Source organism: Labrus bergylta, chromosome 11 (genome assembly GCF_963930695.1).
Source record: "Labrus bergylta chromosome 11, fLabBer1.1, whole genome shotgun sequence".
NCBI classification, from domain to species: domain Eukaryota; kingdom Metazoa; phylum Chordata; class Actinopteri; order Labriformes; family Labridae; genus Labrus; species Labrus bergylta.
In genome coordinates, this window is record NC_089205.1 from 1,626,220 (window position 1) to 1,914,577 (window position 288,358).

The 288,358-nt window shown below is 39.9% G+C and overlaps 9 protein-coding genes and 1 long non-coding RNA gene across 18 annotated transcripts; 6 read left to right on the forward strand and 4 right to left on the reverse strand.

Moving 5' to 3' along the window:
• Positions 1–14,576: 14,576 nt before the first annotated feature.
• On the forward strand, positions 14,577–91,465 carry b3gat1a (beta-1,3-glucuronyltransferase 1 (glucuronosyltransferase P) a). 5 transcript variants are annotated; one of them, XM_020649045.3, is made up of 9 exons: positions 14,577–15,170; positions 55,612–55,727; positions 75,759–75,923; positions 78,676–78,818; positions 81,196–81,267; positions 81,375–81,886; positions 87,373–87,669; positions 90,533–90,639; positions 91,363–91,465. In XM_020649045.3, exons 4-8 carry the CDS (start codon positions 78,707–78,709, stop codon positions 90,617–90,619), a joined length of 1,080 nt encoding a protein of 359 aa, XP_020504701.1. In that variant the 5' UTR covers positions 14,577–15,170; positions 55,612–55,727; positions 75,759–75,923; positions 78,676–78,706; the 3' UTR covers positions 90,620–90,639; positions 91,363–91,465. The 5 variants fall into 5 exon arrangements, with proteins under 5 accessions (XP_020504701.1, XP_020504700.1, XP_020504703.1 ...); XM_020649044.3 differs by having other exon boundaries at positions 14,578–15,170; positions 75,759–75,927; XM_020649047.3 differs by having other exon boundaries at positions 14,578–15,170; positions 75,759–75,927; positions 81,235–81,267.
• On the reverse strand, positions 81,893–116,674 carry LOC109995359 (beta-galactosidase-1-like protein 2). 2 transcript variants are annotated; one of them, XM_065960740.1, is made up of 21 exons: positions 116,543–116,674; positions 116,200–116,421; positions 115,345–115,533; positions 115,082–115,150; positions 114,581–114,676; positions 113,711–113,819; positions 112,782–112,874; positions 112,528–112,609; positions 111,795–111,859; positions 111,215–111,299; positions 107,361–107,504; positions 105,063–105,143; positions 102,867–102,973; positions 100,868–101,014; positions 99,972–100,043; positions 99,287–99,365; positions 99,047–99,134; positions 97,499–97,613; positions 96,647–96,763; positions 95,449–95,479; positions 81,893–84,100 (listed from the first exon to the last, which is right to left on the reverse strand). In XM_065960740.1, exons 2-21 carry the CDS (start codon positions 116,298–116,300, stop codon positions 84,024–84,026), a joined length of 1,947 nt encoding a protein of 648 aa, XP_065816812.1. In that variant the 5' UTR covers positions 116,301–116,421; positions 116,543–116,674; the 3' UTR covers positions 81,893–84,023. The 2 variants fall into 2 exon arrangements, with proteins under 2 accessions (XP_065816812.1, XP_029136097.1); XM_029280264.2 differs by lacking the exons at positions 81,893–84,100; positions 116,543–116,674 and having other exon boundaries at positions 93,310–95,479; positions 116,200–116,515.
• Positions 116,675–117,402: 728 nt separating this feature from the next.
• On the forward strand, positions 117,403–125,381 carry LOC110005359 (beta-galactosidase-1-like protein 2). The gene is made up of 19 exons (XM_065960741.1): positions 117,403–117,518; positions 117,696–117,881; positions 118,045–118,113; positions 118,200–118,295; positions 118,381–118,489; positions 118,592–118,684; positions 118,797–118,878; positions 119,061–119,125; positions 119,523–119,607; positions 119,905–120,042; positions 120,132–120,212; positions 120,350–120,456; positions 121,071–121,217; positions 121,324–121,395; positions 121,841–121,919; positions 123,322–123,409; positions 123,701–123,815; positions 124,084–124,200; positions 124,336–125,381. Exons 2-19 carry the CDS (start codon positions 117,718–117,720, stop codon positions 124,444–124,446), a joined length of 1,818 nt encoding a protein of 605 aa, XP_065816813.1. The 5' UTR covers positions 117,403–117,518; positions 117,696–117,717; the 3' UTR covers positions 124,447–125,381.
• On the forward strand, positions 125,268–132,148 carry ilvbl (ilvB (bacterial acetolactate synthase)-like). The gene is made up of 14 exons (XM_020649066.3): positions 125,268–125,402; positions 126,214–126,415; positions 126,866–126,993; positions 127,165–127,415; positions 127,715–127,814; positions 127,973–128,070; positions 128,211–128,347; positions 128,614–128,748; positions 129,028–129,142; positions 129,371–129,540; positions 129,760–129,830; positions 129,928–129,999; positions 130,128–130,233; positions 130,850–132,148. Exons 1-14 carry the CDS (start codon positions 125,289–125,291, stop codon positions 131,026–131,028), a joined length of 1,878 nt encoding a protein of 625 aa, XP_020504722.1. The 5' UTR covers positions 125,268–125,288; the 3' UTR covers positions 131,029–132,148.
• Positions 132,149–134,129: 1,981 nt separating this feature from the next.
• fam118b (family with sequence similarity 118 member B) lies at positions 134,130–143,162 on the forward strand. 3 transcript variants are annotated; one of them, XM_065960215.1, is made up of 8 exons: positions 134,130–134,233; positions 135,213–135,302; positions 135,534–135,786; positions 139,681–139,908; positions 140,639–140,767; positions 140,978–141,275; positions 141,910–141,975; positions 142,313–143,162. In XM_065960215.1, exons 2-8 carry the CDS (start codon positions 135,220–135,222, stop codon positions 142,351–142,353), a joined length of 1,098 nt encoding a protein of 365 aa, XP_065816287.1. In that variant the 5' UTR covers positions 134,130–134,233; positions 135,213–135,219; the 3' UTR covers positions 142,354–143,162. The 3 variants fall into 3 exon arrangements, with proteins under 3 accessions (XP_065816287.1, XP_065816286.1, XP_065816288.1); XM_065960214.1 differs by having other exon boundaries at positions 134,158–134,673; XM_065960216.1 differs by having other exon boundaries at positions 134,159–134,673; positions 141,910–143,162.
• A 375-nt stretch (positions 143,163–143,537) lies between these two features.
• On the reverse strand, positions 143,538–152,506 carry srpra (SRP receptor subunit alpha). Of its 2 annotated transcripts, XM_020649055.3 has the most exons (15): positions 152,389–152,506; positions 152,137–152,275; positions 151,760–151,843; positions 151,484–151,647; positions 151,155–151,315; positions 150,892–151,054; positions 150,628–150,781; positions 150,420–150,538; positions 150,158–150,279; positions 149,976–150,062; positions 148,795–148,967; positions 147,796–148,009; positions 145,264–145,427; positions 144,940–145,038; positions 143,538–144,776 (listed from the first exon to the last, which is right to left on the reverse strand). In XM_020649055.3, the coding sequence occupies exons 2-15, from the start codon at positions 152,257–152,259 to the stop codon at positions 144,648–144,650; spliced, it is 1,956 nt and encodes a 651-aa protein (XP_020504711.2). In that variant the 5' UTR covers positions 152,260–152,275; positions 152,389–152,506; the 3' UTR covers positions 143,538–144,647. The 2 variants fall into 2 exon arrangements, with proteins under 2 accessions (XP_020504711.2, XP_020504712.2); XM_020649056.3 differs by lacking the exons at positions 143,538–144,776; positions 144,940–145,038 and adding an exon at positions 146,652–146,836 and having other exon boundaries at positions 145,286–145,427.
• A 1,533-nt stretch (positions 152,507–154,039) lies between these two features.
• On the forward strand, positions 154,040–155,985 carry tirap (toll-interleukin 1 receptor (TIR) domain containing adaptor protein). The gene is made up of 3 exons (XM_020649054.3): positions 154,040–154,244; positions 154,506–155,099; positions 155,261–155,985. Exons 1-3 carry the CDS (start codon positions 154,175–154,177, stop codon positions 155,296–155,298), a joined length of 702 nt encoding a protein of 233 aa, XP_020504710.2. The 5' UTR covers positions 154,040–154,174; the 3' UTR covers positions 155,299–155,985.
• A 13,376-nt stretch (positions 155,986–169,361) lies between these two features.
• Positions 169,362–170,601, reverse strand: LOC136180545 (uncharacterized). The gene is made up of 3 exons (XR_010667170.1): positions 170,338–170,601; positions 170,024–170,074; positions 169,362–169,837 (listed from the first exon to the last, which is right to left on the reverse strand). It is a non-coding gene; the product is annotated as an uncharacterized lncRNA (long non-coding RNA).
• A 9,942-nt stretch (positions 170,602–180,543) lies between these two features.
• On the forward strand, positions 180,544–215,758 carry st3gal4 (ST3 beta-galactoside alpha-2,3-sialyltransferase 4). Its single transcript, XM_020649063.3, has 12 exons — positions 180,544–180,875; positions 193,324–193,391; positions 195,158–195,241; positions 198,697–198,778; positions 199,094–199,183; positions 200,395–200,492; positions 200,741–200,804; positions 202,304–202,399; positions 205,165–205,354; positions 205,837–205,974; positions 214,356–214,505; positions 214,588–215,758. The coding sequence occupies exons 3-12, from the start codon at positions 195,220–195,222 to the stop codon at positions 214,675–214,677; spliced, it is 1,020 nt and encodes a 339-aa protein (XP_020504719.1). The 5' UTR covers positions 180,544–180,875; positions 193,324–193,391; positions 195,158–195,219; the 3' UTR covers positions 214,678–215,758.
• Positions 215,759–244,032: 28,274 nt separating this feature from the next.
• Positions 244,033–279,688, reverse strand: kcnj5 (potassium inwardly rectifying channel subfamily J member 5). The gene is made up of 4 exons (XM_020649065.2): positions 279,325–279,688; positions 269,950–270,032; positions 266,906–267,779; positions 244,033–248,591 (listed from the first exon to the last, which is right to left on the reverse strand). The coding sequence occupies exons 2-4, from the start codon at positions 270,010–270,012 to the stop codon at positions 248,206–248,208; spliced, it is 1,323 nt and encodes a 440-aa protein (XP_020504721.1). The 5' UTR covers positions 270,013–270,032; positions 279,325–279,688; the 3' UTR covers positions 244,033–248,205.
• Between the last annotated feature and the right edge of the window lie 8,670 nt (positions 279,689–288,358).

Genomic DNA, 288,358 nt, shown 5'->3' on the forward strand with positions numbered 1-288,358 from the left:
GTCTCAACAACAAAAGGTATTCATAAATAAAAGCATATGTTCTACTCACAGCCAAAACAGCAACAATTAAAACACACATGGACAGCTGCACTTCTTCATGCACTCAACAATTCTGTTCCCGGGGAGAACTTTTATGGATGCTACTTACTTGGATTTCATACTAAAGCTGTTTAAAAGTAGACAAACTTGTGAAGTACCATGGTGAGAGCTTTAGCAAGTGATGTGCAGGTGTTTCAGACGTCTGTGTCTTAGAATTGAGACATTCAAAATGAACAAAACAGTTCAACATATGGAGATGTGCTTATTTGTTTTCTTGCTAAGAGTTAAATAAGAAGATTGACACCCCTCCCATGACAGTAGGATATATATAGGTGTACAGCTAGCAGGGAAAGGGCTTAGATTAGCACAAAGACTGCAAACAGGGGAAAACAGAAAACCCTGCTCTGACTGAAGGCAACAAAATCTGAGTCTCTTACAAAGCAACTAACGAAACATCCAGGATGTTACTGTGTCCTGCCTTTTCTGTTCAGAACATCTGCATGAACTTTACAAAGTTACAGTTCACACATTCACCTCTTTAAAGCATTACTCATATTGTATAAAGCTCACTCACAGTAGAAAGGCACTCTGAGGCTACAAGCAAAGGTAAGGTTAAGGGGTCCTGGGAGGTTTAACTGGCTGTCCAACCAAAGGCCTGCATAGGAAAATTGCTTCCACAGGGGAAAATGACAGTGAATCTCCTCCTGAAAAGAGACACACACTGCTGGGGAGAAATGTAGCAGCGACCAGAGGAGAAATGAGGGTCAATGAAATCATCCCATGGGCCGATATGTTCTGGTTCAGCAGCAAAACCGCACTTCACCAGTAATTTGACTAAAAGAGTGGATGGTGAAGTTGTCCTCATCTCCTGTAATAGTGTCTGTTCAGTCCTTCTTACAGACATATCTTTCACTTTGGGGCTATAATAAAAAAAAAAACACCTGGATTGAAGGACAGGCTGTAAGCACAATACAGAGTGCTTCACAAAGGGCACACCAACAATCACTCAAACTAACGCCTACATGTACTTACATTCCTTTGGTGTCTGTCACCTCTTCCATAAAATATATTTTTTTATGATAATACTTTGTGAATGTTAGCCAGAAGATTCTCCAGTGTTCAGAACACAAGCATTTGGATTTAGTAATATCTACTACTGTAAGTTAAGTTATAGCTGCTGCAGGGTAACAATATCCATTAAAAAGTCACAAGTGGGACTTAAAGGTTAAGGGTACAGTAAACAACAGAAATGCAGCAACAACATTTGATGTTTCCTGCAGACAGGGAGACAATCAAACATTGGACTGGAAGTTGAAATCATTTTTATCCTTGAATATCACTCTCCCTTCATCTTCTCTTTCAGACCAGCGATCTCCCTTTCATTCTGCGATGCTGCAGTAAACATGATGCTGTTTTCAAAGTATCTCCTGTGCACCGTGTATTTATCCAGTTAAGGACATCGCTGAGTCACATTCCCTGAGTGTATCAGGCTGATCATAATGAAGACTTTATTACAGAACATGGTGCATTGAACTTTATTGCACTATTTCCCAGTATACTGAGAAATGGTTTACTTAGGAACTGGGTTACAGTGTATATTTGTTGTCTTAATGGGAAGTAAAAAAAAAAACATAATAGACAATGTCATGTGAGCAAGTCCAGTTTACTTAAAGGGCAAATGAATGTCTTTACTCTGTTATACTGTTGAAGAATTTAATCTGGACTAATTAATGAAACTCTACCAAACAACAATGAAATGAAAATTGAAAGCAACAAGAAGTGAATACTATCACAACAATTAACTATTTCTTCAATGAGCCACCAGAAGGTTTAGCTCATGTTTGTGTATCTTTAGGTTTTTAAAAAGCTTGTTTTAGCTGACTTTGTCTTAGATAAAGTTACCTAGAAGTACAGCTATAGAAATTATTGAAAACCTTGTACTACCCTGCTGCCTGGACGCTTGATGTTACAGGTCTCTTTGTTAAAAAGCAATATCAAAGGAAAAGTCAAGTTTTTTGAAGCACGGTTGTATGAGGTACTAGTCAATAGTAAATGTATGAGTCACAGGTGATGCAAGTCAGTTTAACCCTTTTATTGAAAACCCAGAATGGAAATCACATATTTTTGCTGATTTTCAGATAAATCAACATAAAAAACAATGACAATGTAAGAGTTCTCTATATTTAGAATCTTTTCACCATGACATTTTTTAAAGGCTGATATTACCAGCATCTCCTGTGGCTAATACGCTTAGATTAATATTGACAAGTACCTCATTTAACCCCTCTTCAGAAATTCTGAACTATCCCTTTAAAGTAGTAAACAACAACAAACAAATCTCAAGGTCAGAGTAAAGTTTTAGAGGGGTGAGCATGCTAAAACACAGAGATAAAGATTGTTCAAATTAAGACTCAAAATCACTAAATGATTCCTTTAAAAATAAAATATTATTCTATAAAGTAAGTCCCAGCATCTGTTGTTAATCATAGACAAGAACTGGCCAACCAGTCTGAAGAAACATTAATCCATTAAATTTACTTCATTTATCTTTGTAGTCCACATGCAAAACAAATCACCAAGAAATGCATTGAACTCAAATAAATTACAAGTCATCACATTTTGCTTAAAAAGATCACCTTTACTGGTTGGTTAGGAAATAAGACACAAATGACAGTTAATGTGTTTCTAATTCACTTTTGTTAACAACTTAACCAGACCTTGAAGGTAATGCTGACAGAATGTGCTCTGTTGGAGTTACATTGTTACAGTACCTTCTTCCTAAACCTGTAAAAAACCATAGCTTTCAGCAGGGAGGATACCCAGAATATGCAGAAGGGATAATTCATTCAAGAGAAACGCAGTATCGCCAAAGAAGATCTGGACAAATTGAGTGAGAAAAAGGATGTCTGGACTGCTTGAGCCTGCTCCAACAATGACCTGGATTAGAAAGATAAATGGGATTATTTAGTACCTTTGTCTAACCTCAGGTACCTCAGGAGACTTTGCACCTCCAAATAATCTTCCTCTACGTTACCTGATTCAGGCAAACAAAGAAAAAAAGAAATCAATGCAGCTAACAGCAGCTCCAGTGCTTAAACAATGTTAGTCTAAGATGGGGGTTTTTCTCTGTGATTTATTCAAAATAATCTGCTCTCATTAATAAGAGAATGCCCTTTTTGATCCCTATGTGTTCAAATCCACAAAAACCCCATTGTGATAATTCATCGTGGCTTTAAAAAATATAGGAATAGGTATATGTTTGCCCCTATAGAGGAACTCTGGCGCATTAACTTCAAAGAGGAATTGGAGAGCTCTTTCTTTTTTTTTTTTTTACTGCTTTCCAGCTTGTGTGACACACACATTTACCACTTGCATCTCTTACCTCCAGCAAGTATTTTTACATTCAGTTGACAAGCCTGAATAAATGTTGTATTTCATTTTTTTTTTTTAAACCAGTAGGAATGTTAAGTTAAATCCTTGATGTATAAATCTCTTCCTATTCTTATTTTTTATATTCTAAGTGCTTATTTATGTATCCATTCTTATATTGTTTTATTTACTTTTATAACATGCTGCTGTAACACCACAGTTTCCCAGTTTGGGGTCAATAAAGTAATTCTATTCTATTCTATTCTATTCTAAACCGGAAATCAGTTGGTCAAAAGTCACATTTTCTAGAACAAAGAACACAACTAAGGGACACTCTAGTTTCCTGTTTGTGGCATACTGTTTGTTATTGTCTTTTCATTTCTCTACTGCCGCTGTCATTGAACTTGTGTATTATAATGTAGACACAAAAGAAAGCTGCAAACATCTGCATAGCATGAATAAATCTTTTCCTGGACAATGCAGCATTCCTGTGCTGACTTGGCACCACTGAGATGTTTGGATGCACACTCACACAAGAAGAGAACACATAACAAACACATAAGAAAATATTCTTTCAGTAAGAATTGTGACGGCTCTCATGCTAAATTCCTCCAGATTGAGCTTCTGCTAACTCCCATGTCTAATAACATGGAGCTTACATAACACATAATTATAATAATGCATGAACAGAATTGTTGGGAGAAGTCATTCTGCCTCTGCTCTGCCATTGAGTAACGGAGGTGCCAGTGAAAGCGGGTGTAATGTGTAACGCTGGAGCCAGAGTGTATGTGAAGCTACCGCTACGTGATTACACATTGTGCCTTTCATGCTTCCACAACAATGTAATGCAATATAAAATCACGCACTGGAGCATCAATATCACACAGTTGGGGATGCAATGTGCAGAACTGAGTGAGGTTACTTATTCACTGTGTGAAGGTTTATGAAATAAAGACATAAACATATCACCATCTCTAGTCCTCTCTTTTCCTTTTTGACCATCAGAAGTGTGACACTGATATAGAAGCTTCATCTTTGAAGTACCTTTTAATGTTAAGTACAAGTTCAACTGTGGGACATTGATCAGTGTTACAGTTGGATTTTAAAGGCTTTATATGTGATTTTTCACACTTATATATAATATAAATCAAGCATCTCCTCTGAAAATAACTCTGTGAGTCATGACTGTCTACAATGGGTGTAACACCCGAGTCCCACTGTCTGTGATGTTTTCAGAGTTTTCAGAGTCCTATCTTCAGTTTGTTTACATCGTCAGGACAGTCGTCTGACTCCTCCCCTCGTGTATAAAAGTTGTTTAATTGAGGGACTAGAGAAAAGAAGAATAACATACTGTACTCACTGCTTAACTGTGTTTCTAGATCACGCTCATTTCAGGTAAATTTACATGCAGTGTGACGATACGAGCATAATAAAGATCACTAGCATTAGCATGCTAACACAACAATGCAGCGCAAGTTGTTTTGGTTTCATGCTGGTGCTCAAGGGCGACATCTGCTGGATCAAAAAATCACATATAAAGCCTTTAAGAAAAGTTCTATGAAGTTAATCACAACACAAACATAAATGTTCATTTAACAGCTTTATTAAGTATATTACTGCAAAAGCCAAATGTAAATGCTTTTTGTCCATTTGAGCACCTCAAGGAGAGGTTGCAGTTTAATAACTGAAAAGGTAAATGTTGATGCTGTAAATCAATGCATTGCTTTTTCACTTAGAAGTCATCCTGTATCACTAGGCTTGTTATCAGGCGGAAACAGATTTCAATTCCGGGACCACCTGAGAAATCAGGAATTATAAAGAAAAATGAATGCAGCCTCTCATCCCTTGTGTACTTCTGAGGTGCCCTTGATCAAGACATGAAACAGCTATATGCTCCAGTGAAGCTGCAGAGTGGGAACTGTGGGAGGCTGTGGTTGTACTGGGTGACCCCCCCCCCCCAGACATTTTGCTGCCTTAAATACATGTTTGGGAATTTGAAGCAAAGATCTGCAGGAGAAGAAGAAGAGCACTAAGGTCAACAAAGAGGTGAACAACATGTTAATTTATTCATGTCATGAGTGTGTTGTGAAATGATGTCATAATCTTTTTTCAAATGCTCCTTCATGTGGAATCTCTTTCAGCATGTACTTGTTTAAACACAAACTGGCTTCGGTCTAGAGACGTTTAAAGGCCCACACAGCTGACCTCTTTCTGTGATAACTGGCTAGATGTCAATAATGTATCATGTTATATTTGCATCATTTATTTAAGTGCTGAAACATGACTATCTCCCTCAGAACAATTTGATATTTCTGTCAATAAAGTGGATAGAATTACACATTTACCCTCGCCAACCGTGTCACCAGTAAGCACAAAGGAAAAGGAGCTCAGCAACACTGATACTGACTTTCAATTAAAACACGTTCACATGAAAAACATCTTGGAGCTGCATCCATTCAACCACACTGAGTCCAGGCATCCAACCCAGAAATCTAATGATCCCAAGATACATTAGGCTCGCCTTGAGATCAAAAACCCAACCACCAGATGCAGCTATTCTGATGTAAGTCAGAAGTAGGTCTTACTTCAGCACAAATCCATCTTAAGGGACACTGGGGCATTAGTGTTGAGTCTTTGTTTGAAATGTATTACATGTGTTGTATAGGGTCCTTCAAACATGCACTGCCCATGCTCATCATTTCACATCTGTCCACAGTACATTTCCTTCAACACTGGAGTTTGATATGCCTGGACCTCTTGAAAAACAAAAATAACCAGCTGAATACAATAATTCCAATATTGTTTGCTCATCTACCTGTGTGCTTTATATGAAAGGCTTTTGAAGTATATGATGCTAAAGGGGAGCACTGTGCCTTCGTCTGTTTGAAGCCTGTGCTTCATTGATTACCTCACCGGTTTCAAGGTAGCTGAGGATGTTCCCTTTTTCTACATTTTCTCACAGAGCTCTTATTTTTCCCTGGGTCTCTGAGTGCACTCAAGTAACTTCATCCATAAATTTAAAAACAAACCTGCCTTGCAAGCAGATCATAGTTTTCAAAGGCAACACTACAAACTCCACTCAAAAGCAGTGTTGTTTTTGTGTTGCTGTTGCTCTTACCAATGCTGAAAATAATAATATAATAAACGTTTGTGTGCAGTTAGATGTTCTGAGCACCAATAAGAAGAATATGCTAGATGGAGACTAAAATGTTTTAAAGAATCTTTTTTTTTGCATGCAGGGTTATGCACAGTTATACAAAAGTCAAATAAAATGTATAATGAGGCAATTAATTACTGCCAATTCATATGATTAATCTAATACAATTTGATCGCTAAAATAATATTGTACAGTAACGCAAGGATAAAGTCTTGATATATTTGTAAGTAAAACAAATATCAAATTTCAGAATAAATCAAGCTAAGTTAATTAATATGAGAAGCTGTCAAAATGCAGAACAGTTCATAACAGAGAGGAAAGAGTGTACTCCATTCTGTTTTCCTAATGCCCACAAAAACCCCTAAAACTCATACAGGAGATGGATGCACTGCTGACAATCTCAGATGGAAAAGTGTTGCCTTTGGATTTCATCTATTAGGAAGGGAGGCAGTTACGATGTGAAATACTGTCACTGAACAGATGTGTTCTACTAACAGATTGATGTGTGTTGGATTTCTAAGATGTAGTAAAGCTGGGGTCACCAAAGAGATCATCTAATATATGCAGCAAATGTGTTGTGTGAGTTCATTTAGCCTGTTTACAGCTCCACTTCCAAACTGCCAGCTGTAGATAGATAATCGTTGTTTTTCCTGGAATCTAACCATTTGCCAATGCATACTGATGAAACTACATATATATTGTGTAGAAGCAACAGGATCAAAACAACTCAACACAAAATAACATATTTTCTTGAAAAATGTTGTAGCCACTGCGAGCACAGTTTGAGAACACATATTTGAGAAGTGAAGCATAAATCCAGGAAGTATGGTGTGTGAAGTGGGGTTGAGACATTTGCATGTTTCCTCCCTCATTAATGATTCAATGCAAAAACAAAGACTGTGCACAGAGGGGGGGGGGGGGGGGGCACTTAAACATAATCAATGCCCAAATACCACATTACATACAAATGTTTAAGCTACTTTTACTGGCACATTCTAATATTAACGGCAAATGTTATTTGTCATGCACAAAGAAAAACCCACAATCAGGATCGTTTTTTATTTTAATTTTTTTTGGGCTATTTGTGCCTTTATTGTAGAGACAGGACAGTGGATAGAGTTGGAAATCAGAGAGAGAGAGGGGAATGACATGCGGGAAAATAGCCACAGGCTGGATTCGAACCTGGGCCGCTCGCTTGGAGGACTACAGCCTCCATACATGAGGCTAACCACTGCCCCACCAGCACCCTGAAGCAGGATCGTTTTTGTATTATTTTTTATAGCTCACACAAACATTTACAAAAAGAACATGGTCATTAATAAGTTAGAGACGTCTGGTACAGCAAATCCACTCTTTGGGTAGGTCATGAGGTTACAGATACACACAGTGAATGATTCAGAGGGTGTGAATTGTCAAGGCCGATATTAATCCACCTGCAAAAGGAAAGGGGACAGGTTAAGTGAGACGTCTATGTATGATGCTGTTAGGGATGCAAATGTGGTACTCCCTCTCTCATTTTATCATGCTTGTTGTGATTTTAGCACACTGAACATCCACTGAAATGAAATTCTACTTTTGTTTGCTAATGGATGCAATTGTGGGAATTACAATTCAAACATTTATATCTCACCAAAAGAAACAATCCTGTTTTACCAAGTCAAATTATTATATAGCCAAGAGTTGTTGGCAGGTTGTTTGCTTGTCTGTTTGTAACGGGCTGTATATTTGCACTAAAAAACTATTGCATGGAACCTACTGGGTGATTGCTTTTGCTATATAATAAGCTTGAAAACAACATCATGCAAAAGTAAATGTTCTAGGGCTTAGAAACACCTTTTGGTCAAAATAAAAGATAATTTGTTGAGCTTCATGGGCTATTGAATTACTGGTCACTTTCTGAAAATGGATCTTCTTATTCCTAAATCTAAACTTTGATTTGATGATTTCAATTTCTATACACAAACTTTCTCCCACAGTCTCAAGATGTTCTTTTGCTGAATTGATTTCTACAAATAGACTCAACAATTAGAGCATAAATGGTTGCCAGCCCCTATACTGTTTATAGTAGCCATATGATCGAGTCTATGACCTGTTCAGGGTGTACCCCATATCTTGACCGATGTCAGCTGGGAATGGCTCAAGATCCCCCTGGGACCCTCAATTAATATTGGTGATGGATGGATGGCTAGATGGATGGATGGATGGATGGATGGATGAAGGATGGATGGATAGATGGTAGGAATGATGGATAGATGGATGGATGGATGGATGGATGAAGGATGGATAGATGAAGGATGGATAGATGGTAGGACTGATGGACAGGTGGATGGATGGATGAAGGATGGATAGATGTAGGACTGATGGACAGATGGACAGATGGATGGATGGATGGATGGATGGATAGATGGATGATGGATGAAAAGGTGGATGGATGGATGGATGGATGGATAGATGGTAGGACTGACGGACGGACAGATGGATGGATGGATGGATGGATAGATGGATGGATGATGGATGAAAGTTTAAAAAACTGTAGCCACTGTTTATTTTGTCTGGAAAATAAGATATAAAAACATGTAAAACATTGTGTTTTTGATAATAACAGCATATTGGTCCTGAGGTTATAATTATAATGGCTCTCATTCCTCCAGCCAGAGAAGAGTTAATCAAGTTGTTTGCAGTGTGAAAAGTAAAGGTATATCTGCTGCCTGCTGTAGGAGTAAGAAAACAAACCGTACTGAAACTTATCCCTCTGACAGATGCAGAAGTGTCAAACTATCATTTGTAGCTATCTAAGGATTTGCCCTTGAATCACAGATGTCAGACGGCTGTTTGTTGATCTGTCTGAGTCGCTTGTATGCTGAGCACCCTGTCCAACTGATGGCCTAATTCAATGTAAATACAGTTCCTCCTCAGCCTCCCTGCTGTTGCCAAGGACAGCTGTTCTACAGAAACACTTGGCCTCCTGCCACTCCCCTCTGAGCTTTGGAAAACTCTACAAGCTATTTTTTTTCCACCATGAAACCATTAAAGGATGGCTTTGGCTGTCGTCAATGTCAGTTATTTATTTAGGTTTTTTTAAATTAATTTGATAGTGGTCAAATTGGACTTGTGTTCTTGTGTTTAAACGAACTACCAGCATGGAGCATCAACCCTTATCTGTGTAGGAACGGCTAATAAAATATAAATATAAAATATGTGTAAAGTAAACTGGTGAAAAAATCATACATAATTGGGGAATGTTTTTTTTTCTTTTGGGGTTCTTGTTTTTTTACACAAATTCTTTAACAATGAGTTTATAATGGAGGTGAAAAACTAAATAAAAGGAAGACAAAAACTATCACCAGAAGGTGTATAAAGTTCATCTGAATTAAACTCTTACAGGAGGGTTTTTTAAGATAGGCTTAAGATTGGATTCTAAGATAGAATAGAATCCAATTCTCCCTCAATAGATGCGGGTAATTATTATCTTGTGTTGAGCTTAGTGTTAGTCATTCATGAACACATTAATGTTTATTGGTGAAGTGTAAAATTGATTTATGTTAAAACCATTAAAATGAACAAAGCCATGATTCAAAAATACAGTTTTAACGAAACTCAAACAAAGCTATGATATTTGAAAGGCATGATGTTTCTAAGTTGAATATAACATTATGTCAAGGGAGTGTGGTGAACACATAAAGTAGCATGTGTGCACACAAAGCTTATGCTGCCAAGGGACTACCTCATAACCACACACCCATTTGACATCATTTCCTACATAATGGAGAAGTAAATATGACAACGACCATCAAACTGGCCACATTCTGCGCTACACCCGTCTGTACAAACACTATGTGAAGGACGCAATCAGTCCTCGCCTCAACACTTTGAAACCTTTACTTCTTTAATTTGCTGGCACTCAGATCGTAATTACTCTGATTTCCACAGATTCCCACAAGTGTTTTGCTCCATTCATTGGTGGAAATGGGGCCAGAGCAACTTTACCATCCATCAGTCATGAAAAGAACCTGCGGGGGTCTTCAGGCCACACACTCGACCTCAAGTAATGATATAGCCCAAGGCTGTAGACACAGGGAGGCTATAACAGAGGCTGTTACTGGGACCGTATCCTCTATGTATCACTTTAATGTTTTTCATAACCATCACATACAAGCTAGAGCCATTCATCCACACCACAGAGGGTTTATTGTAGAGGTGTCTGCTTCATAGACACATATGAGTCAGGCATTTTGGAATATATTAACACACTGCAATGTTCTGTGTATACTCAGTGTTTTCTTGGTTTAAAAAAAAAAAACATGCATTTTACTCTTTGGTATGCATCTCAGAGAAACAGAGTAATTGTGTCTGACACAGTCCTGACACTACCGTTTTCCATTATCACTCTGTTGTGCTTCTTTCCTGGTAAGTGTGTGCCTTTAGGCTATCCTACAAGACATGAAAATCACAGTTGTGCTGTAGTGTATAACACTGTGGACTGATTTCAGAAAGATTTCAACAACTACTTTTTTTGTACTTAAGAGGAATTACAAATGATGGTGATTTTTTCAGACACTGGGTGTATTTATCTTTCTTTCACTGATTTTAAGAACACACCGAGCTGGCATGTATCTTGGAAGGTTTGTGAGATGTGGGCAGAACGTTGTTGTAAATGTCAGCCTTTCTCAGTGATAAGTCACAGATTGCATATTGGATCAGTTTGACCAAAAATGGAAGAAAAAAAAAAAAAGAAAGAAGAAGAAAAGACTGGTGACAGTATGTGAAGATTATAAAAATGTAATGATCCTAAAATACCTCAAGGAAATAAGTCTGTGTCTTGCACACTAAGAACCCCTCAGTGATGCTTACTGTGGAATATTTTAATTTTCAAATAGATACTGAGATACTGATCCGACCTGTGGCTCCTTTTCTGCATGTCTGATTTCTGACTCTATCCACAGTCAAATTAAGGCCACCAAAATAAAACTTAAAAATAGATTTGTTGGGTATTTCATGGAAAGGAAATCGGAGGATTTCCTTTATGGATAAAAATAAAAGGAGTTTTATCCACCAATGTGTAATAAACCCGCAAGGTAGAGCTTGCCTTAAATAGTAGAAAAACATTCTCTGGATGTAAGAACATCACTTAAAAGTCTGTCTGACCATTAGATATCAATGGACCCCCAGTGAGGCCAGAGGGGCCTGCCCACCGGGCCTGGCTCCAGCACCGGCAGCAGATCGAGGCCCCTTCCATCTGTTGCCCTTGTCCTGGGAGTGTGTGTGTGTGTGTGTGTGTATATATGCTGGCCTACTCAGATCCCATCTCTATCATCTGCTGAACTCCAATGCCTCTCTTTTTTTTCCTCTTTATTAGGCCTGAAAAGAAACACCAGATGGCTTGTGGGAGAAAAAAAAGAAATCATACTCCTCCAAAAGGGAAAGAGGCACCACCCACAGCCATGGTGGAGCTCTGAAAGATTTAAGACATGCAAGGCATACTTCAAACACACAGCACACACAAATACATGAGGACCTCATTGGTTCTCGCTTGAATTGTACCAACAGCAGTATATCCTCAGAAAAGAGTGACGGGAGAAAGGTAAATCAGTCAATCAAGTCTTTAGATGGATTCTTGATATATTGACCCAACACACATGACCTTGACTCGGAGGCTGAGGTATGTCAGGACAGGCTCTGTGTGTAATCATGCTCTGTTTGCAAACTGAATAGTCAAGTCAGGTTTATTTATAGTCCCTTTACACAAGCATATTTCAAAGGATTCATATATCAAACCCTCTGCAGCTCACACTGATGGCTCATTTGGAACCTGCGGTTCACCTTACCTGTAGAAGAAGAGTATGCAAATGCCAAACAGAATGGAGCCAAGTTGACATTGGATTCCCTGACCCTTTTTTGAAACAGTGGTAAAGGAATAGTGAGACATTTTTTTTTTTAAATGATTCACTTTGTGACAAAGAGCTGGGTGATATGATCTCATATTTATTGCTACTGTGACAACACAGCTTCAGCCAGCTACTGCTTGGCCAAGCTTAATGCAAGGAAGAGAAACAGGGAGAAATAGTTATCTTGGCTGACTACATGATGCACACACATTACACATTCCAATCTGCACATTTCACTTTGACACCCTGGACACTTTACACTGTTTACATTATTCTATAGTTTGTATATTCAAATATTTCTTTTTTTAATTTTACATTATATTTCTATATTACTGTATTTATGTGTATTAGTAATTTGAGTGTTTATTGCATGGCCTTGCGGAACAGTCTTTACATTTCACTGCACATCTGTATGAGCATGTGACAAATAAAAATCTTGAATCTTGAATCTTGAATCTAGCCCTGTCTGAAGGCTAAAATATCTATCAGCAACTATTAAACTCTCTGGCTGATTTTATGGTTGGTTGGTCCCTGCAGGCGTTTCATCCTTACAATGCTTCATAAATCAATAAAACAAGGTTTACTGAGGGAATCTGAATACACTGACAGTTTGATGTGCTGAAACTTAATATAAAGGAGGCAATGGGCTGAATTCTTTGCTGTATAAATCTAAACTAAATCCTCTAAAGCAATTTATATTACAGTTCATAATAACAACAATGGTGAGTCGTCCTCCACCGTGCACTGATTTTGGCTTCAAAGTGCATAAGCAGCAGAAAAAACACACATGCAGCAGCAGTCTCCTTTTTTAGATGCAACACCTTTTTTTTCCTCCACATGATGATGCCATTCTGAAACACTCATCCTTTCCAGTAAATCGTTCCGTCAAACATCCCTGTCACACTCTCATGTTTTTTTGATTCAGCAACTTAAAGTCATGAGAGTACAAGCCGACCGATGGACTCTGAGCTCAAAATATCGAATGGCACTTTGCAGTGAAATGTAGCATGCAGTTGTTAGATCATCTGATGGCTCTTCCTCAGGTTATCCAGGCTTACAGTCACACACACACCACCATGTTAGCAGCTGCACTCTAACAGTAACTCAGAGATTTCAATTCCATCTTGGCTGCTGCATGCTTTTTTTTTCAATCATATTGTAAGTGCAAAAAGGAAAAGATTGTCTGGGGTGTTTGATATGTTGGACATAATTAAAACACAAATGTGTCAGTGTGAGTGTGTTCATGTCCATGCATGTGGCACACTTTGGGGAATGATGTATTTTCTCTGCTTGTACTCCTGGTCTTATTATTTATGCTTGTTCTGTGGGTCCTTCTCCTCTCCACTCTCTGCCCTACAGCTCAGCTCCTCACACAGAGCCATTTCTTGGTCTCCAGCCTCGGAGGAGGTGAGCTGGCCGAGGTGATGCTTTTTTTGATCCTCACACCAGACGCTGTCTCACCTCGGCAGCAGACAGGCTTTTTATTCAGTGACGCCTGAAATTAGATGTTGGACTTTTTTGGAAGGAGATGTGGTGCTGGAATGGGCATTGGGGGTATAGTCCCTGCCAATCACTGGAGCTATGTATGTTAGCGTCTACAGATACTTATCCTCTATATACATGGACTCTTCTCTCATCCAGAAAATCACAACTTTTGTGCAAAATTTTGTTCATTCCACCCAATTTCTGCAATATGTTTCTGCATGTTTGATATTTCTTCAGCCAGTCATGCATAGAGGGAATGCTTTATCCGTGACACAATTGCAGCTCTTCCAGAATTAATTCACTGCTGCCAAAACCAACATATGCTCTTGTCATACAGTGATTCTGTGTACGACCAAGCTGTTGTCTTTAAATGTATTTATCAGGGATGAAGGATCTGTACAGTAAGGCCATGTGTGCATCTTCAATCCACACAAAAAAACACCGTCATGGAGCATGTTACTTCTGCCTAACTGTCTGTGCAGTTATCTTTCTCTCTTTCTGTCTTTGACTACATCTCCTCATCCACCACCCTAGCTCTAAGCAACCCCCCCCTTCCATCCCTCTCTCTCCCCCTCTCTCTCCCCTCAGTGCTGCAGCCCACCCTGCTCGAGCTTTAATGGTACATGCCATTAGAAAGCCCATCTCTGAAGGGGAGGAGGGGAGGGTGGTCTCAATCTCAAGCTAAGAGGCTACTTTAGTCTCCGACATAAGCACATTCACAGATGTCGCTGCACGTGTAGAGGCGTCTCACCCGTCACGACGGAGCTCCGTTATTCCCACGGAATAAGAGAAGCAGATAGGTGCAAATAAAGGATAAGGAGGGGGGGAAGCGGAGCTGGAGAAAGATAAGGTGTGAAGACAGGAACCGCGGAGGAAAAAACACACATCGATGCCACACTGACGTCTCCCCCTCACGCGCCTGTTTTGGTGTGAGCGCGAGAAGAGGAGAGAGGAAAAGGGAGGAAAATAAATCCTGGGAGCCTGATTCCTTCATATGCTTTGCATCCCGGTTTTTTTTTTTTCGTTTACTCCCATCATCCAAGGTATGAAGGCCGGTGTCTACTGGCAAGGCAAAATAAAAGAAGAGGATGCTTTGACTGCTGCCTCTCTGTCAACAAGGGTCACGGAAGAAGAAGAAGAAGAAGTAGTCAGGGACAACACACAGCGGGGACAAAACTAGGATTTCTGCCGCATGCGCTGGGAATAGGAGTCTCACACCGAAGTCTCTGAATGAGGTAAAAATAATGATACCACTTTATCCTCCCCTTTTCTTCTAAACAATTGACGCAGACGAGGTTAGATATACTTCTTTGAGGCACTTGAAAGCACGCAGATAGGCTTGACAGGAATGAGCCAATTTCCATGCTGATCAGGTTTGGAACAGCAGTGGGGAGATTGCCATCTTTGTCCCTGGGTCGCTGTGAACAGCAGCACAGTGGAATTGAGGGGGGGGATCTATGCATGTTGCACGCTGCAGAGAGAGAGGCAGTCACGGCTGAGACTAGAAAGAAGAGTCAGTGATGAAAAGAATTACTGATAATCCTCATGATGAGCATTTGGGTGATGAGCTAGCAGAGGGGCACGGAGGAGATTTTCTCTCCACTGGCCAGCAAAGCTGCAGCTCAAGGTTCATTTACAATTACAATTCAGTGGGTTTATCTAAGAGTGATGATTAAATTCACTTTTTTTAGAGGAGCTTATGTGGTGCACATGAGCAAAAAAAAATCCTGCAAAAGAAATACAAAAAAATGAAGAGTCAAAAAGGGGCGGCTGGTGGAGCAAAATGCAGTGCTTGTTTCAAAAAGTCTGACAGAACACTTTCAGTGGTGACCCCAGGGAGCCTTACACTAGCTTCCAGACAGAAAATAACAACTTGTCCAAATAAGCTTACAAAAAAGGGGCATAGCCTGGAGAAAAGGAAAGCTTGAAGTTGAAGTTAAGTGGGCTATAAGTTCTCATTTCTGACACCTTGCTTAAACCCCTGGCTCCAGGTGAAAAGATGCAGTGGTAGTGCAGGTTCTCTTGACACACAGCACAGGTGCAGAAGCAGATTTAATCACTCGCTCTGGAAAGAATAAACAACAGTGCTTTATCTCAACCCATGTTCCATTTCTGTCTATCGATGACACATCGTTGGCATGTTTTTTGTACTGTTATGATCATTTATTGTGTACAAGGTATAACTATAATGACACTGAAATAATCCTCCTCCAGTCTTCATGTGAAACTTGCATTGGTAATATGAACACTGCAGTTTCAGTGCCTCCCAGTTTAGTCACTGTGGAACATCTTGTGCAGTTTGGTTAGATTAGTTCTGGGCTTCAGTCTTAAGTCCTTACTCATGTGTCAGGGCACATCAACCTGACTCTCCCTGGAAGTTCTTACTGGTGCAGTCACAGCACACTGACACCCATCATGACATCAGGCGTAGTGGGCAAATATGCTGTCACTTTATATTTTTAATTCAAGACACTGTGTCCAAGATTTAGTGCTTACAAAAAGACAAAAAATAACAGATTGTAACTTTGGCTAATATCGTTAGCATCATATTAATATTTATAATAAATATCTAGATTAAGTTGGTTAATAGGTATTTGGGTGTTTCCACAGAGCAGAATTGCAATGTGAGTATATATTATATAGGCTATATATAAACCTCTTAATACTTCACACCTGTGTTTATTTTAATACTCAGTTAAAAATGCAATAAACACATACAGACATATGTTTCTTACATGTCGACAGCAAAAACCTGGTGCCTGCTACTCAGCGCGTACACTTCACTTACATGAAATGAAGCCACGTGTGTTCACAGCTGTTTTACACACGGGTGTTAGCATGCTTCTTAACCGCTGCCCTCTCCGACCAAGTTTATATTTAGTTGTGGCTCACTTTAGCACCATCAGCAAATAGCAGCCAGAACTCATTTATGGACACTTGTCATTTCATTCTGTGTTCAAGGTTGCCCCCATTGCCTTGGCCATACAATACACAAAGTGCTGATGGGCCAGAAATACACACACTGACGGAGCTGAGACTCTGCCACTCATGAGTGTCTTCAGTATAACTACCAGTTTACACATTTACACTATAACATTTCTATTTAAATACTTTTTAAATTAGCTCTAATCCATTCATTTTTTGATGGCGATAACTGATAATTTTCCTGATCTTTCACTGCCATAATTCATAATTACCAAGTTTTAAATCCACAGTTGATAAGTTTATCATTTTTTCTATTATAACTTATTAGTTTTTATTGCGCTATTAAACTATTCTAATGTTTTATTAATTACAAAAAGCCCTTTTCATTGAAGAGTATAACAATATATTGTAGGAAGAGAACTGATGGGTTTTTGTAAAGAAGTGGAAGAAGGCACAAGTCTTTAATGTTCCTTTACAGTTACCATAAGAATGTGACAAAATGTATATTTGGAATTTATTAAGCAATGAACCTCACCAAACATTGCAGTTTTCAAGACAAAAAATATGTTTAAAATGCTTTATAACAACAATCCTTAGCATTTCCAAACACCATAGGTGGCAGTGATCTTTTCCCAGCTGTAATGTGGTACAGAATATGACCTTTAGGGAACCTTACAAGAAATGACATCAAGATATACATACCCATGCATATGGAACACGTGTATACATTATCTTGTAGGAACGCAGGTGTTGCATGTCCTCATGTGGAGTAAGCATGTTCATCACCGATCCCTTAGTGGCATTTCACACATCATTGCACAGTGTAATAATGAGCATGAAGCCCGACAAGACAGAGGGATCAGACTTTGCACAAATGAGAAGAAAGCTATGTAAAAAGACTGTAGAGGTTTTCAAACTGTGTGCAGCATGTGGGTGCATGTAAAGTATGCCTATCTACATTGAAAGCTCACAGATATAGGTTTTTGAACCGCACATCACTGGGCAATGTTTCATTTATTTTTGATGTCTGCTTAGTGCACGCTGTAGGTTTCTCTTTGAAGGTAAAGGAGCTTCTCTGCAGATTCAGTCATGGAGCTGTCTCAGCCTTAGGCAACAGAGGGGTGAAGCAGCACTCATGAGAATAAAGCTGTCATTTATACAATAGATACTTTATAGGTGAACGACCGACAGAATGAAGTATATCCAGTACAATATTTGCTAATACATATTTAAAATAATCATACACATACACACATGCTCACAGCTAAATACTCTGGTACATCCTGCTACGGAAATATTTCATTATGACACTCAAACTAATGAACCCCTCTGTGCTTTCATTATAATCATTGTGTGAAAAGAAAGCTGAACATGGATGGGGGTTTCAACAGCATCCTAGCAAGAAAAAAATAGTATAGCGATGTCGGGGGCCACATATTCCCTGACACATCTTCATAATAATACTGATTCCTAACACTGTCTCTAGGAGTAATGTGCAGTAGTCTGATGCTTCTGAGGCTCCTTCAGTCTGAATTCCATGACAACTGATCATTTCATGATGGAAGTCCCTGTTTCCACCAAGCGGTCCGGTTCAGTTCGGTACCCATTTATTGGTGTTTCCACCGTCAAAAGTTGGGAATGGTACCAAAATATGGGATCCGTACCGTCCTACTTTTTTGGTACCCTTCTGTTGGGGTGCCAAGGGTACCGACCCGACCCTAAAGGGTCCCTTTTGTTGACTGTGTCCTGTTCGTCTTTGTTGAACTTAATTAATAGCGGGCTACACTGTACTGAACCAAACCCGACCACTTGGTGGAAACGTGGCTATATATACAGTAAAACACACATTACCTCAAAAGATAAGAGCATAATGTTATTTTTATCAACAAACAGTGATCTGGGGTGGCTGTGACTCAGTATAGAATCAGTCGTTTCTCAGCAGGAAGGTTGGGGGTTCAATCCCCAGCTCCTACAGCCACATAACGATGTGTTCTTGAGCAAGACACTTGCTTGCACCCCAAATTGCTCCCGCTGCTCATCAGCAGAGTATTCATATGATTGGGATTAAGGTAATACTGATGGACACTAGCAGCCTGCCATTAGTGTGTGAACGGGTAGGTGTGACCTGCAGTGTAAAAGCGTTTTGTCTGAGTGCTATACAAGCTCAAGTCCATTCACCATTTACCATTTGGCATGCCCAAGTGTTGATTGTCTGACTCATGCCTAAAGAATCAAGATATAAAAAGTTAAGCTCAACAATGCATCGAAAGGGAAAATAAAGCTCTGTGTATCTGTTTCTGAGAAAAGCTGGAGTTGTAATATGACTACATTTGCAGAAACATTTTTTTTTTCCACTTCGAAAAGTTGTTGGATTTCCTGAAGCACATTATGTAGATCATTGCACTTTGCAATTCTCTTGTCACAAGTAAAACTCAGAGAACACATCCGGTTTTAAGTAACTAGAAACTTAAAAAATAAAATAATTAAAAGACAGCTTTGATTTAAGTATAATATATAATATTTTGTAAATAATTATGAAAATGAAAAACTTTTATCCTTTTTAACATGTTATTAGATATTGTTCTGATGGTAAAAGTACTTTAAGGTCAGCAAAATGATATCAAAGATTGGGAGTTAAACACTGAAGTTTAGAGGTAAGAGGTTTTAAATTGTGAAGTCTAAATGTTGTGAGAATAGGTGGTGGAATAGTTTGACATTTGGCTCACAGAGGTCTCTAAGGAAAGACTTAAAGCATATTGGGCACATGCCCTTTTTTAATGAACATCTAAGAAGCGAAGTTGCAGCAAGATGAAAACCCAGAACAATCTGTTGGGTGTAGCAGAAGTGCTTTTGTACCTCTGTGGATTATACTCTGTGGGATACTTAAAATCTGTCTGCCTGCCCATTAAGACAGCCACTATCCCGGCTCATTAATGTCCTACAGAGGAATTAGAATAAACTGTGCTCTACAGACCCTTGCTGGCAGAGGCTTTCTTTCTTCTCCCCAGCAGCTTGTCTCCCTCCAGGGACAGCAGTTGTTTCCTGAGGTGCATCAGAGCAACTTGGAAGTGACCAGCAACACAAAATAATTAGATGTTCAATTACTCCAAACTGTGCTAGCTGTTGAATTCCCTCTGACTTATTTCAGCAATTCTGGCAAAGGTCTATATATATATTATAGTTGCTCAGGACATCAACCTTCAGCTAAATGGGCTATGGGGTTTAAAAACCAGAGGATTATAGGTGGAGGATGGGAAGCTGTCCTTAAAGGCAGGGTTGGTCATTTCCTCCAGATCCACTTTTTAAGATTTTGATTGAAATTGTCTTTAGGTCCTGACAGACATTTATAACTCATGTTCTCTGAAAAAGGAACAAAGTAAATCCATCACCTGTAGCAGTTGTAAGCCTAAACGTCAACCAACGTTTGCCTCGAAGTACCAATCTGATGAACTAATCACACGCCTCCCTGTCTCCCTGCAAGCGCGTCACCGATGACAGTTTATACTGTGAGTTTACTTACCACTGAAGGAGACATGAGACAACATAGTTTCTACACAATGCAAGAGATGAGCTGAGGTCAGCTTCTGGAGCTTCTGGATGGGAAACTTCGGTAACAACAAGGGCCACATTCATTTAATTCTCAATGCCAGGGGGCCAAATTGTAGAATACAAAAAGGATTAAAGTCAATTATGTCTTAAATTTACCTCAACTTATACCAGTGATCAAATATTATTATGGACATATTTCTGCTTTTCATGATTTCATGGCAGATTTTGTAATGTTTTCTTGATGTTTCCAATTAATTGATATGTAAAAATTGACCTGAGGGCCACGTTGAGGGTTGATGGGGGTCCCACCAGTTGCCCACCTCTGGTGAAGACGGAGCACTGAGGGAAAGCTACTTTCAAAATCATGCTAGTTTTAGAAAATGACCAACACTGCCTTTAAAGAAGTGGCCTGTAATAAATATTATTAGGTTGCTATTTTTTCCCCAGATTGTGTTTTATAAAAGAGAGTTTTAAAGTGAATTTTGTGATAATATGAGGGTCTGCAAGGATCTATCAGAGGAAGCCATGTTTTACTGACCGATGTTTCTTTTTATAACCTTAAGTCAAACTGTGGGAGATATTTGTGAAATATCTTGTGTAAGAAATCAAAATAAATGTACTCATGCTAAGAGAGGAGATGCTTTTGGGTCAAACTTTTCCATCTGCGTAATGTGTCAATAAAAGCAGCAGCAGCCTCATTTCTGTCTCAGAAGGATTTTCTGGCAGGCTTGTAATGCTGTTTACTGTTTCAATCAGTAATGCTGCATGATTCAAATAAGTTGCTCTTTTTTCTTAATGACTTTTTTTGCTATAATCTCATTATGTGTATTTGTGGTAACCCATGTTCCCTGGGGGCAGTACTGCTGTGTTAGAAAAAAAGGAGGTATTAGGGACAGCTGGCAGCTGCGGTATCAGTTGTGTTCACATTTGTCAGGCCTGCTGGAGATTAGAAGACGGAGCAGAGATGCTACTGGAGGCGTGCAGCCTGTGCAGTCACAATGTGAACACTGAATGTATAGACACACAGACACAGACTCCCCCATACAGACATGCGCTCACACAAAGACGCTACACAGTCTACAATATCTACAGGCACAAACACTCAGCTCCTGACCCAGCCTTCGGGCTCTGCCTGCGCCCCCTTGTCAAACCATATTCTGCCAAACACAGGGAAGAAGAGAAGAAGAAAAGATTGGAGAACATTTCTTTTCTCTCCCCTATTTTCAGATAACTTCTTAAGTGTTATAACAGAAAACACAAAAGAGTGAACAGGGAGAACCCCGCTTTATTCTTTCATTGCAAAAGGAACATAACCCTGTGTGCAGCATGAGTGTTCAGCTGAGTAGTAGTGCAAGTAGCAGGGAGCTTGTACACTACAGTACATGTTGTGTCTTACAGTCTGAGGTCAGAAGATTGAGATGATTATTCCACATAATGACAGAGTGCTCCCCCTTTCATCACCCTGTCCACACAATGATGATGGGACCTGACAGTGATGATGATGATGCGCTGGGTGAGGTCTGTGTTGGTTAACAAGGCTAACACAGTATAAATAACACAAACACAAAGTCACAAATACGTGGTGACATATACGATCATGCACAATGAGAATGTATTTCTTAACATTTGAGGACCAGCGTATTGTTTGTCTGTGTTATCATCTTGTAGCAGATTGCAACCTATTGTTACCCACTCACCTGACCCGCCCTCCCCTTTTCAACGCCACAGAATCGACACTGTGATCCTACGCTCGTAAAAGGGTCTGTCTTTGTTTGGTTTTTGTCCACTCTGGACTTTTGTAGACACATGGCCAACAAGATAATGCAACTGTAGTTAAAAAAGGGCTCATTCAAATGACTTAAACTAGAACGTAACAAATTCTTATTACCAGGTTCTGATATGCTAATAAGACTTACAGATCTTTATATTCAAATTAAAGAATAGGTTGCAGATTGCAACATATCACTAACAGCCGCCTTCTTTAACCTTTCAAGCATGCAAGAGAACCTGCCTGTCTTTGTTTGGTTTGTCTACTCTGGACTACTGTAATAGCAAGATAACTCAACTAATCATCTCGTCCAAACCAACTAAACAAAAACGTATAGAAATTAGAATAAACTATATTTATAAAGCTTTTTCTAACACATGGTTACAAAGTGTAGTCATAGAGTAAGGACAGGTGGACGTACACACATAAAATACACAAATCCGCATACGTTTAAACACAGAAAGAATCTCAACAATTCTTATGGTGATTATATTCTAATTAGAGCCACAAGATTTGATTGTATTCTGGAACCAGAGCGCCCATAAATGGATTTTCCAAAGAAAACGATGTGAAGACTAAAAATGATGCATGTCAGTAACAACTATGCCCCCAGCCAATCACAGCATGTTTGGGGTGATAAAAAACACAGTAACCATGAGGTAGAGCAGCCGCATTAGACATACAGTTGCAGGAAAAAGTATGTGAACCCTTTGGAATTTCTTAGTTTTCTGATTAAATTGGTCATAAAATGTGTTCTGATCTTCATCTAAGTCTCAACAATAGACAAATACAGTCTGCTTAAACTAATACCACACAAACAATTATATGTTTTCATGTTTTTGTTGAACACAACATGTAAACATTCACAGTGCAGGGTGGAAAAAGTATGTGAACCCCTAGGCTAATGACTTCTCACAGAGCTAATTGGAGTCAGGAGTCAGCCAACCTGGAGTCCAATCAATGAGACCAGATTGGAGGTGTTGGTTAAAGCTGCCCTGCCCTATAAAAAACACTCCAGCTTTGAGTTTGCTATTCTCAAGAAGCATTGCCTGATGTGAACCATGCCAAGAAGACCTACGATTAAGAATTGTTGACTTACATAAAGCTGGAAAGGGTTACAAAAGACTCTCTAAAAGCCTTGATGTTCGTCAGTCCACGGTCAAACAAATTGTCTATAAATGGAGAAAGTTCAGCACGGTTGCTACTCTCCCTAGAAGTGGCCGTCCTGTAAAGATGACTGCAAGAGCTCAGCTAAAGACTTACACAAATCTCTGGCACATGCTAACATCTCTGTTGACGAATCTACGATACGTAAAACACTAAACAAGAATGGAGTTCATGGGAGGACACCATGGAGAAAGCCACTGCTGTGCAAGAAAAACATTGCTGCACGCTTGATGTTTGTAGAAGAGGACCTGGATGTTCCACAGCACTACCGGCAAAACACCCTGTGGACAGATGAAACCAAAGTTGAGTTGTTGGGAAGGAACACACAACACTCTGTGTGGAGAAAAAAGGCACAGCACACCAACATCAAAACCTCATCCCAACTGTGAAGTATGGTGGAGGGGGCCTCAGAGTTTGGCGCTGCTTTGCTGCATCAGGGCCTGGACAGATTGCTATCATCGACGGAAAAATGAATTCCCAAGTTCACCAAGGCAGGAAAACTTAAGGCCATCTGTCCACCAACTGAAGCTCAACAGAAGATGGGTGATGCAACAGGACAACGACCCAAAGCACAGAAGTAAATCAACAAGAGAGCAATTCACACCAGACATCCCACGAATATTGCTGAACTGAAAAAGTTTTGTAAAGGTCCAAAATTCCTCCTGACCGTTGTGCAGGTCTGATCTGCAACTACAGGAAATGTTTGGTTGAGGTTATTGCTGCCAAAGGAGGGTCAACCAGTTATTAAATCCAAGGGTTCACATACTTTTTCCACCCTGCACTGTGAATGTTTACATGTTGTGTTCAACAAAAACATAAAAAAAACCATATAATTGTTTGTGTGGTATTAGTTTAAGCAGACTGTGTTTGCCTATTGTTGAGACTTAGATGAAGATCAGAACACATTTTAAACTAGGAAATTCCGAAGGGTTCACATACTTTTTCCTGCACCTGTATGCTCATAATGCATACAGTGTTCATGGGATTAGATTATAGACCTATGTGGGAAAACTTTACCAAACTTGTCATTTTCAACCTGAAGTTAATTAGAGATATCTTGCCCTTCTGAAGTATTTGGGTCCGTTCACAGCTGAGACAACCAAACATGAGTGGTTTTGGCAGTTAATCTCCAATATGAGCTTTTATGCTTTTCTTGTCTGTGTGATAAACATCCAGTTCCTTCCAGGGCTGGCTGCTGTAATTACTCACAGATTAGACAACAGCAATGGCAAACACACGACACAAAAGCAAAAAGTCCTGGTTTTCAGGCACAAACAAGCTCTCTCAATTACCCTCTTGAGAAAATCCCACAGGCTTTGTTGTAAATCCCCCAGCTTGAAGAAGAACTGTAAGTGTCTGTCCGCCTCTGCAGGGGGAACTGATCGCTTGTGAACATGCTGGGAGATTATTTGGTCATTGACTGTACTGAGAAACTTCTCAAAGACAAACTAGATTACTATTGCGTAATGTTGCTTGATGCACACATGTATCTACATCAACTAGGTGCAAGAGCAGTAGACATCAGTGTACCATATAGTCAATCTGATAAATAGGTTAAAGATGATAAAAAGAAAAGGTGAAAAAACTGCAAACGTGCAGCAGAAACTCTCTGAGTACTTAGATCAGTGTGTTGTCCTTTAATCCCCCTAAGATGTAAGTGATTATCACAGAAGTTAACATACAAAACAAACTGATCAGCATTTAAGATCAACAACTCAACTCATAAACATTGATTTACAAAATAGCAAAAGTGGTAATAGGAGTTGAATGGAAAGCAGAGGGACATGGGACATACTAAGAATATATATATATATTTTTTTTTTCATCCTGCAGTGAATGTTACAGAAGAGTTTGAGGGCCACTGAAAACATTAGTTCTGACTTTAATCTCATAATTCAGTGATTAAAGTCACACAGTGTCCAAACAGCAGGTGAGCTTTGGATGTCTTGCCGCATCGCGCATGAACGCCGGCTCGCTATCCACACTGCATATAGAATTCTCCGCTCTGTGCATTTCAGTTTCCCTTTACAAACAGTTTGATATCTCGTGTTTTTCTGTTGCAGGTGGACAAGCGGAAGTATGGTCCTTTGTAATGATGATCTGATGACTCAAATCACAAAACTCAGAGGCTCAAAAAAAGTTTTTTCACAGATGTTGTGGACAAAAGTCAAAGCACAACTTTTCAATGAAGGATGTGGATATTATTAATGCACAGTAATCTCCACTTTTTAAAAGAAGCTCGGTTGAGTGAGAAAAGCGGGTGCCGGTGCCATGGAGAGGCCCCTCCTTCCTCTGACGTCTGAGCCAGTGACAGAGAGGAAAATAGAGGCGGGTCATTGGCTGCCTCAAGACGCTTTGTGCTGCGTTGCTTCAGGCAGTTAGGACAGTCCAATAGGAAACAAGTCTTTTACTCTTTACATCATCTGCCCAGCGACAACAGAGGGAAATTAGCTAGTTAGCTAAATCTGGTACAAAGCATCTCTTCTCTTCTGAGACTAATGTTGTTGTTTTTTGGTTCAGATAAACTAATAAACTAATCTAAATAGAATCAAGCTGATTTTGTTGTTGACGCTGGCTCGTGTTTTGTGCAGTTAGAATTACGAGAAAAAGTCAGAACTAACATTGGACACAGACGTGTCGTTGCTGTAAAGAGCTGCATCTTTGCCTTCATTATGCAAATGAAGACGCGATCTAAAGAAGACAGCTTGGCTCATTATTAAGCAGAGCCTCGGTGTGTATCGGGAATCCATTGTCACTGCTAATGATGCTACCAAGGTGTAAGAATTAATCATCAGACTCAATCTCATGTCTGTTGAACTTAATAGAGGACAGATGAGGTGTTTCAGTGGAGCTGACAAATAGGACCTTTGTCATTGAGACATAAAGGATGTCTGCAAGCTGGATGGAAATTACTTGTTATTTTAAAGATGTTCAGTAACATTTTGAAAGATACAGTACATCACATTTCCATCATTTGGTCTTGCCATGTCACAGTTGGAGAAAGTCATTGTCTCATTTGAGGACACACTAATCATTAAAATGTGTTCCAGACCCAAAAAGGCACAGACACACATGGGTGTGACTCACTAAAGAAGCTGAAATGATCTTCTCCATTGGCAGTCCTTTGTGTTTTGTATCAGGATTTTTAGGAAACAATAAATGTCGGCTACTGAGTGCTTTGCTTGAGATGTTCATGAGATGTTCATGGTTTGTAGTAGAGTGACGGAGCCAGCTGTATCTGCATACCTCCTACCACTGCATCTCACTGAGACCAAACCTTAATTTGCTCTGGACCTCTATAAAAAGCTGATGATTGCAAAATAATAAAGAAATGCCTGGGTGAGTGATTTTCTAGATCTGGGACCAATCAGATTTACTAATCTATCCCACAAAAACACTATTGAAACCATTTATTTTTCTTTTTACCACAGATTCTGTATGTGCTGAACTCATTTTCTTCCACGGTGCAATCATCCTGGTTACTCAGTATGAAATAGGATTGGCACAGAGAGGGCTGTCTAGTAAAGGTAATGTTGGCAGCTGTTATGACTGTTTTGACTGAGTAAGATGGATAAACACTAATTTGCAGCAGGGCATTACTCTAAATTAAATACTAATAAATGAGTTCCTTGTGTGATATATTTTGTACTTCCAGACCGACATAGCTCAAGTAGGTCAAATAGAGAAAGAACAGCGTGAGTGCGGGGAGAGGCCTTAATTCATATTCCCCTTCAGTGGTATAGTATGTCTTGTATTAAATTGTAATGCTGGGAGGTATTAAATAGAATTGTGTGGACGTTTTAACACTTCAAGGTGTGTGACAGACGGGGGGTGACGGGGAGAAGAAATGAAATGTGTAAAAGAAGCCTCTGCAGCGTTTCTGAAGTTCAGAGCTGTCACACGGTGTCATGCGTCACACTGAGGAGTGAGAGATGACAAGCCTCAGCTAGCCTGTTGTTATTGTTCCTGTCATTGCTTGCATGACATTTCATGTGCAGAAGGCGCCAATAATGTCTCACTCACAGTGTTACATCTCTGAATCACACAAAGCTCAAGGGGTGATGAGGGCAAAGCGTCCATGTTTCTCTTGTGAATGCGGAGATGTTTGCTCCCTATATAGCAAAAAGAAATGACACACAAAATGTTTTCTCCAACATTCCCCATTCATGATCCTCCTTCAGCACCTGAGGAGGGGAAACCTTCCTTTGATGTAGCCAACTCATTTCCAAAATGGATTTGATGTCAAAAGTTTTAAAGACAAGGTGACCTGTTTGAGTATGTACTGTGCACATTTTATCGCCTTCCTGCTTTCTGCTCGTTTTTAATTACTCCCTTTGTAAGAGGAATGAGCTGCGAGCCTGACCTGCCTTGCACCCGCATTCATTTTCTGAGCTTTCCTTGCTATGAGAATTAATTACCGGGAACAAACTGTAAAATTCAGATCCAAAATAAAGAGCTTAAGCTGCTCATGCTCATAATCATTATTGTAATCTTTTTTTTACAAGGGTTATGTCTATGTAGAAAGGAAGACTGGCAAGTCTGGAATATGATGGACTTCAACAGATTTTAATATGTTCTTCATTTTTATTTCTGAACATGATTTAATGTAAACCAGCAGGTTTGATGTGCTGTTTCTAAACAGTCCTGGAGGCTGCAGCTTGATGCCCCCTCAGGCAGCATTTACTGAGCGTCAGTAACATCCAGCTACAGATATGATGAATATTAACACTATAAAATATGTGGGAATTATTAGAGCAGAAGATAAGCATTCAATGTGGGTAATACCTAGCTGTAGACAATTGGAGTGTTTTGATGATTCTCAACTTGAATTCCATTTTCATATTAAGAAAAATCATTTAGCTCGTTGATTGGGTTCCTTCTTGAGGCACTGTCATAACAACCATTAATTTATGTATGATAAATATAAAGGCTAAACGACCTTTATGACACTAAGTGCTATCTTAATAGTTACCATGTGCCATCAAAAGGGTTCAAGATGACTCTTTTTTTACATGACTAGTCCTTCTGTTTTGCCATCACTTGTGGAATTAATACTAGCGTTTGGTTAAAAAAACACAACAACATTTCTATCAGCTGTTGACACAGAGTGTCATTTCTCTCTTAGATTGTACAGACTCAGTCGGGTCTAAATGTCTCCCCTTTTAACTCTAGTTAACTTTGAGAGATTTCAACGAGAGCGAATATTCAGAGACACTTGTTGGCAATCAGAAAAAAAACAAAGTGGTCGTTTCCTTTAATTCCCCCTAGATATTTTTGACAGTGGAATAGTTATTTACCCAGGGGGCTTGTGATGCGAGTGTGTGATGGGGGTAGTTTGTCATAAGTGATCAAAGTGGCTCAGGGAAATTGGCAAAGGCAGCGTGCATCTTCTGCTCACCCAGAGGCAGATTCCCTACTTGGCTAGCAGCAGTTTTGATGGTGTCCCGTGCTCTTATTTCTGTCATTGTGATGTGACTCACGAGTGCAACAAAGTCTAGAACAAGTGCAGTTACTACCCTGTAAAGTGCAGGGAGTCGGATCTTAGTTCAAGGTTGTGGTCTAATGTGGACCATAAAACCAAAAAGCAATCAGATCATTTTAACAGTGCAGAGACGGGAACATTGAAATTACCTTATTGAGTTAAGTTGAAGAGTTTTGGTGAAAAGATTGGAGACTTCTTAGTAATGAATAGACAGACTGGTGTGTGTATTTGTGAACATTTTCATGCATATGTGTTTTTTGTCCATTGCCTGAATAGACACCACACTTAGCATTATTGAAACAGCATCATTTGAGTGAATGCCGAGAGGCTGGGCCGACTACCATGTGACTCAGTCATCACTGAAGATAACTGTAGACAGAACAATGTTCACACTGAGGATAAGAGTGCAGTTATAATTCGCAGTGGGTTTGAGGCCCGAAACAAATGCCCTTGTGTGATTGATTACACGCTACAAGCTAATGAGATAAACAGAGCCGTAATCGATTCAGTCGGGGAGGGAATCATGCCAGAGGGGCATACGCAGCCATGTGCAAATGGTTGTATTGACACGCTTGTATTCAAAGAGCCAGAGACAGAGACCAAGCTGCGCTTCTGGCTGAGAACAGAGCTGTGTCCTCTTCCACTGCACGGAGCTGCTTCACCCACCACTGCAATCAGGGTCAATGCTGCTCAAATCAAATGCTGGCAAGTCGGTGCTTAGCAATCACTGCTAAGAAAATGTTTCTCCAGTCAAAGACAAGCTGTGATGGTGCTGTGGAGCGGGCAGTGTTGCTTTAAGAGATGGGCAAAAGAGCTCACATTAAGTGACAAAGGAAATCACAATATGAGCGTGGATGACCATCAGCTCAATGTAGGGACTATTATACGCTGATGCTGCCTCAATCCTGGCTCTTTGGATAATAATAAACCGTCTGATATTCCAAGTGCTCTGGTTATCCAATTAAAACCTTCTTGCTTCACCAAGTTGGCCCTGAGAATGTAGCAAGGCTGGACACCGTATGTGATGTTGAGCATGTCTGAGCTGCGTGCAGTGACTCATAATTAAAGGAGGGCACATAAAGCATAGGGCGTAAGAGCAGCGGAACATTTTCTTCTTCTGAACTGAAGAGAATATTGTTTTTACTTCTTCATTGCCATACACCATATAATTTTTACTCTTCATTCTGAAGAATCCTGCACTGTTCTTATATCCTTTTGGCCATTTTACACATTGATGTAAAACATGAAAAACACAACACAACAAAACAAAACCGTCAGATTTTTTTAAAATTGGTTTTCCCATCACTGTGAATCATTTCTTACAAATAATACATTTGAAGCCGTTCTGTATCTCTCAGCATGAGAGCAGAGAAATACAATCAGACTGGAGGGACAGAGGAGATGCTTTTAATTGATTGCTTTATGATTGTGTCACTCAAGTCTTGTCTGCACACCAGAGACATGAGGAGGGGGAGCCCATCAGTCATGGAAGGGGGGTAGGGGGGGCAGAATCTGGCAGCATTGACTGTTTCTCTTCACAGAGGGCAAAGGGACGACAGTGTCTGTGTTGCCAATGTGCTACTGAAGATTTAGAGGGGAAATGTGAAATCTCATCAGTGTCCGAATGCATTGAAAAAACTGATGTGCTGCAGTGTTTGATAATAAGCCTTTGAGCAGGAAGGCAACAGAGGAGCAGCGGGGTCATCACAACTCCTCCACATTTTAAGCACATCACAGGCGCAGGCCTGGCCGTTTTATGTGATTCCCCGTTTGACCTATGAGGGTGACATTTCCTTTTACTGGAGAGGATTTAGCGTCTCTGTGACTGTGTTTGCATGAGTGAATGAGATTCATGTGCCAATAAGTCAAGTTCTTTATGCTTTTCAAATCCTCTGTTTAATATGTATTAAACAAACAATCACAGAAGGCTGGTTATGAGACAGACCTACATTAATACTGCTGCTCTAAATGACCTAAAAGAGGAAACAAACCATCAGAGAAAAGAATGACTATTTCCATGTGTGTTTTTTTTTTATTTACGTCTGCAACCGCTTCCATTGGGTAGACATATGATCAGGAGAATGAATGCTGCAGAACAAAAATGCAGCATTTATTTACATTTTCCACAACAATGAGTCACAGTAAACAAGTTGTTTGAATCTTCTTTTAAGGGTGGCGGTAGCTCAGGGGTATAGTTGGTTGGGGTTCAATCCCCAGCCTCTACAGTCACATGTCGGTGTGTCCTTCGGCAATTCACTTAACACCAAATTGCTCCTGCTGCTTTGTTAGCCCCCTTGTGAATGTGTATGATTGGAATAGATACTGATGGTCACTATAGCAACCTCTGCCATCAGTCTGTGTGAGAATGTGTAGGTGTAACCTGCTTTGAGTATAGTCAGAAGATTAGAAAAGCGCTTTACAAGCTAAAATCCATTGAGCATTTTTGTTAGAACTTGCACATGAAGTGTGAGATGATATAAGAGGTACCACTTTGTCCATTGAGGGTACAAAAATCAACACAACGGGAAAGTTACAAACCAGGAGTAAGGCAAACATCAAACAGTATTTGGTGATGTGTTCATTTCAAATCAAACAAAAGTACAGTTCACGGGTTGCAAGGCCAATTTGAATACATAAAGAACATTGGTGATTATCACTTGTGAGTTACTGCTCAAGTTAGTCAAACATGCTTCAAACACAGAGAGGGAAAACAAGCTTTACACTCCACTAAGAGCAGGGTAAAGAGATGGAAATCAATACGTACTCAACAACGTCATACTGCAAATGAAAAGCGTGCATGCCACTATAATGGATATGGATTTCTGTGTGTGTTGCTCATGTTTTATTCCCATGTAGTGCTGAAAGCTTTATATACGGTGTTAGAAAAGATGATTGATGTGTGCAAAGGACAGACAGTGTATTTCTATTTTGACTTGTATTACAACTGTGGGGGTATAGGCAAAGAAATAGCCTTGTAGTGTGGTTTTATTTTCATGACAGACTATTCATTTAATCTACAACACATACATTACTGTCAGTGTGGTTTTCTCAAGTTTAAAGAGCTGTTGCCTGACCTGCCTGCTGCTGCTATTGTACAATTAGCAACTGTCAGGGGGCAGCTCGTGAATACAGATTATAGATGTACTCCAGACTTCTAAATGGTGAGTAAGACGCAGTGAGAAACCCAAACACAGAGATGTAAAAAGACGGTGAGGAATAAAGAGAGGATGCATTACAACATTACAACTCTTATCATGCTGAGAGAAGCAGAATAGATGTCTCGCATTGTTTTTAATCAGTAAGACACCCGCTCTCTGCATTGGGCTCCCTGGTGTGCCTTTGTATGTTTAAAACTCTCGTAGTGTCTTTGTGTGGCTCTTTGAGGGTCACACTGATGTATCCCTGATTTATTTGGTGAACAGACATTTTTTGTTTGTCTAGGATGCTGTTTCCAGGGTGATGCTGTGTTGTTTCAGGAAACATATGAAGCAATGGCTGTGAATCTGTTTGGATAAAGAATGACAATGTGCATTTTTCTTCAAATTTTTATTTTTTTTATTTTGGTAACCTCAGCAATTGGTAAACGGGCTTGGACTTGCAAATCGCTTTTCTATTCTTCTGACTACTCAAGCAATTTTACAGTGCATGTCACATTGTACCCATTCACACCACACTCAGACACTGATGGCAGAGGCTGCTATCTAAAGTGCCAACTCAGCACTACTCCATTCACTCACATTTACACGTCTTGCCAGCATAGCAGTGGGAGCAATTCAGGGTTCAGGGTCTTGTCCAAGGACACTTCAACATGTGACTGCAGGAGCTGGGGATTGAACCCCCAACCTTCTTGTTGAGAGACGATCGACTGAGCCACAGCTGCACCAATCATCCTCATAATGCTTTTAAGGCGGGCACACACGTTGACTTTATCTTTTATTATGAATGTTACCTTATACGAGGCTGACATGTATATCACAATCACTTTGAACATGCAGTTTTATAAGATGATTGAAAATTAATGGACCTGGCTAGTTCTTAATATGGGTTACACCTGCTCTTATAAATGTGGCTGTACAAGGATGTATTTATTTGCTGCTGTGAGTGCAAACCTTGTTTGATAGTGTCATGAAACTGAGGCCCATCTGACTTCCCCACATAACTTTGAATAAACCAATCGTATAGCAGCAGGCCGGCTTGAAATCTTGATGAGAAGCTCCAATATCTTTTTTTTCTAAGCAGAAATAAAGACAGAAGTGCCCCTGTGACCGTTCCTATGAAACATTCAGCCGTATTGATTGACAGTATTAGATGAGTACAACACTACTGGGCCATTGTAAGCGACAACCTGTCATCACTGGGAGAAGCAACAAAGAATTCTGCTATGGTAAGCCTGCAATCACTAAAATCCAATTCACACTGTTCCTTATGCATAAAAGACAGAGAAGTCAGTATAATTGAGATGTCAGGGGTACCACAGATTATTTTTCAGCAAAATTGTAGCTGAGCTAAAAAAAAAAGACAAAAATAAAAGCTTCAATTTGTTTCTAAAATGTTATGTTTCTCCAATGTTTTTAGATTTTAAAATTGGATTCAAATACTGGAATGACTGTTCAAAAGACAGAGATTTTGTGATCCTTTAGTGAAACCCTTAGACTGTCGATATTAATGGACAGAATGAGTGATGTCACACATTTGTAACTCCAGGGGGCTTTGGAATTCCAGCGTTCCATGCTGGAAATGCTACCTTAAGCTAACTTTCAGTCAACCTAATAACAGGCTAAGAGCCGGAGCTGAGGCAAGTTTTCAAGCCTCTGGACTATCTGTTAAGTCGTGCCCGGCCTGTATCGTTTTTTTTTTTTTAACAGGCTGTAATCATGTTAATTTCTGCTATAGAAACAGGCTGTGTGTATGTGACTTCCTGGTCTCTAGGACCTCAAGCGGACACTCAAGGAACTGCATTTTTGTTTTGCACTTCCACAATGGCTTCATTTTTCCAATCCAGAGGTTACCCCTTGGTGAAACCTCAGAATTCATTCTTTTACAAGCAGTTTTAATGACACATTGTTTGCTTATATCTCTATCTGAGCTTGTTTCTAGTCAGTGTGATCACATTCTTGCTCATTTCATTACGGTGCAATGGTAAATCACTATGTTTACATAAAATTGATGAAAACAATTCTAAACAGAAAACTAAAGTAGGCAGTGAAATGTGAGCCTGCATCGTTATGAACAATAAAAACTAACAAACCTTGAAAACTGTGATTATTCTGCCAGTAGTTACTGAGTCCCAACATGGCAGGAGGGGATATCCCTTTTAACACAACTCCCTGTTGGTAGAAAGGAAGAACAAAGACTCACTGAACATTTTACTTTTCGCTTGGATTTGCACACATACAGCATGTAGCCTACAGAGATACAAATGCTGAGTTTTTCTCTCAGCCTAATTATGACAGAAAATGTTGCTACTCAAATCCATTTGCAAAAGGTAACGTCATAAAGGTTAAGAGAAGCCATGCATGAAGACGACCAGACTCTTAAGAAGATATTCCTGGAGCACAAACCTACATCTCTATCCAGCCTAAACTCCCCTGTAGGAGCCCCCGTTCTGCCTGAGGGCACTGAGGTTGATTCAAGACACAGTGTCAGCTGTAAAGCCCTGCTTGCGGCCCTTCTGGTTGGAGGTCATTGTGAACATGCAGGTGTTTTCTCACATGGTATCACCTTGACATCACCTGATACCAGTGAGCCATGATGTAATTGCAACATAGTCTGGTGTTAAGGCGGCGAAGGTGAAGCATGGGATGGTCTGTCAGGACGAATAGACAAGAGCCAATAGCCATAGACGCTCAGACTCTATTACTGTTAATTGAACTGGGGGGGAAATGGGATGGGGAAGACATAGAGGGAAGAGGGGCAGATACAGAGAGATAGGAGCAAAGGTAGAGAGCCTGTCCTAATACTAACCTTATCTCTAGATGAGCTTCTGCTGGTATGTGGGAGGTTAATTCAATGTCATGCACATTCAACAGTCTCATCTGGGAGATAGAGGCAACAGTTTGATCTGTTCCCATCTGGGGAAAAGTGGCAATTTGTTTAAGAATTTATAGCTAATTGTGTAGTCATGAAATCCAAAAGGAAGCTTATGCATGTCAACTTGAAATTGAAGTGCCATCCACAGTAATCCTCTTTGTCAGAAGTTTCAAAATAACAAGCTCAGAAAAATTAATACAATTTTCTCTCCCTTATTTTTTTATTTTTAGGGATTGCCAAGTGGTCTATATATTATGATGCATTAATCCAAATTGCATTTACTGGAAATTAATTTCCCAAAGGTGTGAGGCTCAAGCCACATTAGCTGTGACTCTCAGCGTCACGACCGGAGCACAAATGATAGCCTCATTTGTGCTCCTCTGTTCCTGAGAGAACACACTCCTGATGTGTTGGGAATTATGCAACCGCTTGCAGCTGCAAATACACATCTGGGCGACTTTTTTTTCTAAATTGAAAGCACTCTTTTCACTCTTTTTACACCTTTCACTGAAGGATGGGTCATCAGTGACATAGGTCAGTACAGCCTATATTTAGCTTTTTCCAGACAAACACATTGACATATAAACATTAAAGCACTGATAATTACATATTCTGGGCTGAAGTGATTAGTGCACGAGAAGAAGAAAGCAATGGAAATGAAGATTTTTGTAACCACAATGTACAAGACCACTGGACCATTATCTGTAACGCTTGTACAGTTCAGGGTCATGGGGGGACTGGAGTTGATCCCAGCTTTAAGTGGGTGAAGGTGGGGTACACCTTGTACTGATCAGCAGTCAATCACAGGCCTAACATACAGAGACAAACAACCATGCACACTCACATGCACACCAACAAGCAATTTTAGAGTCTTCAATTAAACTAACGAGCATGTATTTGGACTGTTGGAAGGATTGCAAAGGGAGAACATGCAAACTCCACTCAGAAAGGTCCTGACTGTGGCACTGATGGCCGAGGTTAGATTGGTTAGGTTGCTACCCGACTTCAAGTCAGACCTGCAACCACTTTACGCATGTCATTCCCCACCATGTCTCCTGATTTCCTACTCTATCCACTTTCATCAAAGAAAGGCAAAAGCCCCAAATATACATATACAGTATACCAGGGGTGCCCAACCTTTTTTGAACCAAGATCTACTTTTAAAGTTACCAGTCTGCAGAGATCTACCAGTCCACATTGTGAGCCATAGCCTTTACCAACAGCCTACAAACGCATTTAATACTCAAACAACAAACAGAAAATAATAAATGAGAGTTCTGTAAAAAATAATGCAATATCGACATACTTTTTTTAAACTCTTATTTTAGGGTAGGCTACATTTTAATATTACGTTTGTATTTATATCACATATGTTTTTCCCTTAATTTAGTTTACAACAAACAACTTTAATCTGTGTGGAGATGTTCACAGACTACAGCAGGCTGCTGTGAGATGATGTTGCTTTTGTTAAATTAGCTGCAGACACGGTGAGAGTGAACGGAGTAAAGTCCAACCGACCGTTTGACCGGATCACGTGTGTTCACGCTCTCTCTCTCTCGCTCCCCCGCTCGCTCTCTCGCTCGCTCTCTCATGCACACAGCATTTTCATGAATAAATGAAAAATTAAATACAAACAGGTCGGAAGTATACTTGGGCTCCCCACACAGGTATCGTGTGTGGGAAAAACTGCAATGAGTTGAAATTGAAATCACTTTTCTGTTTTACAATTGTATTTTATATTGACTAAACATCTCGCGATCGACTGAAAATCAGTCAGCGATCTACCTGTCGATCGCGATCGACTGTTTGGGCACCCCTGCAGTATACTGTATACTGTATATATAAAAAAGAAAGGCCCTCTCCAATGGGGATTCAAAGCTTGTACCTTCTTGCTATGAGGCCCAGCACAACTGTGTTTGTGGAATAAGAGAGATCTCAATGTGTGTTCATGTAAGATTACAAACTCAGTTTACACAAGTCAAGTCAATAATAGTTATATAGCAATCAATCACAACACACTTATACTCACAAAACTATATTGCAGCTTTATGCCATACTCTAAATAAATGTAGCTCGAACCAAACCTGAATCTTAAATTCTGGTCAGTTTCGAACCACAGTTTCTGAGGCTTCCTAGCAAAAGTGCTAAGTCTTAAACGCTGTACATTCAAAGGAAAACAAAAAAAGATGGATGGCAATGAAAGGACAGAAGCCCTTGCTCCATTCATCAAAACCAGACAACCTCTCAGGGTTTGGTGGCACATGAAGACTGAAGCTCCTACTGGGGGTGAGAAAGGTTGGAGAAGAAGTTCCAGCTTGATCAAAAAGGACAGAGACCACTTTGATTTGATCCATGTCTTCTCCCCTGTCTGCTTATTAAGCTCAGCTTTCATAAAATGTCTCTGAGCTTTTTGTCTTGAGCTATAAATCGCATGACAAATTGGTCTTTGGACTTAAAGCTCGGTTCAATAAGGCCCCAAATTGGTACTTAAAAGTGTGCAGTGAGAATGAGACAGATGCGGCTGAAGGAGGCTGTGGAGACTTGAGCTGGCATAAATCACATTTTGCATTTGCAGGCAGCAGGGGAAAGTGATTCTATTTGAAGCCCCATATCAACTTGAGGCTTCAATGCATATTGTTAAAGCCTGTGGAAAAGGAGAGAGTGTATGTTGGTGAGGAAAAAGACATTAACTTGAAGGTCTTGGCCGAGAAACAGAAATTATGCTCGGCCCCTTTTAAAGCTCTCAAAATTCCTCTGAAAATAGATGGGGGTTTCTTAACATCTCAATTCATCAATTATTTGTTTTTATATGAGCAGAAGCAGATGTGAACTGCAGTGTGACCAATTTAGAACTTTCACTCAAAAGTGAAATAACTTCCTGTGTATTAGTTTTTGTGTCCTCAGTAGACAGCGTGTTGTACTGAATTAGCTATTCAAACCAATAAAACAGTCTATTCTCAACATTTATGCAGCAACTTCGGAGCTTATAAATAAACTTTATATGGCTTTCTTTACTGCCTGACAACTGTGGCTGTTCCCAGAAATCAGAGTGAAGTGCTTCCTAGTGAAAGGAAAAGTATCATGGGGCGGCCGTGGCTCTGGTTGGTTGGGTCTGTTGTCTCTCAACCAGAAGGTCAGGGGTCTGATGTGTCCTTGGGCAAGCCACTTAACCCCAAGTTGCTTTCACTGCTTTGTCGGTTGTGTGTGTATGAATGAGATTAGTTACTTCTGATGGTCACTTTTCATAGGAGTGCAGCGTAATTCATTTATCAAGATATTATATCTTTATTTAACCTCGGATTCAGAAAGGGGCACCACTTCCTGTTACAGGAAGAAATTAACTTTAACTGTATAAGTTAATTAATTATTCAGTCAACTTCATATCTTGAAAGAAGTAAGTTCTAGAAATGTTAAACCAGAAAACACAGAGACAACCTGAAGCCTCTGCCATCAGTGTGTGAATGGGTAGGTGTGACATGCGGTGTAAAAACACTTTGAGTAGTCATAAGAAAAGCTTTACTGTATATAAGCTCAAGTTCGTTTAGCAGAGCTAAAGTATAAGCATGACCATGACAATCTTTCCACCATGTGGACTCAGGCAGTATGAGATGCTACAGACTGAATTGTGTAATGTTTGTTTCAGTTGTCCTGTATGTGGGGACAAGCCTATGAGCGAGGCTCATAGTTGCTGTCAGAGAGAGGATATCATTTTTACTGAAAACTACATACTATGATTCTTGTTGGTCTGTCACTATCTGGATTAGGCTTTGTTCTGAGAGACAGAACAGAACAGCAATAAAGCTGCACTTCACTTTGTTATCACTTTGGCTATCATATCATATTCAAGGGCACCTTGGCTGTGACGGATGAGAGGGCAGAGCCTGTTTATTTCTCTTCCTCTCAGCTATTTTTACACCTACGGAAAGGAACCTCTGATTATTGTTTTCACAACTTTTTTTTTTTACATTTAAAGATTAAACATTAAGGATTCCTTAGCTGAGAATGATACTGTAGATTGCTGTTTATCTGTGCAGCTCCTCCTGTAAGCTAGATGATGGCACCTTGACAGTTATTGCTCTCCTCCTTTAATTCTAAGACTCTTGAAGCCAGTCTATCTTATATTTGTGTTGTTGATCTCAAAGGTGTTGTTATCTGAAAGCTGCATTCATTAATTTGAGGTGTCAAATCAAGCTATCACATTTCCAGTCACCATTACATCACTGGCTGTGTTGAGCAAACAGATGGCTCAGGTTTCAGAAAATAAGCTTATAACTATATAAGAAGCAAATGTATCATGTGTCATTAAGTTGTTAAGTCAATAGTTGTCGTTTTTTGGCTGAGCCCAAAGAATGTATGTCTGAAGATGACAGAGAATAAGAGTAGCTGGGTAATCCATGTAACCCTTCAATAGGTTCTAATGTGTTATAAGAACACATTAGAACCTGCAAAACAACACGTTTAAAATCCAATCAATGACATTAAAGTTGCTAGTGGTGTGACTTAGTTGTTTATTTTGACACAATAAGCGCCCTTCTGGCATTTCAAAGTCCTCATTTCCAGTGTCAATATTAAAACTGTAAAAATCCCTGTTCAAATTTTAAGTTGAAGGATAAAGCCCGTCAGTTTCTCCACTTCCACATCTAGAGAGGAACACACTCTCTCTCTCTCTCTCTCTCTCTCTCTCTCTCTCTCTCTCTCTCTCTCTCACACACACACTCTTTGTGTTGGCTTGATTATGAACTGACTTTGACTCTGACTTTCATTTCAGCTTAAACCATCCATGCCCTAAATGCAAAGGAATCCATAAAACTCTTGAACATCCTCAGATAATTCTTATAACCGGTGACTCCGTGATGTGTCTAACTGTAGTTACGTTTGTTTTTATGAAGTCTGATTACAAATCATGTTGGTTTTATGTTTGCACGTGTTATTGATTTTTGCTGAGTGCTCAGGGTGGTAAATAATCACAGCAGATATATTGCTTTCGCTGCAAGTTTAGCTTTGTTTACCAAGGCAGAGGGTTTTAATTGCTCTCTATGCTCACTGCTCAGAGCAGTGTTGCGTCATATGGAAATATTATTGGATTTGAGAAATTTGTTAAGCTTAATTAAATCCATTTCTGGGCTTTTTGTTTGATTATTGAGAAACTGCAATTTTATATTTGTGTTGCACTGTATAACCATTATACAACCTCTGTGACCATCGTGGTTTCTCAGTGAACTTAAAGCCCCTCCCCTTTGGGTCCTATACACATACACTTATAAAGATTGTAGTATGGAAATGTATGGGAAACACACTTGGACTTTGAATAGCAATTGTCTAATCTTCAAGACTGCTCAAAGCTGCATTTAGATGTAACAGATCACCACCCTCTACGCTCTACCAACGAAAGGCGTCTGATCCAACCTTCACAACAGGGTCCTAAGTCTCTGAATAGACTCTTCTCCTCTGTCACCCCCCGGTGGTGGAATGAACTTCCAAACTCCATGTGATCTGCAGAGTCCCTCTGCACCTTTAAGAAAAAGCTAAAGAGCCAGCTCTTTCATGAATATCTACTAACTTAATGATGATGGTCTCCATATTATTGATGATGATGATGATGGTAATGACGATGGTTTTTGTTTGATAACAACGACTTATAAGATGGTTTCTATACTGATTAGAGCTCTCAAGAACTGCCATCAATGTTGTGCTTTGCCTCTGGTCACTTCCTGTCAGCACCTGTGTGTCCAATCAGACTCAAAGCTGATCGTTTGCTCGTACTGACATTGTTCCCTTTTTTCTAGATCCTTGCTTGTGTTGTACTTACTCTCTGATGTACGTCGCTTTGGATAAAAGCGTCTCCTAAGTGAATTGTAGAATCTGATCCAATATCGCTATCAGGTCGGATATTGATGTAACTTACAGATCAGATATCAAACTCACAGCACTAATCCACATCACCGATTTAAGAACGATCATTGGGCACTTTAAATATTCTCAGCTCGCACAGTCTCACTTTGAAGACATTCAGACTAAACTGTAAGAAATGCCTACAAATCATCTCGTCATAATCGTTATGGTTAAAAATGATCTGAATCAGTATCGGTGCATCTCTACTTTTTGTCACATTCACCCATTCACACCACATTCACACACTGATGGCAGATCCAAGTGCCCATCAGTATTTCCCCTTCCATAGAACATTCACACACCACTGGCTATGCCACTCAGGAGCAATGTGGTGCTCAGTGTATTGCTCAAGGGCACTTTGACATGTGGTTACAGGAGCCAAGGGTCAAAGGCTCTGGAGATTATCTACCACTGAGCCCCAGCTGCCACGTATCAGTTTAGTATGTTTTACAGTTTAAGTCAGTGATTAATTCTGTTGTATTTTTATTTATCAGTCAAGTCACATTTATTTATAAAGCAAATTTAAAAACAGCAGCAGCTGACCAAAGTGCTGTACAATGAATCAAAGAAACAGTTTACAGGGGATGACAACATATACAAAAAACACAAAATAAAATTTGATAGAATAAATAGGAGAGATAATGAAAGCAATAACTGGAATCTGAAAGAAACGAACAGAACAATGCTGCAATCATGCTAATGTGCAGCTAAGATAAAATAAACTCCTGGCAGTTGTTAGCTTTTTTAAAAACAATTAATAAGATGTTTTTTTTTATTGTGGTCAAACTAAACATAAAGCAAGACTCTAGCTGTAGACAATCAATGCAGTAACACATATAGGAGTGAGGAGAGTGTCTGTGTGCCGGGTTGTGCTTCAGATAAAATTGGATTTTAGATTTACCTAAAACATGTCATATTTTGTATACAGATCTTTTCACTTTTATTCCTCTCATCTCAAGTCTTTACTAAATATTCATGGCTTTTGTGCTGCCTTTAATTTTCACTTAAAGAAAGATTTGGAATCAAAACTAACATACACTCTCTTTCAGTCCCAGCATGTCAGTTCATTTCAAATTTTCAAGTGAAATTTTCAAAGCAAAGCATTTTCCAAAAACCCTTTGAAAAAATAGATTTTCTCAGACAGAAACCTTTTCATGAGAAATAAACAAAGTGTATGTTTCCCCGGCTTAGCATGTCTGTAATAAGGGAAGCAGTTCCTGTTATATTTGGGATAGTGCAAATCCAAAGATATTTCTGCTGAATTGTTGGATGAATGTGTGCTACAGCCACAAAAATATTGTAAATGCAGGCCGTACAGCACATCCTCCCCTCTGAGATCAGATAAAAGAGGAAGCTCTGGACCCCCGTGCCCTCCAACTCAATGTCAGTCACTCACACTGAGGCCAGTTACTTCTATGGTAACACTGTGGAGAATTCTGGGTCTCACACCCACCGCAGCAGTACATCCATATCAGTCACTTTATAAAGCCGCTTTTTTCCTCTTTTTTTTTTTTTTTTTTTCCGCCTTGAGCGAGTGTTACGCATGGCTGAGTGTCCACAGGGAGCCTCTGTGAACATGAAGTCCCAGTGTGACAGGTCAGTTCCCAAATAGAGGTGACTCCTACAACCCTTAACCACTTACCACTACACACCTGTGTCTACATTAACACCACATGGTTTAACACACAGAATGTAAACATTAATGTGTTGTTTGCATGCATTAGACATGTGCCAAGTTATCCAGATGGATTCAGACGAAGCTAAGTGACTGAAAACTATTTTTAAAGTCACAGTGCACGAGGTAATTGGATTCAACATGATAATCAAAATGTGAATCTCTCCTGCTATTAATGTGTTCTGTGAAATATGCAGATCAGAGGATTTATCTTTTCTAATGGACAGTTTGCAAATAGATTCTCTAGCCTTTGAAATTCATCCAGTAAGCTCTGCTTTTTCATCCAAGTCAGCAATTAGACCAAACTTCAACCTCCAATGTTTGTAATGTGGTCTGCTTTGTCGGTAAATCCTTTCCCTTCATTAGAGCGACTGTCTCACCAAATACTAGCTATTACAATGAGGAACATTTTCATAGCAGGGAATCCATTCTGCAAGTGAGACGGAAGCAGTTTCTTCCTGTGGACTGGATATTGCAGCTCTGCAGCAATTAAGTGGAGGCAACACAGAAACACATACAGAGTCGTAGTCTTCAAGACACTGACTTGAGAAAAAGCATTTTCTGGCCCAAATAAGAGTTTGGGTCCTGGGTTTGATCACTCTGAGCCTGGCTGTAATGGCTCGCAATCCAGAGATATCCCATCTGTCAGAAACCTTTATGTGTATGCCAAGGGCAAAGCTTTAGACTGGCAGTCCCAGGAGTGTATCAAATCAATTAGCAGATCCTTCAACAGTCACCACAGGGCATATTTTGGGGTTTGTTTAAAGATAACATTGAGGAACAAGAAGCCTCATTATGAAATAAAATAATCAATTTGAGATGTTTGTATAAGACTTCTTTCTAAAGATTTTAATCGAATAGTGCCTGCGGGGAACATCGAAAGTGCTTGACTCTGCATTTTAAAAGTTTGGGGGGGGAGACACAGCCTTCCCCAGCGGGCAAATAAACAAACTGGTACTGCGCCTTCAGATCTATCAGCAAAGATTTAACCGCATAGTTTTTCTGCAGAGTATGATGTTTTCTCTGCTCCTCAGTCAGTGGATGGAAATGTCTTCTGTGGCAAAGGGACCGGGCTGACTCTATCAACATTAGATGCTGTAGTTGTTCTCAGCAACCTTAACTTATAAAACCTGTAGTCTGCAGTCACCAGCAACCGCCCTCTGTTGTCGTTACTCTGGAGGAGGCATCACGTATTAGTATTTTTGGAAGTCAGAAATTACCTGATTGAATGTGAAGCAGTGCCAGAAAGAGCACTGAGTGAAGCAGACAGTGTTCTGTCAGGCCTGCTGACGACAGACGAGGGACGACGCCTCGTCATCTGTCTCTGTTCTGATCCGACCTGTCAGTTGGGATTCATCCTGCAAGAAAAATGTTGTCCGCTCATGCAGGTCGTGTCACAAGTACGACTTCTGCCTTAAAACTTAGAGGGATGGAGAGATAGATAGATAGATAGATAGATAGATAGAGAGAGAGAGATAGATACAGAGAGAGAGGGAGAGAGGGATAGATGGAGAGAGAGAGATGGATAGATGTTCTTGTACTGTCTTAAATGTGTAGTAAACTAAACATCTTCACTCTTGTTGCAGCTGAGTGTTGCATAAAGCTCATTGTTATTTTTAAACCCGGTGTAGGAGTCATCGTGTGGCTCACACAGCTGCCTGTCAGACGACGCTGTGAGGGAACTGTTAACCACATCTTTATCCAAAGGTGGCAGGTAGTCCACGCTATGCGATATAGCACTGATCCAACAAGGACGACCGCGCTCTTCCTAATGCCTCCCCACTCACTAAGATTATCTAAGCCCCCACTTTTATGGATAGAGGAGCCCTTCAATGTCCCCCCGCCCTTGTAATTATGCATGCTAGCAGTATGAAGCATGTGATTGTGTTTTTAAGGCAGAAGGCATATTACCTTTTTAGGGTGTCAAGGGGAGCACCTCAGGGAGCAAAGTATAATTGCAGCTCACAAGGACTAAATTGTTAGAGCATGTAAGAGGGGTTTTCTTAATGTTTGCTTGACTGCACTGGGTGCTACAGTCATGTTCAAACTGTCAGGGAGCAATTGTAGGTAATATGGCTCTTATGTAAAAGGCATTCATGCAGCTTATACACAGGCTGCACATTGAAAAGTCAGGGACATTAACAAATCTGAGAAAGATTTTTAGTCAACATTATTGGAATTTCTCCACAGTAATGTCAGGACAATCAACCTGTGCTCTTTTTTAAGGGCAACTTTGCAGTTGTGATCTTGCTAGGATAGTAAGGCAATTTTATGTGTGAATTCAAGTGATGTTTAGTATTAAATAAAATGTTATCTGGTATCAGCTAAGATAAACTGGAATCAGTGGGTCAATACTTTATTTCCAGCCATGCTTGCTATACTGTGGTGGTAGACTCGGTCGTCTCTGAACCTGAAGGTCAGGGTTTGACCCCCTGCAGTCACATGTGGAAGTGTCCTTGGGCAAGACACTGAACCTCACAATGCTCCCACTGCTAAGTCAGTGATGAACGTGTATGAATGGGATGAGTTAATACTGATAGAAAACTTACATAGCAACCTCTGCCATCAGTGTGTGAATGTAACATGTTATAAGCTCAAGTCCATTTACTATTCTTTTTTATGCATTGTTTCAATTTCAATGCATTCAACATGGAATTTGCTCTGTTTTTTTTTTATCTTGCGAGAGAAAAAAAAATCACATATTTGGGTATCTCTGACCCCAACAGATATTTAATCCACTAATTTACTCCAAACAGCATTCTGCAACACATTCACAGGGTAGCTTGTTATTTCTTAGATATGACTCACTGTGAAATCAGTTTATTACCATGAAAAACGTCACCAGGCCAGAACACTGGATTGAGACATTCCTAATTAGTTAGCATGCTTATGTTAGCATTTAGCTCAAATAACAAATGCGATCAAATATAGGGTTTCACAAGGCTGTAGCAAAAGCTTTAGACTTCTGTTTGCCATGTATGATCCATAGGACATTTAACTTTTAAACTAAAGAGATGAAGCACAACATATCCATGATATTTGAGTGTAAGCTCAAGTGTTAATGCCACGAATTTGAAAAATCACTCATGAATGAACAATAGGTGCAACATGGATCTTTGTTCAATCATAGATCAATGCATGATACGGTGAGAGGCCAAACCAGGTGAGACAAAGTGATAAATATTTTAAATAGTATAGAGGCTTGACAGTTGTGATAATAGCAGCTCATAAGCATTCATCACAGAAAGGCGACTGAACAGCGAGTCCAGAGCATGTCATCACCTCCAAATGTCCCTTCCAAAGTGTTCTGTGCCGCTCGCTGTCACCCTTAACCACTCTGTCATTGTAATGCCTGGCAGCATGATGTGAGAGGCAAAGCTGCCAACCACAACAGTTACCTACTAGCCAGAAGTCAAAATGAACCCCCTTCTCCTGGAATATCTCTCTTTGGATCAACTGAACCTCTGCAGAAGCTGAAGATTACCCTGCAAGGTTACACTGCAGCTTTGAAGATGAAAGGCGTCCGGTGAAAGGTGGTGGTTGCTTCACTTTGGGAGCGGGGTGCGCTATTAGTGTAATGGTACTCAAAGCATCAACACTGGCCCGTCATATTGACAACTCCAAGGGTAAAGTGCTATGAAGTGCACAGGAGCTATAACCAGACTTTGTAAACAAATAGATTTTTATGTCAGTGATTGGGTGATTCCTTTCATTTCAAGCAATCATTTCTAAAACAATAATACATGCTTAAACAGGAGGAGCAGTATTTCAGGGCAGTGCTGAGTTCAAACAGGACACAGCTAGGTGCTATCATCTATTTATACCCCAGAGACCAACTGAGATTCTGGCTGTTTCACCCAGCGGCATCTTCAGGCTGACAATGTTATTCCTGTGCAGCTCTGCAGCTCTGGTTCAGGGCTGGACATTCTTCACAGGGATCAGTTTATTCCAGAAATGGTGTGTGTGTGTGTGTGTGCGTGTGTGTGTGCGTGTGTGTGTGCGTGTGTGCGTGCGTGCGTGCGTGCGTGCGTGCGTGTGTGCGTGTGTGTGTGGTAGGGGGGAAGAGAGGTAATAATATAGGGGGATTGCCTGTAAAGCCACAACCTTCTCCTGTCCTCCGCCTCTATCAGAACTTCTTCCTGAGGGGGATCAGCACGCAGCGTCAAGGGGAGGCTCTTCAAAAGTATCTCCAGAACTCCTGGAGGATGAGTGTTGCTCGTTGCACAATGCACAGAGCAATGCATTGCACAATGCTAGACAAAATCTAAACAAGTGAATTCATATTTAATTTGAGATTAATATAGAAAGCTAGCTTCCAGTGGGGTAAGATAATGCAAGTTTGGGTTAATCAAATATCCTTCATTACACTTGCTCCTGAAGTCTATTTGAATTATAGATGACGTCAAATTCATGTTTGCATATTTCATTCATTTTGAGGAAAAAAATAATAATTGTAGTTGTCTATGTAAGCATGGTCAAAGTTAAATAACATTATTCCCTATTCCCTATGCAATCATTCCCTTTATTTCTGGAGACTGTGTTGTTGTCGTCACATATTGAGGGTTAAAAAATTTGATTTATCAGTATTTTCCACTACTTTTACATAATTCAGAAAAGCATAGATTAAAGATTAGTAATTTTTCCCAGACCAGAATCTTGCCCTGGAAGTTGTCAGATGGACTAGGAAATAGCATTTACACATTTCCTGAATATAATCCTCAATATGGAGGAAAAAAAATTGAATTCTGACCTCAGTAAATCTCACAACCCCGGCTATAGCAATGCTCGATGTCTTTCATTGCAGTAGTCAGCATGGCTTATTATCGCTGTAGCCTTAGCGGGGCAGGTCTAATAGCCCTGGCTCTGAGCCAGAACATGAGGAGTTTTGGCGTTTGTCAGAGCCGCATGAATCGATGCAGCCGCGATGTAATTGGCCACAGAGCAGAAACCCTGAAACAACGTCTTCTATTTTTGAAGAAAGGGCAGCTGGTGGAGCACTTCATTGATATTTAGCACATTTATGTCCATTATCAGATGGACTGCTGGAATGACGTCAGATTTGCCTGAACTGAACAATTGTATTGGAGCTACTACACACATTAAGATTTTTTTCTCATAGTCCACTGAACAGCTCCTACATTTTACCGTTTGTACATTTTGTGTTTTTTATATTTTATATTTTACATTTTTAAATTCTATTTTATATATTGTAATATCTTCTTATTCTGTATTATTTAAGTTGTTGCTAGTTCTGCTTTATTTCCTTGTTAATTGTTTAGCACCAATACACCAAGTCAAATTCCTTGTATGTGTAAATGTACTTGGCAATAAACCCTGATTCTGATTCTGATCCTGATTCTGATTCTGATTAAAGCCACTGTGTATTTATTCTTATAGTCATCAGCTGATTCTGTACAGAGACAGCCGGTCTCTCTTATTAAACAGGTAACATGAGACCTGTCCGTGGGAAAGAATAAAGACAACAGCACACGCAAATAAAATAGTTCTTTTGACTTAACCTGTGCCAGGCTTTCTAACATGCCATCAGTTCCAGCTGCCGTGTGTCTCCATGGCAACCCATGGTCAGGCTGAGCTCAGCAACAGTACTTTTGGTCTTGAGGAAAACATAAACAGAAGGACAAACAGAAAACGCAGCGCAGTATTGACACCAGTTTTTTGTGAATTGTCACAACTTCAAAAGTATGCAAATGATCCTGCTCGAGTAAAGTCTCTGCTGCATCAATCATCAACATCTTGTGCTGTTTTAATGTCAGTGCACACAGCATGCAATTATACTGTATACTCCACAGAATGTATGAGGACGTTGTGAGATTATTGCTGGAAAATAAATCACCTCGCAGATAATAACATCACGTCATCATCGCTATTAAGCCGCTGACATTTCCTTTTTTTCTTTAATGGGAGCATAATGAAAGGCTAACATTAAATTCAACCTGCTTCTACCCAGCTGATAATCCACTAAATGGCTAATTATGATTAGACTGAGTGGCTGTGAGTTTGTGGGGGTGACCTGCACGTGTGATGATTGTTCTTGTAAAAGGACAACCTGTGCTCTGTGGCTCGGCCTTCATTGAGCTGTCAGGAGCTGTGGGGGATGGGGCACTGTCAAGCCCGCCTGCCCACCTCCACCATCCATGGGATCGATCATGCCGCCGCCCGCCTCCCAGAGAAACCCAACCACCACAGCTCCTCCAATTACTGCTGATGAGCCACATCTTTCTATCCAAACGGGCGTCAGAGCCACACAGCGCCTTTCAGAATCAGAAAAAAAAAGAAAGAGAGAGAGAAAGGATGGAGCGGCCGGCTTACAGTGGAAAAGAGAGAGAGAGGGACACAGAGTGAAAGAGAAGGAATGTGGTGACAAGCGTGCAAGCTTGATGAAACCTTTTATGCTGAACTTTGCCAAGACGGATGCGGAACTTAGACCCGCATGTGCATTATTAATATTGACCACTTACACGAGAATAAAGAGGCATTTACTCACCAACTGACAATCCTGAATTAATCATAGAGGAATATCCAAAGGCATGATGAATTCTCTTTCATATCAATCCTGGCAAAAAATCATTTAAATGACAGATGTCTTCAGAAGGAGATGTCTTCAAAAGGCTGTCAGGGGCCATCATTATCTCTGGCATTATCTGAGGCAGCATTAAAGATTCAGCACACAGTGGACAGGTTGTGTGTGTGTTTTTTTTTCTTTCTCAGCAGGGAATTTTCCACTTGCCCGAAAACATACCCTGAAAGAAAGAGAAGAAAATCCAACACAGGGTAAAATCTATAAATGAATGGAGCTGTTTAGTGATGGGATTCTGCATTTCAGTAGAATTTCTGCAGTGCATTGTAGCACAGGTCTGACCCTGCAAAGATACTCTTATGAAAAGCAGTTACTGCAGCCAATTCTGCTGAAAAAAAAAAAAGCATGTGATTCACCCTGCCGATAGTGCAGTGGCTGCCTTTCACGCCTTGGGCAAGTGAGCCAGTAAGTCTATTGTACTATATATTCCATATACTTTAATAGTGTGTGTGTGTGTGTGCGTGTGTGTATGTGTGAGTCTAGGTCTGTGTTTTCTAGTTTTGTCCTGCATGTTACTCCCGGTGGTTCCATCAAGTGGAAGCAAAATGAGAAAGGTTTGTCCCTGCTGGGCTCTTCATATTCATACAGACTCCATAAAATTATAACATTTATCAAAAAAAATGTGCAGCAGTCAGTGACTACTGCCTCTCATGTTTATTTTGGAAGCAGGTTTTTTTTTTTTCTCCCTTCACAACAACAACCTCTGCAGAAAGTACCAGTTCCTGTGAGTGCTGCAGGTTTTCATTATGTGTGAAAAGAGAGTGCAGCCCTATCTCTAATATGCTGGGTCACATTTAGAGTCACTCAATACAAGCAACACCCCTGTCTGGTTCATCATCTCTCTCTTTGCTCCCTCCATCCAATCCACAGTCTTCATGTTTTGTCCTCCATCCTTCACTGTCAGATGCACAGACTGACGTGGTAACAGCGGTCAGCTCATAATGGCGCCGACACAGCCTGCCTAACAGCATGAGCTTGTCTGAAAAGTGTGTGAAATTGTGTGCCTGTGTTGTGCTCGCCTCTCGCTCTCGCACACATATTTGCGAGTGTCTCAGTGTTTGGTGTCCTGTCGCGCAGCAGAACACAACAGAACTGTTTGTTGGAAAGTGTCAGAGCCGCCTGTCCTGGTAGTCACACTCTCCACTTCTTGGGCCTGTGCTGTGACTTCATTAGCACCTTCCAAAAGTTTTTGGGATGCCGCTTTAGCTTTGTTGGTATAGAGCCGTTAGCCTCTGCACCTCTGTACGTACTGCATCAGCCCGAGGTTCCACTCAGACCCCTTACTCTCTTTTACCATTTTCCTGTCTCTCCATGGGCTGTTCTAGGCAGGGGCCAACAGGGGCCAGTGCCCCTGTAACACTGAGCTTGGTCCCCCCTGTGGCCACCCCTCCAAAAGGATTGAACATACACAGTATTTAACTCAACAGCCAGACTCACAATCTACTATTTAATACTGTTACTGAAACAAATATAAATCATGGTATTTTATGATGTGTGTTATTATTTGGCATAATATATATTTTAAATCGATCATCTTTGTCTATTTTTCACCTCGGTTTAATGTTCCCCTCTGACAAAACAACTGGCCCCAGTTTGGCCCCCTCAGTAAAAGTGGTCTAGAACCACCACTGTGTCTGTCTTCAGATGTCCTATCAACAAAGGCAACAGCCAAAAGTCATACTGATAATAATACAAAAAAAAACCTATAGAAGTTTTCGAGGGCATTGTAGATGGTAATAAATATTCAACTCTTGCTGAGTAAGAATCTTAAATCTTAAGAACAGTAACTTTCTAGGAGCTTGTTCAAGTGTAAGAATCGACCTAACAGATTTCTGCCTCTGGGAAGGATGTTTTTTCTTGCCACTGGAACCTTGCTAAGTGTGTGCTCATGATGGATTAATGTTGGGTCTTTTTAACATAATAATCAGTAAGGTGTTTTACCTTATTCTTAAAGGCTTAATATGCTATTTTTCACACTTAAATGTAATATAAATCAAGTATATCCTCTGAAAATAACTCTGTGAGTCATGACTGTCTACAATGGGTATAACACCCGAGTCCCACTGTCTGTGATGTTTTCAGAGTTTTCAGAGTCCTATCTTCACTTTGTTTACATTGCCCGGACGGCCGGCTGACTCCTCCCCTCGAGTATAAAAGTAGTTTAATTGAGGGACTAGAGAAAAGAAGAATAACATACTGTACTCACTGCTTAACTGTGTTTCTAGATCACGCTCATTTCAGGTAAATTTACATGCAGTGTGAAGATACGAGCATAATAAAGATCACTAGCATTAGCATGCTAACACAACAATACACTGCAAGTTGTTTTGGTTTCATGCTGGTGCTCAAGGGCGAGATCTACTGGATCAGAAAATCACATATAAAGCGAGTGAGATAACATTTGTTATGAATTGGCGCTATACAAATAAAGATTGATTGATTGATTGATATCAAAATAACCCCATCAAAATCATTAAAACCAGGAACAATCTATTGAATGGTTTTACGGTTTTTTAACAAAAAAAATCACACAAGCTGGATTTGTTTTGGTTATGTTCAAGGATATTGAAGATTAGAGCCCAGCCTGGGATGCAGTGCTGTGGAAAAAAATGTTTCCTACTGAAATATTTTTGTAATAAATAATATCAAATTAAACAATGGAAGATAAACAAGTAGATTTTTTTCCTAAATGAGACTTCGTCATTTGTATTCTGAGTATCCATTGACAACAAAATAAAGAATGTGTATAACAGTAGTGCCTGTCAAGCAGTTTTAGGTCATACATGTTTTTTGTTGCTATGTAAATTAGGCAACCAGACTGCTTCAAATACAACAAGGTAGATAGTGAGGTGTAGATAGTGAGATATAAATATCTCACTATATATCCTAACAAACGTGTCAATCTCACTCTCACTTTTAAAAGACTTTAACACCATCAGTCACGATCGCTATCCTTTGCTCAGTGCATCACAACTTCTATCAACATGCAAATTGTGTTCAGAGCGGTAACCATAGCGACGCATGGCACATTTTGAGTGAGAGCTCGGTTTTATCTCCAAGCTTTTAACCCCTGATGAGCAAGAGGAATAGCTTGAGATCCTCTGCCTCCCCTGGCAGATCCACAGTCTGAGATGACGTGTGTGAGCTATTTCTTTAAGTACTGTGGGTGGCTGTGGCTCAGTAGGTGGAGTCATCGCCTCTCAACCCGAAGGTTCGATCCCCAGCTGGGCAACATGTCCAATGTGACCTTGGATTGAATTGATTCCTCTGCTTTGGTGGTGTATGAATGGCATTAGTTACTTCTGATGGATGATACTCCATAGTGATCACTACTATATAAGCACCTGCCATGCGATCCCGCGAGGGGAAATTCGTTTTTACACTCTGTCTAGTTAACATGCTACATAAACATAGACACACACAACACACACACACATGCACATGCACACACATGCACAAACAGGATCCTATAGACATGCACTAATGGAGAGGTCTCAGAGTGAGGGGGCTGCCCACAGTGGGCGCTCCTGAGCTGGTGGGGGGGCTAGGTGCTTTGCTCAAGGGCACCTCAGCAGTGCTCAGGAAGTGGACTGGCACCTCTCCAGCTACCAGGCCAATTTCCGGATTTCGTCAGTGCCAGGACTTGAACCATCGACCCTCTGATTCCCAACCCAAGTCCCTACAGACTGAGCTGGTAGTGACGTAACGTAAACACCACTCGGGCCTCTGCAGGAGACCCACTAGCACTAATCAGCTGTCAGTCGAACACCAACAAGAGGAAGCGTTGGTGTTACAATGATGTATTGTTCCCTCCCATGCATGAGGTGCAGGTTTGAACAGGCCTTTCAATCTCCATCATGTCAGAGCAGAATACAACCAGTGTGATGAAGGAGGAGGGCGGGTCTGTGTGTGAAGCTGTCGGCCCACAGAGGACATTTACACTAATACACCATGTAGAGGAGACGACTCACAAGTATAAGAAAATAATGGATTACTTTGGGGGGGGAAATAATATACCTGCTTAATAGACACTTCAAGAAATGAGAAATAGGATTCAAAATGACTACATATATACATTTAGGATGCTGAAGTTTTGTAACATAGGGTGATGTTTATTGTCGTAATGAATTGCATTAGATTAGTTTGAATATTATAAATTTGATATATTCTGTACAGTATGTAAAAAATATATTTTATTATTATTATTTTATTTATTTATTATTTTACTAATACTTTTTTTTTTTGGTACATTGTTATGTCTGCTCAATGCTCCATGTCTGTCCTGCATGATATACATTTTATATATTAATCAAATGCTGCTTTATGTGTATCCTGCATGGTTTATGTATTTTCTTCTGTGACTGCTTACCTGTCTGCTTAATTACTGTCATGATATTTCCATTTGTAGCTTTTAGCGATGTTTGAATTTGTTTTTTTAGGGAGCCTTTTATAAAATCTGGCCAGGGACAACAGATGAAAATTTGCCTTTTGGCTAACTCTGGCATATTTACCGAAATGTTCATGAATATGCAATGTCCCTGTAAAAAAATAATAATAATTACAATTTTGGGAGCGCCGATAACCTATAGAGGTTATGTCACGTTCCCCATGTACAGATTCTTTAGTCCTCGTAGCAGTGGCTATGGGTTTGAATCCGACCTCGGCCCTTTGCTACATGTCTCCCCCACCCAACACTTCCTGTCTCCCTTCAGTTGTCATAAAATAACTTTAACAAAAAATATCCATGTTGGGTTAGCTGCTTTTGAATTATACGGCATTCAGCATTTTACTATTCTCTTATTCAGCCATGTTGTGTGACTTTAGTTCTTTATTTATCGAATAGATATACTGTTCTTAAATCCTATAATTGATTATGTTTGGAAAGCTCCTTAAAGTCCATTAATACAATTAAATTTAGGATCGCTTATTACAAGTCATCTCAGATTGAACTACTTTATTAGAGGGTAAACACATTTTGAACAGTTTCTGTGGAAAGAATGAGGAACTAACTAGTTGTCCAGTGAGTAACTCCTCTTCACATATTATAGAGTAACTAATGATTATTTATCAGAGAACAACGTGTGGCATCATACTGGGTAGTTACTCAGTACTGAATCATTACCTTAACATGAGTTCTTCTTTTGTTTACCCTTTAGTAAAGTGAGATACATAATGATAGATCCTCATTTGTTCCCTATAGTAACTATGCAACATGTGTGTACCTTACTGTAAAGTGTTACCAAAACAGCTTCCTGCTTTGTAGAGAGTTCTGAAAAAAAGTTTGAAGAACTACATCCTTTTATGGTATAAAAGAAGTAAACTGCATGATACACAAGTTAATGACTTGTGAAAAACAACCTAAGAAAAGTGCTTGCTTGTAATAGTATGGAGTGGGGAGTAGACCCTGCAGCTCATTCACCCCCCCCCCCCCGTCTTAGCTCTGTATCCATGTCCCCAGCTCTCCTCTTGTGTTGATGTTATTTGGCACCACAGAGCATGTTTTAAATCTCATGGCTCAAGTGGACTATCTTTGAGTCAGCTGGATCTACAGACGGGGCTTCCCCCGTGGTTTTCAGATAATTACTTTCTTCCCTTATGACAACCCTATTGAATTTAGATTAGGCCAATAACAAAGCTGCGACACTGCGTGCCCTCTTCTTTGCACATTGTTAATAGGTTGTTAATGTGCCTGACCCTTGTCTAAAAAAAAATTCTTGTGGCCTCAGCTGGTCCCCGTCCCTGTCCCCCCCTCTATAACCACAGCGGCTGCCCACAGGCGTGTACAACCAACACTGTGGCAAGATGAGGCTGACAGAGGAAGTCTCATCAATAATGGAGAGCTGTAGCTCAGGGAGTCGTGCAGAGGAATTGTGCTGGAGTGAGTGAGAAGTGCAGCTGGTGTGTTTGTGTCATTCCTCCAAAATGGATATTTTGAAATTGTGTTCCCCTGAGAGCATGCAAAAGAGACAGAGAGTTATTAATAGCCGATGGGCTGAGTTGTCAAATTGCTGTTTAGATGTGTGCTTTTGCATAATTTTGTATTTATTGACATTTACTTTTTGCTGTTCTGGCATTTTTCCCCCTGAGAGCTTGAGAAATAAATGTATAATGTACACACATTAATACATATGTTTTCCATATTCTCATCAATACAGGGTATACTGTTATCAGAAATATGAAACACCAGAATAAATATTTAGCTGAAGTCAGCTGCAAGTGGGATGTTCCCCTTAAAATGAGCTCTAGCTGTCAAGCAGTGTGGAACAGCACCTCCTCAGAGGAAAAGACACATGACAGTTTTCCAGATGCAAACACAGATTCCGTCACCGAGGCACTGAGGATTACCCAGTAGCTGCGTCTCCTCCCAACTGCCACCATGCTTATTCCCTTCCGTCAATGCCTCTCATTGTGTGAGGAAGAGGAGGCCCATTCTTCCTCATGTCTCTCGTGCTCTTGTTTCTCCAGGGGACGGCTCTGAGGACGGCGGGGGGGGGGGGACTGTTGGGTGTGGGTTTTGGATGTACCTGGTGACCATATAGCTTCCACTGCGTTTGACCACCTTTTCCACCACACACATCTCCTCTCTCCAGGCGGCATCAAGTGAGACTCAGAGTTGAGGTGGCAATCCAACGATACCGACGCTAGGAGGGAAGGAGGAAAGGAGGAACACACTGGAGGAGGGGCTTGCACGCTCTGCAAACAGGCAGTGAGTATCCCATTGTTCTCATTGTTGTTGGAGGAACACATTTCCATACATCTGACCCCCGCTATGCGACCCCATTCCCAAGCATTTGATGTATTTACGGTTTGGTAAATAAGAGAAAGTATTTCATCAAAGAGTGAATGCGAGATCTCGATTCCCTTGTTAGGAGGAGCCAGAGTTGTTTTTCAAATTTATGAGGATGTTTTTCACCCCTGCGTAAACTGCCTGACAGCCCAGCTGACCTTGACAGTCTTGCTCTGTATTCTTTTTTTCAACTGTCACTCATAGCATGTGGAAAAACACACTAGTGCCTTATTTATTCCGGATTTATTAAAAAGTCTTTGAAGCATCAGAGGACGTGGTTGAAGCAGAAAGGAAGATGCATGTGACAGTATTTCTTACTGTCTGTCAGGTCTCAACATTGTGGTGAAGACAGAAAGAGTTCTGTCTTCACCACAATGTTTCATTTTCACCTGGAAATTCAGTCTAGGAATTAAGGTGGAGGAGAGGGGCCAAATGATCTGACAGATCCACTTACCTCTGCTGTCTATGATCCCCCTGGCTTCTGAAATGATTAGTGGCTGATATATATTTGTAGGTGTAGCACAGAGGAGCAGGAGGGAGAGGGTTGGGAGGTGAAGAAGACATAGACAGGAGGGTGTGAGGGCGTAAGAGCTAATGCTGCTGATGACAAAGCCAAGGAAATAATCTAAAGGTGTGGAGGAGCAGGCAGCAAATGATGAGATAGTGAGGAGGGGGAAAGGGAAAAAAAAAGTGTAAAAATTGCTTGTAGACGCTGTTTTCTCCTCACTCGCAAGAAAATTCTGTGATTTATTACTGGCAAGCCGGGGAAAAGAACCCAAACCTTGTACTCTTATATTGCTTTTTGCCCAGTGTGAACAAACAAAATGATAAATAAGGTAGGTTATCAGAGAGAGGCCGCAGGATCAACCAACTATTCTATAGCAGTACAAGACGTTACACTAAACTTCTGATATGTAGATAACGGGCTAAAATCTGTGGAGGGGGGAGCATGAGATCCTGCTCTCAGGATATGATTAAAAGCATATCAGAGAATTGAAATGCAACTTTCGTTAAAAGTCAGTATAGATACAGATATAGTAAGTTACAGACAGTTATGATAGCCAGTGGATATATTTGGAAATATTTTAGCTTGAAGTTGTTCAGAACAAGAAGAAAACATTTGTACGCAATCAAATACAAATCGAATAGAATCCTTGACTTTTGGAACGTCTGCCAAGAGTGTTTTAAGTCACCCATTATGCTCAATATTGCAGCATGTGCATGATGGATTGGTAAAAACATTTGGTCAGACGTTTAATTTTCAAGGTCTCACAACGATGAGTCGTAATGACTATGGTCGCCCATTGGTTTTTATCTGCAGCCATCATCAGGTCAAAACTTCATCTTAACCAATGCTTCTATTTCATATGCAATTCTTAAAGGCTTTATATGCGATTTTTTGATCCAGTAAATGTCGCACTTGAGCACCAGCATGAAACCAAAACAACTCACACTGCATTGTTGTGTTAGCATGCTAATGCTAGCGATCTTTATTATGCTCGTATCTTCACACTGCATGTAAATTTACCTGAAATGAGCGTGATCTAGAAACACAGTTAATCAGTGAGTACAGTATGTTATTCTTCTTTTCTCTAGTCCCTCAATTAAACAACTTTTATACTCGAGGGGAGGAGTCAGACGGCCGTTCCGGCGATGTAAACAAACTGAAGATAGGACTCTGAAAACTCTGAAAACATCACAGACAGTGGGACTCGGGTGTTATACTTGATTTCTATCACATTTAAGTGTGAAAAATCACATAATCTAAAACACGCTCCCATCAGCAGTCATAAAACACAAGCATGCTAAAATGATAAACAAAAGGATGAACAGCCTGCTAGATTGTTATTGTGAACATGTTGTCATTGTGGCAGTCAGCTGGTTGAATGTACCCTGACCACACAGCGTTGACTCTTGCTGGGATTAGGTTTTTGAATCAATGGGGGAACACGTATTGATTCATCTCTGTGGGCAGCTTTGCAAATGCCTTCTTCAATGTAGTTTTATGAGGCTAAGATGTAGAACAACTATGTTACATTGCATTCAAAATCCCTGCATGCGATATGACTGGAGGAATCATCACTTTAGGTCGGTGCCAAGAAGAACTGTTTGCCCATATGTGGCTTCAACATGTAAGAAAAGGCACAGCTCCATAACATCTTCACCATCATAGATTTATTTACAGTCCGTCCTTCAAGCTTAGAGCCAATAGCATATGTTATGTCATCGTTTAGAATTCATTCTCAATCCCTTTGATTGGTACGAGCTGAATTAGCACCATGCTAGTCAACAAAGCAGCCTCTCATCACAGATTTATAGACGGCCATGATTTCTGCCAGGTTGACATTAACTCTTTCAGTCTGCAGGGAACTGTTCAAATAGGACTGGCTGAAACACACTCCCTCTCTCTCACACACACACACACACACACACACACACACACACACACACACACACACACACACACACACACACTTATACGTATATGCAGATGAGACTTGTCTGTTCCTTCTGGCTGTCTCTGTAGAGCTGTCACACATGCTGCGTCTTGGAGCACCAGGAGACCAGGGTTGACTTGAATTAAACTGAGAGGATGTCCTTTCCAGATCTGCAGAGAGCCACAGAGACACATCCGCCCCCAGAGAGAGAGAGGATGAATGGAGGAAGAGGGGGGAATGGGAGGTTGGAGATGGTCTGAAGATGGAAGTTAATAAAAAAGAGGCAGGGAGAAAGTGTAATTGAGGGAGAGCGATGGAAGATGAGGTAGACACTGGGATAAGAAGACGGGAAGGGAGATGAAACTGTGAGTGTGTGTGTGTGTGTGTGTGTGTGTGTGTGTGTGATACAGAAAAAGATAAGAGGACGAGGCAGAAAGCTCACAGAGGCTATATCATTAGGCACACCTACAATATGAGTCCTCTTTTGCCGTGTGCTGGGCTTAAAGTCACAAATTTTCAAGTAGCAGTGCATATTAAATGTGTGAATATATCTCTACAACTCTTTATACCAAAACAGCGCCATGAGTTGAATCTATCTATTACAGGCATTTTTCACTTTTTATATTCCTATATTTCAATCAGGAGTGACTTAAGTAAGAGTTTACATTTTTAATTTAACAGTTTAGGAAAATATAAATATGCAATGTTTTTGTGGATTAGACTCCGTCATGATGACTTCATGCAGTCAGAGGGGTAGAGAGGCTGACAGCAGGATAGGATATCCCCCCTGTGGAGTCTAGAGACTGGTGGTGGTGATGATGATAAAAGAATGCAGGATGTGATGAGGAGTGGGTTTCTGAGGCTGTATCTGAACTCTGCTGAGCTGGAATGGAGGTGACCTGGGTGGAGGAGGGTCACAGCGATCTCACTGGAATGACAAACTGACTTTAGTAGAGAGAAAACAGGTTTTAAAATGTGACAAGCAGCAGGATGATTGGGTGAAATAGGTGGCTGGTTGGATCATTACTTAAAGAGTTAACGCCCAAAATCAGCTGATCACCAGCAGGGGGATGGTGGAAGTGCTTCCTGCTTAAACTTACGCTGTGCTCCATTATTATATTTTTATTACATCATCACGTCTCTATAGGCAGGATCCAGAGTGACGTCTTAAACAGTGGAACATCACTACAGAACAGTGCAGTTTATGTTTGGATTAACTTACAGTAAAATGATATCCCGATCTATCAACAGAAAGAGCAATTGTTAGTTCTACCCAACCTTCTTATTAACCATGAATGATTTTTCCTTTTCTTTTTTCTAGCGTTCTGCAACTCTCCCTTGCCCTGTATGATAAACCCACTACACACCTGGGTTTTTGTAGAACAAGAAATTGGAACATAAATTATTAAGTGAGAAAGTGTCTACCCAAAATGAATAAATAAATCAAACAATTGATTTGTTTCCCCTTATAACTGCAAACTTGGAAAACTTTGCAATTCCTTCTTATATTTTTACAGGGCAAGCTTGTTACGCTTGTTACTTGTTATAATAATAATTATAACCGCTAAATCTATTTCTTTGCAGCAGTTCACATGCCTTTTGATGCACACACTCTTTCTACTACGCAGAAGTCCTACAGGCTACGTATTCTCATTTAAATTTTGGAGCATGCACTGCTGAATTATTTACATTAATGATGGAATTTCAAGCATGATGCACAATCATTATATGTGATTGTTAACACTTAGGGGAAATAAGTATTTCAAAGATAATAGCACACATTTGGTTGTTTGGGGAGGTTTTAAAAGCACCATTATATACTTGGTTTACATCTAAACTACAATTATGTTTGTCCCACTGGTAATTGTATTTAGCATTAATACTTGCAAGCCATACAAGCTTAAAATGTTTGGCCTAAAAAAAAAGGTGTTAAAAAGCAGCTTACATGAAAATGCTTTGAGGACAAGTTTCAATGCATTCTTAACCTTATGCTCCACAAATCCTTTTCTAAATATAGTTTGAACAAAGGCAGACCTATGAACTCGATGATTAAGTGCCAAATACTTAAATCCATAACCTCTTTGAAACGTTCAAAACTAGAAGAAGTGTGTGAATATGAACAACATTCTTGTAAATATATTTCATACTAAAGGATTTTTTAAAAATTAAATTACTGTGTGAATCAGCTGAGAGCTGGAAAGCAAAATATGATGCGTGCAAGGACACTTGCGCTGTACTACTCAGACATGGTAAAAGTCATATTGTGAGGCTGGAAGGAGTAAAAAAAAGTGTTGTTTTATGATGCAACTGTTGGCAATCTCATTGTTATCATAAGAAATGTCTCTTAACGTTTCCCTCTTAAACACTGAATTATTCAGTGCACAGCAACCTGATTTTGGAGTGTAAACCACTCACAGAGGAGTTGTATGGCTCAGTAACAAACACAGAACAGAAGGCCAAATCATGATGAGGAACAACTCTTTTTAAGCACAGAACAGGACCAGAATGAACACAGCAGATCATTGAAAGTTCAGCATGTGAACAAGTCCATTCCACCAAAAACCAGCATGACCCAAATAAGTGGTTCAGTCTCCCAGACATTTCCTGATTTATCCATAAGCCAGCTGGCTGCAGCCCTGATACCTGCACAGAGTGAGCCCCAGGAAGATTAGATACCTAGGACTGCTCTAAGACTCAGCCAGGTTCCGGGGAACTCTGAATGTTGTTATTGAGATGTCTGATGAAACCCAACACATCAGACAAAATACAACTATATGTGCACCCACAAAAACCTAGACAAAAATAAAAACTTTTTCACTTGCTTGCACATACAAACAGTAAGGTCCAGAAGACTTTTAAAGAGCTTAAATCAGCCCGAAGCCCATCAGACCACATCAGCCTGTTAGGGTGTGTAAGTGTGAAGACAGCCCCAGGCCAGGCCAACTAGCATTAGTTAGCAGGACAACAGCCTTAACTGAAGCACAACTTTGCAGATTTGCACAGTCTCCTTTGGGAAGCAAGAAGGATACGCCAAGATCGTCTCCCCCTGCCCAAACAAACCCCTGAAGGCCATCATTGCTCTATTTTCTAACCATACATAAGGGTAGGCTACAATATGTAGGGTGTCTAATGTTTGGAAGAAGAAGAATTGATTTTCAATCCCTATTTTCAGAATGTGATTCATTTAATTATTGTAAAGAAGTCTCCCCATACGTGAGCAGTTGTCGCCCTACTTTTTGCGGTGAGACCAGCTCGCTATACCGGCCCCAATTGGCCTTTTTTTGGCCGATTCCACATGTTGAATCGGCTTGAGCTCCGCCGGCGCGGTTGGGGTAGGAATCTTTCTGATTGACTGTTCAGCTAAAGTGAAACAGGAGAGCCAGTGCACGAGAAGAAATACGGAAGCGCCTCTTCTATTCTTGTTCCACTAATAAAAGACCAAGAGCTGACAACGCCAGCGCCATTTTCAATTTTTTATCAGATATAATTCTCGATTAGAAGTACCTATATTATGAGTGCTGAGCAACAGCGGCGAGAAAATTGTCTTCTCATACCACAACAACAGTTTATTTATCTGCGTTCTTCCTCTTACGGATTCCCCTTTTTGGAATGATGATTACAGACTACCGCCGCCTGCTGGCATGGAGAGTTATTGCCTCTCGCGCATGAGCAGAGCGTACGTGGTGGTTAGCTGTCAGCTGTAGTCTTTGCGGTGTGTGCAACTTTTTAGCCAGGACAAAAGGCATCGTGCGCCGATGCCACAGGCAGCCTTCGTTGCCACTTGTTCTCTGCAGTCTGCTCGGTGTGTCAGCGCCTTAAGCCTGAAAAACACAGAAGTTTGTAGTTGGAATTTGGAGAGGAGGAAAGGGAACAGGTGATGAAGCAATTCACTGTGGCTTAAAACATCTCAACTAACACAGTTTAATTGAGCTGTTGTGTAAGAATCAGGTTCAAATGGTGCTAAAAATAGCCTTCAAATTTGATTTAGAAATTACATTTTGAGTTATATCAGTACCAAACACATGAGCATTGCTAGCGCAGCTGCAAATTGGCACACGCACACACACACACACACACACACACACACACACACACACACACACACACGCAAGAACAAAGATGGACTGCAATAGTTTGTCAGGGGAATCCAAAACTACCTCCTGTATACTGCATAAACTGTGATTTCTATGGGTCTGGTTAGGATGAGAGAATAGATTCTCAGTGTCCCAATTTAAATGAAACTAAGGTTGACTCAAACAGACAAAATCCTGTGGCATCTTACATATAGAGATGATTAAATTGGACTCCAGTGTTAGTAAGATGGAAGTGTCCTGACTGTTCGAAAGCCTTCATATATTAAAAGATGAAAAAGTAGCCTCCCCTTAGTTAGCATCTCAGCTCTGTTGAAGGTCATTACTGCAGAGTTTTAATACCGTACTGGCTTTTTGTATTCTTTCTCTGAGTAAATAATTTTGACATAATTCCCACTGTAAAATGTTTTCTACAAAAAAAAAAAATATATATATATATTTTTTTTATATATATATATATATATAAAAAAAATATATATATATATATTTATTTTTTTTACTTGATCTTCAGGGGGGGCGGGCGGCCCCCCCTAATACAATGATAGGGGAAACACTGGTCTGATCGAAGCTTCCATTAAGCCATACTTTTGTTTTTGTAAATATAGTCTCAGTCAGGAGCAGAAAAGGTTTGTATCAATGTCCTCTTCAATCGTCTGGTTTACAGCTGTGGGCAGCGAATGTGATACTTAATCATAGCTACATAGTGAAACACTTTTGGTGCTAAAGGCCATCAGGTAATACACTGGGAAAGTTCCTCTCAGTCTGTAATGGAAGTGCCCATTCAGTGTGACCCACTTCTAAGATGCATCTTTATTATCTAGTTAATGCATGTTTCAGTGTCTGCAGACTGCACAAGCAAAGATCAGACAAATGACAAATCTATGTGTCCGTCTGAATTGTACTAGAGACTGAGCATAAATAAGATAGTAAATATCCTCTTCACTGTTCAACCAGAAGTTATCCATAAAGCTGGAGTTAGAACAGGCAAAAGAAAAATACTTCCTGCTCAAACCTGTCTTAACTCTGTCAACATCATTTTGTCTTTCTTTCTAGAGTGATATAACAGATGGGATCTTTTCTTGTAAGATAATAATAAAAACGCATGGACAGAATAATAACCATTCTAAAACACTAGCTGTTCAGAAATCTATTGAAAGTAAAATCAATCGTTGTCATACCTGAACTAAGGTATACAGTATGTCTAACACCTCCATGACGAAGATGGGACAATTAGTTCCTGTAAATACTTGTCAATGTTACATGATTACATCCAGATTGTGCTAAGCCAATGACCTTTCCTCTCGCTCAATGTTTACACTCCAACCATCCGGCAAATATCCTTGTGCTATATAAAATGTCAACAGGCCAGAGGGGTCAGCCAAACTCTGCTGGATAAATTCATCTAGCACATGATGATGTGTAACTTCCAAGAGGTTCATGACCAAGAAATCAAATGATTATCTGCATTTCAGTACAGAGGATGTGATGAATATTTTTGTGACTGAACAAGGCTTCACTTAGGCTGAAAGTATGGTAATTATGATAATCTAATCCACAGACTGCAGGCCGACTGAGATGTTATTCAAATGAAATATGCATGCATTGGCATCTGATGCCAAGTACTGAAAGCTGGTGACTTAAAAAACACGAATCAACATTATTGTGCTTAAATGTGAGAAGACGTTAGGAGGATCCATTGTGCAATAACAAGGGTCTTTAAACTGGAGGAAGGAAGAATATTCTTTGAACAGCTGATACTGAGCATTGCAAGAAGTGTAGAATCCAGCTCTGAAAAAACCTGATTATGGCTCAGTCCCCTCCATATCCTCCCCTCTAACTTTGTTATTGTCCAACCCTCCCTTCCAGTTGGAGCTGGATGGCCTAATTGAACCATTTCCACACATAATGTTGCAGCCCCGAGGGACCTCATTACAGAAACTGGGCCGATCCACCTCAACTATTCCCTCAGCCAACCCCTCATCCAGAAGGTTTCCTTCAGCCTAACTCTATTGATCACCATTAAAAGGGAGCTGACTCTAGTTAGAGTGTGACTTGTCACTATGGTCACGAGAAGAGGCACTGCACCAATGACTCACCTCTGTGTCAGATTCAAACAAAAGGGGAAACAATTATAATGGTTGCTGCCTTTTTTTGGTGCAATATGACACTATGTGGTATACAGCAAAGATACAGTACAGTGCCAGTTCAAATACTGTAAGAATATGAAAAGGTTCCTGCTTTCCTAAAGTTCACCATGTAAGCTAGAAATATTGTTTTATAAATGTATTGTCTTTCAAGCAAGAAGATTAATATCATACCTTTTGCGTCTTGTGAATATTAGGCCAACAGCCAATTAACTCAGCTCAGAACAAACACAAGGAACAGGTTGAAAACAGCCTCCCCAGCTCTTACCTGAGGAAACAAAATCTACATACAAGTACCTCTAGAGCTCATTATTTTTTTTACTTAAAATCATTAGTCTTCAAGACCAGATAAAAAAAACTTCAAGTTGCATTATTACACGGGTTATGTATGAAGCAGGTTGTTTTTGTAAGGCTCAGGTACTTCCTCCTTGCTGGCTTCCTTGCGACCTGAAACACAGAACAAGTAGCAGAACACAGCCAATAAAAGTTCCTGTAAATGAATAACCAAATCTTTCTGCAGTTCTCATTGGATTATAAGCAGGCTAGCTGTTTCCCCCTGTCCCCAGTCTTTGTGCTTAGCTAAGCTAAGCTAATGTCCTGACCTGGCATATTAACCATGAATTAATAAGTGATATTGATTTTCCTATAAAAATCTCAAAAGCAAATTATCTTTTTTGTCAGTATTGGATCATCTGGTTAAACAACAGCAGTTCAAACCTGTTAGTTTGCTCAAGTTGCTGTTTTTGCATTTAGCAAAAAATCAACCACACTGTAGGCTACTCTCTGCATGTGTAAGTTAAAACACATCTGAAGAAGTTACATTTTAGATTTGGTAACTATGCTATTTGAAGTCCGATCCCTTCCCTATTATCATCGCCGTGTAACTGTGAACTGTATTTTCACAGGGGCTTGCACAGCACCCATGAAGCTTAAAGCCAGCTATGAATTTGGTGACAGCATTGCCTGAGAGGACATGCCGTCAGTCACCACAGTGCTCTTTATCTCAGCAAAGTCATTGCTCTGTTGACTCAGTGATACCTCTGTAATGTAGCATCAGCAGGCACACAGCTGCTGTGTCAACACTGTTCTGTCGGTGTCATCTTTCTGTGCCCCTGGGTGCTCTTTGAATGCAACTGCGCATAGTAGCGCAAACAAAATAGAAGGACAAATAATAGTCGTCGGAGATAAGCAATGATTGAAAAGCTAACAAACACCAGAACATTTAATGTGTATTTGAGCTTTCTTGTCTGTGCTGCTTTAACGCCGAATTTCTCCTCTGGGGATCAATAAAGTACTATCCTATCCTATCCTATCCTATCCTATATGAATGCTGGGGGACGATATGTCAAAGGTTTGAACATTGAGAAGGAAACTATGCTGACTTGCTACTAAAATTGACGTGCATTACACATGATAACCTAATCGACATTTGACCACAGATCCATACATGTAAGTGCTTACAAGTGGGTTTTGAAGATATCTCGTGTGAAAGTGGTGCACATTTTTCAAACTAAAATATAGATTGAGAAATAATAATATACACCGAAGTGCATGTTCAGACTGCTGCAATAAATAATGAAATGATTCAGTAGTAAAAGCATTTTTTTCTTCTGTTTGGTAGCAGGAAACAGATACTTAGGAAAGGTATGATTGTCTCTGCTTGTTTAGTTTACCCGCAGCATTTGCACTGCGGTCCTAAATGAGTTAATAATAAAAGCAAGTACATCATCTATGACACTTAGGGCAATAGGCTTTATGACATGAGACAATACCACATAAGGCATTAGCTAAAGGAATGAGTCACATGTGTGGTAAGCCTTGAAAATAATAATAACAATAATACTACTACTACTACTAATAATAATAATAATAATAACATAAATAATAATAACAATGTATCCTTCCACTAATTACCAGAGCGATTAAATGAGTCTCCTCCTCAAATGAGCTGTCTCCTGGGGGGGCATTTTTTACTGGCAGGTTCAATGCTAATGACAGCTTGTCATAGAGGGACTTCATATATACCAACACTCTGACTAATTATGTCATTAGGAAAACACCAGAGACAGACATGAGCAGACATGTGTGTGTTGAGTCCATAATTGTTATGATAAGTTATGATATGATGATGCCTTCACACCAGAAGTATTCTTATAACATGATCCTTATCCTGGGGACGCTTTTGCTGAGCACACATATTTTCTCACAACACTCTCTCTGATTTCAATTCATACAAGTATGTATGACACATACTTGACAATAGACGCCTGATTATTTTTTATGCAATCACTCCTAAATTGTATGTTTCAGTTTATGGCTGAAGCAAATCCGGAAAGATATTTTAATATTCCCTTCATACCAGGGGTTGACATTAAGTTAAATTTGCCAGTGGCCCTCCTTTCACAGGGTCACTAGTTTTCAAAGATCACTGGCCCAGGAACGTTACTTTTGATTTGAAAAATAACAGTCACCAATTTACTCTTAAACCTTTGTGATGCAGGATTAAATTACAACTTTTATTTTATTAATTGAGCTCTAGTTATAAAAATATTGTGTATTTTTCTTATATTTATGTGCTCATGTTTATTCACCATGCTGCTAACTGTTAGAGTCTACTTTATCTGATATTAATATGAGGCTGTGATACATCTGGAATCTCTCCTTCTGTCTTCTCTGTGAGAAACTCTTCATACTTAGATCTTTACTTGAGGAGCTCTCTTAAGGGCTAAGATGCTTTAACTTTTAACTTTTATCTTTACCAGGATCTAGTCTTGCTCCCACTGCTTTAGTGGTGGTGAATGAATGGGATTAGTTACTTCTGATGGATGATACTACTTTGCGACCACTACCATCAGTGTGTGAAAGGGTGTGACATGTGGTGTAAAAGCGCCTTGAGTAGTCGGAAGACTAGAAAAGCGCTTTATAAGCTCAAGTCCATTTACCATTTATAATGTCAAACCCTGCTTCATACCTTTGAATTTCCTGATTCCTTTCACATGTCCAATGAAGTTGATCCATTATTAAACAATAACGGATTGTTTCTTATCAAAGAATCTCATAAGGATTCTCATAAGGAAAGTCTTAACATATCTCTCTTGGTTTTTCCTCTTCCTCTCATATTCTAATTAAAACTATTGGCTACACTGTCACTTATATTAGATCAAATCTCCTAGGTTTAATTAGTGATGATCGGATTAATTATTATATATATTTTCCCTCCACAAGAGCATATAATTGGGGGGACTCTGACGCAGGGGAATCCATGGTCTAACCGTCATTAAGGAACTCAGCTGTGCTAGTATGTTGAAGTCTAGAGAGTGAGAATGTGCAGAAGAGAGTCTAACACCTGAACTCTCTCTCTCTCTCTCATAAAGCAGGCTTTAATTAGCTAATGAATCTTGCAGCTCTCGCTGCCGACCTTTGGCCTTATGCCGAGGGATAATAGGCCTGTTTCACAGAGCGAGACATGTCACATGCAGTTGAAATCAATGCCCTCCCTGGCAAAAGATTTTAATGAGTTAAGCACTGCACTCTCCTTTTCATTGTTAGAAACTGTTGAAGTTAACATTCATGAATCATACCCCCACCCATAGGTTGTAGTTTATCAATTAACTATAATTTTCAACAAATACCATTGCTGCATGATTGATATCGCTTGCTATGTTATATGTTAAACCAAATCACATCTGTGGGAGCGGTGCAAAAGCAGGTAAACTGCCAGCAGTGTGAAGAAAAATAGGATAAAAGTAATCAGTTTTGAATTTAAAAGCCATAATCCTGCAGTTCTTATCTTGATGTCTGTACTGCCTGCATCTAAAGTTGTCCTCTTACAGGTCCAGTTTCTGTATTCAGATGCTCAAAAAAGAAATCTAGCTTTTGGGTTCATAACCCTGTTGTTGTTGCAGCCTACTATCCAGCAGTTTTGGGGCATTTTAATTTTTTGCTAGCAGATGAATGAGGGTCACCTGAAAACCATACAGTCAACAAACAGCGGTTATTTATTTTCCCTTTCTGTTCTAGGTGATGGGACTTAACTGTGCCTTATCTGTATAGGAAGTTAGTCTTTACATACAGTGGTAGACCTATAGGCACTGCATCATGTCTTTAGAGACTTCAATTTGCTAAAAAGATAAATACATTTCACATTTTCTGAAAACAAGTTGAATAAATCCAATATGTTGGGTGCCCAATATATGCCCTTGAGCAAAGCACTGAACTGCTCGGACCCTCTTTTAAATGAAGCCCCTCACTCTGACATCTTTTCCATTGAGGCATGACCACAGGATCCTGTTTGTGCATGTGTGTGTATTCAAGGTTCAAGGTTTCTTTATTTGTCTACCTAGGGAGACATTTGTTGAAATTGCTGCATGGACAATACATCAAAACAATATAAAAACAGTAATTACAAATGTGCAAAAACATTAGCTCATCCCTGCTACAGTTTACCCAAGCGTCTGCTTAAGTATCCCTACACATACACACATGCACACACACACACTCACTCCTACAATCCCAGGCACATGCACATGCACACTGTGCACATGTACACATGCCACTCCAAACGCTTACGGTTTCATACACATGGCTACATTGGGGGCCTCCTGTTTTTCCCTTCATCCTCTATTTTTCACTCATTAATGAGCTTAACTGAGAAAGGAACTAATGAGTTTTTGAAGCGGTTGTGTTTGCACAGAGGAACCCTGAACCTTCTCCCTGAGTTCAACAAAACATATTCAGAGTGCAATATATGGGAAGTGTCCGATAAGATGCCGTTGGCCTGTGTGATTGTAGCCTGCTCAAAGAGATCCTGGGGGGTATTCCTAGCCTACTGTATGTGTGTAGCATGTATGAGTGTAAAACTGAATTTACCCTCTGAGATTAGAAGTATGTCTAATCTATATATTTTAAATAAATAGATTATATGAAATATATAGAATAAAATGCAGTTTTTTCAGAAGCAGCAATGAGGAGACACTATGAGGCAGTGCACTTCTTTGTCCCACCGTTCACCGAGGTTTCCCTAAAATGACATCTCCCCCCTGACTTTATTCTGATCGGAGCTGACCCGACATGGCAGGTCCACGTCTCAGTGTCCAACATCTTCAATCCTGCATGGCCGGAGATCCGTCAAGTCTGTTCAGTCAGCTGTAGAGATTTCTGCACGGCGCTCCCGGGGTCCAGCATTGGAAATGTGCCCTGGGTGAGCTGAACTATAAATTAGTCTGAATAAGTCAAGGGGGGGGGGGGCTGAGCTAGGCTTTTCCCTGTAGATATCCGCTGAGAAGAAGAACCTGCCTGAAGGTTGCTGCTCTTAAATCTTTTATCATCGCTGAGGCAGCCTGATCCAGGCGTGGACTGGAGGCCATCAATCAGGGCCAAATGCTCACAGCTAATGGGCTGTTCAAGTTTTCCTGCAAATTAAACAGCCATCCTCATGTAAATCAAGCATGAGAAACAGCACTTACTGCGATACCCTCTGGCAAATCTTTTTTTGTATCAAACGGCATTTACAGTGATTGGGCTTACTAGGCCTGTACTCTGCAACTCGTGAAATAGAGAAATCTGGCAGGTTAGAGACTAAACATGTTTTGTTATATATATATCTTTTAATCACACTTTGGAAACTATGATGAATAATTACCGCAAGGTTTACTGACTTTGTCCATTTAATTAGTACATTATTTATCCAGTTAGCATGATTTCAAATAACCCTCACAATATGAAATAATCATAAACAACAGAGCTCTTTGCTTTGACAGGCTACCACAGTGTTCATACAGCAGCTCTCATTCCTTCCCCTCGTTGCTATTATTAGCTGGACTCTTTGCAGGCACATGTTTCATGAGGAGAGGATCACATTTTGAAGAGACTCGTTGCATGGCAGGTGTGAATTGGATTGATGGCAGAAGTAACACAAAACTAGCATGAAAGGCGACCTTTCTTTCAACTCAAATCAAAAATATGAATTACTGCAAAGAAGACACAGGCGAGGGAACTCATTAAAGATCTTCTTATTTGTATAGTTTAATTGAAGGGAAACACCTAGAGATTATCGATAGTTTGATCACTTTTATTTTCTCATTTTACTCGAGATTTGAAACTGAGGTTTTACAGAATGTCCTCTGTTTCCCTCCTCTGTACACACATCATTTTAAATGTTGTGAGAAAAACACAGATTCAAAATGCTGCAGTACACCTCCGTCTTAAAAACAGATTGTTCTCTCATCCACACAACCAAAGCAGTCTCTAATTGTTTTTTGTTCATCTATTGTATTCCACAATTTCTTTCTTTTTGTGGAATGACAAATTAATGGAGTCTAAACATAAAATTGGTTATGACGCATGCACACCAATATAAAAAAATCAGACTTACAATGGTCTTAAGGCGTTGTTTATACAAATGTGAATTTAAAAATCAAAACATATTCACTGACAAATAGGAAACTGGAGTTGGTTTTAAAATTGTGATGACGATTGTTGCATGTTCCTTATGGTGTATTGTTCCTATAGACAAATCTAATGTATATATTGTAAGCTGTCAGATGACATCAAAATGTGCCTGTGTCCCCAATCAGAATCAGAATCAGAACCAGAATCAGAATCAGAATCAGAATCAGGGTTTATTGCCAAGTACATTTACACATACAAGGAATTTGACTTGGTGTATTGGTGCTAAACAATTAACAAGGAAATAAAGCAGAACTAGCAACAACTTAAATAATACAGTATAAGAAGATATTACAATATATAAAATAGAATTTAAAAATGTAAAATATAAAATATAAAAAATAAAAAACACAAATGTACAAAATGTGAAATGTAGGAGCTGTGCAGTGGACTATGAGAAAACATCTTAGTGTGTGTAACTACTCACAGAGTGCATGTAAGGAAGATACATTTTTAAAGTCCAGTGGACATTAATGTAACACATAAAGAACAGTTCAGCATTCACATTACTGAATATGATATTATATATGATATTACAATATGAGTGCCTCTACATTTATTAAACTTTGTGATGATTCTGTGCCCTAAAATGTAACAGCAGAACTAAGAAGCAACAGAGAAAGCCTCAATAGATCACCTGCTCCTGGCTTACTGTACTCCAGGAGCAATTAAGCCTGTTTGAATCGATGCCCTAACATTCAAAATTCACTTTTAATAACATCTCTAGGTGATGCTGGTTTTGGGGGTCAGTGACAGAAGCATCAATAATGATCTATCACGCCTTGTCTTCTAAGAATCCTCAGATATCCCTGATATGGTTCTGGGCTCCACCAAGTTGATGTTAGACCAATGAATGTATTTAGTAAAGGAGATGATTGAGCACAACAGGACACACTGTCTCAAGAGAGCATCTCGACTCCGTGGACTGGAGAGTACATCAAAATAATGCAGCAAAGCTTGCAAAGAAAAGAAGATGTTATTATTGGTCCCTGGGAAATAGGAGATGGTGCGAGGGTGAGAGAGCTCAGGAGTTAGAGGCAGACTAGATTACAAACGTGGAAGCGAGCCTCAGTCTGCACCGTCTTTGAAGACTCAGTTTTGCAAAATTTAAGGAGGGGAGGACAGAGGGGAGAATGTGTGACACACAGGACAATGTGAGAGAGTGTGCTAAATTATAAATTTACTGTAATATGGACAGTAATAATGTTGCAACATTTTGTAATTAAAGTTTTTTTGTTTTTTTTTGTATTATCATATTTATAAATGTGTATATATGTGCATGTGTATATATGTGTATATATATATATATATATATATATATATATATATATATATATATACTGTATATATATTTTTTATTTTATTTTATTTTATTTTTCCTTATAATTTATTTAATTGTAATTGTGTGTCTTGGAAAAATGTTTAAAACTCAATAAACATATTGTTAAAAGAAAAAAATATCAATTTACTGTTAAATGCCTATAAAGTATCTTTATAGCCTTAACAACATTGTATGTCAACACATTTGAATATTGTATTCTGTAATACTTAATACAAATATGTTTTTTATATGAGACTTTATTTTGTTATACTTTTATTTACGTTTTCTTTCCCTGAGACTAACATTAACTCAAGTAGTACTTTGGATGTATCCAACTTGAGATATTTTATAACAATATCATGTTAAATCTTAGGCCCATGCTTTCAATATCTTTGTTGTATTTTATTCTCAGATTTATCTCAATTTACAGATTTAACACAGGGGGGTGTGGTTTTCAGCATGGGAAGTGTTCCTGATTCCATTTGTAGTGCACTTTTAGTTTGAGCTGTAACGACCAATTAAGTTTCAGCAGGTTTTGGTGTTTACATCATAAAGCAAGCAGAAAATGGTCTGCACTGACATACCAGCTGCCATTGACCGTATTCTAACGACAACTGATTTAACTCAAAATGCAGTGTGTTGCTGTGTGGTATGAACAGCAGGCCAGTGCTGGTTTAAGGATGTGTTGTTTGAGTGTAGGGGGTCGGAGGAGCTGGACATAGAGGGATTTCTAAGTGAGGACGATGATTGCTGATGGGTTACGAGATTGGTCTTGAAACAACTGAAGCTAACATGGCATAAGTAAACATGTTATTACATAAATTCAGTGGTATCACTTTTTGTAAAAAATAATGATCAATCAGTCAAGGAAGACCATTAGGCCTGCATATTTTTAAAATCTGGGGATATCTAGAAGTGAGCTTGAGATAAGACGTTTAAATAAAGGTATTTGACCTGCGATATAATTCAGAGACATTACAAATGAACATCTAGTCAAACAAAGTCCTTAAATCCAGCATTACAAGCATACTAGAATTCAAAAACAGTAGTACTATCTTTACAGAATGAAATGGAATTATTGTGTGTAACAAATAGTTCCCTTATTGGATCCAACATACTGGAAACCACAGGGGAAATGTAGCATTTCAGCCCAACCCCCACCTCTTCTTTTGGGGGTATCAGTGTTAGTTCAACAATCAGTACAATAATTTTCACACATGGCGCTGTTGCTTTAATTCTTTGTTAATTAGCAGCAGGTGTTCTCTTCACAGTTCGTTAACGAGTGCTCATGTGAAAGGCTGTCAAGCTTCATTATCTGACATTAGCTGCTGTAGTCTGAGTAGTGTGTGTTCCTGCTCCTTCACACAGTTCAGGTGCCATAGACACTAACAGGTCGTGTGGGTGCTGGTATGGCGCAGAGGCTGGGCTAACAGTTCATACTAACATGTTTGTCACAATGGAGGACTGTTCTTGGCTTCATAGTAATGGAAACAAAAAACAGAGTGAAATAGCCTTCAAACAATGAATAACATAAATGTGTAATTCATTCTACCACTTCAAGGGAGGCATTGTATTCAGCTGTACTGTAGACGAAGAGAAACATTTTTATTCTGCTAGATATTTAAGGACAGTGCTTCAGTTATACATTTTAGCTAGCAAACATGTTCAAAAAAATAGCAATGCTAACATGCTTATGTTAAGAAGGTAGCTAAACATGAGTATGTTAGCATTCAGTGTTCATTTGCGTCTGTGTTCATTTGAATTATTTTACTCTTCTTTAACTTCTTTGCCAAGCTCACAATCATGGTTTAAAGTTTTAGCATGGTATCATTAGTAAATAAGCACAACACAGAGTAAACTTATCTGTCATTGAAATGTATAAAGGGGGGACCAAATATGATGAATTCCAATAGTTGTTGAGACATTTCTTTAACCGCAAATGCACCCCTTTTGTCCCAGGTAAAACCAAGGGACAAAGACAGTATCCATCATTAATACGCATAATAATGCTGCTAGCTTAGCTAAAATGTAAAGAATCGGCTAATTTCAAGTTAGCTTATCCGTAAAAAAGGGTTAAACTTGCATACAACAAATGGTAAAAAAAAATGGTGTCAAAGGGGTTTCATAAATGCATTCATATAACAAAACAAGCTTTTGTATATTCTGCACAGAATGGAAATATGAGTTCCATCTCTTGCTGCTGGCAGCATGTGCCATGTTGTTTAGTTTCTCTAACTGTCAGAAATAAGATGCTGCAGTGAATTATTGGAGGGTGTGATATTTTGGCAGTTTTTTGAAGTAGGACTACTATACTGTTATGCTTTGTTTCATTCTGTTTTGCTCCCTCACAATGGGCATAAGAGGGGAATGCTGTAGCCTACATAAATCAATGCGACAACATTGTCATTGCCAGTCCTCACGCATGACAATACCAGGCTGGCAGCAGCACTGCAGCTTTTCTATCGCTGAAGTTTACTCATTTATTTGTCACTAGCAGCACTTGCTTGCCCCTGTCATAAAATGCAAACAATACAGAAGCTATTCTTACCTATTGTAATATTTTCTGGTATTCATCTTTTATTCCACACAACTGATGTGTCGCCTCAGATGCATGATGCTTCAATTTCTGGAATTGGACAATGAGTCACAGCAATCTGAAAATAGATTGTTTTGAAATTTGGTGAACATCAAGTGCAAACACCCCCTACTGCATGACTGGATCATAAGCAATTCTGCCCTTTATACAACAGTGAAATTATTCTGTGGCTCCTGCTGTTCTTTCCCAAAAACCTACATATTAGCAGTTTATAAGAGTCTCTATTACAAAGCCGCGGGAAACACAGTCTGCAGCCATCCGCTTTCTGAGCTGATGCAGCATGCAGTCATCACAGGCTGAGTGAAGCATAAGCCGCCATCGAAGCAGCGTTCCCTCAGATGTATTTGAATAAGACATGATGCCAGTTTATTTTTGTAACATCTCCCACCCCAGACTGTTGGCAAGTATAGAGTTGTGACTAACCCTCTTCCAGTTTTCCACATTATGCTTAGAAAAAAAAAAAAACACTTAAGAGTGTGTCTGTGCTGGAGTTAATTAGGAAAAATTACTCATCAATATATAATTATTATTTAAGAATTATAAGCAGTGTATCACAGGGGGAGGGAATCTGCAAATGTGTATCTACATTTGAGTTCATTATTTTCTACTGACACAGTTTTTCCTCAGCTGACGTTTCAGCCCAGGCTCTCTGATGTTAAATAATAGATAGACATCACACAGCCACACTGCTCAGGAAGTTTTCGCCAAGAATCTCTGTAAGACGTTTGACTCCCAGGCCCTGTCCAAACTGCTCTGTTTAAACCAGACTGACTGTCCCTGAATGTTTCATGAGGTGCAACATAAAGGTTCACAGTGTAAAAAACTAAACAAAAAACATAAACACAGAAGCTCTCACAATCTGTCATTACAAAGCATGACTGATCATATTCAATGAAATGTCTTTATTCTGCAGGTCTGGAGCCAGCTTGTCCTGTCTGTGTGAAAAGACAAGGCAGAGGAGCAGGAGAGGAAATGATTGGCTGAGGTGTCATGGACAACGTCAGCACTAGCTCTTCCAGTATGCAGTGTGGACTTTCCTGCTGCGCATCACCAGTGGTGCCATAATCCAGTTATATCTGTGGGTGAGCATCCACCTCCTTTATTTTCAATTTTATGGTCATTTTTATACAAACTACTGTAAATGTAAGGCATGTGCTGTAGACACAGAGAAAGACATATATATATATATATATATATATATATATATATATATATATATATATATATATATATATTTTTTTTTAAGGTCAATTTCCATTTAAAAGGAGCTTTGTTAGAAATAGGCACGATGTCATAGTCATGTCTCTCAGGGTTTTCCGGGCTTTGACTGGAAAACATGTAGAGCAAACTTTCAAAGTAAAAGCGTGGAGTTTGAAAGACATGGGCATTTAACAAATAGAGGGTTTTGGATTCTTGATTTATAAAACAGAAAGAGGACAAAAGTCAGGATTTTAGGGCTCTGCTGCATCATTTGGGCTAATCATTTATTTTTAATTCATTCTAAATCTATCTGATATTAGTCCTCCCAAACATATATGGAAACTTTTTATGAACCCCCAATAAGTTAAACCAAGGCATTTTGTGACTGCAAAATGAGCCCCCTGGTTAAATTATTATTACTTTTTGTGTGTGTGTGTTTGGGGGGTGGGGGGGGGGGGGGGACTTGTGCTTTGATTTTAATTCAACTGAAATAAAAAAAACTCAAATTTTATCCAATATTTTCCAGCCATATGTAAATCTAACAAAGAATGATGCTCTTCCATTACTCCGGGCCTAAGCACAGGGCCAAGAAGTCAAACTATCATGGAGCAAAAGAAAGCTAAATTCAGTAATTGTGGGTCTTTGTGCTCTATTGAAGCCTTCAGATATTGTGATGAATAACCTAAACATGTTTCCTTTCCTTTACAGAAGAAAAAATAGGCATGAGATTTAAAAGGCAAACATTGCTATGCACATCTTATACACCATATAGGCACAGTGCCATTGAACAATAGACATGGGTTATGTATCTATAGACTAAAAAGGGAATGTTTTCTTTTGCAGCTTTTGAATGCATGTGTAATAATGTGTATTTGTTACATATTGTTCAATAGCCTCCATACTGCCACCTTCCCCAGCAGTGGGAGCAGGATTACTTTGGGAAATGATGACTTGTTTCCTCATGTGTAAAATGTGAATTGCAAACACCTGGGCTCACAGTATGTCTACTTCCTCCTTTGTTCAGTTGAGCAGATCAGTTAAAAAGTGCTTTTTCACAGTTAGTGCTCGGAGCAGGAGGAAGAGAGAGATACCCCTCAAGAGGGAGGGAGGTCTGCTGTAACTCATTTCAATGAACATGTGTGTGTTACAATGAGCCGAAATAGAAACAAAGAAACATCTGACAAACAAATAAGAAAACACACCAAATTCTAAACTTATGGAAACATAAAGGTACAACATTTATTGAAACTCAGAAAGTTAATGTTTTCTTTTTTCAGAGTTTGTCTTTTTAGATGAAGGCCTGTGTGGTAACATTTTTGTTTGAATATGTTTTATCCCATCTCATCTCAATATCAGACAATATAGAATCAACATAAGGCAAATCAATTTCTTCTTTTGTTCTTTACAGTTCAGCTTTTTGCAAACTCTTGAGTAAGAATACAGTTATAGGCTGTCGTTCATGAAAAATTGAATCTGTGAATACATTAGTTTAGCATTCACTCCTGGTCTTTGGAGTCCTCGTCCGTCAGTAGTTTTTCAAACATAGCGTATTGTAGCACAGCAGCACGTCCGTCAGGAGTGTTTGATCGCTTTGATGTAACATACAATTATATGTTTGGATAAAAGCGTCTGCTAAGTGAATTGTAACATTGTATATTAACATGCTGGTATTATATCTCTGTACTGTGCAATACAACAAGAAAGCAATTTCTTTGATACAATGTCTTTATTATAATGGACTATAAGCCAGTCATGATGCAGAGTTGTTGACTGGTATATGCAGCTTTAGCACTTAGATCAAGTGAACTGTAAACTTGCACTTACTTTAATGCCATTTTCTAACCACATTGTTGAAATCATTATAAATGGTTTGAATGAATTACCAGTTAACAGCTTTTATTTTGCAATGAGATTTTTCAAAGGGATTCAAGGCTGAACCAAATGATCTAGGACTCTGCAAATTTGCCAAACAGTCCACCCCGCAGTCTGATGACATCATTTCCTGCCATTTGGCCAATGATTCTTTTTTTTTTTGCATTGGGCATTAAGTCACTGCCCCGTCCTCAGTGATGGCACAGATGAGCTCATCCGGCTGGCAAATGGCAAAAAGCTCTTTTTCATTGCCTCCTCCAGTGGATGTGAACCTCCTTTCTTTGGTGGTATTATTTTATAACCTTTAAAATTATGAGGTTTCTGCAGAGGTCTAAAACCATTACTTGCTCCATCATGTCACTCTTTTATTGCTTTTGGTGAGGCTGTAATGTTGCTCCGTCTGCTGCAGAATATTATTTTGTTTTCACATCTCCAAGTAGACTATAACGCAATATGTGTCTCTGAAGTTCTTTTTGTTTTTTTACTTTCCTGAATGAGACTTTTGTCTGTATTAGTGCTGCTGCCATCTACAGCCTATTACATGTGTTACTGAGGAAGTTAATTATGAGTGCTTGTACCCATCTGTCCCCTCATACCTGAGACCAAAAGACATATCAGTTTGTTTGAGTAGATCATGCGTCAAAATGTTTGTTTAGTGCAAAAATGAATACAAACTCTGACATTCATTGATTTTTATTTTCAAGGTTGCCATGGCTTCTTGATCTGTTGAGTGTCAACACGTCCATCTTTCTCTCCAGGTAATGTTGAGCCAAATAACCAATCCTGGAGATGCCGAAGAGAAGAGATATTCTTGCCATCGTGTTGATCGTGTTACCCTGGACTCTGCTCATCACTGTTTGGCACCAAAGCGCTATAGCTCCACTCCTCGCCATCCGCAAGGGTACGCATGCAGCGCACTTCACCGGCAATATCAAACCCTTAAGTGGGTCCTCGATCCTCACACTGCACTTCAGGTTTAGATAACAGGGCCGTTCATTTGGAGGTGCTTGGAAAACCATGACCATCAGCTTCATCAGAGCTCAATAACACTTGTCCAGTTATTGTAAACCTCATCAGTGTTTTTACATGCATGATGAAGACTTAAGAGCTAGCATCATATTTCATACACAGAGGAACAATTGTCAAGTCATCTATTCTGTTTTCGTGTCTGTGTCGTCTGAATTATTATCATGCTTGCCTACAAGATGTTATGAAACACTCTCATAGTGGGAAAGCATCGTTTGTTTCATGCATCTAGATACAAACTAGTCCCTGATTTCACTTTTTATATCCAGTGGAAATTCATTTCAGAGACTTGTCTAATAAGCAATTTGAAGTGATGGGTTTTTTTTCTGCTTCTTGAGCTACATGGAATATTCTGCTTCCATGTGTAATATCCTGGTTGCTCACCCAGTCTGAGTCATTAGTACACACACCCATGAGCTTTTCTCAGAGACCATAAACCAACAGTGTAAAATGTCAAGAATACTGAAGAGTAAACAAACTCAAATTAGAGAAACAGCAAATCAATAACGCTCTCGCCTTCTTATTAGAAAGTCAAAAATACACATTCAGCGCCTAACAAACAAAACAGGTTTACACAAACCACACAAACCAGTCAGACACACAAAAGGAGTAAACAACAGTTCAATTGAATAGTTTTTAGATTTTAAATCTGATCAGTTTTACAATCTATGACAAAGATCCAAAAAACTATTCAAGTAAATCTTTGTCTTTCTGAAAACAATGAAACCCTTTTTAGTAATTTGATTATCTAATGGGATTAAGTGACAACTAAATAAAGTTAGAAGAAATCTTTTTGGCAGTGTCATTTGACCCAGCTGTTCACACAGGCTGTCTTTCATGTGCTTTTAAAAAAGAGAAGCGAGAATATTTATTTTGGCAGCGCGCTCCCTGGCAGCCTCCGTTGAACATCTGGCCATCAGCAGATTGTGTTAATCTATGTGCTGCAGAGATATCCTCCTTATGTTGGAGGTGTGAGTGGTGCTTGAGCAGAACAGTGACAAAAGATTGCCATTAGCACAATGAAAAGACATTAAAAAGCCTAATGATTTAATTATCTTATTCTATTCATCATGACCCAAAAAACACTCGGGCCAGAATATCACAGCCTTAAACTCCGGAGTCGACTCGATGTGTGCCAGCTGACTGATTCTCTTTCATGTATTTACAGGTCTTAACTAAGCAGTCACCTTTATTCTCACATAGACAGTCAAATGTATTTTGTCTTTCTCACAGATTGAAGACATTAGAGAGAGATAGAAGGTATGGTCGCACACAGGTTACCATTGTAGTGCTGCAGCTGCTGTGATCTTTGATGATGAATTCAAATGTTCCAACATAATCACAAAAGTAGAAAAAACAGAGCTCAAGCTCAGTGAGGTATTTATAGAATTACTCTAGAAAAACATTCCCCAAAAAATGAGAAAATAAAGATATATGTTCAATAAAAATCAATGCAAGAAAGAAAATCAGTTGACATGTGAAATCCTTTAAGATTGCAGTTCATACATTTTAATCAGTTTCTGGTTGTATCTGCATTTCCTACATGCATCTATTAGTGTACATAAAAGTGTAAAAATCACCCGTGAAACATGCATTTTTGATTTGACTTCAACTTCAACTTTTTTTTTTATCTCCAAAGGGCGATTTGTTTTGCATTAAGGCATAACAGGAAAATGTAAAATGTTAGAGGCACTGAATATAGCAACCTTGTAGAAACAACAGCGATCCTTGACTGAGGCTCTTAGCAGCTTCCGAAATCACAGAATAAAAGCATTTTTATAAAAGAATGTCTTGAGTAGGGATGTAAAACAAGGGACTGAATCTGCAGGTATGATCTTTAAGTTCAGTCCACGCTTAAAAAAAGAATTGAGGTCTAACTCAAGTTGAGCCTTGAAAATAGTTGCAATCAAACTGCAAGACGCAGCCCATAGTCATCATAGCATTTTTGCATGTTTATAGATGTCAGGAGAATAAAGTGTTTTAAATACTTTTAAAGGTCATCTCAACCCCCCCTCCTGAAATGAACAGTGGTAGTAAGCAGTGAAATGGAGTCTGTGGTGGAGTCTGAATTTAAAAAAAGAGGGCATGACTACTGGACCTACATACCCGCATTTTTCTTAATGTGTTGAGAAAGGCCTTAAGGCAACACTCGGGGAATAGCCGGGCTCATCTCTCCTCTCCCTGTGCTCTTGCTGTCTCTCTGTCCATCAGCTGTGTTATCCTCTCACAGTGCCTGCTTTCACTTTTTGCAGCCTGTCACCACCTAGTAAAAGAGATCTTTATCATTCCAGAGAGGCTTGCAGTCCGCCACCACCGGCTCTCAGGTACACTTTACCCCCATTGGGTTTAAGTCACCTGAGGAAAAATATACAAAGGGCAGCCCAAGGTCGCACTAATGTCTTACATGTCTTCTTATCCCCCAAATGTGCAGATGACGGTGTGGAGGGGAAGAGGGAGTCAGGCGGCCCGGCTCAGGACTCTAAGGAATACTGTGCTTCAGATAAGGACATAGTGGAGGTGGTGAGGACAGAGTATGTGTACACACGGCCTCCACCCTGGTCTGATGTTCTGCCCACCATCCACATCATCACCCCGACGTACAGTCGCCCGGTGCAGAAGGCGGAGCTGACGCGGTTGGCGAACACGTTCCTCCATGTTCCCAACCTGCACTGGATCCTAGTCGAGGACTCGCAAAGGAGGACGCCACTCGTGACGCGACTTCTCCGAGAAACTGGGCTTAACTACACCCACCTCAATGTAGAGACACCCAGGAACTATAAGCTGCGGGGGGACACTCGGGATCCTAGAATCCCCCGGGGCACTATGCAGAGGAATCTGGCCCTGCGATGGCTGAGGGAGACCTTCAACGCCAACAGCAGCCAGGCTGGGATCGTCTACTTTGCTGACGACGACAACACGTACAGCCTGGAGCTGTTTGAAGAGGTCAGAGCTGGTGTCACACGTTAAACCCTGCTGATAATGTACTGCTGTTCATTTCATGCATTTTTACAAACTTATAAAATGGGTGGAAAAGGTCTAGAAAATAGGCTCAATGACAGCAGGGCTTGATCTGACAACATGTTTTAAAATGTGGTGCAGGACTAGAGAGTGCAAGTTTGCAGGTCGAGACAACAGCAAATGATGGATAGCATGAACTTGAAGTTGAATTACTAATGAACCTGCTGTAGAAAATGATTCTTGCAAGAGGCATTTTGCTTATGCAAAAAAATAAAAAAATAAACAAGAATAGATGATAAAACTACAGTCATGTTCTACAGAGAGAGAGAGAGAGAGATAGAGAGAGAGAGAGAGAGAGACATAGTACGAGAAGGTGGAAGGTGGACTTGCTAATGCGCAGTCTACAGTGTGCAATTACTCTGACCCACTCTTCACAAACCCATGATATTTTCTGATGAGCTGACTCAAACCCATTGTCGGTGAATAAGTAAATAAACAGACAACAATGACCACAAAGATCCTTTTTCATTTTCACATTACATCTGTGGTAAGTTATTACAATTTTGAAATCTATTATATTCAAAGAGAATTACGTATTATGTTTGTAGTAGGCCACTGCTGTTAAGTTTATGGGATTATTACATTTAAACTGCACGTCTGTATAATGTTCGTAGTTTATTGCGCTCGTGGGCTGTTATTAAACCTCCTTCATTTGTAATTTAATCAGATGCAGAGTAACTACAAAGAATGTCCTGCTCAATTCCTTGTCATAACACAATCACCTCATTCTTAACTCTTATCTACAAAGGTAACTAGCTTCAAGCATAACTCCAATGCATTAGCATCAGGCTCTGTCTAACATAAGAACCAAACCCTACAGTTTGGAACTCACAGGTTTTGCTTCCAACTTCACACTTCACATTTTCTTCTATTCTCAAGGTCCAATCCATCTTCAGAAGCGTCACCACTGATGTAAACTTGAGTTCCATGTGCACAGTTAGTAATTCAGGTGACCTGGGAGATTTCTCAATTCTCAGCAGAAACAGGGAGGCATGCCAGTTTATCATGTTCAGAAAATTTGAAAGCTGCGCAGCCATTTGGCTGTAGAGGAGAGCTTTGGATTGATCCGGAAAAACTAAAACTGGCGAGCCCTCAGCAACATATTACATCCAGTCATTTTGTGCACAGCTCAAGTTAAAACTCCTGCACAATACTGTTTTTCAATACTGTTTATGTAGGCTAAGTTCCTTCTTTTGGAATATGATTGAATCGATGTCTTCGTACACAAGTCAACTTTATTTTTTTTAAATAATTATTATACTTTTCAGTTGATCCATTCCTGCTTAAAGGCTTTATATGTGATTTTCTGATCCAGCAGATGTCGACCTTGAGCACCAGCATGAAACCAAAACAACTTGCGCTGCATTGTTGTGTTAGCATGCTAATGCTAGTGATCTTTATTATGCTGGTATCTTCACACTGCATGTAAATTTACCTGAAATGAGTGTGATCTAGAAACACAGTTAAGCAGTGAGTACAGTATGTTATTCTTCTTTTCTCTAGTCCCTCAATTAAACTACTTTTATACACGAGGGGAGGAGTCAGCCGGCCGTCCTGACGATGTAAACAAACTGAAGATAGGACTCTGAAAACTCTGAAAACATCACAGACAGTGGGACTCGGGTGTTACACCATTGTAGACAGTCATGACTCACAGAGTTATTTTCAGAGGATATACTTGATTTATATTACATTTAAGTGTGAAAAATCACATATAGAGACTTTAAGCGTAATACATGATATTCAGCACTTGCTAACCATAGTTCACAGACATTTTGTCTAGTCTAAGGAGGGTCAACAAAAAATATCTCTGATACTTTAAGCGTTTTTTTTTTAGCTCTATACAAGCAGACCTCCAGGGATGGAGAGCTTGTAGAGAGAAGTTTGGGCATGTAATCAGTACATCTCAGGCCATCCATCTTGACATCAGTTGAATTACCTGAGCAGACACGGTCTAGGTCCTCTGAGTATTAGCCTCCAGTCTTGTTAGTAATGCAGACGGGGTCTGTAGTAAATGGAGCGCCGGGTATTGACGAGGCCTGTCATTACCTTTCTCTGGGAATCAGCCGAAGTGCTCCGTCTCCCTCAGAGGCCCTCCATCACCTCCAGCAGGCCTATTTATGGGCCAAAGACATGGCCCTGAGTGAAGAGGAGATGAGGGGGTAGAAATGGAATTGGAAAGATAAACATAGAAAAACAATTAAGGAGAAAGAGAATGTGACAGCAGATAGATAGAAAGCAAGAGTTGACTTCAACTACAGTAAAACAATATGACATTCTTATACTTCCGCAAATGATAGTAGTTAAAATTACCCTTCTATAGTCGAGACAGGGTTGAAAATGTGATGTTCTGCCGGAGGTGTTTATAGCACAATAAACAACTTTGGTAATCCAAAGCTGCTTTTTTTAGTTTTGAGCAAAAATCTCAAATTCAAAATCACTGGGAACAACCAAATTATCAGCAAATTAAAAAAATGCTCAAATCCTTTCAAATCTCTTAACTGTTTAAAAGTTTAAGTGAGGTAAGACCATAGACCTTGAACAACTGTTTTGTTATGCTTGGAATAAAGCCCAGGTTTGTTTATACAGTATATGTACAACAAGTGAGTGTTTAAAAGAAGAAGACATAAACCATTGACATGATAGTTTGTGGTTCAAACACACACAAGACTGGATGTAAGACGTCGAGATTGCACCAGATGAAAATGTCAACAGTTCTTTTGAGTGCAGATGAAGCACAGAGCTGCATGCGTGACGCTTTATTTCCTCAGAGTGACACAGAGACAGTCGACCTCAGAGCAGGTAAAACAATACGCTGCAACAGCAAAAAAAAATCTAACTGCAATTATTGTTCTTTCTTATCGGTGGTATAGATAATTTGGTGTAATAAATTGTTAATGGAGGTATGTATTAACACCAGCAGTGTGGAGTATAAAGTATATAAAGTAATTCTATCACAGTTTGTAGCTCATACTGGTTTTCGGTGTAATAAAAATTCAAAACGTTCATAAAAAATGAATTTTTCACAGATTAAGTAGAAAGAAATTGACGAGTTATGTGGCTTTATATGGAAAGTTTGTTTCCATCCCAAACCACAAAGTTATTGACTTGTTGGCATGTTCTATTTGTAACCAACAGCACAACCAGCACACTGTTCGCAAACGCATCCTTTAAGAATAACTATCAGCAGGAGAAAGAAGGGGGACATGTTATTAGAATGTCTACTTTAGTGTCTGCTTCAAATGTAAGAACATATAAATATTCTAACGATTTTGCATTTGCTTACACCCCAGAAATCACTGAGAAACAATTATCAGAATGCAAAATATCACAATTCTATCATTATTTAAGCTACTCAGTTTACATGAAACTAATAAAACAAAATACTGCTGAACTTTGTTGCCCAATTTGTGGCACTTCCCTACATGTGGGTAGTGCAGGAACTAGAGCTATTTGACCTGGGCGGATATACCCTCCAGATCCTGCAGGCAGAACACTTTTTTACTTTTCCATAGTGTGTATTGGAAATGAATGAGTCTCTTGACATTACCCACAATGCATTGCTTTGTGCTTCCTTTTGATCTTTGATTGTATATATGTCTATGAGGGAAGAACACATTTGACAAAGCAGGTTGGTTAGTGGTATCAGTTATTGCATGGGAACAAAAAAAGATACATACACACAAACCTTTAGGTTAAAGCGGCACCTCTGCATAATGTACAGAGGCAATTCTGGAGTCCCGAGGAGCCCGAGGCAAACATTCACAGGGGGCCCCTCCAAACAGCATCCCCATTATGTCATACATAATGTGACACCAACTGATTTTTTTAGTGGAAGTGTCTTTCCCCCATATTTAGGGCTAGACAAGCATCATTCAGGTATTTACTACTATATGAGTGAGTGCTGTCTGATGGGGCCACTTAGGGGGGTTTCCTACTGTCATTGCAAACTTTGCACATTTTGAGCCACTGCTGTGTTTTAAAGTTCATCAGCCCTTGGGGGGTCCCCTACTGGCCTGAAGCCCCAAGCAGTTGCCTGCCTTGCCTGCTGAAAAACAGTGCCTCTGATCATGAAGCATATTTTATTGAGAAAAAAAAAATCCAAGTGTTGATAAAGGAAATCATAAAGGGATAATCAGAACATAACTCTCAGCGTACATGTAGGGCCAATGAAAGATAGAAAACAAACGTTAAGAGAAAATAAAACATTGGATCCTGTGTGTTAAATTATAGCAGCACGCTCACATGGACACACACATAGAAGCACTCAATATCTTCCACCAATTAAGCCCAGAGCTCATTAAGTCCCAACAATCCTGCCAAATCTTATCAAGACACCCAGCACAGTTGCTTTCCCTACAGCTCAAATCAACTGATTCCCTTAAGCCCCCCCCGGCCAGCCTCATGCTGTTTACACCCTGATAGTCTCTGATCCCCCTGAACTGACCACACAGCAGCCCATCAGATCACACACCAATCTAGCACAGCATCCCAAATGCAAGGAGGATTTGAATGTGATTAACACAAACCCAAAAACCATGCTTCAAGATTCTCACATGTACAAACCAGCTTGCATACAGACATGCTCTGCAGACAAGCGCTGTCATTTATCTTAATCAAGCCACTATACATGCATTTGCCCCTTCATTTGAAATAGCCCCTGCAGTATCATTATTTCTGCTGCATTGAGTTTGAGTTCCCTCATTGTAAAAAAATTTACCTTTTATTGCTGCAGCACCCCCATGCTAGAACTGCATAGACTCACAGAGAGGCAGACAAAGAAAAGGGCGGCAACATCGTTTGATGATGGAAGATTAAAAAAAACTAAACTTAGAGGAGGATGGCAGTGCTCTTGTGTGGAGAATCTCCTCAGCCAACTAGCGGCTTGAGCCACTTGTTCTAATTGCCTGGCTCCTTCAAAGACTCTTGGAACTGTCCACGTTTACTCTCTTAAAAGATGGCTGCATCTAATTAGCTCAGTGTATGGCAGCTGTGGTACAATGTGTGGGATCTGCCCTCGTTTCTGTGTGTCAGCTGCTCATAGCACAATAGCTTGGTGAATGTTCACCGTCATTGGGTCGCCTTCATAGTCTAGTCCTGTGAAGGCTAGTCCTCATCGCAGCAGTTGTGGGTTAAAATCTGATCTCGACCTTTTGCTGCATGTTATCCCTCACTCTCTCTTCCCAAAATTTCCTCTCTTTTTCTGCTGTCCTATCCAATGAAGGCCAAATAATAATTAAAAAATGATCAGAATGAATGATAGCAGCAACTCTAATGACTGCGCCTCCGCTGTCAAGATGGCAGCTAAATGCTCAAGTACTGTGTCTCACTGTCATGTACTCTTCTTATTCAGTTGACTAATTTCCTCTTTTCTCTCCTCCATCTCTTCTCTTGACGTTTCCTCTTGCTAGATGAGAACGACTCGGAAAGTTTCCGTGTGGCCTGTGGCATTTGTGGGCGGCTTGCGGTACGAGTCCCCCAAGGTCAATGCAGCTGGAAAGGTGTACGGCTGGAAGACAGTTTTCGACCCGCATAGGCCCTTTGCAATCGACATGGCTGGCTTCGCTATCAACTTAAGGCTCATCCTCTTCAAGCCACAAGCCTATTTTAAGCTCCGGGGGGTAAAGGGAGGCTACCAGGAGAGTAGTTTACTTCGGGAACTCGTCACACTCAACGACCTGGAGCCTAAAGCAGCCAATTGCACTAAGGTAATTTCTTTCTTCTAATTGACTTGAACACTCAGTAGTTAAGGGGTTTTTGTGGATGGAAAAAAATGATTTGAATGTGTCAAATCTTAGCCAAATGGTGTAAAAAAAAAAAACAATCAAAAACTGCCAATTTATCTATGTACGAGGTCAAGTCCTGCATTCTAATCCTATTAGAGTAACAGTGCAAAAGTGTCATAAAAAAAATCTACCTGATATAATTTAAAGTAAAAGTGTTTGTTCTACAGTCAAATGGAAACCGATTGATCATTTTGCACAACTAATAACTTCTTAATATAATATTTGGTCATTGTACGGTGGTTCCCAACTTTGGGCTCCTTCAAAATATCAACAGATAAATCTGAGAGCTTGTGAGATGATTAATGATGTAGAAATGAAGTTAATTTTCTTCCCAGCACACATTATTGACACATTAAAAAGGGCTCCACGACCCATTTTCAGGTCCCGACCCACCAGTTGAGAACCACTGCTGACAGAGGTCACAGGTGGGAGCAACGTTCAAATTAAACTATTAATTAAATTGTATTGGTTTATCATGGGTTTGATCATGAAATCTTAATAAGAGTAGGTATAACCAAAACAAGAATAAACTTTATTACTGTGTTACTGTATAACTTTATGTTTATGTTATCATCGCTGTTCAAAGCATTCTGAAAAGTTGTGGTCAGTGGTGGCCTGTTGGAGTGGGACTGAGGGTGGTTTGGGTGGTGGGATGAGTGAAGGAGACAAGAGGATGTGGGGAGGGATGAATGGCTTTCTATTTTGTATTTTGTGCATCAAGATAATGTAATAAAACATATATAAAAAAGTGTCTAACTTTAAAATGTAGAGTTGGATAGAGAGGCATAAAACTTCTTTTCACTTCTGGTCATAGTAAACTTGTAACCTGCAAAGCCATGTGCTGTATATTTTCACAGTGCTATATTCAGGCAGCAAACTAGACATTATAGCAGATGGGTATATTCTGTGTCAGACTGACATAAAAAAACTTTGTAGCTTCAGTCTATCAACCTTATTCCTCTTCCAGCCATAATACCAGTAAAACCAAACACATTATTTTTCATGAATACATAAACAAAGTCAAATAAATTGATCATTCTGTATAATATCAACTTTGCAAAAGACACAATGCATTTTATTATAGGCAGTTTCTGAACCTCAGAAATACAGGAATTATGTAAACTTGGGACACATTTCTGGTTACTTAAATGTATTTTTGTTATGTCTTTGTTTTGAGAGAGCTGCTGTTTTAAAATGTTCAGAATTTTGCTTTATCCTCATAATGGGTGTGCTTAAAAACACTAGGTATTGATCATTTTAACCCTTACAAAAAAGCAAATGAAAGCAAATTTCCCCAAAAACTGTCTTAACTATTGCTTCATAGGAAGACCAAATGATGTTATAAGGGGGAAATAGATTTAATATGATCTTGCAACATTCCATATCAGTTAATACAAAATGGTAAATGTTTTCTTGTTGGCTTATCCGGACAGGTTGATCATGTTGGTTTATAAGCTAAACATGCTTCTTTAAGGTCCCTGAGCTTCTATAAATGAACATATTTCATTTATTGAGGCTGCTGTTTTGCACATCCTCCCTTAAGTTTCTTTTCACCTTCTTCTGCAATATCTTTATTTAAAAAAAAAAGGATGAACACAGGATGATTATGTTGCGGTGACAATGTCAATAAGTGCAAACTTGTTGCTGAGAGGTTTAGTATCATTGATTATATTTCTTGCACTGCCCACTCAAACTCTTCCACACAGTAACATGTTTGAGAAAGAGCTTGTGAGCAGCAGCAGCAGCAGCGTTCTTCTCCATGCCCGTCCTGCTTACAGCTCTTGGTCTGGGTCACATCTCTTAAGCCTCTCTGGGCAAGAGGAGTCAGCCAGAGGGCTTTAGCTCGCCAGTATCCATCCTGCGATCACCTCCACAGAGGCACACACACAAAGAGAGAAAGATGGACACCGAGAGACACTTTCAGCCAGCTTTCTCTCCTGCTACCTCCCAGCCATTCACAAGGGTAAATGAAAAGAGGGGATTCAGGGAACGGCTGAGAGAGGGGGGGATGTCAAACTGATTACAGATGAGCGAGGGGATGGACAGAAGGGCGGGAGGGAAGGAGGAAGAAAAAATGGAAAGTCGTGCGTGGGCATTTCTCTTCCTTATAATCTAACACTTCAGATGCGAGCGTGACTATTAACCTCCCCCTCCCCCCAAATACACCTGAGCAAAGAGGGAGTGGGCTCTTGGCACATCTCAAACATGCCCGATGCATAATTCATGGCCGCTGCCACGGTGAGATGAAAGGGGACGAGTTCCAACACAGAGAGGAGCGGGGGGGAAATGAGCTTGACATTTTTTTTCTTTCCCCCCACCCCTCTTCTCCTTGCCATCCTATCCCTGGATGTTTTCTCTGGTCCGAGGGAGGGGGGGCAAATTAACCCAGTCTGACGGCTCGGTAACACACTATCATATACTAAGGAGAGCTGTGCAAAAAAAACTAAAGTGCCTCTGCAAAAAGGGAAAAAAAAGCTCATACTGTGTGTCGAAGCCTTTTGAATCACCTGTCATTTGAAAATTAGCCATCATCCCATGGTCTGCACAAGACTTTACACAGGCTGTGACATCTTTGTAAGATAGCACACTCGTGGTTCCTCTTCACTCCCCTCTAATGCTGGGTCCATGCTCAAGTAGCTCTTTACACACAGACAGGTCCGTTTGGAGCTATAACTAGAATTGACTGTTTTGAAGAACTTGAGGCAGAGAGTGCTCTGAATGAGTGCATTAAGGGAACAGCATGTTACTAATGCTGCTGTCATTTGTGTTTCCCTTTTCTCACAAGATACTCGTTTGGCACACAAGAACGGAGAAACCTGTGCTCGTGAACGAGGGGAAGAAAGGATTCACAGACCCCAATGTGGAGATTTGACCCTTTCCTCCCGGACCAGGGTAATTATTCTCTGTCACATACAACATTAACCCTCATTGTTCTTTAAAGGCTTTATATGTGATTTTTTGATCCAGCAGATGTCGCCCTTGAGCACCAGCATGAAACCAAAACAACTCACACTGCATTGTTGTGTTAGCATGCTAATGCTAGCGATCTTTATTATGCTCGTATCGTCACACTGCATGTAAATTTACCTAAAATGAGCGTGATCTAGAAACACAGTTAAGCAGTGAGTACAGTATGTTATTCTTCTTTTCTCTAGTCCCTCAATTAAACTACTTTTATACACGAGGGGAGGAGTCAGCTGGTCGTCCGGGCGATGTAAACAAACTGAAGATAGGACTCTGAAAACTCTGAAAACATCACAGACAGTGGGACTCGGGTGTTACACCCATTGTAGACAGTCATGACTCACAGAGTTATTTTCACTTTTGATTTCTATTATATTTACGCATATAAAGCCTTTAAACAAATATCCTGCAGAAGGGAACCAGCCATGACCTTTACCACGTTCTAATCAAATTCATCAAACAACAAAAAGAGCAGGTGTTCTTATTATTTCCGATTATATGGAGCATTCATTTCTAAATGTGATTTCTCTTAAGGCCCAATCACAGCAGCTCTTACTTAATTAAATGCCACTAATGAAATAAACAGGTTCAATTGACGTGTATTACGGTTTAGCACTCTTTCTCAGCATATCTTAATCCTTTCTATTGCAGTTGATTGGCCTTGGACCTGCAGAGGAGGAAAAAAAAAAGAAGCTGAGTCGCTTGATAAGTGCAACCAGCGCTCAAGTCTTAATCATGAGAAAAAAAAAGGAAATGGGGCCTTTGAAAGAGGATTTAATCCTCTTGGCTGGATCTGACATTTAAAAAAAATATGGACTCCATCAGTCTAAATGTATCATATTAAAGCACAGATTAGTACGAGGCAGCTGGTTGCTCGTCTGGTCTAAGACTGAAGTGCAGAGGAGACAACGCATCACAGGGCGGATTGTGGACGGACGTGACCTGCACATTCACGGCCAACTGAGGACATCCTTACAAAAGAGACAGCACAATATGACAAGCATACAGCCAGCAGATTCAACCAAACAAGCAGGTTCAAGAATATCCTTCACCTCAAATGACTGAAGGGGGAAAAAAAAAGACTAATATTGTCTGGATCTGCACGTGGTACGAGAAGAGAGGAACTCCTCTCGACCACAAGGAGAAACATCATCAGCCCGGACAAACACCCAACTCTGAGAGCAAATGTGTCTCGTCTGGATTTTTGCAAACACAAACACTGCGAGGGGAAGGAATGTTCTTTTGATAACTATGAAATGTTTGCTTTAATTTAATTGAATTCCTTTTGACAAGCACTTGACTTGCTAGTTCAATTCTCTTGACTCTACCTACATGTACTCTTGGGTTATCATTGTTCATTTTAGAGTGTCATTATTACTCATGCATTTAAAGTCAACCAAACACTTGAGGAGAGAGACTGCTGTTTTAAATGTGAGCCCCCACCCCCCCCAACCCCACCCCTCGTCCCCTGGTGGGGCATGGTAACACATTCAATCCCAACGCTCCTTTAAGCACTTATAAAATACACATAAAAGTCTCTTCTTTTCCCTCCCATGGTGATTTCCTCACATTGACAGATGACATGGCACAGGTTCATTCTAGGTTCAACACATGGATAGAGTTACAGCACATCACCAATCTCATTTGGTAACAGAAACTCCACTTTGTGACACGTTCAGAACTTTAAAAACCAGCTACACGGTAGATTTATGAATGCTGAACTAATTGCAGTACTATGACAGAGGATTAGGGCCACGTCACATTTATTTAAAAAAAAATTAATTTACGAGAATAAAGTCGTAAATTTACGAGATTGAACTAGTATTAACTAGTTCAAAACGACTTTAATCTTGTAAATTTACTACTTTATTCCCGTAAATTTACAACTTTATTCTAAAATTATATGTTTTTAACATGGCCCTAATCCTCCGCCGTACAGTATAAATGCCATATAAAGTTTAATCTGTAAAATAGAGAGTAAGTATAGTGAGTTAAAATGCCCATCGTCCATGCACTCCTAAAGGTGGGGTCCCTCTCCTCTCTTAAAAAAAAATATGTCTGCCATGTGAAAGAAGTGGAATTAACTAAAAGCTAAATAAGGACGCTCAGGCTACATCTGCTAACTTATATTACAACTCACCTTCAAAGAGTGAGAAATAAATCAAACATTCAGATAACTGATGCATGGCCCTAAATATTGTTTAGAAGATTCCACTGATGAAACTAGATAATGCTACTTTCTAATTAACAGCAGGCTAAAGAAAAGCACAACAAAAATGAGTCGAGGATTTGGTAGCAACACTGACTGACCACGTTCGCTTCTGTGTGTCATGGTTTCACTTTGTATGAGTATCTGTTTGTTGTACATTCACTGGATCACAGCAGCAGGGACAATAGACATCAGAAGGCTGACGCTGCGTGCTGAACACTGTAACAAAGTTATTCTACACCTCGTATAATAGAACCTCTTCCTCAAACTCTATAAATCATCCCCCTCTCTATGGTAGCTCTTATCTAACACTGCCCTGCAGAAGTAGCTGGAGATAATTCAAACAGAGCCTCTGTACTGTTGCCAGATTGTCTCTGTGCAGTACCCCCCCCCCCCCCACCCTTCAACACACACAAACCCCAAAATACACCGCTGCAGTATCAAAACTTACAAAGACGTCACAGCCTCTTTGGGCTCATCAGCCAGGAGAAAATTGTGTTGTCTCATATTTCACTCATTCAGACACTGGCTGTTTGGTGACGCTCATAAAAAGTGTCCCTTTTCAGTGACTCCACATAACACACAGGAATCGGCAACTACTTTACAACTTGTTCCCCATTTTTTATTCTTAATAAAACACATTTTATTATATTTATTAATGTATTTATTGCAAGTGTGGATGTCGATTCAATCAGTGTTTGCCCTTAAATCTGTATTTTCCAACTGCTCTCTAAAAGGCATGAATACTGTGTTATTGGTCAAAGTTTGGACACACCCAGGGGCGTGTCCAAACTTTTTTTTGACTGGGGTGGCCCAACTAGGGCTCTGACTTATGTAGGGGAGCCACAAATACCCTGTCTAACTTCACCAATAACTACTTTATAACACAAGATGATTGGTTGTAAAATTAAGTCCCACAGGGACACAGGGATAATAGCCAATCACAGTTTTAGGATTTTTGGGTTGGCACTTATGGTGGCCAATCAGGCTTCTAGGGGGGGCCCGGGTCACCCCTCTGGACACGCCATCTTCTCTAAAGCTTTGCTGTTCCTCTGAATTCTACTGGATTGGTCGTTACTAGATTTGAAGATAAACGCTGAATTTATCTGAAAGGTTGAGTTACACTTAAAAGGGTGTCAACGTCTGTATTTGAACATTTAAGAAGCAGCATAACTTTTCATTTTGTTAAGGTTCACAGTAAAACTGAATTTTCATTAACGAGCAGTTTCCTGATTGAATACAATTCTGTGATACTCTGTGGTGTGACCTGAAACAGAAGAACAATTTATAGTCCTTTAACTCACAACTGATGCTGTTACAATCATCTGATTTTTTTCTTCTCCCTCTGAGCAGATGATGTATTAAGCAATATCTAACACTCATGAAGAATAAGTCTGTTAGAACCATCCGACCTGAGCGTTTTTCTCTGAGGGCTTCTCTAAGGCACAATACACTTCACACACGCGCACACACACACAAGTCCTACCTTTTGCCTCATCTCCATTTTCATCTTCCAGTCTCATGTGATTCACATTTTATGCATGTGACTCTTAAGGTTGTTTATTTGCCACAGCTATTTTGTCTCAGAGAAAGATGATAGTTGAATCAAGAAAAATAAATAACTGAGAAGAATCTGACTAGTGCTCGGGTACTGTGTCTGTTGGCTTTGTGTGTGTGTGTGTGTGTGTGTGTGTCTTTGGAAATCTGGCACATTTTGCCCCGAGGGCGTGCATGAAGAAGCACATTACCTTGTTGAGAAACACATTGATGACACCCTGATGCAGCAGTTGTACATATTTTACCACATCTGCTCTGTGGGCAGTAACTAACAGTATTAATATAGTTTAATTATTACAGCTGGTGCATTTGGAATTTATGTGAATTGTACTTTTAATACAGCTAGTTTACATCATTATCATGCATCATTTGAAGCGTCAGGTCAGACCTATTGACCATGTTCTATGTCTTCATTAAAACTTAAACTTTTAGCTTGATGATGATTGATTTCCAAATTAGCAAATACTTTGGCCTTTTTAGAAAAGCTGGTGCAAACAGCTCAAAGATGTCATCCTTACAGGAAGCCTGACCTCCAAATTACACAACACACTTTGAATTAATGTCCAATCACAGCTTGTGATTTTGCCTTTTTGCCGCCCCTCCCCCCCTCAATATCATACAAAGGAACAAATTAAATGTTTTTGCAAGATAAATAAAACCTTCTCCTTGGACGTGGATGCTCAAAGCAGCCAACCGTTTTGTGTAGGCTTTTGAAATGTCTAAATCCATCCTCTGTGGAACACTTTATTAGCCGTGCTCTGTCACAGTCCTTTTGGTCTCCAGTTGTAATACATGACTTGATGATACAGTTACTAACGACGTCAGTGCCGTAGAAGACAAAGCTCAAAGCGACGGCCTGAGTCATGCACTCTCCAGCTCCTCTCCTCTTCCATCCTCCCCTCTCACCTCCTGGCCTCACTCGACATCAACAGTCATGCCGTAGTCAGGGCTGCTAGCAAACTGAATCTTACCATCTGTTTCCTGCTCCTCAAACACTATGACCTGTGAGGAAGCAAAAAGATATAAGAGTTTAGAGTTTAGCCGAGGTCATCAGAGGGCTGAGAAAGTGGGTGGCTGTGCACAAACGCAAATATATGCACCCTCAAGTAAAAAAATACTTTTGGTTTGGGAAGTAGGAGATACACAAAGATGTAGAATAAAGTAAGATATTTGAATCACAGTATATATATATGTAGCTGCATACTGTATCTGCTGACTTGTGATGTTCATCTATTTCACTGTAATAGTTGAGGTAAAGAACAAGATTGCACACAAAAAATTCAACATCTGCAACCGTGCATTCTCAAAAATGTTTGGACAATATTTACTTGTAACTGATGGGCATCAAAATGCATACACAGGGGGATAGAAAATGTAATCAGAGTACCTACAACATTGGAATATTAGGGATTTGAAGATAATTAATCATAATTGAATTTATACAAACTTTCAATTGAATCTGACAAATGGGATAAGGACATTTCATAAATTAATCTAATAACTCTGCTCCAATGGAAAGGATTAATAAAGGATTTTTTTTTAAATTGTTAGTTAGAAAAAGCAAAATGACCGTTATATATTATTTAATATACTTTGTTTCAAAAAAGTAAATTAAAAATCAGAAATAAATTATAGGACTGATAATTTAAGTGTTTATTTTGGTCTTTATTTCACCAATAGTTTTTCTAAAGCCATAACTGTTCTATTTGGCGGCCATTTTTATAGAGATCCAGACACACCAGCAACAAACAGTAAAATGAACTGGTGAAAGCATTCCAAAATGTTTTTTACTATATGGATACATCATACTGAAGAGGATTAGGGCCACTCAAAGCGGATTTTTCTTTTTTTTTTTTTTTTAATTCTGAGAAAAAATATTTTCATTTTGAATTCTAAATGAAATCTCAGAATTCTGACTTTCATAGCATTAGCATTTGTAAAAAAAAAGAAACGACAGAATATTGAGGCTTCAGAAAATTTAAGTGAACACTTACATTAAACATGCCTTTACATTTTAAGCTGTGGTGTCCCTTCTCACTAAAATGGTCATGACTGTTAACTAAACTTCCCACTTTATATCACTGTAATGAGAGAATGTTTGAAAAACCCTGTCATGTAACTTAGGACAGACTCGGGCAGAGATCATGTGTAGTCTGTGATGTACTGTACCTGGTTAGTCCCTCTGTGCAGCCAGGGGCCTGGGACATACAGAGTCTGCTGGGGTCCGATGGTCCAGTATCGGCCCAGGTTCCTGCCGTTGATGAACACTACACCTTTCCCCCAGCCCTGATAACACAACCAGAGATTGTTTCACCATGACAACAGGCAGGTTCAGCCAATTAAATGCTGAAGGGTTAAAAGGGAAACATGTTGATGACTCCCAAACAACACATGGTTAGCCTTCATCTCATCTTTAACACATCATAGGTCTTTGTAATTTGGATTCTTGAGGTAAAATAGAAAGATAAGATATTTTTTGTTCAATAATGTCACTACCAAATTAGATCAAATACATTTTATTCTCTCAATATATCCTATGATTTGTGACCAAAACACAAATGTCACTATACTGATTGAGTTTATACATTTAAAATGACCTAATAGGGATGCTGGATCTGCTGATAGAAATGTGTGCTCATAGCTACAATAGAAGGAATCCCATATCTAATGAATGTGTAGTGGAAACAGCTCCCAGGAGCAGACCAATATAAATAAATATCATTGCTGTTCTAGTAAAATACTTTTACCAAAAATGGCCAAAACACCAAACAGGACTTAGAGGTTACCTATATAAATGCAGGCCACTTAATTCCTGCAAAATGCAGGAGAGGACAGCCTGAAATGAATGTCTCATTGAACAAAATACACTCTAAACATGATCTTTTTCAATTTAAATATCATAGTTAATCTTTAAGATTATATTCCAGATACCCTAAACACCAGCCATGACACTGTACTGTTGTTTAATATAACAGCTCTACCACTGTCCTGGGGTGTAAGCCCCCTGACGGTCCTACTTACAGGGAGCTTGATGAAGGTGTCTTTGGGAAAAGTGTCCACATAGAGTTTGGCCTGAAAAAAACCAGGGAAGGAGGGTCGCTGAGGCATGGACATCCATTTGCCTGAACTCTCAAGTCTGTAAGAAGCAGAATACATTTTTTTTTTTTTTTTTTTTTTTTTTTTTTAACTCTCCTCAAATCCTTCACTTTTTCCCCCCTTTATTTTCAATCAAAAGATCCTTCAGTCTTGACACACTGCAATGTCCCAGTACAGTGTATCATGCAATTTGTGTTTCTATGCCTAAAGTAAATGTCAAGTCAAAGTTTGGGCGTGTATGCCAGGGGAAATATTAAGTCCCTATCTTTGCTGTGGCCTTACAGTAGGTTATGTTTTGCCTCTGAGTAAATTCAAAAGGTTGCCATGATATAAGACCAAAATTCCCTCCTTCTCCATCCATGTTTAGTGTTCATTCCAACAGGGCTTCAGGCCCTGACATTTTCAGGATGCTGCTTAGGTAAAGATACTGCAATTGTTCAAAAGATGAGAGGACCAAAACAGTGCCTATAAACTGTTGTAAGACAGCTTACTGTCAGTTTTTTATTTAACCAGGAAAGAAACTCATTGAGATTAAAAATCTCTTTTTCAAGAGTGTCCCGGCCAAGACAGTCAGCAAAACATTCACAGAGTTTCACATGGACAACAAGCAGCCAATCTTTCAAATACATTAGACATAAAAAGACACAAATAACAAATCCAAACAGCAAATGTTTGTCATAAATCATCCACAAACACATCAGGAAGAACATCTACAGCCAGATGTGTCCACCTCCAAGTCATTTAACTTCCTCTTAAAAGCATCCAACGAGAGAAGTTCATTAAGTTCAAGTGCATGTATAACCTCTGAAAAGAAAGGTCAAAATAAACGAGTGACCCTGATGTTAATCATCCATGCAGCTAATATGAGTTGCAATCATAATCGTTTGAAGATTACACTGAAAAACGAAGATTTTGTGCATGAAAAATCTTGTGGAAGACATTTGTATTCACACAGACGATGCATGTGATTAGCAATTAGATGGAATAATAATCTTGTAATAAAGCAGTACCGTGGAGGAGTTGCAAAGGAACATTAGGTGCACTGGGTCCTCTATATTTGATCACCCAGCACAGCCAAATCTGTATCCCTGGCTGTAAATTCAGTCTTACTGCCAGTGTCTCTATATTCATTAAATGGCTCAACACTTCATACTTTTCCTATCTTTCAATAATGTTCATTCTGTAGATTATTAATATTTTATGCTGTCACCTCTTGTTTAAAAAAAAGTCAATGTTGAGTCTTAGAGCCTCACAAGCATCAGCCTTGTTATCTAACTGCTTATAATTCCACATTTAACACGAGCTACTGACTCGGAAGGCTTTGTTTTTATTTGTGAATTTTGACATCGTGTTCCCATTGTAATTGTGCTAAGCAGGGAGATAATCAGCTAGATTAAATCAGGAGCAGGCAGGTGTAATGACAGAGAAACAAACATGGAGAGGAAAGTGAATAATAATGAAAAGACAACAAACCTGTTTACAAAGCCTGGCTTCAGACTCAGACTATGAATAATGAAGCCTCGGAGGATGCTCTTGTTTAACTCGATATCTCCAACAAGCCCTGAAAGGTGAGTCAAAGGTGCTCTCACTTTCCTTTGGATCTTAAAGACACTGGTAATTAGATGCTTTCAGAGTCTGTAATTGCAAAGATCATATGGAGAGACGTGCACTGACTGCACATCTACAAAACCAGTTTACATGTCAAAGTGTTACCTTTGCGCTGCATATCCAGAGTTTTCCCATAATTCACTCTTCCACAATTCTCAACCAGTAAACTCAGCGTTCTTTTTCCCTTCAGTGGAAGAATGCGTAAAACAAGAGAGGCGTTACTAACACACAGAGGTATTTCTCAATGGAAAGAATTAACAACAAAAATAAGAGTGAATAATAAAAAAAATATATGGTTTTTGGCAACTGGAGGCTGATCTGAATTTCTATAATGTTGACATTCACTATTCAAATTTGTAGAGATCGGGGCGCACTGGTGGCGCAATGGTTAGGGCGCGCGTCCCATGTATTGAGACTCTCGTCTCGAGCGGTAGGCCCAGGTTCGCTTCTACCCGTGGCCCCTTTCCGCATGTCATTCCCCACTCTCTCTCCCTGGTTTCCCACTCTATCCACTGTCCTCCCTCTGAATTAAAGGTACGAAAAAGCCCAAAATAAATCTTAAAGATAAAGAGTGGTTTGAAGGTCTGCTGTTGGCTGAATACTGGGACCATACTGTCAGAAACATCTATCGGCATCCTCTGAAGCTTTCACACACTGCTGGATGTTAAATATTAATAACTTCATTCTTCTGAATGACACCAGCAGCAGACTGGTTTAAAGTTCATAGACAAGGTCACTTACACACATTAGTATGTTTGCACTCTCTCTCTCACACACACACACACAATACCTTTCCTTCAGGGAGTGCAAGTTCTTGTGTTTTATTATCCATAACACCCATCAAATGTTTGTCCACAAAAACCTGGGAGGTAAGAAAATCAACATTAATTGTAGTTGTAGTTAATATGATTAGATGGATACATTATGACATATAAAAAGCATGAAGCACATATATAAGAGCTTCAGATTCAGTCATTCACTCAAGAGGACATATTCTCCCCCTCCTCCACCTTTTCAAACAGTCCTCTGTGGTCTAAATGAAACATCTGTGCTGTGCTTTGATCAAAATATAACATGAATCAAGCATCAGAGGAGTTTTGTGACCCTGTATAAACCAGCTCTCTCAGAACACTCCGTTTTGGTGTGTGTGTGTGTGTGTGTGTGTGTGTGTCTCTTTAAATTAAATGAGCCCCCCCTGATTTTCCCAGTAGACATCATTCCTCTGTAGCAAGACTAAAAATGGCGAACCTGCGCTAAAGTTTTGTTCTAGGCTGGAGGTGTAGTCCATGGGTGGAGATATCAGGGGAGGGGAGGGGATTTTTTTATACCAGAATCCCACTGTGATGTCACAAGGAGAGTAACTCTAAAACGGAGCACTTTCCTCTGCGTTGTAAGACTTAATCATACCACAAACATAAGACTGGATGTGTTTATTTCACATTTTGTGGGTCAGTAGACACTCAGGTTACTCAAATATATGTCCAAAAACACTGTCAAAGTGGATTTTTTATAATAATAGTATGTCCCCTTTAAGCAACTGTTTCCATCAGCAGCAACTTGTATCAGCCTAAAGTTGTTCACTGCTCTCTACCAGTAAATCATCAGTTGTACATCTTTAACTAGCAGACTAGAGTTTTATAGAAGTTCTCACAAAGATTGTGTGAATGTGTGACAGCCCATCCTCACCAGTGCTCTGTCCCTGATGTTGTTGTTTGAGTTGAGGCTTCCTGCAGCGGTGATGGAGGTCTCGTACAGCGTGTAGCCGTAGGATTGGCCATTGTGATTGTTGACGGGGAGATTCTCCATGTTCACCGGCTTTTCAGACTTAAATGGCTAAAACAATATATGCAGATGAAGAAAATTTAATGAATATGTGTATCTTCAGGGAAGTTTTTGTTGAAATCCTTAAATATTGTTTGCTTGTTTAATTGAATAATGTATCCCAAATGAAGCTTTCCTGTCTGGCGTTCAGAACAATCTCTTTATTCACCCACATTCTTCTCATGCCCTCGGGAGGTTGCATTATGCACTCTTCACAAGACAATAAACACTTCCTGCTCTGACACGATTAACCACCTACCTCCGAACACACTGACACGATATCAAACTCTTAACATCCCACTCAGTCTCTCAGAAGACAACAAAGAGAAAAGTCTCTTTTTTGAACAGGGGCATGGGGCTGGTCAGGGGCAAAGTAATCGTTGTCTCAGAGGGAAGCAAATTATTGCGACGGGGAGTGAATAATTAATGTTGTGAGCAACTGGCAGACTTGCTACATCTGGTGTGAATATAAATGGCCCTGAAGAGCATGGTGTAAATGGCTGACTCAAGTGGTGGACATGAAAGCAAACAGACATTATGACACCCTGCAAACACTCTTTTTTTTTTTTTTACAAATCGTTTTTTGTAAAGAGAGATTTTTGTAAGTCATACTTTTCCACAAGATCTCACTTTACAGCTCTAAAGCTACACACAGTGGATTTCTGATGTCTTCAAGAGGTCTGGATCAGGAGCACCACTGCACCAGATGTTCATTAAGGAATGTTACACCTTCAATTCTGTGCAATTCTTAACAGGTGAGTTTCAGGTGTGTGGCAATAAACAGATCACAAAAGTGAAAAAAAGAAATGCTCTGTCACTCAGTTCACTTATATTTGTTTTGACTCATTGAAGGAGTTTTTTGGTGATTTGATTTCAAAGCTACGCAGATTAATGTTGTCTTAAGTGTTGAACAAAATTGTGATTCAGGAGGGACATGCTGCAAACAAAGGTATTGTATCAAACATGTAGAACAACAGATAGACAAAGAAACTACAGCGATGCATACTCGGCTGCAGCCTCTACCATCACTGTGTGACTGTAGAGTGAACAGAGACGTTTCCTGCTTTATGCAGACTATGCAGCCTGCCCCCGCAGCCACTAGGGGGACCCTAAAGCTGCACGTACAGACTCAATATACGGTGTTTGGGAAGAACTAAAATAACCTGTCTATTTGAGCCAGCCAATAGACATGTCACATGTTCAGTGAAGAACCCGTATTCTTAAAATTAAGATCAGGGTTTTAAACAAAAATAAGCTTCTGTGAGAGGGAAGCTGTGGCTCGTGTTTGTGGGCTAGTCAAGTCAAAATCATCAATGGGCTGTCACACAAAGGTGTGACGTCTGCTTACAGGTATGGGATGCTGACTTCCACTAATCGAGCCTGTTTCCCTCTTAAAGCAAAACAGATTGATGCATCTCTACAAATCATCTGAATGGATTAAGAATCACTTTATTGTAGTTTGACAAATTAGTGGTCCCCCAAACAGTATCTTGCATATGGCCACAAATAAGCTAGAAACGGCCCTGGGTGTGAATAGGTGAATGTGGCATGTAGAGTAAAACATGCTTTATATATAATAAAAGCGTCTATATTAACCACTTTACCATTTAAATATTCATTGTACTTCATGTCCTAATCATTATATTAAATAATGTAATTGCACAATGCAGATTTCTCAAATACAGTCCACAGTCCAGACCTAGCCTGGAGCTTCCCCAGGGATTTTCACAGCTTCATTTTTGGCTTCCATGTCTTGTATTAAGGGTTTCATGTGGTCTTTTGTCTGTCTAAACATTGCAATTCTGGTTTCCTGCACGGCTGATTTTTTATGACTTTTGTGCTCCTCTCTGAGTCTGTAGCTTACCTTGTCATTGAGATTCAGACAGTCCCACAGGGACAGGTACTGCGTGATGACAACGGGATGGTACGCCCTCCTCTCCTGGAGAGAGGGCAGTTCATGGAGAGGCTGGGCTAGAAAAACAAGGAGCAGACCGCATGATAATGGGCAGTTCGTCTACCTGTATATGAATTTATTTTCATTTTATTATCCTCTTTTGAGATGCAAACAAGTGCAAACACACCTTCGCAAGACATTCTGTATTTATTACAACAGCAAATATACATAGGCCTTGTATATCACATCCAAGAAAAAAGGGAAAAGTTCCACCTTTTTAAATGAAATTAAACTCTGTTAAGTCCCAAAGCAAACACTTAGAGCTGATTTATAAAAAAGTAGAATGACGTATTTCTTTTAACTCTTCATTAATCAGAGTAATTTGACATGTTATGTCTCTTCACCAGCTTCCAGTTCTTGGCTCAGTATTTCTCTATATTATGATAACCATTGGTTGCCCTTCCCACTCCTAAGTGCTTTTAGAGGTGTTAAAGCATACAGAGACACCAGCCGTCCCTCTGGAGAAGACTTGACAGCATTTTCTTAACACCAAGCAGTAACAGCAGGAACACTTAAGGAAAGCTTAGAACATAATAGCCAACACATTTCTTCTCCAGATTGAGTCTTTGGTAGTTCACATGATGTGTTACATTAGAGATAGGAAGAGTGCTCATTGAAAAGTCATTTCTATGAGACAAAGATTTGGAATTAGAAAAAAGAATAAGGCGAGTAAGGGGGCACCAGATGCCTAGTGGTTAGTGCGCACACCCCATGTACAGATTCTTTAGTCCTCCAAGGAGACGGCCTGGGTTCAAGTCTGACCTGCGGCACCTTTCCAGCATGTCATTCCCCACTCTCTCTCTCCCCTCATTCTGACTCTATCCACTGTCCAATCTCTAAATAAAGGCATAAAAAGTGTTAAAAATATTCAGTATCAATTCAGTTCAGATTTAGTCATGTTCGACATTTGACTTTCCCCACAAAAGATTCTGAACTCCTTTTGGGAGAGGGGGGTGGGGTGTAGGTTTTTATTTTTGCTGTTTTTTTCTATCTTTATAAAAGCAATGAATATATTTTCAAAAAAGAAAGAAAAAAAGAAAAGAAAAACCTTCCAGAAATAAATAAAAATTAAATATGTCCATTAGACTTTACACAACAGAACCAAAACACTTGTAATGATTTAGGATAGAATAAGGTAAGGTCTGTAAAAAATAAAAATCATTTTAGATATAAAAAAAAAAAAAAAAGATTCTGAACTGACGACTAAGGCCCAGTGTCCACCTAGTGTTTTTCCTGGGCTGTACAGCGCTGGCTGTGCGCTCGGGAGTATTTGCATGAAGCACTGCACACCCATCCTGTCTCTATGACAACAGTCTGTTTACAATGGATGAATGAATGCTTCAAAATAAATAGAAAATACAATTCAGAAAGATGAATACTGAGTTATACTTCAACCGCACACACTGTGTATTCTAGATGAATGTCTAGCTTCCCAGATCTATGATGAGCCATGTTGTCGGACAGATCAGAATAAAACCATGGCACATAAAACAACACCACAGACTGAAGAGTAGCTGACAATGTAAATGATTCGATAAGCAAACAAAAATAAATATCAAGCTGATCCAATTAGGAATTAGGTCACGAGTTAGTGGTTTTCTGAGAACACTAAGCCTCCTCAGACTCCCTCATATATCCAGGCCACTGCTCATTGTTCAGCAGACTACAAAACATATGGAAGAATCACGCACATGCACACCGCCTTTCCAACTATTCTCAATCGCATCTAACTCTTAGAAATGTATTAGTTTGCTGGCTGGATTCAGTCTCAGATCACCACAAGTTTTATTTCCAGCCCTGGCCAAAAAAATGAAAAATACTCAAGCCTTCTACCCCTGACCACAAACCCCTTTTTAACAATCAGAAAACTGCATTAGCAATTAGCCTGGAAAAGTAGTTTTCACTGTAGGAGATCACCTACATGCAAACCCATACTAACCCCCATCTAATCCACGCCTCTAATCAAATGCAAAGTTATCCTCCTTTAGCCAACAGTGGGCAGGTTGCACAAGGAGAATTAACTTTAAGTGTTGAGATGAAAGGAAAGTGAGAGAAAGAGGGACAGAAGTTATGGAGCTCGTCTCAGCAACAACAAGCAGAACTCACTGTGGTAGAGGCTGAATAAATTCCTCAGAAGATGGTACTTGGTGGTGTAATCCCCAGCCTCGGATAATGGAGCATCGTAATCTGAAAGATAATGCGCTATCAGAACAGCAGAGTCAGGGAGCCAGGGAGAGGCAGGGATGCCTCTTACCGTGGCAGATGCTTTCATTGTGCTCCCCTATCAAAACATCTTGAGACAGCAGAGGGCCAAGACACATGTTGGGTTATCTGGACAGAAAATGGAGCCGTTTGAGGCACACACACACAAAAAAATATATATAGCTGAAGGGCACTCAGAAGTGAACACAGGTGTGATGTCTGCTGAAGGTCAGAGTTTGTCTCCCCCTTTCTGTGGAGCACTTATCAGAATTCATCTCTTTCCTCAAGGAGGTCATTACAACGTTACATCCCCCAGAGGAGGCTATAAAACCCATTCTACCGTCTTTAATTCACAATTCACATGCATTTTATTGGCTAATTAATTCATCAGTGCGCAGCACATATTCAAATTTGAAAGCAAACAAAGGTCAGAGGCTTAGGAGAAGGGATAACGCCATCTCCAGACATTTTAAACACTACTCTCAATTTGTTATTGCAGTAACTTGCAACTACTTATTTTAAAAAAAGTTTAAAAAAAATACATTTGGTGTATTTCTCCATGCACTATATGACTGCCCTATGAAACTACCTTTCTGAAAGGTGGTGCCAAAGAGTCTTGAAGTCTGGCTTAAACAGCCTCCTCCATAATCGCCACAATAATATTTTTGAGGTTATAAATATCTTCAGCCACGACGTGTTTCAAAAGTAAAAAGAAAAATGTCCAAAATTATTTGCTTGGTAAATGGCACTCAGAATGAGACAAATATGAAAGGTCTTAATGGTTTATCTCAGGAGAGTTACATCTTAAAGGAGCAGTATGTAACTCTGACACCTAGTGTTTAAAATGGGTACTGCAGTCCAAATTCAAAACATTGAAAAGAGCCGTCTCCCCCCGCCCCCTCCTCTCTAGAGTCGATGCGCACACGGATTGCTATGTCTCATACTCAGAAGCTTCAGTGTTTAGCCAGCTCTGCATCCGTCTTGAAGCCTTTCTGCGTTCTCACCTCTCTCAATCTTTCACATCTCCAACATTTTTCCTAATTTCATCAACTTTCTTGTCTTGGAGCTTATCAGAAAGAGAATCTTTTTAGGGCGGGTAAAATCAGTTATATCTGATAACTGGTATCATATCTGGCAAACCAAGGGGCATCCAAAACAGCTGTGTGGGGGTACTTTAAAACCGCCATCATCATTTCGGATCTGTATCGAAACATAGAAATTAGGACATACTGGCTGCTGCATTGGTTTCAGAGAATCCAGCACTTCAATATTCCCATAATGGCTGATGATATAGTAAGGTCATTTAATGATTTAATTCAGTAGATATCTTAAATATTGCTCCTTTAAGGAGGTTATAGCACTGTCTGAGAGGATTTGTATATGTTTGAGTGTACTTACTGTCACTGTGTGTGCAAATGAATATGTTTATGTATGAACTATTTGGGTGAGGAATACTGCTTTAAAGGCTTTATATGTGATTTTTTGATCCAGTAGATGTCGCCCTTGAGCACCAGCATGAAACCAAAACAACTTGCGCTGCATTGTTGTGTTAGCATGCTAATGCTAGTGATCTTTATTATGCTTGTATCTTCACACTGCATGTAAATTTACCTGAAATGAGCGTGATCTAGAAACACAGTTAAGCAGTGAGTACAGTATGTTATTCTTCTTTTCTCTAGTCCCTCAATTAAACAACTTTTATACACGAGGGGAGGAGTCAGCCGGCCGTCCTGGCGATGTAAACAAAGTGAAGATAGGACTCTGAAAACTCTGAAAACATCACAGACAGTGGGACTCGGGTGTTACACCCATTGTAGACAGTCATGACTCACAGAGTTATTTTCAGAGGATATACTTGATTTCTATTATATTTAAGTGTGAAAAATCACATAGAAAGACTTTAACATAAGTTGCTGCCCTTTTTTCCCTCTTTTTTTTGTATTGATTGTGAGTCCTTCTGTATCATCTATTTCATATTTTTGTATGATAAAACAAATATAAACATTGACATTTTATCAAATTATAAATAAGTACATGTGTGCGTACAATTTAAAAGCATAATTATTAGAAATTATGTATACAGGTCCAACTTTTTATATGCAATTGTGTGTCCAATCCTTGTGGCATTAACCTACTCTCTTCTCCATCCAGATAGAGAATTATTGACATGTTGTTACATTCCAGTCATCACACCGTACGTACCATAGCTTGTTACCATATGCTTTGGCGCTTGTGTTCCATGTTCAAATGCCCCACTCATGAAGCCGAAGTTTGTCCCTCCGTGAAACATGTAGAGGTTGATGGACATGTCCCACATGAGGATCGTTCTGATCACAGCCACCATCTCTGTTTGAAAAGAGAACAAACAGATCTCTTTGAATGCACTAGAGGTTAATCACTCTGATGGAAACCTGTGGGTCAATGTGAGGACTAATAAATTCAAAAGCTTTACATTAAGACACAAAGAGAAGAAAATCCATTGGACTTCAGCTGTAACAAGGCAGAGCCACTGTTTCAATTATCCTATCGCCCTCAGTTCCACTTCAATTGAACATGAACGGACCTCAGACCCACATCCTATTACTGCTTGCTATAATTCATTACAGGGCAATGCTCGCACCCATAAAAAAAAATCACCTCCTCAAATTAGCAACCTACATATTACGGGGAATATGCCAGGGCAACTAGTTAAGCATTCAAATTGGACTTTAGTGGTGAAATTGGCTGCTTTTAATGGTTTGAATCAAGGGCATGAGTCTCGGTGAATAACAATGGAGCTGGGTGAGCAACAGAGGCGCGCTGGTTGCTTTCATGGTGGTGCCACTAGCTGTGACCAACTGCCGGGCGTGTTACAGTCTGCGGAGCAATGAACTGTCAAGGACATGAATCCCCCCTCAGAATATTTGAGCCTTCATTGTGTAGCTGTGACACTTTCTGCAGAGTGAGGGTCTTTTATTCCCCTCCCTCCCTGAGAAGAAAATCCATAACGAAGCTCTTTTTTTTTTTCCGGTTTCAGAATGTTTTTTTTGCTGACATGTAGATGATGCCTGTTGGGAATGAATGACAGAGAGTAAAAAGAAAGTTTGAGGCTCTGCACTGTGATTGAAATAAGACGTTCCTGAGAGCACTCATGATGGTCATAGAAGCATGAGTGACTTCCATCTAAGGAAGAATGTGCAATATCGTACATATAAATACAGCAGAAATGAAGTATATCCTGTGTAAATGTCTCTGAGTCATGACTGTCTACAATGAGTGTGAAGCATGAGTCTCGCCAGCTGTATTGTTGTCGGAGCCGTGTTTACATCATGTTTACATGGACGGGATGGCCTTGTGTATAAAGTTGTTTGAGCCAAGAACTAGAGACTTGTCTTTAGATCTTGGTCATTCTGTGTCAATTTATGTGCAACATGAAGCTATGATTTAACCAAAGTGTGCTAACATTAGCATGCTAACACAACAATGCAGGCCACAGGCAATCATCTAGAGTAAAGGGCAATTTCTTTTATGAACGCGAGTGGAGAGGGGTTTGAGGTGTGCAGCTTGAGGAGAGAGGAGGCTTCAGAATAGCGGAGGTGTCACCAAACAGAAGTTTGTTTTGGTTTAATGCTGGTGCTCAAGGCCAAAGACACCTACTGGATCAAAAAGTCGCACATTCTTATTTTAATCTTTAGAATATTAATACAGGTGGTATTACTTTTGCCAGTCCAATATATTATTTAAAAAATCCCCCCGCTGCTGTTGTATGTGGACCATGTTACATGGCTGGTATGAGAGGTGAACTGCAGCTGGCTTTATATCATACTAGGATACTTTAGACTTTTAAGGTTCATATCAGATGCAGGGTCGATGGCGTATGTATTTGTGACATGCAGCTGATACAAATACTGGATTCATTGATTGTTCAAAAAAGCACATTTAAAATCAACTTATTGTTTATTATTTCAGCAATGTGACCAAATATTTGTTGGGTGCACCTTCTCAACTCTGAAGTTTTGGCCCTATAAATCACAGTTATCATAGTTAATTAAGAGCTATATGGAAATAAACTGCTACTGTCACACTCAAATGTTCACGAAAAATAAGATGAACTTACTCTTGTAATCCTCTTCAAAATGATGTGTGACAATAAGGATTTAAGAGTTGCTCTCTTTTTGGTAGCACATTCAGTGGTGAAAACTGAATAATCATTATTCCCATTGAATGCTGTTACTACTCCACCTTTAGTCCACCATACTACTCCAACGCATGTAAGGTAGAAGTCATATAGTTTTTACCCCTCAACTGGAATTCAGGATATTACATTTTAAACTTGGATTCACCATTTAAACAATATTGAAGATCAACTTGTTTCAGGTGTAATGTAAGTCAGTATTTCTGTTGTTTCTATAATTCTATGATTTCTGAAAATGTCAGTTTGCTGTTGAAATCAAAGACTTTGCAGTTCTCTTTCTGCACTGTTTTTAAGATTAAAGGATTGAGGATCCACCTGAGAACAACACTGTCTTAATATGACTGATCTTTTTTTTTTTTAGAAATAGAGACTGAACAGCCCAGCAGTATTTGAAGTAGTAAAAAGTAGCTCCACCTGGACCAATCACAACAGACTACTGTTCACAATAGCATCAATAACCAAACCATTTAATAGACATAATGTATAACGCTACAAAATGGACTTAAGCTGTGACACTCTAAGTACTATTTTCTGATAATACATGTTTTAAATGGTTGTTGTTGTTTACCATTTTCTCAGAAAATTGATTTTCATTCCAGCACTGAACATTGTTTTCATGATTTTCCTAATCTCTTCTGTGCTACTGATCAACCAATGGTGCAATAAGGATCCAATGAATGTAGCAAAGATCCAACAAAGGTAAGGAAGAGGAAGCCAGTTAGTAATCTATTGTGAATATACACAATTAAGATTTCAATTTCAGTTAAACATTTGCTTTTCAAATGTTCTCATGACAATGAATGTTCGTTAGGTACACTTGTCAGGCCTTAAGAATCAATACCCAATGTGTTAAGAATCTTACAGCGATTTCTCTGCCTGAACTCAATATGATATTGTAAAGTAGCTTATAATTAAAAGTAAACAATGAAACTATACGTTTCCAACAACCTTGTATCATTAAAAGCAGCAAAGAGCAGGACTCTGCTTGTTTCTGAGTGTCTATGTGTGGATAGAGAATTTTTTGATAACAAGGAGGCAGGGAGCATGAAACACATCCACCTGTGTTCAACACAGTCAGTGTGAATCAGTGGAGCACATCTTTGAAAAATTCCTGCACTGGCCTCTGAACATCGAATCTACAGCCCAGAGACAAAGCAGGAGGAAAGGACACAGTCTCTGGTTTGTGATATTTGGCTAAGCTCCGACCGTACATGAAATGTATAAAAAGTCTCAAACAAAGTCAGAAAAACAAGGAAGAAATAACCATATGCCAAGCTGTGCAGAGTGGGCTCTGTGCCTTTTGTGAGGGAACCAGAGAGTTAGAAATCCTGTCTTACAGTCAGTCTGGAGAATTTATCTTACACAACCCCCAGAGCCGTGAGTCTTCCCTTACCCTGATGTATCCTGCCAAAGAGACAGTTTTATTGTAGCTAAAAAGGTTTGTCTTGCGCCTTTTCTTAACCTTAAGCTGCATGGGGGACGCCGGTGTCCTGGCGGCATGGGGGGGTACGAATCTGGCCTGTGGATATTTTCCCACATATTGTCCCCTACTCTCTCTCTCTCTCCAATTTCTGACTCTATCCACTGTCCTGTCTCTAAATAAGGCATAGAAAGCCCCTCCAAAAAACCTTTAAAAAATAAACAGCAATATTCTGTCTCAGCCTTAAGGCATGCTGTTTTGCCTCCAGAGATTTTTCTTTGCCTCGCAGCGTAAACCCCGTCTTGACTCAAATGACTCAGTATTGTAGAAGTTCTGTACTGTACACTATTCTCTAAACTCAGAAAGTAACTATCAGCACAAACACTACACCTCATTCTCTTATCTCGGATCTGTTTGCTTTGCCTAAAGAGAAACTGTCGACCAATTTGAAGTCTGTTTTACCCTCAGCGGAGAAGACATGATGGAGGTCCCCCCAAACATCAAACCAGCCAGACCAGTACTCCATCACCATCTTGGGCTTGTTAGGCTGGTAGAAAAAAACAGAACAATGCAGTGTTAGAACACTAACAACCTCAAGCTACCAGGATTCATCTGAATGATCTGAAGCTTTGAGTTACTCGAGTATCAAAGCTGTCTTTCAAGGGTCAAACTTTTAGACTTTTCTCTTACAGATGTTCTTTTATCGGAAAAAGTTTGTTTCTGTTCAACCTCCAGTTAGATGCCCCTCCCCCTTAAAAAAGTAATGACTGACGAGGCGCTGGTGGTGCAGTGGTTAGAGTGTGCGCCCCATGTATGTAGGCTGTAGTCCTCCAAGCGGGCAGCCCGGGTTCAAATCCCACCTGTGTCTCCTTTCCCGCATGTCATTCCCTACTCTCTCTGATTTCCAACTCTATCCACTGTGCTATCTCTACAATAAAGGCACATAATGCCCAAAAATACATCTTAAAAAAAAAAAAGAAGTAATGACTGACTCAAAAATCTCTCCAACAATTAAAACAGTGAAACACAAAATAAGACTCACTTGTATTTTATCCAGATACTTGATCTCATCCATTCTCAGTTTCTGGAAATTGATGGTTTCTAACACTTCAGGCAAAAAATAAAGCACAAAAAATAAGAACAATTACAAACACATAAAAGTGTACAAACCAACAATTTAAAGATGTTCTTCAGACCACAAAGTGCATTGATATTAAACCTGTCTTAAGGTTCTACATTAAGATTCAGTATATAAAGGGAACTTCAACAGAATGGTCAGAGTGTTAATCAGAGATATATATGTTTGATTTATTAGAATTGTTTTTAATATGCATTTAAACATTTTTTTGAATTCCAAAAGGAGATCATGTCCTGTAGTTATGATGAAGCCAATGCTTGGTGTGCAGTGATGATAAAATCTATAATACTCATAGTTAAGAGAGAACAACCTTTGACAGCATTAAGGTGATAATGGTTAATGGCACGATTATATTGTAACTGTGATGTAGAAAAAGGAAACAAATATGATGTTTCTGGCATCAGTCCATTTATGCAAGGATACACATTCAAAAAAAAAATCCTGGACAACACTGAACCCTTTGTGGGTAGAATTTGGATCTGAGCTGCAGCTGCCTGACACTGGGCCGCCCTTGGCTCAGTCCTCTTGTTGTTGTGTGAAAAAACAATACAGCAAACACCATACAGTGTGTGTGTGTGTTTATTCTGGTGTTTGTGTATGCATGGTCTTATTTGTCTTTCAGCCTATCTGACAATACCTCCTTTCAGTCCGCCTCGCTTTAGTCCTTCCTTGTTGTCTGAGGTCAGCAGCAGCTCTGTGATGCCCCTCGACAATAGCGCCTGGAAAGAAGAAGAGGGATGGTGGAGACAACTGAGCAAAACACTGGAGTAAAGGAGACAAGTGAACGATTGAGCGAGTAAAGGAAGCAAGGAGAACTTAAAGTAAACATGTGCACAATCATCTATTAGATACCAGGTATTGTGAAAATGATGACATTATATTGTTTCTTACCTCCTTGATGAAGGGCATGTAGTCTTCATCTTCTGCATAGGAGCCATATTCATTCTCCACTTGCACCGCGATGATTGGACCACCCTTTGAGTACTGAGCAGGGATTAACCAATGAAGAGAGAACACATTATTTCCCGGCCCCAACTCTTGACCATTTGTATACTCCATAAAGCTGAACTTTAAAACAACGTGAAATGGAAAGAAGAGTTTGTTCAAGGATGAACTGATAGAGATATTCATTATCAGAGGACACTATTGATGAATTGGACCATGTTGCTGCACTTTACTGCTGACAAGATCATGCTAGAAGGGATCAAATTAGAGCCCGACTGATTGATAGCCAGCCGATAACATTGGCCGATATAGCATAACAAGTGACTATTGGTATCGGCTAACTTTATCACAGATATGCCGTTAATAGTAGATTTATTCCCCTGTCAAATATAATTTCATGTGATTTTCATTGTATTACACAAGCAGTTCTCTTTCTGGTTTTCTGCAGCTGAGTGTGCTTTATCACTCACACAAAAGAGTGTCAAGTGGTGATTCACATACACGCAGTTACTTTACAGTTGAGTGACCGTCTGGAAGTTGTTATGCTGTATATATTTTCTACAAGTGTTTTATAACCACATTTGAGGGATCAATGCAATAAATTTGTATATATCTATCTCTACAAATCGAACGTAGATCGAAGAAAGATATCGGCCGATATCGGTATCAATGTTTTTCTCTCTGAAATATCTATTTTAGAATCTGCCCCAAAAATCCATACCAGTCGAGCCCTATATAAAATGTACTGGTAAATATTAATTCTATATTGAGAAAAATTTAAACTTTTTTTTATTGCATGCATACTAATATTATTATACACATTCATTTAGTTTAAAAAATAAAAAAATAACAATTGAAGCTTTATTGTGATGTACCTGATGTGGAACAGCTCTCTTCAGAAGCTCGTTAAAGAAGGATCTGACTGCAGCAGTAAATCCTGGATACGTTGTTCTCAGTTTCATGTTCTGATCCCTCAGTAGCCAACTGAAAACAAAGATCACAACAACCTTCAAAATGTTTTTAAAAAACACAAACATTTTACAAAGTGATATGCTGTGAGCTCACTTTAGATCACTGCATGACTATCATGTCATGTGCATCAGACACAGTCATCCTTCACTGTATGTCCTTCAACACACTCAGTTTTATTTATCAAATCCTAAAAACATCAAACCAACATTTCCAATTAGAACAGTTACTCAAAAAATGTTGTACATCGAAGTATCCCCTCCAAAACTAAATGTATTCTCCTTCCAAACCTGTTTTGCTTCTAGCACTTAAAGAAATCATAATTTCAGGTAAATGAGCCTGTAAGAGACATTTCAATTGTTCTCTCAAATATCTAAAAAGGTCTAAATTATCATTGAATTTGAGTAATTGAAGTTGATAGATTATGGTGCTGGTCATGATATACTTTAGAACAGTTAACACTAATGTCATGTAAATACATGTAGCATGGACTCATCTAACCAACATCAGTTAATTGTTGTTCAGTACAAAACAGCACAGTGGGAACACTTAAAACAATTCAGATAACTAAATGATAAATTACCTCTATGAGTTGAATGGATTTAGCTTTTAGCAAAGATTCTGCTAACAAACAGATTACCTGACTGAACTAATCATTTCCAAACTAATCTAAGGGATTAACTCTGCACCCCACTGGCTATGTTAAATAATGCACGGTGCATACATATAACATTTACACAGATTTATAACTTCATTTTAGCTCTGTTTTCTTTTACCTGGGTAGACCCCCTAAATCCCACTCAGCACAGATGTACGGCCCCGGACGCAGGATCACCCAGAGGCCCAGGCTGGCTGCCAGGCGGAGATACGCTCTAAGCAAAGGACATGAAATGTCAGTAGAGCCTATCTATATGGATACACACACTTCAACATTTCCCCTACTCCAGATATTAAGAAGGGACTTTCAAAATTCATCAAATGTTCAAATGCAAATGATGTGTCAATTAGTCTGATTTCACACAATCATTTGTTTTTTAAAGATCTGACATCTGAGCAATCAACACATGTGCTGGATCAAGACCATCGTCATCAATTTATCAAGAATCATTAATACTGCCTGAGGGCACAACTAATTAATCAAAAACCTTTCTTGAGGGTAATTGTACACCTCCTCAGCAGTATCACATTATACAACACTGTTAAGGCTGAGCCTTTTTGCAATGCAACAGTGCCATCTGCAGGAGTCTAAGGTGCACAGTGTTCTCTTCATCTCTTACTCTAAATCCAGCTGATCCTCAAAGTTGAAGACCCCTCGCTCAGGCTCATGCAGGTTCCAAGGCACATACCTGAAAAAATGTCAGATTTGATATGCTTTATGTGTTTTAAAGAGAGTGTGTCATTTTTCATTTCTACTTTGCTTTACTATGATTTTTTTTTCGGTGTATGACTGTCTCCAGCAAAACAAATATCTTGCACTATTCCTTTTGGGATTGAAGGGACAGTATGTTCAACCAGCTGTGAGTTTGCAGTGGGAGCTTACGTGGTGAGTGTATTGAGGCCACAGGCCTTCATCTTCAGCAGACGGTCCTCCCAGTACGCTCTGGGGACGCGGAAGTAATGGATGGAGCCACCAAGGATGCGGAAGGGTTTTCTCTCCAGAGTGAACTGAGAAGAGTTGGCCCTCAGACCCTCCACATGAATCAGTCTTCTCCCTGATTGGGGCCGATGCCTAATGGGCAACAAACAGCTCAGAAATGAAAAAAATAACTTGTTGGAATAGTGCAACTGGATTAAAAGAAATCAAGACATATGAGACGTATAGCCTATACAAGCTTCAGAAGAAATATCTAAACTGGTTGAACCTGTTGAGAGCTGCAGGTATGACAGGTGTCTCCCTCATGGGTTATAACTGTAACCTGCTGCAAAGGATACACACAGAGAGTGTGTTCTGTACCATCGACAGGTTGTAGTTAAGGATGATTATCCTTAAGCTTTATTAATGATGTTACAGAGCGTTTTAAAACATGACTACAATTCAACACTGTGATCCAGACAACCTGAAAGGTAAATTGACTATAGGCTTACACCTTCACCGGTAAAGTGAGGACAGACACCTAAACGTACTGCTGCGTGTCATGTTGAGGATCGAAAGGTCATCAGGTGAAAGTTTATGGAGAACTTTGTTGAATTCTTGAAGAATTTGCTTATTAAAAAAAATGTAGATTTTATAAGCAAGAAAAAAATACAATTTCGAGTAAAAGTAATTGTAGACGGGGTGTTCATTCAGAGATTCATTTTTACGCATGACTCTTGTTATGAGACCGTGACGGGTCAGATATGAAAGAGACGTTTACATCAGGCTTACATCAACTTGGCTGTTTGATTGTGTCCTTACCTTATCCACTGACTGAAGAGAACTACCGCGACAGCAAACAGCAGGAGGAGATATCTTTGCTTTAGAGGCAGACGAACACAAATACCTGTTTTCACGTCCATTAGAAACAACAAGCTGCAGCCTTGTGAAAATGTTCAGTGCATATCGGAGGTCCTTCTCTGAAAGTCCCCTCTGCAGCTTTCAGGAGGTAGTCGACCGTCTATGGTCCTCCTGATCAGTAACCTGTGCAACAACAGAACATGCTGCTAATGAAGTATCACAAAGCTGTCAGATGACAAAACGAAGTGAAGTGAAGGCAATGAAGTAAAGCTACCCAATGACAACGGAATATTCGTAAGCTTACTTCCGGGGTTAATAACTATGAAAATGCAACTTTGAAAATAAGGCGGTTAGCAGTGTAACTTCAAGATATGTCGATAGATCGAAGTTAGCGTGAGTTGTCCAAGACACCTCGTGCAGACGCGCGTGCACGCCCACGTTGTTGTTTTTTTTTATTCTGGATTAATTTTGTTTTCCTTTTGAATATGAAGGTTTAAAAAAAAGTTGCACATTTTCATGAAAACATTTCGCCTTCAAGAAAGTTGAACATTTTCATGGGTGGAAAAAATCATATATTTGGTAACATTTGGTAGCCTATCAAAACTGGAGGAAGTTGCTACTTAACATCACAGTCCCTTACATTTTTATTATTTGGAGGCTGTCTAATTATTTGGAATGACTTATTAGGCAATTACTTTATTGTCCCACAAGGTGATATTTGATTTTGCAGCAGGAGCACACAGAAGACAACAAACACAAGGACAACATCACTGTAAAATCTAAATAAGAGCAAAGTTAAACAATCAGACAACAACAAAATGTAAAAACAATATAAATCATTGCAATGAAATCAGTCAAGAGCTCATAACAGAATGAGAATTCCTACCAAGTTAGAAAAGTGCAAAGAGGAGGTGTGCAAATATGCAGACAAAGTGCAAAAAGAGCAACCAAATTGCTAGTTGCTATCTATAGTATATTGCATCAGGGACAAATGAGACCTGATAGTAGCCTATGACAGTATTAAACTTGCTAAATTTGCCATATTAAAGTTACTATAGGCTACCATGACGCTAACATAATACATCTATTTCCTGACTGTGCACTGCAGAGGGAGAGAGACAGAGAACTATTATGTGTTTGTACTGAAACAACAATACTTTCCCTTGTACACAGGGTGTGAGGCCTCCCAGCACTGTTCACCCTGCTGCCAAGCTCAGAATCAAGGTTCAGCTTTGGCAACATTTTCATTTTTCTGTGTGGGACTTTCATGTTCAGTCCTGGTAAGTTTTTTTTACTTTCATCATATTCATAAATAGATAGAGACAACCTTTGTAGACTAAGAGCAACACATTCATACAGCTTTTTTGACTTTTATTATCCTACTTTTAAAACTGATTTATGAAGATTTAGCACACATTCTGTCTCTATTACATTTTGAAATGTTTCCTTTCCATCAGACATCCTTAAGGATTAAAAAGAATGAGCAGTATGGAGGGTCTGAGGGCCAACTCTTCTCAGTTCACTCTGGAGAGAAAACCCTTTCGGATCCTTGGTGGCTCCATCCATTACTTCCGCGTCCCCAGAGCGTACTGGGAGGACCGTCTGCTGAAGATGAAGGCCTGTGGCCTCAATACACTCACCACGTAAGCTCCAAATCTATCTCAACTTTACTGTTGTTGTTGAATCTTTTATAATACGTATATGTCAAGTTTTTATTTAATGTAATAAAATCATGAATGTTGGATATTAGGTGTCACTGGTGTTTAAAAGCAACAGAAAATGACTTCCTTGTATGTTTTATTTTAGATATGTGCCATGGAATCTGCATGAGCCTGAGAGAGGAACATTCAGATTTCAGGATCAGCTGGACCTTAAGTCAGATTTCCATATTCTTTTTTTTTTTTTGCCTTTTATGAGACCGTTCCTGGACCAAACACAGATTCTCTCTCTTCCTTCCTCAGGGCCTTTGTCACTTTAGCAGCAGACATGGGTCTGTGGGTGATCCTGCGTCCTGGACCGTACATCTGTGCTGAATGGGAATTGGGTGGGTTGCCAAGGTAACACCAAACTGCACTGTGCTTTAAAAATACTGACCATGCATGTATTAGCAGTACACAACCTGAGATTTTTTTTTTCTTACAGCTGGTTGTTGCAAGATAAAGGAATGCAGCTGAGGACAACTTATCCTGGATTTGTAAATGCTGTCGGCCTTTACTTTGACAAGCTTGTATCAATTATCAAACCTCTGATGGTAAGTCAAACTGTTTATTTTGTCATGCATTTCATTTCAAGAACCTCCTGAAGGAAGGACTGGTGCTTTCAATGAGACACACTTTGCTGTTGTTCACTACAGTTTGAAGAGGGAGGCCCAGTTATTGCAGTTCAAGTTGAAAATGAGTATGGATCATATGCCAAAGATGACAAATACATGCCCTTTATAAAGAACGTAAGTGTGTAAATGTTTTGCATTGTTTTGTTGCATTGTAAAAGAATCCTCTATAATTGATTTGAATTTAGGATAGTAAGCATATTCTGCAAAAACAATTTTTTTCTGGTAGTGCCTCGAGTCCAGAGGTATTAAAGAGCTTCTGCTGACCTCAGATAACTGGGAGGGATTGAGATACGGAGGCATCGAGGGAGGTAATAAAGATATCTAACTCTTAGGGGGATGAAAACATTCTAAAACATGTTTTACTCATTTGTTTCATTTGTTTTCTCCATAAAGTGTCTTGTTTTTAAGGAACCTAATCCCAGCCTATCTCCTTTAATGGTTAATAATGTACTCTGACTTTGTCCTTGTCTTTGAATCTTGCACATTTGAGTTCTAAAAACGATAAACCTTCAGAGACTGTCATTCGGAGCCATCCACCACTTAGCTGAAATGCAGGTAGGTGAATAAGATAAGATAAAATAATCCTTTATTTATCCCACAATGGGCAAATTTACAGTGTTACAGCAGCAAAGAGCAAAGATTGCAAACAGAAAGTGAACACAGTACAATTCAAATAAAAATAAAAATTAAGAATGTACAAAAAAAATAGATACTAAAAAATAGATTTACAAGGAATGTAATGGGGCTTTTGAACTCCTTACTGATTATTAAGGTCTCTATTGATTACTGATGTTGCCTATAGTTGTAATACAACTGGCTTAAAAAAAACAAGACAAAGTGAAAATGCCAGATTTTCTTTCTCATAGAAGCCTTGCTATGACTCCTTTTTTGACTCTTTTATTACAGTAGATAGTAAAATATGTGTTTAAGACCAGCTTGTGTTTTTGTGTAGCCCCAGAAACCCCTCATGGTGATGGAGTATTGGTCTGGTTGGTTTGATGTTTGGGGAGAGCATCACCACGTGTTCCATGCTGAAGGTTTTAAACTTTTTTTTTCACCATCATTTTCCCTTCAAATATTTCTGCTAAGCACATGCTCATTGTTGGTCCTTGGTTTAATTTTATCACTTTCATTAAATAACATTATAACAAGCTGATCAATGGCCAGTGTTAGTTGTGAAGTTGGATAGCTTGTTGAAGTCTGAACGTCATTTTTGAGTTGTTGGATTCAAGTATTGTTTGAGGACATCACTGCCTGACTTGTTGATTCTTTTGCAGCTTCTCTGTTGCTCACTTTGTGTATTATGTCAACATGTATTGAAATCTGGATTACAGACATGCTAGCTGTTGTGTCAGAGATCCTGGAGAGAGGAGTCTCCATTAATCTTTACATGTTCCATGGGGGAACCAGCTTTGGCTTCATGAATGGAGCGATGGACTTAGGTACCTACAAACCCCAAGTCACCAGTTATGGTTAGTATGGACAACCAGAGCTGACAAATAGGATTTATCCTAAACAATAAATCACATTTTACTAATCCATGTAAATATATTCCTTGCAGATTACAATGCACCGCTATCTGAGGCTGGAGATTGCACCCCAAAATATCAGCTTTTGAGGAAGTTATTCAGCCAGTACCACCGTAAAGTCTTTCTCTATTAGATCACATTAAAATAATATGAAAAACTATAAACACATCTTATTATGACTTTTAAAATCATAGTAATTAAATCTATCATGATGAGCACTCATTAAATGTTTTGCCTACTTGTGATGCAGCTGAGCCCCTTCCTGAAGTGCCTTCTCCTCAGGAGAGGAGAGCCTACGACCCCGTCCTCATCCAGCAGCACCTGTCACTGTGGGACAGTCTGCACTTCACTGACAAGGTATGCTGCAGATGTAAGGCACTTCTCTGAATGACAGATGATTGCACACTGTGCAGAATCTATTCCGACTTGACCGTACTGTTGGATAAATACAAAGGTGCCCTGCTGGAATACTTAAATGTAATATGCTGTTTGCCTCAGACAGACAGAACATCTTATCAGTGTGTTTATCTGCTGCTCTGTCTCGGCTGTGTGAGCAACCTGCTGCTTATGCATTTAGACAGATGTCTCACACCTAGCAGCTGGCTTTACTCATACATCAAAGTGTCAAAACACCAGCTTTCTTTTGCAAGTATCTGCCATATGCTGTTTTATTCTAACTATTCAGCAGTGTAATGCATGTACATATCTTCACCTAGAATGGAGCTTCTTAAATTCACTTGTAAATAAGTATTTTCCAGCCCTGATACAGATATCAATTGTCTTCAGAAGTCTGTTGAATGACTGTGTTCTGCCAGATTCAGGTTTATACGTTTTTCTTCCTCCTGCACCTTTTCAAACTTTGTAAAGGCAAAAACAATGAAGTATTTCTCTACATTATACGGCGTAAAAGGAATAAAATAAAACAAATTAATTTTGTTTTGAATATGTCAGCATGATTGACTTGTATCTAGCCATTCAGGTCAGACAGGCCGGTAAACATGGAGAATCTCCCTGTCAACAATAACAACGGTCAGTCATATGGTTACACGCTGTATGAAACCACCATCACCTGTGGAGAAACCCTCAACTCTGGGAACAACATCAGAGACAGAGCACTGGTGAGGATGAATGAAACACAGACATGTCTTGCATGCAATTTATTGTGAAGTAGCAATGTTTTTGTTTTACTTAATCATTGTGTCTTTAAATGTTTGTTTTTTTTAGGTTTTTGTGGACAGACGATATGTTGGGACTTTGGACTACAAGACTCAAGAGCTCATACTCCCCAAAGGACAGGTACTGACTGTTTCTTTGTGTCTGTTCTTACTCACACATATAATCCCTATCACCTTTGCTAAAGAAACACATACATATTATAATCATACTCAGATTGCATGTCAGGGTTAATCAGTAGAGTAAAAAGTAAAAATCAGTAATTCAGTCCAGCATTGGCGGAAAATGTAAAATCTACTTTATGCACAGTGAGAATAAATCAAAGTTAAAGATCTTCTTAATGCAAAATAAAGGACCAGATTTTGTAATCATAGCGGTAAAAGTATTCTTAATCAATCAATCAGTCAAAATAACTAATTTACCCATCTCTTTGTTTAAAAGACAGTAGGCTACAGAAACGTGAATTATGATTGGAAAATCTGTTATTTTTGTTTGGCATGTATAAACAAGCATGTACATACTTGTGATCACTTTATTAACTGACTAAATGTTGACATCTCACACCAAGGGAGAAAGGACGTTGAGCTTACTTGTGGAGAACTGTGGAAGAGTGAATTATGGGAAAGCTCTGGATGAACAACGCAAAGGTATTCTTTATTCAAACTTACCTGTACCATGACTTGACTAGTCACCACAGTGTCTGTTATTATTCCTCAATTCTACGGAGATGTTTGTGTCAAGGCCAACATCTCAATCTAACAGCTAAACACACTTTCTAAATCTTATCACAGCGTGTGCAAGGCGTTAATAGCTAGCTCATCTGAACTTTTTCAGAAACTAATTGGGCGTTGTTTATGTACATTTAAAAATGAACTATTTATACATGATTGCATTTCTAGACCTGAGTCAAATCTTTGTTAAGAATCATTTCTGCATGGTTCAAATGTGTAAATTCTCTGTCTTTCCCTCTGGTTTGTGGCAGAAGACACTGCTGCAAAACTGTACATGACATGTCGCAAAATAAGACTCTTACTTTTGGGTATACACTGTTGTTGTTGTTGTTGTTGTTTTTTTTATCATTCAACCACTTGTTTCTATTTCTTTTTACTGCTCTTCTACTACCTTCTTATTGCTGTTTTCTTTTGATTTGCTTTTAGCTCTTATAGTTTCTTACATCTTTTTAAATCTTTGGTTCCTCTTGGTCTCAGCTTGTGTTGTTGGGTTCTTGTTGGGTTCTTATGATGGTTCTTGTGTTGCCTGGGTTCTTATGATGGTTCTTGTGTTGCCTGGGTTCTTATGATGGTTCTTGTGTTTCCTGGGTTCTTATGATGGTTCTTGTGTTTCCAGGGTTCTTATGATGGTTCTTGTGTTTCCTGGGTTCTTATGATGGTTCTTGTGTTTCCAGGGTTCTTATGATGGTTCTTGTGTTTCCTGGGTTCTTATGATGGTTCTTGTGTTGCCTGGGTTCTTATGATGGTTCTTGTGTTGCCAGGGTTCTTATGATGGTTCTTGTGTTGCCTGGGTTCTTATGATGGTTCTTGTGTTTCCAGGGTTCTTATGATGGTTCTTGTGTTGCCTGGGTTCTTATGATGGTTCTTGTGTTGCCAGGGTTCTTATGATGGTTCTTGTGTTGCCAGGGTTCTTATGATGGTTCTTGTGTTTCCTGGGTTCTTATGATGGTTCTTGTGTTTCCTGGGTTCTTATGATGGTTCTTGTGTTTCCAGGGTTCTTATGATGGTTCTTGTGATGGTCAGGTTATATATGTCTATTGGGTATCATGCACTATGGGATCTTTTCTGTTGAACTGTATTTAATTATTTTTAGTATTTAGCATTTGTTATGTTCTTGCTGTTGTTTATGTTCTTCTGTGTTTGGTTTAGTTTGTTCTTGTTTTTGCTGTTTGTCAAAGCACTTTGTAAACCTGTGTTTTTAAAGGTGCTATATAAATAAAGTTATTATTATTATTATTATTATTATTATGTACACAGACATATGCATAGCCTATCCAATTGACTACATTGAAAATGTTTGCCTCATATTGAGTTGCAGGTATCTTGGGAGACATTCTGTTGAACCACACCCCTCTGAGAGGATTTAACATCTTCTGTTTAGACATGAAACCAGGATTTATGAAAAGGTTGGTTCACTTTTTGAATACACTTTACTTCTTTTTAATTAGAGGACATATTCACCCTTGAAAACGTACTTCTTAGAAACTACTATTGCCTGATTCACCATGTGTATTTGAGTCCATTAAAAAGTGGTGTGGCCAAATGACAAACAGTGTATATCAACAGTAAAGTGAAAGCCAGGACTGACGTACAAATGTGATTTGTGATTTGTTTAATCCTGCATCCTTATTATGTCCAGTCTCACACATTTACAGTATGTGTTTGAATGGATTGATGACAGTTTGATTCTTTTTCAGAATAATGAGTTCAGGTAGCTGGAAGTCTGACATCGAGGTGCCTTCCCTTCCAGGATTTTTCCTGGCCAGATTGCATGTGGATGGTCCCCCTAAAGACACCTTCATCAGACTCCCTGTGAGTAGGTTAACCTGCCATCTTTTAATGGAACACTGTACCTTTAAAAGCTTGGAAATGTTGTGACAGTGCACTACTATTTCTTATGCTTCACATGTTAATCAATCACTAAATCAAGATTTATTTGTATAGAGCCAATTCATAACAAATGTTATCACATTGTCTGATGCTTTCTGATGCCTCATTTTACTTTTTTGTGTCAGTGGGTTTTTTTTAATAGCTTTTCACGTTGTTGTTTTGATGATCATACCAGTTCATCTCTCCACAGGGTTGGGGTAAGGGAGCAGTATTTGTCAATGGGCAGAACCTTGGACGTCATTGGTTCATTGGTCCCCAACATTTCCTTTATCTCCCAGGACCTTGGCTCAGAAGAGGAGAGAATCAGGTACACTTATCAATACTATAAGATAAGACAAAAACTGTGTGTAACTTAAGTTAAGGTAAAGTTCACTTTTATCTACTTTTTTCTTGGTAAATGTGTCACATTGTGCAATATCTTATGTATTTTGTTCTCTTTCAGATGATTGTTTTTGAAGAACAGAAAGTGGATGACAAAATACTGTTTGCTGAAAATCCTGAGCATGGAAGGACAACTGATGTTTACAAACTCCCCTTTTGCACACTGCTTTGAAAATAATACTGAATGACATCAACTAACTGAAAATGATTTGAATGCACTATTATTTTACTTACCAAATATCCTTAACTGATATTATTCTACTGCAACATTCATACTTGCTCATGATGTTGTTGCCTTGCACGAGCAATTCATTGACCTATTCAATAAAGTCTGATAGATTTCAGAATGAACTTTGTATAGAAGTTACATTTGAACCTTTAAAAGCATGACACAAGACCACAAACTCCTCATTGGACCAGAGGCTTGTCCCTCACGTCGGCTAAGGACTGGAATATTATTCGTTTTCCTTCACATTAAATGGTAGGGGGGGGGGGGGGAAGTGGACTGGTAAGCAGATAAAAATAGCATTAAAACTTGTCAATAAATTTTAAAACAAAAGGAATTTGTTGTTTCATTCATAAATATGGATATGTGACTAAGAATGTTTTCAATGAATAAGTCATATTACGTGTGTTTGTTTTCATGCTTTTATTGTGAAAATAGGGACCGGAAAGGTGGCGTGTAGCTCTAGTTACCTTGATTTGTAAACGTATCTGCTGCTGTTCCTGTGTCGGCACAGCAACTGCGGAAGAATCACTCTGAACTTGGAGCCTCGTCGCCTCCATGTCCTTAACAGTCTCCGTGGTAACTTTAGTTTAGTAAATAGTTAATGCTAGAACAAAATGACCACCGTGGAGATAAGTTTACAGCGGCTGTAGGAGCAACTCTGCACCTTTAGCCTAGCCGAGCTGAGCTACTGAACTGAATCAGTTGACAGCAGGTTTGCATTTTTAATTGATCTACTTTTATTAAGGTGAGCTCTCATAAGTAAACACTTACTTCCGGGTCCTGACATGGAGTCGTGTGGAGTGTGTGGCACCGTCCTTGGAAGCTGTGCAGGACTTGTGGTGGCTGGGCTGGTGTTTGCAGCCTACAAACTTGGCTTACTATACCAGCTGTTTCACAAGGTAGGTTGTCATATCGAAATAAGAGCTTCTGTGCTTTCAATTGTTTTTTCCATATCTGAGAGATGAGATTCAACTTTATTGTCATTACACATATACAAGTATAGAGTAACGAAATGAGGTTTGGCATCTCACCAGAAGTGCAAATAAGCAGAAAGTGCAAGAATCTGTGCTATGTACAGTAATTACATAATTTACAGATGTAGACTAAAAAAAGTGAATTATTGGGTATATATGGATGGATTAATGGGATGCTATAAATATAAATAAATGCTATAAATATAAGTGTATTCTTAGGATTATAATATACAGATTAAGGTGTAGTGAGCATGCTATACTAGTTTACAGATAATATACAGAATATGGACATATTGTACAGGTTGATAACTTATGCGTTTTTATGCAGGCATGTAGCACCTCAGTTTTTCTGTGCTCACCTTTTTGGAAAGCACCTTTTGCACTTAGTAGGGTGTCACAGGTGAAAGGTAGGAAGGGCTCTGTTCATGTAAACTTTGACCAGCCGTGTGGTTTTCTAGCACAAAGGCTATCACAACACCCAGGCTGTTATTGGGATTGCACAAAGCCCTGAGGCTAACCAGAACAATATTCAGCTATTGTGAAACATGAAAGGAGGCTGGAGTGCAGAGATAGTGTGATACAGGTGACCTTATGAGGGGCCATGAAGTGACACTGACAGGTGTTTATCTCTAACTGACCTTGTACAACATTGTAAATTGCATTGCTTCAGCAAATATTAAGAAATTCCCTGCATGTTATTCTCAATTTTTTTACATCTTCCTCTGACTCCCTTCAGACTGAGACCAAAAGCCCTCGCCACGGCGGTGAGAGTGTTGCAGAGGTGCTCCGCGCCCATGGGGTCAAGTATGTTTTCACCCTGGTCGGAGGGCACATCTCCCCTATCCTGGTGGCGTGTGAGAAGTTGGGCATCCGTATAGTGGACACCAGACATGAGGCCACTGCTGTGTTTGCAGCTGATGCTGTGGCGAGACTCTCAGGTTGCTGATTTTAACATAACTCACTAATTCTTGACCACCGATCTTATCTGAGCACTGATCATTTTCCTGACTGGGCTTCTCTGCTGGGAATGATTTGCCTGACAAAACAAGTGTGATTTGAGTGGTTAGTTCACACATGTCATGCGCAGAGGATGTGGCCTTGCTCCGGCCTGCCCGTGTTTGAATCTGACCTACGGCTGGCTACTTTCCCACTCTCTCTCCCTGATTTCTGACTGTTCACTGTCCCGTCTCGCCAATGAAGGCACAAAAAGCCACAAAATATAAAAAAAGGTGTAGTTTATATCACTGTACTGTAAGTGGCTAGATCACATTTTAAGTGTGCCAGTGCAGGGCCCTTGTTGTATCCCTTCAATTCTGTTATATAGTAAGTTTTCCATAATTTGTGGGGGGTGTTGGGAGCTGATGCTATCTTGATTGTTTCCCTACCAGGCACAGTTGGTGTAGCAGCGGTGACTGCAGGTCCAGGTCTAACCAACACCGTGACAGCTGTGAAGAACGCTCAGATGGCCGAGTCACCGCTGCTGCTCATGGGAGGAGCTGCTGGTACACTCCTTCAAGTGTGTTGATTTAAATTACTGATGCAATTCATATGTACGTTTGCAGGTATTATTGAATATTAGAAGAAGAAAAAAACAATATTTTGGGCTCTGCTGCTGTAACAAACACTCTTAAGAGACCATTCATAACTTCATTATCTTCGTTCTCCATCCACTGTGTTTATGTTACAGGGCAGAGGAGCGCTGCAAGACATTGACCAGATGTCTCTCTTCAAGCCCCTGTGCAAGTTCTGTGCCTCCATCAGGACCGTCAGGGAGATCGTGCCCACTGTCAGGAAAGCCCTGGCCATCGCTCAGTCTGGAACTCCTGGTCCTGTTTTCATTGAGTTCCCCATCGACACGCTGTATCCATTTCATCTGGTGTCCAAAGAGTTTGGAGTTAAGAACCCTCCCAAAGGCCTGATGGGCAAAATCGTCTCGTGGTATGTCATGATTATGGCTTGTTGACACGGCATTTTGATATTGACTGACTGTGTTAAACAACAAATAAAGCTGGAAGAGTGCTACATGCAGGGTTATTATCATCAACTTCATTCAAAAAGTTATGAGACATAACATTGTAAGATTGTGAGGTGTTATAGGAGCCAATAAGAGTGGAGTAAAACACCTGTGAACTAACCCTCTCTTGTTGAAGTCTGATGTGTTTTGTTTTTCTACATAATTCACTCTCTACTTTCAAATATTGCAATACTTGTGTTGTGTTGTTCTGATTTCTTACAAGGTACCTCAATAACCACCTCATGAATCTATTTGCTGGAGCCTGGGAGACCAGAGATGCGACTCCACTACCTGTTGACATCCCTCAGGCTACAGACGATCAGGTGAGCTCGCTCTTAGTCTTAAGGTTTGATGTTAATCTATATTTCTTTGAGGCAATGGCATTTTAACATGAAAGAAATTACAGTCTGTCATATATACAGTATTTTATGACTTTATCAGAATTCAAAATTGTTTTGCTTTTTCTATTTCTTTGATTCAGGTCCAAAAGTGCATAGAGCTGGTTAGTCGAGCCAAGAAACCTGTTATTCTTCTGGGCAGCCAGGCAACACTCCCCCCAACGCCAGCTGATGACATCAGGTAAAGGAGAACGCTTGTGCTCTTCTCTTATATCTAAGTCTTTGTATTTTTTGGGCAATTTGTCTGTTCACTGTCAATAGAATTGCAATTATTCAATAAGCTTATCTGGTTGAAGTATTTTCTTGCTTTTCTTTTTGTAGGAAGGCGTTGGAGGCCCTGGGTATCCCTTGCTTCCTTGGAGGCATGTCCCGTGGCATGCTGGGTAAAGACAGTCCTATCCACATCAGACAGAACAGGCGAGATGCTCTGAAGGACGCAGACCTGGTGCTCTTAGCAGGTCAGACCCACAGTACACTGTTGCAGTGTGCATCTCGTATATCAACATTCAAATGGGTGGTTTAATAATTCAGCAATTGTTTTAATATTTGATTTAAGGTTTCAAGGAATAATACCGTTTGTTGTAAAATATGAAGTTAAACTTAATCTGGATACCTGTGTGGAAAATAGAGTTTTGGGATATATTTTGTCTTGATGGTTGTCAGTACAGCACCAGGCTTTACACGTTTCTGATAGAAATGCTAACAACGGGTGATGTGTTTGCAGGCACTGTGTGTGACTTCAGGCTGAGCTACGGCAGAGTTCTTAACAGACGCAGTAAGATCATCGCTGTCAACAGAGATAAGACGCAGCTGCTGAAAAACTCTGATATGTTCTGGAAACCAACTATAGCGATTCAGGGTATGTGACCGAGCTGACCATGACAAACATCTGTAAATAGAATGACAATGTGTCATTGTAGATCTTTTGTGATTAGTTTAGAAAATGATAACTAAGGAAAACAAATGCTAATGGCTCTGTATTATTCGTGAATACAGAATGATGAATATGCAGTATGCATGATATGTGTTTGTACAGCATTTTTAAACGTGCAGTTTTTTCTATTGATTTGTACCCTAGGTCATGGCTGTAAGGGAAATGCATACACCGGTCTAAAATGTAAATATGGGTTTATTTTAGGTGACGCCGGTTCTTTCCTGATGCAGCTGTCTAAAGGCCTGAAGGGCCATCGCTGTCCAGAGGAATGGCCTCAGAGCCTTAAAGCAGGAGACGTGACCAAAGAAAATACAAACAGGTGAGCGGGGTGAAAGGTCGCTGGTGCCTCTTCTGTGTGAGTGTAAACAGGAAGTGTAAACCATCAGGGTCAACAACACTCTATTGTTCACCTGATGAGTTCTATCTTTAGCAACAGAATGGAAACAAAGATTCATCACATTTAAGATAAATGCACCTGCAACTACATCTCTGTTATTGTGCAGTAATTAATTATCCATCACTTCAACTAGATTGTTTTCTCTTCCAGGGCCAAAGCTGATGAGAAGACAGATCGCCATTTGAATCCCTTGAAAGTCCTCCACAGAGTGGACGAGCTGATGGCAGAGGACAGCATCATTGTTGCAGATGGTGGAGATTTTGTTGGCAGTGCTGCGTACATAATGAGACCAAGAGGACCTATGCGTTGGCTAGATCCAGGTTAGACATCGTAGACCTAATGACGATTGGTTGATGAATAACTGTTTTAATGAAAATAGTCGACTTTTGGTTGGTAAAATGTAGTCAAGTAGAGTTCATTTCTGTAGGTCCAATTTGCATGTTGGCCTTTATCAACAGCCTGTTTGATAGAAATGTATTGGGTGGTTAATCCGTTTTATTTACAGTCATAGTGACTCTTCTTCAACATTTCCCTTTTAGGCGCGTTTGGAACTCTTGGAGTTGGAGGAGGATTTGCGCTCGGTGCCAAACTCTGTCGTCCAGATTCTGAGGTAAATGATTGAACCCAGGAAACAGAATTGTCTGATCATCTAATCATATTAAGGCATGCTTTATGAATGAATTAATACTACTTTTTGTGTTTTTCAGGTGTGGATAGTATATGGTGATGGTTCCTTAGGATACAGTGTTGCAGAATTTGACACATTCACCAGACACAAGGTAAAATCCTCTTTAGTACTTCCAAAATATAATTCAACTCCTTACTGTCCTGTGAAGATTTTTATTTTTTAAATCTAAAATATATGTTTACCACAATTTTAGAGTACTTTTTGTCTGTTTCTCCGCAGACACCAATTATAGCTGTTGTGGGAAACGATGCATGTTGGAGTCAGATATCCAGAGAGCAGGTTCCCATACTCGGCAGCAACGTTGCATGTGGTCTTGCATTTACAGGTAAATATTCTACACCAAATGCTGTTTTATAGTTGTTGTGACCAAGCGGCAACCTCCGGTGTTGAAAAATGAAGCCAATGTGGAAGTGCAAAATTTGCTTGATGCTGGCTCCAAGATCCCAGAAGTCACATACACACTACATTAAAACAAAGCCTGTTTTTACAGCAGAATTTAACATGTTTACAGCCTGGTTCAAAAAACAAAATTGATTTTATTAGTAATTGTCATCATGGGCACACACTGTAAGGGGGGGGACACAGACATACAGATGTAGATTTTATGAACGATACCAGTTATCCATAGTTATGCCCATAGCTTACATGATTGACAGGTGGGTGCAATGTAACGGTTTGTCAAGAGGCTTAAAACCCACCTCAGTCTGTAGTTAGGTTGACTGAAAGTTAGGTTGAGACAGTTGAGCCTCCGGAGCCCCCCTGCCATAAAAGGTAGATGACGTCACTCAGGCTTCATCCATTAATATTTACAGTCTATGGTTGTAACAGCTTAAAGCGTATATACATGTCATAACGCACACTGAACGTTTATACACATCCTGTATGTATGAAGACTCAGTGGTTATCAACTGGTTAATCATCATTTCTTTGTCTTTCCACAGATTATCATACAGTGGCAGATGGTTATGGGGGTAAGGGTTACCTTGTAGGACGAGAAGACGAAGACAAGCTCAGTGACATCATCAGGGAGGCTCAAAGGGAAAGCCAGGAGGGCAAGGCTATACTTCTCAATGTTCTCATAGGGAAAACCAACTTTAGAGAAGGCTCCATCTCTGTATAGAGACTCTGTGACTTCTTGAAACAGAACATTCTTCTTCTTCTTCTTCTACTTTTTCATTGACTGTCATGCTCTATGGAGGTTTATAGAGAAGAGGGAAACACTGTTGGATGCTGTAGAGCCCAACTCTGACTACACCTATGCTAATCCTTTGTGCCCTTAAAGCCATATTTCACTTCCCCTTTGAAAGTCCATGAATGGTCATCTGCAAAGAACTACTTCCTTCATCAGACTCATAAAAACAATATCACTAACACATCTTCATAAACCTGCAGCCGTGGCTACAATATGTCTACATCATAAACTCACAGTTTTCAGAATATTTATAGACATAATGCAAAGGGACTTTTTATTTATGATATTATACATTTCATATGAAACTCTGGCTGCCAGCCTTGAATCAGAAGCCTTTTTCTCTGCATCATCATACTTTAAGGTTCATATCGTAGTTTATACGATTTGCTGCATTTTTTTTTAAGGAGAGGAGTAAAAAGTATAACACTTTCTTTGTGTCAGGACTTTTCATCTTCAAGGGCTTTGGGTTAGATTTTCCACATTAAAACAGCCTGCTATAACTTGAGATAATGATGGCAAATACATCGTTTGTGAGAGAGCACTGGTTAAACTTCTCAAATTCAACCAGAATTCCTTTTTCTCCTCTTATCAAATAAACAAAGAGCCTTTTTTTATTAGGACAACGTGAAATCTTACAGGTGCAATATTGTTTATCCGCACATGATTAGGAATCAATTTGTGTTGAAGTGAAATATTCTTTTGAATGTATAAGATTGAATGAAGGTATGCCTTATTATATGTGATTGTACATTGAATACATTGATATGTATCGGTTGAGGGTGTCTGCTGATTCAGTTGTGAATTTAAATTATATTTAATCTTAACTTGTATAAATTGATATGGGCTACCATTTTAAATGGGCCTTTACAAAATATTCATTGCACTGTAATGATAACATAATGTACTCAGAGAAAAAATTGTGGATCATGTCACTCCATTAAACTGTTTTTTTTTGGTAATGTAAGGACGGTATGTATTTTAAACTATTAATCATCGAATGTACATTTGGATGAATTCTCAAATAAATGATTGGACTTTGAATGATCAAGATGATGGATGGATTTAATTTTTTAACTTTCATTAGTGAGCTTAAAAAAGTAGAGTGAGACTGAAGGCTGTGCATTAAAGGAACTAATGGGACAGTAACATCTGCTTTTCTTAAACATTTAGTATAAAATGAATGTCTATATTGTTAACATATTTTACTTTTCTCTTCATATTGCTAGCACTCCATACAACTTGTTGAGTTGCAAATCTGGATCTTTTAGCATTTTGTGTGGACTTTGGTCCCACTTTTAAGACTCCTGTGAGGAACTCTTTATGTGGATATTTGGTGACCCTATGGACTCGTTGGTACTGTACCTCTTAGTTCCTTTCTCTGATCTTGTACTTGCGTCAGTAAGGTTTTCTGTCAAAAAATCTTGTTCCGCTTTCTATTCACAGGAAATGTATACGTTACTTGGAATATTTTCTGTTGAAAATGTAAAAAGGGCCTTTTTTTTTTTTTTCAACATGCTGAAAATCTTCTTGCATGTCACTGAACATGTGGCAGTGTTTACTAAAAAGATAAATACTATATGGAAATAGTCAATCTTGTCACTGATGGAAAATTTAATTTTGTAGGTCATAAAGAGGTATATCTATTTATTTGTTTCATAACCTGTTTAAAACTTCTCACAGGGGTTTTACGTCATGTGGCTATTGATGAAAAATGTGATATTAATGTCAGAGATCTTAAAAGAAGATTCACGGATAGTGTAAATATCTCCTGCATTAAGCATCATGTTACTATAGTCTCAGATGTGAATTTCATAAGAACTTGTCACTAGGACATGTAATGGCTTACTCTAGTGGAGCAGAGATACAAACTTTACCACTGTGGGAAATGTTTTAAGTAGCATCATGAGTAACTTAAAGCTACCTAACTTGTATTCCATTACTGCATTAGAGGAGTTGTTTTAATTACGTATAACGAAACACATCTTGGTGCGTGTAAGACAAAACACTGATGTATGGCCAACGTTATTGACATGAAGCTGTGACTTTTGCTCTAAATACTTTGCAAATGCAGTTTTTATTTGAAACAGCAGGTGGCAGGATAGTAGAACTTTTACTGAGGAGATCTATGCTGACGTGGTTCTATTGAGCATAAGTTATTGAATGGATTCAAACAGGGGAAACATAACATCTGATAAATCATTTGCCTATTGATTTATTGACATGTGCTAGGAGAATCACAACAACATTTTGATTGATGTAAAATCTAATAGTCTACGTTTCTTTTTTTGGAACCCCTAGGTTTCAAATAAAGTTTGTTTGCTGGGCCATAAATGAATTTCTGATTATAATTGTTTTCTGTAACTTATATAGATCATGATGTCTAATCAGAGGCTTTTAAACATTGGTTGATTTGTCAGTAGGTCTAGGCCTTTTACATAACTTGGACGTGTGAATGATGCTTCATTAGAAAGTGAAAAACGTGACGTCCCACACTCCAAAAAGTTTGAAGTCTGCACACTAATTTCATGACTACAAGCATTACAGATTCAGTGAGCAACAGTGCTGAAAACAACTGTAACTCATGAATACTGTACTTTACATTATCTGCTGTATAGCCCCTCATTCGTGGTTTACGTCAGAGTGCTTTGCTGCATTTGAGTGTTCGTCGAAAATCCACGCTCCCTAGCGTTACTTAAAAATGGCATTGCTATATTTTTTATGCAGTGGAGTTAAAATATATATATATATATATATATATATATATATTCAAAATGCACTGCCATTTAACCATTTAATATCATAGAACACTGCCTTTAAAAAATGCCTGAGTGTCTATGGTCTTGGAATACTTGCTCATACAAATTCCTTTACTTTTTTGTTAACGGTGTGTGCTGTCCTATTCTGTCATGTTAAAAAAAAAAACTTGTTTTATTTTACTGACGGATAGGGCTGATTGGAATTGAGACATTCTCATAGAGACCATTCCCCCTGTGGGACAATAAAGGTGAATAGTAAATCAGTTTTTCGGGGAGTACATGAAGGCATCATAAGACCGGGCGCACACGCACATCACAGCAGGCGGTGACTTGAACACTGAAGTGAAGCTGCCGGACTAAGTGTCGGGGTTATAAAGGTACTGAGGGTGAATTAAGTGACATAGGATTGTTTTGCTTCAGAGGACTTTCTAAATCAGTTTTATAAAGCAGTTATTACTCTACTCTCAGGATGTTAGGTAAAACATAGGAAGTGTCGTGCTTTTAAAAACCTCGGAGATAAGTTAGCTCAAAGCATTAAACCAAACCAACGCTAGCTTAACCGGAGTTTGTAGTTAACGCAAACCAGGTCTGTGTTTTATTCTCTGGTGATACAGTCCCAGTTAACTAGCCTAACTCCGACGCGAGCGTTAGTATCTGGTTAGCTTTTACATAATTCAATTAAAAACTCTTGAGTCATAGATTCACAAGTTTTTAACGTGGCTCACGGTTTCACTCAATCGACTACTACTGTCTGACGATCAAAAGGATTTCTTTTGGAAGATAAATAAACACTGGACCTTAACTAACCTATCATTTGGTAAGTATTTTTAACGTCTGTTTACCTTTACTACAGCTTAAGAGGTCACGTTGTATCTGTTTGTTTTTGGCAAAGATACTCCTAGGTGTCTCTGTGCTCACTCAGACTTGCTGTTCAGCAGATGGGACATCTTAATGTAAGAGTTATGTAACAACATTTAAAAACCCCTAAAGTTGCTTAACTAAAACGACCTAATGTCCCACTGTCGATGACAGTTTCTGGAACAATAGCCTGACAGTGAAATGCCACACCGCATGGCTCATCAGGCAAGCTGTGTTGCCAGAATGGAATTCTTTACATTATTTTCCAAAATGTTCAATACATTTCCAGAGAAGACCTGCAGGCAGCACTATGTTTCATTCACCAAGAAACTACGACCTGGCATGCTTCTCTCAATTATACAATTGAAATACTTTCAGGTTTTTTAAAAGGGGGACCTATAAATTGACAACCAACAACATGATTTGTGTTTGTGATGTTTATTGTTAGTTTAACAAGTCATCAGAGTTAACATGTGGTCGATCATGTTTCTGTTACAGGAGCTGAATGGCCTCCGTTGTTGCAGTGAAAACTGAGAAGCGACCTGCAGCTGATTCTCAGGATGCAGACTCAAATGCAAAAAAACCAAGGTAAGCTCAGGTGCTGTTTGAGCCCGCTACACCATCTGTCTGTAACACATACAACAGGGCTGCTTTAATCTTGAGTTTCTTAATTATTGTTGCTCCTTAAAATGTTGGTTTTAGTATCACATTAAATATTTTAGCATTTAAAAATAGTTTGTTTAATATTCATGCTGGCAGAAAGATTTGAGAAGCGTCATCTTCGCACCAATGATCATGCATCCACTTTCTGCCCCAAAGGAAACTCCTGCCCAGCTTGAAGACAAAGCGAGCCCCTGAGCTTGTCCTTGTGATTGGCACAGGGGTAAGCTCTGCAGTGGCCCCTCAGGTCCCTGCTCTCCGCTCCTGGAAAGGCCTCATCCAGGCCTTGCTTGATGCAGCAAATGACTTTGACCTACTAGAGGAGGAAGAGAGTCGGCGTTTCCAGAAGCACATGCAAGAAGATAAGAATTTAGTGCATGTGGCCCATGACCTCATTCAGAAACTTTCCCCGGTAAGTCTGCCTGGGCCCTTTTTATTACCTTCCTTTACCACAACATCCTGTCGCACATATACAAACACATGGCAGAGAGACTGCCAGCACACTGTCTTCCCCTCACCTAGGGACATTTTGTTCAACTTGTATTGATTGAGATAAGAAATCAGTGTATCTCATTAAAATACCTTAAGCAAACAGCCCACGGGTTAGTGCTTCTTTTTCAAAGAATTAATTATTTGCAAAAAATCTTTTGAGTCAGTTTATGTGGAATCAGTGAAGCACCCGAAGCAGGCGGTGTTTCCCATTTCTGCTTTTTGCGTACCAAAGGATCTCGCATAAATAAAATAAAAACCTCTCTAATGAAAGTTGGTCAGCTGAACCAAATCAATCAATCAGTCAATTTTTATTTGTATAGCGTCAACTCATAACAAGTGTTATCTCAAGACACTTTACAAAAAGCAGGTAAAAGACCTTACTTATTACTATGTTACAAAAGCAGGTAAAAGACCTTACTTATTGTTATGTTACAAAAAGCAGGTAAAAGACCTTACTTATTGTTATATTACAAAAAGCAGGTAAAAGACCTTACTCATTGTTATGTTACAAAAAGCAGGTAAAAGACCTTACTCATTGTTATGTTACAAAAAGCAGGTAAAAGACCTTACTTATTGTTATATTACAAAAAGCAGGTAAAAGACCTTACTTATTGTTATGTTACAAAAAGCAGGTAAAAGACCTTACTTATTGTTATGTTACAAAAAGCAGGTAAAAGACCTTACTCATTGTTATGTTACAAAGACCCAGCTTAATCCAAAGAAGTGTTGTATTTTTTAACCCTTCTCAGCCTTCCAAAACAAATGCTTGAAGTGTATAAGCAGCATATGTTATGACTCATGCATCAAAATGTAGTTGTTAATAAGAGAAATTAAGCTATGTATCCTTTTTATGTGGGCGGCTCATGAATTTGCAGTTGCGATTTATGTGTATGATTTCTCATATTGAAAAGCAATTTAACTCATATTATTGAGCAGTCTTATTCTTCAAATTTCTTCAGAACCAATACTGATAAATCGTTGTTCTTGTACACTTAAGGAGTCTTATCCTGTTGTGTATGACATTCTGAGCAAGGCTTAACATCAGGTAGCACTTTCAAATTTGATGAACCATCAAGTCCATAATATTATCACGTCCTTCTTGCCAATCAAACTAACATATTCACCAAGAACCTTCAAAGGGCATCACCGTGGCTGACAAACTGTCACAGGCTCCAGAAAATGTGCTGTGACTGGGAGGAATTTGTTCAATATGAGTGAGAATCTCTGGCTCTTATTACAGAATTCTAGATGTTGATTCTTGAAAAAACCTTGTGAGAAGGTTTTTGGATTTGGACTGGTTTGCTCTGGAGCAGGGCTGGCAGATGGGAGCCTTAAAACCGTTTGCATCCTGTGTTAGTCATGTCTCATCGCACCTTTGACATTGATAAAAAGCTCTTTGTTTCAGCCTGCTGCCTGTTGTGACAAAGGGAACAAACAGCGCTTTTATGGCTTTATCCATCATGTTCATTTCAATCCATAGTTGTGCAGACACTAGCTTAATGCTGTTGGCTACAAGCACAACAGGCTTTAGCATGCTGAGGAAAAAAAAAACAAGTATAGACTAATGTGAACCAGCAGCCCCCAGCACAGATTTGCAAGCAAGCATGCATTTGTCGCGATTTCATTCACAAAAAACAACTCGCAAATTTCCCTTAAGGCAATCAAATTTGAGCTAAGTTAATGTGAAATACAAATATGCTTAATATGTGACTTTAATGTTCTTCAAAGCACATCTATTATTAAACCATGTGTGGTTTAATCAAAATATTCTGTGAAAAGTGAAATATGAGGGGGGGGTGGGCCCTCAGTCCCGTTTATTCAGGTACCAATGCTGTAAGAGTTTAACCTAATTTCACGGAAAGTAGCGGAATTATAGTAGACTGCGAGCAAACAGCAGTGGGTAATGAGGCTAATCTGAAGTTAAATCTCAGCAGAATGCGTTCGTTGTAAATCTTCTCACACATTTGACCTCTACAAAAACAAGGCTAACTGCAACTCTGCTGACTCGTTTACTTTCAGGGTGAGGAATATAAACAACAACTTCCAAAAGGGGTCAGTGGAGGAACACTTTCCCTCAATCTATTTATACACATATTGGTGATGATCAGAGAGTTTTAAATGATAAAGCCCTCTGCATACCTTGTTGTTATAGTGACTTTCAGTTAACTTACCCCTACAGAGCTGTCCTTGTGATGTAACCATGCCCGTCTGTGTAAAAAGATGATGCATCTCTCCTTATACTGTATTATGGAGTATCATCAGAGCTGTCAATAGTCAGCATCTGTGAGACCACTTCTTCTACTTTTCATCAACTTTATACACGTTGACTTTAGGGCCTTCCAGAGAGAGCATAAACTTTTATTTTAAATAAATAAACACATGTTTGGGTTTTGGATGAATATTTAGAAACCGGAGTTGTTTACATACACTTGTTGTGATTATTACATAAGTCCAAGGACATTGTGATTACGCTGTAGACACTAGATGTGGATAATGAGCTTCTTCCTGTGGAAAAGACTGCTACTGTTCAGCCCATTAGAGCTGTAATCTCTGGAAGCCAGCAGAGCATTTCCCTGCACCAGGATCACCTTGCTCACTGCATCTTTGCACTACCTTTTGCTATTCTTAGCTGATTGGCTCTTCCCGCATAAGATTTAGACCATGTAGTCCTGTCCCTAAATCTCTAAGCAGACTGAGTTGGTGTGTACGTTACTACTTGAAGAGCTCTGGGATGGATCGGAGAGGCTGTTTGATACAGAACAAAGAAACCCTTGAGCTTAGATGTGGTTAGACACACCCCTGAAATCTCACGGGAGAATAATAGTTTGGGCTCTGTGGAAACCACTTGGATTCCTGCAAGAAACAGAGCAGGAGGGTGGAGTGGTGCTGAAGCATGTTCAAACAAAATGTGATTTAAAAAAAATGTTGGAACATTCTTCTGTCATGCTTGACGCCAGAGGTACATCACTATTTGAGAAGCTAGCACTGATCTAAGTTACAGCTTAAGGCATGCAAAGTACACAAGCCAGAATCCTTTATATCTTGGGTGACTACAAAAAGAAGTGCTGATTTGGCTACACATCATTTGCACTCTGGTATTAGGACATAAGCAAAAACGTATTACAGCCCTGCAAAAAATGTCATTTTCTGTGAAACGTTTACAGAAGAGGTTAGTTATTGAATCAGCCCCTCAGATGGTTAACACAGCATTCAAAGTCAGAATAACAGTACATTATCTTTACAGTAGCATGTGCAGGTTGTGTTTAACTTCAGTTTGATCCCGTTTCAGTAGTAAATGCGTCACGACGCAGAAGTAAGATACTCTCAAAGTTCTGTTTCCTTGGTGACTATGAAAGGCAGGCCGGTTTTTAAAAAAACAGTAAAGCAAATAATATTTTTAAATAGTCAACTTCCTCTTGATAAATGAGATCACCGGGCTGAACTTCCCCATTTCCTCATACTGCTTTCAGTGCTGTGTAAAGGTGCTAACAATTGATCGAGTGTATGTTTGAAGAGTTCATATAGACTTCTGTTCTGAGTTCAAACTTTCTTGTTGTCTTAAGTTGTAAAGAAGTGATCATTTCCAGGATTTTGTCGAGGCCTGACCAAATCTTGTACCTGTATATAACATGTTATTTTTTTATAATAATTTTTGTGTTAGACTTAAACTTCCAGATTTAAGACCTGCAGTTGTGTGAGAACAACCAACTAGGTCATTGCCTACTAAATATACATGAACAGTAAATGAAATAACTCTGAGTCAGTTATCCATTCCCTTTTTGTTATTTATGATGTTTTTATTTTTATTTTACAGAGAACTGGGAACGTGCGATCAACATTTTTCAAGGACTGTCTATACGAGGTGTTTGACGATTTGGAGTGCAAGATGGAGCACGCGGGGAAACATTTACTGCGCTCTGTGCTGCAGTTGATGGAGAGTGGAGCCCTGGTCCTCACTACTAACTTTGACAACCTGTTGGAGATCTATGCTGCTCACCAGGACACCAAGCTGGAGTCTCTGGACCTGACGGATGAAAAGAAGGTAAACAGGGTTTGGATTATGTTTTTTCTGCCACAATACATCCGGGCAGCTTTTTTCAGTGCAAAGGTCATTTTATGTTTCACTCATATTGCTCCTTGTTTCAGGAAGTTTTGCAGCAACGTACAGTAGATGATACTTTGAACTGAAGGAGTCATTTGTGTCTCGCAGGTGGGAGAAGGTTAAAGTTCTAGCCATTACTCAGCTGCTGTCGAATTTTATTGATTGAACAATATTTACTTTTGGCTTAAGACTTCACTGCAGGGTTAGCATGCTTTTTCAGAGATAAGTCTGTGTCTTTTCCTGACTAGAAACTCTGAAATCTGAATTGTAAAATCCTGTCTGTCTTGTCCCTTTGCATTTACAGTTGCTTTGATTACATTTAAATAAACCACAAACTTGAAAGGGTTAGTCAGTGTTTTGTTAGAGACTTGTTGCCTGCCTCTCAGTCCTGGTATTTATGCCCCGTCTCCATCAGGGCTAATATCCTTTCACTGCTGTTTACTGATTTTACTCCCTGCCCAGCCAGAACAGGATTGAGTGCAATGGACTGTTAACTCTGTGTGTGTGTGTGTGTGTGTGTGTGTGTGTGTGTGTGTGTGTGTGTGTGTGTGTGTGTGTGTGTGTGTGTGTGTGTGTGTGTGTGTGTGTGTGTGTGTGTGTGTGTGTGTGTGTGTGTGTGTGTGTGTGTGTGTGTGTGTGTGTGTGTGTGTGTGTGTGTGTGTGTCTGTAGGTATTGGAGTGGGCTCAGGAGAAACGGAGGTTAAGTGTTTTGCATATCCACGGCGTTTACACCAACCCCAGTGGTATTGTGCTGCACCCTGCTGGCTACCAGAATGTACTGAGGAACACTGAGGTCATGGTGAGTCCGGGGAAACTTCAGGTTTTGTTTCTGATGAACAACTTTTTCTGCAACAGATTCTCTACTAAATGCCATAAGTATAAAGCCATCAACCATTTCATTTTACTATATTAAGGCAAGGGTTGTGTAATTCAATGTGTGCTGTGCTGCTGCATTTTGATTCTTCTTTGTTTTTGGTGTTGTAATAAACACAACTGCTGGTTTCAACAGCGGGAGATCCAGAAGCTCTACGAGACCAAATCCTTTGTTTTTCTGGGCTGCGGCCGTACGGTGGACGACACCACCTTCCAGGCTCTTTTCTTGGAGGCGGTCAAGCACAAGTCGGACCTGGAGCACTTCATGCTGGTGCGGCGCGAGGACGTGGGCGAGTTCAAGAAGCTGCGGGACAACATGCTGGACAAGGGCATCAAAGTCATCTCCTATGGAGACGAGTACGCCGACCTGCCTGAGTACTTTGAGAGGCTAGCCAATGAAATCTGCAACAGAGACGTGTCCACCAACGGCTGGGGTAAGGAGGGAATCCAGTCACTGATAATTGTTTTTCTCTTGAGCCACATCAGCTCCAGAGACAAATGTTGAACAAGTCAAAGCAAATCAAAGCGGCCAGGTGAAAAATATGCTGTTGACTTTCATGATGGAAGATCGTGTTAATCTTCACACCATTTTCTAATTTAGTCATAGTCTCCTGACGAAAATGTCCTTTACATTTAGTCAGACATTAGCCATTTGGTATTTAGTCAATTAGTCACTGACTAAAATTGCACATCATTTTAGTTGACGAAAAAAGAAGATATTTTAGTCAACAAAATATTTTAGTCAACAAAATCTTGCTCCACCAGCGCCCCGCAAGCTTTTATTTTGATTGAAAAAAATCAGTCTGAAATTAAACTACTACAGAATAGAAAGTTTATTTATAGTGTCTCGACTAATTGAAAGAACAATATTTAACAATTAGCCGAAGCTAAAAGCAAGTTAATCTGTCATGTTCTCAATCTAATTGTTGGCCCAAGACAAAGTATTGAGTCATTTTCTTTAAATGCCTCTTCTGGAATAGCAAATTTCTTTTTTTTTTTTACCTCCCATAACCTGATTTGCCTCTTATATATAATCCTTTTTTTCTTTTTTTTAATCTTCATCTTCAGGCTCTCCCTCACAAAATGGGGAAGAACAGCAGAACGGATTCAACACACAGAAGAGCCTTCTTCAAGGTTAGGACTGAATGCTCCTCTTTGGCTTCAGGCAGTGGCAACTTCCAAGAAACATTTCCAGAGTAAAACAATAAAGCTCTGTCATGACTCTTGTATTCTTACTGCTTGCTGATAGAAGTATGTTCTTGATTTTTCACCATCAGAGACCTGTTGGGTCTTCTTTTTCCACAGATACAGCTGACTTTGCTGGATTGCACGCGGGGCAGTCAGTTTGCAACTGTTTGATTGATGCATTGTTTCACAGCTGTTACTTAACTCCCCTCCTTCTCTTTTTCTCCCCCCCCCCCCCCCCCCCCACACACACACACACACACACACACAATATAATTCTTGACAGACACACGGTCGGGATCAGTATCATTCCGTTCCCTCCATTGACAGATTGGTCTTCTTTGAATAGTATTAACTAGGATTTCAAAGTGTTTAAGAATCCTGGAACACTCTGGGCCAAAGGAGATCTTACAGCTGTCAGTACTTTACAGATGTCTATCATTTTCCTTTTATTGGTTCTTGTTTTAAAGGGAAAGGAGAAGTTTAAAGTTTCTTTAAATGCAATGACCTGACCTTAATTGTACAATGTTGTACTGTATTTAAATGTTTGTCAACAACTGGTGAACACCAGTAAAAAGATTTTTTTTTTTTAAATATGCAGATGATGGGAAGATATCTCAAATCATAAATGACAAAAATGATGATCTACTTACAGATGTTGACTGTGATGTATTGATTCAATGTTTGGATATGGAGATAGACAAATGCAGGTAAACAAACTGTTTCAGCTGAACCGACCTGCCCTGTAGATGTTCTAGGTCACATGCTGTAACGCACAACTCATCTTATCTTAACTGAAATCAGTCTCTCGCTGATTATGTAAGGATTCGGTCTGTCACGCTCGACCCTTGATCCAGAGAAAAAAAAACTTGATTTGCACACTACTGGGTGAGGAAGGTGGACAGGTCAAAAACAATCCTATGTCATGGAAGGTTACACTACTTTAAAGTTGTCTTTAAAAGTCCAGAAGAAAATGTTTGCAGAGCAGAGAAGCTCCCAGCCAGTAGCAATCACTTTGCCACTCCTGTGCTGAAAATGTCCTTGATAAGCCTTTTTTTGTATTTTTATTACTTGCATGTGTTTTCTGATATCGTATTTATATGTCCCATTTTCAAAATAAAGCTTTTGGTATCCCACTTGTCTTGTTATTTCAATAATGAATGTACTGGAGTGGTCTGTAATAGGACCAGAGACCACCACAGCGGCAGCTGTGGATCAGTCGGTAGAGCAGCCGTCTCGGAAGGTTTGGGGTTCGATACCCAGCTCCCGCAGCCACATGTCCAATGTGCATCCAAAATTGCTCCTGCTGCTTATAAATGGGATTAGTAACTTCTGATTGTTTCTTTACATAGCAGCCTCTACCATCAGTGTGTGAATGTGTAGGTGTGACTTGCAGTTGTAAAAGCACTTTGAGTAGTCAGTAGACTGTAAAAGTGCTACATAAGCTCGAGTCCATTCACCCTGTTCCCTGCAACACATGACAGAACAAGTCCCGCTTTCCAGGCGGTGAATAGCATATAGCAGCTTTATTTAAAAATGTTTACATTCTCATAAATTAACTCAGATCTTCTGTATATCTCTTGATTCTCTTGTATTGCACTTCCACAAATTAAATGGGGGCAAGAGAGAGATGAAGACTAAAAAAAAAACTGCTGAGGGAAAAACAAAGGTGGCCAGACAACTTCCAACTGACCACACCAGAAGGTGTACTCTGAAAATATACACAACCTTTAAGAACTACCTAGAAATGAAGTTATAAAACCATTCCACCTGAATGAACTATAAACGTTGGGGGATCAAAGTCTCAATGTTTATAATGAAACTGTATTATCTGTGTGTTAGGCAGGCAAAGGGTCATTAGTAGTTCACCCACAGTTGTCAGTTTATTTGTTAGGTTTCAATTGGCTGTACCTGAGAGGTCAGCTGTTCTTCCTGGGGTCCATCACCTTGTTTAGCAAAGCATTGTTTGATGTTTTTGACAGGGGCACATGTAAATTCATAATTGCTAACTCCTCAGGCCTGGAGTTAGCTGCAATGCCATGGAACTTTAAAAAGGACAGCCATCCATCCATGTAGTGAAAGTGTTAACTAAGAAGACAGGAGACGGATAGGCACTACGGTCACTAAGCTTTCCTCAGGCACAGGCAGCTGCCGAAATGTCACATTCAGCAGGTCCTCACAACCTGACCTCATTTACATGAAGAGGGGAAAAGTGACTGACAAAACGCCAGGTTTGGGAAGTCTTTACTGTGTAAACCAGTAAACTGTTGACATTTACAGCCTAGGTCCATTTAGTCAGCTAAAATGTCATGATTGAACTTGTGTCTCTCAAAACTCAGGCTGGTCTGAGGTACCTTAATGTAGGCCTCAAAGTTTTGAAATGATGCAAAGGGTCACCCCTCTGGCTTTGTCTTTTTAAGCTTGTCCTTTACTGGGAGAATGGAGTCCTTCTTGTTCCTACATTTGTTCTCTAATCGTAGCAAAGTAGAGTGGAACAGGCCAGGACTGGAGGTTAAGAAAATTGCAGGTTAGCGGGGGCTGGAGCATCTCATGGCAGCGTGGCAAAAGGTATTGTTGGCTTTTGTTGAGGCGATGAATAAAACAGCAGAACATGCAGCCGCTTAAGCCTTCATCAGGGCACTGACCACGGCGCGGGCATTGAGGCTGCGCAGGTCGTTGTAGGTCTGCCCGGTGCCCACAAATACAATAGGCTGGCCTGTGATGTAAGTCATGGAGATGGCAGCGCCGACCTGTGAAGGAAAAGAAGGATGACGTTATCAGCTTTCCACATGGGAATGATCCATAAGTCATAAAACCGCCACAGAGAAATCATTGACCAAATCAAACGATCGTTTAAAAGACCACACCCCCATGACAAAAAGACAGAACGGAAGAGAAAAAACATGAAAGTACCTTATCATCGATGGTATCAAACTTGGTGAGAACGATTCCATCAATGAGTCGGGGCTTGTCCGACATGGAGTGGTCTGCCAGAGCCTGGTTGAACTTCACCTGATGACAAGAGGAAATGAAAGTTGGGTTATTCATGGGAACACCTCCAACACATTTAACATGTACAGCACCATCCTTCCATATGTATGTATAGAGAAGGATGATAACCATCTGTTTCACAAATAAGACTAAAGCAGATCAACACTGACCTCTGCTGGAGGTTTTAATTATTTACATTTCCTCTCTGTCTGATCTGGAGAGGACAGATGTTGTCAGTGGCCTTACCAGCTGGTCAACAGCCTCGTTTCCCACCAGAGCTTCTCCCACAAACAGCACAAGGTCAGGCATGTTGACTGCAATAAGTTTGGCTAAGGCCGTCATGAGTGGGGCGTTGTCCTGCATACGCCCAGCAGTGTCCACCAGCACCACGTCGAAGGCCTGGTTGCGAGCTGGATGGATAAGACACACGTTACTTTACCAATAAATGAATGGAATGACTTTTAACACATACAAATACGCAAACATATTATCAGCATCTCTACTTCACAACCCACACAGGTTAACCCTCATGCATCACTATGGACATTTTTGTCCATTTGGTCAACTTCTACCTCTTCATCTGGCCATCATTTTGTCAGAAAGTCTCTCTCTTGACACATTTTGGAATGCACATTTTAATTTTCTAACTGATCAATAGAACACTGTGAAACATGTTTACTACCCTCTTAAGTCACTCAGGACAAAAATGTCCACGCCCAAAAAACTGCTATAAAAATAGAACAGATTGATTTTTTTTCCTACTTTTTTTCTGCATAAATCTCTTAAACAACTTCAGCCCTGTTCAAAACTACCAAACATTCAATAATTTTTAGGAACTTTAAAGGAACCCTTTAAATGCCAGTTTGATTACTTGATGTCACTATTGTTATTTATGAAAAAAAACACAAAAAATAGTTATTTTCCATATAACAAATATTTGGGAGCCGGGGGATTTAAAAAAAAGTTTTTTTAGTCTTGGATATGTCAAACATTATCCAAAATATTGACTTTGATGCATTGTTAGTTTTTGTGTAGCATCAGATTTAACATGTACAGTTGCAGGAAAAAGTATGTGAACCCTTTGGAATTTCTTAGTTTTCTGATTAAATTGGTCATAAAATGTGTTCTGATCTTCATCTAAGTCTCAACAATAGACAAATACAGTCTGCTTAAACTAATACCACACAAACAATTATATGTTTTCATGTTTTTGTTGAACACAACATGTAAACATTCACAGTGCAGGGTGGAAAAAGTATGTGAACCCCTAGGCTAATGACTTCTCACAGAGCTAATTGGAGTCAGGAGTCAGCCAACCTGGAGTCCAATCAATGAGACCAGATTGGAGGTGTTGGTTAAAGCTGCCCTGCCCTATAAAAAACACTCCAGCTTTGAGTTTGCTATTCTCAAGAAGCATTGCCTGATGTGAACCATGCCAAGAAGACCTACGATTAAGAATTGTTGACTTACATAAAGCTGGAAAGGGTTACAAAAGACTCTCTAAAAGCCTTGATGTTCGTCAGTCCACGGTCAAACAAATTGTCTATAAATGGAGAACGTTCAGCACGGTTGCTACTCTCCCTAGAAGTGGCCGTCCTGTAAAGATGACTACAAGAGCTCAGCTAAAGACTTACACAAATCTCTGGCACATGCTAACATCTCTGTTGACGAATCTACGATACGTAAAACACTAAACAAGAATGGAGTTCATGGGAGGACACCATGGAGAAAGCCACTGCTGTGCAAGAAAAACATTGCTGCACGCTTGATGTTTGTAGAAGAGGACCTGGATGTTCCACAGCACTACCGGCAAAACACCCTGTGGACAGATGAAACCAAAGTTGAGTTGTTGGGAAGGAACACACAACACTCTGTGTGGAGAAAAAAGGCACAGCACACCAACATCAAAACCTCATCCCAACTGTGAAGTATGGTGGAGGGGGCCTCAGAGTTTGGCGCTGCTTTGCTGCATCAGGGCCTGGACAGATTGCTATCATCGACGGAAAAATGAATTCCCAAGTTCACCAAGGCAGGAAAACTTAAGGCCATCTGTCCACCAACTGAAGCTCAACAGAAGATGGGTGATGCAACAGGACAACGACCCAAAGCACAGAAGTAAATCAACAAGAGAGCAATTCACACCAGACATCCTAAGAATATTGCTGAACTGAAAAAGTTTTGTAAAGGTCCAAAATTCCTCCTGACCGTTGTGCAGGTCTGATCTGCAACTACAGGAAATGTTTGGTTGAGGTTATTGCTGCCAAAGGAGGGTCAACCAGTTATTAAATCCAAGGGTTCACATACTTTTTCCACCCTGCACTGTGAATGTTTACATGTTGTGTTCAACAAAAACATAAAAAAAACCATATAATTGTTTGTGTGGTATTAGTTTAAGCAGACTGTGTTTGTCTATTGTTGAGACTTAGATGAAGATCAGAACACATTTTATGACCAATTTAATCAGAAAACTAGGAAATTCCAAAGGGTTCACATACTTAATAAAACAGATTGATATATTTTTTTTTTTTGCATAAATCTCTTAAACAACTCCAGCCCTGCTCAAAACTATCAAATATTGAATAATTATCAGGAAAAAAATATCAATCTGTTCTATTTTCATAACAGTTTTTAGGAAGTGGCCATTTTTGTCCTTAGTGACTTCAGAGGGTAGTAAATTAAACTGATGCCTGAGGGTTAAGCCAATAAAGTTATCACTGAATGCAAACAATGATTCCTACCAGTGAATAGCCACTCAACAGTAAGGGTAAAGTGTTTTACCATAGGCAATGGCCTCCATGGCAATCCCAGCAGCATCCTTCCCGTAGCCTTTCTCATACAGCTGGACTACGGGTCTCCCTCCGTGATGCTCTGGGGGATGAAGAGAGTTCAGACGGCGCTGATGAGTGCGGAGCTGCTCCACTGCTCCGGCACGGAAAGTGTCACAAGCAGCGATCAGTACAGTGAAACCATTTTCTATCAGCCAGAATGAGATCTTAAAGACAGAAAAAAAATGGTGAATTCACTTCCTGTAAAGACGGTTAAAAGTGTAACAAATAATCAGTACGTTTAAAATGGTACTTCCCCAAAGCTAAATAGTAACGAAACATGAGCGGGAAAGGTCTATATTTTAAACATGTTCCAGAAATGATGATGAACAAACTCTGAAGCCTCCAGTTGAGAGATGACTCACTTTACCACTAAGCCACAGCCAACTTCAAGGCTGGGCAGGGGTATCTGTTTGTATGTGATCTTTTTTTAAGGAGTGTCTCTAGTTGATCTGCATTGGGGAAACACCCAGCTTAAAATTTAATTTATGATCACCCGAGTGTGAACTCAATTTTAGGGAACGAGGTCCAGGGGCAGAATTCACACACTGTCACACTTAAGCTTTTTTTTTTATACTGCAAGAATACGATTGTGCCATGAAGGAAAAACATTTTAGCATATTGACCAGTGATTATTAAGCTTAGATTAAATACTTATATTAATGTTGTCTGTGTGCTCCTTAAACACCAACTTGCAGAATTAACAACCTGGCCTTCCACATTCTAATAACTTGGTTCATATGAATCAGATCAGTTCACTTTTTCACCCATTGAAATTGAATTTTTAATAAAATCTACACCAATAGTTAGAGTAACAACATTTCAGTACACGAGAAACTGCACCAAAATTGAGTTCAAAACTGAAGGATCTGATGCCCCAGGATCATGGGGACACTTGATAAAGGGAGGATGTAGGTTACATGTAATAGGATTTTAAACAGTGACAACCCACCTTGGCCAGGTTAGTGGACTTTCCAACCCCATTGACACCACAAAACGTAATGACAAAAGGCCGACGCTGGCTCTGCGCCTCCATGACATCTCTCAGAATATCCACCCGGCGCTTGGGCTGCAGGATCTGCACCAGGGAGTCCTGCAGGGCCTGCTTTACAGTTGAGGCCACAGCTACAGAAACAAACAGACACACAACATTGGATCTGGTCTCCTGGCATGATGTAGTCTTGCAACATTGTTGATGCTGTGCTGGTATTTACTGATGCCAATTAACTACTTAAGAGTTACAACAACATCAGTTGAATGATCTTTTTTGTGCAGTTTGACTAGGAGGAGGGATTCAGAAAGATCCAAAGTTACACAATTAATTTAGAAACATGAAGTGAATCAATATGATAAAGAACTAAGACTTTCAAGGCCTTGAGCTAATATCATGATTATTGACTTTTATCTCAGGCAGCAGTGGGTTGGGAACCAGAAGGTCACCGGCTCAAGTCCCAGTAAGGACCAAGATGGAATTGGGACTGGTTTCTGCTGAGATGCTCTTGAGCAATGCAAGGAACCCCTAACTCCTCTGGCCTTGCGTCAGAGTGCAACCCCCCTCTCTCTCCAATAAAGCATGTACCTAGAACATATTTGTGCATATGTGTTTGTGTGTGAAGCATGTCTTTCATTAACAGAGGGAAAAGTTGAGTAAATAAATAAACAAAAATATTTATATGAATAGTAAACTGTATACAGATAAGCTGATGACGAGTTCCACTGGGTGGCCTGATTCTGATCTCTGTATAGACTGACGGCCAACAAATAAAAGATCTAATTGAATTAAACATGTTAGATATAAAATACGGGCATGGTTTATAACCTTAAACATTTTTATAAATGTTTATGCAACATTCTGAGCAACACTGCAAAGCACGTCCTGCGTACATGAAACAAGATGTGAACCTCTTATAATCAAATTACTGCAGTAACCACGCATACAAAGTACAGAAAACACATTACTGAAATAACATCACTTTTCACAGCATGAAGACTGGTGCTCTCAGAGAGGGACAGGAGTACGAAGAGCTTTGTACAACTAAACCTCTCCCCAAGTAAAATAAAAAACATGATTTGAAAAAGTGAAGATCTTCAGTCTAGCGTCCGTGTGTTAAATAAGTCCGAAAATTTACTTACTGGTGAATGTGCCCATGACTTTGCCTTCCAGTTTTTTGGCTACAGAGTCACAGAGCTGGGAGGCGATTTCGGCTGCTACATTCTTTGCTGTTGGATCATAAAGGAGAAGTGTTAATAGCAGACGATTGCATTTTTTAAATATTTCACTAAATCAATGGGTTGGATGAGAAAGATGTTTTTACTGATAAGGTGGTCCCTCATCTTCTCCAGTACTGCCTCCATGTCCTCCCTGGTCAGACTCTTGGACCCCACCAGGCCCTTCAGCATTCCAAACATGCCCCCAAAGCCACCACCTTTTTTGGAGCTGCAACAACCAACAATTGTTAGCTTTTTTTTTTTTTTTTTTTTTTTTTACAGTGCAACATGAATTTAAAACATTGAGTAAAAGATGGCAGACACACCAAAACAATACAGCCTAGCTATGTGATAAATAAACTGTGTTACCTTGTCTTGCTTGTTTCACTTATAACAACTCTCTCCTCTTCCTCCTCAATCACCTCGTCCTCACTGGACTCATAGTCCACAGACAGCAGGTCACCCTTCATGGAGTTCAGCTGCATCCCCTGAAACCCATCAAGACATTGCATTGAGAGACTTAGCAACAGACCACATAAAGAAAACCTCTTTAGGTAGAGATGGAGGTGGTACATACAGCGTCAAATTGTGTTTCAGGATTCTGTTCTCCACCATTGGGGGAACCGTTTTCATTCCTTCCGCTGTAGTCCAATTCCTTGGCGCTGCTACCACCCATGTCCCAAACCCGCCTTTGCTTCGGCTCCTTCGGCTTCTGAGGCTTTGGAGACTTACTGAGTAGAGTGACAGAATATCAGAACAAATTCAGCAGAAATAAGCAAAAAAGACATTATCTTTCTACACTGCTCTTTGAGTTGAAATGAATGAATGTTGCATCTCTTACGTTGGTTTTTCAGTGGGTACCACCATGCGCTTGCGAAAGAATTCCTCTCTCTTCTTCTGGATGATCTCATCAGACGTCATGCCCTGGTTACCATTCTCCACCGTCTTCTGCCCAGAGGATGAGTTCTTGACTTGATCCACTTTGGCAGGCTCAGCTGCAGGAGCTGGAGACGATTGGACAAGAAAAACCAAATGTCTAAATTGTGCTACATTAACATTATTGATTGAGATGTTTCAGAACAACAAAATTCCAACAGCACTTACCCTCCTTTTTTGGATTTTTGTTCTTTTTGCCACTGACTTCTTTGCCTTTGTCTCCACCCTTTGTTTCAATCATTGACTTCACAGTTTTTTGGGATTTTTCAGAGTCCTTAAAAGACCGCATGGGGGCGGGACTTCGAGCTCTGCTGCTCTCCTCTGCCTCTCTTTGGGTAAACATCAGCATGAAGAGAAAAAAGTTTTAGTTAATGAAGTACATTTAAAAATTGCAGCTTCATTGGTCTGATAGTTTCCTTTCTACACAGATTATGCAATAGACAATGATAGCCATTACACTTTGATTAAAAGAAATGACCTCTGTGAGTCATGTTTACCTGAGAAGCATCTTAAAGTCATCTTCAAATTCAAAGTTGTTACTCAGAAGTTTGAGAGCTCCTTTTTGCTCCAGCTCGTTCTTATAACGATCCCTGAAGTGGAGCTGCACATCATCTATAAACTTGTCCACATAAGTCAGCGTCAGGATCTTTTGAAAACCCACCTTAGAACAGAAAAGAGTGGTGATCAGTGTGTGAAGCAGAATATCAAACACACACAGGTATCAGATGTTCAGTTTCATTGTGATGTATTTAGGTTGCAGATGAGAGACTTACCACAAAAATTAACTCAAACTCATTGTCGAGCTTGTATTTTAGACTCAGGGCCTCATGGGTGTATGAGTTGTTCCCACTCCGCTCCTGTGACGTCACAAACATCGTTGACATGTCAACAGCAGCTTTACACACGTGAATGCGACTACAGCTAGCTTTCTGACAATATGAAGGCAGTGACTGCAGCAAAAACAATCGGTCTTAACATTACAAATCGTAACAATGTGATTATTAGGCTATAGATAATTCAAAAGTCGACTGTTTAATACACAAACGTTACGCAATAAGCTAACGTGTGCCACCTCTTAGCATTAGCCTTAGCTATCTTAGCCATATGACAGACTCTGTGAACAGTGTTTTCAGGTGTCGTTGTGTCTCACCTGAAGAATCACGGAGCGGATCAAAGCGTTGACAGGTCCAGTGAAGGACTCAGAGACCCCGGCTCCCTGAAAACACCACAACACTATCCCCCCTTTGCTGAAGATGGTGAAGAAGTCGAGCATCTTGAACACCACGTATCTGGATTTAAAAATCACACACGGACAGAACAGGTGAAACCTTCGTTAGTTTATCAGGTGGCCCAGTACACCTGAGAAGAGATCCTGCTCACACTTTAAACAATGACATCTTACCAGATAAATACTTAAATAGAAAATAAATCCCCCACAAGAAAAGCCCACCGGCAGAGCAGAATTGTTTTAGACACGTCAGAAGCAGAAACAGGAAGTAACGCGCGCTTCCGGAGATTTCTTCGCGCATGCGCAGCAAAGCATGTGATAGCGTTGTTGAGCATGTAGTTTTCAAACGTCATCCCTATTAAACTTTATTGTATGTCATAAGATTGAACCTATGGATTTGACTAAGCCTATATAGACAGTAAAATAAAATGTACACTTAATATGAATTGTGGTCATAAGCACAAGTATTTATAATAATAATAATAATAAATTAGATTTATATAGCGCTTTTCTAAATACTCAAAGACGCTTTGACAGGAAAAAATAAATAAATACTATAATAAATAATTATAAACAGACAATGGAATGAACAAGACATGCAGTGTGCTGAGATAGCCTATAATAAGACAAATGCACTCAAAGTCATATTTCAGAACTTTTATCTGCGTTAGTCTTTTCTATGAGGGACATTTTCAACCTATGGGCTAGGCCTACTTTCCACTTTATTTACGAATATATTAACGGAAAGTCTGCATGAATATATTGAATGTAACTATAATAAAACTCTGTATATATATATAATAGCTCCAGCAGAAAAGGAATAATCACATTTGCCAGTTTTCTGCATCGAGGTTGCATTACTTTTGATGTACATTTTGTTTTAGTCACTTTAATGCAAGTCTTCATTTTGTGTATTATTCAACTCAAGTGGTTTACAGGAAGAACTGACAAATCCACCACACAATAATATTTTGTCATTAATCACGCTACCTCTTCAATGTTAACAAGCAGGCCTATCAGTATTTTCTTCCTTTCATTTCTTATAAATAAAATAAAGATAATAGGCATTATCTTTAATGGTCCTGCACTGTAGAAGGTAAGATGGTCCTTTATGGTCTTTATGTCTTTTTGTATTCCACCTAAAGGAAACTGAAGATAGAAGCATTTACTCCACCACAACCGATATAATAGCCAGCCAACTTGACAAGATGACCTTCTTACTTCCTCTAATGTAAAATGCAACTGTGTTGTAATTCAGCAGTCTCGCTACACTGGACTGGACTGGGACTAATCTAGACTATATCAACTGAAGGCATCCCATCTACTGGATTTGGAGGAGCTGCAACTATACATCATTAAACATCATTACTTTCAATTATTGTAGATATTTAAATAGCCTTATTTCTTTAATGATTTTAATAAAATAAAATAAAACGTTTTACAGCATGAGGTCAATGTATTGTGTTTATGGTGACTTAAATGTGACTTGTTTAAATGTCAATTGTATTTAAAAAAAAAAATCTTAATTTATGTTCAATGTGTAAGACACAGAACAGTTAAATTACCTTTTTAAGATATTGACAAAAAGTTGATAAAACCAAAATTTCTATAAAAATGTGTAAAATATGCAAATTATAGTTAAATCCCACAGTCTTATTTTAGACTACATGTTCTTGTGTAGCACATCAGCAAGACGGATGTAGCCATCTGGAACATGGTTAACGAGCTGCTCAGTGAAGTATAATGTTTTAGTTCATTTGAATGTAATATTTGCCTGTGGGGGTGTCATGTGAATGTGTCACTTTGAGCGGTTTTGGAGCTTCCTCTTTATTTCAGGGCGATGTCAGTGACACTCAAAGCTCTACTTAGTCTTTCTCTCACTCTGTGGCTGTCGCTGGATTGTGTCTCATTGTGCTCCCACTTGAGTATTCTATAAATATATAAAGTATGTAATAATGTGATGATTTCTTACCTGGAGGACTTTAGCAAGGCGTTTAGAGGACGGGATGATATTTTAACCAACATGCATTGTAAGTATGGATTTATTCATGTATTTGAAATATAATGTTATAGTTATAAATTAGCTATATACGAATAAAGATTGATTGATTATCTCCTTGAATAACATTGTATTATTTATGGAAGTGAGCATGAAATAATTTTCCCTGATATGATTTAAAAACGGCGGATTGTGCCACACACAGAAAGTAATGCGTTAGCATTTGGACTAGGAGGAATATATCAAAACACAAAGTTAGACTTATTTTAAATGTGTCTCTAAAAACTTTCAGGTTGGTTACGCAAACTCTGGAAGTCAAAAGTGTCTTTTTCAGCACAACACGGAGAAGAAGCAAAAGTGACAAAATCTTCAACATCCCCTGTCAACAGTGTGTCACCGCCGCCTTCAACGACGTCACCAAAGACAGCACCGTCTGATCCCCTACAGCCTCCGTCTGCTCTGAGCTCACCGCAGCGATGGAGCAGAAAGTATGATGTGCTCGTGTGCCACAGCTGTGTGGACAGTGACGCTGAAGAGGGAGGACGCCTGGTCTCTTTCCTGGAGGCTTCTCCCCGTAGTCTTAGGTGCTTTCTCGGGGGAAGGGATGACTGTCCAGGAGGGGCAGTTTCCACAGAATTATGCAAGGCTGTGCTGAACAGCCATGTTTGGGCTCTGCTCATCACTCCTAACTTCCTGCAGGATGATTGGTGCCAGTATATGACACAACAGGCTCTAGCAGAGGGACCTATGTCCCATCGGATTATTCCACTGGTTAAGAACCTGTCCCGCTCTCAGGTTCCTCAGGAACTGAAGTTCTTTATCAGCATTGACCTGAACAATAACCCTGACAGGGGTTACAAGATCCTTCACCAAACTGTGCTCAAGTGTGAGTTCTTAAAGAAAAATCATGCCTTGAATCCTTCAAGTATTGATTGGGTGTATCTCGCCCAAAGTAATATATCTGTTGAATGTGTTTCCAGCCAAGATTTATTTTACTTACCACTGTTTTTATATACATCTTGAATAACATTTTATTTTCTCCTTTAGACCTGGAAGATCTAGTTAAAAGACATGAAGATACTTGACTGCTGTACTTGGAAAGCTCCACCAAACAACTGAGTGGAGAATTCAGTTCAAAAAGACAAGCTGCTGTCAAAATATCAATTAGAGGAGACTTCAGCCCAGAAGAAGTGATAAAGAGAAGAGATGGAGTCTGCAGTCATCAAAAAAGATAGAGTCTGCAGTCATCAAAAAAGATAAAGAAAGACGGGGTGATGAAGTGCATGTTGCTCTGAAAGGAAAACACTGGTGCTATTGACTTGGCTGAACTTTATGTAACGAAGCAGTCAAGTGATTTGATTGATTTTTTAGGGGTCTTTTCGCCTTTTGTAGTAGAGATAGGACAGCGGATAGGAGAGAGTGGGCAACAACAAACCGGGAAAGGAGCCACATGCTGGATTTGAACCCCCGGGTCAGGCCATCCTGAGGACCACACAGCCTCCATAAATGGGACATCTGAACAAACCGGCGTTCCTTTTAGGTCATTCTTAAATCAGATGTCTGTCATGCTTTAAAAAGTGACTGGCACTGAGGGGCAGACGGAAGGAGCTATGGTAACCCAGAAGGAAACATAAATTTGATAAAATAACAGTAAATATACATAACTCGTTAAGATAAAATTCACAAATACTTAACAGAAATAAATTGTAAATGAAATCTCAAGTATAAATTGTAAACTGTACTCAAAAATAAAGTGCATTTTAACTCCGTTACATTATATTTTGACCAAAGCACAGCACAGATGTTTCATTTAAACCACAGAGGACTGTTTCAAAAGGTGGAGGAGGAGGAGAATATGTCCTCTTTAATATTTCCTGAGATTAATAAAATTATTTGTTCTCAGGGTTAAGCCAAATATCTGTAATGCCTACAACAGTTGATCATATTAATGTCTAATTCAGCCTCTCATTACTTGTTGTTATACTTTTGTTAAAAAGAATGTGTCTCTTTTTGTGTGCATAACCAATATTGTAAACCTGATATTCATGGAGTCAACAGCAAATATTTGATTCCCAGCACTTGATCTTTCTTCCTGCATTAGATCAAGATAAGTGCATTAATGGTCACAAATCATGGGAATGTCTGTTCATATAGTCTCAGCTTGTTATACATCATTAATTGAACTGCAGACCAACACGTTTACAATGAAGCTCCAAAAAGGTTGTGACTCTTCTTCCAACAGAGCAGGAAGTGTCAGTATGAAGATAAAAAAAAAAACATTGTGATAGTGAACGTGACCTTGACTGTGCTTACCACTAGGTGGTGCTTTCCCCCTTTTTATCCACCATAGAGCAGGGGCTCAAACACTTTGCTATGCCAAGGACTCCCATATTGCCTAGGCCTCTGGTGGAGACCCCCTCTTTTGCAAAATGATTTAAGCTCTTTGTACGATGCAATAAAAATAATAATAATAATATATTTTATTCATAAAGCACTTTTCAGGAACTCAAAGACACTTTACATTTGTTAAAAGAAAGAAAAAGAAATGAAGATCAAGACAATACAGCAAGAACAAACACTGGGACATTACTCACAGGTCATGTAGACAACAACATATACACATTAACAGAATACATATCACCATCAAACAGGAAACGCTTTTTTGAAAAGTCTTGAGTAATGATTTGAATGTGGATGGGTCAGTGCAGTATTGAATGATGTGTGGGGAAGGGGTAGCTATGGAGAAGGGTCTGTCCCCCCACCATTTGAGGATGAGGTAGAAGTGTCACTCAAAACAAGGTGCCTGCTTAATTCTGATTGGCTAAGGTGGTATTTTTTTCATCAATTGAAAGATTTGCATACAAAAAGGAAACCCCTTCCCCCTCCCTCTCCCCTCCGGTGACCCCCACTTTGAAAAACACTGCGCTATTCCGTCTTTTAGCAAGTCTTTGTGTCCCCTGTTTATATTTTTGTTTCTGTGAAATTGACTGCAGAGGGGTAAAGGAAAGACCCGCCCAAAACAAACTGCTGACAGTGACTTGACCTTTTCTGTGAACTGGACTTGAAGATAGAGGAAGCCCTTGTTATTTGGAAAGAGAGCTCATTTACACTTCCTTTTAATTTTCATCATGTTGTCCCTTTAACCCACAACAGAAGATGAGGTTTCTCCTTTTGGTCTTGATATTGGTTGGTATTAAAATGACCAGCTTCTGTATTTCAAGATTTACTTTTGCGGGCTTTTTGAGCCTTTAGTGGAGAGATAGGACAGTGGATAGAGCTGGAAATCACCACAGGCTGGATTCAAACCTGGGCTGCCTGCTTTGGAAGACTACAGCCTCTATACATGGGGCGTACACACTAACCACTGCTCCACCAGCCTCTATATTTCTGACTGAGTTTTCTAGCACAGCTGCTTGGAACAAAGTCTGAACATGTTGATGGAAGGAACTCCCTTTTCCCCTTCATCCAAAGAATTTCACTTCTCTGTATAGGTATGATTTAATGTCGCTGGCAGCCGCTTCACTTTTAGATCAAGCACACTGACAGTGCATCATTTCAGATAGAATATCAAGTATCTATTGAGCAGGAGCTAGTACACCATCTATCTGATGTTTCTATTTTTTTTCAGTGACCACATCCCCAACCCCCTTAAAGAACAACAGATACACAGGGCTGCGGTAAAAGACCCTTAATAATCATCTCTTTTGTGGCAGGCCAACATTATAAGATACAAATCTAGACTAATCTCTAAAAATCACAGATGTTGTGTCAGGTTTCTGCTTTTAGCAAAACAAATCCTCCTAGATTGTGTACACACACACACACACACACACACACACACACACACACACACACACACACACACACACACACACACACACACACACACACACAAACACAAACACACACACACACACACACACACACACACACACACACACACACACACACATGCATGCACATTTATTTTATTTTTGATCTATAAGGACTAAGACTAAGTTGTTAATCGGTGGGAAATATTCAACACAAACCCAGTGATGGCGAGTTCCTGAACAGACATGTCTCAGTGCTCTGCTGTAGATGAATGAGAGGAGAGCGCTCAGGCCACACACTGTCAGACTGAGGTTTCTTCAGACCACCAACTGTATGGAAAAGCATTTTGCTGTTCGTCACCATGGTGGTCTCCCCTGGGTGTGGAAGTGCTAAACCCGGACGTATGTATCTGTGGTGAGTAATTTCAGCTAACCATGCTACAGAGACACATCGGATTCTTCTTTGGAGGGCAAGAGATCCAGACATGTTTAATGTGAGTTTTTTGTGAATATACTCACAAGAAGGCTGTAAGTCAATGTCAGCATCACACTTCTTTTTCACACAATCTGTCAGATGTTTAAAACTGTTTAAAAAAGCAACTGTCAAGCTGACTCAACATGTTAAAAACTGTTGGTGATACAGTCGAGAGCATCTTCTCAGAAACAAATAAGCTTTACCAAATAAACTTTTTATGTGGTCCCATTGTTCTGTTGTCTTTGTAATAGTTGATGATTTATAGTGCTGACTGCAAAACCATTTTCTGTTTGTGGGACGATAAAAAAAACAGATTTCAACTGAACATTAAAATACATACAATGGCCATGGATCTGCAAGAATTTACGGTGTTTCAGCAAATTGTGGGAAAATGAAATTGCACACAGGAGTATGCCAGCTGAAAAATAAAGTCCCACTTGTATACCCCCATGAAGCTGTTCCCATCAAGTCTCTAGGTGCAAACAGAATGAACCCCATTGTACACTGAGCCTGACTTGAATCATAGACATCATAACTCGATTTTGAAATCCTGCAGAGAATTAGTAGGCTTGTAACACATTGTTGCATCCCTCGGGTTATTTCAGATTATTTACAGAACCCCTACACCATCCTTGATCCAGAGCCAGCTAATATTTGTTGAACGTGTTATCTTCAGGTTTTGCATTTGTGCAAAATCTGTTTGGTTGCCAGAAGATACATCAGAGGAGAAGTGTACTCTCAATCCAGTAAATGATTTATAAATAATTAAATCCAATATGGAACCTGGATTTAATCGACCTCTCTGAACCCGAAAGGTAGGGGGTCTGATCCCCAGCTCCTGCAGCCACATGTCCAATGAGTCCTAACTCCAAGTTGCTCCTTCTGCTTTGTCTGCAGTGTATGAATGTGTATGAATGGTGTAAGTTAATTCCAATGGCCACTTTACGCAGCATCCTCTGCCATCAGTGTGTAAAGGGGTATGAATGGGAAGATTGAGACCTGCGGTTTCTGAAGGCTAAAGCTCTATACAAGCTAAATCCATTCACCTCTGCAGCATCAGCCTACAAGCTTCTGTCCCTGAGTGTCACTCTGTTCTCAGCAAAAAGAAACAAGACCCTACTACGCATGCTGGTCCCGGACCTGCTGGAGAAATATACAGGATGGGGCAAAACATCATCATTAGTTAAAATCCTGACATTGAAAAGTTCATTAACCTGAGCTGCTATCAGCTTCAACCCACAGACAGTTATTTGTTTATACATCCGCTGTGTTTGGAGGTGCCTGGATCAAAGTTTATTAGGGATGAACTATGATGCCCTCATCAACATTACTGCTCTCCATATGGGGAACTATATGAAAAAGACGTTTATTTCTTTCAGTCTCAAACAGACTCTTGTGACCATTATTATAAATCACTCCCTGCACAAAAAAACAGAATTTCTGCCTTATGCAAAAGGTTAGAGGCAAAAAACACATCACACCATCGAACCAGTCCTGATTGTATTGTAGGCAGTGCCGATTCTAGAGTCTCCTGGGGCCCTAGGCAAGAATTAATTGGGGGCCCTCCAACCAGGGTTCGTTGGTTTCATGCTGGTGCTCCATCTGAAACCGAAGAAGAAAGTGAAGCACGGACTTGTTAAATCTTCAAATATAAAGAATACACCAGATGCTTTTAACGCCAACATATCCTCCAAACACTTGTTTCCATCTGCTGGATCAAAAAATCGCATATAAAGCCTTTAAAAGACAAATAAAAATGGCATGAGCTGAAGATATAGCTTGATAACAATGAGCAATAGATTGACAGTGTGAGATTAATGGGGGGCTTCAAGAGCTGGAGAAATGATTTTGTAGGTGAGGACCTGGTTAGGACTGTATAACTGGGTATGGATTAGAGGTCTGCACACGCTTGAAAATAAAGCCCGAGCCCATGAGCTGCTGATGACGTAGAGGCCCGACCTGACCATAGGCCCAACTGTAAAGCAACATTTGAAGACCGAGCCCGAGTCTAAACCCGAACACACACCACACAAATAGTCTACCCACCAACTAAAGTAGCCTAGACTACAGATTGTGAAGGAGCAATTTACGCAATACTCACACAACCGATTAAGCTTTAGGCTAGGCTATATCACAGCAGAACAGTGCATCATCGGCCCCAAAGCAGCAAATAACTTTCAATGAACAGTTTTAAAGAACATTTTAATAACGATCATAATAATAACATGTAGCCTAATACAGAATCAGCACTCTATAACAGCAATGAAACAGTCGCTTTTCTAAGACACTGGACACAGCGCACATAACATTTTTATGCGCTCCATTAGGCCTATACAAAAATGAAGAAATGGCAACGGCGGCCCCAAAAAATTTGCAATTACCTTGTAATAAAACATTTACCTTATGGATTATGGCCTACCTGGCTAACGTAACACCGGAAAAAACAGTCCAATTAATAACAGGAAGAGATTCGCCAGAACACCACTGATAAATCCTCCTCGCCCATGAACAGGGAAAAGAACCTCATTGTCCAACTTGGCTGCTCTCAAACTATTTACAGTCACGTTACTCCGTTAGAATTGCAATGCGTTGTGGAGGAAAATAATTGAGTCCACCGTAGATGGCTTCAGTGCGGTCCTCCTTTTATCCACTGCTCTACCGGCAGCACTGAAGTTTCTCTCGCTGCTGCTGCTGCTTGTGGGGATGCTGAAGACAGAGCACGCAAGTCTGGCAAGCAAGGGCAAGGAGGCCTCGTGAGATTTCCACCATCCTATAACATCTCTGTCATTTTTTTTCCATCGCATCACTGACACTGATGTATTTTTGCACCTCATCAACAGTATCGTCTGTGGTAGCCGTCCTTTTGGCACGGGGCTCGTCACCGGCAACAGGTAGATCAGCTGGTTCCTGGCTAACAGCTGGCGTAGCGGCTGAGAAGCAGGCTAGCTGAGCCCTGGCATCTAGGTGGATGCTTTCTCTCTCAGCTGCGGACATCATTCTTAGTTGGTTAAACTTGGGACATAAAAAAGGGCAAGCTTGTGGAGCGGCTGGATCTCTATTTTCTTCCCAATCCATTCCAGGTGTCTGCGGCGGATAATTGCCTGATGTGGTGTGTCTGAAGAGACAGGTTGGCAATGCCGTTTAAGCCTCTCGTGCTACAGCATGACCAGGTTGAGGGTAGGGTATTGGTCGCCCTCAAGCTCCGTCTGCGCGCCATAGAAGGGCCGAAGGAATTCCACAAGGAATCCCATGACGTCAGGTTATACGCCATGATTCCAAGGTGAGAAAAACACTGCTGAACCTTGTCTCTCCTACCTGCTTCACTGTTTTCTTCAGCTGGCTTGCAAGACCAGACTTTTTTGTATATTTCACAAGGGCCTTGGCTGCCCGCAAAGTGTCTCCTATCTCTGGGGCGACTTCGCTGAGCTCGGTATTGTCCAGGGCGTGTTTGAGCACAGTGTTATAAACGTGGTCTTGACAAACGAGACGGCGATATGGCCTGAGCACAGATTTGATGTTTGCCCCCTGATCTGTGACCCAAACCACTTTATTGAAGACAGTGGCATCAAATCCAATTACTGACACCAGCTGCTGCTGTAACTCTCTCCTTATATTTTTGGTTTCATCGGGGGGAAACCATAGGGGGAAACATTGCAGTGGTCAGTACGCGGCTCCTAAGCTGGAATATAGGCGTTACATAATGGCACGTAATGCGCATGTAACTGACCTTATGGTAATCGTCAGTCCACATATCAGTGGTCATTTCTACATTTGTTTTGGACATGACCTCTGATATTTCCCTGACAGCATCTTCTCTTTTAGTGGCTGCAACATCGGCACATTTTCAAGAGATGGTGGTAGGACATGGTAAAACTTCTTTTGCTGAGAGACGGCCATAGCTTGCGTTAACATTGATGAGCTCTTGAGCAAGAGACAGAAAGCCCGCTCCAGTAATGGATTTAAAGGACCTGATATCCTGACAACAGTAGTTGAAACACTTGTTCAAAACTCCAGATTTCACCTTAGCTGGCACTTTATTGTCTGGCAGTACTGGTTTAGTGAAGGCTGTCACTGGCAATTGTCTTGTCACCAAAAAGGCCACCACAGCCATTGCCTTGTACATGCCGAAGGAGGGAGGATGACCCGGTCTTCTTGCTATCATATTTTAAAATGATCTTGCAACGGCGATAATGTACATTCCCTGTGTACTCTCTTGTTTCACTCTCCACAATCAAATCAAAGTATCCTACAGATCAGCCTTCCCAGTCTCGTTTGGGATTTTAATAAGCTCACCTTTCGAGATCTTGTGCCTCAGTTCCTCCATAGCTTGCCTTGCACTGATTTTTCCCTCACTTTTTCCCGCTGAACTGCAATATTTATTTCAAATTCAAGCAACAATGTTGCTCCAGAGGCGTGTGTGTGTGTGTGTGTGTGTGTGTGTGTGTGTGTGTGTGTGTGTGTGTGTGTGTGTGTGTGTGAGTGAGCACGTCACTGTCTTGAAATGTTCACAGATTGACGGCTCAGCCCTACACGGCCCTAGCCCGAGGCCCAACCTCGGGTTCGATCGGGCTCGGGTCGGGTTGCAGACCTCTAGTATGGATGGTGAGTGTTGTTCAGGTGATGTCGGTAAGAACACCAGTGAAGCAGTTTTCCTTCTTGAGTTTCTCTTTTATTCCAACATGTTGAAATACAGCCAAGTTGGTACATTAGCTGGGCATAGGTAGCTGTTTGTCTGTTAGGATGTGTGAAAGAATATTCGGGTGTGTGTGTGCTATGTGGGTGTGTGTGTTTGTGTGTGTGCTATGTGGGTGTGTGTGTGTGTGTGTGTGTGTGTGTGTGTGCTATGTGGGTGTGTGTGTGTGTGTGTGTGTGTGTGTGCTATGTGGGTGTGTGTGTGTGTGTGTGCTATGTGGGTGTGTGTGTGTGTGTGTGTGCTATGTGGGTGTGTTTGTGTGTGTGTGTGTGTGTGTGTGTGTGTGTGTGTGTGTGTGTGTGCTATGTGGGTGTGTTTGTGTGTGTGTGTGGTGCTATGTGGGTGTGTGTGTGTGTGTGTGTGTGTGTGTGTGTGTGTGTGTGTGTGCTATGTGGGTGTGTGGTCTGCAAAACAATCGGTCTTTGTCAGACACGTGATTATTTAGTTGGTGACATCATGTCTGCGCCATTTTTACGGTACGGTAGCAACAAAACCAAACACAACAGAGACAGAGAGAGACAAATAATGTTGGACAGTAAATGTATTCAATTATAAATCTCTTGAGGCCCACGGACATTTTACGAATCAGACGCAATGACTATAACTACCAAATAATGTTATGTGTGTATAATAAGGGCCTGACTATGGTTTGTTTGCTTTGTTTATTTAGCATGCACCAGCCAAAGATGACAGCTGGGTGTGTTCTTGCTGTTCAAACTAGCATAATATATATGCTTACTCACTATTTATATTATTTTACTGTTAACTGAACTATTCAAAACGGCACACTATACACAGACAGCAGCTTGTAGCAGATAACCAAACGCAGATTGTGCATTTTATGTTTACCTGTTCTCCAGTGTTGCTGTTATTTCTAAATAAAATAATCTTCAGCATCTTTTGGATCCCTTGTGACATTTATGGAGGGCAGGGTTCATGTATGAAAAGAATACATGGCTTCACAAATAAATAAAATGCTGGTAATGAAAGTGAAAATAATAAAATACCTATTAAACTTGGTAACCGATTACATTTTCAAATGGGTAAATACTGTTAAAAAAATCATGGATAACTAATAAGAACAACACATGTCTTTATGTATACTTTATTATGTAACAAGATAAAAGAGCAAAGGCTATGTCTGGTGTTGTGAGTATTTTCCTGGCCACTTTCTCCAGGGTCGCCTTCTTTGGTGCCCACGATCCACGTCTGAGCAAAGTTCTCAGTCTGTAGTTGGTCCCTTCTTCCAGCTTCATGTGCTTCCTCCTCATTGTGAGGCTGATTTCTTCAGCCTGGTAGGCATCCATCTCAGTTATTTGCAGGCTGTTTCTCCTTTGCTACTGGCGTTTACCCTGCCTGGCAAAGCGCACAATGTTTGTCTGTGTAATGTCTGTGTGGCCCAGATGTAGAGGGTGCCCAGTCTGGATCATAGACTGTAAAAATAATGGACGGGACAAGGTCCTCGGTGTAGTGAAGCTTTTATTTTTAGAGCTCCCCCTGCTGACTGGCTGCAGTATAGGTCATAAACCCCGCCTCCTCAATGATAACAGATGGGATGTGGGTCAAACTGTAAAGCTAAAATACTTGTCACATAATTTTTTTCCAAACCTAAACTCTGCTGTGATCATTAGTTATTATCACCCTACATTGTGTTCAAGTGCTCATTTTTCTGTGAAGTTTGTTTTAAATAAGTTATTTGAGGTTGAAAAACTGGATTTTATGTCATATTTGACGATGATTGACAGCCGCCGATCTTGCGTAGCTCTCTTTGTGAATAACAAAAGTTACGTAGTGAAGGTTTTTCGTCTTTTTTGAGCTGGCAAAATGAGTTGTTCTGCAGTAAACTGTTCTAACCGACCTGTGGGAGATAAGGGATCTTTGCAGTTTTTTCGGTAAGTAAAAAAGTGATTTATGTGTCATTGGTTAAAGTCGTTATCTAGCTAGCTAACACATAAGCAGTCTAAGGTTAGCTGAAATGTTGTAAAGCTAGGTTACTTATCCGGCATGATTTATCTTTTTATTTTATTTTATTAAATGAGCAAACCTAATAACTGACATGCTATGTTTCTTGATATTGTTATGTCGTTATTGTGATTGAAATTGTATTTAAAACCAAGAATCGTAATATAAAATCCGCTCATAGATGCGGTTCATTGACTGTACAGTTATTTTACAGCAAAAATAAATACGACTGGTAAAGTCTCAAAAGTATCAAGGGTAAAAACAAAGTCAAATAATTTAAATCTGGCCTGCATCATTACTAATGTGTACATTAAACCTACATTGTGTTCAAGTGCACTTATCACTCAGACTGTTTACAGTCTGAGTGATAAGTGATTAGTGATAAGTAATTGCCGAGAGTAACAGGTTTTACTTTCACCGTGCAGGCTGAAATTCATAGTACTATATACAAGGGTAGAATATTTCTCTATGTATCCAGATAAAACTAAAGGTAAGCTCTGATTCAATATAATTGTTACTGATTTAAGAGACTAACCGAAACGTGAACGTAAACATCAACAACCGGCGGCGGTGTTGTAATATTAACCGAGCATCATGCTGCTTAAACTGATAAATATTCTGCATTGTATTCCACACACACCAATTCAACAGTCACAAGTTGATCATATTGTAAATTTAATGACACTCATTGAGAAATTGTTCTAAAAATTGACAAAAGCTGACAAACATTGCAATGATTGTGACTGTGTATCTGTATTTAACACCTTTGAAAAGAAGGTGTTAATGCAGGAGACCAGTGTTACACACAACATGCTGCTGTTATTGTAGTTAGGAGGAGACATAGGCACAATAAAAGAAGACATAAAGATCGCGTTTTTCCCCACACATGTTAATATGTTTTAAATGGGATGCATTTATTTTTTATTTCGCTTCAATAATCGTTAACGAAGAGAAACACCATGATTAAATTACAGGCTATTGTTGCCATATATACAGCTCTGGAAAAAATTAAGAGACCACTGCAAAATTATCTGTTTCTCTGATTTTACTATTTGTAGGTATGTGTTTGAGTAAAATGAACAGTTTTGTTTTATTATATCAACTACTGACAACATTTCTCCCAAATTCCAAATAAAAATATTGTCATTTAGAGCATTTATTTGCAGAAAATGCCAAATGGTCAAAATAACAAAAAAGATGCAGTGTTTTCAGACCTTAAATAATGCCAAGAAAACAAGTTCATATTCATTTATACACAACAAAATACTAATGTTTTAACTTTGGAAGAGTTCCAAAATCAATACTTGGTGGAATAACCCTGATTGTCAATCACAGCTTTCATGCATATTGGCATGCTCTGCAGCAGTCTTTCAAATTGCTGTTGGTTGACTTTATGCCCCTCCTGGCGCAAAAATTCAAGCAGCTCAGCTTTTTTTGATGGCTTGTGACCATCCATCTTCCTTTTGATCACATCCCAGAGGTTTTCAATGGGGTTCAGGTCTGGAGATTGGGCTGGCCATGACAGGGTCTTGATCTGGTGGTCCTTCATCCACACTTTGATTGACTTACCTGTGTGGCATGGAACATTGTCCTGCTGGAAAAAACAATCCTCAGAGTTGGGGAACATTGTCAGAGCAGAAGGAAGCAAGTTTTCTTTCAGGACAACCTTGTACGTGGCTTGATTCATGCGCCATACGCAAAGACGAATCTGCCCGATTCCAGCCCTGCTGAAGCGATCCCAGACCGTCACCAATCCTCCACCAAATTTCACAGTGGGTGCGATGCACTGTGGCTTGTAGGCCTCTCCAGGTCTCCGTCTAACCATTACACGACCAGGTGTTGGGCAAAGCTGACAATTGGACTCATCAGAGAAGATGACCTTACTCCAGTTCTCTATGGTCCAATCATTATGGTCTTTTGCCAAACCTCAGCCTGGCTCTTCTTTGCTTCTCATTGATGAAGGGCTTTTTTCTAGCTTTACACGACTTGAGCCTTGCCCCTAGGAGCCTGTTTCTAAATGTTCTCACCATGCACCTCACCCCAGCTGCCATTTGGCATTTTTTTGTAGGTCACTTGATGCCATCCTACTGTTTCTGAGTGACATTCAAATGAGTTGACGGTCATTCCGTTCAGTGGAGAGTCGTTTTCGCCCTCTGTCTGGTCTGTAGCTTTGTTGTCCCCAATGTCTGCTGCTTGACCTTGTTCTTATAAACAATCTTCTTGGAAATTTTAAAGATGGAAGCAAGCTGATGCTCACTGTAAACCTCTGCCAGTAAAACCATAATTTACTTAACCCTTACTTTCCACACTCAAAACTTTTATTTTCAACTCTTTTGGAATGGTCAATAGTTATCTTTTTTACTCCAATTACTTTTGAGGTACTACTAGCATTGTTTTTGCCATCCAGCTGGTCCTATTGCAAGAGGATAGTGATGACTACAGCAGTGGTTTTTATACGTTTCCTCTTTTAATAAGATTTGGAATCAGGTGATCACCTAAACAGTACCTCATTAAGTAGAATGAGGTGTGTTTGTGTTGGAATTCAACAGACACTGGAATGGAATGGCTTTCATACATGTAGAGATGCTGATTTCAGAAAAAATTGCAGCGGTCTCTTAATAACAGAGCTGTATATCCAAAGAAAACTGAACATTCACAGCCTCTGCATTCAAAAGAATTTCAACATTGACATTTATGTCGTCCTATTTCCCTCTTCTCACCAACATTATATTTTAAACTGGGGATTTCCTTTTTCTCGGGTCGTGTGTCTCTCCCCCAGCTCGCCCCCTCCGGTGCTCTCCTCTCCATAATGCTCTCGTCTCCTCCCTCTAAAGCTGCTGCTACTCTGTAGGACGCTCTGATTGGGGCACCTCACCAATAAAATACTATTTTATATTTTATAAGCAGTTTGCCACCACAATGCACTTTTACTCTCCAAAGACATATGAGTATGTGCGTGACAACTTTAACAAAGCTTTAGCACACAGTCACACCATCCGCACAGCTGATCCAGGATTTACTGTAGCATCTTTTACAGCACTAAAAGGTCATGTACAGGCAAACAGAGAGAAGGGAAAAGAAACAATCTGTGCTCTCAAATAACAAAGCAGTCTCAAATCTTTTTGAGGAATTACAGCGAAAAAAAAAATCTACTTTGCATACAGTACATCCTCTGATAAATAAAGTGAAGTACTTTGATTGTATTTCTGTGGTGTTCCTGTAGGTGACCACGATGCAGCCAGGCTGAAGCAGCAGGTTGTGAAGGTGGACGCCATCATCTTGTCTTTGCAGTGCTGATTCTGAAGAGAACGCCTTCACATAGGACTCAAAGGTAAAATGATCTCTCATATGATTGGACTGTGTTATTGTAACCGCTATCAGCATCAAAGTAATTTTAGTAACAATTTATAATCCTACCTTTAACAGCCTCTATGGTTCTGCAAGAAGTCTAGTTCATGTTTAAATTGTTCTTATTTCTGTCTTCAAGGAAATCAATGCCCAAAGGAAACAGCAGTCCAGACTCTGATTCCAGCTCCGGTGAGGTTCAGCACACAAATTAGCTGTCTGATTATATGAGAATATTTAACATTAGTTTCGCTATTTTGTTTTTCCTCTAAAATAGTTCTCCTGTCTTAAAAACAAACTTTAGAACCTGAAGTTTAGCACAACCCGAGGACAGATCTGATTTCAGGTCTGAGGCAGAAACATCACAGTAAAATTCATTATACTTTACATTTAACTCCATGATTGTTTTTCTTTATTATAGAAGATGCCCTCAGATTCAGATCCATCAACAACCCCTGACAACATGGAGGACTCGTCCCCTGAGCGTTTCCTGTCCTCTCTCGATGGACTTCTTCTCTTCAGTTATTAACTCTTGAAAACAGCAGCACAACATGCCAGACTGTTTGACAAGTCTGTGATTGAATAAATTGAAATGGAATCTCATGCGTATCTTGCTATGCTTATTGGCTTTAAATGTTTAATATTAAATAAGTTTGAAGGCCATTTATCTCAGACGAGACCGGCTGTAACAAGCTGAGCTCGTCTGTTAGCTTTGCTGTTGTCTTAGCTGTTGTTGGTAAGAAGAAATGAATGTCAGTTCAAGGCCTTTTCAAATGTGAGCTATAAACTTAACTGCTAAATTATTTTACTGTGACCAACACATTGTAGTGCTCCAGTTAATCAGAGACAGTCATATCAGATTTAAAAAAAGTTTATTTAAACATTTTATGAAAAAAAACCTTCAATAAACAACCCCTGGCTTCATTAACCATGTGGAAAATAAGAAAGGGAGACCATCAGGTCAAACTGCTGGGACATAGGAGAAAGTATAAAAAAGAAGAAATCCAAACAAAAATCAAATAAAGTATAGAGATCCTGGATGATTTTTTGATTGTTAAAGTATGACGGAAAAGCAAATCCAACACAGCCCTCCAGCATCTGGCCTTTCAAACACAGGGCAACATCATGTTAAGAAAGTCGATCAGCTCCTCTGGGTGATGGCAGAGAGGACTCTTCATCTGGGAGAGCTGCTGGTGTAAGGTCATTTCTACCACAGTGGATGAGCAGGGCATCTGGCACAGGTGAAAAAAGGAGGAGGTTCCTTCAAACTCTGTGACCCCTGCCTGACCTCTGTAACAGGTGTGCAGATGAAGGTTGAAATGAGTCATTTTTAGGTTCTGTTGATTGTAAAATGGAAAAGAAAACATCACCTTTCTATTTAACATTTAGCTGGTGTATGACTCGGTGTGATTTTTATTTTTAGAAGACTGTATTGTTAACAATAGCTTGTTTTGACAATCCTCTTATGAAACTTAAATAAAGATCACAGGATATATAACTTTTAACAGATGATTTTAACTTACACTTCACCTCTGTGGAAGATGTCAGACCAGCTGCTTTTATCTCTTCTTTGCCTAAATGAAGACACAAAAAACAATTGATTTACTGCTCACTTAAATATATTAGAAAATCAGACATGAATCACAAAATACAACATATCTTACCACCTGTAGCCTACCATCTGTGGTGCTAACCTATCTTAAATATAGAACGATTTCGGCAAAAACAGAGGACCCAGCAGCCCACGTATTTTCAATAATGATCAAAATAGCGGGATTTTTTAAAACACAGTGTGTTTAAATATTAGACTTTGAATACAGCGGTTTGTTGTACTTACACATTTCTTCATCGTAGACCGGCAGAGCGCTTTCGGTGTAGCTGGGCTGCGTAAGTCATCAGGGCAGTATGCTAAGTGGGCGGGGCGTGTTACCAGGGCTCCTGCCCCCGGACTCTACTGCGCAGACTCTGGCTCCAAATGACGTCAAAATTGCAAGATGGAAGCGCCCCTAAGCGGCATATTTTGGATTTAAGAACGTTGAGTGGGAACAGCTACAGTGCGCGCCCACTGGTCTGGATCAGTCTCCATCATTTCTTAAGCAGGTAGACCTGTAATGACATGTAGTTTATAAAAATATAGCACATGACGATTCCCTGTCATTTTAAGATCTTAAATAGACCTGATGATCTGAAATCTGTTGTCTCCTAGCTTGGCTAAACTAGGCATGACTCTGAAGTTAATTTAGCCAATTTTTAGGCTGATAAATAAATAATCAAGAAACATTATAAACACAACAAAAACGATGTTACTTCCCCTTATGCAAGTGTCGAGATCGAACATACATGAACGGAGATATCTTAGCGAACATGATGTTTTTGCGTAGTATATTGCCTCTTTGATATGTCCTCTACCTGCGGTCCAAAGCCCCTTTTCCAGGTGGGAAACTTGCCTCATTGTCAAGTGCTTTACCTTTCACGTCATGTGACTTATTTCTGCAATTAATCACACAACATGAGTGAACCATTTCTCCAAAAAAAAGGAAGCAAAGCAAGACATGTGTGCAGACATGACTTCTGATCTGTATGTAAACAAAGAGCTACTACTGCCAACATGGCGCATATAACCACAATGCATTGAGGTCAGCATTAGCAATACGTCACCTGACAAAGACCGATAAAGGCAGAGATTAAACACTGTCTCTTGATTAATGTTCACCAATATCCTATTGCTATTACAAAGTATGCACTTAGGCTATAAGTCAAATAACACACTATGATAAGCAATCATATTGACAACAGAATAAGTAAATGTACACACATAATGTTAGCTAAACATATAGCATAACAGTTACTAATCATTAGCCATGTGACAGCCAACAAGCTAATCGCTAAACTAATCGTTAGCACGCTAACGATTGGGGAAAAGGGCGTTGTCATGGGTGTGAACATTTTGGATGTGGTTGGCTACGGAACTCCACCTGGCTACAACCTCCTTCCATGATACGGAAGTTGATGCCGCCCAGTAAAGGTGGTTTACCACGCTCTTCCTCCACAAGCTGACATCCTTTGTTTTTTTTATTTTTGCAAGCGCATCCATTTTTTTCCCAATCCCTGGTCACAAGAAAGAACATTTTCAAACACAAATTGTGGAAGAAAATCTCAGGATTCTTTATTATTATTATTTAAAGGCTTTATATGGGATTTTTTTGATCTAGCAGATGTCGCCCTTGAGTACCAGCATGAAACCAAAACAAATTGCGCTGCATTGTTGTGTTAGCACTCGGAAAACATCACAGACCGCGGGACTCGGGTGTTACACCCATTGTAGACAGTCATGACTCACAATTATTTTCAGAGGATATACTTGATTTCTATAATATTTAAGTATGAAAAATCACATATAAAGCCTTTAATTCAAATACATACCCTTTGCCATATGCCAAGGGTCAAAGTAGTGAGTAATGTCTGGTCTCTTCTTCTTCTGTACCCCGGTATGTCTGTCGGATACAATTGCCTTGATTGGGACCTCTTTATTCTCCATGAGAGACAGACTTTGCTCAAAGCCCTCCTTCTCCATCCGTAAGCTGTTTCCAACTTCATTGCTCTGATAAACAAAATAAAGTAGACATATGCTCTGCAAAGTTAAAACAAAAGGACTAATATGATTCCGAATTCCAACAGTTTATCAGTGTATCAGTGTTATACCTGCACTAGTTGAATGTCAATGACCTTGTTTGTTTTGAGGTCCATCAGAGTGTCGCTCCCATACTTGGCAGAATGTCCTGCAATTATAAGAGAGAGAAATCAGAAAAAAATGTATGCCTTAACAGACAATAATTATCATCTATTCTCATCAAAGTAAATGATCACCTGGTGAATCAGCACGCATGTCACCATCGCGTGTCACTACCCAACCATCTTTGGTGTCCTTGATTATGTCATCCTGGTGTCTGTTCCAATGCCAGTTGATGGTGGGGAAAAGAAGCTCGGCCTGGTGTTTGTGGAAGGTTGTTCCTGAGATCCCTTGGATCTTGAAGGCATCCATAAACTAAAAGAAAACACAAATGTGATGTTGTGAAATCTGCAATTTACCTACTGGAACCGAAACTGTTATTAATTTGGTCCTCTCTCACCTGTGATATCTTGACAAAAGATGAGCCTGTGAACAGAACTGCAGCACAAAGTTGAAGGTTCCCTGCTGGTATGTTTTTAACCATTGGCTGGCTTGACCACTGATAAACATACTCGCAGTGAGTACAGCTCTGCTTCACATGCAAGAGTGTCCCAATAACTGTTTTGGTGATGACACAGCTCTGGGTACAAATGGGACATCTTTTAAACAGCTCCATTAAATTGTCTTCATGGACAATGTACTTGGTCATTGTATGAGCTGGCAATTCAATGGAGCTTCTATGAAGAGAAGACAGGAAAGACACATTTAGCAATATAAAATAAAAAAATAAAATAAAATAAAAATGATTAAATAACATGGAAAACTGCATGTCAAAGTAACATATTAACTCATATTGTAATTTCACGTTGATCATAATAATAATAAGGCAGACTCCAACATAATACCTAAACAGTAACATAATTTGTAAATGTAAGACTCCTACCTGTGCCTTAAACTGTAAACTATAGCACAAACAGTAGTAGTATAGTGAAGTCCTTTACCTTGAACAGTTCATGGTAGTGTTGGTTCCATCAAGCTAGAGTCATCAGTCAATACCTCACACCGTGCTCTTTTGACTGGGGTGGAGCTCGTCCTTGGACCATCAGGGATTGCCAGAGCCTCAGGAAAAGCCATGAAAGTGCCAGCCTCACAAGACACACTTCTGTTAGGAGTCTGAGCCTGAGTAGCTGTGTACAGAGAGAGGGCTCTAGGTTAAATTTTCAATGATCAGCAAAAGCTAGCGAATCTTAATTAAATGGAGACTATGACAGACATTTAGTAGCACATCATGCTGCACATTAAGACTAACCTTTGCTTCTCCTGTTAGGCTTCATGTTAACCTGTCCAGCAGCATGTTTGGTTCTGACTGATTCTGTCTGGCACCCGATCTCTCTAGTCAGTTTAGGCTGAAACAAAACATATGCTATATCACCATTCTACTTTATCCCAGCTATTGTTTCACTAATACTTGTGCTTATTAACAGGATTATTAACACTTAGAGTATTAACAGCAGCTCATACCTACTACAACAAATATAAAGACAACAATCTGCAGTATCACTCTACAGGAAGTATGATAAACACGTTGCAGAGTTTTATAGTAAACTGACATATCCCATATAACGGGGTAAACACAAGGGTACACTTTCTCACGAGTTGATGGTTTTAATTGTGCATGGTTTTAGGGGGTGCTGCCCCTATTTCTCACATTCCTGGTACAGGCTAATGTTAACAGCCGAGCATATTAACCAGCTCTCCTTAAAAGAACTTCAGCACGGCCTAATTATTGCAATATTCATCACTTTAGCAGCCTATCGACAGAATCTATAGGACCGAAGGTTAACGTTAAGCAGCGGGAAAAGAGCACACATGAAGACACCACAACGGGACACAACAGCGCTGTTAGCGCTAGCTGTCAGCTAACAGCTAACCATAACCACCAATATGTTTATTTGTGCGCTCTTTTCCCGCTGCCTAACGTTGTCTTCGCCAATGTCATTTACCTTGCTAGAGCGGTTTCTTTTCCCCATAACATTAGCCAAGCAGTCATGTATTACCATTATTCATTCACCTCAATATTGAAAGGACCTGCAGTTGGCAGCAGCAGCTGCTGTGACTGTCCTCCTGTTGTCAGCACTGGGAGAGCAACGTCTGGCACTGCATCAGGTTTTAGCTTGGCCAGTTTAGAAAAACCCAGTTCCACTTCCATGATGTTGGTAAAACAACCTCTGGAGAAGTGACGGTTTCACAACCAAGCTGTAAGCGGGAGATCACGGTCTGGTAGCCCAAAGCACGCAGCCACTGGCGCCTAATTTCTAGGTCCGCTGGAAAGCTGTGCAACCCGGAGCTGCTACTGCAGCCAGGGAAGAAACAGTGCAGACCCATCCTGACCACTATCAAATAAATATTTTAAAAACTAAATGTTAAATCAAACAACTAACTAAGTTTCTTAAAAGTCACTGTGCTAAACTACAAGCTAAGCTAACCTACAATTAAAGCTAAGCTACTAGCAAACTAATATTGAAATAATCTAACAACCTAACTAATGCCTGCAACCTCCAACTAACTTCCTAAATACTATAAACTCTCTACTCTAAAATCTACACTAAATTAATCTATGCTGACAGTACAATCCAAATACTAAATCACTAAATCTATTAATCGCGCAATTCCCTCAATCTATCCACCACACTTGACTCCCCACAGTTTGCCACGTCAAGTGACGAGGCTTTTATAGGTTTGGTGACGTAGGCATTCACTCCACAACCGTTAGAATTTTTCAAACGGAAGGGCAGACACTATGCACATGTCTAACACAATATTTTGAATTTCAATACTTTGTACTCAAATGTCGAGATTGGGACTTGGATTGATCCATACCTCTACTTAATACTCAAATACAGAGGTTTATAGTTGAAAAAAGGTGGTTTTAGGGTTTCGTTACTCTTTAACTGAACTACATGAGGTGAGTAGAGCTGCACATCGTTGAAGGGGCGGGGCTATGACATCATCACCCCTTTCGAACAGATTTGGTTGAACAAGACCTTTAATGAAAATATTGTAACGGATCAGATTTCATGTTTTCTTAGTTAAGATAATGACTGTTATGGCTGTTACTGAGTTCTCCTTAATGTCAGTGAATGTGTTAGATTGACAGCAGTGTTCTGAGAGGTCGTAAGCCTGTCAGTTATTTCAAATGCCTATGACAGTGTCTATGCAGGTTGTTCAAGTGGGTGATTGGTCGAGAGCTGGAGGAAAGGTGGGACTGCGGGGTCTGTATCTGTGTGTGTGTGAGCTTAGCCGAGGTCTGTTGTGACTAGGAGAGAGGCTGGAGGTTTGTTATTTTGGCGTTGGCTATGGCCTACAGTACAGTACACTACATAAACCCCCATGCAAGCTGAATAACGTCTCCTAACTTCATTAAGCAGAACGCTACAATTGGTGTCAGAAGTGACAGACTTTTTCACCTACAGGGCTCCCCTCACTACAGGCTAACCTATGGCTAGCATCGCCTGTACCTGCTGTGTTTACATAACCGGTGAGGAGCATGCTACCGAGAAAATCACCGCTGCTAATGAAAGAGGAGGAGGAGGAGGACAAGCTGGACTATTTCGGCGTGGCCGCAGCCCAGATTGCATCAGAGCACAGAGAGCGGGTGAGAGACATGGCCATGAAATTACCCGAAGAGGCTCGCTTGGGCTCCCCACGCCGCTCCGGAGACGAACGCGCCAAAATGGTTGACTCAACAGCGGCCTTATTCATGGATACATCCGGACATGTAGAGCCACGCAGAGAAGCCCCTCCGCCCTCCATAAAAACTCCCACGTATGATGGAAAAGCTGATTGGGAAGCTTTCCATGCACAGTTTGAACTGTTAGCCCAAGCTGCTAAGTGGACCATCGGAGAGAAAGCCCTTCAGCTGGCAATGTGTTTTACTGGTGATGCACTGTCGAGCTTACTGTTGTTAAGTCCTGCTGATAGAAGTGAGTATGAGGCTCTGGTTGGAGCTTTGAGAAGGCGGTTTGGACTATGCTCAGCAGCTAGCCTGCTACGCTCCGAACTGTGCAGCCGCCAGTGTCGGCCTGGGGAGTCGCTGAGAAAGTTGGCTAATGACATTGAAGGACTAGTCCACCGCACCTATGCTCACATGCCACCCACCATACAAAGTGAATTAGCCCAAGACCACTTCCTCCAAGCTATGCTACCTGCTGACCTCCGGGTGTAAACACTGTTAGATCATCCCAGGTCCCTCCAAGAAGCTCTGGAATTGGCTTCAGAGAGAGAAATGCTATCCGCTCACCCCTCAAAGGTAACAGTTGACCCATCACTGAAGGTGAGAGCTGCAAGTGTGACTGAACTGAACAAAGCTGAACCTGCCCGGGTGGCTGAGTTGACCCAGCTTGTATGAGCTGCCACATTGAAGGAGGGGCAGCAAACCGGGCCTCGCCTGAGAGTGTGCTGGGGATGTGGACAGCCTGGCCACCTAGTCCGTCACTACCCACACGGCCCGATGAATAAGGGAAACGGGATGGGGTCCGCATTAACGGGACTGTGTGGCCCCCCCAGACTGCGTCCCGACGGTTACCAGGTGTGGTGACATTAAAGCAAACCGACCACATGGGGACTTCACAGGCCATGGGTGACCTTGAAGGCGAACTGGAGTTGTGGTGCTGGGCCGGACCTGGGTCGGGGACTGTTGGTACGCCCCTTTGACTGTTGGAAAGACGGGCTGCTCTGCTTTAGTGGACACAGGCTCTTCAGCAACTCTGGTGAGACCTGACGTGTTGGACAGTGTAACCACTTTCTCCCCCACCTTGTTCAAGCTTCAGACAGTCACAGGGTTGGAGAGACCGTTGTGACACTTGGCGTGGGGAAGAAGTCTGTTCGCTGCCCGGTGTGGGTCGCGTCCCTTGATGACTGCATACTGGGGATAGATGTTCTTGGGGCTTTGGACTGTGTTATTGATACAAGGAGGGGGACCCTGACTTTCCCTGATGGACATGTCATTCAAATGCACAAGCGACTACCCCAACCACATTGCCCTATGACTCATAATGTTACACTGCTGACGGTGGACATTGCATCTGATACAGCTACAGACCACACCTCCTTCCCCAGCCTGCTCATGCCTACCACCTGCAGCCCACCCACCATTATCATTCAGCCAGAGCTGGCTTCATCTGTGTCACAAGCTTCCTCTGCCCTTCCACAAATTATTTTCCCACCAGCTCCTGCCATGGGGGACAGAGTTTTGGCTGTGAGGGAGGTTTGGAAAAATAACACTGATGGACTGTCCTCCAAGGAACAGGATCTGCTGTGGCAGCTTCTGCTTGAGTTCAAAGACTCTTTCTCACTGTCAGGAGATGATGTGGGCCACACAGATCTCATCCAACACAACATCGAAATTGGGGATTCACAGCCCATTAGGATGAGACCTCGGCGCCTTCCCCTGGCAAGGCAAGCGACGGCTGACAAAGCACTGCAGGAGATGCAAAGAGCAGGACTTACTGAGCCATCCAACAGCTCCTGTCGCCGGCTCTGCTATACTGACGGCTGCTGATACTGTGGACCCAGAAAGTCGAACCGTAACCCCCCGTGAAATGTGCTGCAGTGGGCCTGGAAGTTCAACCGATCAGCCAGGGAGCAATGGCTGTAGACGCCACAGAGTGGATGCGACAACAGGCGGAAGATGGAGACATCAGACCGGTGCTCACGTGGGTGGAGTCCCTGTCCCGACCCCCATGGGAGGAGGTCACTATGAACTCTCGAGCCACGAAGGGCCTTTGGACCATGTATGAGGCCCTGCGTTTGTACGAGGGGGTGCAAAGGGGTTGGAAGGAACCTGCAACAGGTGAGATAAGGTGGCAGGTGGTGGTCCCAAGGGCCCTGAGAGAGACAGTGCTCCGAGCAATGCATGGAAGCCCAGGGTCTGGACACTTCGGGGTTGCCAAAACATTCCGACGCCTCCAGCAGGGATTCTACTGGGGTCAACAGAGGCGGGACGTGGAAGACTACTGTTGCCGCTGCGACAGTTGCACGGCACGTAAGGGCCCTACAGACAGGTCTCATGCCCATCTCCAACAGTTCCCAACGGGGTCCCCAATGGAGAGAGTGGGGATTGACGTCCTTGGATCATTTCCCTGCACAGATAGGGGGAACCGTTACATCCTCACTGTGATGGACTACTTTACTAAGTGGCCGGAGGCATACAGCCTGCCAGACCAGGAGGCAGAGACTGTAGTGGACACACTAGTGGAGGGAATGTTCAGCAGATTCAGGGCCCCTGAAATCATCCACACCAACCAGGGCAGGAACTTTGAGTCACGGGTGTTCGCGTGCATGTGTGAGAAACTGGGCTCCCATAAGACCCGCACTACACCCCTGCACCCACAGAGTGATGGGTTAGTCGAGAGATTTAACCGTACGCTGGCGCAACAGCTAGCAATTGTGACGGCCAAACATCAACGTGACTGGGGCGCCCACCTTCCCCTTGTGCTTATGGCGTATCGGTCTGCTGCCCAGGACTCCACTTCCTGCTCCCCTGCACTACTGATGCTAGGTAGGGAGATCTGTACCCCAGCAGAAATGATGGTGGGTAAACCTCCTGATGCTCCTCTGGACCCCCCAGGGCCCGACTACGCGTGGAGACGTCAAGATCGCTTGGAGTCTGCTCATGAGTTCGCCAGAGATCATCTTCCGAGGGCGGGAGCGAGACAGAAGAGGAACTACGACGTACATTCCATGGGAAGGCATTTCACTGCTGGAGAATTGGTCTGGGTGTACAGTCCTCAGAGAAAAAAGGGCAGGTGCCCAAAGTTGGACAGCAAATGGGTGGGTCCCTGCAGGATCCTGGAGAGACTGGGGGAGGTGGTATACAGGGTTCAGCTGCCCCCCAGAGGAAGGAAGGTTGCACTGCACCGGGATAGGTACAGGGGCTCCATACAGGGGCACTGCCACACCACAAGGACCGGTGGGCGTGTCACATGGATCACTGGACACTACCCTGACCCCTGAGCAAGGGCCCTTCAACAACACGAGTGCCTCAGCTTCCCCAACACAGACAGAACTGCACTCACCTTGCCCAACTTCCCCTTCCCTGCCTCACTCTCCCTTTCTAACCTCTGACTTTCCCTTGGTTCCCCTTCCCTGATCCTGAGGCCTCGGCGGCCGCAAAGAGTCTGCAGGCTTCCACCCTGTCTGAAAGACTTTGTTTGCTCCCTCGAGGGCGAGGGACCTAGTTAAGATAAGGACTGTTATGGCTGTTACTGAGTTCTCCTTAATGTCAGTGAATGTGTTAGATTGACAGCAGTGTTCTGAGAGGTCGTAAGCCTGTGCCTGTGACAGTGTCTATGCAGGTTGTTCAAGTGGGTGATTGGTCGAAAGCTGGAGGAAAGGTGGGACTGCGGGGTCTGTATCTGTGTGTGTGTGAGCTTAGCCGAGGTCTGTTGTGACTAGGAGAGAGGCTGGAGGTTTGTTATTTTGGCGTTGGCTATGGCCTACAGTAGCCTGTTTTAAGTTTGGAAATAAACCCCCATGCAAGCTGAATAACGTCTACTAACTTCATTAAGCAGAACGCTACAATATCATCTTAATTTGATTAATCTGTTATAAACAAAAGGATAGACATCAATGTTTTCCTCATTCAAAATGGTGAAAATTATAGAGTTACGGGCAATAATTTCCAGGTTAGCCTACAGCTTTACTTCAGTAATTCCATGTGGTGCCGCTTGATTCTTATACTGTAGATCTGCTACATGTCAGAGGCATTTATTTTATTCTTCAGTTATCTGACAGCTTTAATCCACTCGCTCTGCAGATTCACATTGTAAATTGAAATGAAGCATGGAGACCTTGTTAAATTGACATTTCCATTTAGCCTACCAGCTGCACATTTAAGTGAAATATGACACATGGAATTGCCTGCATTAATAATTGTTATCAAATAGCCTACTATTGACGTACTCTGCATTATGAATATGTCGGTTTAGGTAAGCCCTATTTTTTAAAATGTTATTCTGTAGGCTACTGAAAAAGTATTTGGAATGCAGGGCTCTGAGGTGACCACTTGTCCCTGCATGGCTGTGTTATCTTTTCATTCATGGCTGCAGAAAACAATCACAGCCAACTAACCAGACGATCCAGATGCTTTCCCTTTCGGAATGAAAGCTTTACAAGCTCAAGTCCATTTACTTTGAGGCGAGCTGAGAGGACATTGGGCTTTTAATATTAACAGGACATAAACATGAGACATGTCGATTTAAGTTCAACGACAGCACCGTCAGGTTTCGGCTTGTAAATTTAAGCAGCCCCGGTATGTGGATCTGCTGTCTCCAGTGCGCGTACCCAAACGCGCATGCGTGTCTCTGCACTTCAGAGGAAGAGGAACGCGCTGTAACAGAGAAAGCGTTCCAGTAAACTGCTCTATCTGCCTGCAGACTGCATGCCACTCAGTCCCCACAGTCAACTACCCTCCGTGGTTCTTGCTTCCGCTACATTGTTCTGAGGAAGGGATGAGCTTATATGCGCACGTCACATCACTGCTTCCACCCGTGTGTGTGCGCGCTGCGGGCTTCACCACATAGTCCTCGTTTTTCCCACGCAGGGATTGCCACCCAAAAGCAACGTGAAGTTGGTTGCAACATCAGCGTACAGTACAACAGGCTCGCTCCACGGAATAAAAGCTCATCTGTCTGGGAGCGCCGCTGGTGAGTAAAGACTGAAGGCTACAAAACGCGTTGGAGCTAACGCTGAGAAGCAGCGTGTGTGTGTCTGTAAGGAGTTGTGTGTGCAGGCTTGTAGGCAGGCAGACAGACAGACATAAACATGATGTAATGTAACTGTTCTGAATGGGTCACAAGGTATCAGATTGAATTTGACGTGCTCTGTACATTAGGGCTAGTGTCATTACTAAGATTTGTTTGGTTGACTTGTTTGATTGAAAGAGAGAGAGATTGGGATGTGATTGGATGCGTTGTGCTCGTTAAGGGAAACAACTTGTTTATTTTTTTTAAGTTTTGTCAATCACAGTACAGTTAATATGTTCCCTTTGATCAGTGTGATTGAATCAGGCTTTAAATGCAGCAGAAGCTAACAATGGCACTTAACCACAAGCCTCCTGGCTCTCTTAATAAAAAGTTGATGAAAAAATCTGCTGGCAAATATTTCTGGTCAATGCTGAAAGTGCAGGAACAGAGGAGCTATGCATTGTACACTAAATACATTTTAATTATTTCTCATGCAATACTCCTTTGTGCTACCTACTACTGCAAATCCAGATGTTTTTTTTAGATTCTGTACTATTTTCCCAATTCACCTCGTTGTAGAGTAATGCAGCATGTGTTTACCTTTTCAAGTTATTAATTTATTTGTCACTGATGTTGCTTTTAGCCTAAAAGTTTTCACACTGCTGTGAGGTTGGTTTTTAAGGCCAGTTGAATCAAACTATTGTTTGCTGGCTTCATGACAAAGTGTAATTCATTTTTGCAGCATCCAGCTTAAGATTTTTGCTATCGAGTCATATGAACAATGAATACAAAGAAGCAGTTTCTGTTAATGACATCATTACATAAGTCAAGTAAGAATATAAGGGGTTGTAAAAAATAGGATGTTTGCGAAAAACTTGAAGGAAATTTTGACAATATTATCTCAACCTTATTTGGAGACCAAATCAAACAGAGTTAATTTACGAGTTCTTTGTGTACAGAAGTGCTGTAAAAGATCAAATGAAAAAAAATAGCAACGCTGTCATTTTCACCTGAAAGCTTCATAGTGTAGTTCACTCTTCCAATTGGCCAATAAATGATTTGATCTGTATCCCTGTGTTGCCTTGTTATCTCCACAGATATCAGGAGAGTGTATTCATAAATCCATCACTGTTGGAGAGTGCTGTACTAAAAACTTTGAATATGTTAATACCTGAGAGCAAAAATGATCAAACTAGACGTGTTTCTTTGTGTTCATGTTTTATGTGACTTGTCTTGGGCAGTATCAATACTGTTTCACCTGCATTCTTAATGATGATAATTAAGTACAATAATAGACCGGTCAGAAAGCTGATGTCCTTCCAATGAATATTACAGCATGATATTAGTTTACCCATCACAATCAAGGTTTTAATTAGGACAAAGATATGAAAACATTCCTGAGCTATAGATTATCTTTTTAAGCGTAATGTCTTCGTTTGTTTTGTCCACACAGTTTACTTTAAAAAAAAATAATCAATGAGTGCTGTTTGATTATTGCTAGTTGACACACGAGCCAGCTTTCACATGACTGGAAACAGTCACTACTGTGTTCACGAGTACAACATCATTCATAACATTTCAAACAAGAAATATGTTCTTCTTGTTCACAAGAAAGAGGGAACACAAGGGAACATATATCATGAATGAACCTTCTCTTTTTAAAAAGGGACAAACCATATGATCCATAGTTTGCTTTGGTTTAAAGTACACATACCATAGAGTCTCAATACTGCCCCCTTGAGGAGCTTCTTGTTTGTGTGTTTAGACCTGAGGCACACCGTTTAGAACAGGGGTGTCCAAAGTGCGGCCCGAGGGCCATTTGCGGCCCTTGAGGGGATTTTTTTGCGGCCCGTGACTTCAAATGAAGAATCAGAAGATTTTGGCCCGAGGCCTTGATTAAAATTGGCACATTATCTTATTTTTCTTTTTCATCTTTTTTTCACCATGTACGGTCCTCCCCGGAGTCAAACGGGACGTTTGTTGTTTTATTATAGTTTAAAAACGGTGCGGACCATCGGCTACACGGTGCCGGGCTTCTCCTGGCGTACCGGGGCTGTTCTCATTGAATCCCCGCTCAGGTCGCTCACAGATGTGGGAGGGAGACGGGGAGGTGAATTTAACAACCCAGTCTCATGTCAAAATGTGTAATACCTACGTTGGTCCACAGTGCAAAACGTAGTAGTTTCACAATAATGGCTCTAAAATTGTGACATGTCTACGTTTCCTTTTTCCTATTCTTTTGTATAGACACACCTCAGGTCACATGACTGCCCAGTACATTGTATCTTCATAATCTTCGTTCGGTTTATGTTTATGATCTTTAGTTTGTTCGTTTCTATGAAGATTCTTTCAGGTCTCGATAGAGAAACGTTGAACTGTTATGTTTTCTACTGTTGCTGTGGTGGTTGCTATGGACGCTATCAACAACGAACCGGAAGGAAGTGGACGTTCGGTTCGTGGCTCTTTTTTCGGCTGCTCTGGTTCCGGAATTAAATTTTCCCATTCAAATCCTCCATTGATTTTTCACAAAATCCTTATATCAAGAGATTGGCGCCTGGGACCAAGACAACAAGCTACCCCAACACTTGTGACCATAGTACATTCAATTCGGTACCAAAACGGCGTTAAAAACAACAAAGGTAAAGGTTCAAGACTGTGTACATCATTTTCGTCCGGAGTCAAGGAACTACCCATCCCACAATCCATTGCGAATGATGTCGTTTATTCAGTTTTTCAGGTCTCGCTAGAAAAACGTTGAACTCTTGCGTTTTCTACTGTTGCTATGGTGGTTGCTATGGACGCTATCAACAACGAACCGGAAGGAAGTGGACGTTCAGTTCGCGGCTCTTAAAACGGGTTACATCAGACCCTAGACATCAAACTAAGCTCCTATGCAATAAATAATGATTTCTGTTACATTTTTATGGATGTCTTACATTACAACCAAATTTAATAAAACGATTGGAACAGATCGATGCATATTAGCAACATTATAAACTATAACATGTAACAATACATAAAGACAATACTGTACAGTTTGTGTGATTTATATGATTTAATAATTTTACTGAACAAAATAATCCTGACAGATTAATACTATCTATTAAAACAGTTTTGATTTGACCACTTTTTTTACAATATGTATATGTGTGTATATATATATATACACCCATTCGGCTTTAGTAAGTACATTTTGTACAACCCTAATTATGTTCCCTCTGTGCACAACGCCAGACATAACTACCAAAATTCCCATTTCCAGAATAACAGTCAAAATATCCGAAATTAACTGATATATGTACTTTATTTTAACATATATCATATATGTACTATGCAATAAATACATTGGCCACACGAGATCCGTGACATATTCAGTGAATATATCTTTTGTAAGCCTTTTATAATCCTCGTTACAACCTTTTTTTGGAAACGGAAAAGACTACAATTATGGCGCCATTCAGTATCAAGCTGTATGACTTGACTCTGAGGAATTGTAGTCTTTTAGACAAATCTCAGTATTTCCCTTACCTAAGAAGTAATATATATTTAATTGAGGGTACAGAGGGGAGTTTAATTGGATGGTTAACACATTTATGTTATCAGATATTTAAAAAATAATTGATACATTTGTTAAAATGTATTTTAACCATATATAGCAGCTCCCCCTGTTGTTTTGGTGAGCTGACTACCCTCTCATGGTACTTTGTTCCAAGACCTCTCTAAAACAGTTATTCCCATGTCTGTAGCCCCTTTTGTTGCTGAGGTATAAACCTTCAAACATGCCCTTGGGTCAAGGTTCAAAGGGCATTATTTCAAAACAGGGGTCATGTTGAAACCTCATCTTCACATATGTTACTCTCCAGGATGAGACCTTTCCAACGATGTATGTCGTTAAGCTCTAAGCCAAAAACTTAAATATTCTCATTTCATAGGCAAGGGGTCTTGCAGTCATACTTTCATAGAGCTCTTTCAAAGCCCAGTACATAAAATGTTTTTATTTTATTTTGTTTGTTTGTTTGTTTGTTTTGGTGTAAGTATATCATGAAATCTGGGGAACTATAGGCTTGGAGGACAGCCTGAAGTGCTTGGTTTAGAATTATGGCTAAAAGTAAAAATCTCTTATGTTCTTGTCCATATTAATTCATCCTAGTACTTTTTTATCCTTCTTTCCTTATACAAGAGTTAATCTAATTTGTCATCAGTCATTGTTTTAATATTCAGTTTAATGTCTTTCATAGAGCAACAGGATTGAACAGGTCAAAAGGCTTCATGTCTCTGCTAGGCCTCAAATGGTCAAATTAGCTCTTTTAAGCACCTTTAAAAGGAGTTTTTAACATCAGTCTTGTTTACAAAGCATACAGCATATAGTGGAGAATGACCATCTGTCTTTTGGAACATTTTCACACTTTTTAACACCCTTTTTTGATGTTTTGATAAAAGTGTTTCAATTGTGAAAGGTTTGGCAAATTGAGAGTGGGGCGTTAAGTGACTTGTGGGCTCACAAAATCTCTTAGAAGAGACCTAGGAAGTTGATTTTTGTTGACAGTTCCCAATCTCATGAACAACTGGTGAAAATTTGGGGGTTCTAGGTCAAACATAAGTGTATGAAAAAGGGATTTAAAATTTGAATCTACGGAGAGGAGGGAGAGGGGGGCGGGGGGCCTTGAGTCGATAGTGAACGCGCCCTCGGCCTTTAAACCGACAGTGGGCGTGACTGCACGATTGCGCATGTCAGCAGCACACTGGCAGACGATAGCATAATGGGCTTTTTGAATGGGATTTTGCTTAGATTCCTGGAATGGGATCTTTGGTTAACACAGATTTAAGATGTGATTTTGAAACCAACCTCCAAAAACATCAGTAAATACCCCCTGAAAGATCTAATAAAGAGGTCACTCACAAGTGACGATTATCAATACGTCATTATTTGATGTCAGTGTCATGCGCCCGTTTGTAGTTTTTATCGCCGGCCGTTTACTTTATTGACTGCATTTTCTGGTATTAATCTAATCCGTCAGGATTATTTTGTTAAATAAAATTATTAAATCATATAAATCACACAAACTGTACAGTATTGTCTTTATGTATTGTTACATGTTATAGTTTATAATGTTGCTAATATGCATCGATCTGTTCCAATCGTTTTATTAAATTTGGTTGTAATGAAAGGCATCCATTAAAAATGTAACAGAAATCATTATTTATTGCATCGGAGTTTAGTTTGATGTCTAGGGTCTGATGTAAACCCGTTTTAAGAGCCGCGAACCGAACGTCCACTTCCTTCCAGTTCGTTGTTGATAGCGTCCATAGCAACCACCATAGCAACGGTAGAAAACGCAAGAGTTCAACGTTTTTCTAGCGAGACCTGAAAGAATCTTCGTAGAAACGAACAAACTAAAGATCAGAAACATAAACCGAACGAAGATTATGAAGATACAATGTACATTTGTCGCCAGAAAGGTTATCAAAATGACACTTAAGCCTCAAACTATTTTAAAATATTGCATTTTTTGCCGAAAATAGAAGGGATGTCCGCCATGTTTTTTTTTTGCCAGGGGAAAACTGGGCAGTCACGTGACCTGAGGTATGCCTATACAAAAGAATAGAAAAAGGAAACGTAGACATGTCACAATTTTAGAGCCATTATTGTGAAACTACTACGTTTTGCACTGTGGACCAACGTAGGTATTACACATTTTGACATGAGACTGGGTTGGAATTTAATTAAACACCACCGGAGCCACAAGACTCCTCTCACCAGAGCAGGGTTTCATCGGGGCTATGCACCACGTTCTATTGTGCGCAAACACGACTTTATATCATGTAGGGGGGAAAACACAACTTTGAGAAATGAGGTCTTGTTGAGTGGTAGCTTTACTAAGTTGGCTGTCCGACTACCGGCACCGTTGCCCGGCTTGAGTAGGCTACGGGACTTCCGTCTGCCAGGATTTTGAACTTGTCAGGCCCGGGACAGAGGGCTCTCTGTGGGTGAAGTGTCAATGTTTGAAGACAGGGAGAATGTTAAACTGTTGCAAAGAGATGAGTAGCGAGTTCAACCTGGACACCGGGGATGGCGAAAGCACCAAGTGTCAGGCTGGGAAAGCGGGTGCAGAGGGATGAGTTGGAGTTGGAGCACGTAGCCCCAGAGCTAGCAGTAGGTCCAGGCATCCCGGGGCTGCAGTGACGGACCCACACTCAGCTCATGGATGTCAAAATCCTGGTCGGACTCGCTTTATCTCCGCGTTTCAGTAACATTGAAGTTATCCTGTGTCTTTCAACGATACAACTTCCCCATCTAAACATAACTTTCTGATCCGAGCTGTCTCTTACTCTCTCCCGTAAATAAACCGAAGTAAACAGTTCCATAGCGCCCCTACAGGCCTGGAGCACTTCCATTTAAGGATTAACTTGCAGTGCGTTTGATGCTTATGCAGTTGTTTTGCCTATTTGCAGCGTGTTTGTGTCTTTGCAGCGCGTTTGTGTCTTTGCAGCGTGTTTGCGTCTTTGCATTTGTTGTGGTAGTTTGCATTTGCTTTTGAATGTGCAGTGTTCCTATATATGCTGGCCGTTTTCTAAAATCTATGTCGTTTCATCAGTTGCTGATCGTTTGACCTCTACTGGCCACCGTAATTTAATGACCTGAGCTAAATGAAGAAAGCTTTTCCAAAAAAATGAACCACGTTACAGACTTGATTCTGAGAAAAAAACAAATAAAGTAGAATGAAGAAATCAAAATATTTGATTTCCGTTTATTAAAGGGTTTCTTTAGCGAGCCTTTTGATTCTGATCTACAAAGCCTTACTATTTTCTCAACTATATTTAAAAAAACAAAACCTGTGGCCCACGAGCGATTCTAACACGACAATTTTGGCCCACAAGAAAAGAAGTTTGGACACCACTGGTTTAGAGTTAGAACACGATTTAGCTAACATCACCTTTGAAGTCTGAGTTTTGACAAATGATATGGAGAGAGTGGGGTGGATGTTTGACTATAGACATCTGCCATCTGTCCAATGTGTATTGCACTTACAGTGAAGTTGTTCAATCTTGTGGAGTTTTAGGATCTCGTGAACAAAGCATTTACTTCAAATTGGAAAATTATACAAACATGGTCCCATGGCTTTAATAATTTTTATTATAGTAACACCCAATAGACAAACAAAAACGAGGTACACTTCACCTCTCCATAAAGCCAGGACAAAACAAAACACAGTAAAAAAACAAACAAACAAACAAAACAAAAACGAACAAAAAATAAAAATAAAAAAAGCAAAACCCTTCCCGCCTCCATCAACCATCAAACAGTTCCTGCCCTCCCCCATCCCACCCCAATCTTTATAAATGGAAGATCAAAAAGATAGTAAACAGAAGGAAGAATCAGTTACTCAACATGTCAGCAAACATTTGTAACCAAACAGGTTTCAAGGTAAAAACAGAAGCCTGGTATTTGCTGGCACCGTTTTCGGTGCGATTGCATTGAAGTCTCAGCGAGTTGGATGTCATGTAGCTGAAACAACACAACATGCCCTCTGTATGAATCATTCATTTCTGCATGAATCAATCAATTTTTGGAACATGATGAATACACATATCTGCCCTCCAAACATTCATCTCAGGCAAATGTAATCATACTCTTGGACCGGTGACCTCCATGAGTCCTTGTGTTGTATAACATCATCTCCAGTTTTGCAAATAAACACACACACGCATGGATAGCATTATTGAAATGACACAAGGTCCTAAATTATAGCCTTACCCTTAGACCCCTGTCTTGTTGAGTTAAGTAACATGATAAATAAAACAGTTTTGTTTACTTGGAGGACACAGGAGACATATTTTAGAGAGGTTGTAATGTGGAGTGTAAGGACCGACACCTTATTTTGGTTCCAAGGGACCAAAATGGGCTAATCTGGTTTAAAATACAACAAAGAACGACCGGAACTAGTCGGAAAAGCAACATGGACCCCTCCAGGAGTACCTTTGTTTTGTTAACTAACACCAGACGATAACAACACACTACGTGATAGTTTATGACCGAAAATAACATGACAACACCTCCACAGAGAGAACCTGCACCATACCATCGGTGTGATTGATTTAGTTTCACAAAAAGACGACTAAGCTGCTAATAAAGAGTTACAGATTAAACATCCCTGCAGATGCACGTAGCAGCCATATTGGATTTGAACTCGGGCTACTGAAGATTCTCTGAGTTTCCGAGTCGGAATTCCGACTTAAGGGGGCGTTCCTGATGACATATCGGAATGGCAACTCGGAATTTCCGACTTCTGAGATCAAATGGAACGCACCATAAGATACGGGAAGACCATTTTCACACGGCTGTCGCGCACCACTCGTATTATAGGTATAGCCTACTTGAAAAGTTGAAAATGGTGCTGGTGTTGTCAGCCCTTGGTCTTTTAGAGGAAAAAGAAAAGAAGAGGCCAAGGCGAAAAAATAAGTAACTAATGGGTGAAAGCATGGGTACTACAGCGGCATGCTCAAGGGGCTTTCCTGAACTTGTGTTGTGAGCTGGAGAGAAATGAAAGCTCTGAACAGCCAATCAGAGAGATTCCTCTCACCGACCTGTGAGTATAGCTCCACTGATTTTCCTCCCCAAATCGCACACTATCCTGATAACCAAATGAGGCCGGCTGCTAAAGCTCCTACTTTGCAAGACAGCCTTCAAAAGAAAGTAAAGCCTCTGCGCTTCATGCTCGTCTCGTTGGACCTTGGTTGAAATTATCTTAATGTGGTCTGTGGTGACTAAATGGAAAAGATCAGCGGCTGCCAAACTGCAACTTTCATCTGACTAATTATGACCACATTGATTTCAAAACAGAGGATATGAAGTCAGAGTGTTCGTGCCTTACAGTGTGTTTGTCATACACAAAGACACAGATTACTGCATTATTTACATCCACCAGAGTGCATAGCAAAGATTAGGATTATATCTGCTCGTATACTAAATTGATATCCTGTAACTTTTTATCCTGATGGTTATTGTTTCATCGTATATTTCATACAATGGCGTTTCCACCATAACTTCTAGAAGTTAAAACACATAAAAAGACATGCACTCACTTTGAACTTAATGTATGGTGAGTTTAAATGTCATTTAAAACCCTTGACTAAAAGTTTAAATCCCACTTTGTAGATACCTTTTCAGAATCAGAATCAGAATCGGGGTTTATTGCCAAGTACATTTACACATACAAGGAATTTGACTTGGTGTATTGGTGCTAGACAATTAACAAGGAAATAAAGCAGAACTAGCAACAACTTAAATAATACAGAATAAGAAGATATTACAAGATATAAAATAGAATTTAAAAATGTAAAATATAAAAAATAAAAAACACAAAATGTACAAAAAGTGTAATGTAGGAGCTGTGCAGTGGACTATGAGAAAATCTTAATGTGTGAAGTAGTTCTCCGAGCATTAACAAACTTTTTTTTAAAGCTTTGCTAAAATAACAGTTGGGAATTTTGCTGCTGTTTATCCAATAGCCTTCTCCACTGTTAAGAGATCCCTGCACAAATGCTAACAGGCTTTCATGGATCCTTGGGTTGTATACATTGGGGCGGCTGTGGCTCAGCTGGTAGAGTGGGTCGTGTCTCAACCAGAAGGTTGGGTTGATCTCCAGCTCCTGCAGCAACATCTCCGATGTCTCCTCGGGCAAGACACTTAACCCAGAATTGCTCCCTCTGCTTCATCAGCAGCATTATTTATTTAACAATAAAGGAAATAAATGTGCAAAGTCTTTGGGGATTAGACTCCATCATGAAGACTTCATGTACTCTGAAGGGTAATGAGGCCGACCCTGGTGGTGGTAGGATGCTATTTTGTCCCTTTTGGCGCATCGTGGAGAAGCCTCAGTGTCACTCAAAGGTGGTAAATGGCAGTTCACTGTACAAAGTTAATTTTCTAGAACATTCCTGTTTAAAAAAAACTCCCTTTTGCACTATTTAAGACGAGAGAAAAATATGAAGTCAGGCTGTGCAATATGTCGCATTGAAGGCAGCGAGCAGCGTTGAACTGCTAGTCTAACAACGATGATTTTAAATGTATTTTAAATATGTAAAATAAATCCTTTTTGAGCTTGTGTAGCAATTTTTAAGTCTTCTGCCTATACTCCACAGGTAACATTCGACATTCACACCACATTCACACACTGATGGCAGAGGCTGCTGTTTAAGATGTCCGTCCCTTTGAACTTATCCCATTCAAACACATTCACACATCACTGATGCAGCGGGAGCAATCTGGCGTTTGGTGTCTCCCCCAAGGATGAATCGACATGTGACCTCAGGAGCTGGGGATTGAACCCCAGACCTTTCGGTTGACAGATGACCAACCCATAGTGTCTGCTCGATTCTGATTGGCTATAGTAGTGTGTTACTTTTTGACAATTTGAAAGATACAAAAAAAAACTGAATTTGATATGCAATGATATGTAACTCTTCCCTCCAAGTTTGTGCAACCCCACTAGCGCCCCCTGGTGACCCCGGCGACCCCCCCGGGCGAATTTGCTCCCCCCATTTTAAAATACACTGAGAAAATCAAAAATGTATTTGACTGTTTGACCATTTATAAGAATGCCTATCTAAATATGTTACTTTTTATTATTCTGTTTTGCAAACTATTAACTTACCCAATACATTTAAATGTTTATTTATGAATTATTATTTGAAGCATTATCCATTCCCCTACTTTTACTTCATGGTTTAGCTCTCTTGCTAGCTTGCTAATGCTAACTCTGTCCTATTGGTTTAGAAACTGGAGAACAGCATGCACCAAGAATACAATTTCCTATGACTGCCCCCACAACACCCTTCAGGGAATCCTCACACTTCATCGACAGCACAGTCAACACTCATTTGGCTCCGTGTAGTCACCTCTAAAATGCAGATGCTTTTCGGATGTCAAAAGACTTGATTCTAGCGTGCAAATTCTTTGAAGCTTTTCCCCATAAACGCGGTCAAAATGTTACAAATGGGCTCCAGATTGAGCTCTTCTGGCTGGATTAAATTCAGGGATTATGTGTTTAAGAGGTGATTCCCTATTGTGAAGAGAGTGCAGATGAGATTTTTTTTTTTTTAGATCGTGTGCCTGTTGTTGAAAGACATCAGATAGTGGGTGAAAATGCATTCCAAAAGATTGTTTCAATCATCACTTGTCTACACATTGTAAGCACATATAGTTCTGTTAGAATCACAATAAACTACTCAGCCTTTTTTTTAAATCTATATTCATGAAGATGTATGATAAAAGGACATGCCATTATGGTAGCTTTACAGCAGCTCAGAATTAAAACATCATACAAATTTACAATCAAACTGTTTGGTGTTGTTGCATATTAAGAATATTATCAGGATTATATCCTAATCTTCTTTCAAAGCTATTCTAACACAACGAGGACTTCAATATAGAACACAAATAAAAGCTTGTTGACGTACATTTGTAGCTGTAATAATTAGCTTTCAACATCAGCATTCTTTAGAATTAGCATGTCAGCCCTCATCATTCATCAGATAATGGCAGGAAGGAGCTTTAACCAAGTAAATCATTGACACTGTTTTCCCATGAAGTGCCTTTGTTGGAGTTAGTCTTCCTCCACAGTGCTGCCTGACTCATCTTTAATCACTACAGTGTGTGACTAAGCTCTTTAAGTGGTCTGCCTTCATTTCTTTCCTGATCCATGGTTAGACTTTGCAGCGGTGCTTTTTAGAAAGCATCTGTGGTGAAGGGCATCTCTGACAGGACTAAACCTTCCTGTGCTCGGGCTCTGTTGGTCCCTCACATCTTCAGATTGACTTTTTTTTTTTTTTTTGTGTCTGTATCATTAAGCCACAAAGTGCAGCTCTTGACCCTCTCTGCTCTCCGAACCCCGCCCGCCCTCCCGCTCTCTCTCTCTCTCTCTCTCTCTCTCTCTCTCTCTCACTGTATCACACACACACAGCCAGCTATTGTGCTGCTCTGATCTCTGTGTTGCCTATGGTGTCTGTGAGGAGGTCCTGTGCCTTCTGTGCCTTCTGTGCTTCCTGTACTTCATGCTCCTGGGAGCTACAGTGTGTGCAGCTTTTGTAAGTCCCACATGTTCGAGAGGGTGGGGGGTTATAAGAGGGCTGAAGGGCACAGGTCCTGTTATTGATATTGATAAAACATGAGGGTTATAGGGACATCTGAAACAGCAGTGAGAACATTATTGCTTCTGTTTTAATATTGGATATCTTGTTTGGTGTATTAAATGTTAGAAAAACAATGGAGATTGCCCGAGTGCTGCTTTTTTTTTATTTTGGTTTCCCAATTAAATACAAAGAGATCTTGAAAAGAAAGCAAAATTAATTGTGCAGATATTTTCCAGTTGCTGTTATATCTCACATATTGTTTTGTTTTTGACTGCAGGGAGAAGCCCAGACACATTCCACCTGTAACCCTGATGATTGAATAATTGGCAATGAAAGAGGGAAAAGGTAAGATGTTCTGTAGATGTGTTTTTGTTGTTGTTGGTTCTTGTACAGCTCCCTAAAGGCTCAGTGTCCACCAAGCGTTTTTTTTTGTTTCTGAGTGCCAGCGTCCTTTTTCAGTTGTTTTCAATAAGAGAGAGCGTTCGTGCAGCGCCCAGCATCTTTTTTTTTTTTTTTAGAAGCTCTCCACCCTCTTTTGTGCTGCCGCTCAAGTTGAAAATCTTTCAACTTTTCAGAAAGGCGCTGTTGACGTTACTGGTGCTCTTTTCTAAATTCATGATATCCCCCGAATGGCAGCGCTTATCTTCTCAGCGCAGAAACACTTCATGCAAACTGCTCCCAAGCACACAGCCAGCGCTTTTCTGCCTGGAAAAAAACACGTTGTGCACACGAGGCTTAAGACGTTCATTTACAATGAATGTATCAGTTTTCAATATTTTGGTATGTTTATCTAAAAATGACAAACACATCAATGATGTGAACAACAGATTTCAGGATGCATTTTAAATATGTCAAATTCTGAATACCTGCATCAACTGCATTAGCAGTACTGCACATTTAATTCTGTCTTTTTTTAATACAATGATTTCTTTCAGTAGAAGCCATGTCACCATCTACAAATCAGCATTTTATAATTTTCCAAGAACAAAATTTATTTTTCTACCAACCAACAATCAGACTCCCAAAGATATTCAGTATACATTGTTATTAGACTGACAAAGTGCAGCATGCTTTAGCATTGAAACGTGCATGAACATTGTTTAAAGCAAACATTACCACAACAGAGAAGTGAAAACATGATAAATGCTTTGTGCCTTTGAAGTTTGCTCCTCTCTACATTCTTGAGTGTTTTCATCATAGCCTTTAACAATAACTTAGGAAACAAACACAGCCTAGCCTCAGATCCGGCTCAGGATGAAGCCTTACACTCTCTAAAGAAACTACACCCTGATATGAGAGGAAGGCTGCAGAAATTGTGTTTTTATGTTGACAGGAAGTGACTGTGTGAAGTGAAATCAACTGAAAGTCCCTATGGTGGCGTCAGTCGATCATGTGGTTTGCAGTCTTTGGCTGACTTCAAGTTTAGGGCGTGTTTTTTATAAGTAGATTTACAACAGTATTACGTTACTGTTGAAGTAATGTAGCAAGTATGGGAACACATACACCGCTCAAAATAGATAATCAGCTGTGCTCGCCTGCAGTTAGCTGTTGATTTGAAATGACTTGCTGGTTCTGAAAGTGTGTCATCATGAATGTTTAGTAGAGACATTTAGATTTACAGAAAGGTCCTCCTGGCCTCTGTAAAACATTTAGTGCAAAATGTACACTGTGTACCTGAAATAGTGTGTGTAGCCATACATGCCTTTTAATCTTATCTAAAGATCTTTTAGCTCTGAAGAGTGGAACTAAGAACTCAGGATGGAATGCGGCTTCCTCATTTCAGATCCACTTAATCTAATCAGCCTTCATCTTTAGCTTCCGGCTCTGTCTTACTCCTATTTTTCTTTTTTTCCTCTGCATCTGTGTCTCTCTGCGTCTCCTCTTGGTTCTGCCTCATTGCATCAATTTGTTTCTCTGCCACTCCTACTCCCGCTTCAGCCACCTCTTCTTAGCCCTATCCTAGTCAATATTATAATATATTTGTTTGTGTCTCTATCTGGTCAAAGCAGACTCATTTTACTACTGTGTGTTCTTCTTTTGTCACCTTCTTAGACGAGGTTAAGGCAGCTTCAAGGAGGTTGCTAATCGTTGTGGTTTTTTCTCCTCTCTAGACCCCTCACCAAGATGACCTCATGCACTGTGTAGACATGAGAGGACCAAGGAGCACCTGAAGATGTCCCAGAAGACAACTAAAAGTAAGTTCTGTGACTGTCTGGTCGATTAGGATGCATTTTTTTAACACATCAGAATCAGAATCAGAATCGGGGTTTATTGGCAATTACATTTATGCATACAAGGAATTTGACTTGGTGTATTGGTGCTAAACAATGGCTAGCAGAACTAGCAACAACTTAAATAATACAGTATAAGAAGCTATTACAATAAATAAAATATAATTTAAAAATGTAAAATATAAGAAATAAAGATAAAAAACACAAAATGTACAAAAGGTGCATGTTGTAAACTCTTAGTTTTTTTTGCTCTGTTGGGAACATAGAACAGATTATTTGAATGTGTTCGTCTCTCGGTTGATATGCAGTATAAAGCGCTAAGCTGATCTGTGTGTTATTTCACATGGGATGATGAGAGGATTACTGAAATGCTCTCTGTCACAGATTAATGGCCCGATCTGTATAATGATACTTACAGGTTAAAAAAAAAAGGGTTACCTGTAGAGGTGGGACAAAAAAATAGATTTCTGTAAAAATCAAGATTATTTTCTTCTAAGATTTAAAATCGATTCATCAATAAATATTTTTTTTATTTGTATAGCGTCAATTCATAACAAGTGTTATCTGGAGACACTTTACAAAAAGCAGGTAAAAGACCTTACTCATTGTTATGTTACAAAAAGCAGGTAAAAGACCTTACTCATTGTTATGTTACAAAAAGCAGGTAAAAGACCTTACTCATTGTTATGTTACAAAAAGCAGGTAAAAGACCTTACTTATTGTTATGTTACAAAAAGCAGGTAAAAAGACCTTACTCATTGTTATGTTACAAAAAGCAGGTAAAAAGACCTTACTCATTGTTATGTTACAAAAAGCAGGTAAAAAGACCTTACTCATTGTTATGTTACAAAAAGCAGGTAAAAGACCTTACTTATTGTTATGTTACAAAAAGCAGGTAAAAGACCTTACTCATTGTTATGTTGCAAAGACCCGGCCTATCCATCATGAGCACTTTAGCAAAGCAGCAAAAGTTACAGTGGTAAGAAAAAACGTTATTATGAAAAAGGCAGAAATCTCCGGCCGATTCATAACTTTCAAAAAAAAAAACTTAATTATTATTTTTTTGTTGGGGGGGGGCTAATCAGTTACTGCTAAGTGCTAAGGCTAGCTCTTTAACTCAGCAAGAAATGCAGCCAGTCTCACAGATGACTGGAGTAGATCCTGAATGTACTAATTCATAAATAGACTTTGAATCCATGGATCAATAAATCCAGCATCGTTTTGAATCTATAATCAATTCTGAATCGAATCGTGAGACACCCAAAGATTCCCAGCGCTAGTTACCTGTGCTGAATACCACCAGTAACTTCTCATTCTGTCCCAGTTTGTAGTAAACCAAAGCAACCTGTGTTCAGTGATAAGGCATGACTGCACACACTGGTTTACACAATGATAGCCAACCCCAACAACACAACAGTCACAGTCACACAAATTACAAGTCTGTCTTACCCCTGAAAGTATCTGCATTAAATGATCAGGGGAAAGAATAAAGCTGTCTTGATGCTTTTTAAACTTTTGTTCGTTGATTTAAATAAAAAGGGGCCTTGGCCTTTATATATGGACAAAGACCCTTTACAGTGAGTTGTTTTCAACTCAAGTCTACAGTGGCAGTTCCATTGAACATTTCTCTATTTTGTTTTGAGTATTTGAAATGTGGCCGTCACTAAATGTTAGTTACAGTAGATTTCCCTTCTCCTTAACGGAATAGTTAAACATGTTTTTAGTCCTGTCATTGCCGTGAGGTTGCTAGACAACCAGCAGAGCCTCCAGGAAGTCATTGTGCCATGGCAACATATGCCCCACACATTACCCCCTTTAGCTCTGCAGTTTGTTGTATGGGTGTTTTTTTAGCCTCTTCACTGACCAAGGCAGGTTATTTCCAATCTTTGAGCTTAGCTAAGATATCCAGTAGCTGGCTGTGGGTCCATGTTTGGTGAACACCAATGAGAGTGGTTTCTAAATTCTTTATCTAAAACTTGGAAAGAAGCCAGTATGTGTCTTTCAAGATGTAGAAAACAAGTGTAAAGTTTATAAAATGTGTCACTTCTCTCAGTGTTTGTTCTCCTTTAGAGGACAGTTTGAAGATTAACTTAAAATAAATATTCTGTTACTCAGAATTCATGATTTTATCTTTATTGCATGAATGGAAGAGGGTAAGAAGGGTCATTTCACTGGGATAACATTTCATATCTGGGTGGTGGAAAACGCAGCCATAGTGTTCCTAACAAAACACCCTCAATGAGTCACTGACTAGGCTGAACATCTAACAATGTAACAGAACATATGATTGCAATCCATATTAAAGGAGATCTATTATACCCACTTTCCGTTATGTCATTCTGGGAGCCCTATTGAGTAGCGTTGTGAGATGTGTAGCTCAAAAACCTCCTTATGTATCTAATACTGGCATCAGTAAAATCCATCATTTTGGCTTCTGCCTGAAACGCTTCATTTTAGCTATTGTCTCTTTAAGCCCCCCCAACTTTCCTCTGATTGGCCAGCTTTGTTTACAGTCGCAGGGAAATTTGAGTTTAACTTTGCTCCATGCTCTGCTCTCATATGTCGGGTTCTGGCCAAGGTTCTCATAACGTCTCATCCAGAGCAGAAGGAGAGACAACAACGTCCAGAGATTAAAACATCTGTGGACCAAAAAGTATTTGCAGAGGTTTAGTATGGACATCCAACATCATAACATTATACATCTGTATTTAAATATGGATCAGCATAATAGATCTCCTTTATCTTTAATCTACCCAAATTCTTCAAATTGTACTCAAGTTCAAATTAAATAATTAACTGCTTTGATATTTAAGTTGAACACTTGATCCACTTTGGTTATCTAGGGGATTTTCGCTCTCTGTTATCAGAAGGATACTATGGGTTGGGCATTTCCTGTTCACATGTGCGGTTTTCTTTAAATAGCACCTGGCACCTGTCTGAAAGCTATCGTTATTAATTTCAACTTTAATTTTCAGTATCCAGTGTGGTACTGATACTACAATTTTGCATTAAGAAGGGAGTGCTTGTTTGTTTGCTGTACTGTTACTTTGTTGTTGATTAAAAAGAGGTCTGGAGTACTTTCAACTTCATCTAACTTTATTTTATCCATCAGGGATGTCAGTTGTGTAAAAAGCATCAGTGCATATACAGGATACATGAATGACAGAAAAAAAACACACACAAGTATCACATTCAACATCCAAAGTGCAATCAAAGAGTTCTGAGGGGATAAAGCTTGTAAGCTGCTAGACCAACTCAACACACAGCGAGACGCTCTCCAACTGTCACCATCACAGCGCCAACTTTCTGTAATTACATCAAATAAATCTTTAAATCTCCCATCAGAGTGTCGTACCTAACTACCATGTGCTTTTATGTAAAATGTCATAATCTTTTGTTTTTCTATATTTTGTCTCCAGCATGGTGCCTTAGGCTTTTCCCAGTTCTCCTCTTCTTCATCTCCTTCATCACATACTACTGTTCCTATGCCATAATCCAGAGGTAATTACACACACACGCTTACACAGCCACTGCCTTTCATTACTTTATTTCTTGAAATGAGGTCACGCAATTACAGAAACAACCATTTCTGGTAAAAATATATTTAAAAAAAAAAGTAAGCTCATGAGGTCTGTGCAGTGCTGAGTCACTGAAAGTTAAGTAAGACATCTGAGCTGCTGGTCAGTTTAATGCTCTACATTTGCCCATTCTTGCACTTTCCTGAGAGTTCTGGACCCATTTACTGGCACACTGTGTTTTTTTTTTATGGATTCAGCAGTCGTTTCATGCCACTTGTGGTTGTTGTCTGTCTTTCAGTTACGGAGGCACCAGCAAGTCTCCGAACAGTAGCAAGTCGCTGTGTGGCGGCTGGCTAACCCAGAAGAAGTGGGAGAGCCTTAACTTTAAGTGAGTAATGGCATGTCTGTTTTTTTTTAATTGTGGGAGTGTACGGCCTATTAAGTGAGGAAGGTTTGCCAACATTCTTTTATTTGAACATCAGGTACCAGGCTCCGTGGAAATGGAGCTACTTATCTTTGTTAGTCATTAAGGAAGAGCATATTTTTAGTATAAAAAAGAGGTTTGGTCACTTAAGTGGAATGTGTCAATGAAATGGTTTAGAGGGAGAGTTAATGTTTCCTAAGAAGTCGGCTTGATAAAAGTTCATTTTTGCGGAGCCAGACAAAGCCCCCATCCCCTGCAGCCCTGAGCCCCCATCATTGATTCCCCTGCTCTATTATCAGTTTATATATTTACTCTCTGTTACATGGTCTCCATGTGGTTTATCCTTACCTCCCTCAGTTTCATTGTTTATTTGTTCAGCTCAGGCGATCTCCCCCCCCCCCCCCCCCCCCAGACCTTCTTAAACAGTCATAGTTCAAGTTTGCTGTGTTTACTCCTGTAATAGAACATAAACTGCATCCTGACATAAGGTTGCCGCTGGATGTTCTTGGACTCTCGCATCACTCATTACCGTCACACAGAAGCCTTCCAGGCAATCACAGTGACATTTCTCTAATTAGTGCCCTCCCCGGAGATTTATCCTGATCTCCTGTGGACAGCTAGCTGGCACACAAGGGTAATAAATGTCTGAGAGACTCACTGTCAAAGACAGTAGGTCATAAACAGCTGGAGTCTGCAGCCAGCCAACATAGAAAGGCAACAGTTTCACATATATAACCTTCCACAGGCTCTGTGAATGTTATTGTTTTCCTTCCCCTCTCATCGGCACAGAAATGCCAACAGAGAGTTTTAATGAGGGGAAAATTGCTATTGAATGACATCATGTAAATGGATGCTTTGCTTATAATGAGTCTGGTTTACCTGCTTAATAGAGACCAGATCACTTGAGAAAGTGCAATAAAGCATTTCCATATGCCAACTTGAACACTGTACTGTTTGGCGACACAGCTGGTATTGTCCATTGTGTGATTTTATAGTTGTTACAGCCAAGATATTTCAAGTGCTTATTCCATCCTTGCTGCCTTCCACCTCATTTATATCCTCCTGCTCTCTCTCAGCCCGCAAAATCCTCCTGTAATATAATTCATCTATGCGGTGAAATTGTGTGCACTGGCCAGCATTGTTTTTGTGATTCCTGCTCTGACATTTCCATGCAGCATTAGCAGGCAGACAAAGCTCTTTCTGGAACTGGAGGATTTCTTCTGGCGGGAGCATCTGTCTAAGCTGCCATTACCGTATGGCATTAAGGGCAGTGGTATGTTGATTTTTACATGATTCTCCATCATCTCCATTCAGTTTATTCAGATCATTTCTCTCATGTCAGCGATACTTTGTAAAAGGGTGCATGCTTTTTACTTTCTTTTTTCCATATGTTCACACATCTTTACAGGTAAATGTCACAGCCCAAAATAAGTCTTTAAATATTCTGTGAATAGCGCTTTTGTACTCATTTCCCCCCCACCCCCAAATCTTTAACTGCTCCTGTGTTTCCTCCCTCCTCAGAGCTGCTGCTGCTAAAAGTTCTTGCTGTAACTGCAAATTACCAGGAGCCAACCATCACAGAAAAGTAAGTGAGCGCACTTTAGCCAAACTGGCATATCATTCTGAAGCTCGATTCCATTTAACCCAGTGCATCAAATGTTAAATGCTATGAATGCAGATTTTTTTTTTTTAATTAAAGACATTAAAGGCTTTGTATGTGATTTTTTTGATCCAGCAGATGTCGCCCTTGAGCACCAGCATGAAACCAAAACAACTTGCGGTGCATTGTTGTGTTAGCATGCTAATGCTAGCGATCTTTATTATGCTTGTATCGTCACACTGCATGTAAATTTACCTGAAATGAGCGTGATCTAGAAACACAGTTAAGCAGTGAGTACAGTATGTTATTCTTCTTTTCTCTAGTCCCTCAATTAAACAACTTTTATACGTGAGGGGAGGAGTCAGCCGGCCGTCCCGGCGATGTAAACAAACTGAAGATAGGACTCTGAAAACTCTGAAAACATCACAGACAGTGGGACTCGGGTGTTACACCCATTGTAGACAGTCATGACTCACAGAGTTATTTTCAGAGGAGATACTTGATTTATATTATATTTAAGTGTGAAAAAATCACATATATTAATCCTTTAAGCATTGTGATTGGTTCAAGCTGTGTTACAGTGTTAAACATCCTGGTATTTACAGTCCTACAAGATACCAAGATAGATTTTTTTGTTAGAGTCTTGCACTTTTCCACATTACTCTTTCTATAACTCTAATCAAGAATGAAAGTCATATGTCATTTATTAGTGATGGGAATCACCATGATACGATATTATCCCGATACAATACGATATTATTGGGATTTTAAACATTTTGCGATATGCTGAGGATTGCGATACAATATGTTAAGATTGAACTGTTTGAACTGCATATTCTTTCCACTAAACTAAACTAAACCAAGAACAAATATTTAGTCTGTTCATCTCACTTCAGTCTTTTTCTTTATACACAATGAAAGGCTTCATGCTCCTCACAATCTGAACTGTTGGTATTTCAGTCAAATCAAAGACTTCTAACTTTTTTTTTCTCTAAGATTTATTTTTGGGCTTTTTGTGACCTCAATGGAGAGATAGGACAGTGGATAGAGTTGGAAATCAGGATGAGAGAGTGGGGAACAACATGCGGGAAAGAGGCCACGGGTGGGATGCGAACCCGGGCCGCCCGCTTAAGACGACAGCCTTCATACATGGGGCGCACGCACCAACCACTGCGCCACCAGCGCCCCTAGACTTCTAACTTTAACTGGACACAAACATGCATGGACCACTGTAATGCAACTTGTTCAAGTTTTGCAACCCCTTTAGCAATTAAAAATCAAACAAGCATAATTATTTCATAATAATATAATAAAGATGAATCGATATAATGTCGCCACACAAAATTTCATTCCAACTCCAATTCCCCCCAACCTCTCCAGTCGATATCTAACTTTACAAACACTGAAAGAACATTCACCTCAGGATCCATGGAAGGGATACTTTAACATTCATGTGTATATGTGGATTTTTTTTCTCTCGACAGACTTGAATGCAGAACCTGTGTAGTCATAGGAAACGGCTTTGCCATAAAAAACAGCTCCTTGGGAAGCATCATCAACAAATATGACGTGGTCATTCGGTAAGCACAAAGGACAACACCTCATGAAAGTACATTGTTTAAATTTCACATTCATAATAATTTTTTCTGTTGACGTTTGACAAAAAAGAAAGAGACAAAAAAGAGGATGAATGAGTCTTGGTTAAGCTGCTTTGCTAGTTTTTGATTCCATTTAGGAAAAAGATTTGTAGGAGATACTTTATTTACTGTACTGTACTTTATTTAAAGGTCATTATTTATTTTTAGGCCAAAGAGATTTCATAACCACTTTAGTTTTTTCAGGATTTTAAGGGCTGAGTTAGGAACTGAGAGATCATTGCTAGTTGATCTTTAAAAAACTGTAAATGGATATCTGAGTCAGAATCTGAAGTTGCCTTGGCTGTGAGCTAATGATGGACAGTATCCGCCTGTGTGACTGTTTGACCCTGACATAGAGACATAGAGCCAATTAGCAATCCTTTGGGTCAAGTACATTTCTGTAAAGGAGAACAGAAAGGTTTTAGTTTACTCATGGACAAAGGCGCTCTGACTTTACAGACTTGGAATGAGCCCATGCATTCTGAGTTTTTATAAGCCTCTTCTAAACAGCCAGAAGTTGGCATGGCCACAATGCATTCCCCCCCCCCCCCCCCCCCCCCCCCTCCCATCAGCCCCTACCTCACTCCCTCCTACCCTCCCTCATCTCTCAGAAGCTTATCATTCTCTGGCCAAGTAGAGTAAGGTTAATGACATTCAGAAAAAACATTGCATGCCTGAGACTTTGACGTCATCTGGCTGGTTCTGTCATTGAAATATGACTAGACTCTGTTAAAGTCTGGACTCAAGTTTGCAAAGTGCAGCCTCATCACTCAAACAAAACAAGGTCTCTGTCTGTGCCTGACCACTTGATGTTTCTTTTGCTCATGGAATGATTCATCATGTGTTTTTTTAAGACAAACTTGTGTCAAAAATGTGTTTAAAGTAATTCAAGTGCCAATATTGTGCAATGCCAATACTTTTCTGTAGGCTTTATTTTGAATAATTATTTTTAGACAGTCAGCTGTAGGAAATGACAGGTGGTATGTGGAGGCTGGTTACTGGTTCTTACTGGTAGATCCCTAGAGAGAACAAAAACAAAAAATGCAGAAAAAAATTGTCAATTTTGAGCTATAGCAATGATTGACCAGAAATCTGTCAGATGGGTACAGTCCACAGTGGAACAGATTATTTTGTCAGTTTGAAGGAGACATTTCTAATTGTGGAAATTCAAAGACTTTTGTGTTAGCCGTGCTGTGTGCATCTGATTTGCTAATCAGGTGCACACAGCACGGCAGGAGCTGTAGGAGCTGCCTTTGTCAACAAAGCTGTCAATCATTGCATTTTATACAAATTTAAAGCATCAAAAACGCTAATTCAAAATAAACGTACAAATAAAGATGACTTGAACACAAATTGGTGTGATAATAACTAGCTTCCCTGAAGAAACCGGCTTTGACAAAGAATTATCTGATATGGATTTAGATATCATAGTTTGACCCATGTCCTATCTCTTAACACTGAGGAGGCGGGGTTTGTGACCTGTACTGCAGGGGGAGCTCTAAATCTTTTGGCTTCACTTTCAGGTGGCCGTTGCGCTGTCCATCTTGATATACAGTAAATGGAATCAAGTCACATTACGAATGACTTTAATTTAAGATATTTTAAAGGACAACCCTAAACTATGTTACAGTAAGTTTAAAATAATTATAGCTGTAATTACTGCTGATAAATATTGTGATGTATCTGATATCTGATGCCTGATATCTAACCAAATAGCAAGAGCGTAGATCCCCTATGCTGTTAGCTTCAATAACGAATAGACCCCGTCCTGATGGTGTGCTGTGGTGTAAAAATACAGTTATTGCACATTGATGATTTCAGATATGCTGACACTGAATGTCAAATTGCCCTTATTGACAAGACAAAAACACTTGTAATTGGCTCTTCTCCCTTGAGTGACATATCAAATTCTGGCTATGTTCAATGTGACCCCAGTCAGAGTCCATTGCTTGTTAAGCGTATATTAAAGGCTGTATTGTTGTGTTAGCATGCTAATGCTAGTGATCTTTATTATGCTCGTATCTTCACACTGCATGTAAATTTACCTGAAATGAGCGTGATCTAGAAACACAGTTAAGCAGTGAGTACAGTATGTTATTCTTCTTTTCTCTAGTCCCTCAATTAAACAACTTTTATACACGAGGGGAGGAGTCAGCCGGCTGTCCTGACGATGTAAACAAAGTGAAGATAGGACTCTGAAAACTCTGAAAACATCACAGACAGTGGGACTCGGGTGTTACACCCATTGTAGACAGTCATGACTCACAGAGTTATTTTCAGAGGAGATACTTGATTTCTATTATATTTAAGTGTGAAAAATCACATATAAAGACTTTAACAGACAGCCGAAATGTGTGAATTTTTTACGTACAAAGACACCTCTGCGTAAATGTTTATCGCATTTATAATCACTAGCAAGGAAACTAAACAGTATAAAAATCATAAAAGGCATTCCCAATCTCTCGTCTACTTGCTTCAACTCTTGCAGAGCCTATTCTGACATTGATATTGTATAGCTGGAGTGTCTTTTCCTGAATCTCAATAATGCAGATGGTGAATGCAGGTGAACATTGGCCAAAAGAAGGAGCAATTACAATCACAACACCCAGGTTCAAAGTTGTTCCCTCAGTAGTTCAGAGGTCCTGACTAGTTATCTTTGTGATTAAACTCAAACGTGTAAATTTCCCTGGATGTGGTCACTGTCTCAGGTTGAACGATGCCCCGGTAAGAGGCTACGAGGATGACGTGGGGAACAAGACCACCATGAGGTTCTTCTACCCGGAGTCGGCTTCTTACAACCCGGGACTACACAACGAGCCGAGCACACTTATGGTCCTTGTGCCTTTCAAGCTGCAAGATCTACGGTGGCTTAAAGAGATCCTTTATAATGAGAAGAGGGTACAGGATATGTGTGAGAATGCACTCTCTCACACTCAAAACTCACACACACAAAAAAACACACTTTGCATCCTACCCTGTCTCCCCCTCTTTCCTCGCTCTCAACACTTAGCTTAGCTTCTTATCCAGCCACCCATAACTGAAACAAATACTTGAAAGGTTCCGCTTCAGCGATGTCAATGCCCGTTAGATTTAAATGAAGTTTCCATCGCAGACATCCCTCACTCTGTTGCTCCCAGCAGCCCCCCCCCCCCTGCTAATAGTTGCACGGTCATTACCTTCTAATTTGCACATCAGTTCGGTTGCTGCAGGACATGAGGGAGTAATAGGTTCAATTGCATCTCTGTCCGGTAAATGAACTCTGTGTGCTAACTGAGATTAGCAATCTTTGACCCATTTCTTGCCCTTTTGTTCCCTTTTCAGTATAAAAAAAAAAAAACAGCCTGTGTTTTTATCTTTTCCTGTGTTTATGTGCATTCCAGGTCAGGAAAGGCTTTTGGAAGCCGCCTCCCCAGATCTGGTTGGGTGACGTCAGTAAAATCAGAGTGCTGGACCCTCACTTTCTGCACCAGACTGCAGACAGACTGCTCCAGATCCCTCTCTACCCCAAGAGCAAACAGGTGAGAGGTCACTTTAACTTCCCTGGTTTCAGAATCAGAATCAGAAATACTTTATTAATCCCACAGGGAAATTCAGTCATTACAGTTGCTCCAAAATATACAGTATAACAGTAGAAATATAGTAATAAAAATATTAATCAAATAGAATAGGAATGTAAGTAAGATTTCAATAATAGGTACCTTGAGAGTCATAATGCTACAGGTGTTGAGATTTAAATTCTGGAACCTGGAAATTCTTATTCTGGTCCGCACACAGAATGATTGCTCTAACTTCAGTAAGAGCAGAGAACAAATCGCTAACTCATCAGCCTCTGTAGGTCTATTACTTTGGTTGGAGATGCCTCTCCTTTGTTGCTGCAAATAAATTGTGTCCCTATCTGCATCTTCCCACTAGAGTCCTTCTCTCTCGTTTGTCCCCCCCGTTCTCCCATGCCCCCTGTTCCCTCCTCTCGCCCTTCACCACTTCCCACATGAATGTTAACAAGGCTGGATGGAGCGTCCACTGATTAGCCACACGGCTCCTCGAGTGATCCATCTCCAGCTCTGTGATAAACTGTTTACCAGAAGAGTCACTTCTCTTGAAATGTTAGCCGGGTCAATATGCAATTCTGGTGGATCCAATTACTGCAAAACATAATGAAGATTAGCTTCTGCTCAGCATTCTGCTCATCTCATTACAAGATAAGCTCCTCTCGTCTGTGAGGCTGTGCAGTGAGTGAGTGACTCCTCTGAGATAATTGGCTTCGGAAAGAAGGCCAAAAATATTGTGTAAATTTCAACCAGATGCGTTTTTTTAAAGAAAAGGAAAGCTCCCTGCAGAACTTCTCTGCAACGCTATACAATGCTTTTTTTTCTTTTTTACCTGGAAACTGTCCAGGTTTAATGACAGTTTTTTTTCTGGGTTTCAGGGTTAAGCTGAACTTAATTAAGCATGATTTGTGACTTGGCTCTGTGAAGCAGTTATGAAAGTAGTAGACAAAGGTGGAAGGAAACCAGTTCATCTAAGCACAACAAACTAGAGTGGAAACCTAACCACAAGCTAACTCTATGGCTAATAAGAAGTGATTGTGCAATGAGAAAACATGACACACTGCATTTGTTTCAAAGCACAATTGATCTGTTTTTGTTTCACAAACTGGACTTTGACCCCTTTTTGCCTTGGATAGTTTGTTCCCTTCCCTCACTGGACTATTACTCATGTGGAGGGGAAGCTTTACTGGCCCGCTGCATCCCTTCTGCCTAGTGGGGCTAGTTGTGTGTTTCTGGTGGGGGATTGTCTCTGATGTGCGTCGGGGGCCAAGTCTTGTTTTGGATCTGCTTGTTCCCCTTTCTCTGAGCCCTTTTTTTTTTTTTTTTTTTAATAGTTAAGGGGGAGAGGGGTGTTACCCTTTAGACTGTAGTACAAACACAACTGGCTGCTGCATGAAAAGAGTGAGCAGTGGGAAGGCAGCAATCCTACAGGCGACCAGCGGGCGCGCTCGCCAGGAGCTCTGCACCATCTGCACACAGACTGTATGGAGGGAGTGTAGGGGAAAGGATTGTGGGGAGGAGGAGAAGAAGAAAGAAAGGGGGGGGGCATTAGTGATAGGGAGAACTGGAGCCTACCTTTGGTGTTTTAACAGTGGTACAATATCTTGAAATCAATTATTTTTACTCAATGCTACACATATGTGTATGACCTTAGGTATAGTGTTTAAAACATCAACATGTTTTTTTATACTTTCCCTTTTTTTTCTGTCCTTGAGTATTTCCACATCCATTAGAAACCAGCAAGGGGTCCTGAATACAGAATGTAGACCTCCTCTTTGCAGGCACGCTACCCTCCCTCAGCTAATGATCCTGCCAGATACACAAGGACCCCCTTTAAGACACACACACACACACACACACACATACACACACAAATCTCATACTTGTGCACATGCAACTACTTCTCTGTTCAGTGCAGTTTTTTTCTCTCCTAACTTTTATGCATTGAACACATAACTCTCATGTTCACACCCCGTCTCCCTAAGCACAGCCTTTTGTGGAGTTCCTTAGGTCTCTCCCCCCCCCCCCCCCCCACTGTCGTTGTTGCTCACCAAGGCTCCAAGGGCCTGCGTCCAAACTATGCGCCGGGCCGGCTGCAGAGCTCTGGTGTTGGCCCGTGAGCCGGCGACCGCATGAGGCTAATACACACAGAATGTCAGCTGTGTCCCATTGCGGGGTGCTCATTAGTTTCTGAATTAAAGGAAAAAAAAACTGTTTAAAAGCAACTTGGTTTAGAATAATGCTTCATAAGGAAAAGAAGAATACAGGATGTTGAAGACTGATGGGTGCCCTGTGCACAGCCGTGCTACTTATCCAGGGTGCAGCTAGATCAGGAACAGACAGCTTTCAAGACCAGAGTAATCCAGCACATACCAGGATTGTTCAGATTGATTTAGAAATATAATGCATGTAAAACATTGGAGCAAACCAAGCTTTTAGCAAAGTGGCTTCCTCAGGTTTGCTGAACACTTGATTAGTGTCAGGTGTGAGTTTACAAGACGTCTTGTATTTTGTATCAATCACAGCAGAGCTTTAAACACAAGCTATGTTTGATTGGATGTTTGCTTATTGCATCCTAGCTGACCATTACATCAGAACATCATTTCCCCCCTTCCCACCCAATCGCCACCTAGCAGACAGTTAAATGAGCATCAGCATAGACTAAGACTGGAAAACAGAAGGAAAATCCAAGTCTGGCTTTTCCCAAAAGTAACATCATCTGCCGACCAACATCTGTGAGGCTGCCAAACTGGGTGAGACTTGAGGAAACCACTGCTGCCTGCCATGAGATATAACACCACACACAACCATGACTTGTCGTTTCCAACAGACAGAAAAAAGCAAAAGATGATTATAAGATGGAAATATTTTATGCACATTTGTATCTGAATGAATGGATGGATCACAAAAGCCTTGCAGTGTTCTGGAAAAAAACCCCAGTGTTTTAGGGAATCTGTAAACGCTGGTTAGTGGAGATGTTAGACGTGCAATAGAAATGTGCTTGCAGACAGGACAGAACTTGATGATCACATGGAAAGTGGTGGAGAAGAGAGGCATGACTGTGGGGAAAGGGTGCTGCCTTTTTTTGGGAGAGGGATGGAAAGAAAGGTTTCTTCTTGTTGCTCGCGGTCATCTGGGCGTGATTCTTCTCGCCCCTGTGGACAATGGGTAATCATTGACGGAGTCATATGGGACATGGCAAACAACACAAGCAATTATGTGTGTGCACTGTAAGACCCACCAGGGACAACACAACCAAACATGCCTCCTCTCATTAAGTCTCACATTAGCTTTATTTCTCTGCAGTGCCAGAGGGGTCTGATAATGTCCCTTATACTGTTTAGCTTCCAGGAAAGGCAGATCCCAAGTGACAGGCATTAAAACAGAGGAAATATGCATTTTGTCACTATCTGCTGCATCGAGATCTGCTTTGTGTCATGCCTCACTGGATAGTCCCATTTTCTTTTTAAAAGACAAGCATTTAGACACAGGGTGAGGTGGAACATTGTAAACAGACAAAGGTCCCCAGCTAGAACCAAACCAGTTAACCTGGAAATCTTTTATTTGTATATAGTCTCTTTCGTGTTGGCCAGGAGGTTTTCAAAATTCAGAGTGCGAGTTGGAATACATTTTTCTCGTCCTCTTTTGTTCTTATTTCTTTACGTGTCTTATTTTGACCCGTCCCGGTGGAAGATAGCATAAATACATTTGAACATGACACAGCTGTTTTCACCAACTCCTGCATTCACTTTTTAATTACCTTTCAAAGGGAATAGATGCATCATCATTGTCGACTCATTCACCCAGCATTCAATAACTACTCCCGAGTCCGATGAATGAATCAAAGTGTACAGAAGATGAATTTTCACGAGCAGAAGAAGTGTGTAAACAAAGAACCTACATTAGAAAAGAATGACTAAATGTCTGACTGCCGTCTATCTGGCTACAAAGAGATTTAATTTAGGTAATATTTGTGCTCCCTTTCTTTGGTTGGATTGGTGTTTTCTTAAATCAATTGATCCCTTTAACTGTAGGAAGGATAATAGAAAAGGGCATTCAAGTATTTGACTCAACTCTATTGTCTCTGATATTGTTTTGACATTGAATACCGTTGAGATGACATCTGTTGCTAGGAAACCAGGTGCTAGAGGAAGCCACAGGGACCAACACAAAACCAAGGTTCCTGTCCTCATTTGATCCAGGGATGTTGTAGCTCATTGTCATTGTTTTAAACAATGTCTTAATATAGTTATGTTATTAATTTAGTGGGTTTATTCATGTAATTTATTATATTGTCTATAGGCAGATAGATGTATAAAGTGTATTGTCTGTCCCTACAGTTACATAGATTATCATTTGACAAGGCTCAAACAATAAGCACAACTTTAAATATACACATTTAAAAAACACAACACAAAGTAAAGACATTCAAAGAGGACTGTTAAAAACAACAGCTGTTAAAAAGGGCTCTATTTGATTTTGTTCAGCGTGGTTATTGCAGATTTTTTGTAGATGCTTTTCCGGGCCAGGAGGGACTCTGTAACTGGAAGAAGAGGTGGAGGGGGTAAGAGGGGTCATCTGTGATCAGGGTGGCTCTCTCGATCACAGAGCAGTCATACAGTTCAGAGACGGTAGTTTGTGGTGAAGCGATTATCTTGTTGGCCTGATTAATTATGCGGGAGAGTTTGGATTTGTGTTTGGTGCTGAGGGAAGTTGTACCAGGAGGAGATATTAGTGAGGATGGATTCAATAAGTGTTTGGTAAACCAGAGTTAAAATGTGTTTTCTGATGGGACGTTGGTGGTTGGTGCGCGCACATGTGGAGGGTTTGGTCCTCCAGGCGGGCGGCCCGGGTTCAGTTCCCACCTGTGGCTCCTTCCCTGCATGTCATTCCACTCTCTCTCTCTCTCTCCCTGATTTCAGACTTTATCCACTGTCCTATCTCTCCATTAGGGGCACAAAAAGACCAAAAAATACATCTTTGAAATGTGTTTTCTGACAAGAAGAGTCAGGTGGAAGCTCTGTAACTTCTATGTTTTTGTGTCTGATGACCCCACTGAAACTGTGACTCACTGTTTTCATAGTGGTTGGCTACTTTGGTGTTGTTCTCAATAGCAGCTATTCAAATTAAGCCTCGATTCCTGACTAGCGCTGTAGTGAAAGATATGATATGTGAGTTTTTTTTTTATGAACATGAATAATAATCTCAGTATTGTGCCATCCATTCGATGATTTCCAAAAGGTGAAAACAAGGATTTCAGCAAAGGTCAGGGTATTGGGGGGTTAAGCATACAGTCTGTTTAACTGTGTACACATTTACTTACTTTATTTTCAACCTAGTAACAACAAAGTGTGTGACCCAAAAAAACTATTTTCTGTAGAATTTGACTCTTCATGTGGGAAATGAGTCTGGAGTTGTTTTTAGTATAGCTTACATCACGAGTACTCTTCCTAAGAACAGACAGTGATAAGCTTGTGACTAAGCTGTTGGAAAGCTACCAGAGAACAGGGTGAGGCTTACAATACTAAATGTTGCAAACTTTTTCTGTTAAGTCATCAAGCTCTTTAAAAAAACGTACTACAAGCTCACAAGACGTTACATGTTTACATTACACAACATTCAATTTGCAGAAAGTCTTTCCAGAGAGCTCACAAGACGTTACATGTTTACATTACACAACATTCAATTTGCAGAAAGTCTTTCCAGAGAGACTGAAAGACAAGTGTAAACAACTTCTGAAGGAACAAGAGCTAGATGTAATCAGAAGTTAGCATGTCATAAGCTTATGGAGTTTCACAACACTTAAGTCCTGGAGTTATTGGATGGCAGTCTGCTCATGTAAAATATTTGTGGTGAGTAACTACTCATACAATTCTTTGCCCTCTTCTACCATCTAGTGGTGAAATGAGAGACTGCAGTCCTGCATGCTTTAAGAGTGTGAAAGGGGCCCTGCTCTAGGCTTGACAGTGTGGGGCAATGCCCCACAACATTCTCTGACTACCCGACCAAATCATCCCGCTTCAACTCAAAATGTGATGTTTATTTTGTCTGTATCGCTTTAACCAATCTTAAACATGTCACTTTCAAATACTCAAAGTTTGATTGGTATATAAGAAACTGGATACAGCAGGGGGATCAGTTACTTCACTACACACAGATCACGACTCAGTTGCTTTGCCTACTTCGCTCACACTCTGTGACTTGAGATGTAGCAGTTAGCTTGTGCTTGTGTTCAGTTTCACTTTACACCTAGTGGCAAACTCCTCTAAAAAAACAAAAAAGTGAGTGGTTCACTCACAGTCTGTTTAATTGATTGCTCGCTCTCTCTCTCTCTCTCTCTCTCTCTCTCTTTCTCTGAGCACCTGTGACAGTAGAATTTGTATTTGTAGAAAATAGTCATGTGTAGCAGTACATTTGAAGTCAGGAGTTGAAAACATGTAGACTTTATTGTCTCTCCCAAAATCACAACACAACAGGTACACCTTCACAAGTTCTTCATTGCAGGTGCACAAATCCTATTTTACCAATCACAAATTAGGGAACTAATACGGTCACATTTTTCCTACAGCTTCTTGCAGTGAATATGGAGCAAACACATTCACACAGCTGTAGAATTCTTTTTTTCTTTGATATTTTTCTATCACAAACACAAGTCAATAACTACAACTGCTGCGAGTCTCTAATGCACAAATCACTTTTGCTCCACATTTACTGAGATATTAAGTGCAAAAGAAATGTGTGCAATGTGAGCCAGAGGGGTTGGGAGTTTGCTTTTTACCACGCCCTAATTGTTCCCCAAACTCCTTTTTCCTTCTTTTTTTTCTGAGTGCTGAGTCTCAGTCGTCACCTACGAACTAGATTGAACCAGAAAGCTAACGTTTTGCTAGCGAGATTTAAAGTAAAAAACTTGGCTTACCAATAACAATCAGTAAATATAAGTTTATCGTATGTTTAACAACAACACTTGCTCGCTATCCAGCACTATCACAGGTGCTCAGAAGTTTTGCTCCAAAAATACTCTTTCTCGCTCTCTGTTACAGTGAACCAATTTGTCTAAACCTCGGGGCACCACTGTTATGGTACTGTAAATGATCAGTCAACATTGCCCCCCCCCCCCCCCCCCCCCCCCCAATCAAAGTAGTCTAGAACCAGGCCTGGTGTCAAACATTTATTCTTGCTGTCACTAAACACTCAATCTGAAGCACATTTCAACAGGTGCATGTACATTCCACTATCCTTGATGTTTGACTTTACACCACAATTAAAACAAACAATTTAATCCTAGAGCTTCTACTTTAATCAATTGAAATCCTCTCAAAGTTTACATGATTCTGACAGCGTGTCTGACTTAAGTGAAAAATCCCATGCAATGAAATTTTGGGAAGGTTTTGAGTTACTTTAAGAATGTTTTGGTACTTTTATTCTAGCTGTCTGACGGGCTGTCTTTTTTATGCTACCACTCTGAGTTGCTCATGAGAGTTTGAATTGCCACTCATGAGGGTTTTAAGAAGTTTAAAGATCACATCTCCTCCTTCTCTTCTTCAGTGTAAATAAGTCTCAGAGCTCCCAAAAACATGTGTGTGAAGTTTCTTGTTCTAAATCCTCTCTGATCCTGTATTTGATCACGTCTATAAACCCCTCTATTTCAGCCCTGCTCAGAACAGGCTGTTTCTGTGTCTGTACCTTTAAATATGTAAATGAGCTGTGTCTGACCCCTCTCTGGAAAGGCTTAGGCTTTCTTGCACCATGTCCTATTGTTTACGGTGAGAAGGCAGACTCAGAGGGCAGAACAAACACCTAGCTGTGGGAGTGTCACCCACCTGGGGGAGGGGTTACTGCCCTTGTGATGTCACAATAGTATATTAACATAGTATATTAACATTGTCTTAGTAAACATAGTATTACTATATATCCCGGTTTGTGCACTGGTATTTATCCCAGTTGTGTCAGGTATGTTATATGTAGGTATATTGATATTTAATGTTCCTTGTGTGTGTAGGCATGACTCACATGCTTTAACTGCACATGTTATGGATGTCTGTGTTCTACAGAGGATATCTCTATGTCTATGATATCTCTATGTTGAATTTATCTTTATTATATTACGCTACTTAAATAATGCATCTCCATGTTTTTGGTACCTGATGAATTTGATGAATTTCAGCTGTGTGGGGTCACTAACCCCCTGACCCTACGCTTTCAAGTCTGAGTAAGAGCATGTTGGCTCGTAATGTCACTTGATAATAAATCTTTAACAGAAGCTCCTTGGTGTGTGATATTAAGAGGTTTTTCATGACTTGTCTTTGCAGTAAACTGTCATTTGTTTCTTTTCTTTTTTCTCCTTCCATCAGCCAGTGCATCCCACCACGGGTTTACTCGCTGTGTTTGTATCTCTCAACTACTGTGATGTGGTCCACATTGCTGGTTTTGGGTACCCCAACTCAAAGAGCCAAAGACACCCTATCCATTACTATGGCTATGACACCATGAAGTCTATGAAGGTGAGTAGTAGTCTTCTGCAGTACTGAAAATACACTCTGTTTACACATTCTGAATACTGATGCAAGCCCTCTGTCTCTGCAGAACTCCTACCATGACCTCAATCATGAGGCTGAAGCCTTAAAAAGACTGGAGGATTCAGGAGCCATTTTTTACCTGCACCCGCATTTATGATACACAATCTGGTTCAGTCAATTTAACCCAAAAAAACGATTGAACACCAAATCACATCTGAATCCTGGTTTGATCCAGATCAGATCTTAATGTGCCTTCTGCATTAGGATCAGACAATTGCTGGATCACTTAGTCCTCCTTTTGTAACATGAGTGTCAGAGGTGTATCTCTGGAGAATGTTATCACTGGCACCTTATATTTCCTATGATTTCTCAAGTAGAGTAACCTTAGCACTTTGTAAGATGTTTAAAGGTTTGTAACAACTTGCACAGTTGTACCTATTCATGGTGAAACCACGTGTATGTTTGTTATAACACTTTTCTGGGAAAACATTTGTGTCTGATTGTGTTGGATGTCGGATAATTCCAATGATGTTTGTTTTAAGGTCATGTAACAGGGGTTTTAAATGCTGCATCACGGGAGCATTTTATATCTACGGCGCAAATGTTTGTTTTTTTTGGGCCATTTTTGCCTTTATTGGGTAGAACAGCTGAAGAGAGCAAGAAATGTTGGGAGGAGAGAGTGGGGGATGATGACATGCAGCAAAGTGCGGGGAGGGATTCGAACCCACAGCCGCTGCTATGAGGACAATAGCCCCTGTACTTGGGGCACGCAACATAACCGCCTCTTTTTTTTGTCCAGAGACTTCATGGATATCATTTAGCTGTGAAACGAATCATCCTACACTATTCCTTTGTGAATACACCTCAACATGGTGTGACTTTAATTTGATGGGGTTTTTAAATGAAGTCTGAATCTTCTTGCTGTTGAACTTCAATCTTATTTACAGTTAAATGGGGATTTGTTTTTGTAAACTTCACTTTCAGTCTGTTTTATTTTGAATGAATGGAAAATGAATTGATCTAAATCCTGATATGCAATGTACACAGCTGGAGAAAATTCAGTTTACTGTTAGAATTCTTGGACTGGAAATACTTCTTGTATTTTGCTCATTTTATGATGGTTTTCTAATTTATTTAATCTTTTTTTTAAATTGAAACAATACTGGTAACTGGTACCACTGGATGTTTTTTATTGTACAGAAGTGAATAAATTTTTGATTGAGGAGATCAGAATGAAATTCATGTGAGTGTTTTTTTTTTAATTGGTGATGAAGTGAACAAAAAACAAGTAGGTGCACATAGAAATAGTAAATGGACTTGGAGCTTGTATAACGCTTTTCTAATCTTCTGACTACTCAAAAAGCGCTTTAACAACGCATATTACACCTACACATTCACACACTGATGGTAGAGGTTTCTATGTAAAGTGTCCATCAGAAGTAACTAATCCCATTCATACATACATGCATATGCCACCGACAGCATTGGGAGCAACTTGGGGTTAAGTGTCTTGCCCAAGGACACATCTGAAATGTGGCCGCAGGAGCTGGGGATCGAACCCTTAACCTTCCGGTTGAGAGACGACCGACTCTACCAACCTAGAAACAACAACGAAAGCAAAAACAAAAAAACACAAACCAGCAGCAAATAACACGAAACAGCAAAGACACAATATATTAATACAGATGATACATTTAAAGGAGATATGGTGAAGTCAAGAAGTAACTTTGTTTTATGTTGAGGTTATCAGAGAGGTAATGTTTGGAGATGGTGTGTGGCAGTGTAATGCATCAAAGTGAGGAGCTGCAAGTGCTCAAGAGAAGAAAAAAAAAAGACTGAAAAAAAAACATATAATGAAAGAAAAATGATAAAAATTAAATCAAAGGCATGGTGGTAATGTAATGTAACCATCATAAAAAAGACAAAAGTACAGTGCTAAAAAAAAATGTCATTCACCCGTTTTATTTTTTTGTTTAGCTTTATTCAAGAAGAGTAATGCGCATATACAGTCAGGTAAAAAAAAACAATATTACAATGTAAATCAAGCAAAAGGCAGATTAAATAACTAAATAACATACAGTAGCCTACATAAAGGAAAGTACAAATGAAAGACAGTAATATACAGAATATAAATAAAATAAACCAATAAAGACGTTTAAATAGTGAAATCATTATTTAAATAGAGGGGGAAAGGTTTATAATAATGTATACATTTGTTTTATTTTCTGTTGTAATTTAAGATAGAGATTTCAGTAGGGACTTTAACTCTAGATTAAAAATGTACTCAATTAATCCATGCTCATTTGTTTTGATTTGTAGGCGCACGTCAAGTGACGATTTACATTTAATTTTGCACGTGTTAGTATCAAGCTATACTTTCCTTCCAATATCACTGTCACCACTAGATGGCAGCCCTCCTCTATAACGTTCACTTTATATACAGTAAACAGTTTACTGCACTGCACATGGTGCATTCATGCAGCAGCCCATCTGAAAGTGCCTGAGGTAATGGTAACAGTACATGTACAGGAACACATGTACAGTATGGACATCTGGAGAACCAGGAAACACTGCAGAACACTTATAATTGAGATTGACTTACATACTTTTGCCCTAAGTGACAGATGTTAATGGTGCTTTCTGCTCACTGTACACACCGAGGTATATGAGTGTTGACATAAATAGAGCTGTGCCTTTGGCATGTGTAAAGCAGCCTTACTCATATTGTACAAAATCAGCAGTGACAAGGACCAGATCGTCAGCTTAGGTCTGAGTGACAAGCATCATCTGATGTGCTGCCAATCATAGGGATGCCTTTATAAAGTCTTCTTCTACATTAGCTACAGCTAATTATAAGAGTGCCAGCTTCATTATTGCACTACATTCTTAATAATCTGATGTGATTTTTTTCTTTCTAATTCAAGTGATTCTCTCTCCAGTGAAGTGTTGAATATCTGAATAGTGAAGTAGACCGTCTCAAGGTCAGATTCTAAGACAAGTACCTTTGTAGTGTTGGTAAGATGTGCTCTGCTGGTGTCTGCCAGTGGAGCTCAAACACACATCAATGACAGGATGTTTAAAATACCATGTAATAATCCTATTATTGTACACATTAGCTCAGCTGTGTGTTCTGTGCTGCCTAAATCTGTGTGTTGAGCCTGCATATCGCTGATACCACAATCACACGCCTACTCTCATATTCAGTTATCTACAGCCGGTCAGTTGATGGTGCTAACTGATTTTCTTGTTGCTGAAACCCAATCTGAAAAAAAACAAAACGTCCTTTTCATCCCATTTAAAGCCTGTCATTTCCATTCTGAGAGCGATCCATTATGTATAGAAGGTGTATCGTTTCACACTGTAAAACCATTCGCCTAACCTCCTTTTCCATGCATTCAAACGTGTTTTAAAAAAGCACACAAGTACTCGTTCCACGTGTCTGCGCTCAGGTAGACCAACACCTTAAACATCCCACCTGTGTCGTGTCCTCAAAACGTACAGGTATAGTCAGTATAGACAATGAGATGTACTGTTGGTATGTATTTGTTTTTGCAACAAAAGAGGAGAAAGCCATCATCATGTCACACCTGACACACTGTGCTCACTTCCCTTACACAACAGGAAGTTACATCATTGAACAGGATGTGTGTGAGTCTGCTGGCTGTTTATGTGACAACTGGAAATCAGGTCAGACTTTTCTGCAGAACGTGTTGTACTGTAAGCACACCTTTGAACCCAGAAGTCATGACTGTGCTTCAGTGTGCTACAGAAGGATATGTTATGTGCAGCGCTATTAACCAAAGCATCTTACGCTACAAAAACTGTATACATATTTTTAGCCTGGAAAGCTAAAGCCCTAACCCTGGCACTGATCGCACTGTGGAGTACCAACTGAGTCCCGTAAGCCCATTTAAGGATGTTAGCATGACCAAACGAGCGCACCATTGCACTTAACAATAAGATTCATTTGAAATGCATAGCTTTGAACTTTCAGGCGGACCTTTAGCGCACTACGACCTTCAATGCTTTGGATGTAATTTTACATTGCTGCAATTTCATAGAAAAAAAGACATGACCCGTGATGATTGCTGTATAAGTGCAGTCTCATGCAGGCAGAAGCCGTGTGATGGTTATAGCATCGTATCTCATTACACCATCTGCTCTCTCTGCACAGTGTTCTCAGCACTGCCACTGCAACACGTCTGCCTCAAAGCAGTTGTTTTCTTCTTAGAAAACCTTGTTTCTCTCATAGATAATGAACTGAAGTGTCAGACTCAGCACACCAAGGTGCAGCATATCTAATAGATGTTAATGACAGGCAGAAATATAATAATGATGCGGTAAATGAAAAGAAACAAGCATCTATTGTGCAGGTGAGGAGTGCAGAAAGAAAGTCAGGAGCTGTAACACTTTGTTTTTTTTAAAGTGCCATAAGCAAAAAGGGCCAGAGAGCTTTTACTGATGTTTGCTTTCTACCATGAGTCATGGAATTGATGTTTGAGGTACGCCTGAGAAAACAGCTGAGGCATCTGCATTTTTTTAGGGGTATTGTTAAAATAAAAATGAAGAGACACAAAAATGTGGCTCTATGGTGTGTGTCTGTGTGAGGAGCCCAGAGGACAGTTTGTGTGGGAAGAGGCAGAAGAGGTGCAGTATGCAGCCAGATACCTAGAGAGAGGGCATCTGGCTTTGGCTCACCGATAACTCCCCCACAGCCCAGAGAGCTACCGTGAGTCAGGTGCTCATACAAACACTGCCATGGGAACCAGGAGTATGAGTAGGAAATAAGAGTGAGAGAGAGAAAAAAAAGAAAAAAGATAAGCTGCTTTTCTCCTGTGTGAGTTGTGCTAGTCCTGCTCTTTCCTTCATAAAGCCCCTTTCTCTGACTCTCATATGGGCACTTCCTCCCTACAGTATGATGTCAAATGTTCAGTATGATTCCTTCCTCTACTCCCCAAAGAGACTTCAGGCTAAAAAAACAAAAAAATGACTTCTTCAACTGAAGAAGAAATAATAAGCAACAGACCTAAAAAAGACTGAATGAAAAAAGAGACACAGGCTAATTGACAACACTTTATGCTAAGTGGTTGTGTGTGTCTCTGTTACACAGCCCCAAAGGTCAGCCAACTCAGCTGATTTAAAGGCTAACGCGTCATCATTGTTTCCTAACAGGCAGCCAAAGGAACATTTTCTGTTTGCTCAGTGTTTGTTTTTTTTGCGGTGAACTCAAGAAAATGACGTGATGTTTTGCTTTTTGTGTAAATGAGATGAAATATAAACTGTTGTTCCAAATATGGTTTTTATATCACGTTCTAGAAAGGTAATATCACTGAAGAGATGCTGAGTTTAACTTAAAGAGGACATATTAAACCAGAGGAGGTTTGTGACCCTGTATAAACTAGCTCTCTCAGAACACTCCGTCCCCCGGGTTTTCCCAGTAGACATAACTCCTCTGTAGTGAGAATAAAAATGACGGACCTGCGCAAAGGTTTTTTCCTTTAGGCTGGGGGTGGAGTCCATGGGTGGAGATACCAGGGGAGGGGAGGGTATTTTTTCCCACTGTGACATCACAAGGAGAGCAAATTTGAAACGGAGCATTTTTCTCTGTTTTGTAAGACTTATGCAGACCACAAACAAAGGACTGGATGGGATTATTTCACATTTTGTGGGTAGGTAGACACTCAGGTTAACCAAATATATCTTCAAAAACACTGTAAAAGTTTATTTTTCATAATAGGACCGCTTTAAAAACTCATTATTTTATGTTTCTGAGGAAAAATGTACTCAGAGATCAACAGGAATTCAATGTTTCCCAAAACTGGTAAATAAAGAAACTTGTCCTTTAAAATGACTATCAAAGAAAAAGGAGACGCACACTTTTTTTTCTCCCTGATATTATTACTATATAACAATCCCATACCTTCACCTTTCCAGTCATGACCTGTATGGCCTGATAAACATGAGCCGACTTGTTTTCATTGACACATAAAAAAATCAATCAATCCATTACCACTTGTTCTTTTTAGGGTCACAGGGGGCTGGAACTGTCATGAACCCAGCTGTGAGGCAGTTACACACCAGCAGGTCAGGCCAACATACAGAGAAAATCAACCATGAACACTCACATTCAAACCTACAGCCAATTTTAAGAGCCACCAATTAGCCTAACAAGCTTGTCTTTGGACTATGCGAGGAGGCCCAGAGTACCTGGAGGAAACCCAGGCATGCACCGGGAGAACATGACAACTCCACAGAAAGGCAACTCGGGGGATCCAGCCAGAAATGTTCCTGCTTCTGCTATAAACTTTATTTTGAAATTCTTGTACTTGTGTACAAAGTACTGAATGGCTTTGCACCTCAGTACATAAGAGGAATGCCTATCAACTACACCAGCTAATTGGAGCACCCTACCTGAGGACCTGAGAGGGGCCCCAACACTGATAAAACGTATACAGTGTGAACACAGAATCAGATTAAAAATATTATTGTTTTTTTTTCATCTGTTTATGTCTATTTTTAATGTGTGCGTTAATGTGTGGTGATTGTGTTGTGCTTACTTTGACACTAATGTAAAACCAGTGGCCTTAGGTAAGACATCAACTCCCAATATGATTTTGCTTCGTCAGCACTGTGTGAATGTGACATGCAGAGTTAAAGCGCTTGAAGTGGTCAGACAACTAGGTTAAAGGTATCCAAGTCCATTTACACTCAACTCTTTCCTCACTCTGAAAAAAAAAAAGTAAAAAGCTTAAGATGCCTTAAAATAATTCAAATGGTAAAACATGTTTAGAGAATAGAGTTTTTAATGGTGAAACACGACCTTTTTTAAAGTAGTCACAACCAGCAATTCAAACTTAGATATGATTCTGGTAAAAAATCAAACAACATCGATATCTGTTTTGATAGCACTGCAACACAAATAGAAGACCTAGGAACCCAGTATCAGGTAATTGATTGTTTTGAATTATTGAGAATTACAAACAAAACATTGACTATGTTTTGGTGCAATTTAGACAGAGTTTCACTTTTTCTTTCTTTTCTTTTCTTTTCTTTTTTTTAAGCTTCAGTACTTTTGATGGTGTTGATCATTATGAAAAATATTACGTTTGATATCACATAATGTGTGGTATCAAAAAATTTGAAGAAATTTTGACAATTTTAATTTAACGGAAGAATGTTCAACATTATACACATAAATAAAGCAGAAATCAAGCCTATCCAATGTAAATGTCTCTTTGAGTGGGAGCGTGCCTATGTTCCCACATTTCTAAGATTTTTTTCAAAATGAGGTCTTATGTTCCCACATTTACTTTTTCATAAATTTGTATCAGATTTTATCCCCCTTTCTCACAATTTGGTAGCCAATTACACCCAACCAATTATCCAGTAGCAATGGACTACAGATGGAATGTAGCTTTCAGCTAAATCTTGTGCATCCATCTCTTTGTTTATTGCAAACATTTAATGTAAGTGCACATTGTCGTTTTAAATAAACAAACTAAACTAAGTAGCACAGAGGCCTCACACTGACTAGCTTTCGGTCAGATCAGTCGAATGAAGCGCAGTATTCTGTCCTCACTTTTGCGTTTCTGAGCAAGGCCAGACAGATAGCAAACAAAAACTCCAATAAAACCGTTTTCTTGAACAAAGTGGCTTTACTGATGGTCGTTTTTGTAAAACTGAAAATACAGTACAAATATTGTGTCAATATACTGCACATGTAAAGCATACACACATGAAATGAAACTGTGAATAGTTAAATGTATGATGTAACACTTGCTGTGAGGTGCCTAAACGGCCCTGCTCTCTGCACAATTATGCAGACCCATAGCAACTCAAAATTTAAAATTGTGCATACCAGTACACAGCCACAGCAAAATGACAATGATCTATCCACAAATACAAATTAATTTCACATATTTGTTACTACTGCAAACTTCTTACAGGATTATGTATCACACAATTGTGCATTGCTGTGATCAGTCAGGCAAAATGAACCTGCAAAGAGTTTGGTTTAGCATTAGGATAATGTCGAGTAAACACACATAAACTGTACACAGTGTGTCTTTGACTGCTGATTGAAATATTAAAATGCATCAGGCATTCCATGCTTAGGAAATACTAAAAACATTCTTTTTATCATCTACATCCAACAGCAGGGAACCAGCGCTTCAGTAATTTATGCTTCATGTCTGTTCTGCTCATTGATTTCTCTCTTTAGTCCACAGGGTTAGAGGTCTGAGGAATAAATACAGCAGGTCTTGCATCAGATCAGAAGGCAAATTTATAACTCTGGTGGAAAGAAATGTCATAAGAAATGATGAGAGAAACTTTCCAATAAATATGTTACAGTCTGTCTGATGGTAATGACACTGACAGATCCTGAGCCCAGCTCCAAGCAGAAATGGGGTCAAAGGTCAGAGAACAGAGGATGCTTTCTTAACCACTAAAGCCGTCTGTTCCTGTATAACCTTCAGATGGACAAATATAAAATCGTTCTGTATATGTTTTATATGTGTTTGGATGTACTGATGTTTTTCTTGTCGCATATGCAGATCTGCAGATTTCATTTTGTATCACTAAGTTATCCCTCTCTACACATGCAGTGTGACTTGATAATCCTGTTCTCCTTCTGTTGTGCCAAAAAGAGTGGACTTTTAGCTTGACACCACTCTGTCTGTCAGTCTGTTGGTGCATCTGTCTGCTTGTCCTGAAGGACTGCATGTCTGGAGGCAGCAGGGTGGTACTGCATGTCCGGAAGCAGTACTGTGTATACTGTTCCTCTTTAACACACCACCCAGTATTTATTTTTCATTTGTGTCACTGGAGATGGCGAGATGCATTAAACAGGTCATTGGCAGGACCTGCACCTGCCAATGACCTGTTTAATGCATCAGGTAACTTTGTGTGATGATGGCATAGTGGTGTAGGTGTACTGGCAGGTACTGTGTTTGAGGTTGAGGGCATTGGATTCCTGTCACGTCTGATGCTGAAGAGGACTAAATGAAAATAAATAGAAGATCAAATAATTGTTCTAATAGACTCCAACACAAATATATATTTTTTTAAATAAAATTTTGATTATATCTCTTTGAAAATCAATATTCATGACTTAATTAATTGGATGAATTGAATTCATGGTCTGTTAAAGTTGGAAACATTACACATTCATGAGTTACTTTGCATAAATCAACAATGTGTAACTTTCCGTTTTAAAATAGTTTTAAAGAGGATCCAATAGAACAACAACTTTCAGCAGACACAATAGCCTCTCCCATCTTCACAGATCGTCCCGGTCGTCTGTTTTTAGCACTATGTAAGATTGGCAGTGGGCCGTGTGTAGGGTTTACAGCACGAGCCAGTTAGCCTGCCTCGGTACTGTTTGGCACAATGGCTGACAAGACAAAAAAAAGTGAGTGATGGAGTAAGAAGCAGAGTATACATCACAGCCCTGAAGATATTATTCATAACAGATTGTGACTTAACGTTAACAGGTGTCATCCTCGTCTGATGTTTAGCAGCTTTACTGGGTGCAGAAAGTCATCTTACCCAACTGATGTCTGAGGCTTACATACAAATAAATAAATCCATCTTATGCCAAAAGTTGTTTCTACAACGGGTTGTAGGTGCTAGCAGAGTCGTAATTTTATAAAATCCTGTAATATTACAGTACCTTGTTAGTCGACATGCTCAATGTCAAGTTTCTAATCCCTCCAAAATTCAAACAAAAATGTCTCGCGTTGATTCAACAGAACTTTTAAAATGTGGGCGGAAAATGTGTGAATGTCTTCACTTATTGCACATTCTTAAAAACTGATTGTGAAAATAGGTTTTAGAAAGTGTTTTTTTTTTTGTTTTTTTTTTACAAGTAAAGACATATATCTTTCTTTTCACATTGTATTATCAAATAGCAAAGATTACAGCTGGATAGTACTGTAACTACTACAATAAAACAATAAATCAGTTTTAAAAGGTCTAATAATATAATGTTTAATTAAGCCAATAATAGTAAAGGGATGTCTTTAATTGTCTTTCAATATCAATCAATCAATCAATCAATCAATCAATCAATTTTTATTTGTATAGCGTCAACTCATAACAAGTGTTATCTGGAGACACTTTACAAAAAGCAGGTAACAGACCTTACTCATTGTTATGTTACAAAAAGCAGGTAAAAGACCTTATTTATTGTTATGTTACAAAAAGCAGGTAAAAGACCTTACTTATTGTTATGTTACAAAAAGCAGGAAACAGACCTTACTTATACTTATATGCCTTTTTACATTTTTGACTAGGTCTAATTTACATTTAGGAATAGCTGAAGTAATCAGAAATACTTTATTAATAGTAGGGGGAAAAGGACAGACATAACCCCCCCCCCCAAAAAAATAATAATAATAATGATTAATTAAAAAATAATAATAAAAGGATTTACAAGTTGCCATATTTTAATAATTTAGTTTGAACTCAGTCAGACCTTACACATCCACAGTTGTCAATACAAACTTAGTATTAGATCTACTAGAGCACATTATAAGTTTTCTTATTTTAGGACAGATACTGCCTCCTCCTCTCTTTTTGGATGGATAAAGAAAGATGGAAGATTTAGACAATACCAGGTAATCAGATTAGATAGCAGGAAGGTTACGTTTTCAGAGTACCATATTTAAAAAGGTTCATCTACATTTGAAATATATATTTTTACTCTTCCTTTAATGCTCCACATACATGTGTCATATACTGTATGTTGATACAGCCAGGGCACACTGGAGACAGTCTTTTCTATTTCCTGTCCCTTCCTGAGTTTTTGTTCTTCAGTGGGATTGTTTGCTGACACAGGGCTGACTTCATTCATCAGGTCGTGTTGACTGTAAATCCAGATAAAAGCTTGAAGAAGAGCAATGATGGGATCTGTCATGCTGCTCGGGATCCTACTGTTATTGTTATATACAATTTTTTTTTTAAAATATATTTCCAGTCTTAATATTGCTCAGTAAACACTGATGCGAGGGTAAATAACTATTTTAAGAAATCCATTGGTCACAACTGTCACGCAAATACAAGAGTATATTTTGTATACAAGTTTTCATGCTTTGTGGTGATGGACAGTGTAAATGAACTTTTGCTCCTCCCAAAGGCATGCAAGAGGTCATACTATAACAAAGAGAAAATACACTGTTTAATTTTGTCTTCTTCTGTGGTGTTTTTGCTTCTAATTTCTACACTATATGCCACAATGTATCTGTTTTCCATATTCCTATCTCATTTTTGCCACACGTGCCTTAAGAACAAGGCTCTCACTGTTCTGAGCTAAGTTTCTCCCTGAGCACTAAATGACAGTGATAGATGATGCTGTCATTAGAAGCAATGGAGCTCACCGGCCCTTTTTTTTTTCTTGCTGATTTCTGTGAACTTCACCTCCTTTTTATTGAGCCATGCCCCTCAAGGCACAGGCCAAGAATAAAAATGGTCGCACCATTTCCAAATTAGTGTTTCTCTGACTTTCATTTAGCTGTAAAAAATAAAAGCCACACTCCAAGCAAAGGTTTATCACATGTATGAAATCAGACATAAATTGAAGTGATAGGTACGTCTAAAGGAAACTAGTCTGAACCAAGCATGATTAAACAACAGTCAGAGTCCCAGGAGGGAAAAGGTGCTTGATAGGCCGCATATACTCAGAAATCCATTCTCCTCTGAATGACGTATTATACCTCCCTCCAGATTATTTTAAAGGAGACCATATCTGACACACCTGAATTTATTTCATCCCGCACAAGAGGGAGAAAAAGTGCTACAGTAAGCAGATGAGCGACAGGGTCTTGATTAGCTGCCTCCATGCTGGCTTGGGGCGATGGAAAGGTCCTTGGTGAGAGGTTGTCCGCCTTGTGTTTTTATGTGAAACCATCCACATGAAAGAGACCAAGAGAGAGAGATAGAGACAGCCGTAAGCTTGGCAAACTGAGTACCTTCTTATCTTGAGACATCAGATTGAATAAAACTAAAGCCGTGATGCTTCACATCTTGGTGTCTCAAACAGGAATCCCGGGGGCTCTACTGAGTTATGAAATCTAAGCGATCTCTAATGTAAAGTTGTGCCCCCTTGTCACCATGACAAGAAACAAACCTAAATCCTATTTGGTTGTCTACCCAACACCTTTTGCTTTTGGTGCTTTTCTGGGTCTGGGAGGGTGGGAGGGTTTCACTTGTTAGGCACCAATGGAGAAAGACTGATTGTATTCAAAAATATCTTATGAAGAGGTAACTTTTGCTTGTTCATAAGTGGATATTTTCATATTTTATCAGAGTACTCATTCATGTAATAGGACAGGTTACAGTATCTAAAAAACACCACCAAAGTAAGAACATTTCTCTCTCTGAGCCTCTCTGACAAGAAATAATGCTTTTATGACAAACAGGCTAGCTTATTTATACAATTACACTGTGCACAGATTTGTTATGCAAATCCAAGCGTACAGTTTATGAACAGGTTGCATATCCATGTGCAAACTTTGGTGACAGATTTGCTAGCACCTTCTGGGACACCATAGTTACACTCTCCTTTCTGGTCTACGTAAAAATACTTTAAATCGGGGCGCCGATGGCCTGGGTGTTGGTGTGTGATCAGGCTGTTCCTCAGAGCGGGAGGCCCAGGTTCGAGTCTGACCTGTGGTGCCTTTCCCGCATTTCATTCCCCACTCTCTCTCTCTCCTCGATTTCTGACTCTGTCCACTGTCCTGTCTCTAAGTAAAGGCATAAAAAAGCACAAAAAAACCCCTTAAAAAATAGTAAAAGTCAGCTTTAATTAATAAAATATTCAGCTGCACAGGTGCTGACAAAGACCAAAAGGAGAGCTCCCATTACTCATATTTAACAGTGTATAAACTGATACCTGTGAGTTTTTTTGTAGTATTGATTTAAAAAAGATGATCCGTACAGTCCTGACAGCATATTCTAATTACTCTTTAATTCACTATAATTTCCTGTGCCTGAGTGCTTACTTTCTTCCTAAATATGTAGTCAATTCCGAAATCAAAGTATGCAAATATATCCATGCAAGAAACGCCTCAATGAATACTAAATTGGCCAGATTCTCAATTATGATACAGGAGCACACTCTTGTACAAACACTGGTATGCTGGTTCAGATGATCTTCATGCTGTGTTCCATGACCAGGAACCATGATGCATCTCTCCTGATGAGACTCTGCTTAACACAGTCAATAAAGGAATTCCAGAGCTTGAGGAGTGCTATTGGCTCTCAGGTGAGCATATTAAGCTCTTGATTTTCTCTTCTATTTCTTGTTACTCTTTTGCATACCTTTATTCCTCCTGCCTCTGTGTCCCACCCCCCCTCCTTAGCTCCTGCTCCCCCTGCTGCTCACCTCAACTGGCAACACTGTCGAGCCTTCTTGGTCTAATATAAACTGAACATTGTGCTACCGGCTGCCTCATTTTATTACTCACCTGATGGGCAGAGCGGAGGCTCGGGCTACAGCTGAATGGGCTCATAATTATAGCGCAGACAGATAAAGGTGGATTGACTTTGTTGTCATATCATCAGATGTGGGAAAGAAAAAGGAACAACATGACATAAGGGACCGTCTCTGTTGTACCATGACTGTGTCACCATAATGGTCACGTGTATATGTAGTATAGCTTTGTAAAGCAAGAGTTTACAGTAATTAAATATTGCATTAAGGAACTAGGTGAAATGGGTACTTTTGTTCCATAATGTATTTTCTCTTTGTGCATGTTGTGGTGGACACCTAGGAGGCCTTTTAGACTCGGTTAGCGCATGGGGTCTCCTGAAGCAGAAAACAGGAAATGGATGGTCATTGGGTCTGAAGCTCTGTTGGTCATGCTAGAGGTCTCGCTAGACCTAAATCCAGTAACCTTTGGATTACATTTTTAACCCAGCAGAAGCCTCACCTGTATCCTTGGCAGAAATTTGCTGGGGTATAATCGAGGCTTCTCAGTGGCAGGGCACCAGGTGTGGATGAGATTTTGATACTGAAGACATTGGGGCTCTTTGGGCTTTATTGGTATGTATTCCCGGGTTCTTGGCTTCATCAAACCTTGACCTCCAGCACGCACTGCGTGGGATGTTGATGATGCATCCAAGTGTTAAGCAGTCAGGAAGGGAGACTGCATTTCCAAATCTGAGTCCAGGGTTGTCTGCTTGTATAACGTAGTTCCTCAAACAAAGTAATCCAAGTATCTTGGCATCATTTCGGAACATTTGTTCAAAATCAGATGTACTGCATTCTACCTTTCATGAGTCTCACAGACAAGAGAAACATCACTCACTTTGGTTTTCTGAATGTTCCTGTTTTAGACACATTTGGAATAAATTGCTTCCATTTGAATTTATGTGTTAGACCGACAAATTGAACAAGTAGACAATTTGATTTTTATCTAAGTAGTAGTTCTAAGTAGTTTGATTTGAATTGAGAGCAACTCAGAAAACCATCTCAGTGTGGCTGTGGCTCAGTTGGTAGAGTCATCGCCTTTCAACCTGAAGGTCTAGAGTTTGATCCCCAGCTGAGCAACATGTCTGATGTGTCCTTCGGCAAGACTCTTAACCCTGCATTGCTGCTGCTTCAGTTGCAGTGTATGAATGGATTAGTGTTGTACTTACTCTCTGATGTATGTCCTTTTGGATAAAAGCAAATGAATTGTAACATCTGGAAGTAAAAACCATTGTCTACTCAAAGTGTTTTATCTTTGATTTTTCAAAAGTTTCTGTCACTGTAAGTCAATAACTCATAATTCGACTATTAGACTGCCGGTTGTTAAATCTTCACCTATTTTGGTGTTGAGACAATTGTACCACAAGGTCCTTTGTTCGATCAAAATCGTGTCCTTAAAACATCAACCGAAATAAACAACATTTTCCAAATGCACCACAACAACATCTGAAAACACAACATGGAATGCTCCAATGGGCAACACATTTCTTCAGTTGGTTGTCCTAGCCTGCAAAAAGGGCTGCTAAAATCATTGCATCCAAAGTTAGCAGTAACAGTCCAGTGCAGTTTTGTATTAAGTACCATGCTGCCATAGTAGTATCCTGGGGGCTATTTTCTCAATAAGATTCTGAGCGCAAGTTGTGTGGTCTATGTGGAGCTGCAAATGTCACTTTTGATTCCTGCTTTACCTCATCTAAACTATCAGTCTTAACCTCTTGTTCTTTCTTCATATTGACATCCTCTCTCTCTTTCTTTTTCCTGTTGTGTGTGTGTGTGTGTGTGTGTGTGTGTGTGTGTGTGTCTGTGTATGTGTGAATGTTTATGCTTGCATGAACCCATGTGTACCATATTTACACATGTGCATGCTTGTGGATTGGTCTAAAAGGAGTGAGTTAACCCAGGGGTACAGAGGCGGGAAGGAGCAGCTGGAGATCTATTTTCCCTTGGTTACTGTCCCAATTAATTAGCATGGACATAGACATATGCACACACTCGCACACACGCACACACACACATACACACACACACACACACACACACACACACACACACACACACACACACACACACACACACACACTCTCACACACACACACACACACACACACACACACACACACACACACACACACACACACACACACACACACTTTATTGCACGTCCACACACACTATATGAAATCAGAATTAATAGTTTATTGTGTGTGACTCCTGGAATTCTAAAGGCCCACACGTTTCAGCCGGTTTAATCTCTCAGTGTTTTTATTTATACATTTCATATTCAGATGTAATAATCAGATATCTATTTGTTTTTAATTTGTTTTTTGTTATTGTTGGGTTTTTTTTAAATGCTGACTGAAATAAACTTCATTTAATTTCAAGTTCTGAACCTTTTCAACCTTTAGAACCAGAAAAGTTTGTATTGCAAATATTAGGGTGAAAACTGCATTTAACTTCTCCTCTTAGAAAACCACATACATGAGTGTCAGTGCTTAAAGTAAGTTTTTATTCAAAATGCTCAAGGGTCAGCCAAGATGGAAATCTTAACTTTAGGTCATTTTCAGTTGCTCCTCAAATTATAAAGGTTCTAACGTCTTGCTCTTTTAAAAATGAAACAGATATCCCAGATGTACTGTCTCTTTAATGCCCTGCGGCCATTATGATCGTTTTTCTGCCTGATTGAGAAAGATCTGTGTCAACGGGATCAAGATGCAGCCTACATGCTTATCCATGTCAAGGAACATTATATTTATCACTCACATGTTGGCATCCATTCACTGGCTACTGATTAATTTTATTATCATCTTTTAAAAAATTGATCACCCTGAAGGCATAAGCAGGCCTAGCCCCGAGCTGCGTCATCGAGGCATTTTGATTCCTGGGAGCAATTGCTCATCCTAATAGAAAAAGGATGAAAATATTATTGTGTAAAAGAACACTGACCCAAGAGCCGAAGAAACCAATGGACCAAAAAAAAACAAGTTACTTTATAATTCTCTGTGAAATTGCTGTCAAACGTTAAACAAGGGTTTTCTTAGTAATTTGACTTTCCTTGTGTTCCTGCGTGTATAATATTATGCTGTGTCTGTGTGTCTTTACTGTAAACTAGTGTTGGAAAAAGTACTTCAAATCCATCCTTGGGTAAAAGTAAAGATACCTAGCTTGAAATTTACTTAGATAGAAGTTAAAGTCACCTTAGCTTAAATCAGTCTTACAATAGCCAATTCTAAATGTCCTTATTAAAAGTACGTTACGGAAAGTATTGAATTTAATATATTGGTTAGAATTTATTTACTTTAGATGCATTTTAGGGGCAATTGATTACTGAACTCTGTTATTCAGAGGTAACTTCACGTCTTTTGGCCCTTTCAGTTAAAATTACAGTATTTATTCAAAAAGTGATTCTATACCAACTAAACTGCAACAGTGAGCCTCATCAGAGTCTACTAGCAAAGCACTACAAGCTAACATATTGAACATATTGTGTACCAGGTGATACTAGGTGGATTTCATATGGATTTTAAAATCATCTAACCCAAGTGATGTCTCAGGCTTACATACAAATAAATGAATCCATCTTACGTTTGAGACTCTATCAGAGTCAGATTTACGAAAAAAAAAACCAACTCCTATTGTTTACCTTAGCAGTTATCAAGCTTTCCGCCAATGGTTAAGGTATTTTTTTCTTTTAAAGAGAGCCTATGACTGGAAAAGTCATAAACTGGAAAAGAAAATCATCCATGTTTAGGCCCCAACTCTGCCCATGGTTTCTCTTTGGAACCCTTAAGTGGACTCCAACTCTGAACAAAACCGGTAAACCCTTCCAAAATAACAATGGTGTGATGCAACTGCATCATAGACTCTCATTAAAACACGCAATATGCATGAAACATACAGAAATAAAAACTCTTTCATACCACAATTCAAGATGCATGGGAAAACATTCAATCAACCAATCTTTAATTGCATAATGTCAATTCACAACAAATGTTATCTCAAGACACTTCACAGAAGAGCAGGTAAAAGACCTAACTCTTTCTATATTATATAACATGTGATACATGTTCCCAGAGTCTGGCTCATTAAGAAAGCATTGCCTGGAGTAATGACCATGTTGGCACGTGCTGTTTGCATTAAATGAGTGTTCTTCAACAGATTTATCACCATTCCCCTTTGCTTTTTCTCATGGCAGCTGCCTGGGGTGTCTAACAGCCGTGTCCTTAATACTATGTTTTTTTTAAAAGTGCATTTTTGCAGCCTTGCCAGTATAAATAGATAAAGAGCAGAGAGGATCAATTATTTTATTTCCTTAAGGCAATTCTGTGACAGGTAGACCTGCAAAGGTACATCGCTAGTTGAAATAATATCTGCAGTCAAAAAATAATTACAATTTTACACTTGGGTAATAGAATATATTGCAGATGAGGGACCAAACAAGAGTCTCTGAACATTTCAGTCTCTTGAAGTGAGTAACTGAAAAGGATATTTTAATTTAGTCTGGTGCTAATTTATCAGTACTGAATTCATTTTCAAGTATTTTTGACAATCAGCACTACCAATTTTCTTTTTTTTAATTTTTGGTATTTCTGAGGACATTGGAGGTATTTTCTTTTCACTGACTTGTGCACTCAACGGAACTTGCAATTATGCCTCAGTTTTGGATGCACAATTCATTCAGAGGTAATCTACTGATGGTGAAATATTGCATAGTTGAACAATTTGAAACATGTCATGCTTATATCAGGGCTCAATATAAGCACTATGTATGCGATTGCCGGCTGTCAGAGAGAGAGCAAAACAAGATTTTTTTTCTCAGGCAACATCTCTGATTGCAGACAGTGATAGGGAAAACTTACACTGAGTAGGCCTATAGATGAAAAATGTAAAAAAACACATGATAGCCATTTACAGATGAGGTGTGCTGGATAGGATGGATTAAGGGTTTTGTTTTGGGGTTATTAGGCAGGCTCCCTCAGTTCTTGTTTGTTCTATGGAAATATTGGCCAATAAAAACTTGGCCTTAAGGGCATATTACATTTTGATAGCCCCTGCTGTCAGCTTTAGCTGGCTTGTCTATTAATTTGAATAAAAATGGGAGCAGGACCATTATAAAAAAAGAGACACACTGTCATTTTCCTTGGCCAATTGACTTTATTAGAGGGATGTTGTTGTCAAAAGCATCACTGAATTTTAAATGTGGATGAGTTTGAGCTGTTAGGATCGTGTCTAGATAACGATGTGGTCATGAAAGGTTAACTTTGGCTGTGCTTCAGTTCAACTCATCGGGCATCAACTGTACAGCCGTGAGTTGATTGGATGGGGACTAAATAGTCAATTATGGTTGGAAAAAGTTACCTATGTGACCATAACAGAAGACACTTCCTTCTAAAACGTCCCTATCCCTCTTCTCCCATCTTTTTCATGAATTTCCCAAGAATCTGAAAATAAATCTCATTCCTTGTTCTATGAGACATTCTGTGGTGTATCCACAGATAGTAAAGGGTTACAAAAACGGATAGAGCACATACAAATCAAAGCATCCCAAATTACAAAGGCTGTGTTGGAAAAGGTTCAAAGATAAAATTTGAATGTAATTACCAAAAGCAGCTTACTGCACTGTATGTGGGGTGCTATAACATTGGGTTGTAAGATGAGGACATTCTTCAACAATACAGATCTTTCCTCAGGTTTTTATCCTTCCATGGTAACGGGTTCTTTTTAGTTTTACATCATTTTTCAGTTTGTTCCTTGTAGATCAGACTCATGTCAACCTCCCATTAAAAAATCATGTAGCCTAAAGACAATTTAACTATAGCACATATAAAGCCTACAGTTTGAGGCTGCTACACAATCCATTATTTATCATATTGATGAACTGTTATAATACTGTGCTCATTTCAATATGTCACATAAAGCAAAACAGAAGATTTCACTTTTATTAATACCGTTGCTATATCATCCTCTGCTGTAAATTTTTTCTTTTGAAGGATCTGTAGACTTTCTTTTGTTGTTTTCTTTGCAAAAGCATCCAAATTAAATCAGTTGAGAAATTAGATTTCTTCGGCATTGAGTCTTTCACAAGATGATGGCATTGCCATAAGTCTAGGCATGGATTTCCACCTTTAGAGCTGGCACAGCAGACTGCATTGATGCAGGGTTTTACCTTTATAACTAGAAGGATCCAAGACAGTTATGTTATGATTCTGTCTTCAGTAGCAAAGTGTCTTTTTTCTCATCTGCTCATGACTGGATTTATTCCATTACATAAAACAGCAGTTAAAAGACAACATTTGAGCAAGCTGTATATCAAAATATGTCTGTGTTTATTGCTTTTGGATGAATTTACTGTCTGTTTTGTGTTTGACAAAAAGCACCAGTAGACAAGGAGAAAAGTAAAAACAGCTGCAATGTTTCTGTTTTAAATAACAGATTCTTTCCCATATATGTACAGTTTCCCACTCTTGTCCAGCTGTACATTCCCACAAGTGTCACACTGTCACCAAGATTTCACAAGGGCTCATCAAGTAACATGACACTTTGCTGATGGTTCTGTCATATACCGCAGATGGCTGACAGCCCCTTCACTCACAACTTCCATCCAGTGGGACTATGTGCAGATTAGAAATGACATTAACAAGAGTCATCGAGAGGCATCTGTCAGATGAAGCATTTGTGTTTTTGTAAATCGAAAGATCATGTGACCCCATTGTTGCTTTGTCATCATTGTGACACCACCTTGATGAAGCACACAAGGCTGAAGCAATTAACTGTAAGACAATGTCTTTTAATAGAGATTAATTAAAAGATTTCTAGTTGATCGGTGATGGTTGATGGTCCCAGATGCATGACATCAGACGACAAAGGGAAATGTGAGGCTTTTTGCTCTTTGATGAAAAGCTGAATGGTTGAATAAATCTTGGTGAAAAGTAGTTTCATTTTCATTTCTAATTTAAAAGAGCTTGTCCCAAAGGAGGTCTGCCTGTGAAAGAGCTGAGATTATCTAGAATTCATCCAGTGCTAATTAAAGACCTTTTACAGCTGAATCCTTGTTTAAGTAAAAGCATAGAGACACATACACATGCAGCCATGCAAAGAAAGATAGTTACCTGTAGATAAACACAGATGAGGCCTTGATGCCACGGTGGTAAACATACAAGGACTTAACATTTGAAAACAACACTTTTCTGTCTTGGATTCAACATATCTTTAGCTACTGCTAGTGAGCCATATTTCCAACTCATGATCAGCGAGGAGATGATGAAGAATGTGAGCCTCATTAAAACCATCAAAAGAAGATCACGTGTCACACCTTTTGAGCTCGTATCACTTTGCCTGTTTTCAGTGTTCTTTTTTAGCACTAACATAGTTAGGGCAATTTATAAAATTCAAATAGTTCTTGCTTTGTAGTTAGTTGAGAAGATCGATTGAAGCCTCAAAGCTCCTCGCTCAGAGATTTACAAAGTATGCCTCGTTGGTTTAATCAGTACATAAAAACATATAGGCTGTCACACCTAAGAAAGCCTTTGTGGCATGCTAAGCTATTGAGCTGCGAGCTGTTGCTTCATCATTAGCACTGACCTCCTAGGCTAAACATTGTCACAGATTGTAACTGCTACTTCAGGCTGGTTAATCCTTGCTGTATAAACCGCCACATAAATGTGCCTGCAGTTACAGTAAAAATGATTTTGGTCTCTTTGGGTTGTTTACCCATTTTATGATGACCTCATGAGGTTTAAAAATGTGCATTATGAAGATTATGCTTGCTTACAGTAACAAGCTAGCTGCTGCTAGCCTTTCAACTTTTAATGATTCACTGAACTTAAAGTATGTGCCCTTTTCTTGCACCTTGCCCAAAGGAATGAGCACAGCACATGTATCATTGCTGCTGATGCAATGATTAGTGGCATTCTTAGCGCAGATGTTTTCTTGTGCCAATCTGTAGGTAGGTGCAAGGTAGGGTCAGGTGCATTGTTGGTGAATTGGTATCTTGATGCAGCAGAAAGCGATTGTGCCCTTGACCAGTAAAAACTTGAACTTCAATTGAAGGCATAGAATTATGCATCCTTTTAAAGAGCCCATTATTCAGATTGTAAGATCAACCTTCACAATCAATTTCAACTCTGCTTCTTACTGAAGGACAAACAGCAACTCTCCTAGTCCTCAATTACTGTTGCATTTGCTCATAAGCAGTCCATTGACTTTTAAAAAAAAAACGACAGGCGACTGGGTAAAAGCACGCTTTGGACTAACCTGTCTCCTATCATCATCATACTGCTTCAGTGTTTTGGTTCAGGTGATGCCTGAATAATGGGCTATGGGAAGTGTTACCTCATAACACAACTGCATCATTTCAGAACTTAAGCATCTAAGTCACATAGACTCACCCTCTCTCCAAAACACACTCATACACAGGTCATTAGGCTGAAGAACATATAAATTGTGTGCAGAAGTGCTGTAACATATTGGCTTACTGATGAAAAAAAGCATTGAGAATTTTCTCAATATTTTGTCAATTTTCTCAAAATATGTTAACCGTTATATTTTGGCTTATTTTTTTTCTTAAACTTAGCTGAATTCAATACAACCCCATCTGTACAGCCTTATAGCCTATAGCTTCCCTGCTTCTGCTCACAGGGGCCACGCTGATCTGGTATCTCCTTTTATACTTACTCTTGACCTCATACAACCCCATGTATTTGTGCCACACACTTGAGGCCAATACTAAATATTTTTTAGAAATAGTCAACTGTGTTGTAGTATGGTTCTCCTGTGCTCCAATTTTATTTTTGTAAGCTTTAACTAGCATCTGCAGGTATGTGTTAGTGTAACCTTGTGTCAGTGTAACCTTGTGTTAGCGTACTCCTTACCTGGTCTTTTGAGCTTTTTAAGTTTTTTTTTTCAGTTTATTAATCAACTCATGAAGAAGCCCAAGGCATTGAGTTTCTGAGCCCCCTCGGCTCCACTCTCACTTCAAAATATACTCCCTTTGGATTTCCAAAACTGAAGTCCAAAAAGGAAAGACTAACCTAATAAAAAGGTGTTATTTCCACTTTTTAATACAGTTTACAGTACACACATGAGGGTTAATATCTTCTATGGCCAGAAAGCTAATGAAAAAATCCTCCAAATTGTCTTACTATTCAGTATTTCGGTAGTTTGCAGTATTTCATTTTAAGCAGTTTTTGAATTTATCAAGAGTGGTTCGCTGTATTGTTTGCTTACAGATTTTAGTAGAGACTGTAAAGATGTCAATCAAGAAGGCATCATTTAATGTTATTCAAGAGGAACAGGCTGATTTTACAGCCCATCACAGTTTTCGCTGCATGTTAATCAATGACACTAGTGGACTGAAGCGTTCACTTAACATCATTCATCATCTCCTGAGAGCCATCATGAGATTGCTATCATGGGATTTCTGTGATTAGGTGGTGGAGATTGTGGGCACATGGGATATGAGGGATGAGGTTTCATTGTACAACAAATCTAAAAACTTAAACCGCATGACTTGATTGTCCGCCACATACTTGATACTTGAGACCTGGATGAAACGATTTAGGATTCTTTAGGACTTCTTAAAGTACATTATAAAATACATTAAATTATATGAAAATGTTATAACTAGACACTGCCTAAACACCAACTGTTTTTTGACTGCATTAATTGTGTGCTATTTGGTCCTTTTTGGCAAACCGTAGTTAAGCTGCTGAAACGTTTTCCTGCTCTCCCAGTGATGATAAAAAATGTCACCACTGCATGGTTGGATGTCACTTTAAAAAACTCCCTGACAGATCAGTTGACAAGTCAAAAGTGATACTTACCTTGTGTCAAAAGTAATAAAAAATACAACCAAAGTACTTCGACTGTGAGCTAATACCTGAGCTAAGCGGCAGAGCACTATATATTCTGGAGTGTGCCACAGATAAATCTCTGTCAAAGAAGTGCTGGCTAAATGGGAGAAACTGACAGCAAGTGAGTCAACATTATACAAGACTTGGGACTTGGACATTCACTTTGACACCTCAGGTTAGCATGACATGACCGTATGCCTTACCATCACGGGAGAACAATCAGGACCTGAATTAAACAGGGCCTATAGCATCTCTGCCCAAAGATGGTTGGACACTTGAACTGATGATTTTAGGATTTATTTACAAACACAAAAAGCACTGTAAGAAATGATTGCCTATCTGGGGAGCATCAGCTTGAGGTAAATGTTACCTTTAGCTGTTTTCATTTATTTGTTGGGCTTTTTGCTCCCCTTTCCCTTTTTTACTGGTAAACTTTGACACAGAGAGTTTTACAGAGAGTATGGTCGGAGGGGCAGAAGTTCTCTTTACGATTTGCTGGAGACACAGGTGTCCCCCAGACACTCCACCATCATCAAGGTGTCAAAGAAACTCTCCATCACAGGACTACAGGCGTGTTGCCCTGACATCAGTGAACATGAAATCCTTTGAGATTCTATAGTTTGAGCCAACTGGACTTTAAAGGCCCCCTGCTGCCCCCTCTACAGTTTGCCAGCTCAAAGTGCAAGCCTACGCTTGTCAGTGGATCACCAACTTCCTGACTGACAGCAGGCAGCAGGTGAGGCTGGGGAAACATCACTTCCAGCACCCGGCCAAAAATCACTTGCGCCCCCCAGGGGTGTGTGCTCTTTTCGCTGCTTCTCCCTTGATGCTAACGACTGCACCTCAAGGAACCCTTATGTTAAACTAGACAACACCACTGTCATCAGCCTCGTCTGAGATGGTTAGGAGTCGGCATGAAGACGGGAGACAGAACAGCCGATCTTTTTGGTACAGTCAAATCCACCTGGCGCTGGACCTGCTCAAAGAAAGTAGACATGACAATGGACTTCAGTTCAAGCTGAATACGCTCTTTGAAGATGATTCCTGCCTCTAAGTCATAGATTCAGACCACGCTGGTGTAGCAGTGCAACACTCATTAAAATATTAAATTATATATATTTTATATCTATATAATATTAAATCTAAAAGTCAAGAAGAACCTTTCTCTGCATCCATTAAATTCCCAAAACAAGTCACTGGTAACCATTATTTACATTGTTGAAACTGACTTAAAATTGTTTTGAAATGCAAAACAATGGAATTTTTAATCTGCGGTTACTAAATTCATTGATAACTCGCAATGGAAAAAAATGTATTGCTTGACAGCCCTAATTTCTTAAGGAGCAACATATAAATTGAAGAGAGCTGTCTCCCCCCATCCTCTGGTCCTGAGACTTGATGTGCACGTATAGCTTCAGTATTTAACCAGTTCTGCATTGGTCTATTTTTGAATAGTATTTATCCTTTTACCACGTTTCTGCTCGTGGAGCTTGTTAGAAAAATGCAGAGGCTTTTTCCGTCGGGTAGAATCAGTTATACTGTATTTAAAACATTTCGCCACAACACCTGTTGGTTTGCCTGGTAAGTTGGGGGGGGGGTCCAACAGTCATGTGGGGGGTGCCTTAAAACTGCATACCTTCTCTGGCCAAAACAAAGACAAACCATTCCTCCTTAGAAGGAGGACATACTGGCTGCTGCGTTGTGATGACAAAACTGATCACTAGCTGGTACTATACTGAAGATTCCCACACCTGAATGATGCAAATCATACCTTCATTCCTTTTTAACAGTGTGTAGGGTTTAACAATGATATAGAAGTGAAATACGAAGTCACAGGAGCTCCAAGGAGCTACAGTGTTACGATGCATGCAGTACAGTCACATGGCCATTGCACATTGCAGGTTTAATTCCAAACTGTTTTTTCATCTATCTCCGTCCATCGTTTTCCTGTCAGCTTCCACAATCCAATAGAGGTGGTGACTTTTTTAAAAGACTAAACCAAGATGCTTTAAAGAACTGATGCTGCAGGTTTAAAAGCTTAGTGCAGAAAATAACTTTCATTGATTATAGGAATACTGTGAGCTCCTCTTAATTAGAGAGTGAGCAGCCATTACCCTTCTTTCTTTTTACTTCAACTTTACATGGAATACATGAACGATTAAAGATAGGCTGTGTTGATGGCTCCTACCTTTCCGGGTATCTCTTCCTCAATAGCAAGTAGCCAACTGTCTGATAGAAAACTGTTCTAAAAATATAGATTTCTTTATTTTTAGATGAAACAAGAAAGCCTGTCTGCTGAGATCGTTTTCCACAGAAAGTGAACAGTGAGACTTACATAGAGGATGCGTGACTTAGCAGTCTGACCTGCATCATGGAACTGTAAGAGGTGCGTGAGCCTGACTGTGAGTCAGCTGGACAGTCAGCACAGTTCTGACGGGGGACTCATTTCTTAATTACAACCGAGAGACCACAGTTATGTAAGGTTGTCTTTTTTTCCCCTCTGGGAGCTTGCACAGTGTCAAATTAAGATGCAGTTCAGGAACTAATAAGCATGAGAACTCCCCTCACCCTTTGTACCCATATGCATGTGAAACAACCTTATGTAATGCAACTCCATAAGCATTTTAACAAAAAGGATTACAACAGAGTGAAGAATAAAGAAAGGGATTCGGGGGGGTTAAGATTATGGACTTGGCAGAGCGGGTGGAGGCTGTCAGATATGCCTTGCAGAAGCTAGGTGCTCATTAGCATACTTCATTTGTCTAAATATAGTCCTAATCCAATGCTGAAGGGCAAGCAAACAAATCACAACGTGTGTGGGAAGGCATTTTACCGATGCTCATCCTTGAAATTCTACATCATGACAACATGCACAATGTAAATTAAATCATCAAACATCTACCTTGACGTGCACTTTATGACCCCTTTTTAGAAACGTTTACTATGCTGCTTGTGGGCTGAGCACACTGCAAATGACTGCAGGCTGCAGTGATGCCAGGGGAATCTGTTAAAAGGTCACAGGCAAAACAAGTAGCTTGGCTGGAGGGAGGACATGCAGTGACAAGGAGGCACGTGTTGAAGATGCACAAAGCTTCTGGGACTCCAGGAGTCTTTGAGACTCGTCGGCTTAGTTTGCATAGAGGCGCCGAAAAGATTTAGGGAGCATTTCCCCTCAGAGGTGCATTCTAAGCAGCCTGCTGCGAAAGCAAACATTTGTAGAGCTATATATGCTTGAGGTGGTTATAGTATGACTCATAAAGGATGGCAGCCTCATGCATGACGACTTACAGTAGCTCACACATGCATGTAAATGCCAGCACCCGGCAGAGAAAAAATAGTCCCAGTTGAAAATTCCTCAATCCAGTACAATCGAACGCTGCATAGTTTAGTCACAATCTATTAATATTTGATATTTCTCTCCAAACTCAAACAGCCCACAGAATTTGAAGTGAGGCAGCATTTGTACTGTACGGCGCTGTGATTTGGCGGTTATGAGTAATAACTGAGCATATCTTTTAAGAGGAAAGGATTTGGCTGTCTGTGCACTGGCTCTTTCAGCTGGTAGAGTGCTGCTTTTGTAACACACTATAAGCAAAAAGCATTAACTAGCTGCTATTTTGGTGCTTGTGCTGAAAACTGACAATTTGTTGCAATTTTCCCATCGTCAGAGTTACAGAAAAAATACTTCTTCAGCAATTTCAACCTGGATGACAAAGCAAAGATATTGTCTATCTTTTATCTGTTGAACACCCTGCGACAGATACTCGTGTGATTTTGGGCATGTTTCAAAATGTCTGCATCATGATATATTTTAAATAACTCACTAATTGGAAGCATGTGGGTGTCGGTTTGTTGTTGTGTTCATGCTGTGGTGATTGTTTGCCCCGAAACAGGTTTTGTCATCTGGAGGTAGGTGAGAACCGGACAGCGCTCTTTCCTCTTCTAGTATTGTTTTGGTGCGTAGGAGGGAGAGGAGTCATGAGGGTTGCCTACTCAATGAGCCAGAGAGATGGATGGAAAGAGGGAGAGAGAAATGGAAAGATAAATATAGAGGGAGAAAGAAAAAAAGAAAACCTTTCCCACAGTTGCCTGTAACAGACAAAGTGATGATAAGAACTGTGATTTGCAGTGCTGCTTTACTGACAATGTGTCTGTGTTAAATGCTTTTTAAACAACTTTAACTTGGATCTTTTGTGATTTATTGATTTCAGCGAATCAACACATGATTTGTTTTAACTGAAACATTATACACTTCCCTCACTGCAGGGACTAAAGAAACTGTGAAAACCCTGCTGTAATTTAATTTTTTAAGAATTGGCTGTAATGGCTCAGATATTGATTCAGACACAGCTAACAGTTTCTGGTAATCGATACATAAAAGTGTCTAAAGGCATTAATGTGATCTCTTCAGCTGTTTTTAAATGTTCAATTTAACATAGCATATATGCTTGCCAGTGTGTAGAGCAGGTCATGCCGAGGCTTTAAAATCCTGTCAGAACAGTGGGCTTCATGGAAATGGCACTGAGACAAAGCTAAGCAATGCCTTCATTAAGAGCCATTGTGCGGATCTATTGATTTATCTCTATCAATGATGTGGGATCTCTCACATCTCACTGACTATTTCTCGCCTTCTCCCACACACTCAAAGGCTTTCAAGTGGGCTTAAATCCTTCTTGACTTCAAAAGCAACCTTCAGTTCCATCCTTTTTTTTTTTTTTTCTCTTTCTCCGTACACTTACCCAGTGCAATACCAAGATAAGAGTCAGTGAAAATGTTTCATGTCATAACTGGCTATAAAATACTCCAGAAAGAGAGATGGAGTCAGACAGTGGTACCAATAGTGTGGAGTTGTTATTGTGTTTGAAAAAAAAAGAAGAAAAGAAATCCTCAGATCACATGTTTGACTCCATAACTGTCAACCGCTCTTGGAGATGTTAAAGTCATAGTAGGGAATAAAGAAAGTTTAAGAAAAACAACTAACAACTGGAAGTATTAAATGCTAAATAATGCTAATTTTTATGTCATTAGATTTTTCTTTTTTCCCAACCTCCATAAAATCTGAAGACTACATTTGTCATGACCAAAAAGCGAAAAGAACACAAGACTCCCCCCCAGCCACACAGACACTCACCCACACTCACCCACACACACACACACACACACACACACACACACACACACACACACACACTCACACACACACACACACACACACTCACACACACACACACACACACACTCACACACACACACACACACACACACACTCACACACACACACACACACACACACACACTCACACACACACACACACACACACTCACACACACACACACACACACACACACACACACACACACTCACACACACACACACTCACACACACACACACACACACACACACACTCACACACACACACACACACACACACACACACACACACACACAGTACCAGGTATCAAAGCATTGGGTGTATGCTGCGTTGCGCTGTGTGTGCAGAGCCATGAGGATGAGTCAGTATAAGCTTCTAAAGTGGATGTGGATTAATTAAAAACTCCTCTCTCTCTTCACCTTATTGAGGAGCTTCAGATTCAGAGACTGTTTCTTTGCAGAATTATCGTAGCAGTGATGGGTAGCTATGATGATAAAAGGCCAGCGTTCATGTATCCACCTTTATATAATGCTCTGTTAGAAGTTTTGAAGTAGGAAAAGTCAATAACTTGTTTTTTTTCACTTACCAGGAGTTAGGGATACGCTCAAACTAGTTTCAGGGAAGTTTGTAGAATATGTTTTGGTAAAGTGAGCTATAGGACTACTAAGTATTCAATTGTATAAAGAACAAAGCCAGAAAGCATTAAAAGAAGTCAGGTTAATATGGCATAACTAGCAACAACTTTAGGTTTTGATTCACCACTTTTTCTTATGCTTCACATTTTACATCACCTATGCGATTTCATCCTTAATGCATATTTTTGGTGATGTCAGCGGTGCCTCCCTGTGCTTCTCAGCAGGTGAAGCTGAGCCAGCTCCAATTGGGAGCCACGACCGGTCCGCAGCAATAGAAATCCTCATCAAAGGCTGGCATCATCCAAACACATCAAAGAGCAGACCTCTGTCTCCTGGCTGGGAAAACAAGGCAAAGGTTTTCTGTCTCTGTGTCTATGAATCTGTCTGCCTGTCCCATTCAAAAGTCAGAAAACAACCCTTTATTGAGCTTCTTTTACACACAAACAAACACAATTGTTTGGCATCGCTAGTGGTTTCTTGTGTGTGGGATTCTTGTGTCAGGTAGGGCTGTATGGTGCCTTGCAACTTTTACTCATACTTCCAAAAAATGTGGTAGGATGAGTAGTGGTAAATTGTTTAAATTTCAGATATTTCTGATCACATCATTTGCCCTAAATCAACATTGAACAAATCTTTTCAGACACATTTTTCACCATAAACAAACAGCAGACTGAAACACGTCAGCTCAGAGCCTCTTGTGATTGGTTCCCTTGCTTCTCTGTGAAGCTGTATTACATAAGGTTTTTTGTAACATCCTCATTGCCGGATTCTGGAGACTTACAGAACAAACAAACTCAAGTGGAACGGAGACATGGAGCTGCACATGCAGCAGATGCAATGTGCAAAAAGAGGCTTGAACCTACACACCATAAGGTTTAAGTGCTCGAGAAGAGTAAAATGACATGCTTTAAAAAAAAAGAGAAACAAATGACATAAAAAAAAGCCTCCCCCTTTTCCTGTGGGAGCTTTAAGGGGAAAAGGACAAGGGAACCATGACAGGAGCATGTAATAGGATCGTTGAATGACTAATAAGAGATAATTACAGCAGGGGGAAGATGGTTGCCTAACAGGGGACAATAGGGTTTCATGTGTTGCTTGTCTTTGCGTGTTGCTCCTGACGGGGACATGTATCTAGGAAATTCAACAAAGATTCTGAAGAATTCTAAACGCTGTCTGTGTCTGACTTTCGCCTGTGTGGGCGTTGTTTGATGGGGTCAGCTTGTTTTGAAGAGTAAAATAAGTGGGATTCAAAGAGAAAAGAAGAAGAACACGGACAGTGCTTATACTGATGTGTTGTACCAGTAATATTCCTCCCTCTTGCCTTTTATCCCCTGCTACTTTAATCCTCTTTCTTGGGCAGGATGTTTGAGTCTGACTACACAGTTGTTAATGGCCTATGTGCTTCCTTCTTCGTCACATGCATGAATTATTTAAAGGGGAAGGAAGAGTATTAGCTATAGCCGTGGAACAGAAAGAACAATAGCTAGTTATTTTGTTGGTGTGGTGCCATTCATCAGCTTTAGCAATTTAATTTTTGCTTTTTTAAAAAATTTTTAATTTGCCTCAATAATGTCCTCATTGCCAAACGGGGCCCATCTAACTCGGTTAAAGCTTTAATGGATAACTCTTTGTTTTGTTGTGGAGTTGTGGGAGTAACTGTGTGCTTTTGGCTTACGTTTGTAATGACTGATCATTTCTCTCTCTCTTTCTCTCTCCCTCTTTCTCTCCCTCACACACACACACACACACACACACACACACACACACACACACACACACACACACACACACACACACACACAAACGCTCACCCACATGCACCTGCCTCGTACCTATTTCAATGCGCCATTCAATGGATGCATTATATTCATCATCGTACATTATTCAGATTTGAATCAGGGGCTGTCAGCTTGCTGACGATCCGGCCTCCAAAATTTAATAGCTCGGACCAGAATAGCCTTGACAGCATATTGCTGTGATTCAGTGATTCTCTGACACACTGGCCACAAAAATCTTCTGAATCAGGTTTCATGTTTTACTGACTGGTTGTGCTCTGTAGACGCGGAGATAAAAAGCGATTACCCTTGTGACTTTTTGCACTGTTTTCTCTGTCAGCTAGTTAAAAAGCTGTGGGGGCCTTATTCAGTCTGGCAGCTGTTTCGGGTGATTGTGTCTTCCTGTGTGTTTGTGCAGGGGTCTGTGTAATTGCAGTTTCTTTTCAGGGATGCTGTTTAAGTCACTACCATGTTTATCCACCAGAAAACACTGCTTATTGTCCTTTATGGGCTTTGGACACTTCTGGTAGACTACAGTTGAGTACAAGGAGACTTTGGGTACCACATAGATGTATATCTAGATGTTCCATTGGTGCAGTTTTAATCGATTATATCCAACAGAGAAACAGAAAGGGGGGGCGACAAGGTTCTTGATGTTATCCTTCCTATTTGTTTCCCCACCGTGCATGAAGCAGGTTTTTTGCCTCGAGCCTCGGAGCAAGACAAGATTGTGGTGAGCTGATAATTAGAGGTTTGCTTAAGTTTTCCCTTTTCATGATTCAATACACAGCTAATCCACCTTTCAGATGTGTAAGACATTGCTTCTTATTTGAACAGATAGCCAAAGATTAAATTGCTATGTATAAAACTAATGAAACACAAACACTGAATCCTTTTTATGCACACATCGTCTTTACAAGAAAAAGGTCCTCTTTCGGCCATATTATGTTTATTCCCATGAGAACACACAGAACAGCAATGAAAGATGATCTCTCTCTAAAGACAAACGCATCGTTAAGTAAATGGAGTACAGAGGAGGTGAGAATGTCACAGTGAAAAGAAAAAACACATCGATTGGACAAGCATCTGTCAAATAAAGTGGGAATGGGATATTTCAAAGTATTAGGTCAATCATTTTTTCAACGAAAGATAATTGAATATTAATACATTATTTCATAATATATAGTATAAATCTCATAATTTGCATGCCTAAAAAATACCCTGTATTTTTTACTGTAATAAACCTACTCAGCAATGAGACGGGGGATGATTCATGCATGTAATTCAAAGTAAAGTTTTTTTCTTAAATAAATGTAGGTTTTGTCAGGTCCTAGAAACGTTGTCCACTTCTAAAAGAGTGACAACAAAGGGCCAAAATGTGTTCCAAGGACAGGACCCCCGGGGCAAGAAGTGGAACGGGGCCAAAGTGCATGTTGATGTTTGTGTGTACTAAGGGAGATTTCAAAAATGATAAGGCGGGAAAGATCAACATGAAGTTCAGAGCAAATGATTACAAAGCAAACACACATTGCTGAGCGATAAGACAGAAAAATCCTGCGTTTAGATTCAAATGCTAATGCGGCTGAAACATGTCAAGGTTGATCACCTTTTTTTGCAATTATTGAAAAACAAAACATAAACAGATATAAAATGATACATATTTAATTTGGCTTGTGGAGCATTTGAACTATTCATGTGCGTGGTATATAAAAAAAATCGGGAACATCTTTTCAAAGAGCAGTTAAGCATAAATATTTCATATAAATATTTGAATCTACATTTTGAATGTCCCTTTTAACTAGGACTGACATGCATCAGTCAGTAGCAGTGGGCTATAGGGTGGGTGGTAAGGTCAGCGTGGAGACACCTCTCGGGAGATTGTGCTTTACAGACCAAGAACAGGGCTTGGAATTAATGTTTCAGCTGCTGAGATGGAAAAGGGAATTCACTCAACTGACAAAGACATTACTGAGGCAGTTGCAAAACAACCCTTTGTGTAGTTCTAATTGTAAATTTCAACCTTGAAAAATGAGTATAAAATGAGGTACTAACTGGTTTCTTTTGGGCCACGGCTCCGAGTATTTTTGGGGAGACAACCAGACTCGAACGATGAAGGCATAAACAACGAGCATTTAGGAAGGCTTGAACAAATAAAAAACTCACTTTGATCCGTCGTCTTCAGTGCACATCGCCTTGTACAGAGTAGTTTGAGCCTATGATTTTCGTCAATGCAAACTAAATGCAAACTGACATGGAATAATAACACTGAAAAGAAAAAAGTATAATAACGAGCCCCCACATTTAAAAAAAAAAAAAAGAGAAGAAGATCAATAACAAGGTTTCATTACCACGCAGAGCTGCAGTCAGACACATAAAGCTAAATTTTGAGACTGTGGGTGAATCAACACAATCTAAAATGAGAGTATTAGAGTATCCAGAATAAGCCCGCGGTACTCTGTTTTATGGCTACCAGTTTCAACTCAAATTTACATTATACAACTTGAGCTGTTATAGCAGTAAGTGGTCATTGCGATTATAAAAAAGACAATCTGAACCACCGACCTTATATAGATATTGTTGTACATGTGTGCCTGTATACGTGTTGTTACGTGTCTACAAAACCAATCTATGCTATAGATTGACACTCTAGTAGAGAGGAGTATTGCATGAGTCGGGGGTGCTGGAGTCCGATGTCTTGTGTCTCCAGGCGTTGCAATGGAACAAGCTGGCCATCGGGCTAAATGAAGCATTATATAGTCCTGTCCTCTCCTGGGGTTTGAGCTGATGCAGCCGTCAGTCAGGTCAGTCAGGCAGTCCATCAACGAGGGGCGGCTCCTCTAAAGCAGCAGCTGAGCCGTTGGTTTCTCCTCTGTCACCCCCGAAATCTCTCTCCTCCCTGTCCTCATCTGGACTCAGTGGGTCCAGTTGGGACAGGTGGTCTAGGGGATCAAAAGTATGCATTTTGGGCTCTGGGCTGAGGAGCGAGAGCTGCGGCAATAGCGGCCCCTCCCGGAGCTTGGCAGCTAGCTCCTTGGCGCTGCACGTCGGGGTGTTGGTCTCGTAGATGTCATGGAAGTTGTTGTAGTCGACCTCGTAGAAGCCTTTCTCCAGGGAGAGGACCGGTGTGAAGCGGTAGCCCCAAAGCACCTCGGTGTCCAGGTAGGAACTCCGTGCCTGGCATGTCATCCCTGTCACAGGTGTGGATGGACATACATCCACATGGACATACACACAAACACACATACAGACACAAACACACACACACACACACACACGCACACACACACACACGCACACACACACACAGACACACACACAAACACACACACAGATGAAGGAAAGTGTAAGGGAGAAAAAAAAGACAGAATCAGTCAATTATTCATGGTTATGCAACTGCAACACAGAGAGGGCAAAAGGCCTGCGCTGTGTTTCCTGTAAACCTACATCATGTTTGTGAAAGCTGTAATTTCAGGAACACATCTGATAGAAATAAACACTGTTTTATAAGTTGAATAAATGCATGTACCATGTTCACACAAAACTGAGTGTTTCTCTCTTTTTTTTTATTGGTGATAAAGTAAACAAAATGAAACAAGAATATATAGACATGACAACTAAAGCGAGAACAAATAAACAAAGACAAAAAAAATAAAATTATATATATATAATATAAATATAAATATAAAAATAAATAAAACGGACAAAATAGATACAAAATAGCGTAGTAATAGTGTTTTCTTTCTATAAGCAACCAGAAAAAAGGCACATTTGGCTTCCCAGTCAACTACACTTTGCTTTAGATATGGGAAGGCAGAAATGCTACAGCATTGATAGTGGGAGAGACACATTTTGACACATTGCACAGGTCTAATTTTAGCAACGCTTTGAATGACAGCAGATATATCAAAGGTGTAACGAATAACATCAATGATAACGCTGCTCCATTTAGTGCCACGGGAAGCATTATTAGTAACACAGCATGTGCAAAACTAAAAGCCTCGAAATGGGTTTGTCCCTACAGTCACACGGGTCATATGCTGCATTCATGTTGTGCTGGACACATTGGAAAAACGAGTTTCCGAGTTGTAAAATGCACATGAACACCTGCTCAAATCAGAACAACAACTCGGAAACTCGGAAAAAAATAAGGTGCCCGACTTCCCGACTTGTCATCAAATGGGGGGCAAAATATGTTTTGTTAATGTTAACATGCTTTTAATAAATTCAGGTATTGCATATCAACTTTTTGCTCAAATATAATTTTTAACAGTAACAGTTCACTGATCTTCTTCTTTGTAGCGTCAATGCTTTTTTGTGCTGTTGTTACAACATTACGACTTGTTGTGAACACACTGAACGACTTCCCAACTCGGAAACTTGGACCGCCCGAGCAGCACATGAATGCAGCAATATTTACCTATGTATGCTATACACCTACAAGACCTAAAAAAAGCAAAGCAGATCAGCAGCAAGTTGACTGTCTATTTCCATAATTACCACCAGTACTTTAGTTCTGAAAATGCGATGCCGACATGCAGACCAAAAGAGCCTTTATTTACATTTCACCCCAGCAGAGCCTCATAGTGAGAAATATGTTTAGACATTCAAAAAGGCAAGAGGAAATTATTTCACTTTAAAAAGACTAAAAAGGTATTCATACACCCCTTCCCCCTCCTTCCCTGCTCTTCTTATTTACTTTTCTAATTGTATTTATTTACTTTTTGTATTTTTTGTATGTATTTTTGTATATTTTTTATTTTTTATTATTATTATTACTTTTTTTTATTTTTTTTACACATGTGTCTGTGTCTACTTGTATTGTCCTATTAGTATCTATGTTACGACAGTCGCTAATGGACAACTACCTGAGGAAGCTGGGAGGGTAAATGGGTGTTTATTATTTTATTGTCTTGTTTTTCTGTTTAATTGGGGATTTTTTTTACTCTGCAGATGCTCTGATTTACTCCCATGTGACATCATGTTGTATTGTCTGCAAAAATGTAATAAAAAGATTTTGAAAAAGAAAAAAAAAAGGAATTCATACAGCAGGATGAGTCGAGATAAAAAAAAGCTAAAAAGAAAAAGCTAAAATTGACTGAAATGATCGAGCACACATGGATGAACAAACAGCGGCCAACTTTAGTCAGTCATTAAAAGATGGAGAGAAGCACAGGCTCTGAAAGGATTCAAAACTGATCCTGAATTGGCCCTCTTCTTCTTTGACACAATTGTTTTACCAGTAAATCAAATGTACTGTACGTGTGGCTGTAGAGTCACAGTCCATGGCAATCCCATTGGACATAACTAAAATACCTTCCAACTGTCCAACAACACAATATTCATGTTGGCCTTACAACAAAGCTTGTCTATAAAATACCTTATTACAATACAAATAAAATGACTATTAAAGAAGCAAACTAAGCGTCTGCAGACTAAACTTGGTGTTTAACTGGCATAAATACTGTCATCACATTACAGTAATTGCAAATATCTTATCCAGATCCAAACCTGTATGACACCAGGTGTACATTTCTATTGCTTTTTATGTCTTGCTGACTGCTTTCTGCTTTCAAAGGTCTATCAGAAGTTCTCAAAGGTGTATCGTGTTTGGCTACTTTAGACTCTTAAAATGGTCACAACTACTTTTATGATCACATTTCCAGTCCACAGGGGATCGGTCTTTGATACTCAAAAAGAGAATGGTTACATAATAATCTGTTTCTGAATGCATTACGTCACCAGTTAAAAGAGGGGCTTTAAATAGCTGCAGATTCCAAAGTGATAAGGTATCTTATGTCACGGGGGAAGAAGAATTTTGCACCTTTTCAGTTCCTTCTAGAAATGAATGACCTGATTTCCAGATTTTACTTGTTTCTTGTTTATCATTCTAGACAATATTTGACCTTTTCTGACCTCATAAGAAGGAATGTTGTATAGCATTTGTATAGGTGTTGGCATATTGTTTACAGTGTTGGTTTTAAAGTCTTATCGCTAATATTTTGCAGTGTAAAATAAGGGTGGGGAAAGGGAAAGCTTTCTGAGGTCTGGCTGCTATTGAGGGTCCATATAGGCCAGCTTCAACATTGTTAATCTTAAGCATTAGACCCCGTGTCCACCAGCGTCTTTTTTCAGTTTTTTTTTTTTTAAATGGGTAGAGAGCGTTCGCAGCAGAAAGCAACCACCTTTTTTTTTTTTTTACAGCTCTGAACACTCAAGTTGAAAATCTTTAAACTTTTCAGAAAGGCGCTGTTGACATCAGGGGCGCTCTTTTTAAAAATTTAAGTTACTCCCTGTATTTTAGCCTTGTACTAACATCCTCTTTGCTCCGTGTCTGCCGGGGTTAAAAAACAATCTCAAATATAAAACATGCAGTAAAAAGTAACGGAGCAGTGTCGGTCCTACAGAGGCCGTTGTCAACAAACTGTTGTCATGGAAACAGGACGGACTTGCAGCGCTTTTCTTCTCAGAGCACAATCGCTTCATGCAAACATTCCCGCGCGTACAGCCAGTGCTTTTCTGCCCAGAAACACTAGGACATGGGGCCTTAGAGTCCCAGAAGTGTACAATTAAGCGTATTGTATTGCATCGTATCATATCATATGGCATGATATGGTTCTGTATCGTATTGTATCTAAACGTATTGTAGGCTCTCATATCGGTTTAAATATCAGATTTAAATACTGCCCTTTCCCTGGATCTGTCAGGGGCCCGGTCATTTCTGTGTGTGTGTCCGGTCCAAATATGAATACAGCTGGTAGTGTGTGGAACCGTTTTAAAAGATAATGCACCCACAAGATATATTATTTTCTAATCATTGTCTCAATTCAAGATTCTAGCGTTTTATGACTTAATAGTTGGAGATGCTGTACAATCAGGATGACTGAGGCTCTTAACACACATTGCCACATGCTTTATTGTTGTGCTTAGGATTTTATTTCTTGAGGGATTTGCGAAAAATGTAAACTGCCCATTTAAGAGACCGGATCAGTTCACAAATATGAGCAAATAAGAACAACTCCCATCTGCCACATGATTTGAATCACACACGCAGTTTCAGGAGGCGAGTCGTTAGGGATTCTACAGACGAGCAGACTGAAGATATACTTTCCATTTTTCAGTCTGAACAGTTGCAGAGATTGTGTGGTAATTTCTCCCCTGTGCTGACAAGTTCTTGGCTCCGATCTTTTTCATGTTTTTACACACTTGTCTGGAAATATCTACTGCAGGATGTTGTGTGTGCAAGAGACACTCAACTGTAATGCTTTAAGACTTGGCAGTTAGAAGCAGAGGGTACAGGATTTAGCAGTGTTGTCTTTTTTGATTGTTGGATTCAGTTTTCTGTTATCAAAACTGATGTCTGTGAGTTTACCCACAGATTTTAAATGTACAAATCTTGAAAGCAGTACATAGGTACATCACACTGCTATGCAGAGCAGGTCCTACATTTTGTACAGTATTTAGTGTTGTAGTACTTGATCTTGATCTCAGAACGCCCCTTTCTAAAATACTGAATAACTTAAAGTCTTTTATAGTTTCATTTTTACCCCCCGGTTATGGCCGCAACCTTTAAAGGCTTAATATGTGATTTTTCACACTTAAATGTAATATAAATCAAGCATCTCCTCTGAAAATAACTCTGTGAGTCATGACTGTCTACAATGGGTGTAACACCCGAGTCCCACTGTCTGTGATGTTTTCAGAGTTTTCAGAGTCCTATCTTCACTTTGTTTACATCGTCAGGACAGCCGGCTGACTCCTCCCCTCGTGTATAAAAGTAGTTTAATTGAGGGACTAGAGAAAAGAAGAATAACATACTGTACTCACTGCTTAACTGTGTTTCTAGATCACGCTCATTTCAGGTAAATTTACATGCAGTGTGACGATATGAGCATAATAAAGATCACTAGCATTAGCATGCTAACACAACAATACAGCGCAAGTTGTTTCATGCTGGTGCTCAAGGGCGACATCTGCTGGATCAAAAAATCACATATAAAGCCTTTAAGTGTTACTGTCTAAGTGAGGGACAAGCCCCTGCACACAAGATGATGATTTTATGGTCTTGGTCTTGTCTCAGTCTCGCCCTGCCTCGGAGCACTCTGGTCTCGGTTAGTGTGGTCTTGACTACAACACTACCAGTATTCTATAGATTTCTTTTTTTCTTTTTTAATTAATTGTTTATTAGATAGAAGAGCTAAAGAGAGACAGAAAATGTTGGGAGGAGAGAGTGAGGGATGACATGTAGCAAAGGGCCGAGTTTAGATTCCAACCCACGGCCACTGTGACAACTTGGATTAATATGCCTCTATACATGGTTCGTGCGACTTTAGCGCTATGGGCTATCCGACGCCTCACATTGCTTTCTTTTGAAAAATATGCTAATATAGTACAACTAAAACTCAGAGTCACATTTATCATTGAAATTGCTGACATCCACAATATCCTTGTGTTTGGCTGCTGTTCCCTTTCAGACCAGCGGTGACAAAGACAAAACCCAAAACAACAAGTAAACAAGAGCGTCTTGAAAGGGATGATAAGAAGTTGGCACGCTTCTTGACATTACGAAAAACTGAAGCTGGGGATTTCCACTGCATTTTAAAAAGCACACACACAGCTTAGCGTCACCTAAAAAAGCAGAGCAGTAAGAACACTTTTCCACTCAAGTGCACTAAACAGGATAGTGCCTGCAAAAAAGAAAACCCAGCATGATCTTTTATGGTTAAATATGCATGCATGATGAAGGAACAGAAGGGAAACAGTGTCACCATTCTGACTGACAGACATTTCTCACAACAGACAGTTTCACTTGTCAAACACAGGCATCTTAAAAAGGCTATCTGTCCATTTCCATTTTCAGTTAGAAGGTCATGGCATTGTGCGTGCAAAGCTTACTGGAAAACAAAAATGGAAAGGCCATCAATAATGTTATTGGTTACACCTTTACTCAACAATTGTTGATATGTCAAAATGTCATGATGACATTGCAGGTTTAACTGCTGCAGTCACATGCTGCTGCTGCTGCTGTGTCTCATGTAACACTTCATAAGGGCTTATTACCTCCAACCCAGCATCCACCTGTAGACTCTAAATTTGCCCGGGGGAATGTTTTTTTCTTGCCCCTCCTAAGTCTCTGATGTATTTGTGCAGTAATTAACAACGTCAGAGCCTTTACGTCAAATGGAGCTTATTGTTTATAATCTCTATATTGAACTTTGTCACTCCCCCTTTTCCATCCCTTCAATCCAGCTGATGACCAGCTGATTGGGGGCATTTTACTCTTTAAGTACTCAACCGCCCAGTCTCGGCCCACAACCTCTATCGACCAATCATCCTGCTGCTGTCATATTTTAAAAAACCCGTTCTCCTCTCATTCGCTGTCACTTTGTTGTTTAGTCTGATTGCTGCAACCCTTCTCCACCTGAGTCATCTTCTCTATTCCATCTAAACGTTACAGCGTTCATGACCAGCTCCTTCACCGTCCCCTCCTCTTCACATCCTGTATACTTCCATCAACACCACCATCAGTGTCTAGACTCCATCAGAGAGGGGGTATCCTATCCTGCTGTTGGCTTCACTTCCCCTTTCAATAACATGAAGACATCAGGATGGAGTTTAATCACCAGAGACGTTGCACATTTATCTTTTCCTAAATTGTTAAATAAATAATTGTTTGCTCTTAGTTAAGTCTCTCCTGATAGAAATATATAATCACTGTTTTCTTTTTATATCAAGAATACTGTGTTCATACCAGGCAAGCTGACTGACAGAATGACTGTTCTAAGTTAGAACACTGTGTTTCCTCTGTTATTGAAAATGCCTTCACACAGTTCACATGAACAACCAGACTCTTCCAGTCTCTTCTCAACTCCATTCACTTTAGCCTCCTGGACTGAATGGTCTGAAACTGTTAGTAACTTTGAAATGTTTATTAATATGCAATGTCCCTGTAAAATAAATAAAATAAAATAAAAGGTTCCTCTGATCCATTCACAGCATATTTTTTTTGTCCGGGGACTTTGCCACACCATTTCCCCTTTCAACACCATTTTTTCCAGCCATTTGTATTACAACATATCCACAATCGTGTATGTTATTACTGATCAATTGTTACAGATTACAAATGGTTTAAAAAATAAACAGTGTAAAAGAAAACATTTATTTAGAGGCCGTAAAATGACCCGAATGAAAAGAGAAAGTGATGTGTTATTTGGTTTGACGAGGTCGTGTCCATGTGTTCTTCACATTAGTCATAGTTTACACTTGCTTTACGGGATGGCTTTTGCTTTTTTTCCCTCAAGACTCTGTTTACATGGACTGTGCTGACTCAGCTATGTAGGCCGCACAGCAGCAACTCAAGGTTGACTCATTTATGTTTCTTAATCCAAGATGCTGATGATTTGTTACACACCAGGTTTTTATTTTTTATGAATGACTATTCTGCAGGCTCAACTTGTTAATGGTAAAACCTTACTCAAGGACCCTCGTTGCCTTGAGGAGTCAGAATTTAAGAGCCTTTACCATTGTCTGTAGATAGCGAGCCCACACTTTTACTCAGTGCGTCAGATCATTTAATAGTCACAACATGTTGTGTCCAAATGTTGACATTGAGTATGTGTGCAGGCTTGCTGTTTTTTTTTTATTGGACTGCACACACAGGGTATGTGATGTATAATCGCCCCCCTTTAAAGATGTATACAACTCTTGTTTCTCACCACTGCTCCAACATTCTCTGACTTTGACTGAAATTGTATGAAATGTTCTAATGTGTGCATCAATAAACTGTTAACATAACATAAATTATAGCATTACAAATCATTATCAAACATTATCAACTATCATTTCATTGTTTGTTAACAGTAAATAACTATGAACTCATGGTAAATTTACTATCTATTTACTCTTATTTACCCTTTATAGGTGATGGTTATTATAAAGTGTTACCAAAACAAAACTGCAGACTGTCTTGTTTTCACAGCATTGCTGCAAGAAGTTCTTGTTTCTGAGAAATTAAGTGTGTCTTAATGGAAATGTCCTTTAAATCTTAAGGAAACAGAGCAACCTTAAACCTGCTGTCCTTGGAGACACATCAGAAAAGAAAACAATGCGTGTGTTGGCAACACTGACGTACATGACTGAGCCTTCGGCACTGCAGAACAAGAAACACAAACATTACAATAAACTGCACTGTAATCACTATTTGTTAAGAGCATCATGTAACAGCCTCACAAGAACTTACAAAAAATAATGATTTGATTTGGTGAATTAATGAAATGCTAAATACAGTGGAACGATCCATGAAAATGAACTGTTAGTATTTTTGCACTACTTAATATCTTAATAAAGGCTTTAAATAAAGGTATATGGATGTATTTGAGGAAATTTGTGGTGAAATTAAACATGACTTTTTGTTGAAAATAAATCTACTTATTTGACACTACAGATATATTGACAGTATAGAAATCAAACTTATGATATATTTTAAACAATATAGATATAAGCCTGCATTGCATACGTGATGATGATGTGTCCAATGACTATGAATAGCCCAACTAGCAGGGATACAAGTGTGAAGGAGAGCAGAAGTGCCTGAGAAACAAATGTTAATGATTCTAGGAGACTGATTCATAATCATCCTTAATCATCCTGCTGACCGGCAGTGGTGATATATTTAGAGGCAACAAATGAAAATATAGCACCTTTACAACCAACACTTTTCTATGTGTCGGGTCTGGGGTCCAGCTACAGGACGTTCAGATTGGCCTAGAAGTCATGGACTGTGACAGCACAGACCCCTGTAGGATTCCATGGTCTTTGCAATTGAAGCGAAAGGTGATTTAATGCCTGAGTCAAGTATTCAGCAGCGCCAGGAGGAAGGCGTGATGACGACTGGTGCTTTGGAGGGAAAGAAAATCTAAAATGAAATAGAGCAGAAATTTTTCCGATGCATCAAAAGCTTTGCCTGATCGCATTAAGGAGCTAGAATTAAACAAAGGGAAATAGTGTGTACAAGATTCAACGCTCAATCAGTGGATGCAAAATAAAATAATTAGCAACATGTTTCCTTTATTGAATTTAAAATGAGTGGATTTTAATACAAATTTAAACAAATAACACTTACTATGGTAAATGGACTTGAGCTTATATAGCACTTTTTTAGTCTTCCGACTACTCAAAGCGCTTTTACACTGCATGTCACACCTACACATTCACACACTGATGGTAGTGATCGCTATCCCGAATTTCCCCTTTCCTGAATTTCCCCTCTGGGGATCAATAAAGTATTATCCTATGTAGTATCATCCATCAGAAGTAACGAATACCATTCATACACCACCACCGAAGCAGCAGGAGCAATTCAAGGTTAAGTGTCCAAGGACACATCGGACATGTTGCCCAGCTGGGGATCGAACCTAAAACCTTCCGGTTGAGAGATGACTCTATCACAACCGCCCTATCTACAATGCTATGTACAAAAATAAATCCTTCTAGCTATAGCTCACTAAACTGCTGGAATATCAAATGAATAGCTACAGTAGCTGTATTTTGGACCCAATCCCAACCAAGCTGTTTAAGGAAGTCTTTCCCTTAGTTAGCAACTCTATATTAGATATGATCAATTCGTCTCTACTGGCAGGCTATGTATCACAGGCATTTAAAGTAGCGGTAATCAAACCTCTACTTAAAAAGCCTACTCTGGACTCAGGAACTCTAGCTAACTATAGGCCTATATCCAACCTTTCTTTTATCTCAAGGATCCTGGAGAAGGTGGTAGCTAAACAGCTGTGTGACTTTCTCCATCACAACAGTTTATTTGAGGAGTTTCAGTCAGGATTTAGAGTCCACCATAGCACTGAGACTGCACTAGTTAAAGTTACAAACGATCTACTTCTAGCCTCAGACAGGGGACTTCTGTCTGTGCTCGTCTTGTTAGATCTTAGTGCTGCTTTTGACACTATTGACCATCGGATCCTGTTGTACAGACTGCAGCCTTTGCTTGGAATTACAGGGACTGCTTTAAGTTGGTTTGAATCCTACTTATCAGACCGATCTCAGTTTGTACATGTTAATGATGAGTCCTCTATGCACACTAAAGTTTGCCATGGAGTCCCACAAGGTTCAGTGCTTGGACCAATTCTCTTTACATTATATATGCTTCCTCTGGGAAATATTATGAGGAAACACTCCATACAGTTTCATTGTTCTGCAGATGATACTCAGCTTTATGTATCAATGAAACCCGATGGCACCAGTCAGTTATGTCAGCTAGAAACGTGCCTTAAGGACGTTAGGACCTGGATGACCAGAAATGTTTTGCTACTTAACTCAGACAAGACTGAAATTATTGTGCTAGGCCCTAAGAACCTCGGAGAGACTTTTTCAAGTGATTTGACTGTCCTTAGTGACATCAGCCTGGCATCTAGCACCACTGTTAGGAATCTAGGAGTTCTTTTTGATCAAGATATGTCTTTTAGCTCTCACATCAGTCAAGTTTCAAGAATAGCCTATTTTCACCTTCGTAATATATCCAAGATCAGGAATATCCTGTCACAAAATGATGCAGAAAAACTAGTTCATGCATTTGTTACCTCCAGACTGGATTATTGTAACTCTCTTTTGTCAGGGTGCTCTGGCAAATCTCTAAAGACTCTTCAACTGGTCCAGAACGCTGCAGCTTGTGTACTGACCAGAACCAGGAAATGGGACCACATCACTCCTGTCCTGGCTTCTCTGCACTGGCTCCCTATACAATCTAGAATAGAATTCAAGATCCTTCTTCTCACCTACAAAGCGCTAAATGGCCAGGCACCATCTTACCTGAAGGAGCTACTAGTGCCGTACTGTCCCTCGAGAGCGTTGCGGTCCCGGAGTGCAGGCCTGCTGGTGGTACCTACAGTCTCCAAGTGTACTATGGGGGGTAAAGCCTTCAGTTATCTGGCTCCTCTCCTCTGGAACCGCCTTCCAGCCGGGGTTCCGGGAGGCAGACACAGTCTGTATTTTTAAGAATAGACTTAAAACTTTCCTTTTTGATAAATCTTATAGTTAGTGCTGGTGTAGACCAGCTCTTAGTTATGCTGCTATAGGCTTAGACTACCGGGGGAACTGGCACCTTGAGCTCCTCTCTCTCTCTCTCGCTCTCTCGCTCTCTCTGTGCATATACAGTACATCATATTACTGCATGTATCTATCTGTAAATCTCAGTCACTAACCACCTACTTTCCTGAGAGCTCTTGAACTCTCTTAGGCTCCTCAAGATCGTTGGTTGACGGCCTGCCAGAACAAACAACACTATAGCAATAAGTAAGGTCTTTTACCTGCTTTTTGTAACATAACAATGAGTAAGGTCTTTTTACCTGCTCTTCTGTAATGTTAACAGACAAAGAGTAAGGTATTTTACCTGCTTTTTGTAAAGTGTCTTGAGATAACACTTGTTATGAGTTGACGCTATACAAAATAAATTGAATTGAATTGAATTGAATTAGCCATCTTTAGATATCCTGAAACCTTCTCGTGATCACAACCTAATTGTCATGTGGAAAATGCCTTGTTGTCCTATCGCAGCCTTGAATCCAGTTTCATGTTAAAAAAACAGAAGCTTTGTGGAACTTTACAGAAACACCTGGCCACATCTGCCTCTCTAAAAGTAAGCACTTTTCAGGGTCACTTGGCCTTTACCCAAAACACAGACCAGCAGTGTGGGTAGCTACACTTCTTTCATTTTGAAATAAACAATATCAAAGACATAACCTTGAAGAAGTAGCAACAGAAGAAATGTGGGACAGAAAACGTTTGCAGGGCTGTACCGACATGATCTGCTTTCTATTGTCTACCCCCCCTTTAACCATGACATATAGTCTTTGAGTCAAATTTGACCCGTTGTGACATTTGACAGTAAACCACCCTCAATGTGGTTGTTTTAGCCTAACGTTTGATGACTATTCCTAAAACTAAACCAAACACATAGAAATGAAATGTTTGTACATTGAGACTGTTCTGGGTCAAATTAGACCCTTATTAGATCAAGGAAAATGCATTGCAAAAACTCAGATATTAACAAATTTGTCTCATTTGTCTCATTTCTTATCCAAAGTATCTCATTACGCTTATGTTAAGCCACATTCAGCTGACAAGTCCAGAAAAACATCTGACTAAAACAAAAACGCAAAAAATAAGGCCTGCATTGCCAGTAAGAAGTACAAAAATAAATCTGCCACTGGGGCAAGAAACATTTTCATGTTGAGTGTCATTAAATGATATGTGCTATCTAAATATGATTTCACATCTCATTTAAAAACAGTTAAAAGGTCAAGTTTGTTTGCCCCAGTGGCAGATTCTCTTTCCTTACTAACAATGCAAGTCTTATTTTTTTGCTTAGGTTTTAGATTTTTCAGGATGGTGGTTTGAGGTGATTTTGACATTGAAAATGTACAGGACATGTCTCTTTGTATTTTTTAAATGGGACAGTAGTGACAGAGTTTAAGGGGGACCTTGATGCTGTCATTAGCTACATGTGATCAGGTTTTCGCAGAGACAAGCACCTGAGTCACAGTCACGGGGGGTTTCTCAAAACAGTGAAACAGTGAAGTAAAAACTACAGAAAGAATAAAATATGGAGCATATAAGGAGCAGAAGTCATTCAGAGGTCAGATGGTTCCTTGATCCAGTTGTGAGATCTGCACCAGCATGCACAAACCCAAGTAATGTCACAAAACAATATGAAAATAAAAAATATTAGAATCCATTAATTCCAACCAACTGAGATCAAAACGCAGATCAAATGAAGGGTTGGGTTGGGGGGGAGCACCTGGGCTTCTATTTTATTGACTGAGATTATGGTAGCAAGCCTTACTTTGCAAGAGTCCATTGATCTGATATTCTTACGTCTGGAAATTGGCCTGGTAGCTAGAGAGCTGCCAGTCCACTTCCTGAGCACTGCCGAGGTGCCCTTGAGCAAGGCACCTAACCCCCCCACCAGCTCAGGAGCGCCCACTGCGGGCAGCCCCCTCACTCTGAGACCTCTCCATTAGTGCATGTCCATAGGATCCTGTTTGTGCATGTGCATGTGTGTGTATTTCGGCCTATGTTTGTGTAGCATGTTAACTAGACAGAGTTTAAAAACGAATTTCCCCTCGCGGGATCAATAAAGTATACATTATTATTATTATTATTACATGAGGAAGCAGATATAATAGTGATTAGTGTATGAAAATGATTTGGAGGAGGAGGTGTCAGAGCAGGAAGATAATATGGAGAAAAAATCTGATTAAAGCCCCTCTGTCTGTTTTGCAATGATAATTTGTCATGTCTTGTTTGTTAAGTATTAATTCATATTGAATAAATAAATCATAGTTATGGATGTTAGTCATGAGGATTTACTGTAAGGGATAATGCACGATGAGATGTCCATTAGCAGGAATGAATGAAAGACGTAGAGTGTGCAATATATACATATACACTGTAAACCCGAACAGTATTACTAACTCAAAGCCATTAAGGGTACAGAACTTAAAAGCAGCTAATTAGTTAACAAAACAATAAACTATTGAGTTCTCTGAACGAGTGATGTGTTTTAATTTAATATGGATCAACGTGTTTGAGTTAATATCCATGTCTAAATCATATAATTTGAGTTAACAGAGGGACGCAGCGTATGACGTCATCGACGTCACTACGTTCACTCACGCTTTTGAAAAACTCACAACGGCCATGCTAGAAGTAAAACGAAAAGGTCTTTGGCTTTTCGTTTTCAAATTTGCCGTGCTAAAAAGTGATCATAATTCAAACCAACTCGAAAACGAAATGACAAAGTGGACGACGCAGGAAAGTGACGTCAGACTCCAGCTCCCAGGCAGGTGAACGTAATATTTACAGTGTATGAGGCGAGCGGGCAGAACGCGCAGTACGATGGGTGGCGGGGTGAATCTTCTGGAAGTCTGAATCTGGAGTCTGAAGTCACTTTCCTGCGTCGTCCACTTAGACATTTCGTTTTCAAGTTGGTTTGAATTATGATCACTTTTTAGCACGACAAGTTTGAAAACGAAAAGCCAAAGACCTTTTCGTTTTCATTTGAAATATGTCATATGTATACATAGAAAGTAAAAGTATAATGCAAACTGGATGACTGAATATTCATTTTAAATATAGGTCAAATAATGCACCTATAATCTGAAAATTAAAAAGTGTTTCTGTTACTGTATTTTCATTTTAAAATTAGATTTTTCATTTAAATTATGATACAGATTTAGCGGGGCATTTTTTGAAAATGATAAAGCAAATGTCATTTTCTTCCTCTTTTTAATTTAGTCAAAGAATGTGCATTTTTGAAGTTGAAAACTAAAATTCAAATTAGATAAATTAATCATCATTTTATTTTTGAGTCAAATAAAACACTCATATTCTGAAAATGAAAAAGCATTTCTGTTAATGCATTTGAATTTTCAAATTAGCTTTATCATTTGAATTTTGATCACTAATCGCTTCCATACTAGAAGCGCCACAAATTTGAAAGTTAGGGTTACATCAACATGACGGTGTGCCAGTGACTGAAGCCACTACCATTCAACTGACTGGCATTATTTCAAGTCTCGGGCTGTTCCTTGTTCTAAGTCATCTGCTGTGGTGAGTAAAAAAGTTTCTCAAACTTCTTGCGTCTGTTTACTGGTGTATAACGTTAACAGAAGCTATAACGTTAGCATGCTAATACCTTGAGCTAACTGTTGTTGAAACTGCAGCAACGTTATTTAGATGAACTTTGACCCTACTGTGGAGGCAGGTAAGCTGCTGCGCTGACGTGTTTGAGATCAAATATAATGTTCTTCGTCGTAATCATTTGTCAGACTGCAGGACAAAGAAGAACGGAACGCAACGTAAATTATTTTTAAATATTTAATTAACCATTAAGTAGAGAGTTGTGTGACTCACTAAAATATTTTTGTTTAATAAATGATCCTGGTTTGTGTTTATATCGTATGTGACTGATCTTTCCCATCAGGTTAAAGTGGAGGAAGAGCACTGAACTTCAAGCTTTAAAGACATCAGGTAAGAAGTAAGCCATTTCTAAACTTTTTATATTATTACCTGTGAACCCACAGCCTTCTGTCTGCCCCAGCAGTACAGTGATAATCTTTAATGGTCTACTGCATTATAACATGAGGGACATTTTCCACTGTGGTGACAAAAGTTTCATATGGGTGAGGGCTGTTTGTTGAAACCGTAGTTTGTGGTGTGATGAACTGCCTTACAAACATACATGTCTTTGTTCAACAGAACATTATAAAATAGTTTCAAGTATATAGTGCAAGCAGTTTTTCACAGGGCCATTATTTTAACTAATCTCAGCTTGTTTTCAAATCATTTGTGCTCATTAAAGGAGAGCTGCTGAAGGCATTTCATCATTCCCCAGTCACCTGACTCACTGCATATCAACCTTTGTATTGGTGAGTATGATTTGTTGTTAAATTAAAATAAACATAAGCATTTGATTATGATGAACTGGAATAATCTAAATTATGTCATATTGCTAATTGAATCTATTTCCCTTGGATCAAACTGAATATTAAGTAAAACTACAAATAATCTATTTTCAGTGTTACAGTTAAAAACTGTTCATCAATATACTTTTATGTTTCTGTAGGTCTGCAGTTGTTTGCTGAGTTCCATTGCATCACAAATATGAACCTTCACAACACATTCTACAGCCAGCTGGACCGACACACACTGCAACAGCTTGTCTCGTACAGGCAGAAGGCCTCAGCGACATGAGAGACAGGCGCTGCAGGAGGATTTATAAGCTGTAGGTAAATGACATACATAAGAATAATCATTTTAACCTGCAGCTAAGGTTAATAATGATCATTTATTCTTATAGTCATAATGAGAATTTAAAAAGGAATTTATTTTTTGGCCTAGGAACAGCATGATGTACACAAGAAGCACTCTGGCTCTTCATACCCTCCCATTGTACCGGCAAGGGGATCTTCAAGATCTCCTGCGAGGTATGTACTCAGTGCAATTATGAAAATGTCAATATCAATGACTAGTGTAAACTGTTTTTGTAAAGTAAAATGTGACTTCCTGCATTTTACAGACTTTAATAGAAGAAAAGATGGGTTTAGATTTTTCTAATTATAAGGCTCACATTAATTACAGTGGAAGAGTATAAGGACTGTTATTGTTCTTCCACTCCATGAGGCATACTGTATTAGGCCAGGTCCAACTGTAAGACATTTTCAGTCCTTGTTGAACATGAGAAAATCGTAGTTAGGCTGAAGCTAAAATGGTGCTTCAGCAGTCAGAAGTAAAAAAACAAGAATTAGTTGATTTTCTTTTTTTGTGGCAGGAAGAGGAAGCATGATTATCTTTGATGTGATTTGGCTAAGTCTGAGTTCTAGAGGCCTCGTAATAATAATGGACTTTAGGTCGCATTTTAAAACAGAATTAGGACTTTGAATTTTGTCCTTTCACCCTTACAGTGGCTCACATTCAGCAGGTATTATAGAGACAGTATAGACAGAGAAAAAAGTTTGACCGCCAGTAACTGCCAACATGCATATTTACATGCGAGTGTTGCGTCAAGACAGAAACATATTTACTGATGCTTTTAATTGTGTGAGGAGCAAGAGCCTACTGTGCAGGACTTGTAATATTGTTACTGGGATTATCTCCATCTTTTTTTCCTTTTATTTTTGCAGTGGGACGATGAGCCAAACTTTGAAGACACTCCTGTAGCTCTCCTCTATGTGGTCACTGACAGCTCCACTGGTACCATCCAGTTCAACCCTGACAGCATTTCTGATGTGATTGAAGCAGACCTTGATGTGACAGGTCTCCCCAGGTTGGATGATGGACATTTTCATAATGTTATCTGAAGGTAATCATTTTATAAGGTTCCTTATCTACCTCAGCACATGATGTGTGTGATTCATTATGTTAAATCATTGGATCTTTATTTGCTTTTGATTCCACAAAAGTTATTTTCTCATATTTTGTTTAAATTTATTGGTTATTTCTAATAATGTCCTTAATTTGCACCTTGTAGCACAGTTTAAGGTTCTTTAAATCCTGTGTAAAATAAACACTGTCAATGTTTCCATTAAAATACAGACACATGACTGGATCTACAAAACCATTCCAGTTGTTTCAAGTTTCATAGACTGTTTTAAACTTAAATAAAAAAGGTGAACTGAACAAAGTGAGTTGTATTAGTATTTTTTAACAAGTGTTCCTGAAATGAGTGTTTTCTTGTACATTTTGAGCTGATCAGAAGTTATTTTTTTTATCTTTTTCCTTCGGTGTATAAGTTTAGCACAATTTTTTGATTAGATTTCCCCCAGGCTTTGGGTTGAGCACAAATAAATTTATTGAGTAGAAGAGTTGGATGGATTTAATTTGAATGAGTATCATCAAATCAATTAAAGCGAGTATGCATAACTTAAAAATATATTTTTTACAAGTAATACATTTGAGTTGGGAAAACTTAAAAATTAAAAAAGAAAATTTTTATTTCTACTTCTCAAGAACTTTGAGGTAATCAGTTACGAAAAACATTTTGAGTACTTTCAACTTGTTCGGGTTTACAGTGTATATATATGTTTATATAACAAACCCCAACTGTTCTACAATGTTCTCACCATTTTCAGTTTCAATAAAGAATTACGGCTGTTATGTTTTCATGTCCTAGGTAAAATTGGAAATTATATTGTGTGATAGGAGATGAAAATGAGTGAGGTAAAACTTTAAATAAAGAAAAGAATAAATGGTGGTAAATGGATTTGTACATCACTTTTCTAGTCTTCTGACTACTCAAAGCGCTTTTACACCGCAGGTCACACCTACACATTCACACACTGATGGCTGTGGTTGCTGTGTAAAGTGTCCATCAGTATTAACTAATCCCATTCACTCACATTCATACACCACCTGGGGTTAAGTGTCTTCTTGCTCAAGGACACATCAGACATGTAGTTGCAGGAGCTGGGGATTGAACCCTCGACCTTCCAGCTGAGAGACGACCGACTCTACCAACTGAACCCCAGCCGCCCACACTCTTATGCTCCAACATTAAGTAAGGATTAATCAGCCGTGTATGAATGCCAGATAGGCTATTTATACATTCACTATATATCTGTAGTTCAACATTTGGTATGGACAGTTGTTAGAAGGGAATTTCTGGCCCTGGTCACAATTGGCTCGGACCATGCGTCAACAATAAACTCCTCATTAAAACCTGTTCAAACTCAAAAAGAAAATGCATTCATATTATTTATGTATCACTTAGGGAGTCTATTGTGAAGTAATGTTAGTCTCTGTGTCTCTCCATCCATTACAGCACTATCTTTTGCAGGTATTCATTTCTACCTCTTCCTCTTCAGCCTCGCCTCTCTTTCCATCCATTCAGTCACTTCCTGCATTAAACATTTTATCAATGTTATTATCCATTAATCGGTCTACGACCTCCCAACCCTCTCATTATTTCATGCCTTGATCTTCCCCGTGCAGTTCATACCTGTTGCCTCCACCATGCCTTCAAGGATCACCACGATCTCAAACTCCTCCTTCTCTATTTGAGCCATTGTCATCTCCCAGAAGGGGCTCTTCTCATTGATCTCGTGCGAGATGATGAGTGGGGAGACCAGGAAGAGGCGGTCATCTCCCGTGTCAAAGCCGATGTTTATGTCGGTCTGGTTGAGCGGGATGAACTCCCCCTCCTTGGTCTGCTGCGAGCGGATCAGCTTCGCCCTGATCGACGCCTCCACGATGTGAGAGTTCCTCAGGTCCCCGACTCGAAACATCAGGCACAGCTTGTTGTCTCGCACCGATATGACGGCCTTGTGCGAGAACATCAGGGTCTCGGCGCGGTTCTTTGGCTGGGAGATCTTGACGAACATGCAACCCACCATCATGGCGTTCACGATGGAACCCAAAATGGCCTGCACCAAAAGCAGTATAATACCTTCAGGACACTTTTCTGTGATCACGCGATAGCCGTACCCGATGGTGGTCTCCGTTTCGATGGAGAAGAGGAAGGCCGACACAAAACTGTTCAGGTTCTCCACGCAGGGGGTCCAGCCCTCCTCGTCGGCGTGCCACAGATCCCCGCGGATGAGCGCGATCAGCCACCACAGGAAGCCAAAGAAGAGCCAGTTGACCACGTACACCAGGGTGAATATGAAGAGGCTGAGGCGCCACCGCAGGTCCACCAGCGTGGTGAACAGGTCGCTGAGGTAACGGTAGGTCTCCTGCACGTTTCCGTGGTGAACGTTGCACTTGCCGTCCTTCTGGACGTAGCGCTGACGTGGCTTCTTCGCCGGGTCTGAGATCAAGTGAGTTCGCTCTGTTGAGATCTGAGCCTCCCTTAAGTGTTTTGGAAGCTTCTTAACCTGTGTGGACGAGAAAGATAAAAAAAGAGAGAGAGAGGCAAAGTCAAGGGACGAAGAGAGGGATCAAAAACAGTCCAATTGTTTTTCAACATAGGTGTAATTTACAGTCAAATTTATTTTCATATTTCTTCTTCTCCAAAGCTGCATTGGGTTTGTACCAGAGGATGTAGGTGTTAACCTTCTTAATGAGATTTTCATTCAGGCCTTTGCAGAACCGACACTGCATGTGTGCAGCAGGCGGGGGGAAAGGAAATAAAATTAAGAGCTGTTATAAAGTCAGTAACTCTGTGCTTCTCTACTGTGACATTGTAAGGTGTCAGTGAATGCAACATTTATATAGAGGGAAGAAAGAGAGAGTAAGGACACAACAAGAACACAAGGGCGCCCAGGTCTTTGTCTGTGCTGGCGCGGCTCCAGCCAGGCGATCTGTCCCCACAGCTGTGCCTTGCCTCCCCCCCCTCCCCTGTCCCCTGTGTTCCCTCCCCTCACACCCTCTGGGACTTTGGCAGGCCTGGATAGGAACAGATCCTCCATCTTTTTTCCCAAAAGACCCTTATGGCATCCTTAAAAAGAGTGGCATATGCCTGGGCACACGCACTGTATTATATTAAAAAAAAAAAAAACCTCTATCATGCACAAACAAGCAGGATTCTAATATTGTATGTTTTAAACATTTAGGTTTATGAAAAACAATGACTACTGCAAAGCCCGGAAATGTATTCCTGCAGGGGCTGCACAGAATTTTATTAAGTTACTTTCCTATGACACACGCTTTGATACAGCAGGAAAGAGACAAACACAGGAAGACAGAGTCGTCAGGCACCTCTCAAACAGACAAAGGACACACAGGCAGCACCCAGACACCTTCCAATCTCAGTGGATAATCGAAATGCATTGTGCAGAGGAAACAAAACACCTCTTGTGTCCTATGAATCTTGCTGCTAATCGGACACCTGTGATCCATCTCTCTCCAGAGTCGTCGCTCACATCAACTGGGGAAAGTAACGTCCTATCCTGGCTACATTGACTGCTCTTCTCCTCTATCAGAAAAACGGATCACTCTCACGGTTCAGCCCAGAAAAAATAAATAATCTTCGGCACTACAATATCCTTGCGTTGCCTTCAATCGTGCAGCCCGAATAATACACATCTGTCAAACAGGTTTGTTCGGTTTCCTTGAGATGTCAGGTGCTGTATCATCCCTTTCCCTGCGTCCATGCCGAGTTGGTCAGGACTGCATGTGCAGTATTGAGTTTTCAGATATTGATTTGAGTGATCCCTGTGTAAGGGACATTTCGACAAAGAGGAATTGAAAGACAATGCTTATTGACCGACATCACAATTAGTGGCATGATGACATTGCACTCACTAAATGTCAGCAGGCTCCCCTTATTACCAGTTGGGCTCAGGGATATTGGACAAAATATATAATCAGAACAAAGTCAGGTCTGTATTCCCTGAAGTGGATCTACCCTCTGACAAAATCAGGAAATGTAGTATTTTTTTTGTATTACTACAACCACTACAAGCCTTTTCAAATGAAGACATCCCAAATAGTCATTTCAGATGTGGTTAATTGAGTGATAGATGAAGTTGTCAAAGCAGGGCCTCCCAATCTTTGGCCTTTTTTTTTTTAGTCAATGTTGTCTGTGGGGATGATGGTCGATAAACAAATTCATTAGTTCTCACCGTGTGGCGGTACAGGCGCTGGGTGTTTCCTCTCATTAAGCTTTTTTTTGGATGCGCTTGGGTAGACAGTATAAGCTGGGGAATCAGGACAGATCACCAGTACAAGCCAAGCATCCTTTAGTGGGTTGGCTTTTTTCTTCTCTTTCTATCTCACCTGTAAACTGAACAGTAGGTCTACCTGAGCTGGACGTGCATGTATAGTTGTACTCTTTGTGATCCATAATCTGTTTTTTATCTATTTTATCACATCACTCTCTAAAGCTCTTTTGTTTTATATGCTGATATAGCTCTTCCTATCTAATCCCCCCCCCTCCCCCCCTATACCTTCTAAAGCAGTTGTCTTCCTTTGATATCTCAGTCAACCTCAATGGCCACCCCATCCATCTCTTACAGTGTCTCTTTCAAGTCTCCCTCTCTCAGACAGCTGTGGTGAGGTTAAGTGGGAATCAGTAAAGCTTGGACCAGAAGTGGCTGTGTGTACCTGTGCAGGTGTGACTCCTATCTCCATGTTGTGGTCCATGAGGACTCGAGAGTCTCCTGCCATCCTCAGCTGAAGCTCAACACCTGTAAGATATAAAAAAAAAGGAAATGTCGTGGGTTGAATTTCAGATTTTAAAACAAACATTTATTTTAAATCTTAATATTAGCAAATTCATCGATCACCCAAATTGAAATCTTAAACCAGAGAATTAGGGTCAGAGGTACAAAGAGTCAGAGACATGCACAGTACATTTCCTCTTGCAGTGCATACATTATTTCGATACTAACAATGTGCTGTCGATGTATAGAGCAACCCCAGGAGGGACATTATTTTCTACCTGTCATTTAAACTACTTCAATGAATCAATATGTCAATATGAGGAAGTTGGTATAATTAGAACCAACAGAAAACCAGAGAGCTGCTTGAACTGTCCCCATTAAAAGGTCAGATCTTAAAGTGAGATGTTGCAGTTCTATTGGCTGTAAAATGTATTTTTGGTATTAAGAGTCTACAGTATAGTTTTTACAGATACTGTACATGAAGATGGAAGCTGCTGGTACTGCTGCGGTGCCTACTTCGTTCATTTTAAAGAATAGCATTGTATCATGAGTTTAATTTATGTTGAAACAACTCTTATCCAAATGCTGTTATATGTTTGAGGATCAGCGAAGACAAAATTGAACTTTCAAAACAGGTGCTTTTTTTAAATCTACTAAAAGGAATTAGCATTTACACAGATTTTCCCATTATGTGAGTTAAAAAAATCCCACAATGGAAAATATCTTCAGCTTTTTATTAAGTCATGTTGATTAAAATGTGTTGAAAAATGAATGGTAGTTAAGGCAAAATACTCTTACATTGATTAAGGTCGATGAAAGAAAGCTTTGCCAAATATTGTCGATCTTACTTTTATGCTCTCACTCTCTGTGTTTACAGTTCATCCCCCTTGACAGTAATGGTGGTTTCACTTGTGATTTTACCATAAATTCTACAATTCTACAATTCACTTAGCAGACGCTTTTATCCAAAGCAATGTACATCAGAGAGTAAGTACAACACAAGCAAGGATCTAGAAAAAGGGAACAATGTCAGTAAGAGCAAACGATCAGCTTTGAGTCTGATTGGACGCACAGGTGCTGACAGGAAGTGACCAGAGGCAAAGCACAACATTGAGTGCAGTTCTTGAGAGCTCTAATCAGTATAGAAACCATCTTATAAGTTGTCGTTATCAAACAAAAACCATCGTCATTACCATCATCATCATCAATAATATGGAGACCATCATCATTAAGTTAGTAAGTATTCATGAAAGAGCTGGCTCTTTAGCTTTTTCTTAAAGGTGCAGAGGGACTCTGCAGATCACATGGAGTTTGGAAGTTCATTCCACCACCGGGGGGCGACAGAGGAGAAGAGTCTAGTCAGAGACTTAGGACCCTGTTGAGAAGGTTGGAAATGATTTCTGAACATATCTGGGAAACATGTCCGCTATGCTAGCAACATGGTTCTATGACAGTACTAGTTTGTTCAACCAACACTTTAGTCAAGACTGAGCCTTAAAACTAATGACGTTACAATCAACCAGTGCTTTTATGCTTAGTGCTAATAAGCAAATGTCTGCCATGGATCACGTTACCCTCAAACTCAATGAATGACTTGAAGCTTGCCTACAAACTAATGAAACTGAGTTAAGATATTCAAACATACATGCTGGAATATCAGCTCATGATGAAAGTTGTTGATCTTATTATCAAGACTCAATGCGTCCGACAAGAGGAGAAGAAAAAGTATAACGCCTTTTCAAAAGCAGGACAAGCTGGATTTGTTGTCCCTTCTCTTAACTTTAAAGAGTAATAAAATATGAGAAAATTGTTACAGACATCCCCAACATACCAATTACATAAAGTACAAGTGAAATGTGTTGCAGTATTTCCACTTTTATTATAATAATAATGGATTAACTGTTAAACTCACATGGGACATGACGCAGTGTCCACTGTGTGCATGGCTCAGCTGCTGTGTTTTTTCCCAGCGTCATTTTTTCTAAGAGCAAGCTCATTAATGCTAGCATGGCCACTTGCTTCCACTACACGTGCCCATATGAACACACACACACACACACATATACACACACCTCTCACTATTCAAATGCACCAATCTCATGCAGTTCCCCCCATGTTTCTGAACAGATGCAGGGATTGCTTTCTCAATCAGCTGCAGACAGACAAATAAATACTTTCTGTCAAAAAGGAAATCCAATATAATCTCATATTGGATTGGAAAAACAAGTGGATGTATTATCTTAGTGGCTGTTTTTAGCTTCACTGGAGCAACTAGGTGATGTGCTTGACAGTGTGATGTGATTTTAAAGAGTTTTTCTCTCTGCTTGAGTTGTATGCCGAAACTGGTATTTTTAAACATCTGTTATCTCGGGTACAAAGTGACAGGAGGAGTAGAAAAGGAACACTTTCAATGTGTCCTGAATAATGAGGGATATATAAAAACAGCAGCTGCATACTGTGGGGGGGTGTCAGTGTGTGTGTAAGGGTGGGACCTTTAGATAAAGTCCTAACTTTAGCAGCAATCTCACAACACCTCCGGAGCTCCACAAGAGGCAATTAAGTTACAGAGCCCTTGGGTGATGTTTGAAAATCAAGTACTTATAATTTGACCAAAGAACTGGGGATGAACAGGGTCATGTGACCAACCAAGCTGCTGCTTGTTCCTGACCTTAACTACATCTGACATTTCTTTGTCATATGTCCTTGATGCTATACTCTATATTTGATCGCTGACAAAGTGAGGAGAGGGAATGCAAAAAGGCAAGCTTTGGAGGAGTGATGAGGGGGACCACGTCACAAGTCGGATCCACACAGGAATATGGTGTTGACATTGACGGTCCAAAGCAAAGGGCAGAGTGACGTGACAGGCATCTGAGCAGGGGGAAGAAGACAGACAGACGGACAGCAGAGGCGCGGGGACACACACACACAAAGCTTCTGAAAAAATCTCAGCCGAATACATTAGAGATGTTGCAAGGTCTCGCTTTCTGACTCATTTTTAGGTTCTCTCATGAATTAAACATGGCTCCCTGGTGATTTGTGAACTCCAGACCCTGTGTGTATTTCCAGCGAGGGCTGTGATTGTGTTGTCTGTATGCCGCAGCAGACTCAACAAGCCCATATGAGAGGTGTTCGAACATAGATACCAGCTGGGGTGTTTTATCTATCTCGGCGCTTTAAGAGGGTAACAAGCGTTTATCTTGTTAGCAGCAGAGTGACAGGAAGCTTTGGCTGAATTGTATTCATGTCCTGATAACAAGACCACTCATCTGTTGTGCCTAAAGCAAAAAGGGGTACTAGTAAAAGGGGAACTTGCCCTCCTAAGGGATACCTGCAGGACATATATTTCCTTATTTGCTGACATTGCACGTTTGTGAACAATAATGTGCACAGAGCGCAGCAAAATGTGGCCTTTTCCTTTCCAACCTGTGGCAAGCTCTTTAATTCCCCCCCAGGGCCTAGAGTGTACTGAACGGCACTTGCTCCATGATTTAATTTTCTACATTTTTGCAGAACTTCAGAAACTTGCAGTACTTCAAGGTTAAAACTGGCTGACAGCTGAGCCGAGGTTTCTTTTAAATCAATACTAATCACAAGTCCAATAAAGGCCGTTCGACATAGTCCTAATCTAGATTGTTATTCTCACTTGATCAACAAAAACTGTAAACTGTTTCATTATGTAAATGATTTTTTTTATTTTTATTAATTTCCCATTATATGTAGGTAATCAATTCTTTTTTTCCAGTCTGTGGAGCAAAAACTATTTGCATGGATTTGCACAGACGTGCTTGTTTTGCAGATGCTGAGTGTGCTGCCTGCAGCTGTTGGGTACAAGTTTGGTTTAATGATATTTTTCACTTTTTGGGAATAAAATCTAATAAGCAGTTTCATGTATATATTTATAACTTTAACATATTTCAGTAACCCTCCTTTCCTTCTGACCTCACAATACTGCTTATGTTTGCTGAGCACGACAGGGTTACAAATGGCAGCAAGATTTTGTAAACTCAGCAATATTCCTTAGTTTTATAACACAAATCTGACTGTGAGCGGGCGCTCATCCATAGATTTTGAGGTCATAGCTTGCAGTTTTTTTTTGTCAGTTCATCAAATACAGTGCTGACATCAGAAACAAATCGGCAAACATAAAGAAAGGCGAAGAGGAAGAAAAAGAAGAAGCAAAAGAGAGAAAAAAAAAAGGCAAAGGTTGCTGCAGAGATTAGAACATCAGCTGTATCTGTCCAATCAGTGCGTCAGATAAATATCTACTCTGGAGAAGTTGTTTCAGCTTATCGTCCGTCTCTGCTTTGTCGGCTTGTGGAATCTTGAGAACTTTCTCTTCCCCTGATCTCCTGTCCTCCTTCACTCTTCCCCTTGAGTGAGAGCAAAGAGTCATGGTTACCAGGCCTCATGATTATGTCTCAGGCTAAGATTGGCCCATAAAATAACATGGCTTCATCCCTATCTCCGCTCACTTATGACACTTTGAGGTCAGGCAGGTCAAATGACTAAAAACGTCCCTAGCTCATTTGGCTCCAGGCCCAGCAAACACACAAATACACACGCACACACAGACACACACAGACACACTTCATACCATCCCTCCCTCCCTTATACCCATCATGCCGATAGTGAGCTGAGTGTATCCAGTTGTGTCCTTCTCATGGATGACCTTCTCTGGAGTGACACTGCTGCACAGAGACGTTCGACTCACTCTGGAGAAACAATTTCCTTAATGATATGTCCCCCTGCCCCCCCCCCGTCCCCCCGTCCCCGCCCCCGCCCACACACACACACACACACGTTTTTCACCAATTCTTAGGAAAAATAGTACAGTTTTTCACATCAAGAACAGCTATTGCAGCTAGTAAAAAAATATGTTTCTTCTTTCAGATGTGCTCTACTCATCCACTAAGATGAGTACTTCCAAAAAAAATATTGTAAAAGCAAAAAATGTCACAGTTCTGCTAAGTGGAACCTAGATTGGATTAGAGCCACAACACCCGATGTAGCCAAACAGCACCCTCTTCAACCACTGTCCTTGCATGGAAGATGTGACACAAATACAGTGTGTGAGTGTCAAAGCATGCCCGCGACACCCCGTCTCTTTTTGTTACAAGGCATTTCTGTCAGGCCTGCTCTTTGATATGGGGCTTAAAAATCAAAGAATCTTTTTTTTTTTTCCATTTGCTGTCTCAGAAGGCAAGGATTGCTAAGCAAAAAGATTGAATTGGAACGAGAGGGCGTATTGTGATGGTGGAGTATAGTGATATATGTTCAGGATTATAGACACTATTGTTCCACAGTAATTAGAAAATGAACAAAGTATGTAAATCAGATCAATTTGTCTAAATCCTCTTCATCAAACTTCACTGCCTGTGGTTCATTAATCCTCTGCTTCACCTCGCTGTAGAGGACAGACGAGCACGGGAGGATTGGACGGGGGGGGTGGGGAGTGGGAGGCCGTGAGCAGGGTGGGGCGGGGCTGCAGAGCCGGGCAGCGCATGGTGAATGTTGGAGGAGCCAAAGGTCAAATCGTCTTGATTGGAATTCCTGACATGCTTCAGTGTGTCCCCGTGCTTGTCCCTTCGAGGAGCCTCCTTCTCGATAGTCATCACATGCCAAATCAGGACAAAATGAGATTACAGCCCTACAGTTGCATATTAAAAAAATCCTCAGAGCAGCTTGTTTGGCAAAAGCAGCTGAGTAATGCACCCTTTGCTCAGTGCTCTGTCTGACAAGGTGTCCTTTCTCGATGAGCTTAAACTTCTGTTGCTGACAGATGCCACTTGACTGATTGAGTCTCAGCGGTGTAAGATGTGAGGCATGGTGATGTCCAAAATTGCTCAGCAAATAATTTATATGAAAGAATAACAATATAAAAGAGGAGACATGTTGAATTTAAAAATCAGCACTGTCATTCTACATGCCTACTCAAACAGGATTTCTCATTTTTACTTGTGTCAGTGAGCTGCAAATTCATGAGAATGTGCTCCTCATGGGTAATGAATTTTTGCTTTTTTAAAATGCTTCTTTAAAAAACAGTTTAAAAAAATCCCCCCAGGTTTAGTTTGTTACCTGAAAGTGTTTCCAACATCGTAATTTTACTCCAGTTATAAGGAACATCTCTGAATTTAACGGATTGGAAGTCTTCTATTTGCAGAACATGTGAAGCTAGATTGTTTTTCCATCTGATTAATCAGAGTACAAGGTGAATATCAGTGAGCTGCAGTTTGCAAGCAAATGAATGTTCATGGGCAGAATCAGCCAATCAAAATGGCAGCGTCTACAGATGTTTCTTTTTAAATGAGAAACTAAACCTATATCAAATTCACCTTCCACATGTGAGGTGGGATATTTACAAGTACATGCAAATGAATGCATGTAGAAATCCTGCAGCTCTACTGTAAGTTAACATAAACCTTCATGTGATGACGTTAAACTTGCCTGACCTGAAATGTTATCAGCTTGAGATGAGACATCGACACATCTCGGCCATGGTCTGGACAAAGGGGTTCTCATGAATAGTCCAAGGGATCCCCCCTTTGTTAAAATAACTCCAGATAAAGACTGGTTTAGCCCCAGTGGCTAAGCCAGGAGCTAGAAAAACTCTCAAAATCCAGTCCATTCTACATGACCTGCATGCTGCTGACAGATAAGAGCAGGTGCCATCATATTCTTGAATGCAGTTTCCCTGTTAGTAGAAAGCAATCTGTTACAGATTACAAGTTTTTAGATATCTATAGTAACCAGTAACCTTCTTTCATACATTAATTCCAATAACGTGGCAGGTATAAACCATCATTTACAGGCAGCAACAATGAAAAAGTTCATGATCCAGCAGATGTAATTTCTGCCTTTGTGTTCTCTTCATGTCCGAGGATTATGGTGCATGCTATGCAAATTCACTCTCATGTTGATTTATGTAAGTGTGCTAGACAAACAGAGAACAAAGAAATGATCTCAGAACCAGTCATCTCTTTGCCAAACAGAGGGCAAAGGTGTGTTTGTGCTGCATGTAGGCTGAAGCAGCCGCTCCGTGCACTGGATCAACATCATGTGTGACAGGACTGTTGTAAAAAATATATGCATTGTGAAGTCATTTCTGAATCAGTGAGTGGGCCTCACCATAAATCTGATGCACGTAACCGTCTTTGTTGACACTCTAAAGTACAGTACACACATAGGCTTGATTTGCATCGGTTGCAGATTTATAAGGAGCATAAACAGAGTGATTTGCCTTAGGGGGATAATAAGATTGTGGGATATTTTTTTGCTGCTCATGTGTTCCATGCAAATACAAAGAGGCTGAGCTGCATTCATATGTGGCTCACAAAGTGCAAAGCTAATGCATATTAAATCATACACCCAGAAATGTTTTAACGAGAGAAGAGTACAAACTAGAACTGAAGAATATATAAATGGCAATTCATTCCATAATGAGGCATGAATAAGGTATCTTCTATATAGCATTTTTATGTAATGCTTTGACATGCTCACACATTTTCCAGAGCACTAAATACAAAAAAAAAAAGAGCTTCACGCGTGGCTAAGCCCTTGACACAAATGCGTCTCTGCGGTATTAGAGAATTTTGGGTCTGCTTGAAAAACAGAGCCTTCCATACATCCCCCTGGAGACGCACAGGCTTGACTAAATAAACACATTCAATTAATTATTCACAGTGACTTCTCTTTTGAGAGAGTCCCCAAAGATCCTGCTGAGAACAACATCTGCCCTTTGCCCTCCTTTGTCCACTTGTTAGCGAGATCAGGACGGAGATAATACTGGAGCAGGAGGGGAGCGAGGTACGCAGGCGTTGAGTCGCAGCTACAGTGATAGTAGCTGATAATAAGGTCAAAAGGCCATCCATCAAAAAGCATTATATCTAAGCAATTCACACTTCCCCCCCTACGCTCTTCAAATAGCCAATAACAGTTCAACCAGCTGTGAGCAGATTCATAATGGATTATGGAGGAGAAGGTAGCCTCAAGTGGAGCAAATGGGCAGGTTTGACTTTTAAAGCCATTGTTGTCAGAGTTGGCTTTCCTTTTTTTCTTTTTCCTCCAATGAGTTTGTGTTAAGAATGTGCCATATGCAAAAAAAACATGCAAGCTGCTAATGAGAGCAGAGATGGCTCGCACTAATTATTCCTCCAGTGTGCCAGAAAACAGACATTAAAAAATGATGATTGAGTCCACTTGCAGTATACTCTTGACACTGTCTTGACATCCCCCCGATGATAAGATAAAAACCAGGAAGGGGCAGGAGCTTTGGGGGGAATCTCTGCTCGATTAATGTGGCAGCTTAGCCCACTGCTGCATTGTCATCAAAGTTTTACAGCAACAACTCTTTGAGATGCGCGTCCAGCAGTTGTGCACTGAAGTGGAGCTTTACGGAAAACAGCGGTGTTCATCACACATTAAAGCTAGCAGCCCCTAATCCTCCGCTCAGGGCAAAGTGTTTCATGGGATCAATATAAATGATTTCCTCTCATTGCTTCTGGTTGTAGCCTACAATATTCATGAAAAGACTGCATGCAGCTATCACTATACCCCACGTCCTCTGCTTTATCTCCTGCTCTTACTGAACGCATCAAAACACACTGCGCTGTGTGTCGGTGGTACAAGATCCCCCCCCTCCTCCACACACACACATACACCTACACTGAGACGCACATTGACGCCAGTGTTGCTCCTGCTGCACTCGTAAAACTCCTGCATTGAGAACTACACAGCGCAGCAGCACATGAGTCTCGGCAGCAGCAGTGTTGACAGGCTTTCTCTATGCTTGCGTCAGAGATATCAGCTGCGTTTTTTTGTGATTACCCTGCCCCCCCGCCATGAGAAGTGATTAAATACATGGTGATGATCTGTGTTTCTCTTGCGGTGACAGAAGGCGAAAGAAGGCGAGATGTGCTGGTGATAAAAGGCTATAACTGATGGAGGAGGGTAATCCGGCTACTTTTCCCCAACCATCACTTTCCCTTCTGCTGTTTTCTTGCGCTTTGCATTGTCTCACATCTTCTCTTGCTATCTTCCTCGACACCTTGTTTCTGGCTCTCTTACTTAATGCACACTCTTTAGATGGCAAACCCACCCCCCACCCCCCTAGGTGGGTTTTGTGGCTGTGCACTAATGTGGAACAACCTAATGCAATCACAGCATGCGATGCCATCCACAGAAAAATCTAGAGGAGGCAGCTTGTACGATCGAGCCTCAGTCGTACCATGCATCAGTGGCTTTAAAAACCCCTCTTCCTCTTTCTGTCTCCATCTCTGCTTTTTTTCTTTATCCATCAGCAGTGCACAAGGCTTACCTTCAGGTCTCTGCAGGAGTAGCTGGCAGGCTCCCTTCCAGGCATTTCACAGCTGCTCCTCTCCCCAGGACTGCGCACTCCTTTCCTGGCTTTTGTTAAATCAACAACAGCCCTCCTGCCTCTCTCCTGCCGACCAGCTCCTTCTGCTCTTCACCGCTCTCTATCTACTCCTGTGTGAGAGGGGGGTCTGTCTGTACATGTGTGTTTGTATGTGTGTGTGTGAATCTGGAGGAGGAGGAGAGAGAGAGAGAGAGAGAGAGAGAGAGAGCAGCACAATCAGAGTGGGTGCGAGAAGAGATGGAGAGGATGTAAATATGCGTGTGCTCTCTCTCTTGAATGCTCCTCTCATCTCACTTCCACACAGAGATTGGACCTATTGTCTCTCAGGATTTGCCTCTTTTATAGAAGTGTGTGTTTATGCCTATTTGCACAGAGCCTAACATCCTTGTATGTGTGTTTGTGTGTGTGTGTGTGTGTGTGTGTGTGTGTGTGTGTGTGTGTGTGTGTGTGTGTGTGTGTGTGTGTGTGTGTGTGTATGTATGTGTGTATGTGTGTATACATCCACCACATGGCTCCCTTCTGGGTGCTGCAAAAGGCAAGGAGAAATATGTATAGAAAAGTCAAGAGCAGTGGGAGAGCTGAGTTCTGTGCAAGCATGTTGGGGGGAGAGAGAGTGATGGTGAAGAGGAGTGTGGGACAATCAATTGCTAAAACTGCAGTTGATAAAAAAAAAAGCCCTGAGGATTTGAGAGAGAGAGAGAAAGATATAAAGTGAAAGTAGAGAAAATAATCTTGGTGAAAAACACACAAGAGTAAGACAAAAGAGAGCAGGATATGAAGAAAATTGGAAAAAAAAGGAATAAAGAGGATTTATTTTCAGAGGTAGACTGGTGTTACTTTTGGTGAATCCATCCCCACATATTTCAACGGTAAAGTGATAAAATAAAACTGAAGTGAAAGAGAATTGACCTCAGCTAGGCCACATTAGCATCAAGCTTTTAAGCACTGGTTCAAAATGTAAAAATACATTCACAGCTCAGCAGCAGAAAGGAGTGCCCAGGCTCATTTTATTCCTAATACTTAAAATCTTTTATCAGTATCTGTTTTCAGTATTTGGAGAGAAAAAAGGTTGCCCAATGACTGGACATACAGTCTAGACTGACAGACGGATACTTGACATTGAGATGTAGTTATGCATGGAGAAAATTGAATGTAGTCTTGACATAACAGAGGAGGAGTAATGAGACTGGGAGCAGCGAGGGAAAGCGATATGGAGATGATGATAAGTGGGGGAGGAGCGACAGAGGCAGCTATCACCACAAAGCCTCTTCATGTACTTCCTGCATTGAGTTTGGGAGATTTATGACTCTGCAGCCCCGCTTTGTTCCCGCATGAGCCCCCCCCTCACCACCCCTCCCCACTTCTCCCTGCTAAGTCGCAGGGGCACAGCAAGATGGCTACGAGATACTTCTTTCCCCAGTCTCGGCCGGTTGGGGAGCCAATGACAGCGGATTATGGAACATCAAGGAGTGAGGCTGCAATAATGAGAAGCTTGGGATTCAGCTGAGGGATAGGACTTGTGGGTTTCCACTCACACTCCCTGGCCTAGCAGTGATAATCTCAGCAGTGATCATGAAGTGTTGGGGTTCCTAATTGTGAAAAATTCAGGTCCTTTGGCAACAGAGCCACATGGATCCTGCGTGTGGATCGAGCCCTTGGTGGATCCCACTTGCTCAGATCCAGGGCATGTGTAATTATTTCCCCTCCTGAGGTTACACCGTTATTGATCAAAAGCTGAGCCCCTTCCACCTTATTGCCTCCACCGTTCATCCTGTGGAGAGAGCCATTTTGTTAACTGTACCACCTCCCATTAATCACCCATCACACATTAATAAAGCTCCTTGGCACTTTCATTATTACAAGTGCTCGGGTGAAACTTGTGTATACAGTGGACTCATCAGCATAATGCTAAGGGATGTGGGTAACACAATATAATAGGCTCTTCATTTGTCCTTTAAAAGATGATCCATTATAATTACCAGGCTGTGGATAATCCAGCTGAGGTGAGCTGCAGTATAAAGCTGCCCTAATAAGAGAATGTACTGTCTGATGACATATTCATCAATGCAAAGATTTTCATATGAAATAAACATAGCTCTTTCTCCCATGTTCATCGTGAGTACAAGCTATTCTTAGTATGCATCCTGCAGTCATAAAAAGAAATATGCATGACATGTATTTTGATTTACATCGTGTATTATTTAAATCACTTCACATAGTAGGAGGGAGAAAGTGAAGAGGGGGTGTGTATGTATTGAATGTATGACCATTATTCAACATACATGATTAAAAAAAAAAAGAAATCTTTTGGCACAGTCTGCTGCAACAGTTCAGACAAGATAGCAGTGACAGGACTCAGTGGTGCTTTTTACACAGAGATCCTGCAACAATTACGACGCCAAACTTATGTCAATACTGTCCATTTACAACTCTGTTTTTGCACATTTACATTTAATCTTTCATATTTAATTTACAACCATTTATGACTCTGTTTTTGCACATTTACATTCAATCTTCCATATTTAATCTTCCTATTTAAGACTAGTAATGCTTAGTTAAATCCTGGTTGTATATATTCACATTCTTAGTTTTGATATTTTTAGTGCTTATTTACTTTGTATTTGATATTATAGTATGTTTACATTTGCTAACATTGTGTTTTTTACTCATATTGTGTGTTGGATAACCTGCTGCTGTAACGCCACAATTTCCCTGTTTGGGATCAATAAAGTAATTCTATTCTATTCTATAAACCGTGCTGACATTCTGCTTTCCCAAGGTGTGATTGTACTCAGTGTGGCAAGACATAAGCAGCGTACCTCTAGTGTTGTTCTGTCCTGAAGGCTTCACCATTTAAACAGATGCCGTTTAGCCTCTGTTACACCTTTTGTTTCTGTAGCTGCTGCAGGTGGAACAACTTCAACCCACCATGTTTTGCCTCCATATACCTTCTACACAGACAGTGAGGTGTAATCCAGCAGTCCAGTATTGAAGGCATTGTGTAAAAGGGGCAAAAGTAAAAGGCCATAGTTCACATCTGCGACCTCCTGCCACTGCAGCCCACAGCAGATTATGTGTGTTAGGCCGGTGCCATCAGGGAAAGGAAAGACCATGTCAGAGGTGGTAACTGAGCAGAGATGAATGAGTTCTGTCTTGCATGGAGTGAAGAGGTGAGGAGGAAGTGTCATTTTTCTCTGCTCCCTTGGCTCCAGTCACCCCCCCCCCACCCCCACACACACATACACACACACATCCACATCCAAACTCTTCCATACACCCGCCCTTTGGATCCATCCCTCTTCACTTTCTCTCACCTCCTCCTAGGCTTCATTAGGTCTGATTGATCTTCTTGTCAGAGCTTATGGCACAGCAATGAACTGCATTGTTACTAGCAGCATATAACAAAGAGGAGTGGGAATAGAAAAATCAGAGGACGACCACAGGAAACATTTCACCACAAGGTTATAATGGAGCAAGTTTGTTGTGTGAAAATATGTGTGCTGCGAGAGTTTCCTCTTTAAAAGAAAACATTTAAAGCCTCACACTGTTATCAAAAGTAGTTTAGCAGGGATGCTTATGATGTCATGCTGTATGATTTTATCTAAAATATTTAACTGTTCAAACATGTGCTTGTTGTGAATTAGTACAACACAAAGAGCGGAGCAGCAGGCCAGCATTTAATAGCAAAGAGAACTGGTGAATGCATGAAGAGGCAAGGTATGTTTGCCATGGAAAACGTGTAAATTATTAAAGGATCTATCCGACCAAGCTGCCACAGCTTTATTCTAAACAAATTTGTCAGTGTCTATCGGCTTAACATATCATTATAAAGAAAATAAATGAGGTTTAGGAGCATTGCAGCAATTATTGCGTTTTTTTCCCTCTAATAATGAGTGGGGTATTGTTTAAAGAGGAAACTGAATTTAAAAAAAATGAGTACATCTATTAACGTTTAAATTATAAATCATGTGAGTGTGAAGACCTACACAGCAGCCCTGGCCTTGTTATATGTGAATACATTATTTAGAAATGCTGAAGCATGCTTTTTTTTCTTCTTGTGTTCAGAACATTGAAGTATCCACAGTCCATAAACAAGTTACATACATTGCAGGAATTGTATAAGAACATTTCCAATGGCTACCCAACAATCAAATCCAAATTGCTGCACTTAATTATGTATAAGTGAAATCTTACAAGAATCAACGAGACAAACAGGCTCATTGAAAATTACTTTTCAATTAACAAACTCATAATCAAGGAGCTACCAGATGTAAAGTCAAGATATTTTATTTTATTTGAGTTTCCATACAGGAACAGACATCTCAACATTCATATTCGACTACATTTAAATGCAAGTATTTGAGAGATTGTGCCTCCATTTTTTTTCATCTTAAAATATGAATGTTGTAACATAAAATTATGTCATACATGTTCCACTGTCTGTTTTTCATGCTAAAATAATCAATCTTTTTTTTCAATTGTGTGAACTGCTCCTTTGCTTGAACACCATCACACAGTCCAGACACAGTGACACTATGTGGAGGAAATAAGTATAGCAGTAACAGATAAAACACAACCACTATCTACTGCTGTGTGTTTGAATGAAGTAACACATGCTAGATTAAACATACTTGGAGTTTCTTTGCAATAAATTCCAAGAAATATAACAGGATACCTGCTTTTCATTGGCAAAAATCCTCAGTTATTGAAATTCTCCAATGAAAGCATAATTTGTTAACGGCCAATAAAAGCAGTGACCAGTGCTAAAACTTGTTGATTTTTCAGTTTCAATGAGAAATTACACTGTTCTCACATTCTGCCTTTCTCAGTGGTCACTTGAGAAGTGATGAAAATATTGTGCATCCCAGTGGGTTGAGTGGGCTTCTCAGTAACGAACAGCATAACCTAAATGATAATACTTTGATTGAGCACAAAAGAGAATACAATACATGTCTATTTCCTTTAGGGGTGTTTATGGCGGGCAAAATGTTTATGCCGGGCAAATGCAGAGCCAATTACCAGTTGACTGACTCTCCAAATATAGCTCCTGGGAGACAAGCATATTCTTTATTCTTCTAATTAACTTCCTTTTAAGAAATGACATGGGGAAACATTCCAAAAACACAAAGAAATTAAGCTTTTGAAGAGGATGCCCATTTTAAAAAAAAAGAAAGCAAATGTCCACTTCAGTACTTTATTTTATGGCCCCAAGGCCCATCTCTTACTATGGTCAATGCTTCAGTCCAAGACCATCAATGTCTGAAAGCTTTGGCTTCCTTTTATCCGGAGCAACCTCTTCATTTAAAGGCTGTGTGTTAAGAGGTAAAGTCTGCAGGGAAGGGCTGCCAGGTGGAGTTTTTACTGAGAGACAGAATATATGCCTTCTGAGGATATCACTGAAACATTTTTGTACATTTCATCTCTAAAACATGTTAAGTGTTTAGTATGCAAGCACAGAGTCACATACCAATACTGCATTTCAGTGCAGTGAAGAACGAGTATGCCATCATTGTCACCAGTGCAAAGCGCGAATGAGTCTTTGTAACATAATATCCTTTTTCATAAGAATGAAAGGATAGAATGTGGAGAACATTCTTGTTATACATACACAAATGACAAATGTGAAAGGAGACATGACAAAAGGATGAAGAACTGTGAAAAGACATGAAATGTGATATCCTAGCTGAATCCGCAGGACAATGTAATCCCTTAAGTGGAACAAATGTTCAGTGTTCGCTTGTGGATTTGGTGACCAGGTGTCACTTTTCCTTTGTACAAAAATGAATTTGCACTCATTCCAAACATGCCACTGACTGTGCAGAGCAACTTCTTCAGATTAAACGGGCACACAAGAGGAGGGAAAGAGTGGTTGTGTATTTTCTTCCCTTTCAATTGGTTACGTTTACAAGCTATGTGGCTGCTTAATCAGGCTGAAGTCCTTCAAGTGGGGGGATGTGTTACTGGGAGAGCAGATCATAATCTGATCTAGACTATAGTAGAGGGAAGGAAAAACAAAACATTTACAGTGAATCATTATTATGTGTTGTCAGTGCATGGATTAATATAGAATTTAATCAACAGAATATACATTAAAAGATCAATTTAATAATATTTTTTTTGGGATATCTCTTCAAAATATATGCTTTTTGCCTGTCACTTTTATTTCTACACATTCCCGCAGGGCAAACAGGATCACATTCCAAGGTTCCCAATACTGACAAACAACTCAAATGCATTACCCTACAGCCCTGCACAACACATGTAACCAGGCTGTGTACTTCAAATGTGTACAACATGCTTCTCATCTCACACTTCGTTGCCTTCTGTACTGCACATGCTGCAGTCACATCCTGACCATCTGCTTATGAAACTGAAAATAGGCTAGAGCAGTGAAAGGGATGAAGTTTTGCATACTAAAAGCATGCATTATTCCATTTGTTTTGATAAAGGCCAATAGCTAGTGGGCATGCGATCAAAGAGTAATTCCTGTGGTGGAAACCACACAAAACTTTGTTGGCCAGACCTCATGCTCGACAGCTGAAGTCCTGGTCTATGGTCTATCTCTTGAAATGCACATTGTACCACAAGGCATCAAAACTATATTTACATTCCTAATAGCAATGTCATAAAAATAACTTTGTTTCTGAACGCATCTACCTCAGAATGGTTGGTTTCGCACAAATGCATGCTGATAATGAGCGTGCAATGTGCAGAAACAATTTTCCAAAACTGGTTTGCATCCTTTGTTATTGTTGTAATAAATGACAAATGCTTTACAAGCAAATTACACAGTTCAGGATTGCAATGCTTGGCCTTTAGCACTTTGCCATTTTTACTCTGTGATGATTGATATGGAATATGAATGCTCAGTGACATGATGACCCAGCAAAATGGCTTCACCAGTCTATGACCCACCCACACCCCTTTGTGCTCTCTCTCTCTCTCTCTCTCTCTCTCTCTCTCTCTCTCTCTCTCTCTCTCTCTCTCTCTCTCTCTTTTGCTCTTTCTCTCTTTCAGACACACACAAACACACGCAACCATCATCCCCAAAGTATCGACCTATTCAGTTCAAACCGAACAGATCATAGCTATATGAAGCCAAAGGGTGACAACAAAACTATGCGTTTCAACACACATTCAAATCACAAATCCAAAAGGAAAGAAAGGCTTCCTTTCCACTTTCACCAACATTATCTAACAATTTAAATCAAAAGTTCAAGTATAAACTCTGCCTATGAGGTCATTTTTATGATGACGTCTTCTGCAAATTCTAGAAAGAAAAAAAAAAAGGTGAATAAATCTACTTGTGCAAGTGATTAAATAAAAGGCCCATAGTTAGGCAGAATATCTACTTTAGAGGAAGAATGTGCAACTTTTTGATCCAGTAGATGTCGCCCTCGAGCACCAGCATTAAACCAAAACAAACCGCTGTTTGGCAACACGTCCGCTATTTCTGAAGCCCTCGCTCTCCTCCAGCGGCACATCTCCAACCCCTCTCCACTCACAAAGAAGCTGGAATAGCCAACTGACTTGAAACAGCTGAAACAACGTACATTAGGAAAAAACATGTTAATTCAAAAGCAGATGAAAGGGTCCAAATCCAAAGCAACAACCAGGATGACAGTATTTTTAACTGTGCAGCTGTTTTTTGCTTTTTTCAAAACCCTGCTCTGGTTGAATATCAAAACTGACTCACTCTACACTAAACATTAAATGTCCATGTAGAACAGCCTTAATCTTCAGAAACTATAGATGCTGGTCCTGCTGTTCATGAATGTATTTTTGTCATTCCTCCCTCAAAATTTCAAGAATCTCAAATATTGTATTCTACTTCAAGAACAAACGAGGCAAACGAACAAGACTCTGTTCAGCATTTATTCATCACAAACTGCTGAGGCCAATGTGAAAAATATAGACTTTCAGACTTTTTAAAAAAGAAGTCTGTCTTTCAAGTGTTCCCTTTTTTGATGTTGCCTTTGATAGAGAAAAACAAATGAAGGAGAAAGGTACTCAAACAAAAGAAGTTGTTGATTCTCTTTCCAATCTTTTCCCAGAACTTAACCGTGATCAATACCATCAATACATTAATAAAATAAAGAAAACCTGCGACTACTGTCTGTTTAATAGTTCTGTCCTATGTAAAAGTAATTTGACCAAGAAAAGATACATAAAAGTTTTTTACGGTAATTTGCATTTGAATGCCTGGTTCAGTATAATAATGGCTGTCTTTAGGTCTTTCAAAATACTTTCCAATGAGGGACACTGCCTTGTCAGTTCCATGTAGAGTTCAACTGCAAAGATTCTCTGGAAATATTTCCATATCAAGTCTTTGTAAAAAATATTTATCTTTGCGATTCCTTAATTAATTCAGTTCTTGATTGAACTGCTTGTCATCCATTAGTTAATGAGTGACCCTACATCGAATGTTCTGTCCACTAATGGTGATGGTAAGCATAATAGGAACAAAAGGAGGAGTGAATCAGGAACGACTTGAATTAGGATGAATCATTCATAAGTTCCTCCCCTTTAATACTCGTAATGGAGGACTATAAAGTAGATAATGATTTGATTCTAAAGAACAAACTGTGAGATCATATATGAATTATTTATTACTTAATGATGTGTTCGTGTACCTGTGAATCATATGCTAACCACTTTCTTGAGTAGATTAGCTCTGAATCAACTTAGTAACAGCACAACATTGTGACAACGTATTCATTACCAGTTAATACTGATATAATGAAGGAAAATAAAATGGACAATGGTTTCAGTAAATTCCTGTAGCTGGCTACTGAATAGTCTTAAAAACACCTGATTAAAATACATATGCATTAATGGTTGTTCTTGCCACTAGCAGCCTATAACTACTAATAAAAATCAATAAAATAACAAACCTTTATTTTCAGTGGTAATGACTGTTAAGTTAAAATGATATATTTACATTTATCAGAAACATGAGTTACATCAAACACAG

Coding starts and splice junctions, on each gene's coding strand:
- b3gat1a (XM_020649045.3), top strand. CDS start 78,707: ATGCCGAAGAGAAGAGATATTCTTGCCATCGTGTTGATCGTGTTACCC. Junction 78,819..81,195: donor ACTCCTCGCCATCCGCAAGG/GTACGCATGCAG, acceptor CACTTTTTGCAG/CCTGTCACCACCTAGTAAAA. Junction 81,268..81,374: donor CCGCCACCACCGGCTCTCAG/GTACACTTTACC, acceptor CCAAATGTGCAG/ATGACGGTGTGGAGGGGAAG.
- LOC109995359 (XM_065960740.1), bottom strand. CDS start 116,300: ATGGACGTGAAAACAGGTATTTGTGTTCGTCTGCCTCTAAAGCAAAGA. Junction 112,875..113,710: donor AGAGAGCTGTTCCACATCAG/GTACATCACAAT, acceptor ATCCCTGCTCAG/TACTCAAAGGGTGGTCCAAT. Junction 102,974..105,062: donor TTTATTCAGCCTCTACCACA/GTGAGTTCTGCT, acceptor TTGTTTTTCTAG/CCCAGCCTCTCCATGAACTG.
- LOC110005359 (XM_065960741.1), top strand. CDS start 117,718: ATGAGCAGTATGGAGGGTCTGAGGGCCAACTCTTCTCAGTTCACTCTG. Junction 117,882..118,044: donor GGCCTCAATACACTCACCAC/GTAAGCTCCAAA, acceptor GTTTTATTTTAG/ATATGTGCCATGGAATCTGC. Junction 119,126..119,522: donor ACCACTTAGCTGAAATGCAG/GTAGGTGAATAA, acceptor GTTTTTGTGTAG/CCCCAGAAACCCCTCATGGT.
- ilvbl (XM_020649066.3), top strand. CDS start 125,289: ATGGAGTCGTGTGGAGTGTGTGGCACCGTCCTTGGAAGCTGTGCAGGA. Junction 125,403..126,213: donor TATACCAGCTGTTTCACAAG/GTAGGTTGTCAT, acceptor GACTCCCTTCAG/ACTGAGACCAAAAGCCCTCG. Junction 128,749..129,027: donor ACCAACTATAGCGATTCAGG/GTATGTGACCGA, acceptor GGTTTATTTTAG/GTGACGCCGGTTCTTTCCTG.
- fam118b (XM_065960215.1), top strand. CDS start 135,220: ATGGCCTCCGTTGTTGCAGTGAAAACTGAGAAGCGACCTGCAGCTGAT. Junction 135,303..135,533: donor TCAAATGCAAAAAAACCAAG/GTAAGCTCAGGT, acceptor TCTGCCCCAAAG/GAAACTCCTGCCCAGCTTGA. Junction 141,976..142,312: donor ACAGAAGAGCCTTCTTCAAG/GTTAGGACTGAA, acceptor AATTCTTGACAG/ACACACGGTCGGGATCAGTA.
- srpra (XM_020649055.3), bottom strand. CDS start 152,259: ATGCTCGACTTCTTCACCATCTTCAGCAAAGGGGGGATAGTGTTGTGG. Junction 145,428..147,795: donor CATGGAGGCCATTGCCTATG/GTAAAACACTTT, acceptor TTATCCATCCAG/CTCGCAACCAGGCCTTCGAC. Junction 144,777..144,939: donor TTGATACCATCGATGATAAG/GTACTTTCATGT, acceptor TTTCCTTCACAG/GTCGGCGCTGCCATCTCCAT.
- tirap (XM_020649054.3), top strand. CDS start 154,175: ATGATTTCTTACCTGGAGGACTTTAGCAAGGCGTTTAGAGGACGGGAT. Junction 154,245..154,505: donor TATTTTAACCAACATGCATT/GTAAGTATGGAT, acceptor AAAAACTTTCAG/GTTGGTTACGCAAACTCTGG. Junction 155,100..155,260: donor TCACCAAACTGTGCTCAAGT/GTGAGTTCTTAA, acceptor TTTCTCCTTTAG/ACCTGGAAGATCTAGTTAAA.
- st3gal4 (XM_020649063.3), top strand. CDS start 195,220: ATGTCCCAGAAGACAACTAAAA. Junction 199,184..200,394: donor TGGGAGAGCCTTAACTTTAA/GTGAGTAATGGC, acceptor ATTTCCATGCAG/CATTAGCAGGCAGACAAAGC. Junction 202,400..205,164: donor AAATATGACGTGGTCATTCG/GTAAGCACAAAG, acceptor TCACTGTCTCAG/GTTGAACGATGCCCCGGTAA.
- kcnj5 (XM_020649065.2), bottom strand. CDS start 270,012: ATGGCAGGAGACTCTCGAGTCCTCATGGACCACAACATGGAGATAGGA. Junction 267,780..269,949: donor TAGGAGTCACACCTGCACAG/GTACACACAGCC, acceptor TCGTCCACACAG/GTTAAGAAGCTTCCAAAACA. Junction 248,592..266,905: donor AGGCATGGTGGAGGCAACAG/GTATGAACTGCA, acceptor CACCTGTGACAG/GGATGACATGCCAGGCACGG.